Source organism: Copidosoma floridanum, unplaced genomic scaffold (assembly GCF_036245765.1).
Source record: "Copidosoma floridanum isolate Cflo_tuat_1 unplaced genomic scaffold, Cflo_Japanese_pri ptg000021l, whole genome shotgun sequence".
NCBI classification, from domain to species: Eukaryota; Metazoa; Arthropoda; class Insecta; order Hymenoptera; family Encyrtidae; genus Copidosoma; species Copidosoma floridanum.
Window position 1 is genome coordinate 26,080,859 of NW_028321898.1, and position 245,275 is coordinate 26,326,133.

General features: G+C 40.4%; 18 protein-coding genes, 1 long non-coding RNA gene and 2 other non-coding genes across 48 annotated transcripts; 13 read left to right on the forward strand and 8 right to left on the reverse strand.

Moving 5' to 3' along the window:
- Positions 1-7,375: 7,375 nt before the first annotated feature.
- Positions 7,376-11,718, reverse strand: LOC106639148 (RCC1 and BTB domain-containing protein 1-like). The gene is made up of 10 exons (XM_014352608.2): positions 11,040-11,718; positions 10,035-10,237; positions 9,673-9,828; positions 9,315-9,576; positions 9,112-9,239; positions 8,773-9,042; positions 8,575-8,699; positions 8,412-8,509; positions 8,212-8,342; positions 7,376-8,144 (listed from the first exon to the last, which is right to left on the reverse strand). Exons 1-10 carry the CDS (start codon positions 11,227-11,229, stop codon positions 8,004-8,006), a joined length of 1,704 nt encoding a protein of 567 aa, XP_014208094.1. The 5' UTR covers positions 11,230-11,718; the 3' UTR covers positions 7,376-8,003.
- Positions 11,719-14,266: 2,548 nt separating this feature from the next.
- On the forward strand, positions 14,267-17,381 carry l(2)dtl (WD40 domain-containing protein denticleless). Its single transcript, XM_014352618.3, has 8 exons — positions 14,267-14,759; positions 14,842-15,086; positions 15,241-15,424; positions 15,520-15,757; positions 15,837-16,045; positions 16,116-16,330; positions 16,404-16,539; positions 16,623-17,381. Exons 1-8 carry the CDS (start codon positions 14,717-14,719, stop codon positions 17,261-17,263), a joined length of 1,911 nt encoding a protein of 636 aa, XP_014208104.2. The 5' UTR covers positions 14,267-14,716; the 3' UTR covers positions 17,264-17,381.
- A 1,991-nt stretch (positions 17,382-19,372) lies between these two features.
- On the forward strand, positions 19,373-21,847 carry LOC106639105 (uncharacterized). 2 transcript variants are annotated; one of them, XM_089594477.1, is made up of 9 exons: positions 19,373-19,805; positions 20,096-20,243; positions 20,332-20,513; positions 20,588-20,638; positions 20,707-20,904; positions 21,040-21,151; positions 21,236-21,423; positions 21,505-21,555; positions 21,626-21,847. In XM_089594477.1, the coding sequence occupies exons 1-9, from the start codon at positions 19,719-19,721 to the stop codon at positions 21,719-21,721; spliced, it is 1,113 nt and encodes a 370-aa protein (XP_089450603.1). In that variant the 5' UTR covers positions 19,373-19,718; the 3' UTR covers positions 21,722-21,847. The 2 variants fall into 2 exon arrangements, with proteins under 2 accessions (XP_089450603.1, XP_014208038.2); XM_014352552.2 differs by lacking the exons at positions 20,096-20,243; positions 20,332-20,513.
- Positions 21,848-22,115: 268 nt separating this feature from the next.
- Positions 22,116-24,081, reverse strand: LOC149374227 (keratocan-like). 2 transcript variants are annotated; one of them, XM_089594622.1, is made up of 4 exons: positions 24,019-24,081; positions 23,149-23,285; positions 22,546-23,082; positions 22,116-22,448 (listed from the first exon to the last, which is right to left on the reverse strand). In XM_089594622.1, exons 2-4 carry the CDS (start codon positions 23,281-23,283, stop codon positions 22,230-22,232), a joined length of 891 nt encoding a protein of 296 aa, XP_089450748.1. In that variant the 5' UTR covers positions 23,284-23,285; positions 24,019-24,081; the 3' UTR covers positions 22,116-22,229. The 2 variants fall into 2 exon arrangements, with proteins under 2 accessions (XP_089450748.1, XP_089450749.1); XM_089594623.1 differs by having other exon boundaries at positions 22,274-22,448; positions 22,542-23,082.
- Positions 24,082-25,856: 1,775 nt separating this feature from the next.
- Positions 25,857-29,486, reverse strand: LOC106639102 (Leucine-rich repeat activity-regulated protein at synapses). Its single transcript, XM_089594525.1, has 5 exons — positions 29,306-29,486; positions 29,094-29,200; positions 28,563-28,720; positions 27,985-28,497; positions 25,857-26,776 (listed from the first exon to the last, which is right to left on the reverse strand). Exons 3-5 carry the CDS (start codon positions 28,716-28,718, stop codon positions 26,423-26,425), a joined length of 1,023 nt encoding a protein of 340 aa, XP_089450651.1. The 5' UTR covers positions 28,719-28,720; positions 29,094-29,200; positions 29,306-29,486; the 3' UTR covers positions 25,857-26,422.
- A 2,546-nt stretch (positions 29,487-32,032) lies between these two features.
- Positions 32,033-77,239, reverse strand: LOC149374228 (podocan-like). The gene is made up of 5 exons (XM_089594438.1): positions 77,190-77,239; positions 75,374-75,762; positions 35,015-35,226; positions 34,421-34,936; positions 32,033-33,708 (listed from the first exon to the last, which is right to left on the reverse strand). Exons 2-5 carry the CDS (start codon positions 75,381-75,383, stop codon positions 33,376-33,378), a joined length of 1,071 nt encoding a protein of 356 aa, XP_089450564.1. The 5' UTR covers positions 75,384-75,762; positions 77,190-77,239; the 3' UTR covers positions 32,033-33,375.
- Positions 77,240-85,878: 8,639 nt separating this feature from the next.
- LOC106639167 (venom acid phosphatase Acph-1-like) lies at positions 85,879-88,237 on the forward strand. Its single transcript, XM_014352634.2, has 6 exons — positions 85,879-86,017; positions 86,112-86,216; positions 86,293-86,558; positions 87,100-87,253; positions 87,328-87,663; positions 87,970-88,237. Exons 1-6 carry the CDS (start codon positions 85,910-85,912, stop codon positions 88,207-88,209), a joined length of 1,209 nt encoding a protein of 402 aa, XP_014208120.2. The 5' UTR covers positions 85,879-85,909; the 3' UTR covers positions 88,210-88,237.
- Positions 88,238-89,811: 1,574 nt separating this feature from the next.
- On the reverse strand, positions 89,812-90,828 carry LOC149374229 (NADH dehydrogenase [ubiquinone] 1 alpha subcomplex subunit 1-like). The gene is made up of 3 exons (XM_089594644.1): positions 90,640-90,828; positions 90,288-90,377; positions 89,812-89,991 (listed from the first exon to the last, which is right to left on the reverse strand). Exons 1-3 carry the CDS (start codon positions 90,736-90,738, stop codon positions 89,965-89,967), a joined length of 216 nt encoding a protein of 71 aa, XP_089450770.1. The 5' UTR covers positions 90,739-90,828; the 3' UTR covers positions 89,812-89,964.
- Positions 90,829-91,506: 678 nt separating this feature from the next.
- LOC106639134 (17-beta-hydroxysteroid dehydrogenase 13) lies at positions 91,507-93,546 on the forward strand. Of its 3 annotated transcripts, none has more exons than XM_014352592.2 (5): positions 91,507-91,745; positions 92,223-92,717; positions 92,806-93,062; positions 93,139-93,264; positions 93,414-93,546. In XM_014352592.2, the coding sequence occupies exons 2-5, from the start codon at positions 92,247-92,249 to the stop codon at positions 93,478-93,480; spliced, it is 921 nt and encodes a 306-aa protein (XP_014208078.2). In that variant the 5' UTR covers positions 91,507-91,745; positions 92,223-92,246; the 3' UTR covers positions 93,481-93,546. The 3 variants fall into 3 exon arrangements, with proteins under 3 accessions (XP_014208078.2, XP_014208077.2, XP_014208074.2); XM_014352591.2 differs by lacking the exon at positions 91,507-91,745 and adding an exon at positions 91,781-91,827; XM_014352588.2 differs by lacking the exon at positions 91,507-91,745 and adding an exon at positions 91,996-92,064.
- On the reverse strand, positions 93,544-98,080 carry Sym (symplekin scaffold protein). The gene is made up of 7 exons (XM_014352587.2): positions 97,672-98,080; positions 97,299-97,495; positions 96,998-97,231; positions 96,213-96,921; positions 95,222-96,130; positions 93,976-95,136; positions 93,544-93,888 (listed from the first exon to the last, which is right to left on the reverse strand). Exons 1-7 carry the CDS (start codon positions 97,723-97,725, stop codon positions 93,808-93,810), a joined length of 3,345 nt encoding a protein of 1,114 aa, XP_014208073.2. The 5' UTR covers positions 97,726-98,080; the 3' UTR covers positions 93,544-93,807.
- A 1,827-nt stretch (positions 98,081-99,907) lies between these two features.
- LOC106639170 (uncharacterized) lies at positions 99,908-100,952 on the forward strand. The gene is made up of 3 exons (XM_014352637.2): positions 99,908-100,504; positions 100,581-100,661; positions 100,739-100,952. The coding sequence occupies exons 1-3, from the start codon at positions 100,397-100,399 to the stop codon at positions 100,886-100,888; spliced, it is 339 nt and encodes a 112-aa protein (XP_014208123.2). The 5' UTR covers positions 99,908-100,396; the 3' UTR covers positions 100,889-100,952.
- Positions 100,953-101,238: 286 nt separating this feature from the next.
- LOC106639176 (ketohexokinase) lies at positions 101,239-104,281 on the forward strand. The gene is made up of 4 exons (XM_014352660.3): positions 101,239-101,562; positions 101,698-102,022; positions 102,080-102,348; positions 102,477-104,281. Exons 1-4 carry the CDS (start codon positions 101,420-101,422, stop codon positions 102,856-102,858), a joined length of 1,119 nt encoding a protein of 372 aa, XP_014208146.2. The 5' UTR covers positions 101,239-101,419; the 3' UTR covers positions 102,859-104,281.
- Positions 102,861-110,281, reverse strand: LOC106639179 (short-chain dehydrogenase/reductase family 16C member 6). 2 transcript variants are annotated; one of them, XM_014352662.3, is made up of 8 exons: positions 110,177-110,281; positions 105,990-106,137; positions 105,150-105,304; positions 104,794-104,971; positions 104,605-104,734; positions 104,399-104,528; positions 103,814-103,939; positions 102,861-103,735 (listed from the first exon to the last, which is right to left on the reverse strand). In XM_014352662.3, exons 2-8 carry the CDS (start codon positions 106,128-106,130, stop codon positions 103,666-103,668), a joined length of 930 nt encoding a protein of 309 aa, XP_014208148.2. In that variant the 5' UTR covers positions 106,131-106,137; positions 110,177-110,281; the 3' UTR covers positions 102,861-103,665. The 2 variants fall into 2 exon arrangements, with proteins under 2 accessions (XP_014208148.2, XP_089450828.1); XM_089594702.1 differs by lacking the exon at positions 110,177-110,281 and adding an exon at positions 107,381-107,445.
- A 2,468-nt stretch (positions 110,282-112,749) lies between these two features.
- On the forward strand, positions 112,750-112,823 carry TRNAI-AAU (transfer RNA isoleucine (anticodon AAU)). The gene has a single exon. It is a non-coding gene; the product is annotated as a tRNA-Ile (tRNA).
- A 7,516-nt stretch (positions 112,824-120,339) lies between these two features.
- On the forward strand, positions 120,340-120,412 carry TRNAR-ACG (transfer RNA arginine (anticodon ACG)). The gene has a single exon. It is a non-coding gene; the product is annotated as a tRNA-Arg (tRNA).
- A 9,348-nt stretch (positions 120,413-129,760) lies between these two features.
- On the forward strand, positions 129,761-134,250 carry LOC106639177 (uncharacterized). The gene is made up of 6 exons (XM_089594227.1): positions 129,761-129,829; positions 130,524-130,788; positions 130,855-131,183; positions 132,057-132,312; positions 132,392-132,482; positions 132,573-134,250. Exons 1-6 carry the CDS (start codon positions 129,778-129,780, stop codon positions 132,681-132,683), a joined length of 1,104 nt encoding a protein of 367 aa, XP_089450353.1. The 5' UTR covers positions 129,761-129,777; the 3' UTR covers positions 132,684-134,250.
- A 3,041-nt stretch (positions 134,251-137,291) lies between these two features.
- Positions 137,292-140,113, forward strand: LOC106639180 (venom allergen 3-like). The gene is made up of 5 exons (XM_014352663.2): positions 137,292-137,380; positions 138,594-138,679; positions 139,069-139,239; positions 139,380-139,461; positions 139,697-140,113. Exons 1-5 carry the CDS (start codon positions 137,323-137,325, stop codon positions 140,017-140,019), a joined length of 720 nt encoding a protein of 239 aa, XP_014208149.2. The 5' UTR covers positions 137,292-137,322; the 3' UTR covers positions 140,020-140,113.
- Positions 140,114-142,095: 1,982 nt separating this feature from the next.
- Tm1 (tropomyosin 1) lies at positions 142,096-177,132 on the forward strand. Of its 20 annotated transcripts, none has more exons than XM_089594698.1 (10): positions 142,096-142,319; positions 144,800-144,952; positions 145,383-145,508; positions 160,354-160,487; positions 162,357-162,474; positions 166,763-166,833; positions 167,674-167,749; positions 168,389-168,451; positions 169,007-169,076; positions 174,699-177,132. In XM_089594698.1, exons 2-10 carry the CDS (start codon positions 144,839-144,841, stop codon positions 174,779-174,781), a joined length of 855 nt encoding a protein of 284 aa, XP_089450824.1. In that variant the 5' UTR covers positions 142,096-142,319; positions 144,800-144,838; the 3' UTR covers positions 174,782-177,132. The 20 variants fall into 20 exon arrangements, with proteins under 20 accessions (XP_089450824.1, XP_014208135.1, XP_014208140.1 ...); XM_014352649.2 differs by lacking the exons at positions 162,357-162,474; positions 166,763-166,833; positions 168,389-168,451 and adding exons at positions 162,887-163,004; positions 165,856-165,926; positions 167,981-168,043; XM_014352654.2 differs by lacking the exons at positions 162,357-162,474; positions 166,763-166,833; positions 168,389-168,451; positions 174,699-177,132 and adding exons at positions 162,887-163,004; positions 165,856-165,926; positions 167,981-168,043; positions 173,403-174,330.
- LOC149374230 (uncharacterized) lies at positions 149,587-151,285 on the reverse strand. Its single transcript, XR_016293186.1, has 4 exons — positions 151,084-151,285; positions 150,809-151,006; positions 150,562-150,725; positions 149,587-150,457 (listed from the first exon to the last, which is right to left on the reverse strand). It is a non-coding gene; the product is annotated as an uncharacterized LOC149374230 (long non-coding RNA).
- A 1,769-nt stretch (positions 177,133-178,901) lies between the features above and the next one.
- On the forward strand, positions 178,902-186,632 carry Tm2 (tropomyosin 2). 3 transcript variants are annotated; one of them, XM_014352569.3, is made up of 7 exons: positions 178,902-178,977; positions 182,445-182,747; positions 182,829-182,962; positions 183,045-183,233; positions 183,369-183,444; positions 183,530-183,662; positions 185,634-186,632. In XM_014352569.3, the coding sequence occupies exons 2-7, from the start codon at positions 182,508-182,510 to the stop codon at positions 185,714-185,716; spliced, it is 855 nt and encodes a 284-aa protein (XP_014208055.1). In that variant the 5' UTR covers positions 178,902-178,977; positions 182,445-182,507; the 3' UTR covers positions 185,717-186,632. The 3 variants fall into 3 exon arrangements, with proteins under 3 accessions (XP_014208055.1, XP_023246533.1, XP_014208056.1); XM_023390765.2 differs by having other exon boundaries at positions 178,902-178,973; XM_014352570.3 differs by lacking the exon at positions 178,902-178,977 and adding an exon at positions 179,020-179,068.
- Positions 186,633-187,527: 895 nt separating this feature from the next.
- On the forward strand, positions 187,528-190,377 carry Atf-2 (Activating transcription factor-2). 2 transcript variants are annotated; one of them, XM_014352550.2, is made up of 7 exons: positions 187,528-187,816; positions 188,006-188,099; positions 188,385-188,530; positions 188,609-188,898; positions 188,988-189,192; positions 189,270-189,609; positions 189,769-190,377. In XM_014352550.2, the coding sequence occupies exons 1-7, from the start codon at positions 187,766-187,768 to the stop codon at positions 190,122-190,124; spliced, it is 1,482 nt and encodes a 493-aa protein (XP_014208036.2). In that variant the 5' UTR covers positions 187,528-187,765; the 3' UTR covers positions 190,125-190,377. The 2 variants fall into 2 exon arrangements, with proteins under 2 accessions (XP_014208036.2, XP_089450457.1); XM_089594331.1 differs by having other exon boundaries at positions 189,279-189,609.
- The last annotated feature ends 54,898 nt before the right edge of the window (positions 190,378-245,275 follow it).

The following is a 245,275-nucleotide window of genomic DNA, read 5'->3' on the forward strand; positions in this document are numbered from 1 at the left end:
TAAGTTTTGTCTCTCTTTTTTTTTTTTTTTTTTTATTTGTACATCCGTTTTGCGTTTTCAATGGGTATTGGGAAAAATTTTTTGCAAGTGCTTTCGTTGAATTTTTCGGGATGTCGCGTGAAATCAAATAAAATACAATTTTAGTGTACTTATCGTTCAATTTTAACTTTGGTAGAGCGAGCTGGAGTGAAAACTACACGAAATTGCGTGATGCAGAAAAATCGGGAAAAATGCGTGTCCCGTTGAAAAGTGATTAAAAAGTGGAAAAAATTCCAAGTACGTTGACGGAAAATAAATTTGCTACGGATGACGCGAGTGGGCCATTTTTTTCGTACCTCTCTTTGCTTCGTGAATTTTCATTTTTAGAGCTGAAATTTTAATCAGTTGTCAGATGCATTTTACTTTTTTTATATATTTATCTAATTTATTTTATTATGATGAAAGAAAACACTGAAATATGATCGCAGTGATTATTTCAAAAATTTTACAGGGTACAGTCAATTAATATGAATTTTAATATTATAATGCAGCAAAAAGTATGAAAAACCAATTAATATTATAATTATTAAAATTTAAATTTAAATTTCTCATGTACCACTTCGTTATATGTTTTTTAATAGAAAAAAAAGTTTAATTTAAAAGTTAACGTAATTTTTTAAGAAGTGTAAGCATAAAATTCATCCAGCAAATTTTTAATGAAATTTGTATAATGTTAAAAAACATCAGTAAAAATTAACTTTACTTGACTAATTTCAAAAAATTGTCCAACCATAATGCATAAGCCTGAATCAGCTGCATATGCTTTTTAATACTGTACCGGAAAATTTTACCGTGAACGATAAGAGCACTTTTTGAAGTAATTCAAAAATTTCTTTTAACTTTTAAATCGACAACAATTTCTAAATAGCTGTTCAACGGGCCAAGAGAAACCTCAAATATTTGCATGAAAATCATAAGTACTCCCAGAACTTCCTGGAAAAGCTTATGCATCCGCAATTTTTTTTTTTCTTCTCCTGAATAATACAAAGGCAAGAGAAGCATCTCGAGCTCACCTTTCCGTGAAAATGTACCCACCCACACCGCATTCCATATTCCATTGCGAGTCCTCGAGTAAGAACTTTCATTCGAGCCATAGGGTTTGAAAATTCCATTTCCAAGTCCAGATTACCTGCATACAATTAAAAACGTGAAAAACCAGCTCGTTTTCCTTTCAAATGGAAAATAATAAACGTCAACAACAGGGAGTGTATATTTACATACACGTGTCGGAATTTCACGTCTCTTCAAATGAATGCCAAGTAAAGAGAAACGAGGGCTGAGCAACCAAAAGAAAAGGGAACGAAAAAAAAAAAAAAAAAAAAAAAAAAAGAAGGAATGAAACGAAACAGGCAACGGGAGCATAGTAGGCGGAGGAGAGGGAGGAGACTTGGCAGGCCGAGTTTATTGCTTATCTACTTGGCGTAGCTCCAAAAATTCAAAATAATTATTTCAGCGCTGCTGCAGTGGCTCTGCCTTCTTTCTCGGGGAGGGGATGAGTTCTCATTATTACACGCTTCACGACACAATGGCCCTAAACAATGATTGCTGCCTTGACGCACGTCGAATTTTTACGAGGAATATTATCAAGTAGTACTTGTAGATAAAACTGTTTATTTATTTTGATAGGGAAACACGAATATGATGACAATTTGGTCGTTTACATGGAGGAAATGATTAGCGATAAAAAAAAAAAAAAATTTGTTAATAGAAAATGAACAGGAGGCAAACCACTTTTTGTACGAATAACAAAGGCAACAGCCAATTTGACCCCAGACCACTTTCGCCTCTATATAATTTACTCTCTGCTCTCGAATGCGGCGCGCGTTCGTGGCCCTATGCGAACTATACTTACCAGCGGTACAAAAGCTCTCGAGTGCGCAAGAAGTTCTTCTCTTTTCTTAGCTCTCTCTCTCGCGTCGATTCGAAGAATTCGGTCGGTCGAGGATTGAGAGCAGCAGCTCGAAAGCGAATTTTCAACAAGAGCAGAAAAATAGTACATACACAATATCCTCGGAGTTACGATTTTTACCCTACCCGTGCTGACTGCGTATATTTTACTTGCGTTTCTTTTCGTTTTTTAACTTAAAAAAAAAAAAAAAAAAAAAAAAGAAGAAGAGCATTCGCTATTTTAGCTCGATTTGATTGTTGATTCGTTGAAAAATATCCTGCGTGTAGTCTGAGTGGTGTGCTTTTTAAAATATATTTTTTTATAATTAATAGCGTTTATTTGATATTTCAATAATTTATCAGAATTCGGTTTAAGAAGCACTTAAGATAATTATTTAATACTAAAAAAAATTATGTGTACCAACAGATATGTATGTAGAACATCAGAATGATTTATTGTCCATATTCATATGTAATTATTTGGGTTTTTCTAAATTTTTACAAGTTATTTAAAGGTCCATGACTGATTGTTAAGTTATTTTTATTATATCGATATTTCACTCTTCAAATGTTACAATTCTCGCAAGAAAAACATTAAGTCTATTGTTTAAAAATATTCTTAATTTTCCAAATTTGCATTCTAAACGAATTCCATATTTTACTTGAGTGACAAAGATAATTCTCAAAAGCATAATAGGTTGATCAGCAAAAATTAAAAAAAATAAAATATTACCAACAATTAATTGTCTCATGTAGGTTGTTGCTTTCAAAATTAAATATTTTTTTTATTGAAGCATAGTTATTTGAGAGATTCACGTAAGTTTTCAGATAAATTAATAATTATTTATGAAAATTTTACATCTACACGACTGAATATAGTTTTTTTTTTTTTTAATTACACTTGATCATTATTTATTGTAAGACCATGTAAAGTATTTAACGTTCCAAGTAATGAAAAAAAAAATTTGTACAATTTTTCAATAATATTATTGAACCTATAAAACATCAGAACAAATTTAATACGGGTGCTCACGCATGCATTTCCCAGTACAATTATAAAACTAAAAAAAAACAAATTTGTACAAAAAATACTGTTCTTCGAGAAAGCAAAAAAAAAAAAAAAAAAAAAACACCTGTGTTAGCTTTGCAAACGCAGAAGATGGAAAAACCCCGAGAGCACACGCAAACAGCCCCGCGTTCGGCGGGAGGCTGGGCTAATATCGATCCTGCGGGCGCAGATATTACCTGTCTTCTTGTTTCTCTCTCTCGTTCAGCCGCCCTCCCGCCCAGACGTTCCTCCTTTATTCTTTCCTCACCCCTCCCCCCGCCCTTTTCTTATTCACTGCTATCATACCGTACAGATCCCTCATCTCGCCCCACCGAAAAAACCACACTCTGCAGAGTACTTGTTCCCCCTCCCTCCCTCTCTTTTAATTTATTGCTCTTGACTCGTTTTTTTTCTTTTTACCATCCCTCTTTCGAGGGCTTTTCTCGGCGCAGTCTTTCCTCCCTGGCGTTCCCGTTTGTCAAGCTTTTAAGCAAATTAACTTTAAACAAAGATTATTGCTGTCGAAGCAGTGAGAGACTGTGAATGGACACGAAAACCTTTGGCCATTAGAAATGATAACTACGGAAGCGTAGGAAAAAAGCTCATGGGTAATCATGGGCTTTTATGTTTGTCCTTTTTTTATTTTTTTTTTTTTTTTCATTGGAAAAAAAAAAAATTAATAAATTTGTCTCGCGACTTGACAATGACACCTAGTACAGGAAGACTAATTTAAAAAAAATAATAATAATAAAACAAAATAAATAATCTACTCTTTAGTCTTTACAAAAGACTTTAAACTACGACGTGCTAACGTGTAAACATTGAGACAACAGTTAAATACATATTGAAAAATCTCGTCAAAGTACTCACGTCATAGTGATAAAATAAATATGCCACAAAATTCACTAGCCATTGCGTGCAAACAAATAAACGTTAAAAATCGCATAGCGTCAATATCTAGAATTCAAAGAACGAAGGATAATAAATGATGGATGTAATAAATTTTTTTTTCGTAGAGACTAATTGTTCGCCTATAATTCATATAGATATTTGAAAGAAAAAAAAACTCTGTATTGTATGTATGTAAAACATGGTATACAACATGGTTTAATGGTATAAAATATTCCTATTTTGGGTAATAATTATTAAATAATTATTAGGAGTACGAGCATTCCTGAAATTAATATTCACGTATTTTCATGTTTCCCCACTACACTAATTTCGGAAAGGCGAGAAAAAATTTGCCAAGACGATATGCCTCTGATTTATTTTCGATTTTAATTTATTATTCTGCTTTTTTTCATCCGTTCAAGAGTCTCTTTCCATGTATCTACGAAGCGGAAGGAAATCCACTCAAACTGTCATTTGTATTCTCATTATTACTGTTGTTGTTATTGCTGTTATTATGGTATAGGTATATCAACTCGTTTTGAATTGAATGTTATGATGTTGTATAGGTACAACTAGGGTAATACTTTAAAAAATCTCGGGATGAACGAACATTCTGATGAAAGATTTTTTTCTGAGCCATAAGATGTATTATTTATGTAAATAATAATAGTAATAATTTTAAGATGCTTAAACTTACAAATGCATATAATAAAATTACACTTTTGTTCCTATACAAATATTTACGTATAAAATACATTAAGGACTGTTGAAGTTGTCTAATAATTTTTAATTATATTGTATATCCTTACATCTTGAAAATATGTTGAACCATCAATAATATGCATTTTATGTTATCATTAGAAATGAATAAAATAAAAAAATAAAAATATATCGTGCATGTAACTAACATGATATATGTGTAACGATGAAAGAATAATTTATTGGAGAACTTTTAAGTGTAGGTTATTATTTGTATGTAAATATTCATTCAAATGTTTATGCATGTATATCATATGTTGGTTATACGAGACAAGTGTATTATGTATAATTATCATTTACTCTGTACATTAAATGCATAACCAATACGAAATTGTATATGAAAAAAAATATCTATCTATGTATATTTCTCGCAAATTTAAACGAATTTATTTATTAAAAGTAATTATATATAAGACTTAGGTATATGATGATCATGTGAAAGAAAAATTAAAAAATTACGTACATATGAATACATGTATACTCCACAATTAAATGTAGCTTTAGATTTAAGAAAATCATAGAATTAATCGCAAGCTTACGGCATCATTATAAATAACATGTATAAATAACAAACACATTTACGCATAGCATTGTAGTATATACGTATATATATATATATATATATATATATATATATATAAAAGATGCATTTTTTACAATCATTAAGTTTTATTTGATTAAATAATTTTCAAAAAAATATGTCAATAAACTCTTTTTACGTATCAAAAACGCTACGTAATATTTATGCATAAATAACGTGGATAAATACCTTATGTATTCGTGTTACGCTCAGACAAAAAAAAAATACGCGTGAGCTGGGAGGTATCTAATATCTTACAAAAAAAAAGTTTAAAAAATTTTTAAAAATAAAAAAAAATTTAAAAAAATTAAATTGCGTATAAAAAGTACGTTGTACGTACAAGTACGCACGAAAATCATTAAAAGAATAAACAAAAATATCTGTTTTTTTCTATAAATAAAATAAAACTTATAGTGTTAAAAAAAGTATATATATGCAAGTATAGTAGAGGTGAGATCTCGAACGTCTTTTTACGTTTAATAAAGAAATATCGACATTTTTTCGATTCATAATACATTCGCCGGGACTCGTCGCTATACTGCAGAGCTTCCCGGACCAATGGTGAAAAGTAGCCCGCAGGCCTAAACGAAAAATTTATTATAACTCTTTCAATATTGAGAAAAAAAATTTTTATTATTATTAATTATTATTCTTAGCTGTGTATACGCATATATATAGTTAAAGAAGAAATTATGTGAGAGGCAGTTGATGAAAATTAATACATGTACCTACCGATGTTGTAATAAGAAAGCAAGACAAAAAACTACATTTTATTACGATTCGTTCTTCTCCTTTGTTTGTTAGATACGCGGTCCTGGTAAACTTTTGGGCCATAAGAAAAAAGAAAAAAAAAAAAAAACAGCCGAATGGCACTAAAGGATGTAACCAATAAAAATGAACGAAAAGCACGCCTTCTTTCTGCTGATATTATTGCGTGTTGATAAACGAAGAATACAACGTTTTAAGCACACAGTGTGTCAAATGCATGATCGTACTCTAAGAAGCAAAGAGAAAAATGGAAATAAAAGGACTTGCCAAATTTTTCGTCATTTTCCTTTTATCGAAAAATTCAATTTTTTCGTAATTTATGATAACGATAAAATCGAAGTAAATAATGCTGAGTAGCTAAAAAATAGTGTAGTTGACAAAATTATGCGCATGACAAAAAAAAATTTTTTTTTAATAAGAGGAGTCTGGTTTTTAAATAAGCGAAATCATTACTACAAAAATATTACGCTTGCAAAATATTCTCTGTTAAAAAAATGAAAATAACGACGGCGTGCTTTTCTTTTCCATCTGACTTTTTTCAAATAACAAAAAAAAAAAAAAAAAATTCTGATTAAAATTTATCATACAGACATAATATAATGATGAATAGACACTCACATTATTGTACGCCTAAAAAAAAGAAGATGATGAAATTTATCAAGTGACATGTAAGAACATGAAATAAATAAAAAAACTCTAGCGACTCTAGTTGTTTTTTTTATTTTTTTAACGAAGCTTTTTGTTACACTAAAGAGATCTTAAAAATAAACGAAATAATGCTATTATAAACAATAACAAAAATAACAATTATCTTAATATTAATCGACGAGTACTCGTATAATTGTAAAAACAATGGAAGGGGATAAGTGTAAAATGTACGCGAAATATAAAAATTATATAGCGCATGAGAAAATAAGAAACACTTTTGTGATGTAACGACACATGTTGTGTGCAAAAAAATATGCTGATGGACCGAACGTAATACATAATTCACGTATAGTTCATAAGTTTAATGCTTTTTCTCACGAAAAAAAAAGTATATAAATATATAGCAAAAAAATTAAACACTAATCGAAAAAGAAGCGACGAAGGGGAAAATGTATGTACGAAAGCTGAAAGCTAGAAAAGTCCTAAACTGTCTTGGAAGTGTTATTATATACTTGGGATGGATGATATCTTTTTTTTGTTATTTGAAATGAGTTACATGAAAAAAAGTAAATAAATAAATTAACAAAAAATAATAATAAAAAAACAATCAACTAAAAGAACAACAGAAGAGGGTCTTGAAGAGCGTATTTGCAAATGATAAAAATAAAAGAAAATCAATCAAATTTTCTTTCAAAAAACATCAATAGAACATTATACTAAACTGTATATGGTGAAAACAAAAAAAAAAAATTTGCTTGTATATAATATATCGTAATAAAAATGATGTACCAATTAAACATCAATTTTTTTTATCCTATGATTGCACTCTTTTAGATTAATTACCTTTCAGGTTCTCTGAGTTAAAAAAAGAGGTAATCATTGAAAGTTTTATTTTATTTTTTACATTATTAAATTGACAACGAAAGTACAAAAATTATATCAATAAACAAGTACAAATGCTTTGCAGGAACCCAATGTTGAAAAATACATCAATTCATTATGTCTAATTGACTAAATATAAGAACTATGTAAGAAATTTTATATGCAAAATTTTTTAATATCATAAATTTTCTCAGTCGATTCGATTCAGATATTATCACAATGTATACAGATTAGTTAGATCCAGACTAAGTTAAATCCATTACTACGATCGATTGGTGGACAATGCAATCAGTACAGTGTTGTAAGTGTACATGAGTAAAGCATAATGAGCGCTGTACACTTACATGACAAGCGTATGCCATACGTGAATCATTTTCCGCTCACCAAAGTAGCAAAATATGAACTATAAATTTTTATAATAAGACAATAAAGTCTATTGCACGTTTTTCATGGTCCAATGAATAGAGATCAAATTTGGTTTGGCCATTTGAATGTTGCTTATTACGTTTTAAATGCTCCAGCTTGTGCGGCTTTGATGATGAAAGTTTTGATAGTCGCCTCATCCAGCTTAGCAAAATTTGGCGTCTGAATGACATCAGTCATGTGATTCAACGCAAACTTGAAACAAAAATCCTCCAATTCCTGTAAACAATTAAACTTTAATATAACTCAAACGTTATCTGACACTCGACTATTCATTACGACTTACTTTGGCGTCGTATTCGATTGCAGTGCTGTACAAAAATGCAACATTTGAAATAGTAATTCCCTGCTTGATCATCTGAACACAACGTCGTTTCAGCTGCATTTCAAAGTAGACGTTTGCCAAGACCAGCAGTTCTAAAAAAATTCTCACAATCCTTAGAATATGATGTCGAAATTGTTCTAACTACATGTTCAAGGTATTACCCAAAGCATTCTCTGCTGGTAAATCCACTTCATCTGTATATAAGTACCTTAAAAATGATTTATATACATCGTACGAAAACTGATTGTGTTCAATAACGCTGAAAAATAAATCATTATAAAGAAAATAGTAGATGTCAAAAATATTATAAAAATATCATCATACTCTTGATTGTTTTCTGCCCAATGCTCCTGAAACATTGATTTGAAATACTGACACCGTATTTTTAATACAGCTTTGTGTACATAAATCGGTTTACTCTGAACTTGTATCGTTAAATCGCTCGTAGCCTAATGGGAAAAAATATCCATTATTGATTATTAGCTCAATTTCACAAGCGCACAAGACATGATTCATACGTACCGGATCGTCGAAAGCATTGCGCAAACATTCAATAATACCAATCTCTTCTTCAGCTTGCAAAACAAGAGGCTCATGCATGACACTCGGTGTCGCGTAACAGGCAAGAGCATCGTGTATATGCGGCAGAGGTGTAGCCATTGGTGTTGTTACGCTTTGTCCTCGACACTGGCCCCACATGAAGATCTTACCACCCTGGCCCATTGCCACACTTATGTGATTGTAGTGTGACGTTGCTATGTTGGAGATCCGGCCCATCTCCGGCATGTGTAACTGTTTTTATTTAACTATTAGAATTTCGTTGTATACAAGGTTTGAACATTTGTTGAACTGAATTCTCACCTTCACTGGTGTGCAAGCGTTAGCCTTGTTTCCTAAACCTAACTGCCCAAAACCATTACCTCCCCAAACATAGAGGACACCATCGTCGCTTAACGCCAAGGTGTGTGCATATCCACAAGCAATTTTTTCTATGTAAATTTCAATAATTAATTCTGGTAAGAAATAAATATTACGAAGTTAATACAATCATAACGGCACCATACCAATTACAATCCCATTCAAGCCAGTAACTTTGCAGGGACTGAGCTGATTCACGTAATTTCCAATTCCCAATTGGCCGACTCCATTGTAACCCCAGCCATAAACTTCTCCAATATCCGTCAGAGCCATGGTTGATGTCTGTCCACAAGTGATTGATGTGACGACTTTGCCAGTCAAAGATGAATTGACTTTGCGCGGCGCAGCCTGATTCGAACTTATACCCGTACTTACTTGTCCACAGTTGTTTTGTCCCCATGAGTATACCTTGAAATAACAAAGAAATGAATTAAAATTTATTCAATTCACAGTTTAGCCAGACTATATTTTTCAGATTCGTTGAAGAAAGTTATTTTTACTAACTTCACCGTCTTCTGTGAGGGCAACTGAATGATGACTTCCACATGCTATAGAAGTCACGACTTTTTCACTCAAATTGAGACAAAGAGCTGGCGTCAGTCCTTGATTCGTGGAGCCGTTTCCTAACTCACAATATCCATTGTGACCCCAGGAATATATCTATACAAAAGTTGAATTTTTAAAAATCAACAAATTATTACATTTAAACTTTAAACTTTTATAAATTAATACAAGGTGAAAAGGAAAAGAGAGAAAATTGTTTTCAAAATTAATTAAATCCATTTGAATAAACAATAAATAAATAAAAAGAAAAATCAATATTGATCAAAGTTGCTCCTCATAACAATGCATTCTATTTCCAGTACCTCTCCTTTATTTGTAAGAGCAAGAACATGTGGCCCGCTGCCGTATGCGAACGTCTTGACTCCTTTGCCGCAGAGAGCTTCAACTTTTTTTGGGTGCAACGTGCTGTGCGAGTCTCCAGTGCCAAGGCAGCCAGCTGTATTGCTTCCAAGAGCATAAACATCACCATCCTTTGTTACAAGTAATGCTTCATTTCCCAAGTTACCTGATTTGAAAAAAAAAAAAAATTAAAATAGCATTTATGAAGAAAATGTAAAAAATGTTTCATTCATATAGATTTATGTTTTCAAAGAAAAATGTAATATTGATAATAAAAAAACACTTCACTAAAAACAACGGTACAATGACTTGTGTATTGACTCTACAATTAGCAGATTATTTTTATCTCCAAGCAGTTAATGAAAACAAACTCATACTATGAACTCTATAAATATGTTGAACAAAGGAAAAAAAGTGTAAGACTATTTACTTTTGGATGACAAAAAAATGACGATTAAAAAAATAATATTAATAGAAATTTCAAAACAAGCAACTATTTTGTAAGGTATTTAATTAATGAGTTTCCGATATAAAATGAACTATGTGTTATTAACTGGATGGAGTTAGTTACATAAATAAAGAAAGTTAAAAATGTTGTAATCTGTTATTCAAGAAGCATTACATAAATAAAAATAAAGGAACGTTTGAATTTTCATACTTGTAAAAGTCAATAGTCAATGAGTACTACAACAAAACGTACAAAATCAAGAGGTACTAGCCGTTCAACCTACAACAAACTTTCCAGATTAACTATAAAAAGTCTTGTTTAAATTAATACATTGGTACACTGTAAAATAGCAGGAAGAGAATGTAGTAAAAAGAACTGTACAACAACTGTACATACATCCATGCATAACTGCGTACACGCATTCACCTCATCTTACATCATTACAGTACTTTCTCCAATTACCCGTTCCAACGCGATAACAAAAAAAGAAAAACAAGTGCGGGACAAGCATCCTACTCACCATAAACAACAGCCATTTGAATTTTAGCAATAAATTTCGGCTCTAGGAGGCTGAAGATTGGCCAATTTTTCAAATCCACCCGCGACATGGTGACAGTAGCAGCAGCAACAACACTCGGCTCAGGCTCTTGGGAGTGTTCTGTCTCCTCGATGACGTTCTGCGCCACTGCAACAACCAACTCTTCTTCCATACTATACGAATATGACTTTCAGGGGAACGTCATCAGCATCGACTGCTGCTCAGCTGCTGATCGCAGTAGTGAGCGCAAGAGTATACACAACGGAGTACGGAGTGCCGTTGCCTCCGAGCCCCGAGCACGGCTGCCGTTTCGTACTATCCCCCGTCCTCGCCCTGGCTCCCATCCCCAAAAAGTTGATTTACCGACTTTTTGTCAGTAACTGTAAAATTCAATATATAATTTCTTTTCAATTATTTCCCAAATTCAATACACGCAACGACATACGTAAGGTGAGGATCGAGGAACTCCAATTGGTATGCTCGCAAATAAAAAATGATCTAGCGGTATTTTATGTCGGAATAATTATACTATCAATAATTAATTAAGAATTATCATATACTATTTATTCGTTTCACCCACTCGAGTTAAAATATATCTACAGATATATAAAAGTTACATAAATAAAACGGTCGATTTAAAATCAGGGCTCATTCCAAACTAAATAAAGTACCATATTTCTTTTGAAAGAAATTCACTAGGCAAAGTAACTAGGTGTCCGAAGCAGAGAGGGTCCGGCTCCGGTAGACCATATTATACGCTCACTTTCTAGAAATTCACTCGTGCCCGTTGGTATACTATATAGCGGAGGGTTTATTGGAGCGCCTCCGGAAGACCCTACGCTCACTTCATTTAAATTCACTAGTCCCCCTGTAGCGGAGGATCTATTAGATCGGCTCCGGTAGACCCGCTACTAGCTAGTCTCCGAAGCAGAAGGTTTATTGGATCGGCTCCGTTAGACACTACGATCACGTCCTTTATATTCACTAATGTCCACAGCGGAGGGTCTATTTCACCCACTAGTCCCCGAAGCCGAGGGTCTTTTGGATCGGCTCCGGTAGACCCTCTGCTCACTTTCTATAAATTCACTCAAGTCCGCAGCGGAGGGTCTATTGGAGCGGCTCCGGTAGACCCTACACGCTCAACTCCTAGAAATTTACTAGGAACAATTATTTTTAGTGTATCAGCGCCATCTAGTGTTGCGGATTTTGCGGGTTGACTCAAACTATTTTCTAGGGGAACCGTCTTGAAAAAGTCCCTAGATTCTAGGGGATTACGGCAGAAGTAAATCCCTAGATATATATAGATATACTATAGTAAGTCGAAAATCGCAGACGTAAAGGGTCCATTTGCGTGCTTCGAAATACGCAATACGGCTCGAGATTGATGGTCACATGCATAATAAAAATACTAAAATTTGCCATAAGTGTAACAATTGTCACCCACGCATGCCTCGCTTTGGTTATATTGCGTATATCGAAAGCACGCAAATAGACCCCATCAGTGGCCTCGTCGTCGGTAAAGCGTCGGTCAACTGTCGATACAGCAGGGCCGATATTATCGTTGATGTACCGACGGTTGGCTGACTTGGTCGAACTGCAGGTCTCCCTTTTATCTTGTGTCAACTGTCGGCACAGCAGGATTTTCAACGCTAGATGGCGCTACACCCAAATGCAATTTCGATCGATCGACGACCGACGAGCTTCTTCGGGGGTCTATTCGCGTGCTTCGATATACGCAATATAACCAAAGCGTGACATGCGTGGGTGACAATTGTTACATTTTTGGCAAATTTTAGTATTTTTATTATGCATGTGACCATCAATTGATTTGAAAAAATGTAAAAAAAATTTGCCAAAAATGTAACAATTGTCACCCACGCATGTCACGCTTTGGTTATATTGCGAATAGACCCCCAAAGCTCGTCGGTCGTCGATCGAAATTGCATTTGGGTGTAGCGCCATCTAGCGTTGAAAATCCTGCTGTACCGACAGTCGACACAAGACAAGAGAGAAATCTGCACTTCGACCGAGTTAGCCAACCGTCGGTACATCAACGATAATATCGGCCCTGCTGTATCGACAGCTGACTGACGCACTTTACCGACGCTACCGACGACGAGGTTTACTGATGGGGTCTATTTGCGTGCAATATATATAATAACGAAAACGCGAGGCATGCGTGGGTGACAATTATTACATTTTTGGTAAATTTAAGTATTTTTAGTATGCATGTGACCATCAATAGTTATGTATAGTAATCACTACGAAGTATTAGTTCCATACGGTCGATTTTATTAAACCATGTAAGTAGAATATTTAATATTCGCGAATAGCCATTTATTTAATTATAAACCAGCCGCAACTCATGACGTAGCTATAAAATAAAAAAGTAACGATACGTGTGTTTTTGGCGGCAAGTTAACAAGCTATCTTTTACTCAAAAATTTATCTTCAAAAGTATAAATAGATAGGTGGTCAATTTTTTGATAAAAAAAAAATTGTTAACTTGCCGCCAAAAACACATTTACAATTATTTTTTTATTTCATAGCTACAAGATGAGTTGCGGCTGGTTTACAATTGACTAAAAGGCTCTACGCGCTAACGCTCTGGTTCAAAAGTTTAGGGCCACTTTTTAGTTCAGAAATCCGCAACGCTAGATGGCGCTGATCCAAATAATTATTACAATTTACAGTAGAGCTATGTAATTATAATTATAAACCAGCCGCAACTAATATTGTGTATACAAATAAAAAAGTTAACATTGTTTGTGCTGTTTGCGGCAAGCTTACAAATTATCTTTCACCTAAAAATTGACCTCCAAAAGTATAGATATTCTACTTATATGGTTTAATAAAATCGACTATATAGCACTAAAATACTTAGCAGTGATTACTATAATTACTACACATAGCTTCACGTACCTATATCTTACACCATGCTCTCTTTACTAGAATGACAAAATCAGAGGCAAGCAGCATTTGCGGAATACATACATAAATATATGTATAGTGATTTACTTCTGCCAGAAATCCCTAGATTCTAGGGACTTTTTCAAGACGGTTCCCCTAGAAAATAGTTTGCGTCAGCCCGCAAAATCCGCAACGCTAGATGGCGCTGACGCACCATACACGCGCGTTCGGCGTTTACGAATACCAAAAAATCTCGCGATATTGACAACAATAGAGTCGTAAAATAACAAGACGTTTTAATTAGTATGATGTTGCTTTGGGGTTAAAACACTGTGCAATTATTTAATTCGTGATAAAATATTACTTCAAGTCTTACAAAAATCATCAAATAAGCTAAAAGGCTCACAAAGCTATCCAACTTCTTCCAGCATATTTCGAAGCACTGCGCGCGAAAATTGTGACGTGAGTTGTGATACGGGTTGGAAAAATAACATCTCAGTTGTTCAACTCAACCATCTCTCATAGCACTGGCTCGTCCAAGTCTTTCCCGCTTGAAATTACCGTCCATCGCCAACAATTCGCGCCTGATGAGTTGTTTTTCTTTTGAACTTCCGTCGCGTACTTACCGTGCGTACTCAAATGCTTTCATAAAAGTACTCTCAAAGTCGAGGATTCTGTATAGACTCCAAAGGGAGGACGATACCTGCGAGGTTAATTTCGAGGGATAGTGTTGGTTTTCCAAGACGAGGATGAACATCTTGAAGCTGATCACTACCCGCGAACAGGGGTTCAGTAAGTGTTACACCATCCCCGGGCATCCGGCATTTTATCCATTCCTACGGTTCTGTTGACAATCTTTGTTGTCCTTTTGCAGAACATTTTATGGGCAGTGACATTTCCCTGCTGCGTCTCAAGTGTTACCAGGAGGACGTGTTCGAAGGTGTCGCGGGAAACGTCACTGGAGCAGACATCAATCCAAGGCCGCCAGTACTTGCCTGCAGCTTCTCATCTGCTCCAGGTTACGAGCAAGTCATTGCCTTTGCTAATGAGGATGGCAGAGTGGCGCTCCAGGATACAGATGCGAAGCCCGATAACCAGGGTCCGCTAGAAGGCACACAGGTTTGTTATTGACTCACCTTACTCAATGTGACCTGGAATGTGTTGTGCAATCATATTTTTGAAAAATTTGCTGTGTCTCATTATTCAGAGAAAATTTTTTAAAGTAACATTAAAGAATTTCAAACTAATGCGAAACAATTGATTTCTTTTGTAGACACACAAAAATGCTGTCTTCGACATGGCTTGGATGCCTAAAGAGTTAAAATTAATCACTGCATCTGGAGATCGCACTGCCAGTCTTTGGGATGTTTCTCAGTCCCCTGATTTTACGGAAATCCAATCTTTCCAAGGCCATACCCACACTATTAAAAGTGCTGTTTTTAGGCATGAAGATAAAGGTGTGGATTTTATTCAATTATTTTATTTTTTACTTTTTTTTGTAACATTTACTGTTTTTTTTACATCCTTGTTAAATAACAATCTTATTTTCCAGCTGTGTTTGCGACTGGAGCGCGAGATGGGGCTATTATGATCTGGGATATAAGAGCCAGTCACAGTGGGCTGCCAAAGCCTGATAATATGATTTTTAATGCACACAAAGTGAGAATTTCATCGAAAAATTCAAAACACTCCTCGACTAAAAAATCTGAGGGATACTCTGTAACACATAGTGTTACATCTCTTGTTTTCCAAGATGATTATAACTTGTTATCTTGTTCCGCTGGCGATGGGTACGTCCAATGACATTGATAAGTTTTCAATTTAACACTAATTATAAATTGAAAGAGAACAAATATTTGAATTTTCCAGTTTTATCAAGGTGTGGGACATGAGGAAAAATTACACTGTACATAAAAAGAAATCTGTAGCCAAGCATGTGCTAAAGTATGGTGGCAAAAGTAGCACCTACAATGGTTTTACGTCACTTCTGATAGATCCATTTAGGATCTCACTGTATGCAAGTTGTGTGGATGGAAGAATTTACTCATACAATTTATCTTCTTACAATCCAAATCCAGGTAAATTTCTCATCTCATTTATGCATTAGGATACCCAAGTTAAAGTGCACATTTTTATTTTTTCGATTAGTTGCAGAGTATTATGGCCATTTGGAATCTGGAAAGGTTTTATCGTTCTTTGTAAAAGCGTGCTTGAGTCCTAATGGAGAGTTTTTAACAAGTGGATCAAATGACGAGACAGCATACATTTGGCGAACCAGGAATCCAGGACTACCGTTCATAAAATTGTGTGGACATAGAGATGATGTGACTTCCACGGCGTGGTGCAGTGTTGGTGATACTAAGGTGTGTTGATTAGGTTCCTCTTATCCTTTAATTTGGTTTTAACAAAAATTAAGTATAATCCTCTTCTTTACAGATCGTGACTTGTTCCGAAGATTGTTACCATAGAATATGGAGAGTGAGGCCCGATGTTGACGACACGGACCAACACACAATATTTGGAAGTGCAGAACGATACCAAATCACAACGCCACGTGTAGCTTCTTCGCCAGGTGAGTTATTAAAATAATCCAATTTTTAATGTAAAAATGAAGATTGCGTCATGAATATAAACCTTCATCGTTTTGTCCGTCAGTTAAATCAGCTGCTATTGGAACCCACTCGATCGTCAGTACACCAGACTCTATCGCCAGCACAATCCGCTCATTAATTCACACGCCGCAGTCGTGTACCTCATCCTTGTACAGCGATGCCAGTTCATCTGGAAAACCTACCCTGTCCCCCATCACGGAAAGTAATGAAGTATCACCGCGGCGGTCCGCAGGTGCGGCTCGCAAACTCCATTTTAGTCCAAGCAGCAATCAAGTTAGAAAAGAAGAGCAACAGCTCAGAAGCCCTGTCAAAATACATAGTGCGTCTGTTACCACGATATCCTCCCCAACAACAGGTTTGCCGAACTTTGTTATTGACGGGACGGCACCTCACTTGTCGAACTCGCCTTTGAAATCTAAGGAGAATCTCGACTGGTTGACTAAAATACGCAAGCGAAAGCGCGCTGAAGCTGATAAGGATACGCCAGAAACACAACTCAAGAAGACTCCAAGAACAGTGACAGCTAAAACGCCAACTTCAAAAATGTCGCTAGCCAAAACACCGTCGTCACGAGGTAAATCGTCAAAAAGGTCTGCGAGTGATCAAAAAAAGACGCCTAAGAGCCAAAGGTGCCTTATGCCTGCCATAACGAATTTTTGTACTAATTTAGAAAGAGAAATGTAAGTTGGTTATTTATTAAGGAATATATTTTAAATCATAAACGACTATTATATTTTTAACGAAAATTTACAAAAGCAGATGTAGCACGCTAGATTGTTAAGTATTATTTCTATATATATATTTATATGTATATACATATAAATATTTTGTTTTGTTTTCATAGTTGTACAAAACGTTGTTCATTGTATGATATCATGGCTATCATTCATTTAGAAATAATTGATGTTTATCTTTTTTACTGCAACTCATAACTTATTTGTAGACGAAAAATCAAGAGATTTGTTAAATAATTTTGTTATTACATTAATTATACATAACTTGTAGTATAAACGCGAAATTAAATAATATCTTTTATACGTAGATAGTAAGCAAAAAGTTATAATAAAAAATCTAGTTTTGTAAGTATGCATTTTTCGTTACTGTAATGTGGTTAAAGATTGCTGAAAAAAAAAAATTCAGTAATTTAATCCAAAAATTAACCCTATTTTCCCCAGATAGTCGCACAAAATAATAATTTTGATATGCAAGACAAGACTCTAGTGAAACGATATCAGCTTTTCTGTACATATTTTTTTGGGGGGGATTGCAGATCAGACTCACATTTTTCACTTCTGGAAACTTGTTTCATCGTTTGTATTAACACATCCAAGCCGGCCTTTAATTTTATTAATTAAAAACCAAAAATACAATTAAAAATGAGCCGACATTCTTGTTTTTGTTCAAAAAAAAGTAACAATGAAATGATAAAGTGCAGTTTTCGAGTAAAAAAATTTTCTATTGGCAAATAAAACAATGAAAACTATTGTCAACTATATGAAATTCACGCTGGGAGAGCCAAGTTAATTTTCGAATTTTGGGGGTCACGAATAGGAAAATAATTGACACCTATGTGTGAATATTTTTTAAATTTTTTAATCAGTTTTTCTTTTGCCACTACTCCTTTTATTCACAAATATTTCTCGTACGTTACGCATGGTAGAGTCACTAAATGATCATCTAATTCCTTCTTTTAGAGCACTTGTATATTTTCTCCCTTTTTCTCTCTGAAATGTACTTGTCATATTTTCATTATAAAACTGGAAGACACCGATGTATTTGTAGTAATGGCACGTACTCTTAAATTCTAACAAAAAATATTCACTGGAGCTATTATAAACAAATTCCGAAATATATACTAGATTTATTATCATTGTAAACTTTTCTTCTGTTTTTCAGCCATTTTATGATACTTGAAGCTTAGTTGGTATGTTTATACGCAAAGCGAAGACTGAATCCTAAATAATATATGTAAAATTTTGACAAGTCGGGTAAAATTTTAAAAATTCAAAAATTTCCCAGAATTGTTTTTAAATTATACCCCGCTTAAACAAGTTGGATGCTAATTGGATTAATTTTATTGCCTGGTAAGGCTTATCGCAAAAAAATTAATTCTACAACTCCCTACCCAAGAATTTTGCATCACGGTTAAGCTGAAAGCTCATACACTTATTATTATCTACATAATCAAAAATGCAAAAACACATGGACGAGGTGACAGTTATAACCATTCATTTAACTGATAAGGATTCACGTACCTTCAAGAAAATTCTGTTGCTACCTATCATATTTACATTTACGTTAACTGTCCCCATTACTTTTCGATCTTGAAAAGGTTGAAAAAAAAGTACCCTTAACATCATAACTCAACCAGTTGATACAAAAGTACAATTGTTAATATATTAACATATTGGTCCTTGTGTATTGATAACAACACAGTTCTAAAATATTGCTAAATCAAGGTAATGACATTTTAAGGCCCTCTTTTGTTTTTTTGTCTCAGGCCCACGAACTAATTGGTCCGATTTCATTTTAAAACCTGTAGTTACAAAAAAACAATTCATATTCTGTTTTACGCGAAATGACTCAATTCAACACATAAGGCATGGTTTTTTTGTAATATCGCCCACGTGCATATATAGGTATTTCGTTACGGCGCGAATGAGAATGTAAGTATAACATATTAAAACTGCAGACTTGGGTTGTGGGGGGGGAGGTGAGGAATGTGAATCACTGAGGAGTTGGGGACGTATTCATTCGAGCTAATACTAACTTTGTCGGCATACAAACATAACAGTTGATAAGAGGGTTCTGCTATACATTCCAATAGTGTAGCTAAAATGTGTACTCATGCACACTTCGTCACGAAGCTTTCAAAGACGAAGTTATAAGCAGTGAATCAGGAGGACTTCGTGTGAGGGTCAGTTTCGTAGGAAAAAGAGTAACTAATTTGTCTCTTATCGACTCACGTAGTGTGTAAATTTAGTAATGACGTTGACAAGTTTTTACGGTTTAAATTTTTATTTTAAAAATACATGAATACGATAGTACGTCTTTGGTGCAAGTGAACGGCGAGTCACTGAGTTATATTTATGGGATATAGATACGCTGTCACATTAGTTTGTTGTTTCCGATTTTCAAAATGGACGTGGAATTGAAATGGTACTTTCAGCGATATAGTAAGCTCATGTACGCATCAGCAAACAAGTATTTGGCTTATTACACAGGTGTAAGTAGATATTTTTCTACCATATATTTTGATTTAAATCTTTTCGGCCAGAGGTGCTCGCATCTCGGGAGGAAAAATAAAAATTGTACGGTAATAGTATATTGATAACTGTGACCTCTCATGCTGGTTACTGTCGTGTCACCACCTTTTGTTGGAAAGTTTAGGGATATATATATCCTCATGTGTTTCTACGTGCGGTCACGTATAGTATTTTTAATAATTTTCAGCACGGTATGGTGACTTGTAAAAGTAAAAATTATGTAAGCTGTAAATAAACATGATTGTTTCAGGCAAGCGTCTTAGCAACGCTGTCTTTTACATATTACATGAAAGAAATGGATTTAAGAAATTGGACAATCCACGAAATGCAAAAAAATCCTGAGAATGCCGTTAATATGCTGATATTTTTAAAACGAATGTATGATCATCCAGATAGAGGTGACTTTCGTATAATTTACACTAAATGCTCATCTCTTATTGTTATGGTTATATATTCTCATTGTTGTTCATTATCCCTTAAACTTAGACACCGACTTCGAAATCCTCGTACGCCAAAGTTTCAACTCTATCTTTCTTGTTTTAACACTATGGGGTGCCTACGGTTACGAGAGTTGCATGTCTCGATCTATATGGAAGGTGTTTTTTTTTAATTTTACTGTAGGATCTTCAATACTTGTAATCCTTTTTTTGGGAGTAAATTTTGTTACGGTAGGATTTTTTATTGAATTTTTATCCACGCCATAAAAATGATTATTGATTTATTAGCCTTGCCTACATTTCAGTTGAAGTTACATTTCATAGTTACCTTTGGACTATTCGTGCTTTTTTGGAATGTAAGTAGTTGAATATATTTGCCCTTTAGATGTTTAAAGATATATATATAACTACGTTTTAATTCAAGGTGATAATAATGATATTTCTAACGGGAATATTAAGAGATCCATTTTCATACGATTCCTTGAAATCTTCAATGGAAAATTTGTTGAATGAAGGATTAAAATACACGAGAGAGGATTTGGATCGTCAAAAATATTTTAACTCTATTATACACAAAGTATATGTGAAAACTAGATGCCGATACATATTTCTTTATTCTGATGTAAGATATATGGTTTTACATTATAAGTAATAAGTATTATAATTTTTATTTAAAAAAAAAATAATAATAATAATAATTACAATTATTGAAATAAGTATTGATTATTAAAAGAACAATTTATGTTTGCACACGCAGGTAATGACACTTTTAATTGGGTTACATTTCGTACCTGTCTACATTAATTTTGTGGAACACCAATTGGGTAACAAAACCTTCGACGCTCCTCACGAATTCGCCAAATTGTCAAGTTTAGTATAGTTTCATTTATTATGTAAATATTTTACCACAAAACATCGAAGTACTTAAAATTAAAAAAAAAATTTCCTTACAGATACATCACTTTTAACAATAATTATAACGTTGGTAGCATTTTTGTGCATCATATTACGACGACTTGTATTCGTACTCGAGGCCAAAGCAAGGCGATATCTTCTGTTGCCATGGTTCATATTTTTCGTATGTCTCGCTGCATACCACTGCTACTTTGGAGTTACCACCTTTTTTTACTATCCTTGGGAGGTAAATTTTTCTGCGTTGACATAAATTATGAAATAACTCGAGATATATGTGTATTTATAAATAAATGCATGTTTTTTACAGCATAAAAGATTTCTTTTGTTAATATCGAACGTGCTTTTCTTCAAACTCCATGCAAGTGTTGAATAATATTTTTATGTAAGTAACTCAATGTTTTTAAAATAATACTTTATTTTTATTGTAGATTGAAATGTGTAAAGGCATGTATCAGTATTACAAATTGATATCGGATGAGGGAACTGGAATTTCGGATGAAAATTCTCATGACCACAATGATTGATCTATGATTGTTAAGGTTTTAGAAGATTTCAATAAAAAATGTATGATAAATTATTGCTTAAAAATGACATTAAATATAATTTTTTATACAAAGTTTTTTAAAATAAAATTTTTTATTTTTATTCTACACTCTGTGTTTTTTCTCTGCAAAAAGTTGTGGAAAACGTTAAACCCCTAAGTTTTGTCAATAACATAAAGTTAACGTATTTGAAAGTTAATTTTAACACATTAATCATAAAAATACCGCCATTTATCGGTATATCTTTACAATAATGTGGGCCTCTGAATGTATTCAAGCGTTTTCAAGTATCCATGAATACATAAAACTAAAGTTAGAATAAATAACAGTTGCTTGAACACAAAAAATATATTTTTATTTTAGACCTCCTTCACTTTTAAAGTAAGAAAGTATTCACTTTATAAGCTTTCACCTTTGTTAAACAAACAGTTAGTCAAATCTCGTTGTAAACGAGTGATAGTCTTTTTGAAGTGGTTTTTACGAATTGTTCTTATTTTTTTCTGAAAAACGCCGCCAAACAAATGATTCCAAGACACAAGACCGGAAGCATAACGAACATGACACCTATCAAAACTACGGGAAATATATTATTAACTCGTTTCTTCAGGGCCGAAAGGCAGTTTTCCCGCAAGGCAAGCGTGCTGTTCGAGAATCCAGTTGTATTCGAGCACATTTGGCTTCCTAAACACTGTCGTTTGGCCACTTTTGTCTGTACACAAAACAATACAATATAAATATGGTGAATAAGAAAAAAAACCACCTGCATGTATTTCATTAAATGCGGATAAAACATTATTCGAACCCACGTTGATTTTCCATTTAGCGAGCCATTTTTTAACTTCCACGCACTCACAGCCTTCACCGAGTATGTTCGGGCTGTCGTCTACAATTAATTTCTTGAGAGAGCACATTGGCGCCAGATCATCGATGTTTATTTTTCCAATTCGATTTCCAGTCAAGTTCATCCGCACCAGTTCAAACAGAGACTCCAATCTTGGCATCCTCGTCAATTCATTCTGACTCAAGTCTATGTACTCAATTTTACTTGCGGTAACTTGTATCGACTCGAGCTGCACATCTTTTAGTTTATTGTCTCGGAGTTTGAGCTTCTGCAGCTTTGGGAGTGCGAATATCTGAGCCAAGTCCCGTGGTACAGAAGAAATTTTCACGCCTAGGAGATTCTCCGAGAGGTCGAGGATTTTCAGCTGGCGAAGAGGTTTGAAAGTGGCTTTTTCGATCCCGAGTATGCCATTGTCCGAGAGAAAGAGCTTTTCCAGCCGGGAATAGTCGGCGAAGGTATCGTTCTCAAGAATGCCGATATTGTATTTTGGGGTCTTCAAAAACTACAATGGCAGAGTGTAAAAAATTTTTCTTCCTTATAGGATACAGAGTAATAGAGAGGTACGTACTTTGATTGTACTTTTTTTTTTTTTAGGAATCTCTGAGAGTTTGTAGTTGACCATTTTTATGTTTCCATCACTTTTTATTGTGTATCCGTTTGCATTGATAATTATCGAGACGATCATTAGATACATTAGACGCATTTCTGGAATACCATTTTTTGTTTTGTTAAATAGATGCAAACTTGGGCACAGTTATTTTGATGGATTTGAAAAAAAACTTTAAAAAAAATGCTATTCCTGAATAAAAAGCATTTTTTTAAATAAAATGTAAAATAAAATTCATATTTGAAATAAAATATTCTAATACATCATCAAATACTGTCGTTATTTTTAAGTTAGTAAATGTTTAAAAACATGTATTTAAAAAATATGAACTAGTGCGCGAGCGTTTACTAAATTTTATTTTCTGGTATTGATTTAAAAAAATTTTTAAAACTGCTTATATTATCATCTTTGATAATTTTTTTTTCTACTAGATAACCTTCCCAGAGATCTGATATTTTTCGCAGTGAGTTTTTCAATCATTTGGCTAACAATGTATATTCCAGATTAAAAAAGCATATATTATTCAAGCTACTTGCACTTAGATATTAGCATTTTTTCTACATAACTTAAAACTTTTAAGCAGTTTACAGTACATTATATTAAATAAAACTCTACTGACGATTATACAGTTTTCTCTTAATAAACAGTAAGGCGTATTTCATTTTTTTTCAATAATCATCGTGAATTTTAAGTATTAAATAAAAAAAAATGAAAAAGAAACAATCGACATCTAATAATTATAATTTTATCAACCTAATGTATACATTTACTTCCTCACTCACAACCACGTGCACATATAAATGTGTAAGGTACATGTTTAACAATACGTACCGGTGTTCGCCCTTCTGATCCCCAACTTGTATTAGTTACTTGTCGTAACTGACTGTTAAATAACATACATTGTTTTTAGGCCAAAGAGCTTATGGTTACTTACTTTCCATAGTAAACCTGTCGAAGTGGATATACTCCGTAATTACTTTTGTGAACACGCACATTTGTACTATCTAATCAGTTAAGCAGAAACAACTTGCATACTGTTACAAAAGTTTCAATGAATCATTATCGCCGTAACTTTGGAAAAACGAAGCTTTTGGTTATCTGCAATAGATATACTAAATGGAATGAGAGTTCTTGGATGAAGAAACAAGTTAGACGTTCAATTGTGTAATATGTTGGCGTCAAGTTGATCGTCATATTAATTAATGTAAGGTGTCTTATTATAAAAACTAGCTAACTTTAAAAAATGTTTTATTGTAAAAATTTATTTTATTTGTTGATACTTTATCATAGCAAATGCAAGAAACTGTGTTTTTGAAACTTTCAATGTTTATTTAGTGCGTCGATATTACAGAATATTTAGATTTCATTCCAGAGATATTGAGCAGGTCTCGATCTATATATTTTGGGCCCCGCTAAAAAATACAGGCTTTTAGTTTTTATTTTGGGGAGACTTAATTTACGGATTTGCAAGCCTATGTATGTACCAATAGCTTGTCCAGATAGAAAAATCGGAAAAAATGTATGCAATACACTGAACCAACTGTTGTGTGCCACAAAAATAATTAAAAAGCCCTATTTTTCTTCCAGGTATCGTCAAAAGTGAAAATTTTTTAACTAGACACGAGCCCGAAATACTAATTTGGCCCCTTTTTTTTGTTCAAAACTAAAGCAAGAGCTTTTTATGATTTAATTTCTCTTGTAACTTTAGGAGAAAGTTACCTTTCATTATTTACAAAAAAAATTTTTAAACCCAATTCTCTATAGAAAATTTCGTTATCCATAGAATGACCCAAATATATTAGAATCGTATTACTAAAGAGAATATTCGGATTCGAGAATCAGTTGACTAAGGTGTATATCTTTCACTATGAAAATAAATTTGTAGATTTACTTACTTATGAGTTCGTGAAGTTTAAAACAAGTTTTTTCCGATTTTTCAGGTAAAACTTTTCATTTGACACTAATTCAGACTATCTGTACATCCAATCATTAAAATAGATTTTTACGTAATTTTATTTCTTTTTTTTATTTTTAGTTTTTTTATATCGTTATTTTTTTTTATTTATAACCCAATAACTTAAGAAGTTCAAGGAATTTTCGAGGAAATTTTATCAATTACTTATAGTATACACATTTCAATTAAATTAGTTACAAAAATTTTTCTTTATTAACTTGATTTCTGTGATTTTAAATCGATTATTTCATAAGTTATTACCTTTTTTTTGTGATAAAAATCTTTTAAAATATTTTTCTGTACTAATCAACTGTTCATTCTGTGTAAATAATATAATATAGAAAATTTCATCATTTTTGTTGACCTAATTAATAAAGTAAGACGCAAATACTAAAAATTGTTTTCAAACAAAGAGCACGTGGAGAAAAAAGGTACAAGAATTTTTACTCTGAAATCAACGATAAAGTTGAGATCACGTAATTATAAATTTTAAGACGGTTTATAATTATTTTTTTGCCCTAGTAAATATATCTCCATTATCGACATATTGTAGATATTTCACGTCGTCTTTTTCAAGGTAAAAATCACCGCAGATTTACAGTAATAACTACAGATAATAAGTACGGCCAAATAAACCAAATTTTATTGCAACAAAATTATAATTTTTACACTTGTTGAATGCGCACCAGACATAAAAAGCATTTTTTGTGTTTATTTGAAATACATTTAAGTCATGGTTTTTAAATTAGAGCTCTTTATTCATAAATACGTACTAAACTTGTACAATGTTTGAAAAATTTTCACAAAATACATTAGCTTACAAATTCGTTCACAAAAAATTTTCATTCGCCTTCAATTGTAATGCAGCAACATTAAACTCATTAATACAGTTCATCGAATTCACAATTTGAATTAATTACCGCGCAACATTTTTACAACAACCAATTTAAATGCATTGGGCCCTACCCGCAAACTAATTTTAAACTGCATAATTTATACTTGGCATGTCTCATACTTAGCATTCAGTAACACCTAGAATGAACAATAGTTGGTGAATGCCTAAACGGTTTCTCTACATTTTTGCACGAATAATCGCAAATTCCAACGTAAGAAAAAGCGTTTAACTTGCCATTTTTTTATAACACCAGCAAATTCGTTAAAAATCGAGTAAGAAATGAGAAGTTATGATTGTTTTTTGTTCGAATTAGTGATTCAAGTCGTATTGAGGTAGTTGAGGTGATGATTATGTACAGTATAGCTATTAGCGGTATTTATACATTGTCAGTCGTTATTAACAATGTAAGCCTGAGATCGACTCCTTTTTCCCTTTACATTATACCTGGCCAGTAGTAAAGATATGCAACAAACAAGACATAAAAGCAAAATTATTACAGCAACGGCAACACATATCCAAAGTATCGGTGAACTTCGTTGCTCTGGTACAGTTTCTACTTGGACGCTTGAGTTTGCTTCGACTTCAGTCACGGGAGTTACTCGCGATGGTCCATTAATAATTTTTGAAGACTTGGGTGTAATGCTGGATAGGCAATTGTTGCGCAAAGCGAGCGTTTCGTTTGACAGTTGAGTTAAATTGGAACATCTTTCACTTATTGGGCAATTTGGAGTCGGACTTACCTGTGGAAAAAAGAAAATTTGTAGTAGTTATCAAAATATGCTGTTCAAAAAATTGCGTGTATTAATATTTGATCAGTGTTTCACAGGTATACATTATTACCAATTCAAGATTAGGAATGTTAAACCTTTCTAGGGTTGTAGCTTGTATAGCAATTCACGTCACGGATAAAAAATAGTTTGTTAGGGTTATTCATGACGTACAGTGGATAAGTAAAAAATATACACTGTTTTATTTTGTAAAACATCATATTAATTTAACTTCCATTAAAAATATTTCTTGGCTTATGAACTGAGAATTTCTTTATTTAAACAAGATGATTTATCATCACTATTAAAAATAAATTATGAGCACACCGTGATAGTTTTACAATAATTTTAAATTGTTTGATTAATTAAACATTTAATCAAGTTATTTATGAACGTGTTATGAGCATGATACCTACAAAAAATATTCCAGAAAAACATGTTAAGTTAATGTCTAAAAGAAATAGTAAATATTAATTGAAAAAACATTTTTTCCTACCGAGGACATACCCGGTCCTCAAAAAAACACTCGAGGTTCGCACCCGGTGCGCATCCAACCAGAGCAAGCCCAAGGAGTCCCTCGGGCCCTGTTTATCAGGTCCCTCCCTGGACCTGGTGCTTGCCCTGATGGCGACAACCACCACCAGGTACGAAAACTATAACTTTTTTTTTTTTTTGACTAGCTATATTTTTTTCAAATGTGATGACGATTACACCAGTACAGTACATGAATTTTTCGATCACTTTCAATAATAATTGGCAAATTTAAGTAAGAACTTTATAATAGAGATGCCAAAATGTGTGCGTTTTCAGGTAATTTGATTTAAAAAAACTCAAGATTTCAATATATACAGTAGATGACTTTTACACATATGCATGCAAATGGATATTTGTTACAAATAAAAAAAAAAAAAAAAAAAATAAGAATGACTATCATTTGAGAACCCTGTACAACAGACTTATTTAGCTGAGCAGTCCAATGCGTATCAGATTAACTTTGAGCTATTGGAATGTAAAGATGTATATACTTATACCCTGTGGTTCTAGTTTGTATATATAAATGTACATTTGCAATAGCTCATTAGCAATCTGGACTGGAAAGTAAAAATCTAAAGAATTTTCGTTGAGCAATGAAAATCTATGAAACGCAATTGACGGGTGAAACACGAGTTCTTGAAAATTACCTTGATTCCCCATTCGTGGGCCGATTTTTTTAACTTCTCGCACTCGCACTTCTCATCCTCCTTACTGTAGTACAAAGAGCTCACGCTGAGCTTCTCCAGTGAACACATAGACGCCAGATTATCGATGGGAATCTCACTAATTATGTTGGAATTGAGATTTAGCTCTGTGACTTTGTACAAAGACTTGAAGCTTGGCATCTTTGTTATCATATTCCACGCCATACTTAGGCTCTCTATGGGTGAGGTGACCTCTACGGACTCGAACGATTCGTTGTACAGTATATTATGGCTCAGATCAAGTATACGTAGATTCGGAAGAACGAAGATGTTGTACGGCACACTTGTAAGACGATTGTGCCGAAGATCGAGGATTTTTAAATGTTGGAGAGGTGCAAAAGCATCCTCGTGGATCTTCATTATTGTATTATTTTGGAGGTAGAGCTCTTCCAGTCGAAGGTAATTGGCAAAAGTCTTGTTGTCAAGATTCATGTCTTTGTTGCTGACGCTCAATACCTATGGAATCGATATTTTTTATGAAACATCAGAGATTCAAGGAAATGGCTCAAGTGTATACGTACCATTATCGTTTTGTTCAAATCCTGGGGAATGAGATTGTATGTACTGTCGTTGCAAAAAGCTTTCAACATATCGTTTGATCGTTCGTATCGACATTGTTCCGAATCAGCGATCACAAGTGGTGTGATCATCAGCACTAGTAGCCATGTGAAATGCATTTCTAAAATTTTTGTTGTACATTAAAACTATCGTCTAAGAAAAATGTAACTGTTTAGTATTGAAAAAAGGGGGATTTCGCGACTTTGGATGGAAAAAAAATTGTGTTCACAGCGAAGACATTACTGACATTCGTGAAAAAGTGTAGCATGTAATACTTTTGATTATTAAAGAAATCATTAACAATTGGAAAATTGAGACAGCTCTTTAGAGCATCGAAACACGATAAATTATTTATCATCGATCACAAGGTACGAAATTTCATTATTTAACATTACGAAAACACGACGGATTTTTTTGTCTTTACAAAAAAAATTACAGGTTCAACTACTTACGATTATTTAACTAAATATGAAATATAATATTCTACCACTTACTGAAGCTTTCGACTGAGCTGTTGAGGCGTCCGATTCCGTCGTTGTTTAAAATTACTACTAACTCGACGTATACGGGTGCAGTGTATAATTTAGATAAACTAAAATGACTAAGTATTTTTTAATCAAATAAGGCTTTTTAAAAAGTCGATAAGTAGACACAATATATGTGTATACAATGCAAAAGTTTAGGAATTCAAAATTTCAGGCTATACCTGATTTCAAAAGAGTGACGCGTCTGTGTGGAAATATTCACGACAATCACGAGGAATGTTGTGAAAATTAAAAAAATTAAGGTTTGTCAGTACAAAATAAAAAAGTTATTCACTATATGGTTCAGGAAAAACAAAAGTAAAACTGAACTGTTAACTTCCACCTTGCTTCTGTTCTTGTAGACTAGTGACTAACGGACTAACATACGGCCGGCTTAAATACCATAACTGTCCACGATTTTTTGTCTAAATGACTTAGCGTTATCGGTTCCTGGTAAAATGCAATATTACAGAAAAATTTCTCTATTTGTCAACCGATTCTGGGACTCCCCTGTTCTACATTTTTCCGAATCGACGCTTATCTTTCCCCAACTTTTGCACCATGGCTCGGTTATTATTTGATCATCGTCTAATCAGGCCGCGTATTGTACTTGTCATTGTTCTTTTTAAATAGCTTTTATAAATAGATAACTGAGAGGAAAATCGTACTATTTTGAAAAGGCATTTTAAAACGCATCATCACAGCTATAGTTATACTCAAAGTGTTTCATCCAAACTTAAAAAACATGTCACTTCAACTACTTTTTTGCTAGACTCATTATTCTCAACAATTTGTTTCAAACAACACGTTCTTTGGAGTATTTTTGAAACTGCATTTTGCGATACATACTGTTTATTAATTAACAAATAATTTTTGAGGATGTATTTGTAGAATACTATCTATATTTTAAAAATATCAGTAGACGCATGATTATTGCTAAATTTCTTTCATTATTACTTTTCTGACTTCTGTTCGTATTTTTTCGAAAAGTACAGTCATTACATACGTTATAGGTTTACGTCATATGTACGTCGATGGGTAAGGCACTTAGAAAGTAGATAATCTATATAACTTAACCGCAGTTTTCATTGGGAAGCACGTGATACAATTATAGGCAAAAAAAGGTAAAATTTTTTTTTTTTTACCAATATAATTGTGTAAAAAGGGTACCAACGAACAAAAGGTATACTCATCGTATAAAAAAAAAAAAAAAAAAAAAAAAAAATTAAATTGGTCTATTACTTGTGCAGGGTTCTGCTCATCACCACATCGAAGATTAAGTGTGAGGAAAGAGGTGCCAAGTAGTACTTAAATATAGGAGAAAAAAAAATTAAATAAAATTCGAGTTTATATGTATCTATTTCATATATGCTCTCATTTCATATTTTGTGCATTTGTCAAGTTTTATTTTCATGTATTGCTTTATAATGGATTTAATGTATTATAACAATTTTATCGGTGCAAGGCCACTTTAGTAATGACAAAAACATTTTTAGTTTCTTTTTGATAAAAACTTTTATTATTACATCGAATCCCAGTGATTACACGTACATCATTGTCAAACGTGAAGTGATACATGACGGTGTAATGGTGTGAGGCACAAGTAAATAAATTTTTTCAATGTAAAATTAAAGTACAATATGTATCAGTAATCTTTTGACCATTGAAGTATGGATTTATAAATTTAGATATTTTTTGTAGTGCGTAGTTCAATTCATCAATTTTTTAAACAAATACATCCAAGGTATGTATAGGACGACATTCAATTTTTTTACGAATGACTAATCATTTGTCAAAACGAATAAATTTTTTTTTTAGAAATAGAAAAAGGAAGCTTATCCAACCAACTAAACTAACGTACTTGTTTTTCGAATTCGTTGAATACATCTAAAATATACATATTTTTTGTTTAGTGTATGGTAACTAAATAGATAAATCATCGCGAATTTATATTTGGCGCTCCATCGAATGATTTTGTTAATACTTGAATTAAAAAAATAAATAATACGCGTGTTTACTTAAGTAACAAAGAATATTTCGCGAGAACGCACATAATAAGTACGTTAAAAAAAAAAAGAAAGAAAAAAAAGCTGTTGCTGCGTTGTGTCATAAATGATCCATTGCAACTAAAAATACAATACAGTCATAAATTATTAAATGAGGCTAATAGTACAGTAATTAGTGTACATGTGTTATCTCACCTCGTTCAAGCGTCATTCTCAGCTTAAAAGTAGTTAATCTACGCGTTATTTTCGTACATATATATGGAAATGACGGACACGATTTACGTTTTATTTCTGTATTATTCTTCAACTTACGCACTAGTGACTATTTAGTTCCGACGCAATTATCTTGCTTCGACGCTCCGTATAAAAAATAACACACGAAAAACTCACCCTCGCCTGCAGCACACGAAATCCGCTCACATGCATTGTTGCGCAAGTTGCTGTTTTTTTTTTTTCTTTACTTCACCAAAGTTAATCTAGCCTTGGTTGAAAACCCCGTTATCGCTCGCTTTCACCGAACGCGTAAAAGTAGAAAGTAACCAGTTTTATTCAGTAAAGGAATACAGGGGCCAAACTTCGAGGCGTGTACAGCAGCGTTTCGTTGATTTTCATTCCACTAAAGTCGAGCTTTCATTGCCTTTTTTTCCCTAGTCTTCTTATAGTCTCAACAGTAAATGTAATGCTTACGTTCTAATACAATGTTTCGAGTATAACGTACATTAATAATTCTATTATATTTCAGTGGGCACGTGCTCAGCCACATGCGTGCATTCATACAGGATTTAAGGTCGTTATTAAATATTTTTCTTCAGGATATGTCAAAATCTGAACCTTTGATATGCGAGAAGAGAAAACGTTAACAAGAAAATCCATATGATTTCTTAAATTTTTTTTTCTTTTTGTTTTACCACGTCATTTTTATTTACTAGACGTAAACACGTGTAACGACAATCTTGAAATATACGCCGAAAAAAGAAAAAAGAAAAAGTAGATGACACATCCTGTTTCGTCAATCTTGCTTCGAGTACAGTAATCGGTACATATCTGAAGACACGTTTTTGATTTTTATTCGTCGAGGACTATTGGATATATTTTTTTGTATAGGAAACGCATGTTATATCGTACAAAAGTGAAAAGCGCAGGGTGGAACGTTTTTTGGTTGATTTTTCGCCGTAAAAAAGTTCGATGCAAACAACGGAATACGGTTCGCATGTGCGAGATATATTTATTTTCTTAAAAAACATCTTTAAAATCAGTATGGAAACAATTGATTTTCATACTTTATAAACATTTTCCAAAATTCGATAATATAATTTTAAAATTTAGGTAATCAGTAGATATTATTGCAATCGTCGTTAATGATATTTTAATTTGTCGATAAAATTTTCTTACAATTATACTCTGCACGAAAAACAGATCCAACAAACTGTGTATAATGCCACATTCATCACGACAATCCAAGTGTAAATTATCATCTTAAAATTTGTATCGATAATTATATATATGTTATGTATGTACAATTTTTGATTCTTTATAATTTATGAATCGATAATTCCGTAAAATTAACATATACAATAGAGTAAACTCTCAATGCAATATGTATAATATCGTTTAAAAAATTAATTTACACATAGTCCTTGAATTACAGATTTTTCGAACAATCAAATCTCAAAAGACTGCATCAGGATTTTTTTTTTTTTTTTCCCATGTAACTTTGGCGGAGGCATTACGGACGATGGATAATTTACATCATCATCATTAATATAACTATGATTATTTATAAATTCCTTTCAGTGACATAGACATTTCGAGATACGATTAACACGATAGCTTTAACAATGTTCTTAACTATATATTTTACTTTGATTTCGCTAATTTTCGTGATTATTATTAAACCATGTAAAGCTTAGTTAATATGTAAGTGTTTGTATTATAATGTATAAATTCGCAAATCATGAGCACACCTAGAGTAGTTACAGCTTATGATTGTATTATCTTACAAAATATTGAGATTCGTTATTCGTATAACCGTTGAATTTGAGTTAAGTACAACTCAAGCAGATTAAAAGAAAACTTGTCGATTGAAGTACCCCTCGCGTAATTGATTAGTTAACAGCAAACCACATACACACACATTCTCGCCCACGAGATACGACGAACGGACACCGGAACAACGAGTCCTACCCCGTTCGAATGCCTCCCCCAAAGTATACCCGAAGCCAAAAGAAGGAGCCACCCCACCCGATTTACGATTGTTCGCGAATCGGCTCCTTGTTGAGCAGCTGCTCGGTGTTGGCGTTGTTGGCCGCGTGTATCTGCTGCTCCTTGAGCAATTGCCGGCGTTTGCCCCGGTCGCGCTTGTGCATGCAACAAAGCGCGACGAATATGCAGAACATGAAGGCGATGATGCACGAGGCTATCCAGATCCAGGCGGAGCGAGCCTTTTGGGCCTCGGCGCGGTCGCGCAGGCTCAGCAGGCAGTTGTTGTGGAGGCTCAAGGTGCGGTTCGGGAAGTCACGGGGCGAGTTGTACACGCAGTACTTCTCCATGCCGGCTGGGCAGTCGATGTTGGATTTCAGCTGCGAATGTCAATATGTTAACTCATTTTATGGATATTTTTTACGGAATTTATTTATAATTTTGAGTCCTCGCGAGTTTACGGGATAACTCTATTTTTACAACGTGATTGGTATGTTTTTATCGCATAGCGTGACAAACAACGTACGTAAGTTGGATTAGAAAAAAAATGTCTCTTTGTGCAAAAAAAAAAAAAAAAAAAAGTTTGTACAGTAATTATACTAATATTGCGTGGCATAGTTATTTTGATCAAATTACTGGAGCGCAACGAGCCAAACGAATGAATGGCCTTCCGATAATTAGGCGACGTGACACCGTTTGACGAGTATAAACTTGAAAACCGAAGCGGTCAATGATTATACAGACAAATTGTCGGTGGGAAAGTCGAGTCAAAAGCAAACTTTGTTGGTAAATTATTGTTATCCATCATCATTTGTTGAGCATCCCCCAATTTAACCGGTAATCCCCCAGTTGTACAAATATCGATCGGTTTTAAAGCCCGTAACTAATAGCAAAAGTTCTCGGGGGGTATTTGATAGCGAATAACCGATAAATCCCACCCGATCCGTTATTATTAAATCGACGACAATTTCAAGGAATTATCGGCCAAAGTTTCTGCACCGTATGCATCAGGGGCTGCTACGCAATACATATGTACAAACGAAAAAAATAAAACACTGAGGTATAGAAAAAAAAAAAAGTGGTTGGACTAACCGTGATCTTTCTGAACTTGCACCACTCCTTGAACTCGTGGCACTCGCAGCTGGTGGCGTTGAACCTCACGGGGTTACCCGTGAGATCCAACAGTTGGAGGGAGCAAAGGGGCGCCACGTCGTCGGCCGTGATCCTGGCAATGTCGTTGTACGATACGTTGAGGAGCGTGACGGTGACCATCGACTTGAGCTGGGGCAACTGGGTGAGCAGGTTGTCGGCCAGGTGGAGCCATTGCAAGGGCGACTTGACCCCGTCCACGTTGAAAACCTCATCCTTTAGCTTGTTGTGGTTGAGGTAGAGGTTGCGCAGGTACTGCAGCTGGAATATGGTACTCGGGAGCTTGAAGATCCCGTTTTTCGACAGGTCGAGGACCTCGAGGTAGTAGGTGGGCTCGAACGCTCGGTCGGCCACCTGCTGCACAAAGTTGTCCTGTAGGTACAGGTAGCGCAGGTTCGTGTACTTGGAGAGCGAGTCGTTGCGCAATTCCCGTATACGGTTCTCCTTGGCATCCAGTACCTATTTTTTTTTTTTTTTTTTTTTTTTTTTTTAGTTTGAATAATCATGTCGATTTTCAGGGATGTATATTGTACGCACCTCGATGCCGGACTGCAAGTTGATCGGTATGTCGATGAGTTTGAGGTCGTTGCACTGGGCCTGCAGCAGACCGTACGATCTGACGTAACGGCACTTTTTCAAAGGTATCTCCGGATCCATCAGCAGCATCGAGCCGGCCCCTGCTCGGCCCACCCGCTCGCTCAGCATCAGGAGCACCAACAGTAGCGCATTGAGCGCTAAGGCGCGTTTACCTGCAACACACGATATTCGTGGAAATACAAATTATTTAATCATCGCTATGGGGGGTATGGTACTATGTGAAGAAAAATTACAAAGTAGAAAAGCGTATTTTCCGTTTTTTTTTTTTTTTTTTTTTTTTTTTTTTTTTTTTTTTTCCAAGGGGTTTATAAAACGTTAATTAAAAACGTTTCAGTGTGCGGAGAGCATACACACGTTTGTAGTAGAGCGATTTTTAACTATGTACACTGAGAGAAAAAACAAATAATAAAAATTGAAGTAAATAGTTACGGTTGGAACAATGAAAACTTCTATACGAAAAAGTCAAATTTATTAACCGATCCTTTTAAGAATTACTGTTCCAGAGTAGTATTTTTTACTGTTAAAACAATAATCTTTACCACTAAAAAGAATACTTTTTTCCTCTTTTGCCAGTTTGCATCCGATTTACAGTACGGAATGTTAATTTTCGCTAGAATTTCTCTAAAATTTTTGTCATGTTTTTTTTCCCCTCAGTGTATACATATGATATTTTAATATCGGTTGGAGGTAAAAACTTTTTAATTTCCCGACAAAACATTTCTTTCCAAACGTTTTTTCAAGATTAAAAATGCTCCCGCGTTACTTTGGCACGCGTACACTACAACCCTCTTGAATGTCATTGCAATTGAATTACCCGATTCATACAATACATATATGTATGTATGAACAGGGCAACGTTTGCAACTTAGAGCTCGATTAAAACTCTCGTATCCTCCCTCGAAACAAAAATTTGCGTAACCACATCGACGCGTTCGTATAAAATTTCGCAAAAAAAAAAAAAAAAAAAAAAAAAAAAATCAGAGAGAAAGCGAGCATCAAGCGTTCTCATATCGTGTGCAAGTTGTACGCGCCGAGGCGCAAAACAGGAAGGAATAAGAAAGAAAGGGGCGCGCCCGGAGGCCGCAAAAGTGCAGCCCCCTCGGCTCTCTGTGTGTCTGGCTAGCGTCCAGCCAGCCAGAAATTCGGGACGTAGGTATACGCACTGTACAAGCAGGTATACCAGCCATATACATGTACTTACATTCGGACAGAAAGAGATAGACAGATGGGATGCGGGCCGTACCTATGTATACGCGGTAGCTTGACCGTGAAATAACCGAGCGGCACTTTGGTAACGCGGCGCCAAAGGATATTATGTACTCGCCGAGAGAGACGAGGGATGAATAAAAACAAAGGGCTCGAGTGTCTCTGCAGTCAAGGACTCATCAACGGGGGGACACGTACATAATTATATATCATGCAGGTGATTCGAGACATGTACATACACCGGGCAGCACTTAACGGAGGGCCGTTAATTTTCAACTTTCGGAATTCCTGCCTATGCTCCCCATACCGGGACAACAACAATAACAGCGCTAATCTGGATTTTCTCGAATTGAAGCACACACAACAGCAGGACGATTTAAGTTGCGCGCTTATTGTGGTGTATAACTTATAACGGGGAGGGGGGAGGGGGGGGGGCACAATCAGAGTCTCGTATAAGCGGCTTGTACGTGTAGTATATATACCTACTCGACTTTTTTCGGGCAGGTGTACACACTTAAACCTCTTATTATGAGAGGGCTTTCTTTTGTTTCTTTTTCAGAAACTTTCGACCGCGCCTCTTTTGACGTTTGTACTTTTGTGCAGCTTTGAGCTTCCATTGCTTTGTTCTCTCTCCTTTTCCAACAACTCGTTGATTAACCCATGTACACCGCTTATCCAACGATAAATTGGGTTGTACGAACTAAAAAAAAAAATATGCCTTTCGTTGAAAAGAGGTACAGCGTGTGCGACGTTGCTGAATAGAAAGAGGGAGAGAGAGAGAGGGAGGGAGGAATAAAAAAGAAAATTCACAGAAAGGGAAATAGTAATACGACAGTGAAGTATATTCCACGCGTCGAATATGTGACAATGTGACACGGTGGCTGATGTATATATACGCGCGCACAACATAAAACATATATACATGTACATACGTGTCACTTCCGACACGAGGGCGTCACTGCGCGTGTTTTCGCGTGAGCGCACTGCATTTCGCGTCTTTCTACTTTGCCTCGCAAGTGACATGTACTCGCGGAGTGGAAAATTAAAACTTTCGTGCACGAGCACATCGAGGATCCAGGATGCGACTATTACGTTAGGAACGCCAGAGAGCGACTTTGAATATGCTCATTGTGCAGAAGAGGAGGACGAGGATCGCGTCAGCTATAGGTAACGTTTCGTCGGTCGATTTGATTTATTCATTTATAATATGATATCTGTGTTTTGGAAGAAAGAAAGGCACAGCACCTTTTTATTTTTAGATTATACAGAGAAACAATGATTTCTCTCTCGCTCTGATGTTTTTATGAATCGAGTTACAGATTTTTACCAATAAAATTTAAATTTCCCTTCTTCTTGCGAGGGATGCCTTTTTTCCTCCCGGTTATCGATATCATATTCATCCAAAAAAGGGAAGAAGAACATAAATGAAATCTCGTAAAATCAAACCGCATATTATACTGTAAAAGCCGGATCCCGATGAGAAAGAAAGTTGCATTAAAAAAGGAGATCGGCTCACCGAGTGACGGCTAAATCATTGGAAAATAAAAGTTCGTACCATCCCCCTTGCCACTACACTCTCGCAAATCCGTATAGCTTTGCAACTATACGTATATAATAGACCAACTTTTGGAATATCGATCCCACTCCAAACTTGCCACTTTGGGCCGGTGCATATATGTATATATGTTATACGCTCCCAACTTGAATAAATTGTCGATCTATAAATTATTTCCTGCCACGAAAAAAAAAAAAAAAAAAAAAAATCCTTTTCCGCTGCCCAACGTCGCGATCAACTGTAGTTTCATGTTGGTACACCCGAGCCCCCTTGTATAAAAATACCCGAGTTCGAGTGCCAAAATCAACTCATCCGCGCGCACTCGATGACGAGCACACCCTACATGCCTGCGCCTGTATCAAACCGCAGAAACAAACGAGCTGTCCCATTGCGAAAGATTATAAAAAAAAAAAAAAAAGTGATCTTACCCCCTCTTGAGAGAGGCCCAAGTAGCGCGGGTGTATACAACCCCCCCCTATTTATAACGTATATGGTCGTCCGATCGCGTTTCACGTCTGGATCGCCTTGTTAATTGATACGACACGATAAAACAGACAACATATATTATATACCTACGTGGGACACGCTGCATATACCCAAATATAGTCGTGTGTCTTATGGAAGGAACCGCGAGCTCCCGGGCTTCCTACACGTATACATGTATATACAAGTATAGATCGTTACGCGATCGGTTCTGTTTGTGCTTTGCGCAATTTCCCGAATATGGTGCGGGGGTGTACGTATGTATGTATAGTGGGCGCGATAACGAGGGAAACTGCATCAGGGCAAGAGGATTCCTTAGTCGTGCACATGTGTATACGTGTACATGTACACCTAACGGCGCAAATCCGAGAGCATCCCTCCACACCCATCCACACACAACTGACGGCACTTTCGGGTAAGTATGAGAAGCTGATGCAGTGCATTGCTTTTAGGTGTCGCATCGGGAAAAGCGAGTGTATATATACGTGTATATGAGTGTACACGTGAGAGGATCCCCAGGGAAGTACCTCTATATACATGTTGTAGCTGCGCGAGTGAAGGATATAGTATAGCAACTTGTACGTGGGGGGGGGAGGTGCAGAAGTTGGGTGAAAGGATATAATACGTACCTATATACACCTACCCTCCTTCACTTCGCGCAGGACTTACCTACGTATATATGCGTCTAAAGACTTTGGGTGAAGCTGTATACGTATACAATACCTATATATACGTGCGCGTCACCTACTACCGTACCACTCGCGGAAAGGAGCTTAATGCGAGAGGAGTGTCGAAAAGCTCGTCGTTTTATTTTATCGGCCGGAGATGCCGTGTGTTATATATACATACGCGTGGGTGGATTTTTTTTTTTTTTTCTCTTCTTTCGAAAGATGCAGGGAATGTATGTACGTATACATAGGAAGAATCAAGTGGAAGAGAGAGGGATAGTTATGGTAAACTGCGTTGCGTGAGCTTCACGATACTTGAGAGCTTTTAGGCGCAGAGCTTTATCTTGTCGTGGGAGGTGTTTACTCGCGCGTTCTCGAATCTTGGTTTGGTTGGAGAACACACGAGTGCCCGGATCGCGCAACTGAATCGGGACTGATGGCGATCGTCCGATCGTCATCATATATAGGGCATACACATTTATTTTCGATTTGCCATGTATAACGTACACGTCATCGGGATAAAACGCAAATCGGCACAATTTCCGTGACTCATCCCACCCCCCTTCCTTTCGCTCTTTTATAGTCTTGTCCTTGGAGGGATAGTTTTGAGGAATGGCCCGAGAGGTAATCTCGGCATATGTATCGTCTCATCCGAAGGAGCTTGCGCTCATTACTCTTGGATCATCCCCTGCAAGTATAGGCACTATGTATGTATACACATCGCGCCTATGCACTACTGTTTTCGATTATCATCCACTCGAGGAGAAGAAGAATGGAGGCAGTACCGGGAGCATCAACGTCAGCTGCGATGATGATGGAAAACACAAGGATCCCATTCTCGTGTATATATAGGTACACCTAATGCGTGTTATCTGTCTTTTCTCGAGTACGTTTTCGCGCAATACAACAACCGTGGTATATATACGTACACCTATACCATATATAAGTAGAATGATAAATTAGCGCGGTGCATCAAAATCGGATTCGTCTAGCGTTTCCCTTCTTATCTTTGCTTGCGTGGGTGTATGTGTATATGGGCAGGGTACGCGAGGGAGGGAACCACCAGCCCATCAATGATGCATTAATCTTCCCTCCTAAAAAGCTCTGCATACACCGGAGCTTTAGACAGACGAGTGCGTGGGGCCCGAGGGGTGTGCGCAGGGAGGGAACAAGAGCGAAAATTCGAGCTCGCGAGGAGTCGAGAGGCTCTCCAGGGTGCGCGCGTGCAGCGCTAGTGGAAAATGTTCCTCTGCCGATACGAGATTTCTCGTTGTTTATTGGGGATGCCCCAACGTGCTTGCCATTATACACACGTGTGTTATATGTATTTCGGGTGGGTATGTGTGTATACACCCACTTGATGCTCCAATATTGCAGTGTTGCGCCTCTGTCTATAATGAGTAGCTTGAGGATTCGATTGTTTCTTTTCCCTCCCGAGTGTAAGACCTTCTGGAGGTCCTGGATTTGATTCCCGTTAGGAAGTATCCGAAGGTGGTCTCGATTTTTCTTCTCCTTTCACTCATTGACCCGTTAAAATTTTCCCATCAATCATTTTTCACCGCCATATATTTAGACCGAGTTTGACAAAACGATCCTCCCTGATGCGATGGTACAAAATGGCCATCGTGTATTAGAAGTAACACCGACGAGCAAACTGCAGAGCGAGGCGCCTTGTTAGGGCAAATAAAGGACCTCAGTCGAGATGGTTGTCGTCAGGACGTACTATCTTGATATGCATGGATTGACTAAAACCCAAGTCAAAGTGGTCCAGTGGAGGGTGCCATTTTTTGTTTTCCTTTATTTCTCGTGCGAGCATTAACCACGGGCGCCCTAATTATTTAACGCCCTTTGGTCAACAGTGACGAGAGTATCCCTCGTGCAGTTTACATGAATCAGCCCTGAAATTCCAGTGGGCTTTACGACCCGTAATATACGTTCGTTGTGTTACCAACTCTCTCGCTCTCTGGGACGGGTGCGCGTTTTATACTCAATTGTCCTGGTTTGCAAAATGATTATCACGCATATTTTACCGGAATTTCACACTTGCTCTCGTTGAATTGCGAGACGTTATTGTTGGGTTGTTTGGTACGCATATAGTTGCCCATTTAGGGTGACTCGCGGAAATTGTTTTTACACGACAGACAGGATATTTTGCTCGCAATCGTGAATATGGATGGATGCCTGTTTTGTGTAAAACAAAAAAATTAATTCCCTGCAGTGCCGTGCAGTGTCAGTCAAGCGTCCCACGTACGATGCGGTTTGGACCATATTGTGAAACAAAAAAGAAAGAAACATAATAATTATTCAGAGCCGAATTGATTTCAAAACTGTGCCACGAAAATACTCGCGCGGGTGGCTAAATATTTACCATCCAAAAAGATTAAATCTCGCTGAAGCGCCCTCCTCTACTCCTCTACTCTTCCTAACCCAATTTTTCTTTTTTTCTCTTTCCCAAGTGGAAAGTCAAGGGAGCGAACTTCATTAATAATAAACGCGTCGTCTATTTCGGGCGAAAAAAAAAAAAAAAGAAAAAAAAAGCAGCAATTTTCGCGCTTATCCCTCTCTCTCTCTACATAGCTGCGCCTCTCGAAAATATGTATACACGGAATATAGGTGTCAGCGACGCCGAGGGTCATCATTCAAAATTCAAAAGCTCATCCAAATTGCTTCAGCTCTTCCGCGGCGGGTGACACGTATACGCGAGAAAAGACCAAGAGCCACGTTCGCGGCCTTGTTGTTGAATGAGAAAGAAAAAAAAAAAAAAAAAAAAAAAGAAAAAAGAAAAAAGAGGAAACAGACACAATTAGTGGCATGGTGTGTTTTCTCTCTCTAGTAGTTTTTCTTTTGTTTTTATGTTTTCTTTTCTTCCAGTGGTATTCGATTTCTGCGGCTTGTCGATCTTCCCTTGAGTGCACTTTGAAAATAAATACGAGAGTTAAGAGAGTAGTCCCTCCGCGCACGGGGAGAGAGAGATGAACTCTTTACGGGGTGAGGCAGCCAAGAAAAACACGCTCGTTATTGATGCTGCGCACCAGATTCCCTCCTCTCTCTCTCTCTCTCTTCCCACGGCTTTGGTTAACTTGTTTTGAAAACGTTGTTCACGTCGCTGTCTTTACATTACCCAAGTTTTGACGCCTCCGCCTACGTATGTTTTCGCTTGTGTTATTTTATTTATTTTTTTTATTATTATTTCTTATCACGCGCATCTTCGACCGAATTCACGATTAGATAAGGACGCCCGTTGTCTCCGTCGTTGGTGGGAAGCGTTTGAGAAATGTTTCATCCACGCGTTTTTATCGCTGGCCATTGTGCTGTACCAAGAAAAATGATAGGAGCCTTGAACGAGTTTTCGAAAGATTAATATCTATACGTGTACAAGTGTCTCGAGCTAAGTTGGGGCGGGGAACGTGTACACATCGACTTGTTGCGCTAGATTGAAACACATGTTTCGCACCAAGTGTTTTGATTGCGGGTGTGCTTGTTTGAAGGAAAAAAAAAAAAAAAAAAAAAAAAAAAAAAAAAAAAAAGAAAAGAAAAAAAGGTTACCAGAAAAACCATTAATCTCGTTTTTCTTTTTGTTCTTTTCCCTCGAGATTGTACTCGAATGTTGCGCGAATGTATGTTTTTGAGGTTGATTAACTCGACGAACGGCGAGCTACCTCATATTACGCGTGCATGAAAAAAAATCTCGCGTAAAAGCACCTTCAGCGCGAGAAAAGGCGCAGATTTTGCAAGCGACTCTTTAAAGCTCGGCCGTACGCGTTATCTGGAGGAGCGCGTATATACGCGTGTAGCGATAACGCGCGGCCGTCTTTTTACATCGTTTTTAGCCATACCGGCAAAAGGAGGGTTTTCTTTTCAAGTTGGGTGCTTGTGCCATGTGTGTGTGTGTGCGGGTATTCATTTCGATGGGGTTTTTTGTATAACCGCCCGGCGAAAGAGGAATCATGTAATATGTGTACATGAAATGAGCTCTCGCGATGCGCGTCATAATTAATCCGCGTAGCGATTCCGAGTGTGCCTTTTGATTGCGTGATTTTATGGTATTACTCTTGTTTATTCGATATATTCAGCTGTAAAATGGACCGAAACGTCCACTTGGAGCTTCATTGAAATTTATTCACCCCCATACGTATATACATATATGGACTTTAGCGTGACATACCTAAAACATATTTTGAACGGAGATCAAATATATTCTGGTTTTGTATACGGATGCATACGCCCGCAGGGCTTGCGCGTTTCATTTGATGTTATTTCGCGGGAGTGTCAATAATATATAAAAGCAAAAGCTTTTTTTTCCCCTAAAAGATGCACGAGTTTGTTTGGTAAGCAAGACTTTGTTTGCATGTTTTGATTTTATTTCGGCAGTTCGGGAAAAGCAAACGATATTTAAATTCGTTGGGCTCCTCGAATTGGGTTTTTTTTTTTCAAACCTTTCACCGACACCAATGCTGTTTTTTTTATTTGCGATGGAAAAAGTACATTCTTTTTACCCATCTCTCTCGATTTTCCTGAATAAAAGAAATCACAGTTTTGCGGTCAACAAGCTTTTTTACCTCTCGATCGAACGTACCTTGATCCACAACTGTAAAACACGAGACGCAACAATGGAATTTGTCCCCTCGCAACGATAAGACAGTTTTCCCCGTCTATGTATAATCGATAAAACGATCAATCGGCCGTCGACATCGGCGCCTCGTCATCCATCACCCCAGCGTAAATAAAATCTACGCACCGGTGGCAGAGGGGGAGGGGAGAAAATCTCGGTCGAGCAGAAGCCGCGACAACAGCCCCCCATAATGAGCCCGATAACGATGTCCTTCCCACGCACTAGCGCAAGGACATAAAAATAGAATAAAGCACGGCGAGAGTATATACGGGAGAGGAGGAGAGAGGCGCTCGATTGCGGTGAACTCGCGCTTGAAATGCACAGAAGCGACAACTACGCTCGGAGGAGGGAAAAAAAAAAAAAAAAAAAAAAGCACGGAGGTGACGACTACGACGATGATGATGATAAAAAGAAAGCGCACCCACGCAATCTGTACGGAGAATATTATATACATAAAAGTACGAGCCGAGATGGTTTGGGTAATGGTTGGGCGCGGAAAATTATTAGGAGCAATCTCGCGCCGAGGGTAGGGGTGAAATGCAAATTGAGCGTCGCAAAATCGGTGGGGAGGAAATGCAAATCAAACGGAAATGGCCCGGAGACGACCTCCGCACCCTTATATGTATATACACATATATACATTTGGTGCCGTCTTTCTCTTTCTTTTGCTATTCCTTTGTCTTTTCGAGGCCAATGATTTTAACGAACCCCCACCCCCAAGCTTTTAAAACCTCCACCCCCTGCCCCCCTTCACTCTTGCAGTATATAGTATATACGTGTACACTTCATCGTTTATACTCTCGAGGAAGTGCATTTCCGAGCGAAAAGTTGTACGGGGCACGGCCGTATTGGATTTGTCTTGGATTCCCGGGCGACGATTGAGAGATAAAAGACACAGTCGAGGCGATCGGAGTCGGGGTGCTGTAGGTATACGTATACAAAAAATGTACGCTTGTATCGTTGTTGGGAGCTAAGATATTGGCTTTTCCGGGCCCTCTCCTTTTCATCCCCCTCTCCCCGAGCACATGGGAACAAATAATATCGATTTTGTGTTTCGTTCGAGAACTGCGGGCCGTATACAGTTGAGAAAATAGATTAAAAAAACGCGTGGTTATCTATATACGGATCTGCCTTGAGCGATAACCGGTGCCGAGGACGTTTCAACGCGCACCAGTTGAGGACTTAAAATCTAATCTTTAAATTAAAATGGGGGATCTATACTCTTTTGTTTTCCTGTTTTTTGCCTCTTTGTTTAATACACCCTTGGTAGCTTGAATAGACAGCGAAAGTGATAAATGCAACGGCGTTTGGACGCTCGCGTGAAATCATTATTAATTACCATTATTTTTCATGACGTTGAAACTCGAGGTACTCATATGGGATCGAAAAATCGTTAGTCCGGCCGAGTGGATTTTAAAAGCGATTAGAGCACCCCCTGACACGTAATTGCCTTCCAAACGGCGTTTAGGGCGATTGTTAACACCTGCTGGATTTAAAAGCTCGTTTGGGCGCGTCACACGCGAACACGAAAAGTATATATCAAGTTGGGGCGCGAAATTGAAAAAAAAAAAAAAAAAAAAAAAAAACACGCGTACAGCGGTCGTGCAAACATTGCTCTGCATCGCGGAGGATAAATATACTCCGTATCGCCTAGTTCCCATCAACTCCCCGGCCTACGCGCCTTTCGCACAAGATGAGAAAAGAAAACACGAGGGCCACGAAGCGAGATAAGACACGGAAGGCAAAGAGGCCCCGAATATTACCGGCCTCTGGAAACCGGATGCGCATACCAACAGCCCCGGCAATCGATACATACACGTCGCGCCGAGAATTTTTATCAAGCGCGAGCTGTGCGTGTACATCCGAAAATCGCGAAAAGCCCACGAGCGGAAAAATCGCGAGTCGTGCAGTGAAACGTAGCGGTGGTGCTAAAATGCCGTACCCGGAAAATGCGTAGGATTATACATATCGGCAGTGCCGCGGTTTGCGCCGCTCGTCCATTTTCAAATAATACATTCAAATCAGTAGGCGCACCCCTTTGTTCCTCTCCTGGAAAGGAATCGATGCTCCGCGCGTCCGCTGAATTTATGACCCGCCCGGCCGACGTGCTTATTCCGAGAAGAGAAAATCCCAGCCCCGGAATCGAAAGGGAGCATCAAAAGGCCCGCGTGTACTTATAGCGATCGGAATCTTCGGGCCGGATGATGAAAACCACATGGGAGAGCATGAGAAAGAAAATAAAAGAAGCAGAGCGCGTGGGTTGGGTGTGACGCAACATATAACCGAGGCAATGACGCTGTTGTTGCGATAATGAATACGGTGTAGTTATCGATTCGAGGGCCTTTCGAGCACATCGGGGCCCTTTTTTTTCTAGGGAGGGGTGGAGGAGAAACATGCGGTTAAGCGTAACATTGAAACTTTGGCGATGCTCCGGAGAGATTGCACGAGCCCGAGCCGAGGGATGGTTATGATCATATACTGTGTGCGCCAAAGGAGGTCATTCTTTGTTTTTCCCTCGATTTTTCGCGCGAGGCCTAGTAGGTATATGGCGTTTAAGGGCTGACAGACACGGCGTCAGCAGGTACGTGACTAAACGACGCCACCTGCAATTAAGTGCCGGCAAAAAAGTTTTGGAACGTGCTTTTTTTCAGCCTTTCAATGGGCCTACGTACACACACGCGATGGGACTGCTCAGTGGTTCGATTTTTTGTTACCCATATTTTTTCCCCTTTCAGCACGATGGTCCGTTTGTATATATGGCTCGTGGATACATCGGATGGTTTTCGGGGTGGAGGGTAGGGAATTTCGGTCGGTGTGTTTCGTTCGTTCGAAAAGAATTCGGCGATTGGTACAAGCTATCCGATGAACGAAGAATTCGAATACTATCGGTCGCCTTTTTTATTGCTGCTGTACCTACTGCTACGTGTGCGTTTATGGAATAGTTGAGTTCTTGGCGAGGTTTTTAGGGGGTGAGAGTTGGGTTTTTTTTTTTTTTTTTTTTTTTTTTTTTTTTTTTTTTTTTTTTTTTCTAGTGTAAAACAAAAACCTAAGCTAAATCTAGCCAAGTCCACCAGAACATTGGCTGTAAAACCATTGATCAAAAAATTCAATTTTACACGGGGAAACTGGCAAATTGATATTTTTTGAGAGTCCACGTCTTTGCGTGAGGAACAAAAAAAAAAAAAAAAAAACGTATCGAGTATTAACGAATCGTGTCAATGTACAAAAAACCCCACTAAAATTTAACGCGCAAGGAAATGAAAGAAAAGGAAAAAAAAGGTGTAAACTTAATTAATTGTCACATCGTTGCGGCTGAAGCGACCCCGTCCGCGCTACACGGTGGGCCGCAAACGTATATGGATTCTCGGGTAATTTTATATTTTATTCAAATGACGAGGAGTGATCTCTTCATGCATATACACACCACACACAGAGCCACACACCCCCACGTATACGTGTGGACGAGGAGAAGGAAGCGGAGAGGGTGGGAAGGTGAGATGCGTTTCCACTATACGCCACTTGTGGGGCTTGGCACGATCGTCGTCGATTGAAGCTCGAAAAATGCTACCTCTATTTCTCATCGCGTCTCGTTCAAAATAGGCGGGGAAGGAGGAGGCGAGGCTCCGATGATTAAATACCTATACGGAATACCGAGTATTTCATCAAGGATAGAGCGGAAAAAGCGAGTTGTCGAGAGAGAAAAATAAATTTCCATCCGCAGTGCATCCGAAACGTAATGGTTGTGTAACGAACGCCCCCTGATCAATCGAGGAAGGAAAAATAAAAAAAAAATAAAAAAAATCCCCAACAGGCCTGTCTCGATCGTCGTGGAAAACTTCCGTCCTGGGCAGGTGTAGTCGAGTTACAAATCCACTCGAGTGAGTTTACTTTATTTTGACAGGTCCGACTGCACCACCCCCCCCCCCACCCACGTGTACGTACGTATCCTTCCTTCCTCTCGATAGCCCACCTAAAAGGCCCCGAGTCGTCCTATTACCTCCACACCCCAAACACAGAGCCAGTTCCATTTCACTCTCGAGACGACGGTTTATACACCAGTGGCATTTATTCAACCGTGAAGCTTACACGTGTCTTGGAAACGAGGGGGAGGAGATGAAAAAAAAAAAAAAAAAAAAAAAAAAAAAACTACACTGGGAGGGAAAACGAGTTGTGAGACGAATTCGATACCTACGCAGCCCGTGATCGATATGCGCGCGCGCGATAGATGTGCTGTTGTTGTTGTCCTATCGGGTTATCGTTGGATCTAAGGTGACTGCAGAGACGGGCCAGAAGACACGATAATAATATGGCACGGGGATAGTGCCGAGGACGTGGAACGCGTGTCGTTCGCTTCCACTAGTGTTTTTTTTTTTTTTTTTTCCTTTTTTTTTGTTGAGCAGCCCTTGGGATGTTTTTTGCACCGTGACGTGCGTGGCTATTCTTTTTTTCTTTTTTTTGTCCACCGGGTGGGATGGACGAGTTTGGTTGTTGTTATTTTTTGCCGGGGGGCTGTGTACGAGGGGGATGTAAGTTTTGAGGATGTGCCGTGTTTTTCCGAGGGTATATGTATACAGGGCCGTGGGTGAATTACGGCAGGTACGGGAATATTATGTTTTGTTCCTTTTTTTCCTTTTTTTTTTTTTTTTTTGTGAGGGAGGGAAGGGCTGGTCGGTGACACTCTTCATACGTTGTTTTATTTCGAGGGGTTTTGTTCGCCCGTTTTTTTCCTTTTTTTTTTTTGCAGTGTAGGAGGGTCGTTTGGATGTCCAATGATAATGAATTATTTTAAATTTCAGGCCGTGCAATTAATTTCATTGGAAATTTCGCGACCCACGGAATGTCGCGCTAACCAGAGAAAGTACGCGGGCGACAAAGTTTCGGGCTAATTATTTCGGGTAATTTTAATACAAGCTTCCGGAGATTGTTCGCGGTCCCGTCAAAGCTAACGTTATTCGGGCAAACGCGGTTTTCTCGCGAAACTGCAATGAAATTACCGGTTAAAAAAAGAGAATTCGGAGTAAAATATATTATGTATGATTGCGACGGAAAACATATGGGGGAAAATTTTTGACATTCCATCACTAGGAGGGAAATTGTCGTGGATGCGCTCGATGACTTCGTTTTCGTTGGATAAAACGAGGCGTACGAAAGGTCAAAAGATACATTTTAAATGCAATAATCCCACAACTCCCAGCATCGACGCATCTTTAATTCAACGCTATATTCAACAGCAGCGAAACTTGGAAGCGCATTTCGAGAGGGTAAGCTCCCAAAGTTAGTTCACGCAGCCACGCGTCCCCACGGAGTGGCCGCAAAGCCGAGCGTATCGTATTACGTGTGAGATCGGCAAGCGAGTGTATGGGAAACTTTGTTGTTTTTTTTTTCTCTTCCACCTTACGCTTCCTTCAAACTCTTCCAATATCGGCACAGCTTTGCCAAAGCCTCGATTTTGTTTTAGACTTTAATCTTCCTTCAAAAACTCTTTGGGATACTTATATCAATTTCTGTATATGACGAAAACAAAGAAAAAGATTGTGCCTCTGATGTACAATACGCGTACGCTCATGTACTTTGCTACAGAGTCGGGATTTAAGTGAATCGAGGAAAACTACTTTTCCTCGCGGAGAGACATGTTATTGAATCGTCTCTGTTTTTTCTTCTCCAGCGCGAGGGATGAAAATAAGTATATACCTGTGCCCAAACTCAGAGGTATTAAATTCAAATGTGGCAAAAAAAGCACTGTTGGTTTAATTTCCTTAACCATTGAAATTTCAATACACCCAGTGTCGCCCACTTTCCCGGTACGAATGGAATCGTATTAAAAATCGGGTGCCATCGCGAGGGGAAGAGAACAAAAAAAAAAAAAACTGATGGGGTTCCAAGGCTCCTCCCGACGCAATCCTGATTGATTCCTCAAACACGCGCACACTGCGGAGGAGCCATAGAAACGCCCGCGGGGAGAAACGGGAGCTGATCCTCCTTCCCCGCGAGTGATAAATCTAATTAAACTACTCGATCTCCCCCGTAACTCTCTTCCTTAGCCCGCGCAAACAATGCCGGTGTACGTATACGGCGAGTGCATGGGTGATTAAAGGGATGCCATGGCATTGCGCCTCCGTGCCACCGGCGATACACACCTTCCAAAAGCCCCGCGTCCCTTTCAACGTTTTCCAAACTTTGATGTTTACAAATATTATACGTGTAGACGAGCTGTTGGGTACTGTAGGTGTATGTATAGGTATATATTCGTCGGAGATATAATTGCGAGCTTGCGGTCGCTGTGAGTGTCGATGGTCTCCATAGCTCTCGATTTTCAATTACGGTATGTGCATGTGGTACAGAGAAAATAAGTATAGATGTTTCACCCGATTTGGCTCAAGGCTTACGAGCTTTTATTTCTCAACTTTGCGTTATTTCGCGATACTCAATTTGAAACGAATGGTACGTCACTTTTCGTGGCGTTAAAGATATACCCATGTGTATAGCGTGTATTGATTTTCGGTGGGGGGGGGGAAAGAAATTTTAATACATCGCGTCAAGCTCTCTCCGGTGAAATGGAATATGCAGTCGAATCGTGCGTAATTGTATTAGTATATATTATATAGAATACCTTTAAAGTCACTTTGTTTCGAGACACTCGAGATACAGTCGAACGCAAAATTGTGCGCCCAATCGATACGGGGAAAGAAAAAAAAAAGGGGGGGGAGGGGAATAAACACCATCCACTCGTCGCATCATCGGTCTCGAGAGTTCCTCTCGAATAAATCCATCCATTTAACCCCCTCCCTGAAATCCATCTCGACACCAATAAGCGAAAGATTTTCCTCTCCGGCACGCGCATGCACGAGCCGCACTTTCGTTAACCATCGCCGTCATATCCGGGAAAAGTCGATTACGCCCCGCCACCACATTTTCACGCTACCCCCCGCTGCGCGTATCGTATATTTTCGCGACTGCACTTTACATTTGCACGTGTAGCGATGATTACCCGACGCGCCTGTATAGGTAAATATCATACTTGTACTCCTTCTCGAGCGATCGATCGAGTATAATTGGAAGCCGAGTCGCGTGGGGTATTGCTGGTGCACATAACTTTTGGATTGATGGCTCGCAGTTTGGGACGTGTGCTCTTTTTTCTCGTTTCACTCTTTTTTTTTCTTCGTTTTTTTTAGACACGAGCGAAACGAGTTTTTCCGTCACCGATATACACGCGCGAAAAAAATTCGAGGGAAACTTTGCAAAAATTCGTTCTCGATACAACGTATAGAAAAAAAAAAAAAAATAAAAAAATACGTCTCGGTCAAAGGACATACGTTGTTAACCGGCATGTACCTGAATTTCGAGTTGCTTCAATTGTTAAAATGTTTACAAGCCATCGTGTTTTAATCCTCATGGAGTTGTTAATCCTTTACAACCCGCGGAACGAAGTTTAATTTGTTATTCGATAAAAGATTACTCGGCTGGTCCGAGCAATTATAATTAAATTGCTTCCAATACGAGATCGGATGGATGCGCGCACTGCAATTACGGCACGTTTAATTAATCGAGCCACTGCATGAAATATCCATCATATTACTGTTGTCAAACTCTGCTTGATGCGCGCAAAACGAAAGAGAGAGAGAGGAAGGGAGCTTTGTTTTTTGTCAATTAATTTGAATGACAATATTTTAAAAACAATTCAAACGACTTTTAATTTAATTGGCGGTCGCTGCTATTTTCATTGACACCAGAACGACAATTTGTCGTGCTCGGATCGAGGGTCCCTTCGTAGGCAATGTAATTGATGGCACTACCTTGTCTGAAAAATTTTCAGCACTGCAGACCCTCCCTCCTCGGGGGTGCACGAATGAAATATGCCGTTGGAAAAAAAAGGCCGACAGGGCGTCCTTGCAAACATCATGATATTTATGCCAGCCGTCCGTACGCGCACGTGAAAAATCGGTCCAATCGGCTCGGGAGAACGAGCAGGAAAATCGGTACCCGCCGAGTCGAGAAAAATATTTATCAGCTGCGTCTTGCGCTCGAAAACGCGAGCTAAGGGCGTGTGTACACGGGGGAAAAACGTACGGACGATTTATCGCGGTATACGGCAATGGGTACGTATACACGTAGATGTAGTGGCTGCCGCGGAAATTTATTCCGACACCCAGGGATTACGGGCGCGCGTTGGAAAATCTATTTTCGAGTGTTACGGATATGCTCCCGCACGCTTGTGCGCGGAAACGGCGTGGCTGAATTCGGATGATTTTTACGAGCGTTGCAGCCCAGGGTTGGAGAAGAAAAAAATGGAGGGGGGCACGGGCATTTCGACCTCGGCGGGAATTTTCCCGAAAAATAATGAAATAAACAAATTTAAATGGCCATCGAGGGGGTCTCGTTAAAAGTTACCACTTATTACCATCACTGGAATTATTTATTGAAGAGTTGGGTATACCTTTTAGTTCAACCCGTCTCGATGGAAAGGAGTTCATTTGGCCGTTTACATTGTACGTATATTTCATGACAATAAAATCAATACTCGACTTGATTTGATTTTAATTGAATTGAATCCTCGTGCTTTGCAAATGATTGATTGTCTATGTGACTCGGAATATGTTGGATCCCAGCAATAAATTCATCAATATATTCAACATTTAATTGATCCATCAAACCCAAAATCGGCAAACATACATCTGTTTCTTTGTTGTAAATATACTTGATCCACTGGTGATTGAAATACATAGTCTTACTATTTAATCAAATCAATGTTGGACATTGAGTTTTGCCGTTGCTTTGAACAAAATCACACAAAGGGCATGAAACAACAATTCCTTTTCCCAATGTGAATATGTGTATTTTAGATATAAGAAAGACCCGATTATTTATACACAAAGCGAAAGAAGCCAATACACGGATTGTTTGTTTGCAGATACTCCGGTTAAACGGCACGAATCCAGCAGGCCAACAAATATTATTAAATCCGATCGAAAACTGTCGCGCGTATGCTTCGTTGCACAAAAAAAAAGCCGGCGTTATTTTCTTAATTACGGTAATCGCTGGTATATATGTGTGTACACAGTTTTATTAGGTAATAATTTAATCTCGAATAATGCGCCACTATAACATATTACAAGGCTGGGCTTTATTACATATATATACACATACAAACAATAATCTTCGTACTCACGCGACCGTCGAGATTTAGCGTAGCGATAGTGTAACTCACCTGCAACACAAAGGAGAGAGAAACTTTTTAAAATTTATTTAAATCCTGCCATCAGATTAGCTGTCAAATATCCATATATCGTGGCACAACTTTATGGTAAAGCCTGAAAAGAATATGTTGAAAAATAATACTTGTAAATTCATTACCCACCCCCGCACTCGAGGCAATTAGACGCCGAAAGTTTTTCAAACCCCCCTTTACAGGGCAACAAAGATGACCCATCGCTGGCCGGGAAATCGAATTAAAGCCAGCCCTCAAACGTCCCGAAGCCACCGGCCGACGAAATTCCAATACACCGCGGCTTCCAGCTACCGCAACCAAACTCCAAAGAAGAAAGGAAACCGAGGGAAAACAGAGAAGAGGAAATTGGAGGGACACGGAGCGGAAGGAAAAAGGAGAGAGACGAGAGGGACACGGAGCGCGTAGATCCAACTAAAGTTAACTCGGGTCAGGAGGGCAGTGACGCGAATTCCCGCGATTCCTGTCATTTTCAATTATACCTACCATTGTTACGTACCACACCTCGGCTGGTTGTGTCCCTTTCGGTGACATTCCTAATTAAAAAAAATACAGAGTCGTACACACGCGCGCACGTCCCCCTCTCTCCCTCTCGCGTTAATTGTGCCATTTTTGCCGCTCGTTATCGGCCCGTCCTCTTATCGGCGATAGAGTTCTCTTCCCTCTCCTATACGTATATATACGGGACGGGTGAGAAAGAGCCGATGTTTCCATTACGTGGCATTAACGAGCTCAGGAGCCCGGCCAAATCTCCGCTGTGCCAACACACCTGCGAGGCTGTACTAATGACGACACCTTTCTTTGTCAATGTATATATACATGTGTCGTTCTTTGTTTCCCCGAGAGGGAAGGGGGGTGGCAAAAACGTCCGCGGACGCAGCGATAACTCCTCTTTTCTTTCACCCTCTCGCTGTTTTTTTTTCTTTCGCTTTCGCAGTGCTCTCTTTCCTCCCGCGGACGTTTCGTTTAATGGCCTTCTTTTTGTCCCCTCCCATCGGTGTATCTTTCCGCGCCGCTAAATTAATTACGATCGATTTCGCGTGAAAAAGGGGACGCTCGGATTTTTCGCAGATCCAGGAAGTAAGTAATGAATAGGGGATTTTTTTCCGGGCGGGGGGAAAAGAAACAAAAAAAAAAAAAAACTCGTGTCTGCACTGCACGCGCTAATGAGCCGCGAAGCGCCGTGTTTTTCCTTTGCACGCACATGTGCGATATGTGTATGCGCCTTTTCCGCGCTTTAAAAAAAAGGAGTTTCCATTAAACGTTTGACGGTGAATTTTCATTTGGCATAGCTTATTCGCAGCAGGTGGGTTCGACACGCGATTACGCCGCATTTGTAACCAATATGTTTGCGCGATTGATAACCATTGTTTATGTTTGATCAGCGATTTTGCGGTCGTGTGTGTGCACAAGCGCGCAATTGAACGCATGTTTTGTTTTTCACTCCCGAACATAATATATATTATATGCTTTCCGCTCGTTGGCTTCTCGTTATATAAAACTGCGTGTATTTTTACACGGACACTGTTTTATGATGTTTTTGTTTCACGTCGATTCCATTAGATCTTTTAAAAATAGCCGTTTCATCATGTGTATATGTTTTTTAATTTTTTTTTTTTCATATCACGTCCCAAAAGACCGAGTTGGAAATAACGCGCGTGGAAATTAATAATCAACGATGAGAGTCGCGACGAGAACAATAAAACAAAAGCCGGAGGAAAATAATACAAGCGCGATTCACCGTGTGATAATTAACCCTTCCAAAAAACGGTAAATCGACAAGGGCGGGGAGTAGGGGGCTTTTGGAAAAAAAAAAAATCAAGTAAAACAATGTACCGCCAGCCGGTGCTTTATCGTAATTAAATGCGCAAACTAAAAGCCTGCGGGGGTTCGCGTGACTTTTCGAAAAACAAAGGCACCATTAAACAAGCCAACAAACTTTTCCGAAACAAACCAAAAATAACAACAATTGCGTCCTCTTCCCTCGGGAGAGCCCACGCATATATATACATACGTATATAGCTGCCAGTCAACAGGCGCGGCTTGGTAAACGAGAAAAGTTTTGAAAACCCGAAACTTGGCGAGAAGTGCTCCTCTCGCCCCAACTTACGCGCTTATAGTGCGGAGAGCGTTTTATATCGATCCGAAAATACGTATGTACGTATATAGAGACACCTTTTGCGAAGCGTCAGGATATCACGCGTCACTCGGCTGGACGATATATATATATTTTTGGAAAAAGGTGGATTTTCCATTCCCCCTTAATCTCCTCCGAGCCTTTATTTATTTATTTCTCTTTTATTGCGCAAAGAATTTTAATCTCCCCCCGTTTTTTGGTTCATCTCTGTGTGCACTGTACCGTCTGTTATTGCCTTCCTCTGACAAACGATGTCCCGAGGAGGAGGAGGAGGAGGAGTCTGGGCGCAACGAATTAGCACATTTTTTATGCTTCTCTCTTGCCCACGACCGCGAGAACAAAACAATCGTCTCGATTTACTCCGCGAATTATTAACAACGCACCGACCCGATCGTGCATTCATGTGGCTTGCAAAGCCTATTTGTCATCGATAGGGCACACACCGCGAGGTGATTTTTCTGCGGTAATATGCGTCACTGCATAGGTACGAATATGTTACCCGTCACTTTTCTTATCTCTCATCCGCGTATAGGTACACCTATAGGGAGAAAGAGAGTCGTCCAAGCGCACTTTTGTGTCTTTTCATTTTGTTTCATTTTCTTTCAATATATCCGCGAGTTCGTTCGAGTGTATAGGTACAGCTGTGTATATACGATTACACGCAACTCGAGTCCCGTGCGGGCGTTACGTACATTATTGTGCGTGCGTATATATAATATACACTTGCGCAAGCGAGTGTTGGATTTCCCTTACGTGCGGCGCGTGTGAATGATTTCGATCGCCGATGCGTGATGGGGTTTTTTTTTTTTTTTTCGTCTCGTTGCCATGTAACATCAAACAGGTGTACCCATACACGTACAACTTTGGGTGTCTCTTTATGCGAGATTCGCGGGTGTGTCGGGGGTGGGGTAAACAATCCGAGTCGATAAATCGCGCGGTGAATATACGAGAGAGGAATAATAATATACACACGATTGGAGTTGTAACTTCATTATTTGGACTGGGTCTCGCGGAGAGAGCCGTATAGTTGCCCGCTCTCGTTGGGGGGTTTATTTATGGACTTCCAAGAGAGGTGGGGGAGTCGGACTCGTACATGTATGATACACCATTTTTATTGTAAATCTTTTTTTTTTTTTCTCTCTCCACGGACTGGACAAAACATTTTTGACTAAAGTACGCGTATACTTTCATTTTTGTCGCTACAATAATGTATTGGAAAAAGATTTTATTGTACCTAAAAAGGAAAAAAAAATTTTTACGCTGATATCAGGGAACCGGTGGGCGTGTCTTTGGATTTTCGATCAGCATCAGCTGTTTTAAAAATTTTCTCGTTTTTTTTTTTTTTTTATTTTTCTAATATTGTATGGGGGAAAAGTTTTGAAGATTTATCGCTCCAGCGTGAAAGGAGGGTGGGTCGTGATCGGCTATTTTTGGACGCCTGTGAGGTTATTAATGAACTGCACTGGAGGCTACCATGCGCTTATTTTCAGGTATACGGGAATAAAAAGATTAAAGGGAACGAGGGGGACATGCATCGGCTAATTGCGTTATTGGATCGATGTAAAATTCCCACTTTTTTTTTTTTTTTTTTTTTTTTATGAAAAAAGCTTGACAGGACATGATATGAAAAAATAAATTTATTAATTTGAATGTTAATATTTAGATTATTTTTTGTACGATGGCCAAATGATTAGTGTAATTAATTATGTTGTACACTTTTTTCATTGGAACAACGTGAAACGAGGGAAAAAAAAGGCCAACTAAAATCGTGAGCTTTTTAAATCTCTTTTAATTATTAAATTTGCCTTTTGAGCGAAAATCACCTGACGGGTGCATACGGATGATAACCCGAGAGTAGTTTAATTAGTCATTGAAATCCGCATCCACCGGAGAACAGAAGCTAGAAGGATTGCCGTAATTAATTTTTTCATAAATTCAGGACCCGTAAATTACTTTTTAGTGTAATGACACCACCTACGGTGCAAAAACAAAATCCAAGAAAAAAAAAAAAAAAAAAAAAACTAATATTCAAACGACGAATGATACGCAATAAGGAATATCTAAGCTGTAAAGAAACTCGAGCACCCATTGAGCGCCTTTTAGCCAAAAACGCGTTGACGAGTCGCAATTCGCGATCGATAAGTCGAAAAGTCGGGAGAATAAAGCATTAAAAAACTCGAGAAGAGAGAGCTTTCGGAGTCACGTGTATGCGAGAACTCGAACGACGAGCTTTTTTCATTACTGTTTGGCACATTTTTTTTGATGGAGTGGAAGGGGGGTTAATCGAACGCTCCATAGTTTTGCTGTCCTTTTGCTCTTTTCGGCACTTTTTATATTTCAACGTGGAATTTTCAACGAGGAAATAGCTCCCAGTCATTATTTTCTTTTTCTACCAAGTTATTGTCAAATAGCTCATCCCAAGTAATTAAAATGGCGTATATAATGACACTGACGATTAATATGTACATATACAGGTACACCAAGACGAAAATCCCGGCTAATTATCGCTGGGAGGAGGGAGTAAATCAGGAAAAAGACGCTCGTTGCAGACACAACCGTATACACAGCAGCCCTAATCTGTTGATCGATAATCCGGGCTTTGCCGTAAACTAGCGCGCATACATTATACGTGTTTGGGTGTAAGATGCGCCCCGGGTCTAAAGTCTAATTGGCATAATGACCGCGGCTCTTCCCTCCTCCCCCCCCCCCTCGTGCTCACCGAAAGCTGGTAATCTTACTACGGCTATTTATACCCCCCACCCGAGTAGATTTTCTATTTTCAGATTAGCCAGGATATTTACCAGACGCCGCTGCCGTTGCCCCCCTCCCCTCCCCATGCTAATGTTACCCGTGTATGTTGCTATACTGGAAATTGTTAAACCCAAGTAGATTTTTTTTTTCTTCCAGTTTTAGAATTTTTTCACCAAGTCGAATTATTTTTCTCTCCAAAGATTGATTCAAGAGCTTTAAGTAAAAAATATTCTAAGCGTATGGATACAATGAAAAAATTGTCTTCGTTCGATACAGAACTGCTATGATCAATCAACACAGATGATTGCAGATCAATTGAATTGTTTCTCAAATGTGTAAGAATTACACTGATATATTTAATTTAATCGAAATGTAAGGCGATTAATTGAATTTTTTTTTTTTTTTTAATTTTTTTTTATCATCAGTACGTCAATTTGCATCAAGTATAGGAATCGTGGTTATACGCAAGGCGCACTCAGCGAAACAGCCGGTGTAACCATCGAAAATTTTTTTACCCAAGAGGGCCCATTAAAGCTGCAAAATGTACCGCTGGCGCGTCTATTAGTCCGAAAGGTATTATGACGATTCGGAGCTCCGAGCTGCACTCCAGCGGAGCCTGCGTTAATGGGGAGATTACGCCGAGAGTCCATCCTCCTCTTTTGCGTGGATTAAATTAATAATTTTCTGTGCCGCTCCTGTGATGTATACCTGCACTGGCTCACGGCCGGCGATGAACTTACACGCTAAACCCCCATTCGGGCAACGATTCGGCACGTGTATATATATATATATTAATTATATTTCATTCACTTCGTTCTCGAGATTACTCGTAGTTACCCTACAATACCACCCCCATATCGTATATTAACAAGATGGGAGGTGTGCGCTACCCACGATTTAACAAGCTAGCCAGGGAAATCTGGGATTGGGCAGAAGAGAGGAAGATTTTTCTGTTTGCGTCATATATTGCCTCTGCCGATAACAAGGCAGCCGATATACTCTTCCGAGAAATCGTGCATATATACGTTTGGTTCTCCGGAGGTCGATCTTTTTGCGAGCAGTTGTAACGCTAAATGCCAAAAAATTTTTTCGTGGGGACCCGACCGCGAGGCCGCGCAAATCGATGCCTTTACAGTTACCTGGTTGCGTGTGAAGTTTTACGCTTTCCCCCCCCCCTTTAGCATGCTCTTAAGAACTCTGGTCAAAATCAAGAGAGACAGGGCAACAGGTATCCTTGTGGTACCCTACCGGCCCAACCAACCCTGGTTTCCTTTATTTATGGAATTGCTAGTCAGCCGCGAGCTATTCATGGGTCCGTCATCTAACATGCTCATATCTCCCCATAGGCAGCTCACTCATCCCCAGGCGAGTCATCTGCGTTTGATGGCCGCAATAGTATCCGGATATGTCTTTCCAATTGAACGGAGCCCCTCAGCAGGCCTTGGATATACGCCTCGCATCGCTCGCGCCGGCGACGATAAGGCGATATGGATCAGCCCTAAAGGGCTGCGATACCTATTGTAAATCCAACGGCATCAGTTTCTTTCCGCGCCTTACTCGCGTATTTGTCAGAACAGTATAACAAAGGGGCAGCTTACGGAACTTTGAATTGCATAAGATCAGCCGTTTCTCTAGTCTCGGGTGCGGAGCTGGGCCAGGATCCCTTAGTCGTAAGATTTTTAAAGGGTGTGTTTGCCTTACGCCCTTCGAAGCCTAAGTGTAGCCAAACCTGGGATGTTGAGGTACTTCTTTCATATCTCAGACCCCTTTTCCCTTTCGATGCTTTGAGTTTGGAAGCCTTAACCCACAAGACATTAATGCTGTTAGCTTTATGCGCTGCTCACATAGCTCAAACCCTAGCAAAAGTTAAAGTTTCCAATATAATCCAATCAATCAAGGGATTGGAGATCTTGGTAGAAGGCAATATTAAAGACCTCGGGCCCGGGCCGTTATCAACCCCTTCTAGTCCTTCCCTACTCCAGCCTATGCGTGGCCTCTATAGTATTACACTACTTGGTCAGAACCTCGGGGATAAGGGGTGGAACAGACAACCTATTTATTGCCATCAAAAAGCCACATAAATCGGTGACTTCGCAAACCATTGGCTCAAGTTGGTCTTAGATAAGAGCGGAATAGACACCGCTACATTTTCAGGGCACTCCACGAGGCACGCGTCGTTTTCGGCGGCACTTGGGGCCGGGGTAAGCATAGATACGATTAGGAGAACCGCAGGCTGGTCCACAGGATCAGAGGTATTCGCAAAGTTCTATAACAGACCAATCTTGCCGGATAAATGCGAATTCGCCTCTAAGGTGATTAGACATTAAGAATAAGATCGCTTGTACCTCACATTTGTTGTAATGAAAGAATGTTAAGTTAAGATGTAAAATAAAGATTTTATATTTCGTAATCTCTTCTCTCTCTAAACAACTACGAGTAATCTCTTCTAACGATCGAACTTCACTTACAGGTAAATTCGTTTGATCATTAATTATACGTATATGGATTGCCCGCCTTTGAAAAATACAATTTATTCCTTTAGCCGTGAGGCTCGATGGCGCTCAAAGGGCCCCTTTACCGTCCATCGAGTTCGGACGAGCATAATCGACGACCATCTATATTTAACGCACCGTCAGAGACACCCCGACGCACTAATAGAGATGGTCCTATACTTACTCTACCTCTCGGAGATATTGGTTTTTCTCCTTTTTTTGTTTTTTCTCTCCTCTCGCGTGTAATCCTTTCGATCGATTGTTTTTTTATTTTTTTTTATTTTAGATCAGAGCGTTCAGGTATTGTATAGGTACGTACGGGTGATTTTTGGAACAAATGATCGAGCGTGCTTTTAAAAATTTACGAGCGTATGCATACATATACACGCGTTTCCGATTAAAAAGCACTTTGGCGCGGTGCGCAATCTAATAAATCACGGCTAAGCGATTGCAAAACTGTTCATATTTCCTTTTTTTCGTTTTACACCACCTTGGAGCGATCGACATTTTTTTTTTTTTTTTTTTTGTTACGGTGGAATGTATTTTTTCTTTCCCCCTCCGTGATGAGCAGATTTCCCCTTTCGACGAACGATGAAAATTCCAAGCGGCCCGATAACGTAGTTTCGCGACGGAAAAAAAAAAATAAAGGAGGAGAGGAGGGAACCCGATTATCATTAGGGCGCCGTAGTTCCATATCGTCCAAATATAGCTCAAAGGGGGGGGGGGGGGGGTGGAAAAAAATTAAGTCCCTCGCCCGTATTTCCCGATACGACGGCCAAAGCCCGCGTAATTAACAAAGAGAAATAAACGAGACCTCGGCGCGTGTAGCGCGAAAACCAATCATTTTCCAAAGGCGATAGATGGCTCTCGAGAAATAGAACTCGATCGAGTCACTCGGCCAGCGTGGCTTTGGAGCTTCAATTTTGCCCCCCCCCCTCCCCCCTATCTCCGATGGGCTATACGTACGATGTAACATTCCCTTCATCTTTTCTCTATACCCAACGTTTGGTACACGCACACATATGGGGAAACGATAAGCGATTGGCCCCTGTATCATGTATACCTTTCTCGTGAGCTTTGTTTTATCTAATCTCGAAACACGAGGCGAGCAATACTGTATCACGACATGCGTACCGTTTCATGAGTTTACGTAATTTTTCGAGGCATAGCCCTCCGTCTTATCGCACACTCGTTCTCGAGTTGGACTTGTTTTTTTTTTCCCGGATAAAGAAAAAAAAAAGAAAGAAAAAAAAAAAGCTGTATTTTCACGTACATATAAGACACAGAGCCCAAGGGCAGAGGGAAATCTCGTCACGGCCAAGAGTCACGTAAATCCAGCTACGGGTCGTATACGTGCAAAGGTCCGCAAAATTAAGCTCCGCTGGGGTAAAATTGAATAAACGCGTGCCACCACTGTATACGGCTCCGGGCGACTACGGGCTTTGTCGGCGTCTCGAGCATCAGCGAGGGAGGAAAAACTTAAACAAAAAGGCTGTACTTCAGCAGAGAACAGAGTGCAAAGTCATATCTGGACGCGAGCCGAGGCGCAGGAGGTAACTTCCTTCCGGGCTTTGGGACAAGAGGCCACAGTGCGGGGATGGAAATTTAATTTCACGCCCGATTTAATTCTCCGTTCCTATGTTTCGCGGGTGTCAAGTTTGCCGTGTTTTTCGCGTTTCGGAAGGTGACACGCATTGGATTTCCATTCTTTCTTTTTTTTTTGCCTCAAAAATGGGACTCCCCCCGTGGCCCAATTCCAAAAGGGGGGGGAAAAAAAGTTTAAAATCCGTTTCATGTCGTTAAAACTTCCCATTGTCGTAGCTGATACATTTTTCTCTTGAATATTAATATGGGCGCGTCGACATACTATCGAAATTTCAAATTAATCAGATAGCATAGGGTGTGAGTTAATTTTGCCCAAAATTTCGCGCGATGCCGCACTACGATAACCCGTATAGCGTTTTCCGGTGTTGTTACGCATAATTGAGATTTTCCAATGAATGGATTATATACGAACAATATTAAATTAACATTTGCCGCATCAAAGGACGGTAATTAATGGTATTTTCCCAGTAAACATATTTTCGTTCCGTAAAGGCATGTATACAGTGCAACGGCTAGGAAAACACGTTTGATTATGCCAGAGCGTACATACGTGTATATACATTTTCCCGTCGCGAGCACAAATAATGTAATACCCATGATCCATTCATCTTCCGAAGTCACGGGCGGACTAGACGACGGGTATAATGTCATATATCCACGAATGTGACAAAAACACGCGGTAAGTGTGTGTGTGTGTGTGTACACGAGATGAGAGACACCCTGAGCTCCTCGTCTACGGCATACAGAGCGTATTTGAGCAAAAAGCTCCAAGCCAAACGTCATATACGTGAGCGATTCCATACAAAACTCGAGATACACGAAATTGCGAAAAACTTTTTACCTTATACAATACACTTTTGGAAATACGTTCGTTCTGGAACGTATTTGTTCAGCAAATATAGGCTCACCGTGTATATTTTCATGAAATTGTAGTTGAGGTAAAAACCAAGCGACGAAAGCTCCATGCGAGAACGGCCTAAACTTGAAAAAACTTGAAAACCGTGTCACCCATTATCTTTTAGTTTACGAAAGACATAAAAACCCACGCGCCCTTTTCCAAGTGATCAAACCCGAGCTTTTTTGTTTTTTCACCGAATCTCTCGTATATCCAGAAACAGTAGCGCACACCGCTGTTGCGTAGCGATAAGCTGAATTTTCCCGAAACACGCGCGAAGGAAGGGATGAGCGCGTACATATATATACACCATCGCGTAATCGAGGTCGAGAATGTGTGGGAAGCAGAAGATAAAAAAGCTCGAGCGCCGTATAGCTATACACATGGCAAATAGAGAGAGATCCCTCGCGTGTAAGCTCGGGGAAGATTAATAAACGAAGCCCCTGCGTATAAGTGTACATACATATCCCTCGGTGGCAGCTGGAAGAGCAGTGGCACTGTTATTAAGCTGTTGCCGCGCTCGCATAATTAAACTTTTGCCAATTATTACGTACATCCAAAGGGGAAAGAAGCGCGCGCCCTCGTTGTTTTCTCCCGCCGCACAATATGGGTTTTTCTCTCGGTTGCACGCGGCACATATAGATAATGGGGGTAAGTGTTCCTTACTTGCCGGTGTGTGTGTGTCGAGAAACTTTTTTTCGTTTATTTTTATACGTTTTTGCCCCAAGTATCAGCACCGCGATCGCAAGGGCAAATATATTTAGTTGGCCTTTTTTTTTTTAGTCTAAGTATTTGCGTGGGGTATTTTCCCTAGAAGATTATAGGAGAAATATGCCCGAGCGCGAGATAAGAAGAAAAATACGTGTATGCTGAATGAGAAGATGTATACGTGGAATCGTAAAAGTTTTTATTAGAAAAGGGGGCTGAGCGAGTTAGGGAGGGCAAAGGTAGGAGAGGGATGAATATGCGATGCACCCAAACTTACAAATCATCGATAAACGGAGGGAAAACATCCCCCCCTCCCTCATATGCCGTGGTGTATTTTTTCGATTCTCAAAGGTGGTCTTGTCTTGTGTTTAAAAAAACAACTGCTCCCAGTTTTCGTGATCTCTCCAACAAGAAAGGGAGGGAAAATAAAAAAGGAAAACCGAAGGAAAAATGTCATACAACAAAGGGGGGGAGGCTTTGCAGTTCACCTGATAAATACGCGTCGGTGAGAAATCTCCGGGGTATAAGAATATAAAAAAAAATAAAAAAAGTAAAAAATAAAGTGTAGATTGTGTATACAATGCAAAGAGGAGGGAGGAGTACAAAAAGAATCCGTGTCGAATGAATGAAAAGGAAGCGTTGGAAATACCTCTCGGGGTATTGTGCATCGCGAATTACTCCTCGCCCCCGATTTTCTTTTTTTTTTTTTTCCTTTCCCTCCTCCCCCGTCGATCTTTTCGGCCTCACTTTGCATTTCTCCTCTTGCTGTATCTCGTGTGTTATTACTTTATGAAAAAAAAAAAAAAAAAAAAAGAAATAAGAAAATTAATCACACGAAACGAGCTCGAAAGGAGCGACTCCCGGGAGATTCTTCATATAAATTCGTCTAAAAGAATCCGTGTCGAGAGTCCCCCCCCCCTTTTCGTTTCCCGAGCCTTTTTTATATCAACCCTCCCGCATTCGTTTCTACATAATTAATGTAGGTCGTCGCAAGATAATTTCCGAAAATTAATAAACCGCTGCCCGTACATACGGTCACACCCCAACAGCGCCAACTCCCAACTACACCCCCCCCCCCTAGAGGGAGGCTGACGAAACTACGCTCGTACTACTCGAACATAATTATTATGCTAATAGAAAGCTCGTATCGCGCGGCAGTTTAAAGACGGCTGGGAGGGATTAAAGTATGTGTAACAGTGCTCGACGTTATTGCGATAGCGTTATCCTCACCCCCCGCCCCGAAAATTATCCGGGGATTAATAGACTCCCTCGTAATGCGACTTTAATGGCGCGGAGCCGGTGTTTCGCTCAACCGCGCTTGTTTTCCATTTTCGACACTTCGTTATGAAAATCACTTTTTATTGCTTTTTTTCTTCTTTTTCCCCCCCTCATATAATGATTGGATTGCTTTACGTCGGGACCAACGCTGCTTTAGTGCCCGTGAAACGGAGCATCCCCGGTGGTAGGGTGCGATGCACAATAAACGTCGAAGCGCATAAACCGCGTTTCAATCGACTTGCCCAACGATACGTGTGTATACCCAAGCACCCTCTTGCACCTAATTCGTATACGTACACGCGCGCGCGCGCGCGTTAAACTCGTTAATTTACCATCGGCAGCGTCAGCGGCGTACAGGGTAAATGACGTCCACTTTCGCCTCAAAACCCCCCACCCCCTTTGGGATACTTTGTTGCATATAGGCTGGAGGGTCTGCAACACGCTTATATCACTCGAGTCGCCATCGAGAGGGAATTTTGCCTCCTGCAGACCCACCTAAGTAAACGTATATTTCGTTCGTGCACACAGGGTGGGTATGAATTATAACTGTGTCATTATGCAAATGCAAAGACTAGTGCATAAATTAATCGATCGGTCCCTTCCTTCCCCTCCCCCCTTTTTTTTCTTTCATACACCCTTTGCGTTGTAAGTTATACATTATTCTCGCGTGAGGCTCCCCTTTTTTGCGGCAATTACCCGATTTCCGAGATAAAGAAAAAAAAAAAAGGATAATCGATCGAGTGGAAATTACTCTTTACGCGGTACTTGAGACGAATAATTGGAGGATTTTCACGAGACCAGCGCGCATCGCGCACCCCCTCCCATATGTTATGCACGTGAATAAAGCCTCTTACTTTAAGAGCAGAGGGAGGGGGGAGGAAAAATGTATCCGACCTTCCGATGGAATGGAATATTCAAGGCGCGAGGGCGATTTTTTTTAAGCCCCGCGCGTGCATGTGTGTGTATATACGAGGTACAGCGGGGGTCGGGGGGTGGAGAGGAAGTATATATACGTATAAGGGAGATAGAGAGAAATAGAGGCGCGTTAGTGTGAATAATTCAGTCGCGGTGCGGCAAATTTGGCATAGATCGCTGCTCCACTTCCCGTCTCGTGCCCATACCTGTATATACACATCCTTTCTGGCGGATTTTTCTTCTCACGCGCCCAAGAGGTATACGACGACACATGACGGGGGTGGGAAGGGGAAACGGAGAAATTTTTCGGAAACTTGGCGACCGGATTTATGTGCGTTGGAACGTGTATGAAGGCATACACAGATACGCGCGCGAATATCGATTTTTAAGGGGTACGTTGGGGGGAGTTTGTGTATAATGCAAAAATTGTAATTTCAAATGAACCGCCTCGCGAGAGGTGTTTCCTGGAAGGACGAGGGATGGTTTTTTTTTTCATGAAAGCTTTTATCGGCGCTACGTGTTCTTATGTGAGTAATTATGCGTGGCCGGAAAATTAGCCGATTCAAAGTATTAAGACTCCGAGGAAAGCAGTAAGGAAAGAGGGACTATGCAAACTTTGAAGAAAAAAAAAAAAAAGAAGAAGAGAAGGAAATGCTTTGCGCTCGAGTAGTCTGGGAAAGTTCTTTAATGCCATTTAAAGGCTTTTAACGGGAGCAGCATAAAGAGGAGGGGGGGAGGAGCTGGAGGAGGGTGTATTAAAAAACTATACCAAGTGAGATTGTTTTTCCTCTTTCTCCTTCTTCATTGAATTCTCAACGGGTTCAACTTTTCGAGCCAAATGAATTTTCTCGTTTTAAAAGCGAGAAAGGGAATTTTTCCTTTTTTTTTCCATTCGTTCGACAATCGGCAAGTAATCGCTCGTGTATATATACATATACGTATAAGGTCCGAAAATCTACTGCAAGAGACACTCCAATTGATTTTATCGCTGTTTGAGCTTCTTTAATTGAAATACGGGGGAAAAAATAAAATAAAAGCAGATTTTTTTCGCGATGCGTTAAAGCGAATTCAATTTTCACGCTCTTCATTTCCATCGTTTCGCTCTCTTTCAATCGAATGCAACGTTCGACCGACTATTTTTTTTTTCGAGTATTGTTGCAAATACCCTCGTATATATAGTTACGTATGAAGAGAAAAAGAAGGATTTCAATAAACGCATCGGTATGGAAAGGAAAAAAACAACACGCAATATCAGCGAAACCCTCCCCCGCGGGGAGTCATTATTCGATTGTGTATTTGAACTTTCGAACGGAAAAAATAATAAACTTTTCGGTATACGCGCACGCACCAGGGAAATAACTGGAAAGCCCAGACGAGCGCACGCGGCTTTTTAATCCGCCAGCCGCCCTCCGACAACAAACAATACCGATCCTCCGTAAGGGATGAACGAAAAAAAATACAACCCCCGAAGAAGCCGAGCACCGGCGCCCGATAACAACGAAGCCACCAGACGTGGTGCCGTCGGAAGAAAAGGCACACCCTCATCCTTTCTTAATTAATCAACCCTTCCGTTTCGACAAAAGGACGCGCGTCTATCGTTATTCTTACGTGATAAAACAAAACAAAAAAGGAGACGGGTCTTCATACATGTGAACTTGTGTGTAGAGACACCTTGCATTTAACGCTCATTAACCCTCCGACTCTACACCCCCATTGTCGTCTTCTCTTCCCTCATCCGCGGTTCCGTCCCTCGTACCCTTCCATACTTTCCTACCGATGCTGCTGTGTGCAATATATATAAGTATATACATTATTTCCTCTCGAGCTATACCAGTACGATGTATATAATACACACTCTCCCGACAAGAAGTGCTCTCTCTCTCTCTCTCCGTTTTACCCTTTTTCACTTCTATCTGTACGTATTTCACCGGCGCACTTTAATTCTTGCTTCTTTCCGTCGTTTCTCGCGCTATGTATACACACGCACACTTGTACGTATACACTCCACCAAGTCCTCCAGCTCTCCCTCGGTCCTTTTAACGTGCTCGAGATAACAGACGTATATATACGTATGTATATATAAAATAGAGTTCGGGGTCTCTGTGCTCTTGATTTTCTTGGGCCGCTTTTATCTAGCTTTGTTTTTTCTTCCCCCCTCCGCTCGATCACGAGCAGTGCCGCGCCTTATCTCGCAGAGCGTATACCATTTCATCTATGGGTATCGCTTGGGTATTACCGATTTTCGGGATCGGCGCGTGGGTGGAAATCGATTCGATACATTTTCATTGAGAATTTTTTCTGCCATATATATGGTCTCTCTCCGATGTACGAGAGGGAACGATGAAAAAGTAACTCCGTCAAAGTGGATTTATTCTTTTTTTTTTTTTTTTTTTTTCGTCAGGATTCACTTGATCATCAAAATGGAAAAAAAGCTAGCGCGAATGAGAAATTTGCCGTACATGCAAATTCGCGCCCAAAGACGAACAATTTGCATGCAAACTAGATTTCGTTTTAATGCACTTGTCGAAGTCACCGTACATTGTTGTATGTAAAAAAAAAAAAAAAAAAAAAAAAAAAAAAAAGAAACAGCTACGAAATCCAGTTGACAGGGCGACTCATTTCATCATCCACATTGTCATCGGTGGCGTATAAACTTTCCTCTCCTCTCCCATTATGCAAGCTGCACCCGATGTATGCACAACGTCCTTGGTTGTCACCGCGCGCGCGGGAAATTCCATCACCTCGACCGTATAGTTTTCTCGCACCAAAGACAAAAAGCCCGCCATTAGCCAATGTACCACCGAGCAAGGTAAAAATCGCGATCTCCTTACCTCCCCCCCCCCTCGGGTTTTTCCATCCAACCGAGTCCCCGTGTTCCGCTCCCTCCTCCTGATACCTCCCGATTATTCTCACTTCCACTCCAATGTATGTATACGAACAAATTTTTCCCTCCCCCGACCCGTTGGTCCCATCGACGATCACGTGCAAGCCGTGCGATCGGAAAGTATCGCTCATCAGCGTCTTTTCTCCGCGACCACATGTGAACGAGCACCTCGACAAACGAGCGAAAGGAGCTCAGGATCGTATAGCTTCGGTCGTCGTGCACGAAGGAGAAAAAAAAAAGCTAAACGTGGTAGGTACACGTATAGGTACCGTTAGGATGCCGTGTACGTCTTCCCTGTACAACGTGTATACGTATAGAAAGCTCCTGGAACCGCAGAGCGCTCGCTGTGGGGCACGAATTTGCCGCACACGGGCCTGTAATTACGTATAACTACGGATCGCGTCGGTGAACCAAAGGAGTTCTCGAGACCCGGCAGACTTTCCGCTATATGTATACTTATATATATATATAGGTACGCACCAGCATCGCGGAAACTCGAACTGAAGAATACGTCTATATATATATGTACGTCGAAGCGGGTTAGAAAATGCATGCGTCCGACGTATAGGGTGCACATACCATTCGCGCAATTGTCCTCGGCTTGAAATCTTACGCGGAGACTCGCCTCTGTCTCGCATTTACAGGCGGAGCTTTCCCCGTTTGCGTCTCGCAGTACCGACCTTTTATAAACCTATATGTAAATTCTGAAATTTTAATGCTGATGCTGATGATGAATCGAGGGTGAAAAAACAAAAAAAAAAAAAAATAGCTCGTGTGATTGATCTGCCAAAGATCGAGCTGACATCCTATGTACATGGTAAAGTGTACGATCACACGAAATACACGCGACAATCGAGTTGGACAAATACAATACTCTTGTGAGCTGTAGCTCGGCGTATCCTATAATTAATAGCACACAATAATCAATCCGAGTAACTCGGGTATATATATATACATACACCGTAGCTCACCTCTCGTAAAACACACACGTGTGTGGGCCTCGAATTACCGGCCATTTCCTTTTTCGTTTGATGGGCAGTATACCTACACGTGTTGAAATACACTGGCACACCAAGATCCATCGACCCAGTCTTTTGTCGACAATGGACGAGTAACAAAAAAAAAAAAAAAAAAAAAAAAAAAAAAGCAGAGTACAGACGTATATACGTATAACGTGTATTCCACGGGGAGAAGTAACATACGCGTGCGATTCCGCACATTTGCAATTAACGATCGGCGGAGAAAAATAACATCGGTGCGGCTCGGATGACTTATAATTCGCGATTAGCGGGATAGTATACAGAAGGGCTGTGATTGATTTGACGTTCGCGTGAGGTATATTGTGTATTATATACAGGCCGTACGTAACTTATATTTGTAACAGTTGATTCTCGGCCGTGTGTTAATCACCGCGTGCCCGTTATTAATTAACATCGGGGGTGTGCCCCCCTTCCTTGAGTGGCGGATCTATTAGCGCGATTGGACGCCGTGTTCGAGTGGAGTGGCGTATATTTATACGTACACCCATCGGTACGTGTCATTTCATGTTTTTCCTTTTGCATTGAAAATGAAACTTTGAATATTTTACCGATCGATGCACGCGTGGCGAGGAAAATCTTTTTTGTCAAATCGAACAAAGTGCCCTTCGTGTGCTAATTAAATTTTGTGTACGATGATAATAATCACGATATTCGGTACAGTCAACCTGAAAGCTCATACAGGATGAGACTCTCAAGAAAGCCTATACACATTATCCTCAACGACAAAGCTCCGTAATCGCGTGTACATATATATGTATCCGAGAGCTTGCAGCGCGCAATTTTCGCTCTGCCGTGCCAAGTATGCCTATCATGCGTGCAGGTACGAGTAATCGCGTAAGCTTTTTATTGCCGTTGGCGGCACGCAGCTTCGCAAGGACCAAAACAACTTTCGGCTCCTCCTCCTCCTCCCAGCGAGTTTTAATATATACGAGAGAGAGAGAGCACAAGTGGTTGTGTGTACGTATAGCTGCTCGTCAGATTTCGCGAAGACTCTCTCTCTCTCTCTCTCTTGGGGAAACTTGGCAACTCTGCCGCGTGGGCAGGCTCTCCTGTCGCGGGAGTATGGTATAATATTAGCATCATATTTCGCGTACGCTTTCCACGTGTCTCAATTGGGCTTTTGTGAGAGTGAATTTTAACACCCCGCGTATACGTACGTCCACGGTGACGTTCCCCTCGTTAGTGCGGTGAAAATCTCGCAAAAGAGAAAGACAGAGACGCAATTTTGATGCGCGCTTATACAAACAAACGAAGCGCGGAGGTTCGCGGGGGCGCGTACACCTAATTATTATCATTATTATTGTTGTATGTACCAGCTTTTGTGTGCACGAGGTTAAAGTTACTCCCGGCAACGAGCATGGCGAATAATATGGTTTCGACATTGGTGGGTCCTGATGGTTGATTCGACAAAAGGCTGTAAGCTCATTGTGTATAGGGTGGCTTTTTATTTTGTCGCGTGGAAGCGCATGCGGATGGAAAATCCGAGAGGTCGTTCTTGCAGCTGTATTTTGCGATCGTAAAAAATGCTGTTCTCGAGTAACTCGGCTTGTCTTTGAATTCAAGACTTGTGTGGGTAATGACATCAGGAGCATTGTACAACAAATGAGAAGGACTGAGATGATTTCGGAGTTTCTTCAAGCTATTTCATTGCGATAAAAAGTCCCATTAGTGCCTTTTTTTTGGACTACATTGCAACCAAGTGATTTGAAAATAAAACAAAAGTTTACCGAGTATATACACGAGTCAACATTTTTATTTCCCTTAAAACAATATTTTTATGGCAATTTTTCTTACGCTTTTATTGATTTTTTAGTTATCTTCAACGACTCTTTGAAACACGTTCGTACCTTTTCCCTTACTTTACAAACATTTGAAAAGTATTTAAATTTATTACAATAGCTCATCATATTTTCTTTGTTTTTTTTTTTATTTTTATTTATTTTTTTTTTTTTTTTGTTTTTTTTTACGACTAGCAAAGCATATTTTCACAGCTAAGCTCCATGAACTAGATTTTTGAATGATATTATTGTACCGCGAAAAAACGTTAACTTCGAAGGATACACATTTATGGCACACTTGTATTAAGAAAAAAAAAAAAAACTTTACGCTCTATTTTTCTTTTTAACTGGCGCAACGTAAGTACCATATTATCAATGAAAATTGATAGGTATACAACTCTCCAGAGCGTAACTTTAACATTAACGCGCCCCTTAAACCTGTACGTATAATTGCCGAGACAAAACTCGGTGTATATAATATTGTACTCCGATTGTTCAGCCGCAAGGGCTTCGAGGGGCATTAAATCACAACGCAATGACATCCATTTTCAATTAACCGTTTCACCGCCCGGCTGTACAATCAGCACTAAATGTCCCTAAATTGAAAATTTCGTCTTGATTTATATATACTCGAGCAAAGGTATAATTATACATGCACTCATTGTTCGCGTGTATTCTTAGAAACGAGCCTTGCAACGACAGTATAATTGCACCGCGCGTTCCCACTGCTCCTCCGTGATTTGCTCGTCACGCGTAATTTTCATTTACCATGCCTAAAATATACATTTCTACAAGTAACACCCGCAACCTAGTTGCAGTGCCGGCGTTTTACGAGCCTAAAACAACGTTACACGCGCATACAGAGATTTAAGTACAAAGCACTTTGACGCCCACCTTTGTTAATCCTTTTTTTTTTCATTCCCTTCGAAGAACGCGAGCTGATTTCAAACGGCGGTCGCGCTCGTGCGATGCAAATGCTTTATTTTTTTTTATTCTCTCCATACCCACTCGCATCTGATAAAAGTGAATCTGTCGGTGTGACGGGTGATAAGAGCGCGGCGAGCGCGCAGTGTCGGCCCGATTTTTGTGCAAATACGTTATAGATATACACGTGTCAGTGTAAGCGCGCGAACGGTGACTAACGACGAACAAGTGACTAATGAGTGATTTTTCATTTGTATGACTGTGCACTGGGAAAAACGCTGTTGTGAGTACAACATGGACTGTTATGGCCGTGCAGCATCGGGCGCTTTTAGTACAGGTATTTTTTAATTTATGCGACGTGTGGCCTTGTCTTGCGATTTGCTTTTTATCGTCTTTTCTTATGGTTATAGGCATCAACTGGTTCGTATAGGAGTGGTTAATGCTTTTTTTTTTCAAAAAACTTTGAGCTTTAAATTGCAATCAACCCTGAGTTCATAAGATTCGGTTTATGAACTAAGTAACTTCACTCAAAATAATTCACAGCATCGATTCCTTGAAGATGTACTAATAGTTGCAGGAATTTCAGTAGTAATTTGGTGTTTTACGAGAAGATTACCTGCACAAGCAACATTTTTGTGTTGAAAGCCATATTAATGTGGCTAAATGGGTGAACAATTTCTTTTTTTTTTTTTTCTAATCAAGGGGACAGTGACTTTCTAGGCCCAGGGGGCGAAAAAGAAAAATTATGGTCATTAAAAAAATGGAATTGGTAACATTCGTTATTTTTCACATTTTCATCTAAAAGCTCGAAAAAGCAACAATTATTTTTTGTTAGCGGAAAATTTTTTAGTAACCATATCAAATTTTTATTTATTAAAAAATTTCAGGAAAAATTCGTTGGAAAGTCTAATGGAATATTAATTTTGAATGCCAAAAAAATGTGAGTGCTGTGTATAGATTTAGGGCTCAATCATATTTATTATTTAAAGAAAAATTGACTATTTTATTGGACAAAAAAAATTGTTTTATTAATTAAATAAAATTGCTGTATTTGATTGACGTATTTCAAATAATGTACTTAAAAGAACAAGTTAATTTTTTTGTTTGAACCATACCCAACATCTTAAATGTTGTATTTCAAATAATGTAAATAAATTTTATTTTATTTTAGCTAAAATTTCAACACACAGATAAAATAACAAATATGTTATTTATTTACATTTTTCATTCATATAAAGCAAGTATTCAAATAACTTTAATTGAAGTATTGCAAATTATATTAAATTTCAACTTCGTTAGATACAGCTCATCTCTGGCACTAATTAAAATTTTCGCTCTAGTAAAACATGTACAGGGTTCGGGCACCACCGTATACGCTAGACCTTAGTTATTTTTTAATATTATAAAAAGATTAATTTGAACCATTGCAATAAACGCACTTTGGCGCTCATTTTTAATATCCGTATCAAAGTCGGGTGTCATTCGGCAACGCGAAAATTGATTTTCGCACGACCTGTTAATGAAATATGCAGGCAAAAAGAGGATTGCACGAGAGTATAACCTCATATTGGTTTCCTTTTTAAGTACACACACGTGTATACGTTAAAGGCATGCTCGATCATCCATTAGGCTGCTTTAATTTAAAAAAGTTTTTTTTCTTTTTTAAATGTGCAGACGCATACGAAAATAATTATCACTTAACTTTATTTGTATTATTTCGCATCGCATGATAAACATTTTTTAATTACTTTGAAAAAAAAAAAAAACAAAAAAAAACATACAAAAGAAAAAAATTTCTCATATTCCACGTTAATAAAGTTGGAAACGAAATGCTTCAGTGCAGCGACGAGAAAAGCTTAATAAAATCTCTTCGTTCACCAGGGCAGAAGTATTTAAAAAATCCTCCTCCAAGCTTGTTTCAACATAGATATTCCTTTGTACGCATAAACATTTTCATTAATTTCGAAATAACTAAAGGACCGTTGTTTATTTAAAAAAAAGGCTCCTCGTTTTCCAAAAAAATGTCACGAGTTTTGCCGCGATGCGCTAAAAAACGTACTCAGCGAGCGTGTATACGTTTCATATTTTTTTGTTGTTTTTTTCGCGTCCCAGTCCCGCAGATGCGACTGCCGGCCTCTCTAATGTAGAGTTGAAGCGGCCCACCGCAACAACGCGAAGGCTTTTTCCGCGACTCGAGAAATTACGCCCGTATATTTTTTTTACCCTGTGTGGCCATGCGTAGGCCATTTTAATGGGAATTGACGAGTTCTGGGACGAGCGGAGATTGAAAAAAAATTTAAAAAAAAAAAAAGGATCGACGGGAAATAAGTACATGCAGCTCGATGCAGTGTCAAATTAAGTCGCGGGCGAGCACACGCGGTGAAATCCATCAGAGTGTTCGTTATGCTTTGTACACATAAGCTCCAGCATTGCGTTTATTTCATCATAATCATATTTTGCTATTTCAACGCAGAGGTGGATGGGGGAAGAAGAAAATTCGATAATTGAAAAATGCTTGCGAGTAAAACTAAGAAAGTACCTTGGGCGTCAAAAGCAGGAATTGTCGTACACGTAAAGAGTCCCCAATGGCGTATCACAGGTATTCACATTATATAGCGTGCACGAAAATTAATAATAACTCTCGAGACGCCATAAGTGTGCATACTGGGAAAATCAAGTGTGCAGCGCCGAGAGCTGTTGACTACACCCGCGGCTAATCAATTGTGTGGTCTAGAGTAAACGCGCACTTGTACTTGTGTACATACGTGTATTTGTACAAATGGTTTTGAAAATCGTGCCACGCACTTGTGTACATGTATTTTTCTCTGGACTCGCGTGTCCACTCGATCGTTCGATAATTGTTAAAAAAAAAAAAAAACAGCGTCCCCCTCCGCAGTTCAAGTAGTGATTTATCGGCTCGTCGAAGCTAGTTTGCACCGCGGTGCACGCGATCCGAGTTGTAAAAGTACACCCCCCCTCCCCGTGCTCTCACCCTCCTCATTCACGAGTCTCCGTTGCAAGCCACTCTACAAGATTATTATTGCCGTTAATGTCTTTAATTTAAAGAAAAAAGAGGGCTTGTTTTAGAAAACGTTTGAAAATCCACGTGGCAAGTGAGGAAAAGAAAGAAGAGAATAGTACTCACCCGCAGCCATAATCGCGTATCTCCGGTGACCTCGAAAATCCTAGGCGAGAGAGAGCGAGCCTCGCTGCAACAACAACAAACACCCACACGCGCACAGCAGCAGCAAAGTACAAGAGAGCGTGTGTGTCCTCGGAACGGCTCTTCAATGATTCACATCTCCGAGGTCCCAGCACCCCGGTGTATAGGTATTGTATGTATATGTGCACACAAACGGAGATCCTTACTCTACGGTGGGTATATACACACAGGCTTAAAAGTCCGCCGCGCAAGTGCACGGACCCGAGCGTTAAATTATAAACGCTGGATCCCCTTGGACCGGCAATCGATACCAACACTCCCCCTTCTTCTCAATCACCACAGCCGGCACCTTTGGCTGTGGATGACGATTTCTTTTTTTTTTTTTTTTTTTTTTTTTTTTCAAATGTTTTTCAAGATTATACAAAAAAAAAAAAAAAAAACTTTCACCTACATAAAATATATACACAACACTAAAAACGGCACATGCTGCAGAGCGGCTCAGATGCACCGGTATACCCCACCGTACGCGCGCTCGCCCCCTACTGATTCATCATCCACTGAGGGAGAGAGAGCGCGTACAATGCCACATACGTATACGCGTGTATATACACCCCCTACGCACGCGGCTTTTCGCCCGTGTTGTATAATACGCGACGCAGTGTATACCGCCCGCTAAATCCGCACGCACCCTCATCGATTTCTCTCCTTTTTCTCCCTTCTTTCTCTCTCTCTCTCCACCCTCCCCCTTCTAATTCGTAAAAGAAGGGCGGCAGTGGTGTATGTGCATGGTATAGCACGGACACCCGAAGAGCAGAGAGAGAGAACAAAAAAAAAAAAAAAAAAATAGAAGGAAGGAACAGGGAAAACTCCTCAAGAGCCAAGGACAAAATGTTTCACAGACGCGCGCGCTCGTGTGTCTACCGGCCACATGCGGTGTGTGGCTTAAACACACGCGTACACTTTTCCCGGCTTTTCCACGCGCTAATGGAATGCGTTTTTTTTTTGTTTTTTGTTTTTTAGGCACCACAGTTGGGAAAGAATACAAAAAGAAAAAAACAGTCCCGAGATCCTTTGGTCTTTTCCCACAGCCTATATATTATCTTCACCCCCCGCAAAACGCGCCGACATCTCCTTGGACGGGAGTTTATAATATCCACCGCACGAGTCTCGTTGTTTTCCCCTGTAGCTCTCTCGATCCTTTGCTCCTGTAAATTCCCTTTTTCCCCCCTTATCGATCGCAATTCCACACCCCCACCCTTCCCGAGACCGGCTACACTTTGCCCGAGAGTTACGAGTCCCGTAAGAATCCTCTCTTCTTTTTTTTTGTCTCGGCTTTTCTCCCGTCCTTTTTTTGTCCTTGCCACGCAGATCGGACGCCAAAAGTAAGAGAGATCCTTTCCTTTTTTTTCTTTGTCGCCGATTTTTTTCGTTTTTGTTTTTTTGGCGTCACAAGCTTGAAACTGCTCGATTAATGTACACGTACATGAAAGAAGATCGGTATGGTCCTCCTGCCACTACGCAGTGGCGTCCTTTCGATTTTCGATCGAAGCGCACGCCAGAGGCGATCCTCTACCTAATGTACAAATGTGTAAGTATACACGCTCGTCGGCGATACAACCAAACTATGCCCCATACATGACATACGATGCAAGTACCGTTGTAACCGAGCGCGTGAACGAGAGTATACAATAGCTAACGAGTGAAAAATTTGCACACGCGATCGCAGTTGATCAAGTAGGTATGTATATACACGCCAACACATGGGGAGAAAAAAAAAAGAAAGATTTTTTAGCCGTACGATGGTGCAATTGGATGCGATGTTGCGCTCGCGGCGTCTCGGAGTCGACTGGCGCTCGCTCCGTTCTCCGGTTTACGAGAGCGCGGGGGCACAGCGTAAACATATATATATACGCGCATACCCACTTGTACACTTTGAATATGTGGGCTCTCGCAGGTATTACGATGGATGGATAATAATAATATAGGCCACGGCGCAAAGCAGAGCATCAGATCGGTAAAATATTATGTTGCGCTTCCGCTCGAAAAACCCCGGCACATCGTTATAACAGCTGTTTGGGTTGCTCTTCCGTCTCTATGTTATGTTGCATGTATATATACGTGTGTATTTCGAGCGAATGCAGGGGCTAAAGTAAAGTTTGCAGAAAACAGGAGGACGAGAGAGGATCGGTTAGCTCCTTCTCTTCGGGTGTATGGTCGTACCCTACGGCTTTACACGGACTCATCCACTCGCTTGATCCGGAGTATATATATATATAGGTACTTACCTGCGAGAAGGTTTTACAGCCCGGAGATATACGGCCTTCTTTGCGGACCAAGTTTCCCACAGAGCGCTACACACCTTTTTCCTTTCTTTTCTTTTCTTTTTTGTTTTTTTTTTACCTCTCCCCACTTGTCCCTTTGGGCACCCATTGGTTTTTCGGTTTTCCGTGCCCCTGCAGCCAAGGAATTTTCCAGCACTATACACTTCCGGAGGCGGTGCCTTTTGCTCTTTGTTTACACCACTCGGGGAAAACTGCCGAATATCGCTCAGCGTTATTTTTTCGCGAATCGGTGTACAGTAAACACATAATAATATAGTATAGTGGGGGGATTTCCGGTTTTGAATCGGCAAGTGCGCCGATCTTGTTTTTATCCTCATAGCCGATCCGAGAGATGACACGCATGACCCGTGTACAAATATAACAAAAAAAATTACGTCACCGGCCGCCTTGGTATACATATGTATCTATAGAAAGCGTTGTTGTTACATTGCAAGAAAAAAAAAAAAAAAAAAAAAATATATAGATGCCACCGATAGTAGCCGTGAGCATAATGCGTGCATTTGCAAATGCGTGTACCTATCTATATTACAACGACGTCACGGCGATAGTCACGCGGGATTACCTGCGCTCTCTGCGTGACCTTGTGCCACTGTTTTTCAGCCTTTCTCTCGCTCTCGTGTACGTGCATATGGTTTTTAAAGATGCATTATGGAATGTATCTTTTTTGCGTTAAAGAATTTTTTTTTTTACGAGAGGTTGGGTGACCAATTTTTTTCTTTAAAAATATCAAGTATACTATGATCTTAATTTTTATCCGTATACGGTTAAGACGACGCCCGGCGTGTCTGGAAAGCCATCGTGCACCGCAAAAGTGAAAGGCGCGAGTTGTGCGTACGACATGTAGTACATTTTTAAAAGTTCACATCACGTTTTTTCGTGGGTATTTTCAATTGTTGATTCTAATTGAAAGAATATCTTTTTGTTTTTTTTTTTTTTTTCAGCACAAACTTTAATTTATCGATGATCGGGGGAAAAATCACACATCGTATACCGATCGGTGATTTTGTAATAAAATTTGACCATACGTGCATTGTATACATTCCATACAGGTAAGCGTGGAATTTACGAAGAGCCGTGATATTAGACACGTAATATTAGATACACGACGCGGCTCCGAAATTCGCATTCTTTGACGAAACTATGTCTTTGATGTGCCATTGGAGCAACGCGTACGATCTATCAATCGGATATTTTTTTGTTCCTTTTTCCCTCCTCGTCACTGAAATTTAGTTTGTGCAATAAAATTTCAAAGTTTACATGAAATTGTGATTTCGAGACAATTTGGATGTTCGTGCAGCAAAGTTTACCACCCTAAAATTGAAATTGGCAAATTACTGTAGCTCGCGAGTTTGTTACATGGAATTAGTTTCTAATGATTAAACAGCTTTTGAGCACATGAACGAGGGAGTTTTCATGTAATTTTTCGAGTTCCAAGGTTTCAAGTAGTGCATCCACAAAAAGACAAAAACGAGACACCTGCGCTTTAGAAATTAAGCTTGAAAAGAGCGTAGTTTTATGGAAAAAAGGAGGTAGAACAAAAATGTTTTATTTTATTTTTTTCAAGATCCAAAATAAAAATTCAGCCTACATGGACTTGAAAAAAAAAAAAAAAAAAAAAAAAGGTATGCCATCCCCCTGTGATTACAGCTCAAAATTATAGAGTCCGACAGAACTCGAAAAACCGCAGTTAAAAGTAGAAGCTTTGGGAAATGTAATCCCTTAAAAAAGCCGGTCCCGAAAAAAAATGAAAAATTCAAAAAGGGGGGAAAAAGACACCACGGCGTTCATATACAACGCGAGGATCACGTGTGTGCAGTTCACAAAAGAGAAACTGGAAATTCATGCGAGCGTAATAGGCCACTCGCGCACGCGTACATACACGTGGAAAGTCATATTATACGAGTGTATATAGACAGAGAAAAAAAAACGGGGGCGGGGGGGGGAGAAAAAGGTATAAAAGGCTATCGACGCGTGTATGTATGACCCTTGGGGATCATCTAGTTTTTTTTATGACGGATCCTCCGCCTTTTCTCGCAGGAAATATTATCACCGTCGCAAAATTTATTTCTCTTCTTTTCTCCTCTTGTTCTTCTTCGCTCCTAGATCTCTTATATATAGTTCACTTGCGCGCCATTCTGTTGATTTTTGCCTTTTGGCGAAAAAAAAGCAACATTTTTTCGTACTCGAATACGTTATTGACACGTGAAGGGGACTTGGTGCTTTTTTTTTGTTTTGTTAAAGAACGATTGAATTATTGGTGACAGTATTTTAGCGTTAACAGCTGACTTTTATTTTCATAAGCTATTATTTACGAGGTGTCGGAGGATCGGAATGAGGTATATATACCGTCTCCTTGTAAATTTTATGTGACTTTGGGACTTTATGAGTTTGACATGGAGAAAAAAAAAGTTTTACGTGCTGCTGATAAATTATTGCGATGTGGAAATCTATACACATTGGTCTGAATCAAAAAGTATTTCATGGGACTTGTTTTTTGTATTCATAATCATAAAAAAAATATTTATTCAAATAATAATACAATGCGTTCGAGACAATAGACAACAAGTTTGACATTAAACGTAATTGAATAAATACTTAGATATTCGTATATCAAACACTGACAAATTTTATCTTCATTCAAAATACAAAGCTTTATTTTACGTGCAAAAAATTTTCTTTAATGCACTGTTGTCGGACATGGGCCCAAATATTTTTCAGATTCCTAAACACTAGAAGAAAAGTGTTTTTTTTTTTTTAAATTAAAATGCATTCTTTTTGGCGAAAAAAAGTTTTTTGTTTGTCACTATTTAGAATACAATACTAAGAAAATTAATTTTATATCAAATAAGTTCAGTACAGCACAAATATTAAAGTTTACTGTAAATTATTTAAAATACAATATTCAAAAACTATTTAATTTTTTTTTTTCTTTATTCGATTTGTTACCCATTGTTATTACCGGGAAACAATTTTTTAAGTACTGTACCATGAGCAGTGTGTGCATTAATAAAGTATTACACTTTTAGGAAAAAGTTACATTAAAAAAAAAAGAAAAAAAAAAAAAAAAAAAAAAGTGAAACATTAACCGTGCTAAACCCTGTAAATTTATCGCAAAAAAAACAATTCCCACGAAACAACAGCTCACCTGCAAAGTTCTCGCCTCTAATTCAACACTCCGCTTTCATAGTATCTGGTATGGACGTGTACCCAGTTTGGTTACGAAAATGCAAACGAACTTGTTGCGAGGCATCTCGAAAATTAACCGATAACAAACGAAACCGAGTACCCACAACAGCAGGGGGCAAGAAAACAAAACGCAGCAAATGCAAAATACACAGCACGCAATTGCGTTTTCATGATCAAACGAATTGAAAAACAAAAAACGCCTATTCTCCCTCGTAATTACGTATATCTTTCGGAATGAAAATGAACTTGTCCATTAGTTGTCACTTAGTTTTTCATTTCGCACGAAAAAAGAAAAAAAAAAAAAAAAAAAACAATCAAGCCCACATTCGACCTGCCACTGCACAGTCATCTCCCGACAACTCATTCCCCCTGTCTTTCCATCAATTCAAACGCATTTTCGACGCAACAAACAGAAAAAAAAAAAAAAACCAAAACAAAAGCTGGGGGTGGGGACACCAATCATTGACTCCAACCAACTCTGCTCTTTAATGCAAATTAAAAAGTTTTCTCTCCTCCCCCCCTCCATCTTTTTTCAAAAAAACCGCCCAACCGAACGATGAACTCCCCCCGCCGAATTGAATTAAAACTTTCTTCGCGAAAACTTGGCCCGCGGCGAAAAGAGAGAAAGAGAGAGAAAAAAATCCTCATCGAGGGAAAGGAAATCTTCTCGCCTTCCAATCGCAATTGCCGGATTGCACTATATAACGTACACACTACGCGACACAACACACACACGCGCACATAATCAATTCGAGTTTCGCGAGAGAGAGAGAGAGAACGCGGGCTCGCTCGAGTGACATCGACTTCGTTATCGAGTTCGTCTCCCTCTGAATTGATTAGTTTGTAAATAGGCAAAGCGCTTTAGCGCCCTGTATATATAACTGCCTCCGAGAGAGAGAAGCAGCAGCGCGTACACGTATACATATATACGATACATATATAGGGGTGGGTGGCAAATCGCGCATATACACCCAAGTGAGAAACCGAACCGCCGGACTGTACGGCGATGAATATGATGATGATGGGTTTACTGGGGGGGGCTTGCTCTTAACGATTCGCTGCTTTTGTAGCTGGTGTTGGCCATACCTCAATCGTATCGAAGTTTCTGTGCTTCATACCCCCATTCGAGGGTAAAGACGATTTCGCCACTGCGTGCCATACATCACCATACTTCAAGTGAAACATTTTACGGTCACGGTATCAGCACGCTCCCCCGAATATTATCCGTATCGTAACGATGTATATCGGAGGGGGTTGCTCGGGCGTAAATTATTTTTAAGCGCATATCATGGGAGGGGGTAAAAAAATCGCGGCCCACCGAAAAGAGAGTCGTACAGTAGGTGTGGGCTGTACAAATTCTATACGATGGGTCAAACTATCGGATCATAGACACGAGTAATAATAAAAAAAAAAAAAAAAAGATATCTCCATTTCCAAGCAGAGTATCGTTTTTCACGTCGAAAACAATCAACGATCACCAACCGCTTAAGTATATGTATACATCAAGTGTCGATAACGAGTGTATCCCCCATCTCCCTTACGTATTTGTTCTCCTCCCTCCGTGGATACGCGTAACTTATCAACGAAGAAACTCCGAGCTGCATAAATATACACAGGAACAAGAGGAAGGTGTATACTTGCAGGGGAGCACACGTACGAGCTATAGCATCGAGGGAGCGAGCGAGTAAATCTGAAACTTGGTACTTATCGAGGGTGGATGTCCCCGCAAAACTTTGGTCCTTCCCTCTCTCTCCACTCCTGAGCTATAAATCTAATTAGCACAACTATATGGAGAAATGGAGGCAGACAACGAGGATGGAGACAGGTTTACCTGGTGTGCATTGTCGTCGCGTGCTCCCCGCTATAGAGGCTATATATACTGGCAGTGCGCTCCTCTCTTCGAGACATTTTGATCATTGAACCAAAGGATCCCTTCCCCGCTCCCGATGTCGTCCTCTTGGTCTATTGTACGTGCACCTATAAATCATATATATTATATATAAACCATTGCGGGAGGAAACGTGACAAGTCGCATTCTCGACGACTTTGGACCGTATAGGTGTATACATGTATACGTACGTGCGGGTGTATTGGGAACTCGACACATGTGAAATGACGAGCTCGCATCCACTATAGATACATAAGTATAGTATGTACACGTGACAGTTGTCAGCTACGAAGGAGCAATTTCTTTTCTACCTTTTTTGTGTGTTCGAAGAGGGTCGAGCTTCCTATCCTCTCGAGGTCTTCTTTTTTGGGGGACCTTTTGCTTCAAAGCTGCACAGCCTTGGCTACATTTTATATGTGCCCGCCCCATGTGAGTATATATGTCCAATTGTCGTGTAGTAGATATGCTGTGAAAAGTATGCAAAAAAATGTTTCTGCAACGATATTCACGGGAGCGTCAGAAAGGGTGGGACGATTGAATTACACCGAGTTTTTCTTGGTCGAGGATTTCGCGAGCTCGCTGAGATCCGCGCGACCGCAAAGTTTGGAAATAATTGACGAGTGCGCTCGCCTCGCGGAGGCCGGGCTGCCTCGGGGTCTTTCGCAACTTTTCATCTCCCCGAGCAATAAATCACACTTTTTGGGTACATCGTACGTACTTATCGTCGGGGCCCCGATGAATTATTGTTACAAAAAAACAAAAACTTTCATTACACCCGACGCGAAGTGGAGGAGTGAATTTTATCTTTGTCGCGAAATTAATTAAAACTCGTCGATTGCGTTATTCGTTTTGGGATTGAACTACATGTGTTTGGATTACAGATTATTTGGTGAATATATATCCACACACGTACAATCAAATGATGATGCAAAAACCGGCGAGTATGACGAGAGTGTCGCCGATTTGTGCACGTATACGTGTATGCGTTACAATCATTGCCTATATGTTATTTATTGTACCTACACTTGCGTAAGCTTGCCTCGTTAATTCCGCGCAAATGAATTTACATTACGGGAAATAGTTTGCGTAACGTTATAATCCATCGGTTTGGGTTTCCTGATGAGCTTTGATTTTCGCGGGAAACGTGATTCGGGGATGGCGAAGGTTGTTATTTTCGCTATAATTATTTACGTTTCGTGGCTATAATGAGTTGCAAAATGTACAATACGAGGTGATTCGAGGTTCGATAAATCGATCGATCGTTTATTTTTTTATGTGGAGTTTGTAAAAAAATACCGGAGAAAATGTTTTCGGAGCAAGTAAAAAATACTAGAGTTTTCTCGTGAGACCAAAGGTATAGGTACGATCAGCCCTGTGCCTCCGTACCCATACCAGTAATGCCGAAGATCAATAATTTCTTGGAAGTGTATGATAAGGAAAAAAGGCGAAGGCACGCCTGTTACACACAGACACCGAATTTCCATAAAAATTTAACGGTAGCTCTACCGACCCGTCATCTCCTTATCCTACTATACGTATACGACTGCACCGTATCAACCCTCACGTCCGCGCCCTAATTGCCAATGTTTCCTCCCCTCGCGCGAGCGCCCGAGCTCTCGTACCCTATACTTACTACAAACGAGAAGAATCTCCCTCCCCCTCCCCCCTCGCTGTCAAAAAGGTTGGCTCTCGATTCGGAATTTAATCGCAAGGTACGATTCTTTTGTGCCCACCCGCGCCCCTTCGTAAATCAAGCGAACGTCGGGAGGTGCATTTGAATCTTTCCAACAGTTTTCCACTGCCCTCGTCCTCCGTCGATTGCCAAGGCCTCTCTGTTTTCCTGTACGCACACATTTATTTACGAGGGCAACAGACAGAAAGTGATACATCAATGGCACTTGCTTTAAGCGCCTTTTGGATTATGATTTAAAAAATTATGGGCCGGACGGGGTGTGGGAGACAATCTGCGAGCTTTGATTAATTTTCGTGGCCTGTACATTGTTTTATATATATATATATCCACGCAGTGGGGAGGGATGGAGCGCGAGCTCGGTCGATCGGGCGACTTTTCAGTGATAAAGGATACCGAAGAAAGTAGGCGTAAAAGAGGCCGGCGCAAAAAAAAAAGTTGGGGTGGAACAATCTGAAAAATTTCCTGAACTCGCGGTTTCTAGGGAGTACTATTTATGGCCGTAAAAAAAAAAAGAAACGTCCAGAGTTGCGGGGGTCGAGGATTCAATTATATGGAGTTCTGCAATTGATTTTTCACCCGTTCCCCCCCCACCGTTGCCGGGCCATTGAGCCGCACGAGCCATTCCACGTCATTATACGAGTGCCCCCGCGCCATTTGGTCTTCCTTCCTTCCCTAAACGCGTATCCTACACCCACTCGTGAACTTACATGCGAATACACCGAGCTGGTGGTTTTTTTTTTTGTTACTTTTATGTATATAACAATCGTAAAATTGTAACTAATCGTTCGTCACGTCGTGACAGAAGGCGCGAAAAAATTTTGCAAAGACCAGCGCGTTTCGGGGTGATTAACGCGCGACGGCGCTTAAGGTGGAATTAATTATTACGAATTATTATACGAAATGGCCCGGGCCAACCGCTCCCGACTCCGAATGATTAAAACGCGCGCCCAACCGATGTACGCACTTTCTCACTAATTGCACGCATAACGCGTGTGATACGTCGCGTTTTGATTATTTTTCATGAAACGCATCGCGGAGCGTGCAGCTTCATTTAACACATATATCGGGGGGAGATTAATACTTTTTAATGATGTACCCGAGGTAAAGATGAACAATGTAAAATTAAAAGTGAAAAACACTCGCGCCGATAGTAAGGGACTCTCTCTTCTTTTTTGTTTTTTTTCTTTTTTTCCTCGTTCGCTAAGGCTGTGCAATACCTCTTTATCAACGCTTTTTGTACGTTGTGGCATTGAAAATTAAAATAATCGCGAAAAAAAAGGTGATTATATTGTAAAGTGCGCGAGCTCCCGCCTCTATCGATTCACGTATAAATACACCGGGGACGGTAATTCTGTCGCGTTTGACGTTTAGTGGGATTTCACGTGAGTTTGAGTGCACTCCGTGCCATTATGATTGGCGCGACGCGTTACTCGGCCACTTGGCTCTTGTTTTTCTCTTGTCTCGTTGCCACCGGTTTTTCAAAGCCCCATGACTACCAAGTGGAGCTCGTTCAAGTGGTAATTGACCCTTCGAAATTAATTTTCTTTCTCCTACTTTTGTTGGTGGCGGTAATAATACTCCTTTTTTTTTTCTTTTGTTGACACGCAAAAGATCTTCAGGCACGGAGACAGAACGGCCGCACCCTACGAGTGGTATCCCAACGATCCCTACAACGAGACCATCTACGAGCCCTTCGGCAGAGGCCAATTAACAAGCGTGAGTACATACCACCCGTGAACTCGGTACCATCGCAATTAAATTATTATTGATGTACCTCAACCCTGGCGTGCAGCGTGGCAAAGCGCGGGCGTACAATTTGGGCCAAGTGCTGAAAAAGAAGTACGAGAAGCTGCTGAGCGAGGATTACAGTCCGAACGTGCTTTTTGCGTACAGTACGAACGTGGACCGCACGAAAATGTCCCTCCAGCTCGTCCTGGCCGGTATGTACCCGCCAAAGGGGCCCTTCCACTGGAGCGACACCGTCGAATGGATGCCCATACCCGTGTACCACAACTTTGACTCTTTCGACTTTTTGTGGACTGCTTATTACTGTCCCAAGTGCGTTTGCCAACAATTGCTATTTATTACATATACTTACCTGTTTACGATGTGGCATGTATGTTGTCGACGGGGAAAAAAAAAAATTTTCGATCAAATAGTTACACCTTGAACCCGAATATGGTTGAAGGTCATTTGTTTATTTCCGGCACCTGTTTGCAACAATTGGGATCTAACATTGGAAAAAAGGGAGCATTTGCCACGTCTCTGTAACGTCACTCTTGAACTATCGTGTGCTCTGTATTTATCTTTTTTTTTTTTTTCTCTCTGCATGTCTTGAATATTTTTTGATAATCTATTTGTTTGGATTCGATGAATTTTTTAATGAAAGACTGTTATTCTGTGTTTACGCTTTAAAACATCTTACAGGAGCTTAGTGATGGTAAAAAACAATTTAAAAAAAAAAATGCAATTCAAAAAGTCGTTGCTGAAATTGATTTTCATTAGTTGATCGTAGATTGATTTTCCCAAAAGTCGGATCAACCGTTGACTATTAACAAAACAAAAAAAATAATAATTTACTCTTTTGTGATAAAACAAGGTTCGAGATAATTTGGAACAACACTCTTGCCTTGCCCTCGGTACAGAAACAACTGAAGGAGTACTCGAGCTTCATCAAGTACCTGTCCAAAACCACTGGTCTACCGAACGACCCCCACATGGGCGCACGCCTCTTCGAGATCATGCACTCTCAGGTAAGATGGAAATTTTTTTAAATCACCCGCTTATTCCAATAGCTCGTAAGTACATCGTTCGGTCCAACCGTCAGAAAAACTTGGGCTACGAGTACCCCTCCTGGTGCAACGACGAGGTCTACGAGAAGCTCAAAGAGATATCCGCCTTCCGGTACGACGTGTACTCGTACACGGACCAGATGAAAAGAATTGCCGTCGGACCGACGATCCGAAGATTCTTGCGCAACATCAAGACGAACGACGGCCAGCCGTCGCCCAAGATCTATCTGTACGGTGGTCACGACGACAACGTCGCCACCCTCATGAGGACACACAAGTTCACTTCGCCGAACCCGGCGAGGTCTCCCGACTACTCTAGCGCCTTCATCATGGAAAAACTGCGAGGCCGTGATCTGCAAACTTACATAAGGGTGAGATTTGGATGGTTTTTTAAGATAATGTTGTACTCCTTTGTAGTGTACAAATTAATATCATAAACGACTTTGGTGTAAAAAGTGGAAAATTTTCATAAATTCCTAGGTGTGGCAAACGAGGGTGTTCCCTTTTTCGTTTAATAAATCGATACGTTTAAAAAATAAACGGCGATAACTCTCGGTACTTTTGAATTTTGGTACATACAAAAACAACATTATTCCACATGTATGAATGGTATGGAGAGAAAAAACACTATTGTTTACTATAAATAATAATAATAAAGGTATTAATGGATGTTTCAGCTGCTGTACTACCCGGGAGAAGGTGACGAGTTCCAGGTGATGCAGCTGAAAAACTGCAATAAGGAGTGTCCCCTGTCGCGCTACTTGAAAATCATGAGGCCCGTTCTTCCGTTCGGCGAGGGCACTCAGTGCCTTTACGAGGAAGCCTACCAGGACGTCAAAAACGTCATCGACGGGTACGGACCCGGCATACGCAGCAACATACTCGAGCTCAAGTACGCGTACCAGATCGGGCATTGAGTGTACATATACGAAGCATCGTTTCATTTAGTTATAAGTCAACGTAAAAATAAAAAAATTAAAAAAAATAAAACGAGACGAAAATCATTGAGATGGCGCATTTATCTTCTTAAATTTCATTAGAATTGCGCATTTTTTCAAAAGCATAAAGCAACGGAAGAAAAAATATACATATATACTCCGCGTGTATGATCGCGGTACACAGAGCGCAAAGAGAATTTTTTCGCAGGAGCCTTTAACGCGGGCGTGCTCGTTCGAACCGAGAAAAAAAGAAAAAAAAAAAAAGCGTTGCTCGCCCTCAAAGGTATACCTACTTTTGTCGAATGAAAACTATTTACGCGCATTGCGGACGGCTGTTCTATATATTGTACACCTGCAGGCTGCTTTGAATGTTTCGAGGGTCAGGAGGAGAAGAAGATGGAAAAAAAGGGCCTTTGCGAGGGAGTTCAAAGAGTCCGCGTGCTTACGCTCGATTGAAACAGCGCTCAGATTTGCGTGCAGGCGAGACAGGGCTTTTCTCTAGTTTTTTTTTCCTTTTTTTTTTTTTCTTTCTTCACTTTTGCTTCCATACTTTTGATGCCTGCGTATAGGTTTCGAGGGTAAGGACAGAGGGACGCTACTTTCCGTGCGATGAGGCGAGCGACAGGTGTGCGGGGAAACCTGTAAATGCGCGCCTTGGTCGGTCTTCTTTTTTTGGGGAGGGTGACACACGTGTGGGGGATTCGTGCTTTTGAAAACATTCATCAGTACATTGCGGGTGAACGGAGCACATGTGTGGATATCGTGGAAAAAAAGAAATAATGTGATAAAATTGATTCGAGAGCGATGTACAACGCATCCGACTGTACGAAATCTTTTGGGATGTTTTTTAAAGAAACTCTGCAAAACGGCAAACACATGCATTCTGGGTCTGGGATTACAGATCCCAAGTTTTTTTCACATGTATGGATACATATGTCACAAATACACAGCCGTAAGGGGCTTTTGTATTGCGGTGCTCTCGGATTTTTATTTCGTGTTTTATTCGCCAAAGTCGTGAATAAAAACAATTACCATTATGAAGACTCATCGATTTGAAAGCCCCCGCAAAAGCAACCACGACAACTCCCCTTGCGGAACAAGTTCATTTATTTACGAGACAAGTTGCTATGGCGTCGTCTTTACGTATATTTTGTAAAGAGAGAGAGGAGAATATGGTTGAAAAAAAAAAAAGGTAAATTACCTGTTATATCGTGTGATTCACTGCAACTTTATATAAATGACCCTTGCGCCCCAACACACCCTACGGATCGATAACAAGAGGAGTAGGCAAATAATAGCAGCCCTTTAGTTTTTATACATATATACGCGCACGTGTGCATGTATAGCTTAGGTGAGTATACATATACACAGTGCGTATCCGCATATGTATACATGTTATAGGGTAAAGGGAGAGAGGGTGTTGGGTTTCCTCCCCGCCGTATAATATACATGCTTGACTACACGCGTGTAGGCACACCTTCTAAGCCTTCCTTCTTTTATTCGGGAATAAGGATGATGTTACAGAGATGGAAGAAGTGAGGAGTCGAGTGTGACTTTTGAAAGTCTTAGAGAATGCTGGAGTTGCTTTTTTGGTCTTTTTTTTCCATTTTTTTATTCGAAATTTACCTATAACGAAACAATACGATAAATTTACAAGTTTGCCTTTATATCGTTTGAGCTAGATCAAGATGACAGACAAGAAGAGCAGTTTTGATGATGCCATTTATCTATGGTTTAGTCGTCAGGAATGTTTTCTAAACCCTGAAATAGTAATATGAGCTTTTACTAAGTTTTTAGTAAGTGTTTAGATTTCGACTTTGAATAATAAATTTTAGTATGAATCATTTCAATTATTAAAATCTATGTAAGTTCATGTACATTTTGTACATGATTTATATTGCTAAATGTCAATGGAATCTTTTAAAATACGGATTAAGTTTTTGATTGAACAATTGATTTGATAAAGACAATTATGATTTTTTTTTTTTAATCTTTTTCTGTAATAAAAAATGGTCAAGGGAGAATAAATATGTAGTAGGAATGACAAAAGTACTCACCGCTGATACCCAAGGTGAGCCAGAAATTCTGGCATCTCTTTCTAATACAAAGCCACGCTGCCAAATGTTACTCGTATCAAGGGCATAGGGCTGCAATAACAGATATAACATTGATTATTACAAATAGTTTTGACAAGTTGTTTTGATCGTTTAGTTAAAAAAGAAGCTTATAAGCAATGGTAAGATTATGTTGCATCAAATGCATACGTTATGATAAAGGTGACTCTGATGTCCTTTGATTGAATACTGTCAGTAACTTAACATTAACAACAAATTAGTACATTGAATACATTGGCACAACAATAAACTTAACCTTAACGAGGTTACGTAAAAATATACGTCTCGGACTTACCCTACCGTGGAAGGCATTATGTATGACTACACTGCCTTTTTGGTACCACAAAATACAACCAAAGATGATGCCCATACAGGGCAAACACTCGTACCACATTGTTTTTGGCAAAAAGTGACAAACTTTGAAGAGAGGAAATCAACACAATTGTTGCAGAAGACACGACTCTCTCTCGCGAGCAGCCGACACACTTGCCTGTCGCGCGCAGCTTTATTTCAGCGCCTAGATTTTTAAAATTAAATTTTGAAGGGCACAAGATGCGATTACTCAAGGGAAAAGCTCATCAGCTCGTAACTTTTAGAAAAAACTTTTATTGTCTCTCGGCAATAAATAATTATCAAGTGATGTTGTAAGATCTTGTGCAATGCATCTTTCAAGTACAAAACCATTTGTTAGAAAAATTATTTGTCAATTGTAAAGATAAAAAATTGTTAGGTGTTGTATGTACTTATGTATGTATGTACAACGTTTAATATTATCTTTACCTTCGCATCTTCACGAGTGTGTAAGTATTAACCTTTTAGAACTGTCGACAACAGTTTCACTATTTTTCTCTCGATTAGTATAAACCATACGATATTGCGTCTACAAACAATCAATTGTTTTTTAGAGTGAGCTCAACAATACACAAATCCGTGAATAAATGTCGCTGGTGGAATAATACTGCGCCAATCCCGAATCCCGGCATTCCCGGCCGAGAGATAAATGCCGTCAGCGCCATCTAGCGCTGCTAAAGTCGAACTAAAAAGTACCCTTCATAGCTAGCGCTGAATGTCTGCTGAAAGTGCTGAATCAATTGAAAATTGATAAATAAATGCGATCAAGCGAAGCGCGAGCCGATCGTTCAGGTATCAGGTGTTACGTGTTGCATCTTTTTTTTTGTTTTTCGCTCTGTCGCAGTTAAAAACAAATGCGCGCACCACTCGAGTGCGTTTTCTTTCAACTTTCAGAGGCAAATCGTAAAAATAATAGAATGCGTGGAGTGAGCAGCGAAGAAATTACACATTGTCGGCAGCGATTTCAGCGAGCGCTTATCAGTTAAGGAGGAAAAACAACAAAATTGAGACACCGGCCGAATAAATAAGTGTATTAACAAACAAGAGAAGGTCAGCTTTCCCTACTTTGAGAAAAAAAAAAAAAAAAAATACATGAAGCTCATTTTAATAGGACTATCTTTCGAGTGAGCCGGTGAGCTGTTTTGAGTGTTTATTTTATTTCATTGATGAATGAAGTAAATTAATAATAAATTTGTTCTTCACTAATTTGACGACAAAATGTTTTTACCCACATAATTTATACCGCGAAAGTGCGATTGAAAAAAAAAAAACAAAAAAAAAAACAAAATAATACCTTGAGTTAATGTTGAATGACTGACTCAGTACTGATCTTTACAGTTGGTGCAGTCAGTCAGCCTTCATCAACATGGTTAGTAGTAAATTTAAATGCCAAACACCTTTGTAAATTTTTGCTTACAAAATAATGCTCTGAAAAGCTTGTTAAAAATATATTTTTGTATTGTATGGTTTCAATCAAGATCATCTTTGAAAATGTTTTCTATCATTAATTTACTATTGAGTTTGCAGGTCAAACATTTTCAAACACCTAAAATGCTACTACGATTATATTCCTTAATCGTACTAGGATTAGATTTAACCACACTATTGTTTGGCATCTCGTTAGCAATAATCATGGCCTTGTACAGAACATTCAGACCACCATCCTTGAAAAATATTCATGGAGAGGTAGCAATGGTCATCGGAGCTGGAAGAGGAGTCGGCAAAGAAACAGCTCTTCTTCTTGCTCAGCTTGGAGTCAACGTGGCCTGTGTGGATATTGATTCAGAAAGCTGTCAGGCCACTGCTAACAGAGCCTTACAGTTATCTGGCACAGCTAAGGCGTTCACCTGTGATGTAACCAATAAAAAACAAGTGTGTGATACAGTACAAAACATTAAAATGGAATTTGGAGACATTACTATGTTGTTTCACTGCTGTGGTGTACCAAGTCCCAGAGCTCTAACGGAAAACCCAGTTGAAATACGAAAAACTATGGACGTTTCCGTCATCAGCCACTTTTTGGTAAACAGAGTAAAAAAGATGAAAACAAAAAAAATGACTTATAAGAATCAAAGAAACGACTAACATTTCGAAAAAAAAAAATATTTAGCTTCTTGATGCAGTTCTCCCAGGAATGCAGTGTATGAACAAAGGTCATATTATCATTTTATCTTCAGTAGCCGGTTTATCTGGAGGTATCAGCCGTGGGTCGCGAATCCCACTGTCAACGGCACAATTCGCTCTTCAGGGCTTTGCGGAATCCTTGCAGACGGAGCTCAGACACTCCAACAGTAACATTATCATAACGCTCGTTCATATTTATCCTTTCATTGTTAGCGCGGAAGCTGCTAAGGATATTCAATTCAGGTGGTTCAGAAACTCTACGTCAATTGTTGAGTGATTTAGTTTTTTTTTAACAGTAGGCTTTTTTTCCCATACACAGAATACCGAGTTATTTTGGGACTATGCCGGCGACGGAAGTTGCAAAGCGAATTTTAGACGGAATACGAAGAAATTACGCAGAGTTCAGCGTGCCCGGTTATCTTTTGTACTTGGGACATGTTTTGAGGTAAAAATTTTGATAAATGAGAAAGTGCTATGATTTAATAGTTCTTCATTGTACCATAAATTAACATTAACTTTTTTCATATTTACAAATAAACAATTTTTTTCTACATCATTCAGATAGTATAAAAAAGTGTGGGTTTTGTTTTTCAGAATACTGCCAAAAAAAGCATCGTTCATGCTAAGAGATTTATTGGACACCGGAGTTGACTTTGCATAGTTTGGAAAAATAAAAATTAATTTTGATACTCGTGAATATTCCAATTTTTATAATAAATATTTTAAAAATTCAAATTATTCTTTGAATTTTATTCAATTTTTCCGCCTATTCCCTTATATTAATCGACTCATCTCTCAATTATACAATTCATCATCCACATGGTACAAAATTAACAAGATAATTAAAATATACAGCTCTTAGTTCGTTCATTCTTCACACTACAGAAAATCAAAATAAAAGACGATTGACTCGTTCTAAGAAATAAAAATTCAATAAACCTCCATTCAGGCATAATAAAATTTATGCATTTAATAGTAAAAAAGGCAATCAATCCAAACCAGGCGGTGCTGGTTCGAGATTATCCATTTCGGTTGTATCTCGACGTTCTGGAAAATCTCCAGGGGGAGCCTGAAAACATAAAAAAAACAATCATCAGGTCGATTAAATAATAAATTTCCAGCGACAGCATAGCACAAAAAAAAAACATCGACTTACAATATCAAAATCGTCGTGTACTACGGCCGGTGGTTTTCCCTTAATCACATCCATGATTGATTGTGGAACGTGCGCCTTTTGATTTTCAGCCAAAGACTCAACATGAGCCACTAGAGGACCCTTGAGATTCGGGGCCATCTTCAGCGCATCAATAAGCTGCGTCGGAGGCAGTTGCAGTATAACAGCGAAACTTTGGGGCTGAGTACGCTCGCAGCACTTGACGAAGCCTTCCCAGACCTTGGGCTGCTTCCAAACCTGCTTGAGTATCAGCCGCTGTAGTACGTTCATCACGAAGCCACTGAGACGCGGATAAAGTCCCAGACTCTGTATCACAGTGCGCATCAGTAAAGTGGGCAACGGAGTCATGTCCATGAGTTGTTGCATCACAACCGCTACAATTTCCTGCGTGAAAACTTGCTTCTCCGCAAAACACAGCGACGTGGCTTTAATGACAGTCTTGAGCTCAGCTTTGCTCGGCTCGATCGTGTGCAAAGCGATCATCAATTCGGCAGGAGTGACGGGCGACGTGTGCGGCACTCCACTATCGTTGTTGTAGGTGCCCAACAATCTGTTGAACACTTCCTTGACGACGACGGGATTGAGCTTGATGAGCTTGGGCAGAGCTGCAAGGACTTCCTTCTTTGTCAAACCGTTGAGCACGGGAATCAAGAACCGGACGTCGGAGACACGTGTCTGGTATAGTTCTCGAACTTTGGTGACTAGTTCAGCACTTGGAGGAGCTTTTTCCGTGAGAATGTGAACGATTCTGGTAACCAGAGTTTCAGCGCCCTTGGGACAGTTTTCTATAAGGTCGAGTAGCTGTGGACTGGCCATGCCCAGCGACTTGACCGGTCCTTCGACCAGTCGAAGAACGATGCGTTTCACATCGGCGCTCATGGACGTGTAGATGCGAGCGAGTTCATGGATGAGGTTCTGGTGTTCGGTGAGCAGAGCTAGATACAGACTGAGACAGGCGCGAGTGGTCGATTCCGTCCAGTTTTCCTCGATATGCAGTCGGCCACGGTCCTGACCGAACAGAATTTCCGGTGGACTAGGCAGACGCAAGAAACCCAAGTAGAGCTCCGCGTACTCTTCGATCATTTTACTTAGGTCCGGGCGACTGTAGAGCTGTACAACGAGTTGAATAGCATTTTCCCGAATCTGCAAATAAAAGAAAAAGATGATTTTCGATTCACGAATAACTTACATTTATTAAAATCATTTTCATGATATTAAAAGCAGGCACCATATTTTTCTCATGACCCGTGTGGCACAGCAGCACGTTGAGTAGCGTAAGCTGCTTGGTTGGTCTTCTGATAACAAGATCCTTCAGCAACTGCAACGGTGCCAAGCCTCTCGTTTCGTCGGACGATATGCTCTTGAGCGCTTCGACCGCGTCTTCGGTAATGAGAGGTGCCTCCAGATAAAGCTTCGTTAGCTGGGTGTCTCTGTCTTTGCCAGGAATAGCGTCGATAGCGTTTACTAGCGTACAAAACAAAGAGTTGTATGCAGTGTGCGGCGCCTCCTGCGGCGTCGTGTTAAGTATTGTCCTTCTCTGGAAGCCTTGGAGCAGCGCATACTCCTCGTACAGCCAGCTGAGCGCCAAGTCCATCCGCGTGCGCATGTCCTCCGTTATGTGACGTAGAATGGAGGCTTTAACTTCAGGGTTGAATGTAGCTGCTAGAGTCGTAAGGACTTTGTTACGAGTCTTGGTGACACCCCCGATTCTCGTGCTCTTTTCGCTCGCCAGCATGCGCCTAACGCACATGAGTAGCATGCGATCGCGCGTGTCTTTGAGCAGAGGCTTGGTTACTTCCGCAAGTTTAAGGGACTTGACGCGCGTTCGCGTGGCTGCCTTGGCCTTTTCGTGCGCCTCCAGGGAAGCTTTGGCCAGCTGCTCCTTTTCTCGGTCCTTCTCGCGCTTGCGTTCACGTTTCACCTCGGCTACGGTGATGGTGGGATTTTTTATCAAGTCTTCCATCACCATGTCAAGCTTGTCTTCCTTGGAGCTGGTCTTTGTTTTTTTCTCCCTGGCTTGTTTTATTTGAGCTGCGAGGAGTTTGCCAATGACCATGCGCTGCGTGTTGAGGTCGGTCGTGGCGGTTGGTTGGTACTCTCTTTGGAAAACGGACGTCATTATGTCGGGCACCCATACCTGAAACACGTTATAACGAAGAAACATTCACATGAAGAGTTTTATTAACAGTTTTGAGAAGTAAAAAATAATATTTCCTCACCATACTATCCATGACCAACTCTGTAGCTATTTCGACGCTGAGCCTCTCTGTTATGAACGTCTCTGAAAGCTCGATCAATTCTGGCGGCATTATTGGGGCTGGAACCGGCAAAGGTTCTGGCTCAACATTGTCCATAGGTATAACAGGAGCCTCAACCCTTGCCTTTTTCGCTGCAACGGCAGCTGCTGTTTCCTGCTGCCGTTTTTTGACTCGTTTGATGTCCTCTGGCTTGGGGAAGGATTTGAGAATCTCGCTGTCTTTGCATCCAAGCTGGGTGAGCTGCCTCGCGATCGATTGTGCAAATTCTATGCTGGCAGGATGCTTCAAAAGACCAAACCAAGTGAGCTTCAACTGTTTTTGTACACTTGTCACTTGAGAGTCGGATAACGTTGGTGGCAAATCACTTTGTACTCGTTGTATTGCTTGTATCACAGCTGGCATAAACTGTGGCCTAAATTTGGCAATGTAAGATAAGGATCCCAAGCAGGTAATGAGATTGACGCTGCTGACGTGGGCTGATCCAAAGAATTTGATCAACAGGTCCATAACATGATTTGCCTCTTCTTCTAACTTTCTTCTGCGCGCAATTTTTAAGGTAAGAGGCACATCTTCCAAGGAAAAATCTTCAGGCTTCTTTGGTGAGTCAGGGTCTGGGTACGACTGGATCAGGACAACACCTTCTAAGAACTTTAACGCCTGCGTTCTTATACTACAAACCAAATGAAATATTAACTGTGGTTCTCAAGAAAATCGGTTTTTAGAGGTTTGATGGTGAAATAACTTACCCATCATTGTCACTATCTATCATTCCAATTATCTGAATCTTCAAGTTGCTAATCTGAGCCCAGGCAGTTTCCATATCTTGGGAAACAACAGGTGCACTTGCTGCCCACTTTAAGGTAGCCCTAAAAATTTTCCCACTTGTTCTCAATGCTCTCTTGGCAACAACTGGGGCTGGATCAGTCACTAATCTAATTAGAATGAGCAGAAGCCTGGGAATGTAATCTGGTACTATTTCTCTGAAAAAAAAGACACAACATCAATTCATACTTGAAAAGTGCAATAGTTGTATAGAGCACAACTTACCCAGCTTCTTCTATAAAGCCAGCTAGAGTTTTCCTAACATCTGCATTTCTGTCAAGAGCAAATTGTAATATAGAGTCTAAGTAAGTGCCAAGCAATGAAGGTTCCTTATGCAGAGTGATCTCCTGTATTTTACAAATGTTTTGCACTTTGATATTTTCATTTGGACTCATCGATGCTTCGTTGAGCCATTCCACAATCTATGAGGTACATAAAATAACGATGACAACAAAATTAACGAATTTACTTAGAGATCCCAAAAGATAGGTAAAAAAACACTCCAAACAAAACCATAAACGACTATAAGCTACATATTTTAATTGAAAAGAACCCTTGTTTGTATAAATGTATGACATTGAGGTTATGCAGTGCTCACCATATCTGCGGAGCTTTTATCCGCTTCCTGGCGTCTATGAATTCTCGGATCCATTTTTTTGTTCGTTGCTTTACAAAATTACAAACTAAAAACTACCTAATACACCCTTCCATCAAAGAAAAATGATGATGAAGGTCAGCTACTGTGTAGCGTCTGCCAAGCGGCGTCAGATTAAAAATAAAAAAGGGACGGTTCGAGGGACGAAAGAGAGTATCATTTTAAAGTTTCGCTGTGTCTATTCGCACCAAATCCACGTAATTACGTGGATATAAGGTTAGGAATTTTAAAGAAAAACGCTACTTTTTCAAATGAAGTATGTCCACGTGAAGTGAAGTTCGCACCCTTAGAGAATATATACATGGAGGAAGCATTGTTCAGCAACTGTGCGGTCCGCAGCAACTGTAATACAGCTTGTATTCCGCCAATGCAACTAGCCTCTGATTTTGTCATTCTGGTAAAGAGAGCACGGTGTAAGATATATGTACAGTTATGTGCAGTAATTATATTAATCACTTATTAATCACTACTAGTAATAAGTATTAGTATTATTTCATATTTATCAAATTAGTTGCGGCTGGTTTATATATGGCTCCATTGTAAGTAATTGTAATAATTATTTTGATCAGCGCCATCTAGCGGTTTTCATTTTTTCGCCAAAAGTGGCCTCTAAAATTCTGAAACCGAGCATAAGGGCTTAGAGCCATTTAGTCAATTATAAACCAGCCACAACTAATCTTGTAGCTATAAAATAAAAAAATAACGATACACTTGTTTTTGGCAGCAAGTTAACAATCTTTTTTCTATCAAAAAATCGACCTCCTATGTATTTGTACTTTTGAAGATAAATTTTCGAGTTAAAGATAGATTGTTAACTTGCCGCCAAAAACACATGTATCGTTATTTTTTTATTTTGTAGCTACAAAATTAGTTGCGGCTGGTTTATAATAAGTTAAGTGGCTCTAAGCGCTAAAGCTCTGGTTCAAAAGTTTAGGGCCACTTTTTAGTTCAGAAATCCGCAACGCTAGATGGCGCTGATCCAAAAATTATTACTATATATATGCAATTTACAGTAGAGCCACATAATTGAATATAAACCAGCCGCAAATAATCTTATAGATAGACGATAAAAATTTAACATCTTTTGTGCTGTTTGCGGCAAGTTTACAACCTAGTTTTTACCCAAAAATCGACCTCTAAAAGTATAAATATTCTACTCAAATGGTTTAATAAAATCGACCATATATATGGCACTACTTAGTAGTGATTAGGTACTATGATTACTACACATAACTTTAGGTATATATCTTACATCGTGCTCTCTTTACCACAATGATGAAATCAGTAGGCCAAAAATCGCAGACGTAAAGGGTCCATTTGCGTGCTTCGAAATACGCAATACGGCTCGAGATTGATGGTCACATGCATAATAAAAATACTAAAATTTGCCATAAGTGTAACAATTGTCACCCACGCATGCCTCGCTTTGGTTATATTGCGTATATCGAAAGCACGCAAATAGACCCCATCAGTGGCCTCGTCGTCGGTGAAGCGTCGGTCAACTGTCGATACAGCAGGGCCGATATTATCGTTGATGTACCGACGGTTGGCTGACTTGGTCGAACTGCAGGTCTCCCTTTTATCTTGTGTCAACTGTCGGCACAGCAGGATTTTCAACGCTAGATGGCGCTACACCCAAATGCAATTTCGATCGATCGACGACCGACGAGCTTCTTCGGGGGTCTATTCGCGTGCTTCGATATACGCAATATAACCAAAGCGAGGCATGCGTGGGTGACAATTGTTACATTTTTGGCAAATTTTAGTATTTTTATTATGCATGTGACCATCAATCTCGAGCCGTACTTATTGCGTATTTCGATGCACCCAAATAGACCCTTGACGTATGCGATTTTCGACCCACTATAGTATATCTATATATGTCTAGTGATTTACTTCTTCCGGAAATACCTAGAATATAGGGACTTTTTCAAGACGGTTCCCCTAGAAAATAGTTTGAGTCAACCCGCAAAATCCGCAACACTAGATGGCGCTGATACACTAAAAATAATTGTTCCTAGTAAATTTCTAGGAGTTGAGCGTGTAGGGTTTACCGGAGCCGATTCAATAGACCCTCGGCTTCGGGGACTAGTGGGTGAAATAGACCCTCCGCTGTGGACACTAGCCTAGTAAGTTTTCCTAGTGAATTTCTCTCAAAAGTACCGCGTAAAAAAGCTTTGTGGGAGCAGTGGGAGTTGGGAGTTTGAATTGTCATTGAGCGTACAGTGATTTGTCGTGGTGGAGTATTCATTGTTGAAACAATGGTTGCAATAATTAAAACAAAAAATCAAAGTGTAAAGCTTGATACATTTTCGTGCAGTGCAAATGGTAAAATCCTCGCAAGTGTTTGATCAAGACAGACTTTACAGACATGCATCACACGAATCTATCTAAAACTGCGCAAAAATAAGTTTTATCTTATCGCTACAAATTTTCCCAAACGAAGTTCATAGAATCGGTGTCGACACGAAAACAGTATTGATAGTCAACAATCTCATCATAACATGAGATTAAAACAAAAAAAGAAAAAAAATGTATTCGTTGCGTAAGTTGGAAATTGAGACAAAACCATTCGTATAAAATACACTGTCAGTGTATTTTATGCTACCGATCTGTATGTCAGTTCAGAAACAGCGAATATTTTCTCGTGAAACATTATAAAAAAGACATGAACATAATGAAGCTCAACGTTGTTATTTTTCTTGTAATCGTCGCATTAGCCGTTGGAATTACAGCCAGACCTCGTACTCACGCTGGGCATCATCTTCATCCCATGGTAGTAATCCTAGCGAATGATAATAATAATAATAATATTAATAATATCTACTTGATAATCACCTTATTATATTCAGAAAATAAATCATCATCATCCGATCCGATCGCGAGCCATACAAAAGAATCTCGAGCACAAACCAACACCTAATCCTTACCGAGTAAGCTCATTATTTTGTATTATTTTTTATATAATATAACATTGACCGATTTTTTAATTGTCTCTTATTAAAAACAGCGCTTTTCACGTGATGTTGAAACTAAAACTACAGATGCTCCAAATTTAATTCGCGTGCCGCTGGGACCAAATAGGTATCAGAAGAAACATGAAGAAGTTCGAGTGCACTCGAATCCAATACGAGTGGTATCCGTGAATCATCGCAATTAAAATATAATTGAAGATTATGTGTCAATTTGATCATCAATAAAAGCCCATGTGGTCGAGAAATCAACTTACTTTCGTGCATTATTTTTTGTGTTTTTAAGAGAAAAAATTTGGCTTATTCTGTAGAATATGAAAATCGTAAGATTTTGCAAAATATTCAACAATCAACACCTTAGCTAAAGCCTGAATAAATTCATATAATATCAATTATTTAAATATATATGTAATATGAGTAAAACTGGCTGCTGCAGCAGTGCAGCTGTGTTTTTGTGACACAGCCGCACGCAAATATTATACTTATATACTTACATTACATTATCTGTGTATCAAAGCACTCCATATCTCTCACTCCAACAAAGAGAGAAACGTCAATGTAATTGTCAGTTTTTTTCGGTCAGTCATGCACAGCTTGTAGTCAAGTGTACTTAGTTGCTGTGGTTTTTCTTTTTTTCCTCCACTTCCAATTTGTTTTATTATCATACATTTTTTTAGTTAAAAAAAATAATTGAGGTTGAGGTTATAAGTTAAAAAAATATGATTTCAACTTTTTATGAAAAAATCGTGGGCACTTCACCACCACCTGAACCAATCAGTCCTAAAATTTTGTGTGTTGGATTAAGCTGTGTTGATATCGTACAGCTTTGTAAAAGTTATCCTCAAGAGGATACTGATCAAAGGTGAGTTGACATTCTGATGTGATGTTATTTGATTGTAAACAACTTTTTTTTTTTAATTTTTTAGTTTTTTAGTAGCCTTAGAAAGTTGTTTCTCTTATCTGCGCAAAGTATTTTATAGTCTTTGCTAATTTACAGCTGTATAGACTTTAGGTATCAAAGAGGTGGCAACGCAAGCAATAATTGTACAGTGATATCCCAATTAGACTACCCATGTGAATTTTTGGGTATCCTCAGTAAAGAGCAATTTTCAAAGTTCCTTCAAGATGATATGAAAAAATTTAAAATAGACTTTTCACATTGTCCTATACTCGAAGATGGAGGGTGTCCAACTTCTGTTGTCCTTTTAAGTATGAGTACTGGCTCACGTACCATTATACACCATAAACAGAATGAGACTGAAATAACATTGAAAGATTTGGAAAAGCTTAGTTTAGAAGATTACACCTGGATACACTTTGAGGTATGCCACATGAATTAAATTAAATTTCTCATTAGTGATGACAATGTATGCCTTTAGGGTAGAAGGAACGTATCCGACATCATACAAATGATGCAACACATTGAAAGTTACAATAATGCATTAATTCAAATGCAAAGTGTAAATGGTGACAAGTCTACACACCTTCCGATAACTGTTAGCGTGGAATTAGAAAAAATCAGACCTGAACTGCTTGATCTGCTGCCCTATGCAGATGTAGCATTCGTGTCTAAAGATTTTTCTCAAAGTAGAGGCTACACGAACATGAGAGAAACATTAAATAATTTTAGCCAAGAGTCTAAAACAGGGTAAGTTTAATAACTGAATGAATTACCAAATGTACTGTAACGGTCTTTACTTTTACAACAACTGAGTAAAATATTACAAGCATTTAAAAAAAATTATTTTATGGAATGGAATGATATTTTCATTTCAGAGCAACAATATTCAGCGCCTGGGCAGATCGTGGAGCAATGGCCCGAGCACCTGACGGCACAATCGTACAATCTCCAGCTTTTCCTCCTTACAAAATCATTGATACCCTCGGTGCTGGTGATACCTTCAACGCCGCTGTTATTTACTATTTGAACAAAGAAAAAATATCCTTTCATAGGGATAGAAATCCCGACGATCAATCTCTAAAAGTTGAAGTTGCGCGTAATTTCAACATTGAGAGTTCTGAGAGGTGTCAGACAGAGTTTATAAACCGAGACGTACTCCAGAGTGCCGTTGTCTTTGGCTGTCGACTGGCAGGCGCCAAGATAGGCTTAAGAGGCTTTGATGGCTTGAGTAAAGTATACAAGAATTATTTGTCATGAGCTGTTATTTATTAGTTATTTATTATTCGTTGTCCTTTTTTTTGTGAATGTGTATTTTTGTACAGAAAAGTCTTTAAATATGACGAAAAAACAATTATTTTTAGTCAGATTATTACGTGATTGTCGATCTTCCGCTCGTTACTTGCATGTGCACCAATAGTTCAAAATATCGAAAGAAAAAAAAATCAAATCGTACTAAAAATTCAACAAATACGATGATATGCACACATTTGTACTGTCATCTCATTCAATGAGAACTTTTGGGAAAAAAAAATTTCGCATATTATTTGTAAAAATCTCGTATATACATGTACAAAATTAAATCTTACACAATTATCTACAACTATTGAAAGTAAATCACATAAAGTATACATATTGACTGAAAAGTGCGCTCGAATTATTATAATCTGTTAAACAAGACACACATTTCATCTTTTTAATCCCTCATGGGACGTTTTGTCGTGATATGATTCACGAAACATTTAAACGCCTCATCACTAACAAGAACCCCTAATCAATACAAAAATGTCTAGTCTAAGATAAGACTTTAACCCATTATCTCCGAACTTTATAAAAACAAAAAACATACCAAACGAGTCAATAGCCCTTAAAAAAATAAATTTTACACTTCAATAATAATAATAATATTAATAATATTAGTCGTGTGTAGACAACACACTCAAAGTTAAAAAAGTTATTTTTGAGAATAAAATAAAAATGATCCTAAGGCTGTGAGAAAACGTTACGTATCAGTCTTGAATAGGCTCTCAAGTGCGCTGCCGAGTGATGTAAGAAATAAAACAACAGTTAGCAGTCAGCAGCGACCCCGCTGTCCAAAAAATCCTTGATCGCTCGTGGTGCTTTGACGGGCAGGCATCTAGTGAAAATTAAAACTTTATTAGATAAAAAAATGATATACTTTAAATCATTTAATCGATCATGGAATAATACTAACCTTAAGAAATAATTGACGCTGAGCCAGTGACTAGGAATCGACAGCTCGTCGACGTTCCTGCGTTGAGCCTTAACTATTAGTGAGACTGCCTCTTGCGTCGAAACCAACGACATGAGGCCGGGGAATCTAAAAAAAAAAAAAACAAAGAATTTATCTTCCGTCATACGCCGGCCGGGATGTTGTAGATATAACAACAAACATCGATCGTGTAACACAACAACAACAATAATAACAATACAGTTAAAAAGGAAAATCTCTTTGTTAAGTCGCACCTTGCGTCCAACATTCCAGTCTGCTTGTGAAAAATGTTTAAGCGTTAATTCGTTGTACTATCATAGGTATTTACGTTTACGTGATTGAATCATGAAACAATTATTGTTGCTTGTAAAACAATGTTGAGTCTAACGAATGTTGATCGATGTATTAATATTTATTGTATATATTCCGAGATAATTTATCGAGAATAAAGTCTATATTTTCACGAAGTATGTATCGAAATTGTTAATTCTTTTGGTTTCTCCAATAATGTCAACAATACCGAATTAAGATTTTCAAATTTTTACCCTAAAAAAAATGTACACTCACTTAATTTTCGGGTTCTTGCAGAGCCCGGTGTCCACCATGTACGGATAAACGGTCGTGAACTTGATGTTTGAATTGGTACCCCCGACCGAAGTCGAAACTCTCAACTCCTCGCTCAGAGCCTCCATCAGACCTTCGTTGGACAATGTATTTTCATGAAATAATTTACGCTTGAAAAATAATCAAGTAGTTGTTATGGCTATAGATACCTCTGACGGCGAATTTGGTGGCGCAGTATGGCACCAAGTTGGTCAGCCCGATGATGCCGGCCATAGAGGACAGTGCGACCACGTGGCCGTGATTTTTGGCCAGCATGTCCGGCAAAAAGGCTTTTAACATCTGCGAATCGTATTGTTAATTAAAAAAAGGAAAAAAAAAAAAAATCGATCAGAACTTACCCACAAATGCGACATGATGTTAATTTCAAAGACCTTTTGGATCTCCTCGGTCGTGTGGTCGAGAAAGGGCTTGCAGGGCATTATACCGGCGTTGTTTATCAAGATCGTCACGGTGCCCACCTCCCGTTTCACCCGTTCGGCCATGCGCATCACCTCCTCTCGATTCGTCACGTCGCATCTTTAGATATGTTATTAAATGATGAAAAAAAGATACATGGTTTTTCTTCATTGTGAATTAAACTTGATGAAAACAAACGTTATGGATAAACAAATCGATATTTATGTAATGTATAGCGTGGTAAGCCGATTTAATACCGATTTTTCAATGACCAAGTGTTGCAAAAATCGAGACTCACTTGTAGCCGTGCGCGGCGGCGCCACCGCGTTTCTTGATCTCGTTGACCGTCTCGTCGTTGCTGACCTCATTGATGTCCCAGCAAACGACTGTGGCACCCAGGGACGCGTACCTTAAGGCCAGCTCCTTTCCAATACCGTGGCCCGTACCGGTAACCTGTTCATTGTTGCAACCACGAGTATTTTTAACTCTTGATGTTCACATTCGAATGCTCAGACTCGATAATCAATATACCATTTGCAATAAAAAAAATTTTTTTTCTCAAACACATTTTGTTTGTACTATAGTTGTGCCCAAGGTATAATAATACCCTTATTTCAACCGAACGGGACATACTATACGTAACGATGTATACGATCGATCCAAGTAGATCTTAATACAGCCATGTATGCACGACCATCATATCTGTCATCGCCATTACACCCATAAGATGGGAAGGGAGAAACATATATTATATCTATAGATTCTCGAGCAACCCTCGTTTTAACTTATTTATACGCGCGAGCATGTAATAACGTATTGCATCGGAGACCACACATAAAAATCCGTAGCAGAGTACATTGCACCTTCAACTTATAGATACTAGCTTTCATCGTATTTTTCTTCCTCTTTTCTCCATAGTAACCCTCTCGTATGGGTTATATACATGACTTATTAATCCAACGATTTTATCGAGTACGAGCTATAAGTAAATTTGCCGATCGATGCCACGTGCAATGACACTTACATTATATCATACTATTATACGTGTATCCATTTAATACGCGCGCGTTTTATACGTATCTGTGGTAACAATGTAATATCGGGGAGCGGGACACAGTCGTAGGCTTTCTTAGCTCACCAGCACGATTTCACCGGCTACGCTCTTCTCGTCCACTGGAACGAAGAATCGATACACGCTCTCGACGATGTAGTAGAAGATCTTTAGCAGGAGCACCAGCACGTCTGCTATTACCATGGCACCGTTGTAAGCCTTCACCATGGCTGATCTGCAATCACAGTTGCAACGAATGATTAATTTTTTTATTTATTTAATTCTCTTTTTTTTTTTTTTTTTTTTTTTTTTCACGACAAAGTAGAAGTTTTTACACAGTTTGTTCATTTTTCTTTCTTTTTTTTTGATGATCGAGGGGGACATTTCTTGGGATTTGTCAATAGTTAATGAAAAGTTTGAGCATTTAATTAAATTCGTGTCAAATTGAATCGTAAAAGTTTAGGGGGCTCTGGCGCGTTAAGAGGTTTAATGCGTTTATTAGCGGAGATCGAGGGAACGCGTTTCTCGCTATGATCCACTGTTTCGTCGAAGTCAGTTTTTTCAAGACTACTTGATGAAATTTTCCCCAAAGGTGATTTTTCGACAAACAACTTGTGCGTTTTTAAACCAGTTTAACATTTTTTTTTTTTTTTAATTTTATTTCCAAAGCCGAAACTGGTGTGCGATCGGTATGAGATCGGTATTTCGGAATAACTTATGCGTGTGTAAAAAAATATCTGAAAAACCATTTAGATCGCAGATACAAAAGTTTTTGCCTCGAAAAAATTCATAGGCAATATTCCAATATTCTGTGTGCAGCGCAAACATCGCCCAAGACGTTGTGTTTACTCCTTAAATAAAACACATACGAGTCCAAATATTACCGCACATCGTATCCCGTTACTCATACATACTCTAAAACTCGGCATAATACAATAATTGTACGATTTTTACGTAAAAAATTTGGTTCGTCGGAAAAAAATCATTTGTAAGTTTTCACAATGAAATTATTTATGCTTTCAAGCCATGTGCTCGAGTACAAAAGACCCAATGGCTTTGTGATCAACAAAACAACATTCAACGAGCAATTCAAAGGAGAGACTCTGCTGTTCGGACTCAAAGAAAAAAACACTGATGGATGGTCTTTTTTTACGCGATAAGATGTTAGAATACTCGAATAATGTTTTTTTTTGTAAAAAGAAAAAAGAACAAGATAAGTAGCCACTCCAGCACAAAAAAAGTTTATAAAAACGAAGGTATATCATTATAGCACGCAGCGAGAACCTAGCAAGTATACTCGTGGTTTGCGAAAGACCACAAACATTTTCCACAAAAACGCTATCGCTGAGCAAAAAAAAAAAAAAAAAGAAAAAAAAGTATGAAAAGCCAAAACGAAGCGGCAACGAAAAATAAAAGTCAGCTCGAAAAATTGCAACGAAACAGTTGCGCAACGAGAGTCTACATACGCTTATACTTACGTATGTACTCTACGCCTCAATTGGTTTTAATGGCAGCTACTGCACTCGCGAGTGAGTCTTAAATTAGTAGTATTGCCTCTTTTTTTTTTTTTTTTTTTTTTTTCACTCCTCTCTCACGTCGCTCTGAAACTCTTGTGCCGAGGAGGTCCGATCGGGCGTAAACAATTATCCGCACATATTTACGATCGTCAATTTAAATCTGACTTATTTTGTACGCGATCGAAAATTGAGCTCCCGATAAGGCGTCCCTCTGTTTTTTAAGCACTGCGTTTTTATTAATCACGGGGCTTGATAATTGATATCTTGTTTTTTTGCCCCAACTTTTTAATTGCACAAAGAGTGCCCGTGAAATCACGGCAATGACGAACTTTGTGATTGAACGAGTCGTGGAAAAAACAACGTATTAATTGGCACGTCCATCGTAAGAAGAAGTTTGACAAAAACATGGAGGAAAAAAGTACACGCGTATGGAGAAAATTTCAATGCGACGCTTTGATGATCCCAAAAAAAATTTATCAAACCTTTGGCTTCGCTCATCCAACGGATGATAAATCTAAGAGATAATCAACCCGAGTGATAACGCTATCGATTTATTCCTGTATTATTGTAAAATCAAATGAATCAATGGCATTTTCGTGGGTTTTTACAACCTTTTAATTTCAATCATTCCAAAGTAATAATCCAAAAATAAATGTACCCAACTTGAGTTCACGTGCCGCGAGCTTATACATCATGCACACCAAATACGTGTATATAGACGTAAAATCAGCATAGCTTGAATTTACGCGATTATTTGTAAACAGCACGCGCGTCGGGTGTGTATGCCCGGCGGGCGTGCCGGGATTTTCTATGTGTCAGTATAACCATGACTGGTCATCGTGTCCACCCACGTATACCTATATAAATATACGCAGATATAAGCATACAGTTTAAAAATTTTTAAAGGAAACAGGTGTTTGTTACGGTAGTATATAGACACATACTGACAAACAGACAAGGATATCCTCGTGAAGTAAATAGTACATCCATGTTGTAGGACAAATTATCTTGTGAATTATATTTGAAAAAAAGGACAGAAATTAATACCTGAGAATTGGTGGATCGAAGAAAAAGTTTGAAAGTATGTATATACACGCATAATTATTATGCCGGCAAGTTATCTCGTAACGAGGCAACTAATGACATCGAGGAAGTACATACAAATTGACATTGGGAAGTTATTGTTTTTATTATCCCGAGATTTCCTTCTATACTTGAGTTAATGAGCCAACGATCGGTTACTTTAGCTAATGAAGGAAATTAAAATTGCAAGACTGAATATGTTTTTCTTTATAAATTGTATTATTGGATGAGTATCGATACACCGGAGTAATTAAAAACAGCTTTGCCAAAGAAATCGGGTAAGCCGATGATCTCATCATCGAGTGGGAAATAAAAAAAAAAGAAAGAAAAAAAAAAAATAGTAGTTTTTATGTTACCGATTATCTTAGATGACTCGCGTCGTTTCCCCAATCTCCGTTTCCTTGATAATCTTTCGCGCGCGCACCTTGAGGTGATTTTTTTAATGCAGAGGACGGATCGAGTCGCGTGGCGCTTCGAGAATGCAAAGTAAGACGCGTCAACATATTTTTGTTATTCGGAGATGCAGTAAACATCTATCGATAGTCCGTAAAACCTTCGACGAGAGGCTATCCGCTTTCGTGTATCGCGTAATTGAGATTATGCGTATACTTGTGCGCCTTTTTTTCCTTTATTTAATATCCTTGCCTTATTTTCAATTTTTTTATCTCAAAATTTTTTTTTTTTTTTTTTTTTCACAATTCACAATAAAAAAACAAAAATACCTTTGATTGCAAAAAAAAATAAAAAATGTTCCATAAATGAGTCGTAGAGGCTTTTTTCCAGAACAGTTATGTTTTGTTTTTTTTCACTTTCACGCTGATTTTTCACGCAGAACCAACCGTTTGATTTGTTTTTTACACCATTGCGTACTTGATCCGATGTAAGACTACAGAATTGTGATACACAGGCGAAACAATGAGCGTGTGGGTTTTAAGTAAAAAATAAGGTAACATTTTCAACCAATTTCTCAATGTATACCTGTAACAGAGCGCAGTTGACTGTAATTAGTTGTCTTTTTTGTGAAGAACGAAAAATAGTTTATTGTTTATTATTTTTTTCAAGCAAAGCATGTCATCCAATATCGATAGCAAAAATAACAATCGGTTGTATTAATCCTTATGATTTCATTGACATTCACTTCTGAGGGTTCACGAGATTTTTAATTATTCGCATTAGAGAAAAAACCAATTTTTCCACAAAACAAAAAACTTCACACTTCGTCGAGTTGCACTTTTTTTTTTTTTTTTTTTTCTCATTTTTTAAATCTTATAGCCAAAATGAAAAAAACAAAATGAAAAAAAACCTACACATACTTATTTCCTTTTTATTTGACTATCATCTAATGTTTCTATGTACGTATCTTTATTTACACGCACTCGATTACAAACAAGCTTCAAGTGACACATAGTGGAAGAAACCTATTTGATTAGATCTTCGTGAACACTGTGATAATTTATCGATCAGATTTTCCATATATCCTTCAACTAATTATAAACCAATTAGAATACATTACTCAATTATTGCTTGTCATTGAGCATAAACATTTTCAAATGGTTATACAGTGTACACCAGAAAACAAATTAGTTTTTTAAAAGACCTCACGTCAAAGAAAAATGCAACGTTTTTTTTAAATAATATGATAGCCAGTTTTAATCACCAACAACACACACCTACCTTTGTTATTGAACAATAGTCCAAAGTAAAATACGACGAGCCGAATACTTTTCCAGAGTAGATCCCAACACCCCAAGTCCAGAAATATGCCTATGTGTATATAATTATAACTTGGTTGAAAAAAATAAAATAAAAAGTGACAAAGAAACCCGAGAAGATTGTGTTGTGAGAAGCGTGCGCTCGCCCGTGTGTCTGATATGCGACGCTGTCGGTGCGCGACTGACTATATTACAACTCGCTTGAATAGCCGAGAGGTAACGTCTGATGCGAGAAAGGGACGAGGAGAAGACTGTGTTATTGTCGGCTTGGAAGGAGCTGGGGCTCAAGTAGCGCTTTTTCACTACTTTGGCCCGACAAAAGCCAAGTACCTATACTTACTCGATGGGCGTCGAGTAAAATTAAAGAGCAATAGCTCCGTGAGAGTAATTTATTGTCGAGTATAGTTCAGAGGTGCTCGTGATGAATTTTGTTGCATTTTATGATGACTGTGTGAAATAAAAATTAATTTATTCGTTAGAGTTGCCGTTTATCTGATCAACTTGGCCTGACTACTCCTCCCAACGCGTCGTATTTTACCAAACAAAGTGTTTTAACGCATAAAAATTATAAAATGAAAATAAATGAAAATCTATAATTTTGTTTGTCTCTTCTAGTTAGCTGGAGAAAAATTGAATTTCGTAGTAGTACGAATACGTGAATAATTGCATAACTTTTTTGGATTGTATAAAACAATATAATCCTACTACTACGTTTATTTTGTGAAAAAGAAAAAGAAAAAAGTATTTCTGTATGGTCTAGGGCTGAAATTCGTCCAACCAAGATTTTTCAGAAATTAATTTCACTTAGTATCAAACACATGCCCGCAAAGAGCTCCACCTTTTTCGGGATTCGGAATGCACAAATTTTTTACACCACGCCGCGAACAAAAGTAAGAGCACGCACGCGAGTTTGAGCAATTCACTTTCATTCGGTCCGCCATCGTGGGCTGCTGCAGCAGCTGCGGACGAGTTTTGCGAGATAAGACCGAGAAATACGAGAGTTGTGTGCACGTGCGTACACATATACTTAGTCACACACGTGAGGCTGGTGCTCTCCGCTGTCGTGGAGGAAAATTTCGAGATTATACATTAATCGTAAAAATTTTATTCTTTTTTTTTTTTCAACTACTACTACTACAGTTTTTAAAAACAAGGTAATGTAGATTATGTTACGTTTCGAATAAAAACTATGTATTTTTTGTCTGAGTTACTTTTAAAATGCATACCTATTTAAAGATCGTATTGATCAGTTCGTTTTATCATGTATCATTTTAATTAAATGTTTCATCTTACAAGTCAATCAAGATTTTACAAACGAGCGTAGATAATGTAAATATTCAGCTGATACGAAATTCTTTCTAAACTTATTGAAAAAATTTAATGTTGCATTTAGCAAATTTACAATATTTTGTCATCACTCATTAAATTAATATAATCTGAAAAAATCGGTCCAACAAATAAATTTAGCAAATTTATAAAAGAAACCGCCTTTCTAAATATTTAACATTTTCTCGCAGCTCAAAGGGTTTCTAGTAGAAAATTTTGTTTCACATTTTATTTTGTCTTAAACCTTAAAAATTATTTATAAAATCGAGCTTCATCCAACTTAGGTTTTATGCTTTTTTGCCAAGCTCACTGCCATTCTGCAACATTACCAATTTTTTTTACTGCAGCATAAGCTCTTAAAAGTTTGAAATCAAAGGATGAAACGGATAAAGAGAAACTTGTCGATGTACGAACTACCACAATCTGTGATTTTTCCCGTCATTTCGAGAGTTATCTTACACCAATACGCCTCCAAGTATCTATCACTCGACTGGATTATACGAGCGCTAATAATACGTTCGTGAAACGAGTTCACAATTTGTAATACACACAAGTACTAGCAGAGTGATAAAACGAGTGATTCAAGTTGCAGCAGTAATGGCTTTTATCATCTCTAAGTTTATCAAAATTGAAAATTTTATATGTTCAAATTGTTTGTAAATTCTTTTAAATTACATCATCTCTCATAAAAATAATAATTTTGTTCAAGTACACGCGCAAATAAAGTTTCGTTAAAATATTATCAACAAAATGAAAAGTTAGCCTTGACAAACAACATTTGTTACTGCACACGATCAGTTGAGAGCTTATCTTTAAGGAACAATGAAATTCTAAGGTGTCAACTATTAAATTAATTCAGTTGGTCTCAACTGCCATTATTTTTGCAATTTATTTGTACGAGACAAAATAATTTATTGTTCGAATCAAAATACTGGTAATATGTGTGGGCATCAGCACTATTAAAGTTTAATTTTAATGTGTATCTAATTGTTGGAATAAAAATTATTTCGGCTTCAAGATTTGACAAAAATACTAAAATATGAGGAGTTCTTGCAGATTATTATCTTGTAAATTGAATGAATATTCGTGGAGACATTATTTTTATCCATAATGAGCTGTGAATAGCGCAATAAATACATGGAAATAAAAAGACTAAAAAAAACGAAGGGAATTTTCCTACTGTCTAATTTTAAAAGTCGAAGGCCCACCGGCTCCATAGCTCAGCTGGTTAGAGCGTCGTGCTAATAACGCGAAGGCCGTGGGTTCGATCCCCTCTGGAGCCATTTTTTTTTTTTTTAGTACATAATTGTACAACTATAACTCGAGATTTAAATTTATCATTTAAAACATTCATTTTATGCTAAAAAAAAGTTACAACATTCATTAAAAAACTTACTAGGTACGAGCATGGTTTTTATTGACACTATTAATTTGTTAGTTTAATTATTAATTTGAACAATTAAATAAAGTAGTAATCAAGCTTATTGTTGAATTTTTATTTAATATAATATTAAAATCATAAAATTTCTCAATACCACCCTCCACTACAAAAGATCACTTTGTTTCCTACCGTCAGCAAACGCCCGACCATCCGCAAAAACCCCGGAAATTTTTATAAATGTACCATATTTTTCAAAAACGTGATGATCATCAATAGACAATTTTTTATAAACTTACTTCGAAAAAAAAAAAAAAAAAAAAAAAAAAAAAAAAAAAAAAAAAAAAAACTCTCCAGCCCTCGATTCGTACTTACACATGTTCATAAACTCTCTTTACTATCCTAAACGTTTAATTTTTTTTTGTATATCCACATACTTATGTATGTAGTTGAAATGGCATAATTAAACATACACACACATACTATACAAGTAAACCACCATAAACAACACGTGTGTGTCCCCGCGCGTCACACACCACCTGTCGCGCGCACGCGCACACAGCCACACGCAGGGGAATCCCCTTCTGACCTCGCACCCTTAAGTATAGGTCGAGGACTTCACCCCAACCCCTTTCCTGTAAAATAAAAGTGGTAAAACACAGAAAGATATGCAGTTGCAAGCAGACACTAATAGGTATTATTATTATTATTATTATTATTATTATTGTGAACTTTCCCATGTGCACTTGTACTTGCACCAATTTGATGGAGAGCAATGCCCGTGGATTTTTGTCAAATTTTTAAGTATATAATTCTCCTGATATGTGCATTGGAATTTGATACGAGGTGCATCGCCAACCAAAGAACAAAGCCTACAGCTCTTTATACATCTATAGATATATGAAGGTGTGTGTGCAACGCTGATCGAGGAGAGAGAGAGAGAGAGAGAGAGCTAAAGTGTAGGTATTGTACACCAGCAGGCAAAATGGCGAGGAGAGGAGGCTGCCTGCTCTCTCACCTATATGAAAGTATATATAAGGTACCAATGTACAACAAACCTCACGTATATGTATATAGATACATGCCATAGTGCCGCCACCACCACCACCACCAGCACTGTGTTGCCTTGCTGCGGGTCTGGCACACGCCAGCCAGCAGGCCAGCACTTAGTCTACCACCCGTCGTTGCTCCGAAACGTGCTATCTGTATCATCTTTAGCCGCTTGGTACATCAAAATAGCGCGTACTTATCGCATGACAAGTATACCTTTTGATGCGGTACCTCGTGTGTACATTGCAACTATACGGTGCGCTGTGCGGGAGTAATGAATAAAAAAAATTCGGCAAAGCTCCGTGATACGTGTGCCTCTACAGTGCCATTGCCACCCCACTGTACACACATACACCGTATACTTACCGTCGCAAACCTCTATAACCCAATGACCCCTTGAATATCATTACAACTGTTATTTTCACTCCTCCGAACAATTAAACTCTAAAGTTCGAGGTACAGGATTGTGTCGTGTGTATCATCCCTTGGTCCGTCCTCCCCCCCAGCACGTAATGCAGCAACGAGACCGGGTGACGTGCAAATAACGCTTTTCGCCCCCTACCCCCGGATTGTCGTCGTTGCAAGCTGCACCTGCAGCGTGTCCTCGTGCAGGAGAGTTTCGGAACAACTAATGGCTGAACTGGAGGAACGAAGCGAGGATCTTTCGATGCATTTGCCACCACAGGAGGCTGGACCGTGGATACTGCACGACATCGACTGCCGCGTCAACGAAGCTGTTGTTTGCGACTTCGAGGGGGACACGGAGGACTAGTTGCCCTCGACGCGCGCTCACAGCGTGCTCGGCTAGCGTGAGTTTCTCTCTTTCTTTTTTTTCTTTTTTTTTTTTTCATCGTTATTTCGGATGAGTACTCGAGAGAGTGGTACTTTACACAGGGGCTTACAATGGCTCGTTTGTTTGATTTTTCTCTCTTGTTTTTTATGGGGGGGAGGGACTCACGTGTCGGGGGATGATGATAAAAATAATCGCTCGATCGTTGGGATGTGCAGGGGTGTTTTTTTTTTTTTTTTTTTTTTTTTCGCTCGTGGTGCAGTGTTACTCGGTGATGGGATTGTTTTGTCAGTCGCTCCGACAAAATGTGTGCAATGTTTACCACCAACGACACGTTACACCGCCGTTTAAACATATCATGTACCAATGCAGTATATCGGTTACATCCACATGATTGTTTGGCGCTGTCAATTTTGACATTCGTGTGTCGCCGAACGAGTATCTGTATACACTGTGACAGCTGGCACATATACCTGCACACTTTCCCTTTGTATCGCACTGCTCTACTTTACATGCGCGCTGTCATCGCAATAATAATTTTCTTTACCGATGCGCTCGAAACTTATTTTAACGACAAAACGGTATGTTTTTGCGATACTCATACCGATCCAAGCTGTACTAATATTGTTCAACTTTTTGACGTCCTTCACAGCCATATATTGATATTATAAGTGCATTGTGGAATGATATTTTATTCATGTATTTTTTTTTTTTTTTTTTTTCTTTCATTATGATTGTTCTTTAAATGACATTCGTTACGAAAATACCAGCTATATATACCGCGATGTTTGTGTTGCTTTTTGCCGAGTACAAATAATAATGACAAACATTATCGGAAAACAATAACTTCCTCAGTCGCCTTAAGTAAAAAAAAAAGAATGAACGTATGAACGATTCTGTGAATCGATACATCATTTAGCCAACCACCCAAGCTTCCCCGGTTGTGCAAGCGACGTGTCTTCGTCCCACGCACGTAATGTCATATGCGATTGCGATGGAAAAACGCGGTTAGCGCGATTACAAGCTTCCTCAAGGTCGTCGGGTCGTTAATGAATTCGCAACAGTTGATAAGTTCTAACGACATAATATCAGGTGTCGACAACGATGGCATTGACAGTAACATTGGAAAACGTCTTCTTTTTCTTTTTTTTCCTTTTCTTTGCTTCCATGTGCCAACTGGTCAACAATTTCAACTTCGCGACGTTCCGAAGCTTCGGAGTACAGTTGCTTGTTGGAGGATTTTTTAAATTCCCGAGAAGAAAAAGGGTCTCCGCGTTAGCGGAAAGCCTCGAATTTCGCGTTTGGAGAAGGGAAAAAAAGAAATTGCCACTACACTCGGCAGAGAAGCCAAGAGACTGCGCGCGTGTACATGTATTTGCTGCCGTAAGCGAATACGTGCACGTGCGTAAAGTAAAAAAAAAAAAAAAAAAAAAACGGCAGCGAGAAGCTCATCTAGACAAATGAAAAAGCTACGCTTGTATATGCAAGGGGTGCGCACGGTGTATATGGGGTACACGTATATATATACATGCACGAGAGAAAGAATCCGGAGGGAGAGCCTATCGTCGTATATCTTTCTTCCTCTCCCGTGTCCCTTTGCCTCGTTCCTTCATTCCCGATTGGATTTTTCGGAAAAGAAACCGGTTACTTGAGCCCGTAGACGACGACTGGCTTCACCATGATATCTTTTTGCCTTCCATATAATATACGTGGCACCACGTGATGCGTACACTCGCATTTGGAGGAGTCACAAAGCGAGGAATTGATTTTTAGAGCGCGTATCGATTCCTTTCCCGTCCATTCCTCCGTCTGTTTTTTTTTTAGTCTCTTCGCCCACTGACTCCCTGTTCGTATAGTCCGTTGACTCGTGTACACCTAGAACCCATGTGTTTTTACTTTTTTTAGCAGCAACACTTGGATATCCATTTAGGATCTACCTTCTAATAGGTAAATCCGTCGTCGTGATTTATTCTTGTTGGTCCATTCAATGAACACGTATGTGGTGGTTTTTTCCCCCCCTTTTTCAAGGAGGTTCTTAATTACAACAAATGTATGAATAGTATAAGGAAAACGATATGATTGCAGTAATACTTGGACTCATTAAATTTTCAAAAAAAATGTTACGTGGAGTCACGAGGGGTATTTTTAACGTGGGAATAAAAAAATATTTCTCTACCGAATCTCAACTAGGAACTGACACTTGCCGAAATTTCCAATTTCCTTGGGTTTTTCACACTCGCGTTTTCTTATTCGCCCACGCGACTCGCACCCTGTATCCTGTACCTTCACGTGACTCGAATGTTTGATTCAATTTCCACCGCAATCTTCGATCCCCCTCTTCCACTGTACCGATCACGCAACTTATATCTGTTACTGTTTGAGTTTTTTTTTTTTTTTTTTTTTCTCTCGATTGGCGGAGTCATGTGTAATTTATAATTTCACGATAACGTGAGAAAAAACGCGTCGTAAAGTGTACAAGTTTCGAGATTGAAGGTTGAGAAAATTACCGGCTCCGAGGATCTCTCAGGCTTCAATGTTGCTCTCCTTATCATCGACACTTCTGTTGTCGTAAGCATGAAATCGTAAGAAAAAAAGAAATTTCTCCAATTTTCAGTACCTAATCAACCTATCTATCGAGAATAAGCGTTTCAATTAAACACACAAATCGAGATTAAACGGGAATCAATTATATATATATTCAAACGAAGCGCCTTACTCTTTTTTTCTACAATATAATATTGCGAGTAAGAATCGCTCGGGTGCATTAAACGCTTCGTTGAGTTAATTAAGAGAACAGCGGCAGAATCGGCCAATTAAGCCGCCACACTTTTGCACTGCATAATAACGCAAAATACATGGTGTCGAGACTTCCGATCTCGTGCGATACACTTAATATAATATAGTCACAGAGACGACTTTCTAAGTTCGAGACAAATGCGACTGCATCGGTTACATGTATGTGTGCATACTTACACCCACACATATACTCATGTGTGGTGTACAATGGAGGTAACCTTTCACTTTGACGCTCGAGCCCGAGTGAAACCACATTTCCAACACTACTGTACACTCGGAACGCCATAATATATATACTTATAAACACTTACAGGATCGAGACAATTGAACTCGCTCTCGTTGCCCCGCGGAGACCTACTTCCAAAAACCTCCAGACACCGTATTATATACCTATACGAGTAGGTACTATCAAATCTCATAAGCAGCTCTCTTCTCTATACGTTATACAAAATCCGACCAACCACATTATGGGCTCGATGCATGGCATAAAAAATTCACCTCGCGCGCCTTTGTACCCATCGGCGCAGCCGCGCGTAGACCGGAAGCTCATCGGTCTGTAAAAACGAGCTGTTTAGGCCTTACCGTGCGTAACGCGGGATATGGAGTAATAACGCATATGTAACGCGTTAATACGAGGTCAAGACAAAAAAAAAAGTTTGTACCTTTGGTGGTTGAAAAAATATTATAGGTCGGGACACGTTAAGTCTACCTATTTTTGTACGTATATTATCCACTCGACTCTACCTCGTACGTATATTTGTGTAATACATGATAAATGTACACAAGCGCGTCTGGAGTTTAATTGTTTCAAGAGTATTCAAGTAAAAGAGGAGTCGGGCAATAAGACAAATGTGCCAAGACCACGCCACGCTCGTATACGCTCATGATGTATGCCATCAGCCACACGCGGTCGGTGGCTTTTTATTGACGCTCTTGAGTTTTCACGCATTGGCGTACTATCGAAACGTCCATCTCTTGACTTCTGGCTGTTGGCTCGTAATTGATGCGATCGATCCTCGAAGGGACGTGATCAAGACACTCGCCCGAAAGTAAACGAGTTTTCTCGATACAGCGAAATGATACCTACTTACTTTTTCTTTTAGCTACGTGCAGGTTGAAAAAATCGTTTCGATCGGTATGCGATCGGTACTGTTTTTTTTTTTTTTTTTACATTTTTTAATGCGCCGTTAACGTGGTTTAACCGTGTGCATTGAGCAAACAAGTTGTTTGTTTTTTTTCCAAGAAAGGAGTCTATTTAAAAATTGGCGCTTTTCCCAATTCGGTCATTGTGATTTATCCATTCTTCGAAAAATTTGTTCCTTAAAAACATCGTAAATAATATAACCGGTCTTGAACACGAGTAGTTTTCCGAATGCTTTATGTGATATAATTTTTTTTTTTTTTAAACAATTTTTTCGATACTACTTATTACACAGTTAGCAACCATTACATCTTAAATAAGAGAAAATCAATCTAAATACTTGCTTAAGTAGACGTTATTCCTTAAAAACGTGTTGATCGGTTTGCTTTGCAGAAAAAACATTATGAAAGTTGATGTGCAATATTTAGTTGTCTGGGAGTTACAAAGTGCACACCCACGCAATCGATATACGTCGACGAGTCTGGGCTGTACAAGCAAAATCTTCTTGAATTAAGAAGGAAGATGTGATTTATTAAAATGCTCCTTCCGTCTTGCGGCAATTAGGAAACCCTTGAGGAAACCCAAGCGGCTTAACTGCGCCCATCAATCAATCTTCGCTTGTACTTTGGCTTGTTGTCGATGGATTTCTTTTTTTTTTCTTCTTTTTTCGTTTCGCCTACACAGAAATACGGATCTTCATTCGGAACTATTTTACATATAAAGTACGTCTCTATGAGTAGTTATTTAACGTAATTCATCAAAAATAGTTTCAAATTGATTACATGAATAAGACATTTCGTAAAGTACTCTTCAAAATCAGCATTTGAATGAGAAATACGTCATTATTTCTGACTGTATTTTTAGAACGAAAAAGCTCTCGACATGTAAACGAGTCATTATTTAATATAACTAAGAAGTTCAAGATGCACGTCAATATTTGTATGACTAGAGCTGAAACGGTCAAATGGCAATGGTTTGCGTCATACGTTGTTAAATGAATGATTGTCCAAGTGCAGCATAATATTTTCTTGCATGTAAAGTGCTACAGAGGTACGTACCGTGGATTGAAAAAATTAAAAATAAATATATTCACGTTTTTTTTTTTCTTCTTTTTTTACCTTCGATTTGATATCAAGCGGCATGGGTATAAAGTTATTCTTGCCACTAATACATACTTATTGCATTTCGTTATTCTTCGAGCTGAGAGGCGTTATGTCTTCTAGTGAGATAAAAATAAATCACTACACTATGCATTGTGAAATGTTGCTTGATAAATTATACGAATAATACACGAAATGCGTGAGAATAAAAATAATACGATTCTAATAAAAATCTGATGCAAATCGAGGAAAATAAAGAAAACATGCAAAATCAATATTCTGCCGAGAAAACAGCTCGTTGAATTTCAATCGATTTTTACTTTTTCACGACATTTCATGGCATTTAAGTATCCGCATAACCTTTGACCCAAAAGCTCGAGGATGTTAAACAAAGCGTAACGCTGGCGTATCCAGTGCAATGAAATATTTATGAAAATCGATTTTACGAGCGAGTATAGGGGTATACACATACATAGAGCCAAAGAAGAGCGCCGGGGAGCGTAGAGAGCCAGTGCAGTCGGTGCGAATGCGCGGCCACCAACCAGGTCCTGTGGCGCAACGGATAACGCGTCTGACTACGGATCAGAAGATTCCAGGTTCGAATCCTGGCAGGATCGTGATATTTTTGTCTTTTTTTTTCATACCCACCATCTAAAGGTTTTTCTTTGAGTTTTTGCGGAAATGCGGTTGGAAAATGTTTTCCCTCCCATTAAGTGCTTCCTAGAAAATGCAGTCGAGCCTTTCGTCACACAAGGGCGACGATAAAGAGACTCTATGCAGCATGGATGTTTTTTTTTTCTTCAACGCTATCTCGTTCCTGACTATTGCGATATTTTCACAGCTTTTTTTTATGAATACTTACAAGAACAGAGAAACGATAAAATGTTGATTTACGAATACACTTAAAAAAAGAGGACACGAAGAATGTTTTTTTTTTTTTTTTTTTTTTTTGCTGATACAATAAAACATTAGTCCGTAGGCCGAGGCGAGTGTTTGTCCTTTGAAATTATAGTCATTCGCAGAGGTATTTCGAAATCTCTGAATTTACGCTTTGGTTAATCTCCGGTACTGCGTGACGTGTTTGGAGCAGATAAATCGTTATTTCTCATTTATCTAGTCTAGCACTACTAAATGGTCCAATTTCATCATACCTGTATCACCACAAAAATCTTTATTATCAGCCATACAAACTTACAATCCCAAATCCTTGTCGATATCGACTGTCACCAAGTTTATCGCCTTTGAATCCTGAAAGGTCTGATCGCGAGATTGTTTAGTCTACGTAGTTTTTGTAGAGGTAATAATTTCAGGTGAAAGTCACCTAATTTTTTGCTTTATTCATCAGAATTTATTGCAAGTACCATTTATACAATTTTCAGTCCTGCTGGCCTTCAATCTATATACGCTTGTATCAAAAACTGCCCTTACTAACGAAAAAAAAAAAAAAAAAAAAAAAAAAAATTTCATACCACGCTTTTATCTTCCAAATACTCCCATGTTTAGATATACCGAATGCACAAGTCGAGGGCATTGACAACCAAATTTTTCCACCTATCCACGTCGAGTAATCGAATTCTCGCCCCACAACTGCACACCCCAAGAGCGTTGAGTAAGTGTAGTGGTAACGTTTTCTTTTAAAAGGTCGTACGTATAGGTATATTTTTAGAGGGCGAATGTGTTGTCGAGATGGTAAAAAAGAGATAGTTGCCGCACATTCCGGACAAAGCCACGGCCTTTGATGTGCACGCGCGAGCTAGATAGATCCGTTCTCGGAGATTCTTCTTTTTTTTTTTTTTTTTTTTTTTTGCTTCATGTGCGACTGCTGCGTCGCTACTTTGCTTCGGATGTATAGAGTCGACGGCGCAGTTGCTCAATGGGTTTTCCGTCCGCGTCTCTGTGGGTTACAAAGTGAGCTTTAAAGGTATTCTTCTATTTTTTTTTTTTTTTTTTTTTGTAGAGCTGTGTTGGCATTTCTTTCAGTTGTAACGTACCGGTGGAAAATCTGCACGTGAGTGCACTCAATAAACGGATTGCAAAACCGTGAAACGTACCTCGCAATGAAAGCACCACTGATTTGGTACATAATAGTAAAATAAACTATCGACAGGTAAACGTTTCTCAACACGAACAATAAGATTTAAATTATTACCGCCTTTTTTTTTTTATATATTTCATCACGCGATAGTCGGTTGAGTTCGTTTTCCGTTGCTTCATATTTTATTGAAGTTGGTACTCACAAACTATTTCGTTGAGCAATAGAGCAATGAAAATATAATTACAAGTAGCTCAAAGCACATGTATTATTGAAGACTCGCGTAATACTTTGATGCCGAAAACTTTTAAAAGAGAGAACGCGTCGAATTCAATTCGCCGCTCAACTTTACCGCTTTTTCCTCCCATCGGTCTCAGCCTCCTTCCGCTCGAAATAGAAAAAAAATCCTGAGAAAAAAAAAAAATTCTCATCAACTTTTTCCCCTGTTTCCGCGAAAAGTTCCGATACTTTCACTTCTGATGTTCTTCTTCCGCGAGACAATTACTTTGGCGACACGAAGCGTATCGCGTACCATATATATATACGTATACGCTTCCATCGATCTTTTTTTTTCCTCCATTTTCCACCGTAGACCCGTTTTTCTCGTTTTCCTCTTATAAATTTGATCGAATCACTGCCTTCCGTAAACTGTTCTTGCGGATTTTAATTTTTACATCGAGCTTGCCTCAAAATAAATTGCTTACACTACTTCACTCATCATTTTTGCACAGGTAAACTTTTGACGATTTCATTAGTGCGACATTGACAGACTTTGGCGCAATGGATGTTTAGACGCTTTAAAGGAATCTTTTCGTTTTCCTCAATAAATTACATTTTTTTGCTTGTGAATTTTTTTTTATTCATCGATATTCACAGTAGAATACCGAGAAAAGTTTTTTCCTAACAGATAAGTACAATGCATAATTTATGCATTGAATTTGATTGTACGCTATTTAAAATTAAATATTCGAGTACTTTTCCAAACAATTATACTTTTTAAATATTTTTTTAAGGCATTGTATTTGCTAGAAAAAGTTTTTAGCAAAAAAAAAATAAAACAAAATCCGTGCTCAAGTCTCGGCATTGGAATAATAATAATAAAAAAAAACAACTTTATCCTTGCTCTCAGTTCCTAAGTTAGATCCGCTCCTGCGAAGCTTATTAAACTACGATTAAAAACGCGTTAATGCGGCTGTTTTTGTTTTGTATTCCAGAAGCTCAGGTTTCGGTCATATTTTCCACAACTATACAATAATTGCCACTGGCTCTCAATTACTACCGTCGTTTGTACAGTAACAGTTAGTTAAACAACAGGGGAAATAAATAGTAGACGCTACGCGATTTAATTAGGTCTCAGTTGAGAGATTGGAAATCACAAGGATGTTGCGTTTGTTCAACTGCTTATTTTATTTTGTTTTTTTGCAAACATTCACAGATTAAATGTGGCTTCGCGCACATTTAATAGCAAAATTAGATGCCGGAAGGAGCTTACAATTCATTTGGTGCAATTAATCGTTCGTTTCTTTCTTTTGAATGAAAATTTTTATTTCTTACATCTCTAATTGATTCCACCCGCAAAGTGTTCGCTAATCGGATTATACTCGTTTGCGCAATCACCAGCTTACCTGCAGATGATGTGATGTAATCCGATACAAAAAAATGTTTATTTGAAAAGGGTTAGAGATTTTAATTAATTGTTATTGGGGGCGTGATTTACAATTGTCATCTAGTTGGATTATAGATATTCAGAGTCTTTGTGGGAACTAATTATCCTCAACGGCACGAAACCGTAACTTGAATTATCGATAGACATTAATTAACGAGATTTTCAACGCACAGACAATTTTACAGGTGGTAATTTTCTTTTGCCCGTTCGTGCGCGTGAAAGGCAATCAAAGCGCTATTTCGAGGTGAAAAATTATCTACACACATCATGTATGAATTGTAAAATTACATAAGCTTTTCCTACACAGCAGTGCATTTTCTTTTTACCATATGATTCCACAGAGAACTATAAAATCATTTATGTGAATGTATCCTCATGATAATATTTTATCTTAATGAAAAAAACTTCTCTAACGGCAAAATAAAAGAAAAGTGAAAAAAAAGTTTCAGCACCGCGATCAATCAAAACTTCGCTAACATGGCTGAGCGAATCAATCAACCATAGTCCAACCGTAAAAAACCGCACGCCCAATGAACCCTAAAACTCACGATCCTGAAAAGAAAGCGTAAAAGTATTACCGAAGAAAAAAAAAGATAAAATACAAAAGACCCACAGATTTTACCCGTGACATCGTACCACATCTAAAGAGAGACCTTGGCCAAATGTACATATACCAATTCCTTGTGTATCACCTGGCAAACACATAATTATTATTGTACCAATAATGGCTACCGACGTCGCGTCGCGTCGATTCACCAACACGTGTACTTTATAAAACACGCATCGCACGTATGGCTAGTTCTGGTATACATGTGTACTCTTTTGTGTTAAAGCCAGAGCGTATCTCATTGTTTACCCTATCAGTTGATCGCGATTGCTTTTTTTACGCGTTTTCAAAGCATGTAATACACATATAGATGGGAGGGTTGATGGTTTTTCGCGTCTTTATCTGTCGTTCTACTTTTTTTTCCATTCACGTTATGAGAATAGAGCTTGGGTTTGTTATATCAAGTGTATAATTACGCGAGTTACGCAATAGTTAAAGACTGTCCTTGAACTTGTATCTGTTCGATGATTAGTCCAGTACATATAGTACGTTTAGATTGTTAAAAAAAAACAGAAAAAAAATGTCTTTACTTCTAAAAACAATTTTAAATGATGTGGATACATGGTGTCATATTAATTGAAGAAGATGGGCGTACAAGGTGGTCCGTGTGTTTACGTCAGAGCAAATGATTCAAATAGTATGGGTAACGTCACGCTCATTTTTTACACTTGACATCCAAAAAAAGTTCACACCAAACGTAGAAAAAAAAAACAAAACAAAAAAAAAAGTCACTTGATTTAAGACTTGTACGTTTATATACATACGAAATATGTGTGCCATTAGAACAGAAGCGCGATAAAGTAATTGGTAATTTGGTCAAACGTGAATATATTCACGGTTAATTTGCACATTCATTGATTTAATCGACCGTCAGGAGGATTACGAGGCGCGCGCAAACCCACGAGACGTGTAACATTGTTATTCAAATGTATGCCTCTGCGTAAGAAATAATATATGCTAATCGAATATAGTGTATCACGTGCACGGCTCGATTACGAATTTCGGGTTCGTTTGAAAAGTACCCACCAAGAGCTTTTTTTTTTTTTCTTTAAAAAAATTTTCCCCAAACGCCTATTGTATTGCACTTTGACATCGAAATCTCAGTTTCGGTCAGAGGTAAGTAACTCACTGATCGAGTTGTAGCGCTACATTACTCATAAATGAGGTTCCCGAGCGCTATTACATTGATGCAGTTTAATGGGCTTGATCGACTATGGAGAGAAACTCTGTTACGTAAGAAAAAAAAAAAAAATAATAATTAATAAATAAACAAGAAAAAAAAAACCAAATAAAAAAAGTAAAACATCACGGAATTCCACGCGTATACGTATGTAGACGACGAGCGTAATTAAATTCAATTTACGTAGCGACCTACTTGATGCGTGTTCCACTTTGTGCACTACATACACATGCCCTCTCGCTCCTCCTTGTCTATGACGTTCGGCAGGTATGTTCCTTTGGGTTCTCCACTATGTGTTTTTTTTAGATCGAAATTTTACTTTTAAATGAGCTCCGGAAAAATCGAGGATCAGCTGGGTGCCAAGTGTTTTTCCGACACCTACATTCGTGCCTGAAAAGTTTTGCCAATCGGTTTAGATCGACCCGTAGTCGATTTCCTTTTTTTTGTCACTGTTCGCTGTAGACGCCGTTGATTGATTGTTGCGAATCTAGTGATGCATGTGTTTGGCAAAGGATTCAAACGTTTCAACGTACTTTTTTAGTACTCGGGATTGTTTTTGGGAAGGAGTGAGTTTATTCGTTTCAGATGGTGTGTTGGTACATGAAGGTATAGGATAAGAAAGTTTCTAATGTGATTTTTCGTGCCATCGGATGGGTAATTATTATACTCATAGAGACAACAAAAAGTACTAAAAGCGCTCGAGCAAACGTATAAATGCAGCTTGGAACCCATTGGACGTAAATATATTGTAATCGCAATCGATAATGTTCCATCCACCGAACGGCACGTGTTATTTATTCGTTGTCATTCGACTACATGGTACACGATAAGATGACACGACAAAAGACATTGTACTTTGGGTATTAAATTTGTAACGAGTACTATATAGTTATATATGCATCGTGACAAATTATCAAGCGCACGAAGACAAAAATAAACACCGTTCACCTGCAATGAGTCATCGCTACAAAGTGCAGCTCGGATAAGAATCGCGGACTAATTGTTTGCCAACTGATACTAAGATGATGTATTATTCTTAATCACCTGTACTCAATTGCATAGTCATCCGTTAAAACTATAAATCGCCAAGTTGAAATTCAATCGGAAGTCATTGACTGGTGAATAGAATGAATCCCAAAATGGGAATTTACTATTTATCGTATAGCGGCGAAACTCGCGACCCTCTTTCTTGTTTTATTTTTTAATAACCTTACGTTGCGAATGTCCTCGTTCTCTCTCTCTCTCTTATGACACATGTACATATATTTCACGTCCGGTTGACGGCTCTCTTCGAGATTCAAGCCCATCCCTTCCATCTTGCTATTGTTGGGTCGCGCCCGCTTTCTTTCTTTGTACCTCTACTCTTCATCATCTACACATGTATTTATCGTACACGTAAACACAAAAAGGAAGAGTCCGTTGATCTCGGCTCACCATTGTATCCTCCTCTGCAACGAGCACTTTTTTTTTTTTTTTTTTTTTTAGGCCTTAATTTTTTTTGTCTCGTTGCTAGAGTATTTTTAGCTGGTCAGCGCGTAGGCACACATATGTGTGTGCGTGCAATGCATTCTTCTTAACATGAACGATTATGAAGGTACAGCAGTGAATATTTTCACGTGAATATGGAACGTATAAGGGTTATCTATGTAAAAAATGAGAGATAGGCTCCTTTGTTATTTTTCCCCCGTTTAATTCGTAGAGTTGGCAATTTGACGCACATCTAATTGATACAGTACTTGAGAAAGTAATTTTTATTCGCCAAAATAAGTGCATTATAGTTCAATAAAAAGCAATTATCGAAGAGAAAAGATTCAAGGTACTTGAAAAAGTATTTAAATATTTTGCATGAAATGCTTTACAATAAACATTAATATCAAATGTGTATTGCACTAAAAATAAAATAAAAAAAAAAACAAAAAAAAATTGTTCTCGATATTGTATCGTGATTAGTGATGAGTATGAAATATTTTTTAGCAAAAATTATGCAGTACAGTTTATTCGAGAAAAAAAAAAATTTCAAAGTGTTTAAAAACCCATTGAAAAAAATTGTGCCAATGTATCTGCTTAAATTGCAGAGGTACGAATACTCTATAATATAGATAGACAGGTAAATTTCATGAGTGTTCTCCGAAAACTCGAAAGTAATATCTTATCATCAGCGTTTCATTTCAATCAAGCACCCGCAATGGTCTTAAACTCCTTTTCTCTCTCGCAAAAGATTATTCATTGCGCAGAGGATTTCCCTCTTGCGTCCGCGTAATTGATATAACGCGCTCTGTGCACGCAATTTCGCGATGCGGATTTCATAATACCCCTCTCCTTTCCTTCCCTGTGTACCAAAGCACCTACTCCAGATCTCCGCTTTCAAAAACAGCAATCGATAAACTACAGCAAACGAAGGAAGCTATCCAGTTTTTGTCTCTGCATTGCATATAGTTTTTTACCATTAAAACAAAAAGGCCCACTCGGGCCGTTAGCTAAATAAATTAAATCGCCCTCGGGCATCCTCATATACATGTTATGTCCCTCTCCGCTGCACACAAGAATCCTGTTATATGGTGTAAGTGCATCACTGGGGTTTGGGTGTACAACCAGAGGCCATCGAGAAAGGCTCCTCGGACCTTATATTATTATACCTATACGTACATGCAGCAACACCTTTTTCTCCTTCGCGCTCTCTTAACTTCTTATTCTCTATGTGTGAGTGTATGTATGTATATTTGTATACTCACTACCGTGCCTCCATACGTATACACAAAACAGTTGGTGGAGGTACGGAGGCACGGCCGGTTGCCCTCGGCTGGCCAGCACGCGAGCATGACCATCGGCCTACGATGACCCAACTGTTCGCCGATCTAAGCAAGGATAAGCTCCCTCTTGTCCGCTTTTATTACACGTGCACGCGTGTATATATAGGCCCAAACATCTGACAGATGGACGTTTCTTATTTTTCGTTTCGTTTTTTTTTTTCCATTTCCATATACAGGAGGTGCATAAGTGCAGTGGGTATACATATACATAGGCGTGCTCCTGACTTTTTGCGATTGTTTGATTGTAACATTTTTTCGTATCACCCACATGCGTCTTATACATCGCGTTGGAACAAGTTTTTTTACGCGTGTTTCTACGCAAAATCCACAAATAAGTCTAAAAATACGATTGTTCGTCATCCTGCAATCGCTTCTCTGCGACGGTATCCTATACTTAATCTTGCTCTCTTTGTTGAACAATATCCTGTTGCGCAAGCGCTAATGAAGTAGTGAGAGCTGCTGACGATACGGATAAGGTATACGCGCGCAAAAGCCGATAGAGCGGAAAAATCAGTGTTTTCACTTTAGTCGGGTCTGTATTGGAAATTAAGTGCCACTCTTTGGTTAAAGTATGGCGTTGATATTTATTTTCGTTTGATTACGCGCGCGCACTAATCGTAGTGGCTCTTCGTTAAATTTTCTCAATTTTTCTGCATTTCGTTCTTTAACCAGGGCAACGGAGTATACTTGAATATAGCCTGCAGCGCAATCGAATACAAGCGCATATACACAATACGAGAGCGTGTTGAAGTCCACGAGTGCAATAGAGGCTTATGTAAGCGAGGCTTGGCTGTGAATTTTTTTTTATTTTTAATTTTTCTTTCAAGCGCATAATGCGTAGGCGTGCTGATGTTATACCGTAGAGCTGTTTTTTTTCCACGATCGCGATGATTTTGTATTGAGCGATTGGCGATGATTATCCAAATTGATTAATTACAAGTTATGATTGCGTGTAAGACGTATTATTTAGTGACAGATGCGTATGCCCCCTCATTTCTCTTGTCAATTTTAATGGTAATAATGACGCGCGTGGTACTTATATGCCCAACAATGGCCAAGCGTGTTTGTGGTTAAAGTAATGTTCACGCGGTAAAATTAAAGCATATTTCACTGTATGCAGAGCGACCGAGACAAGCGCTCCATTGTCCTCTTTCTAGCTCGCGGGTTAATCTTCTTTTCGTCCCAGCTGACAACGAGCGTGCATTGTTCTCTCGGTGGTAAACAAAGAAAAAGAGTAACCTGAAAAATCGCGAAAATAATCTTGCGTCTGCGAAATCAAGATGATTCTTGACCTTCGCTCGGCAACTCCAGCTGGTGATCGCGATGACTCAGAAGAAGCCGTAGAGGGGAGGGAGGGAGGAGCGCGCGAAACTCGTGTACATACTTAGGAGGCGAAATCCGGTTTTCTACCGTGCGACAGATGCGGGCGCGGGACTGATACTCACGCGCGTACATAGATAGGCATGTACAACCTGCATCTTTTGAGATTCGCGCTTTGAATCCTCCTTGTGCTTTATGGACACACCACGTTATTGTTGACTTCGTTACGGGCATCTCTAATGCTTTGAGCGCGTGAATTTTATACATACAAAATATTGAATCGAGTAATTAAATTTGCCAACACCCACGTGCGATTAAAATCAATTTATTCTTTGTTTTTACAGGTTATCGTTGTTCCAATGACGCGATGACACTGCATTGGTGGATGCACTGGTTCTGGGTTACGGCACAAATTGTCGGTGAGTTTTTCAAAGTCATCAAGTGCATGGTATTGTACTTATACAGTGCAAGTATTACTTACTTGGCGATTTTTGTGCAAAAAAAAAAAAAAAAAAAAAGGCCTTGCAAGTACTGTCAACTCATGCGTTATATAATCTGGTTGTAAAACGCGGGACGTCAAAGAAAAAATTGGTGCTTTTTAATGAACAAGACTCGTAAAATTCAATCGGGATCGCAATCAGGTTGTCAGTAGCGACTTTCTCTCATTATTTAAAAATTGACAATCAACATTGAAAACAATAAAATAAACTCGCCACTAGAAGCACATCATTAGCCTCTATTGGGAGTAAATTTAATGAATATATTTTTTATCCTTTTTTTTTTCAATTAAAATTTTAAATAACAAGTTAAAAAATAGCGCGTATACACCAGCGTACAAGACATTAACGTCCAAGCAAAGCCAAACACAAAGCGAGCGCAACAAGAAAATTTTCAATCCAAACGATCAATTTCCCCTCCGTCGAGCGCTCCACCCGAGTTTCCGCTCCAATTGTCGGGCCATTAAACTCCAAGCCTCCTCCGGTCTTAACGATCTCATTAGGGCGCGCGCACGAAATCGGCAATTTGGCCGGAACAATGGCCTCTATATTTTTCTCTCTCCCCGTGCACGTTCCTCCCGACGATTCAATCCTGAAAACCCTAATGTGTGTCCAGTGGCCCTGACAAGCCCACCGACAACCCACCGGCCCGAAGAGCCGACGACATCCTCGCCAGGGATCCTCCAGAGCTCGATGCTGGACCACACGACGGCCGAGACCCTGGCCAAACTCCAGCAGAACTACAGGATCGCCAAGGCCATTGGCCTCCCCGTGGATGGACCATCGGAGAGCCTCAGGATGCTGGTCACCACGGACTCCCCCAAAAGTCCCCTCCGGATCACCGACGGCCCTGTCGCACCCCCGAGCCCAAACGGAACGAGGTTAGTGTCTCACTGTACTAGTTGTTGAGCCGTACATGGTGTATTGATTGGTCTCTCGTCGTGTAGCTCCCCGTCCGTAAACGCGACGCTCAGCCCAACGCCACCGGACAAGACGACGTGGACAACGCAAACCGGCCGCGTGCCCGGCAAGAAGGAGGCCAAGATCACGTCGATCGTGGGCTACGTGAAGCCGTCGCGGTCGAAAAACAAAACCCTGACGAGCACGGTGGTGCCGACGAGCAGTGAGGAGCCGCTCACCGTGATGCCGCTCAGGGAGGACCGGGCCAACTCCATCGGTAGGGATGACCTGCCGATCGGCAATCGGTCCATGGTGCTGGTGGCCGGGGGCAGGGAAGAGACGCGGCTCGTCGCCACGGCTGCGTCGGTGCTCGATGGTTCGTATATACATACATATGTATATACATGGGGTTGATCGACGTCACGTGTGTATACTTGTGTAGTAGATACGGTTCTTGCGAGCCGAGGTATTACGCAACGTGTACGTGAGAAATGAAAGGGAAGAAAAATTGAAAACGTGGGGGTTCTTTTGTGCATGGAAATCAGAAAGAGGGACTGAGAGGGGGGTGGGCTGGGGGTACAATTTTTCACGTTGATCATAGACACGAGGGGGTCTGACGTTGACGGATGACACGCGCGCGTTGCCGGTGAATTGGAGGCTTGATCGGAATTACAGGAGAGACTGGGACACATGTATAAACGCGTGAGAGAGAGAAAGAAAAAGGACATCAGACGATGGTACGGACATTTTTTTAACTATGCTACGAGATCAAAGTGTCTTCATTTTATTCATTTATTTTTTTTTTTTTATTGAAAGCTTGCTATACGGTTTACCATAACTTAATTTAAAAAAAAGTACATATGCAAGAAATCAGCGTAAATGTAATTGTAGATGACATCATTGACCTAATTCATATGCATTCGTATAAAAAGAGATGTTGTACCGTGCCAACGCTACGTCGACTCAGCTGTCGTTGACCCCCTTTTTTTTCGCATCGTCTCAAACACAAAACCCTATTTTCACGTAAACTCCATATTGTACTTCTCAAACTTTTTCATATACGAAACAAAAAAAAAAGAGGTCCATTTTACAGAATTGCGACCATTTGCTCGAAATACAGTAAAAGTTCCTTTTTTTCACGACACACTCGTATATTTTTAACCGAGTGGCTTTACCTCTTGGAAAGAAATATCGATCTTCCCGACGTATTATCCCGAAATTAATGTACCATTCGATTGTTCCCCCGTAGCTGGTACGGCTGGCGACTCTACAAGACTGGGCCGAGCCCGGGGCACTTTTATCAACGAATTCCAGCACGAGCAGCGGACGCTGGACGAACAGCAGCAGCAGCAGCAGCAGCAACGCAATGGTGGTAACGAAGAGGGGGAGTCGCGAAAGACGAGCTCCGAGTCTTACGTGACGGAAATCGCGGCGATAACCGGGAGCTGCTTGGCTGTCGTTGCGCTGCTCAGCACAGTGGGCAGTGTCGGGTTTATCATGTACAGGTACCTACTTTTTATTAGTATTTTTTTTTAAATTATATGTAATGAATAGAAAGTGAGTACTGATCGAACGTCGTTTCAGACGGAGATATCTCAATCCACCGCAGACTCTCAACAGCGACAAGTGTAGCAACCCCGACAGCTCTGGGTACATCGACGACTCTACGATAAGGGTAATGGTTTGCGATTGTTTTTTTTTTTTTTTTTTTTTTTTTTTCCCACATTGGGTGGCTTTGGTAACTCGATTCTTTCAATTGTTTCAGGACAACTCGGAGGAGATGTACAGTTTGGACAACGACTCGTTTCTGAATTCGCTGGAGGCGATGACGATACAGAACTACTGGACGGACAGCGTCAAGCACACGAAGCTGTGACCCTGTGGGTACTACGCGCCGAGGGTACAAACAACCGTAGTGGGTTATATTTTTTCACGAGAAGAAGAAGATAAAAGGGAGATCCTGGCGATCCGAAGCACCGAGTGAAACTGAACTGTTTGAGTAACGTGGATAAACGTAGTTTGTAGAACATTTGAGGGAGTACACTTTATTAGTTTATGCCCACGGGGCTCAATTCGACGTGTATCGTGTATTATATATTTCGAAGGATTTACGTATAATGTAGTTCTGATGGCTCTTTATCGAAGATGATGACAAAAAAAGGAGTCAATAGGATATATATATATAGAGAGAGAGATGAAGAGTGCAATAATTCGATGTACTTTCAAGTGAATATATACATATATATTCTAACTTTAATGTTAAGACGATTAAATTAAGCGATAAGTACAAATAATGACGAAACAGGCACCGCCTGTTTAATACGTGTATGTACAGTTTTCGTTGCTCCTTCTAGATGATATTGAGAAGGGACTCGTATTTTTATTTTACGTCGGAGAGATTTACTTGAAATCTTGTTTCTTACTTTCTTTCTTTATTTTTTTTTATTTATTAATTGTTTTTTTTTCTACAGAAATTGAATAATGACACTGCTTTTAATTCCATCCAATGATTAATGATTTACAATCAATGAGGATATATCCTGCAATTTTTTATGTAAACAAAAAAAATGTATTGCACGTTCGAGACGAGAAGTATAATTTTTTCATAGACACGATGTGTCGTGAGTGTGCACACGTGTACGGCTGTAGTGTTTTTTTTTCCTCCCAATTGTACATGAAATTGCGAATACATTTATATAGAGCTGTAAGACATATCGAAAAGATTTTTTTATCAAACAGTATTTTAAGTTGCACCGCAAACTAAGTCGATAACTGTACTGAGAGAGTCTGTGTCTCTCTGAGCTCTGTCCTTCCCTCCTTACACGAAAAAATTAAAAGTAGCTTTACTCCTAGTATAGAGTATCCAATGCGATTTTTTTGATGACAGAATTTAGTGATATTATACACGTGAATATATATTTTTTTATTACAACCCATAAAAATATCAATGTAGCATTATTGTTTTATTCCAATAGTTTTATTTTCGAGCAAGTGTCAATTTTTGTAAATATCAGTCAATTTGAATGATAAAAATTTAAGTTTCTTGTGTCATTTGGTTGGTAAAAACATGGAAATAATCATCAATGCTTGCACGATACTTTCAACCGGATAACAAATTTTAAAATCAAATACATCGCTGTAAATTAAAATAAAAGTAGATTTATTTTGTTATAAAGATAAATCAATGTTACTCAGCGAAAAAAAAAAAAAAAACTGTTTTCTTTCTGTCGATGATAAGTAGTTTCCCATGCAATAACGTAATGGATGTTTTTTCCAAACGCCAAAGTGATTCAAGCGAAAATGTAATGAAAATCTTTCTTCGAACTTCACGTCTACGGTTTACTGTCGCTTAATTGAAAAAAAATCTTCAGATAACTCGTTACAAAGTGCGTACTCTTCTACAACTGTAATATCAACAGATACATTGTCAAACACTTTTTTTTTTTTTTTTTTTTTTGTTTTGATTCATTTGATTACCATCACACACATTATTGAACTGTATCGAGAGAGAAAGACAGTGTGATTTCGTTTAATCGAAAACTGTCGCGTCGGACCAAAAGAAGAATTAAAATTTTTTCAAGTAGAAAATATAGTCAAATGAAATTGTATTCGCTCTGCCTTTTGTGAAATACACACCTCACGGGTAATCCACATCCACACATCCACATATCTATGAGGCAGCAAACCATCGAGCCTATCAATTTTTTTTCAATCTTTTTATACACGCATTAGTATTGACAAATGTAGTTATTATTTTTATAGTTTACAAAAAAAGAACGTATTTGTAAGTATATATATAAATATACGAAAAAAGCAATGAATCGAGAGCTTTATGCTAGTAAATCTTGTACTTAATTGTTAGTCGATAAATTATTAAAATGAAATAAACGATGCAAAAGATTTTGGTTTAAAACCATCGCAACGATAAATTATTAATTATTTTCGGTTTAACCATACGAAATTGTAAGAAACACGAAGCATTTGCTATCATTCATTCCATTAGCTAATAAGCGAATAGTTGAACAACGATATCGACATGATTCCTGAAAAAAAAAAGAAAAATTTATTCACGTCACACAAACATTTACACCAACAACACGTACAACATATTAGTATATGCGATTTACGCGCGAGCTTTTTAGACATCAGAAGAAATCTTCTTCAACATTAGTGTTTAAGTATAGCATGTAGAAGTTAGATTCAATTATATTTCTATACGAATGAATTGTAAATGTCGAGAGTGAAAAAAAAAAAAAAAAAAAAATTGTATGTCGTGTGAAAACAAAGAGAGCGTAGACTTACACGTTTGTTGTTGTTTTTTTTTTTCCTATTTCACATACACGAAGAACGGAGAAAAAAAAAGGTGACGAAAGATCATGCGAAACTTGATTCATTTCGTGATTTGTAGAATATAGAGCGACGATACGTAGGTATTTGTGCTCGTGTGACCTCAAGATCTTCGTCATTGTAAATAAATGAAGAAAACAAAGAATGAAAACTGTTTTTCAATATTACCCCTCGCCCGTACACAGATTAATACGACTATTCCAGAAAATCTTATTACACGGGTATGTATATGAATGAAAAAAAAAAAAAAAAAAAAAGGATATAATCACTCGCGACAAATACGTTTTGATGATCAACGCTCGCAAAAGCAGTCAAGGATCTTTCGTTGCGCGTACACCCCCTAAAAGGTATTAAAACGCAATATAGACCGGATCGTGCGTTTTAATGGCTCTTCCCGACTCTCACCGCCTCACCTCGACGCTCGGTCTTACTACACTCTGGCGGCCTTGTTGGTAAAATTGTTTTTCCCCCGCCTCCTTGGATCCCCCCGATGAAGTAATTTTTTCACGCACGAATTGCATAAATATGACATTTATTTTTCTTCTTTTGCCATGGAAGGGCTGATTAAATTGTCCCATATCCCTCAATTTATCGTCTTGCTCGTGCAAAAGCGTGTCCTTATCATTTTTGACGATTATTGGGATTATTTCGATACCGATTGTGCGTGCGTACACGCGTTGCTACGACATGCTTTAGGGATTGCATCGTCGCTTACAACAACTTTCGCGACCGAGAAAACGTAGTAAGCGAAACGTGCAAAAATGAGAGCTCCGAGAGGTGAATCACGTAATGCGAACATCGATGCGCGATAAAAGCGCGCGCGCGCGGTGTGATTCATCTGCTGGAGTTTAAAAGTAGTCGAGAGAGAGAGAGAGAGAGAAAGAGTTGATGTTTCAGGAGAGGAGGTCCTTGGCGGTGTGGAGCTCGAGGGCATCGGGGGGGACTGTTTTGCGCTTTGTACGGGCGAATTTTTGGAGTCCCCTGTTGGTGACGGTGCCTTGACCCTCTACCGTGATGTATTGCTCGAGAGCGCGTCCGCAGGGATCCCTGGATTTCTTGATCGATCGAAGGATTTTCAAGAGAGTTTTTCAAGATTTATTTTTAGAACGTAGCTCTTTGCGCGATGGCGATGCTTATTTCATGTCGCTTAGGGTTGTGTGGATGTTGCGTGTGGAGAGAGAGAGTTAATTTTTTTTTTTTTTTTTTCGCTCTACTGTTGATTTTCTGTTCACCGAGCCTGAGAGAAGTAAATTAAATTGAAGTTTCGAATTTTTTAGAATCAAACGGACTTTCCTGATGCACCATTTTTTTTTAACGAATGAATCAGTCGCTTCTCTGTTGTTTTCATAATAAAATTCATAAATTAATTTTTTTATCACAATTTACCAACAAATTTGATTTTATAAAAAATTATCTGAGGTAGTCAGATACCTAAAAATTATTATCACTTTGGATTATTCTTTAGAGTAGTTTGAACAAAATTTTTTGTTGTACTGCAATTTATATTATCTGAAGTTAGATGTTATTCCGTATTTTATGTCAGTCGTGCTCGTAAATAACTTAAAGTTTGTGTCAGTCATTGTAAAATAAAGGTAATTTTTTTTTAGGAAGATAATAAAAAAATTTTTAAGTCATGAAGTACTGTTTCAATAACGTTCAAAAATTCTTTGATTTATAGCATTAACTAATTTAAATTAAGAAAACTATTAATGTAAATAACTGAATAAACAAGTTATTCTTGACTATTTAAATCAGCTTGCAAACTTTTATGTACATGTATCTACGTACAAAACTAAAAAGTTATAGCTGTATGTACTGTTTAATATAGTTTATGCCTCATGATTGAAAAAAATTACTTTATACATTTAATTTTTTATATTCCTACTTATTGAACATGCTCGTGGAATTTTTTTAAAAATATCAATTATTGACTAGCAAAGAATTATCTACATAGTACCATAAAACTCGTACAAATTGTTTGCATTCTACAGCAATCATAAAATAAAATATTACAATTACGATGGAGTTTATGTTACGGCAATAAATAAAAGAATTTTTGTGCAACACGATGATTTAACATGACTCTAAGATATATAAACAATAGCGAATTAGTTGATCAATGCAGTAGTTAGTAGAATTAATTATTAAATATTTCAATCAACTTTTGTATGATTATTATGATGACTAATTTTGTGTTGCTGATGACAACAGTAACAATTTCGTATGGTAAGTTTTTTATTAAAAAAAAAATTAGTATTTAAAAATAACAACAATTCAAAAAGTGCACGTTGGTTTAGTATACGATTTATGACCATTGAAATGAACAAGAAATTTTAATCTATGTACATACGACAAATGTTTATAGAGAAGCAGATGAATAAAGATGATAAAACGTTTAAAAATAGCAGTGAGGAGTCATTATTTGTTTTCAAGATATTATTAGGTTCGATTTATTTATAAAAACTTTTTTTTTGTTACTTTACGAAAATAATCAGTCATAATTAAAATAATTAAACTATTAAAGCTTCTGCCATTGTTACGAGGTAAACATATGAATTACATCTTTATAATTATATTTGCGTAGAAAATAGTTTACAGTACTCGTATAATATTTTAACCCAATATTCTGACAGATGTATGTGCTGCGCTTAAAAATCAAGAAGTTGGTTCCATGAGTCTATGTAACATTTTCTTTTTGAGTAACGAATTGAGTAAATTACGATACCTAATAATATTAAAAGATCAAAAACGTATTAATACATATGAAATTCAAAATGACAAAAATTTAATATTTTATTTCGCAATACGGCGGACTAGTACATTGTCAGTCATAAAAACGGCAAATACAAAAGTAAAATCTACGTCAAAGTGATAAAGCAGGCATTTGTTTATTTTAAACTAATACGTTCCGTCACGTACGGACTGATATACAATACCTGGGATGACAAAAAACATAATGCCAATCCAAAACACAAAGAACATGCAAAAAGTCAGTCTTTCTTAGTTCGTCTTAGTACTGTGCCAACGAGACGTCGACGTTTCACTCGAATCGCACATACTCTTCTGGGCCCAGCTATCGTTGACCCCCCTTTTTTTTCGCATCGCCTCAAACACAAGACCCTATTTTTACGTAGACTCCTGTCCTTATTTTACTCCTCGAATTTTTTCATACGAAACAAAAAAAGGTCCCTTTTGCATAATTACGGCTATTTATTCAAAATTACATTATCCTAAACATAAAAAAAAAAGCAACCAACCAACCAAAGCTCTAGTTTTTCCCGATAAAAATTTGCCTCTGTTCTCTTTAATATACGTATATTTTTTTTTTTTTTTTTTATTAAAAAGTTTCCTCGTGTTTTCGACAATTTTATTTCACTTCTGGAGCGATCAAAGTCACCCAGTAATACTAAGATGAAAGGCTTCATTTTTCTTTTGACAGTCGTGACTTACACCAGTGCTCAGTACTGTAACCTGGAAAGTTGCAATAACAGGGGAACCCCGAAGGAGCACACCCTTTGCGCTTACGTAAGTTATTTATCATTTTTTCTTACATAAAGAAAAAAAAAATTTACGATTTCGGGGTGGTTATTTATTAAATTTTATTTTTATGAGCTCCCATCTCCTTCAGTATGTACATGTGCATCTTATAATTGGTATTTTTATCCTAAAAATCCCAATGTAAAAAAATCAACTTGTGCCTGTATTTCTCACTCCCATGAATTTGTTTTTACCAGTTTAAAAAATTATTGTCGTATGCATTTCAAGTTTTTGCTCATTTCAAACGTTAAAAATCATAGTTCCAAGTTGTGAGTTGAAACTATATTTAAGGGGTTGAAAGTGACAGCCATTCAAATTGGTAAACATAAGACTTCCCAATGTATCTGATAGTACGATTTTTGAAAAACAATTCTCAGACTCCTCAAAACAAGTGCAAAGATGGCATCTCAAGTGGATTGAGTGGAGATGAGAAAAAAGCAATCGTAGAGTTGCACAATGAACTGAGACGGAAAGTAGCTAGTGGACAAGAAATACGTGGAAATCCGGGACCACAACGAAAATTACAAAACGGAAAAATGGCCAATTTGGTAATTTTCGTCATCCACTTACTTACTAACTAAATTTTCTCCTGCTAAAGAGCAATATGCTCAATGTTGATGATACTGCTTATCTATTCAAATTTTTTTTTAACCCATAAATCGTGAGTATCGATGTACACGATTTTCAGAAGTGGGACGAAGAAATCGCTAAGATTGCACAACATTGGGCCGATCAATGCCAGATGAAGCACGACGCGTGCAGAAATACACGTAAGAACACTAATTATTACCGCGTTACACATGTCAATTCGTTTATGATATTTATTGTTTTTTGTATGGACAAGCGTAAAAATGTTTTCGCTTCTGGAGGAACATTAATAATATAATTATCTTGAAATCGGTTCGAGGATCGACGTATTAATAATGATTATAATGTAAAATAGTGGAAAAAACAGGAGGATCTGCATGCCTGATCTAACGAAGATGTATATATTACACATTTCAGCAAAAGATTACGTTGGCCAAAATATCGGGTACAAAGGAACGACAATGGATATTAAAAATAGCGTGATTTTAATCAAAGAATTGGTTAAAAAATGGTACGACGAGGTGGTCAACTTCGACGGGCGTACGTCAAAGTTCGTCTCTGGAAAACAGAATGGCAAAACCGTCGGTCACTACACGCAAATCGTTTGGGCCGAAACGACAAGAATAGGTTGCGGGGCCGTTAAATACAAGACGGTGTACAAGAACATGGGGATGAATAATCTCCTTCTCGTCTGCAACTACGCACCGGGTGGTAACATCGTGGGCAGTCTGATTTACTGATTTACTGACAGTCACGAGTTAAAGTGCATTTAGAGATTGTGAAAAGTATATTGAAGTGAATAAATAAATACACCATTCCTAATCCAAAACCAAACTAAGATATGATTGCACGAAAAAAAAAAAAATGAAGTTCCGTCAAAGATCCACCCGAGCTTCCAAGCATACAACAATTGATAATTGGGTCTACTTTGTGCAGCCCTCGGATGGCGCCTGTCGAGGAAACGCGACCGTGACACGCATTCGATCGGCAGCTCTCTTTTCGCGTCCTCACCCGAGGAAGAGTTGATGCGTAAAAGAAAAAAAAAAGTGGGGGGAGGGGGGGGGCGATTTGGGAATCGAAACTTTTGGTCTTTGGAGAGAGAGAAACGTGTGTGGCCTCGGGTGCCCGAGATTTTACTCTATATGGGTGTATTGCTCGATCGACGAGGTGTCAAGGGAGGGGATCGGTTTGTTTTCGTTTCGAAGGACACCTGCAGAGTAAGTATATTCTCCTGGTGATGATATTATACATCGTTTTGCGGGTAACGAGGCGCTCATGTATATGTATATATAAATACTCGCGCATGTATGTTTTGTATCGAGATTTGTGTTTATTTTTATCGCGATACTTACGTGGTTTCGGGCGAAAATTTATATCCGTCGGCGGAGCGACTATGCTCGGGAGGGGGCAAAAAAATATTCCTTGGTTCGACGCGGTATATTTATACTCGTATCGGACTTGTCGTGTGGACACTTTGGAATTGCTTACGCAAGAGCAAATTGTTAGCTTGCAAGACTCCAATCTGGTATATTATCGAAGCTATTGTTGCAAAAGTCAAAGAGCCCGAGACTATATATAATTTTGGTTAAATAAACCTCCAACATACTTGAAAACGGAGCTAGCTGTAATCGCTCGAGCATTAAATGCACTGTTTATTGAGTGAAGATGTTGAAAAGCAAATGATAAACGTATGCCCAAGTGGCGTAAGTAAGTAGGAATAGTACAAGAAGAGAAAATGCGTCTAATTGGTTACGGGTGGTAAATTTCTTTTTTAATTAGTTTCGAACGAGTGTTGAGCCGCGGAAGTCACCTCGATGCACGTTTTTTTTTTTTTTTTTTTTTTTTTTTTTTTTTTTTTTTTTTTTTTTTCCACGAAAGAAAAAGCACATCAACATTTGGTAAAAGCGATTAGCATCCAGCCCGATTCCGCTGTACAATTTAGTGGTCACACACTTCCAATTAGGAAGAATCGGCATGCACGTTTGTCGGGGCAGCACATTTTTATGAAATACACCCATTTAACGACTGAGTCGTTACATTGTCATTACGGGCTCTTTATCGAATTTCCAAGTATACCTCTGATTCAATACACAAAAATATTCGTCTTTTGAAACAAAAAAAAAAAAAAAAAAAAAATTCACTTGCCGCACGAAACACAGTATCCGTTCTTCTCCACGAACACTGTATCCTCCTGCAAATTTCAACGCGTGTATTTTATTCGTTTTTTTTTTTTTTTTGCTCCCCATCCGTCCGCGCGATAAAAATAAAGCGCAAAATATTATACACAAACGCGCGCGTTCAGGAGATTTCGAAACTAGCTGGGCTCTCGTTCTTCGACGGGAGTCTCGCGCGTTTCTAAAGATATACGCCGCGAAAAGGAGACGAAAGAAAACGAGCGCGCGGCTTTTTGGGCGACAGTAGAAAAAAAAAAAGGAAAAAAAATCAAAGGTGCAATTACTACACGCATATAATATGTGTATAGTCATCCTCGCGAGGGTGGATCGGTTTCCCATACAGGTAGATCACGCGTAAGCGCGGCAAGGTACACAATCGTGGAGCCACGTGATGTGCAAGTAGCAGGTACATCATAAAAGTCACCGGTGCGAGTCATCGGCTCGACTTGGCCCACTCTATAGAGCGAAAGAGAGGGCGTTTGTGCAAGTATAAGAAAGAAAGAAAGATGCGAAGGACGAGAGAGGAAACTCGAGCGATCGGGGCGAAAGCGAGAGAAAAGGCTGTCGGAGGGGGTGGGGAGCGCAGAGGCATCGGAAAAGACGCGGCGCGGAGAGAGAGAGAGCTTTTCGGGCGCCGCTGCCGTCAGTCGCGTTTAAACTTCTCGATCGAGCGCGCACCCGCTGAGATTCAACGAGTCTCTCTCCTCGATTCGTCTTCTCTCTCTTTTTTTTTTTTTTTTACTTTTTTTCCATCGTCTGGTTTTCCTAATCGTTACTTTTTCACCTTCGCCGATTTCGTCAGCATCCAACCAACCAACCGGCTGCACCGGACTACGCTGTTGTGCCGATCTTAGAGACTTTTAGATGTGAGTACATCATGCATGCAAATACCATGCAGTTTTTAATTTATAAACACATCTTTTTGCAAAGTGTAACATTGTACGTATCGAGGGATGCGGGAAAAAATATATTCTAGTGTTGGGAGTGGGGGGGGGGGCTATTTTTAGGGAAAATCCGGCCGCATTCTTTCGTGGCGCGCGCGCGCGTGATGGGGCTGATGGCTGTGCAGTAGACACGTGGAATTCGCGCGCAGAGAGGTATAAACTGCTGCTGGTCTTTCAAGCGAGCGGTACGTTTGTGCGGGTGCTCGTACTCGAGACGGGGGGGTTTTGTGTGACTTTAATTTGTTGTTCGTTGCTTTTGTGTTAACAGTGTATTCTTTTTTTGGCATATTTTTCATAACGATCGGTACGACGATTTTTTTGGTACAATTGTAAAGCGTAACAAGTTTACCATTTTCATTGTTGTTCAAAGTAAAAATGCTAACGACCTTAAGGCGATCGGGACGTGGACTGTTGTTTTGAGTGATCTTTCGAAAACTTATTCGTGGATCGCGTTACATCCGTCTTGGTCAACGATTACCAGAAATTACAATCAAAACAATCGCATACGCGATGCAGAGTTGTGAAATTTTCAATACAAAAACAATACCGGCTCGTATTATTACTTCCTAACCCCCAACCTTATTTTTCGACGTTTCTCAGTGGATTGGCGTTTTTTTCCGTTCATCTTACCAGGATTTAAAAAAATAGATATCTCGGGCACGTCATATATAGTGAGAGCAATTAATTCGCACCGCTGCACTTGGCTATAAGCATATATATATATGTATTACAAGGTAATTGGTGCCGCGCAAAACGCTTCGACCGTGGCATCGTCTTTTTGGTTTTTGCTTACTTGCAATGGCTGATGTGTACTACACGTCATCACGAATCGATGAAAACAATAAGCAAAACGTGCCCAACCGATTTTATCATCCATTTGCCAATAACCATCCGTACGTGCCCATCCAACGGTAGACGATCACGTATACGGACCCACAACGAGCGCTAAATTAAAACAGCTCGGCCCGATATATCGCGAAGCTAGGGAGAAGAAAAAAACGTCGCACGGGCGTGGGCGACGGCGTGTAAAATAAAAAAAAGTTTGGTGCTGGCGATTTTTCCGAGCTGGCCGGATTGTGCGGATCGGCAGCGCCGGTGTGTAAGGAGACACCACCGAAAAAGAGAGAGAGGAGGTGCCGCTAACCCGAAATGGTTCGGACGCCCCTCGCCGGCTTCTCCTCTTGCCCAACCGGCCCACCTCCTCTTCTTTTACGCGCGCGTAAAAATATCCCTTTCTTTGCACCTCCTTTTTTTTTTTTTTTTTTTTAATTTTACTTTAGAGAAAGCAAACAAAAATCGGTAGATCGTATTTCACGCGACGCTAAGATCGTTTGCGGATCGGTATGAAGGAGAGGCAGGTTACTCCGAGATCGGGATTAATAATGGCTTTTGTCGCGGGTGGGATACAAACACACATGCGCGCGTTATTGGGGCCGTCGGGGGAGGGGATATTTTAAAATAAACTACCGGCCAAGTTTGCCGGATTATGTCATCGACGGGCGAGTGGATGGGCCCGGCATCTTGAAATACAACAAGGTGTAACTCCCGATTATACTTCCGAGCGAGCGGAAATCGGCGTCGTGGATTCTTTGCTCGATCGGTTTTCACTCGTGAGTACATGCTCCGATATTTTGTGAACCATCGGTGACCAATTATTACGCGCGTTTACTTTGAAAAACCTTCGGAATTCCATTCCAGTTCCTCCGAAACTGGAGCGCTCGGTTTCCCGTCTTACCGATCTTTCTCCCTCTTATGTTCGCACACGCTCGTTCCTTCGGTCCAGAGAGAGAGCGAGTGTAGCAGCTAAGACCTTCCGCTATAAATAAAGCTCGCGCGCAAGCTACCCGGTCGCCGGACTAATTATACGCACGCACCAACACACGGAGGCTCGTAATGCAAGCCGAGAGCCGAAAAACGACGACTTTTACTCTGCATCGCCATCATTTTTTTTTTTTTTTTTTTTTTTCAACCAGGGAGCGCTGCCCCCTGTATATCGCGTCATCGCTCCTGGAATTTTTGTATGACGTTGAAAAAAGAGGGGAGGGGGGGGACGATTACGCGAGGTATTTTTTGAAAAAGTTTTTTTTTTCACGAGGTATCGGTGCTTTCGATACCTTGGGCTAGCCGGGGACAAATAAATTTTTAATCTAAACGAGCGCGTACGTTTTATCGCGTTAAATTCAATTATTGGTTTTTTTCAAGAAGCTCGTTTTGTAAATTCTTCAAAGAGCCGAATACGCCCAACGTATTTATAGCCACAGAGGCGTTGGGTAACCCGTCGATTGCGAGGCCGAGGTTTTTTTTTCTCCCATCCGAAAATAGACGGGGCTCTTTTTTTTTTGTAAAAGTTTCACACAAAAAAAAAAAAAAACTGAAAATGTGTCTTTTCTCATGAATTTCAGTACACTTGACGTGACAACCGAGCCAACAAAGCCATCACCATGGATGCGATCAAGAAGAAGATGCAGGGCATGAAGCTCGAGAAGGACAACGCGATGGACCGCGCGCTACTCTGCGAACAGCAGGCCCGTGACGCCAACGCGCGCGCGGAAAAGGTGATTCTCCACACCCCCTTGTATTATCACAATGACGATTACCTTTATCATGCCGAAATTTTTCACAAACGATTATCTTATCGATGGTTGGAAAAAGAAAAAAGAAAAACAAATTACTTTTTGATTGTTTTCACGGACTAATTAGATATAACGAGTCGCTCGTTGTTTTATCACCAAAGATTGCATGAATATCCAATCCAATTAACGCTAAACTTTCGCCACTGGGCAATTGCGTAACTCTTCTGTAGATCCTTTCGAAGGGTATCGAATTTCCGAGGGATAACTTTTGATGTATGTTACGTGTGGGTGAAATTCGATACTCCGAGGCGGTGTATATATCGCGAGATCGGTAAAAAAAAAAAAGAAAAATCGGTTGCTCGTGATTCTTTGTAAACGTGGTGGTTTTGTTTTCCGAAACGGGGAAATACAGGCTGAGGAGGAGGCCCGCGCGCTCCAGAAGAAGATCCAGACCATCGAGAATGAGCTCGACCAGACCCAGGAGGCCCTCATGCAGGTCAACGCCAAACTCGAGGAGAAGGACAAGGCCCTCCAGAACGTGAGTAACCACCTTTTTGTCTTTCCACTCTAAGAATTTCTATCGTCTCGTTTGGGTCATGATTTGGGGGATCGTTAAGTTGGTATATTGACAAGAGGTTCGACTAGTGTCGATGAACAGCTGCTTAACGCACATGTTGATTAAGAAACGGAAGCTGTCGATGGTGCTGATTTGACAAAGTTTCTGTGCTTTGAAACGTGCGATGATGAGTCATGTAAAAATTGGGCTGTTACGTTTAAAAAATTCAATGCTATAGGTGATGGAATGATGAAATAATTTCGGCGTTACCTCGTTGTGTTATCTTGGAGTTAGCAAGCATTTTTTTTTTTATCTTATTGTACTTATTGAGAGAGCTAAAATAATTTGAAGGAAAATGTGACTGTTTGGTCACTATTAGTTCAACGACTTTGAAAACACGTCAAGAAAAAGGGTGAATAAGATCGTTATCGAGGTATAATTGATTTCACCTGTAATAAAAAAAACAATTAACAAAAAGCCACATTGGTATGCAGTAGGGAAAAAAAAGAAAAAGAAAAACATCGATATGAATCATTAGCCAGTAATTTACCGAAAGCAGAAGAGTCCACGACCTTATGATAATGTACAACACAAGTACACGTTATGTATATTTGGAAACACGTCAAGAATGTCATGACGCCGCTATACAAGACGGACGCTGGTGTTGTCTTACCGAATACAGATGTCATACTTAAACATTTGCACGGCAAAAAAAAAAAAGTCGAGATAACGAGGAATTCATTGTGGTATTGTCTTGGCGTGTTCTTTCTTTCTTTTTTATGTTTATAACCGATTATTTTACCACTGGGTTATTATCGAAAGGTGCATCAACTGGACATTACTATTGGTTATATTGCACTAGCTATCAAATTAATTTATTATCGAGATACTCGTAGGGATAAAATTTTTCCGTGGAAAAATTCTATCTTGTCATTCTTTGTAGAAACAGGTTACTCATTCGTACCAATAAATAACACTCGTTTGTACTGTACTCGCGAGTAAAAAATACCAGAGATACAGAAATCGATTTAACATGTCAGGCGAATGTTTCAAGAAGCAAGCGATTATTTTTGTAAAAGAAAAGACATGATCGACTAACTGTCAAAAATATGGTTTCCAAAATTAAGAAAAATCTTTCAATTCGCTCGGAGCTTCACCGGAATACCTAGGAGAGCCAGCATTGATTAGATTATAAAAAAAAAACATTGTCTATACCGGTAGTTCTATCTCGATATTCGTATCGTCTATGTAGAAGACCGACGAAGGATCAACTGTACAGCTTGCAAGCTCGAAGCAACCGGTACCCGAGAAATTCTATAATTACCGATCTTTCATGGAAAACCGTACCGAAATCACGTTTCCCGCAGCTGAATAAACACCCATCGAATTCTAAAAGTAGCCCCCCGCATCGCAACCCCCGTTGGAGCATCGAACGTGCACGTTATCCATTCGCGCAAATCTTACGAAGCGAAATATTCCGTTTCGAAGCTTGCGCGGAAAAAAAAAGAAGCAAACCAGCAGGTCTGCTCGGCTTTCTCGAAATCGCGGGTAAGCGGCCGCGGCGAGCCGTTTTATAGGGAGAACGAGGGAAAAGCCAAAGTTAAAAGAGCGCGACGCCCCGGCAACGGACGCATATACACCACCTACGCAACCATCGAGAAGAAAAAGAAGAGGAGGAGCACCAGCGTCATAGGTATCGGTCCAAATTCGTATCCGGCGCTCTCGGCGCGAGAGGAAACCGACCTTCGTCCGCCGTCTCTCTTTTCTTCGTTTCTCCCCCCTTGCCTGCCGCCTCGGCCGCTCTTGCCCGTGTGTGAAATCCTCTCGCAGTCGTGCCGCGCGCACCAAGCCATCCGCATACACAAATCCCCATCCATATCTCACTCTCTTTGTGTCAAAAAGCTCGGTGTATTTGTGTGCACGCCCCCCGCTCCCGCTGCGCTACTTTCAAATATTCCCGCCGCAGAGCGCGCCATCTAGCGGCGAGCGCGGGAAAATGGCGTCGGTCTCTCGTCGTCGACGCGTCATCATCGGCCGATGATTTAGCGACAGTGAAAAAGTCGGGACGCACGGTTTCACACTTTTTTGTTTTTGTTTATCCACGCAACATATGCGAGCGCAAACAGTAAGAGACAAGATTATGAAGGGCAGCGTTAACAGTATATTTGTACGACAAGGAGCACACGAGAGCACTCGTCAGCTGTGCAGCGCTCGACCTAACCTCTTTTCGACAGTATACACAATAGTCAGCATCTGCATCATCATCGCCAGCGTCAGCAGCAGTGGTAGTAGAGTATAGTAGTAGCAGCAGACAATAAGAACAAGGGAGAGAGAGAAAAATAGTAAATCGAGGGGCCATCATCATGAGATAGTAGGGAGCAAAGGTCAGGGTTTAGGGCCCCCTCCGATGGAGCCCGTGCTCTCGTCGACGAGCAGACGCCGGGGTCACCAGCACCACCCTCGTAACGCAACGAGGCGCCGTCTGGACCTCCACCAGAATCAGCAGACGACGTCGTTGATCGTTGTTGACAACAACAACGGTTGCTGCCAGACGACAGCTGCGAAAACAACAACAACAACAACATCCTCGAGCTTCTCCTCGACCCCCGACAAAGGACCCGCGCAGTGTGGTCCTGTCGGTGCGGCCGAAGATGCCATCGCACAGGCTGTCACTGTCAACAGCCCGAGGCGCCTGCCATCCAGACGGGTGCTCGGCGCCTCCAGGCCCAACTCTCTGCTGGAAACAAACAGTGGGGATGCCAAAATCATCCGCAACGAAAGACCCGCGCAGTGTGGTCGGGATGACGAGGTCAGAGAGTCGAGAACAACAAAGCCGACTCTTGGGGCCGGTAGCTTCTCCGACGACGACAATGACGAGGAGAGCTGCAAGAGCCCCGAGCTCGAGCACGCGGTCGCGAGAGCCCGGGGCGATGGCAATTCGGACGAGGAGAGCGTTGTTGTCGAGGAGGATCCGGAGATCGTCGAGTTGGCCAAGTTAAGGTGTCCCAGCGAAAGGACCGAGGTTCAGGCTGAGCGGGAGGCCAGGCGGCGCAAACGATGCGCTGATTATCCTGGCCTGGCCTTTGGCTGCTCGATATTCTCCAGCGATACCATGATGAAGTTCAGTCTCATTAGGAACGAGCTGCAAAATATAATGGGCAATCAGCTCAAAAGGGTCAGTATCAGTCTGGCAGGGTGATTGGGTAAAAACAACAATACATGTTTAGGGCCCATTATGAGCACGCGGGTTTTCTTTGTCCATTCAACCGATAATTTTATGGTTGCTTTGCTTCTAAAAACAAAGGAAACTTGGTTGCTTTATCAAAAAATCAAAAAATTAACGTTTCATTGTGCTTGCAAGCTTGTCTCTGGTTATTTTTTACTTGGGAGTATGGCGAGAAATGCAGTGTTAAATATACTGAGAAGTTTTTTCTTGGTTACACTTGCAACAGGCGAGTTACCTCATGTGACGTCACGTTGCCACCGTTCTATTAATAATGCATCTCTCTTATGGTTAATATGATCCAGTACCTTTGATTCCAATTGAATTTGGGAGGATTGGAATATTGTGCAATCATGACACGTGGATCATCGCTATTACTGTTACTCTTTTACTTTCGTTTTCTTGGAATATTGCATTTTTATTTAGTCTCTTACTTAACTATTTGGAAAGCTGTTTCTTTGAAAGGCTTATTGCTTCATGTATACTTGTGAGTCATATGTTTGGTTCACATGTCTACAATATAAATTCACTTAGAGATTGGTTTAAAAATATATTTATATTAAAAGAAAGTCTACATTGGTGATTGGATGTTTGTCTTATATAGTTGATTATATAAAGTTTGAACGAATCGTTGATGATTAAATTGTTTTTTCATATAAAGCCATTCCACAATTTTCATGCAATGTTTTATCATTATTGACGGTATTTTGAAACACATCAATGCATTACTCAGAATTACAAATACGTCGACGGATTATAACCGTTTTATAAGAATATCTTATACATACTTTTATTTTTTTTTTTTTACATAACTAATTTTTAATCATGATCTGTCGTTAAAATCAATAAACTTACTTCCACTTTCGGCGTTTACTAAAAAAATAAAAAAAAGTCGCTTACAATTTTTAGAGATGAATTTAATTTTAAACATACATCTGTCTTCTGGAATGGCAAAAATAACTTCCAATTTCAATCATAACTACACACGTTAAATACATTACTCACTCGATTCGTAACGATGATTAATACATCGTTATATTAATTTTCAAAGGTACCCAATCTCAGCAGCTAATTAGCTTTGGCTAATTACCCGCAGACTCCGAACCCTAGGCCGTCAAAAATAATATTATACACAAACAACGCCTGCAATTGTGTGCAAGCTCTCGCTGGCACGTAATTAAGTGTACTACTCTTAATTTTAAATTGAATTATGAGTGAAAAAATATTTCTGCACGACCCTAATTTAGAGGACGGCAGCGAAAAAAAAAAACAAAAGAAAAAGCTGGGAAGGGACCTCCTTCCGCTGCGTTTTACATGGTGTATAATTTCCCCCTGCCGCGCGTGTTGCGACGCACAATTAAAAGCTCTCTCATAAGTGTGTGCGTGGGAGTTTATGTGTGTATGTACACATGAATACATAGGGGGAATCAAAGGAGCGATTCAAACGTTTGGGCGCGGTGTGCTTCCGGACTTTTTACGCAAACTCCCGCCTCCTCCTCCCACGTTCTCATGTGCGTAAACACCTAAACGTGCCATGTAGGACTTTGAAATATTACCGTACTCGTACCAATCGATGAGAACTTTTTTTTTTAGGAATTTCATAGCTGTTTTGGGGGTCATGTGAGTGTTGAAACAGCAACCGATTTTTTGAACGTTTGAAGTATAATGTAGGCGCCAAATAGTGTCTCGGACCTCGCACCAACTAAAACTGGGAAACGTAAATTTAAATCGGCAGTCGATTTGGATAAAACTTGACTCCCGTCTGCCATTCCCATCTTTTTATTTTTTCATTCAATCAGGTAAAATACATACCTGTGAGTGCTTGTAGGTGATAATTATATTATTAAGTCGTGCACTCTTAACTCCCCCACTTGTTTTTTTATTGCGATACCATCCTTACTGATTTATCATGTACTGATTTTAATAAACAATTTTGTTCGGCAAGTAGTGTGAAACGAATGAGGAGAGAAAAAGAACTTTAAAAAAATGTCTTGTGATTAATCAGCGAGTAAAGCTTTTAATTAATAAATATATATATGTATAAGTTTTATGCACTTACAAGCGGCCGAGGATGTAGCACCCGCAAAAAACTTTTTGCAACTCCTCCTCCCCCACTACTCAGGATCTTCCCCCTGCACTCCCAGCAGTAGAGGTAGTTGTAGTCAGTCCTTGTCTATATTGTCTCTTCATCGTCTGATCGTCACCGGTGCGCGCATGCGTCGTGCCTCTTAGTTTTCAGTAGGTGTTTTGTATCAACCTACACACACAAACACCCCGAGTTTACAATCGTATTAATGCAATAAATAATACACCAAACCAAACTACTACACTTACCCAGGGTACCTACGTATAACATCCTCTCTCCGTATAGGCATGTCCGATGCAGCAGCGGCTCCGGGAGCCATTTTGAAATGCGCTGGCACAATCCAAAGTATTAGTGACTCACCAAATAAGTAGTGTGTATCTGTTAGTATAGACTACGTGTAAGCATACACACTTTTACTTAACAGAGAAAGATAGGTAGAACCAACCACCATCAGCGTCGAGAACGAGTGACCGGTCTCTGTATATAAAGTTGGAGCTGAAAGAGGAGGACGGAAAGAGATATATATATATACATATAGGTGTACGCATGTTCACATGTATACAGTGCGTGCGTATATATAGTTACACACAAATACACACCTCGGAGCAAAACTCTACTGCTACTCCAGCAGCTCCAAAGCAGGGAGAGCGAAAATATATATATAGTGTACTCACAGCGATAGATACCTACTTAACGACGAAGGCAGTCAGTGGTCGTCGTCGCGAAGCCGGAGATAGTCAGCAGCAGCAGGCACACCGTCGTCGTCGTCGCCCGCGCTTATTAACCGTACAATATACACTCTTATATCAGGCATTATTACATTGTTGGCTGTAGCAGCAGGTCTCTACGGCTTTCGGTTGTTCCTGTTGTTCGTGTGCTGCAGTGCTCGTGTTTGATAAATACTTTATTTATTCTTCCCATATCCATATACGTTGTTGAAACACCAACGCGGCGTGCGTGTGCTCCAAAAAAAAAAGGCGGTGTATATACAACAACCTACGTGTCGCGTATACAGGGCGTGTGTGTGTGCGTGTGGGTTACAGTACACGAAAGTGCGTGCGTTAAAGGTGCCGATAAAAAAAAAAAAAAAAAATATATACATTACACGTCGCACACGTAGACACGTTTACGAGCAAGAGAGAAAGAACACAAGCTAGCCTGTCTTCTGCGTTTGTGTGTGTATAATATACACTTTCTATCTCAGGCATACCTACGTACATACTTCTACATTCATATACACCTAATAGTTCAGAGTAAGATAGCCTAGACAGTGTGTTTTTATAAACCAATTGATTCTTCCCCGAAGGTGTGGTTGCGGCTGTGCAAATCAGCTCGTTACCCCCCCGGATCTCGACCTGTACTAGAGTGCGTGTGTTTTGTATTTTGAAGAAGAGAAGATGTCGACTCAGGTGCAGGGCACGCTGCTCGACGTGTTGAAAAAGAAGATGCGCCAGACCAAGGAGGAAATGGAAAAGTACAAGGACGAGTGCGAGGAGTACCACAAGCGGCTCCAGGTTGAGGTGCGCCGGCGCGAGGAAGTAAGTATGCGCACCGTATACCCTCCACCTCCACATGATGGGTGTACTTATCATTCAACGATTCATCTGCTTAGTTAGTATTGTCCTCGTGGACGACTACGACGACATACTACCCGGTCCCTCTCTCGTGGGAGGATAATACTCGTTCGTACCCACTTGTGCCTTTTTTATGCATTTAAGGTTGAAATACTTGCAATTGATAGACATCGGCGTATCAACGAGATCGCTGGATTTGGCCCTTATTACTTGGGTACTTACTTTGTTGAAAAAGGAAAAGAAGAAGAGGTTGAAAAATTCGGAGTGTGCGTGCACTTGACTCCGAACTGGCGGCGGCGGGTGGCGGCTCATCGGAGTCAAATAACAACGATGACGAGTCCGGGTGACCGTCCACGCGCCACGTCACTTGACGCAACGGACCTTATTTCACTCTCTCGCATTTAAGAATACTTGTATGCCTCGAGAGTTCGTTCGATTTTAAGGAAAACATGTACAGGCTCTCCTCCGCGTCGACATGTCGCTCTCTCCTGATGATGCTGCGGCTTTTTTCGCGCTCTTGTTGTTATAAAACCTGATAAGGACGAGGCTGCGAGGAGAGCATGTTTTACCATTATGTACTACGCGTTTTGTACCTACCTATGATGTTATTCAGCGTTTTTGCACTGTGCCCTGAACAGTGTGGGTGTGTAATCGTAGCTATACGGAATATCATGTTTGTACAATATTTAGTAAGGTCATTACTTTGTTATTGCGACACCCGTTGGGTACGTGTGGCTTGTGTAATCCAGGCATTCTGTGAAATTTCGGAGCAAAATATTATTTGCCACAAATTCTTCTGGAATTTGATAAGAAATTGTTCTTACGATGTGTATCGAATTATATTGGAAACCAAGTATAATAGATTTAAAAAACCAATCGGTATTTTGAAAGTACGAAACATAGTAAAAAGAATAAGGTATGAAACGTCACCTGAAAAATAAATTTCGAAGCAATGGCTCGGTTAACTGTAGACTCCAAGTCCGATTGTTATCATCCAAACTGATTACGTGTAGGTGTAGTAACATGTTTTCGTGTACTTACATAGTTATCAGCTCATTTTGTTCAATGCGTTGGAAAAAATATTTCAAAATTGTTTTCAAAAAATTTTTCATAGTGTCTAAGTTAACTTTCCTACTTTCAACTAATTACTTCGCGATAAAGAAATACTTTAAAAAAAAAATCGTGTGTCGACAAATTACGGTTTTATCATACTGTTCACACTCGTTATCCATTGCTCGAACAGAACAACGAATAATATACGAATACAACTTATTCGACGTGGACAACACTTTCGATTGCGCGTCAAATTCCACGTAGCTATAACAATGCACTGTTAAACAGACAAATTGTCAAAGAAAAATGTGCATGTATCTCCGATAGATTAGCGCTTTTAGGCTAATCAAATCAAATTCCGCGCTAATCGTCGTGGTTGCATGAAAGTAAGCGCTAACGAAATTTTTTTCCGAGCAAACAACGCGGTTTTCCAGCTATTCGAGAGCAAACGATTCTCGATCCCGAAGATGTGATGCCTCCCATTACCTCCCGTTAAGGATAACCCTAGGGGTTTCACGATCCAGTCGTAGGGTGCTTCCGAAAAGATTGCCCGCACGGGAAAAAAAGGAGCCGGCCCTCCTATTGCGCTCCAAATAAACCCTGCGCACCATCATCGACTTTTTACCTTGGAAACACACCTTGTGTCCGTACACACTACACCTGCGGGCGTGTGTATATTATATATACATCGTAAAAGAGAGCCGGGAGAGAAACCGGCGTCTCCAACGGAGGAAAGAGTCGATGGGATGGAATTGCGGTGGCAAAAAGGCGATGGGGTGGGGAAAGGGAGGAAAGAAGCTCTCGAGAGTCTGCTGGTCTCGTGCTCTTGAACCTGAAGTCGGTGATGCGTGCTATATCCCCCCCCCCCAGACTCTCGAGTTCCTCTTTCTCGCGGTTTTTTTTTAGCGGTAGGTGAGGCTGTCGATCGATCGCCAGCCCTGACTTTTCACTGAGCTGATACCATACACGTTTGCGAATTAGCGTACACTGACTCGTTGCTACTGCAATATATCTCTTTTTCCGATTCCCGTGTGGCTTTGAAATGGATTCGCGGGTTCTTTGGAGTTGGCAAGGGTTCAAAGGACTCGATGAGCTTGTTATCTGTTACTGATACCCCCAATGCCGAGTATTATTTATTCGATGCAACCGAGAAATCAACCACTCCCTCTGCTGTTTAAATATTTTTTTTCATCAATGCCTATACATTTTATTTGTGTCGTTAATAAATTTATGGGATATACGCTCGTGACTCATGGATCTTAAACGTAAGTAACTTGGCGTTGTTTTTTAGATCGTAGATTATGAGGTTGAAAAAAAAAAATAAAAAAATAAATTGATTGCTACCTGTTGTATGGATGAGTTTGTAGATTTTATTTCGATCGATCGCTTGATTAAATAAGAGAGCTTCTAATAATGCACTGCGTGATCGACGTCAGCGGGGATGGCTATAATTATCTTGAGTTTTAATGAATAAAACGTATTTATGGACAAACTAATTGGGTCTGCGTCTCACGTAACACCTTATAATTAGGTTGTGTACAGAAAATAACGTGAAAAACTTATAATTTTTACGACAATATTAAAATGGCAGTATAATGTATAGTGCGTCGTGTTTTTTTTTTTTTTTTCTTTTTCAGTTGCGAGGATTGCAGCATTAGAGCAGCAATTAGAGAGACAAGTTAACTTAAATGGCTTATCTCTTGCACTCTCGCGCTCGTAATTGTTGTTCTTTTCTTTTCGAGATAAGATCAGCAAATTGCACTCAAACGTTCCGCTTGAGCATCATTTCAATTTACTAATGCTATTGATACATCGAAAATACTATTTTTTTTGTACTAAAAATGATTTTTATTTTTTTTTCTTAACAAGTTGTAACGTGGCATTTATATTAAAGACACACAAGTTATTTTTGTACCCACATTATCAACTTTTGTGTGTAGCGTGATACATTTTCCCGCGGGCAGAAAGTTAAATTTTTAAATCGGTGAGACACACAGGGCGTCCAAAATGTAAAAGTAAAAAATGACTCAGACGTACGTTGGGTATTGTAATTCATGTTATGGCTTAAAATTAACATTAGTAACGGTTGACTTACTAACTGTCTTAACCGAAGCGTGAAATTTAAAAAAAAAATGTCTTGGTACTTGATAAATTTTTTTTTTTTTTTTTTTTTTTTTTACAAGAGCATAGCATCAAATGAAAAATAGTAGAGTTTCTCAAACATTCATTTCCTTTTTTTTTTACTGCATTACAATAATATTTTTTTCTGCGGTGATTATCTATTATATGCATCATGATAAGGGGGGGATGGGAGGAAACAATATACCGCCTTGCTCAGTTGTTTACCCTAGCAGTTTAAGAATACGACAATTTTAATACGATCGAAATGTAACGGTCAGGGGATTATTTTATAGTGTAGAATTGAGTTGTTGATGAAACCCCCCCCCCCACGCACAAATAGGGATCAATCAACCGATTACCTTCAACCGGAGTGTTAGTCGAAATCCAGGATTATTACCTTGCCAAGAAAAAAATCGAAAAAAATATTTAATGATTGACGGTAGGAATCGAACCTAAGACCTCTGGGAGCATAACGGAGTGTGAACGGTCCGGCACGCTCGGCCATTGCAGCTTTAGCTGTGAAAAAAAAAATCAAGTGCTTAAGCAACCATGTTTAACGAGAAGTAAGCAAACGTGATATGTGAGCCCTGTAGAATTCATAAACACTCGCGTTGTAATTGAAAATTCAGAAAATACGTAAAAGCGATGGAATCCTCAGCCAAGTTAAATGAATATACGTATAATACAAGGTAACGATGGCCTTCTTTCTTTCTTTGTGTGTGTGTGTGTGTCGTAATTATAAAATCACTAGTTTTTTTTTTAATTAGTTCAATTAAATGAAAATAATTAATTTTATGATACACCGAAACTATAACGCATTGTATAAAAATATTTGAATGTACGCTGAAAAATTTTAAAATAAAAATATACAAGTATCGTGGTTTTAGAAGCATACAATACCTAAGATACGACTACACATTCCTCTTGGTTGACGTAATGCAGCTGAACTCATCTTCGTCAGCTTATTAATACACGCAGAACGAAAGTGAAAATTACAAAGCACACCGATGAATAAAGATTTGTTTTTTCAAGGAAGAGAAAAAAAAACAACATTTGTTTGCTCTATACTTACTTGCTGATCTGTTCACACGTGCTGTGCATTATAACTTTCAGCACACTTTCGTTCACGCTCTCATATTATATTCTATACTTATCGCTGTTAATGAAGGATTTTGTGAAAAAAAAATTTCATTCCATAAAAGTATCAACCAAAACTCGAGCCAAAACTTATATGAAACTCTTTCGAATCGCATAATATAACTATTCTCAACCAATGGATTTAGAGAAAAACAAAAAAATAACAATACACCCACATTCTTTCAATACCAATAGTACACATATGTTCAACTGCAGCAACCAACCCGATTACTGCAGAGCTCATTATTGAAAACAAAAATCAGCCATTACCCGCGCGCGCATATAGCCCACCCAGGCTTCCGGTCTCGCAAAAATTTCAACAATGCGGAGAGTCGGGAAAAAAATTATCACTCCCAAGGGTAGCCACTGCCAATTATTTTTATTCCCAAGGCCGGCTGACAGTCCATCTTTTTCCACTATTTGAGAGCCTCGCGATATATTGTATATACCAAAGGAAGAGCAACGGAGGTGAAAAAAAAAAACAAAAAACAAAACGCTAGCGCACGCGAGCTGCCACGAACTCCCCTATTCCTTTATCTCCCCGTTCCCTTTTGTTCTTTGCGGTATTGTGCCCCCAAAGCCCTTCATTTACCTCCGTCCTCTTGGGCGCGTACAGCCGCAAAGTGAAAACTGATATAAAAAACAGAGCTTTGCGAAAATCCGTCTGCAGCCAGCTTTGTGCTTCGTGGCCTAGAAAGAGAGTGAATAACGTCTGGCTCTAATAATAACAGAGCAGTGAAGGAAGCTATATGCAAGCTCTCGGTCGTCGTCTCAGGGAAGTTTGGCTAGAAATTCCATACCGATCTCACATTTTTTTATATCTTTCACATTTACACTATGTGGACCAAAAGGAAGAAACAACATCTTTTTATCTTTTACATTCTTCTCGAAAAAAAAAAAAAAAAAAAAAAACCAAAAACTACACCTGCCAACGTTAGGTCTGCTACTACGTGAAACGATACAATCGTCCCTAATCGATGCGAACGCAGCAGCAGCGCGTATTATATATGTACAGGTAGCACTTTTACGAGGGTCTCCCTTTGGTCGTTTCCTCTTTCTTCTTACTTATATATGTATACCTACTACACACGGTATCCGTGGGACGGCCAAATTTCATTATTGTGGAGTACGCTATACTTACTTTTGTGTAAGTATATACAAGTGCCGATGTTTTGTGACCGACATTTGTGTACGTAAAAGAACCAGCGCACGCGTGACGCGTCGTCGCCACGCAGCCGGGAGAGTCACACCCACGCGTTTTGCTCGACGCTTTCCGTTACCCATCGAAAAGAGAAGAGTGAAAACAACGCCTCTACAGGGGACCCACGAGGTGCATTACGATTGTCCCGAATGTAGCTACTGTTGCCGATTTTTGGAAAATCGGCACCAGAACTCCAAATGACTATAACGCACGTGAAAAAAAAAAAAAAACAACCACCGCTTCCAATCGAGCGGGACAAAAAGCCTTCGATCGACTCAGCCAGTCTGTCTAGATTGGCTGAATGAATAGATCCTTGATCGGCAACGAGTGTAGTATACTAGGCATATGTACTTGGATCGCATCGAGTTTCCCCCCTGTATGTTAAACCGCTCCGGAAAAAAATAAAATGAAGAATCATTACACGGTAAACGCGCGATTTGTTTGCTCAACACAACCGTTGTACACACGCGAAACAAATTAATGAAAATAAAGAGCCAACGATCGTCGATCAGCCATCACGCGTCCTTAATGCATTCAAGCTCATCGAACAATGGGTTGGAAAGAAAAAAAAAAAAAAAAAAAGTTCTCTCTAAAGAAAAAAAAAAAAAAAAAAGGGAATTTGCCGGCAATTAGACCCACACACGTTTACGCGTACTATAGGCATACGTTATTGTTATTATTACATGGGAGTAGCGTCGTCGGGCTGGCGGGCGTCGATTCTCTTTTGCCGCGCGGATATCCGGAGAGGAGAGAGAACCGCTGCGCACACGATGCGTAAGTATGTATACGTGTGCGTGCTCGTGAAAAAAAAAAAAAAAAAAAAAAATCGATGGCGCGTGGAAAGCCGAGCGGACCAGAAAGCCTAGACTGTGAGTATGGTACTTACACACACGCACGCAAAAACGTTACAGCGTGTCCGGTTACCGTATACGTATATTAGGTATGGACACCTAATGCGTCCAAGAATTGTGTGTATATGTTGGTCCGGGCTTTCTTCTTCTCACCACGGAATTCACCCACGTACCTATCGCAGACGCAGACGATCTGCTCTCTAAACACGAGTATTAGCGCTCCGTTTGTACACATATATTTTTTACGCGCTAGATATCTTCGTACTTACACATAAGTATGCCTACACATTTTAACTGGCTGAAGAATATGAATTAAAATCTTCCTTTTTTTTTCCCCCTGGTAAGTTTTTATCAAGATATGCAACGCTTGAGAGATGGCGGAAGGAGAATAACGTAATCGTGCTGTCCCTATATGTCGGGTGGTGTTTTTTTGTTTATACTTGCAGTTGAAACAACCGTAGTTTAATTAATTGAATCTCTACCTGAATGGAATAATTGTAAATCCGAAAAATTGAAAATTCATACGTACATTTAAATTAAAAACAAAGGACTACATCACACACGTTTATGACAATTATACGCGTAGTTTTCCATCTCTGGACAGTACACATAATTGATACCCATCCATAACACACACGTAGATATTTTACACTTGTTGGACATATACTTTTACAGTAAACCTATATAACAGTACACGTGAATAGACGTGACGGACGCGTTTGTTACGCTCGACGGCTGATCGTACAAGTACGTTGTATAATATGGAGGAGACAAGAGAGGCGAGCAGCATCAGCCAAACCTGCGGGGCAGGGCCGATTTAGCCTCGTCACTATGACGTTCTTGCCGAGCCTGATGTGTGTTGGTTACCGCCACTGTTTTCAATCGCGCTAATTGAACGCTTGAGAGCCGTTCCGTTATACACCTATACGATATGCATTGTGTGCACAAGTAGGTACATGGCACATATCGGTGCGATCGGGTGTGATGGTGCTGTGGTATCGTTACATTTTTGGATCTATATTCCAAAGGGATTTTATCATTGAATTTGCCCTTAGAGGTGATACTTACTATCATTTTCAACCTTACAACTGTGCAATGAGACATAAGGTGTTGATAAATTCATCATCATCATGCGGTGTACCGCCGACAAACAAAATATATACTGCACGATTGTCTTGATTGAAAACGACTTGTATTGTTCTTGAATTACGTATATTACACGCACATCCATATACATGCAAAGCCACGCGGGCTGGCGATGAAAGAAGCTGTATCGAGTTTCGTGGCGTTGTTCTATCGATCATCACTTTTAATAGAGTATGTCAATATGTCGTCATTTGAGATTTTTCACGCCCGTCGAAGTAGGTCGTGCTTTTGAAGTTTGTATATGAGTTTACACTTGATGGGGGTTGTAAAAATAAAGAAAGCGACGCATAGACGTGCTTGCAAGCTGAGGCGCACAATGGTGCCAGATAGATAGACCCACGAGTCCCAAACGAGACGAAAAAACATTGCATGACATAATGTATTATATTGAACGATGCTGTGAAACTGACGAAATCGCGCGGTCGATTGTTGCAGGCCGAGTCCGAGGTCGCCGCCCTCAACCGGCGTATCCAGCTGCTGGAGGAGGATCTTGAGAGGTCCGAGGAGCGCCTGGCGACGGCCACCGCCAAGCTCGCCGAGGCCTCGCAGGCCGCCGACGAGAGCGAACGGTAAGGAGACCCTTACATTTTTGTTCCTAGCTCTTTCACCGAGGATCTCTTTTTTCTTATGCGGGATAAAAGCTCTGGAGCTTGCGGTGGAGCTTTAATTTTGTTCATCGATACGGGGAACCGATGACGATCGTAGATTTGGTAAGGGCGCGTGACATCACCAAAGCTCCAAAGCTCTGATCCTTACGGTGATTCTGAGAAGTGCCTTATCGTTGTTAACTGCTCGATGTTGAATATTCGAGACTCCCGAGCGTAATATCTACGAGACGCGATGATACAAACTAACTTGTTTAACGCTTGGTTTTTTTTTTTTTTGTTTTTTTTTTTTGTTTTTTTTTCCTGTCTGTAGTCATCGAAACGTGACTCGCGATATTTATTCAAAATATTAGTCCTTGAATCATCGCTGAATCATTTGGAGTTCGATTGCGTATGTCCACGTAACGGTACGTGTAGTCGAAAATCGTTGAGGAACAAAAGTAAAATCGGTACCTCAGAATCATCAGAACGAACAATGTAAATCCAAGTGTGCCATCATTAAAATTTATACGTGTTTACCAATGCCATCGTAACAAGGGTACTTGGAATTTTACAAGCAATCTAAATAATCTGTAATCAATCGTTTTAACTTTTTTTCATAAATCCAAAAGTATTGAACAAAAATAATTAACGTAGGACAGCTACGAGTGATTTAACGTACAAACACTCACTAACGAGTGCATGTGGACTCTGTAATAAAAATGTTTGACACTCTACGGCATTTTTGTGTTGATTTTTTTAGAAATGATTTATTCGATTTGTCATAGCTGGTATTAGACTTGATTATACACTTTAAATCGTGCACTGAATTTCATTTTATAAAAGCAGAAATTAATGCAACTACACGCTCTCAAGTGTACTTAAACATACTTGGATTTACAGTGAAATTACATCTTATCGACGAGGAAACCATAAACATGCCAGGCGTCAAGCAAATTGCTCTTGTCTTTTATCCAAAGCTCAATTATTGTATCTAGTATACCTCCAACTTTCTATTCGATAATTCGATATCATAACTTGAAGCTTAAACTTTGTATGGTTTCTTCGCTACAAGTATATACGTATAAGTATAGTCATGCGCATCTTTGTATTCTGATATCATGATCGAATACCTGCATATTTTTACCATTTGGATAATTGTTTAGCCCCGCTGAATTTTAGTCGTGTGGAATGCGATAATTTTTTATTATTCATGGATATTTAACAATAGTTTTACATATTTATGCATTAAAATGATTTAGAAAAAAATTTACAAGCAAATTATTTTTTTGTGTCGAAGATGCGAATGACTCTTTCTATGAAACACGATGTATTCCGAAAATTGTTTTTTTTTTTTTACAGTACTTATTAATAAGGTGGAAAAACAATTTCTGAATCATCAAATATTTTCTTCCTTCGCGTATCACCATCATTTTTTTTTTTCCTTTTCGTTTCATATACAACTTCCAATAAATTTTTTATAGCCATAGACTAGAGCAATTATCTCTTCCTGAAAGTCGTGTTTCCTGTATACTCCTATCTTACAAGATAGTGACGAAACTATCGCTTCAAATGTCGAAAGACTATTTTTTTTCTAATCACTCGTGTCACCATTTATTATCAATGTAACAAAACCATCTTTAAAATCACGAAAATGCTCTACTTTTGACATATTTTTTAAGAAGTTTGAAAAAACATCACTTTTTTATTACCTCCAATCATCGTTTGAATCTCAAATCACAAAAAAAACCAATCAATCAATGTCTTACATCATTTCTAATGTAAAAATAACAATTGTGTGTGTTTTTGTTTTCCCTACAAAAAAAAAAAAAATCCGTACACCGCAAAATGTAGGATACGCAAGACTCTTGAAAACCGCACAAACATGGAGGACGAGCGGGTGGCGCTTCTGGAGCAGCAACTAGCGCAAGCCAAACTCATTGCCGAGGAAGCTGACAAAAAATACGAAGAGGTGGGTTTTATCGACGGCAAAAGCTACAATGCACCACTACGAACACGACCACACAAACGGACACCCATATTGTATAAGGCCCCCCCCCCCATGTTTTATCGCAGGTGGTCGAGTGATTTGTTAATAAGACACATATTGGAGTAGCTAGATGTGGCAGCGATACCGATGAAATTTATTAAATTCACGGAGCCAAAAGAATATGCGTAACGAATCGCTCGACAACTGATACGACAATTAACGATGATTATCCCACAGCGATTTAGGCGCAGATATGACCCAAAGAAGCGGCAGCAGAGCTGATAAGGAACCCAAAGATGGAGAAATGGAGCAAAAAAAAAATGTCGCCCTTTTAATTAATAGTGAACAAAAAACAAAAAAAGTGTATTAATCATTGTATTTTATCACGATAAAGCGCACGGAAGATCCTCGAGAACCGCAGCTTGGCTGACGAGGAGCGCATGGACGCCCTGGAGAATCAGCTGAAGGAGGCTCGTTTCCTCGCTGAGGAGGCGGACAAGAAATACGATGAGGTTTGCGAACCGACAGCTGACGCGGTGGCTGCTACCGCTGCTGTTGTCGTTGTTGACGCTGCTTGTGCTACCGATGATGCTAAAAACAGTGGTGTTGTTGTTCTTGTTGTGAAAGAGAATGATCATGATGATGTTGTCAATAACAACGGCATATCCTAGTTCATGAATATGCGCTCGCTGGGATAAATACGCGAGAAATTGTTTTGGGTGACATCCATATCAAAAGATAAAAAAAAATTTAAGCGCAATACGAAATCAAACAAGTGCCTAACAAAGCGAGTTGTGGGAGTTTTTCCAGAGTGTTTGTGCCGGGAGGAGAAAAGGTTTTGTTGACCACCTCCTTCCTTGTGGTTCACGTTTTTTTTTCTTTCTGTTTTTTGCTCGTTTTTTGGTTTATTAATGTTATCTACTAGGGTTTGGTTTCGTAACCCTAGACTGTACGAGTTAACTGTTTGGGAATTTTAGTGCATAACGTTATTTGTTCATAGTAGAATACGTATATTTTTATGGTTTTTTTTTTCGATTTTTTCGGGCACGGGTGGAAATTAAATTTCTACCCTGGCAGCTTTAGTTTTACCTGTTGACGGGGTTTTGACAAGTGGTTCTCTTCAGTGTGTACATAAGAAAAGTTTTGTACACGTGGAAAGTTGTTGTTGGCTGTTTTTCGCCTATACACTCGTCGCTCAGTGATCGAGGGGCGATCGGAGTGTGCAGTTTTTAAAAGTGTTAGTGCTCGCAAAAGTTTACGTGTACATAATGTACAATGTAATATACGCGTGGTGTATTAAAATGGTTGGGAGGAAAAAAAAACCATTGTGATAAAAAAAGAAAAATATTTGTTCGGGGACTTTTTATTTTTTATAATCAGGACGTAACGATATGGTGCTAAAATTTATGTGGTAATTTGGGGAAGGTTATACTACTTGTTGATGCCAAAAGCAAATTTGTTCGATTTACCGTTACTGTTGTGATTACATTGGTTTTGATCTGTCGTCGACGCTGAGACTTTACGTTACTGATTCGTTCGAAATAACTGATGCTTGTGCGCGAACTTTTAATTTATTTAAATTTTTTTTCTCACCTGCCAAATTCTGATTTCAACTTGGCTGATTCGATGGTCGGTTGCTTTGGGGCCGTGAAAATTGAGGCAAGTTTTTATGTTTGTTCTACTCAAAATACGTTTTTGCTCGGATTATCTTTGCAAATTGAACTATTCGTTAAAATCAATATAATCCATACTCTGCACGATTATATTGACAAGCAAAGATCATCCGCTACCAAACACAATAAAAATGCTGAGGGAATGTAATGAGATAAAGTATTATTTTTATTATTTTCTGCTAAACAATATTCATTTTAGTAAACAGTTATGATGTCATACCTGTAATACTTCATTACCATATAAGGTTTGCAATAACAGCTATACAGTTGTTCGGTACAAAAATGATCCGAGTTAATATGACTCCGTAACGAAACGCTAATGATCTTTATTTTCCAAAGTCAATGCTGTTTTGTAGAAAATAATAAAAAAAAACACCGTTTTGCCGGTCAGTGTTCCAAATCTCCTCAACCGAACCCTCAAACCCAGCTCGAGGTGTTTCCAAACCTCATGAATATACAGCTCGCGCACGTCCTCACTCTGTTGTTCTTTATTTTCATACTTGCTCCTGACGCGTTCGCTTACGGATTCACAAATGGGAATCTCGCGGTTAACCGTGTATTATACGCATCAGGGGGCACCTGTACATACATGGCAGTACACGTGTATACTGTGTGACCGCCAAGAGTCTTTGAGGGACTTACACTATGGCTATATAGCTCTGCGCGCTCGACGCATACGGAACGAGAGTTTGTCACCGGAATTTTCGAAACGGTGTTCTGTGTCTTGATTTTTTTTTCCCCCCCTCTTGGCTTTGGTGCCTACTTACGCGGAAGAAAGGAGGTATAAGAGACCAGTTAGAGCACGTTGAGCATTTTTTATTTGGATGAACTGAAAAATTTCGTACGTACAAGGCATTGCGTTTTCCTGAATTGCGGTGACATGCTCTTTTTCAATTGTGTACATTACATGTTATGGAATGACAATTAAATCCAGGTGGGTTTTTGTGAACACGTCCAGCGAGTGTACGTTGTCCCGTCATGGTGTGAAGAGCCCCAAAGAAACGATTCCAATTGGATCGTTGAGTTTTTGTTTTCCTCGCAATTATTATGTGCTTCCTTAACACAGAAAAACATCCCGCAGAGTTGGAATAATGTATAGTCAAGTGTTACAATTGGCGCTTGCTGTTTCTGCTTTCAACTAACTGCTCTGGACACGAGTGTATGCCGTAACCTGACATGGAAGCCAAAATCGTTAACCTGTTTCTTGTTTGTTTTTTTTTTTCTTTTATTTTTGTCTTACAAGAATTCCCTAATCAACTAACAAAATTACTTTCAGCAGACTGTCGTTTTAGTTTTGTGACTTTTTTTTTTTTTTTTCTAATCCACGAGTGCCCTAATTATGTGAATTTTAGATTTAGGGATTGCAATTTTTACCGCAATTGACGAAATTTTTATAAATAAAGTGTTTACGAGCAAAAATTGTAATCTCAAATGATCAAAGGTAAACGAGTCCTATTCGTGAATAAGAATTCTTTATTGAAGCATCAGTACACTCGGAATATTTTCTCTGACCTGGTATATTGCCAAAGAAAACTTCAGTGGACTCGTTTATTTTATCAACTAAAAGAAAACTTACTGTAAATATATATAAGTAAAAAAAAAAAAAGAAAAAAAAAAAAGAAATTCACGCCAAAGAGCGCAGTTCGAGATCGAATGAATCTTGTGACACTTATACGTCCTTTAAACGCAGGTTGCCCGTAAATTGGCCATGGTCGAAGCCGATTTGGAGCGTGCAGAGGAACGTGCCGAGGCTGGCGAGTCGTAAGCACTTACACACTCACTCTTGGTTCTTTCTCGTACCTATGTACCCTTTTTTTTGTTCTCTTCTATATTTTTCTCCCACTCGAAAAGTTGGAGGAAGCATCTCCTCTCCCCCCCTCTATGCCTCTTCTGTGCATCGTACGTGTTATATATGTATCTGTGTGTTTGGATTTGTCGCTGCTGCATCATGCAGGCACCGTTTAGCGCACCAGCTTATAGTAATAGAAGACAAACGATTTTGTTTCTTATTTTATTATTTTTTTTTAGTTTTTTATCAATGAACACACTAATACTGCCTTTTTTATTCACACATAGTATGAGTTGGACGAGTGACTAAGGAACGAAGCTGTGTCGGTTTTGGCATATGGTTTTGTCATTGACAGCTACGTACCGATTGTTTGGAAATGTTTTTTTACTCACCAATGTCCCTGAGTTAAAATATTAATAGTCGACTAAAACGTCACTAAGTTATCCTATGACGCCCTGCCAAAACCGATGCGAGCATCGTCAGAGCTTTTATGTGCCCTAATTCGTACAGCCACAAGGACACCAGAGAAGGAAGCAGTTGTTCCCGAGATCCAGCAACCAAATTTTTTTTTCTAGCGCTCCCAATACACAGCATGTGCATTTTATTTTTTCGACACCTGCAGCCCTACTTTAATTTTCTTTTTTTTTTTTATTGCCCAAATAATGATGATAATAATTAATACACACACGTAATTTGTTTTTCCCTTTAATGATAACCATTGCAAGCTTTGTAATTGGCATGTTTGTTTGTTTGTTTGTTTCCTTTTTTTTTTTAATTTTTTTTTTTACATTGCGTTGGCATATCTTAGGCCGCCAGAAAGCTAGTCATGATGGAACAGGACCTCGAACGCGCCGAGGTAAAGGCCGAGATGTCAGAGACGTAAGTTTTCCATTTTGCACTTATTGTTGATTCACCAGCTCTCGCTGTGCACCCTATCTGCGTCTTTTATTCTACTTCTTAATTTTTTATTTCTTTTATTCTACCGACTCTTCTCGCATGCACAACGTCCTCAGGCTTCCTTCAATGGTACAAATAGATTTCCCTCCGTAAAATCTAAAAAGTTACTTCAGGCCTCACGCACACACTTGATGAGAAATTTTCATTGACAGACGGTCGAGTGATTTGTTGGTGTAAAAAACCATCGTCACTTTGTCTTATATCGATCGATTATATTTTTCTTTCTTATCTTAAACCGGTTACGCGGTATAAATAAATTGTGCGCATGTTCGAGGAATCTTTTTGCGTTACAAATTCATTTTTAAATTTAGACCACCGGTAGACCATACAATCGTTGAATAAGGAAGATCCGTCGTTTAGCAGGTCAGCCCGTCGCTGAATCGAGATCGAGCCGATCATCGATAAAAATACGCTAAAATCGGCCGACTGTAGCGGAGAGAAAAGACCAGCGGGGTGGGGAGGAGTCTTTAGAGAATCCAGAGAGAACGGCAGCGCGCGTGTACTGCACACATGGTATTACATAAATATATAGTTGAGAGAGGAAAAAAAAGGTTTGCGCGCGACTATTACGTGCGGAACGCCGTGCGTCTGAATAATCGAGGATGAGTCATGTGGTACATATGGCGTGTAATAATACGTCGCGCTTGCAAGTGTGTGCGTGGCGTCGATTTAGCGATTATACTCGAGTCGTGCCCCTGTATGGCCGATTTTTTAAAGCGAGAGATACTCATCGGTGGTGCGATTTTTTTTTTTTTTTTACAGGAAAATCGTCGAACTGGAGGAGGAGCTGCGCGTCGTTGGCAACAACCTCAAGTCCCTCGAGGTGTCCGAGGAGAAGGTATGAGACTTTGTTTTCCCTTTTTTGGGGCTGTGTATTCGCGAAGTTGGATATTTTTAACTAGTTCCCGCGGATACGATTTTATTCTTGTTTTTACGTATATTAAAAAAAAAAAAAAAAAAAAAAAAAAACAGAAGAAAAAAGTCAAACCAGTTTTGTAAATCAAAAAAATATTTTCTCAGAAAAAAAATATTTTGGAAAGATTGTAATGTTGAATGATGTTGTGAATAGGCCAACCAACGTGAGGAAGAGTACAAGAACCAAATTAAAACCCTGACAGCTCGTCTAAAGGAGGTTCGAGAGTGCCTTTACCTGCGTGCACTTATTATTTTTTGTTTTGCTCTGAGACGCTCTACTTTTTTTTGTTCCAAGCACGCGATCGTACTAACAATCGGATGTTGCTTTAAGGATACGTACTGTTCTTTAATTCGTATAGTTATACATGAATAAAAAAGAGAGAGAGAAAAGAACAATATGTCTTTAAACGAATTTGACCCCCACCTAGACGAAGCAAAATAATAGTTTTTGCATGAAATTCGATTGACCATAATAATGAACATAATGCTAACGTGTTGTTTTTGTTGTTTTTTTACTAAACAATGCATTTTTGTCTTTTTTGTTGTGTTTTTATCGTAACAGGCTACACAGAGGGAGGAAAACTTCGAGGGTCAAGTCAAGATTTTGGACAATCAGTTGAAAGAGGTAAGATTTTCAGTTGAGAAAGTAATCGAGAATAGTATATTTATATAGTATATGTTAGACATTTAAAAAAAAAAAGAAAAAAAAAGATAAATAAATAAAAACGAATTAGGGAATCAATGAAAATTGTACAAAAGGTCTTTGACCTAGTAATTGCAGTTCGAGTAAAAATATAGTTGTACGTGTAATTCGAAACGAGAGGTATGATTTGGCTGACGAGGTCAATTTGAGATGAGATGTACGAGTCTCAGGTAACGATAAAAAGCATGTTGGTGCCAAAATTTTTGCGATTGCCAAACTACTCCGTCCTATTAAAAGTACAGAGTAAACGTATGAGCAACACATTGTTGTTGTCGCTTTTTTACCAACTTAACGATCCGCATGACAGTGTGACAGCACTAATTAATGAATCTTATTTATTTTTGTGTGTTGTTTTCTTTTCTAATTAAAATAACATGACAAACAGAGAAAAATAAAACAATATTTTTGTCTCTTTCTCTGTTTAACTCATTATTGAGCAAACAAGACAATTGCTAACTGCTGATTGTCATTTTCCAGGCCGAGGCTCGAGCTGAGTTTGCTGAAAGATCCGTGCAGAAGCTCCAGAAGGAGGTCGACAGGCTCGAAGGTGCGTACATTACTTTTCTAAACACTTACACTGATAACATTACGATTGAATTGAGGTACGAGCTGGTAATCGATAATCGTTGAAGGCAAATTTGATTTTAAGGTGTATAGGTACTTGAATTAAAAATACAACACATCTATCGTTTCACTAAAATATAAGTAAATATGAAAGAGGAGTAAAAATACTACGTAGCAACATTACATTTTTGAACACGTTACAACGAAGCTCTATCTGATTTTGATTACAAGTGCGTACCTTATCAACGTGAGAAAAAAAAATAGAGTTTAGATAAGTTTTTTTTTAAATAGAGATCTGAACAAGTAAGTCAACTTGAAAATAAAAGGACCTTTCCCAATTCTCCAATTACCTTGATTTTAACTTGTTGTTTTGCAACTAAAAAAAGCTGCCTTCCCGCCCAGCGAGCAATGGATGAATCCTTTGAAAAATATTTATTTTTTATTTCGATCAATGTTATTTATTCGAAGTAATACAAAAGAATAGAGTTTTTTTAGGTCTATGTTAGAGTTCGGATTCAACATTAATTGAATAATCAAAGATAAATATTATTTAGAGGATGTCGTTCGTAATGAGTGTATCGATTCCCTCGCTCCCTCAAAAAAGCCAAGTTTGTTCAATGTTTTGTTGTATTTCATTAACGAAAGAGTGAGACAGAAAGTGCCAATAGCAAATAATAAATATTAACAAAATAGCGCACGACAGGCGAATAAACAAAAAAACTATGCTTTTTCATGATTTACTTTTTTTTTTGCGCGTGAAAGTGTGGCCCTAACCAGTTATCTTTACAGACGAACTCTTTGCCGAGAGAGAAAAAAACAAATTGCTGCAAGACGAGATGGAGGCGACTCTGCATGACATCCAGAACATGTAAAAATAAAAATCACTAATACGAATCAAACAAACACGTGCTCCCGAATATCCCCGCCGTGGTTTATTATTGTGGTGCAGAATACCTTTTAATGATAAAAAAAAAAAAATACGCCTTCAAAACAACAACAATAATAGAGTAAGCAACTGCAGTGTTGCAGTTTCTTTATTTTTAAAAGAAAAATTAGAGTTTTGTACTTTGCTACTCTTTGCTAGCGAAAAGAGAGAGTTTAATTTACTGTATGTCAGATGACCGAAGAAGCGCAACAGACGATGAATTAATTACTTGTTTAGGTAATGATATATTGACAAAAGTGACGCTGAATTCAGGAGGAATTTAAGTAAAGTTAAAACTTTATAATAATCGCGAGCGACAATATATATGACTAATTAGGCGTACGATTTCCTTAAACTATCGCATGTTATCATAGACAATCATGAATTTCACTCACGTTTTTCGATTTTAAGTTAAAAAAAAAAAAAAAAAAAATAATAATAATAATAAAAAAAAAAAAAAAATCATTAGGTTCTCAATTAGCGCTGTAATTTTTTGTTTCGTGCCTAATTTCTTACTTTGTATTGGCATTTCGAACGAAAGTTACAGTTCTTTTTTTTCTTTAACGAACACGTTTCTGGAAAAAAGAATTTTTTAAACAACTGGCAATATGCAATAATTTGTATTTTTAGACTAAACGTTGTTTTGAACTGATGATAAATTAAGAGGCTGTTAAATCAAGACGAACTTAACGATTTACTCGTTTTTTAATTGCTATTTACATTTCATAAAACCCTAAGTAATATATACAAATAATACACAAAACAAAATTACTGAAAGACCAAGAAAGTATAGTCGGTAAAATAGCTTTAACAGCCTTTAAGCTCAGTATCGTGTAATATGTATAAGAAACAAAAAATATACAAACGCGGTGGACTGATAATTGATTTTGCGGGTCAAATTCGCGTTGTTTTTTGAACCAAACAATTGTGTCAAATAACGAAAAAAAGTAATGTAACTTAACAAATGCGTCGTGCAATTTAAAATGAAAACGTGAAAAAATCATATACACACAACACACTCCGACTCAAGCATTCCGTCGATCGTTCTTCCAGTTGAAAAATAGAATAGAGAAAAAAAAATGTATTTAGCTTGTGTAATGTAATAACTGCCGTCTCTCGCATTTCTCTTTTCTTGAAGACACAGACACACACATACATATATATTTATACGGTTAACCGCATCTCCGCATCTTTCATTTGCGACGTGCTACCTTAATTCTTTCTTCTTGATAACGTAATGGAGAAAATCCATGGTACAATACTGCCTCATGCAAAATTTTTGTCCATACCTTTGTAAGAACAACAATTTTACTTTTCCGTACAATTTACACGAGCTTACTTTTTTTTTTACTATTAATTTTAGAATGTTTTTCAAACGTTTCATAGGAAAATTTTATGCGAAATATAAAAATTTAGAAAATTTTTCATTGAGATGTATTGTACTGATGACGATCGTTAGTTCCAACTGTGCACGCGGAAACATGATAACGATTGCATGGACGATTTTTTTCTTTCAAAGAAAACGAGTATATGATCATAATAATATATAAATATTATTCTATGTAGAAAGAAAAAATGGTGCAAAAGAATCGTGATGACTATTATTCCGAGTAATATCGTTATTTTTTATCGTTTAATTGAGACTAAGTAAGGAAAACAAAGGAAAGTTCTAAGAAATTCCTACGAGAAGCCTCGAGGTGTATCGTTTAGTCTGTTAATTTACTTAATAGAAAAAAAAAGTGAACACAAGAACGATTGAAATAATCACAATTACACTAATAATGTAATATTAATTATATATATTGCTATTATTATGAATATGTTTATAATATATATTTTGATTTTGAAGTGTGCGTTTTATTTTGTTTTCATTGTCTCTTTTATTTTGTCCACTAACACTAACACATGCGTACTTTGTATTGATATCGACGCTCAGTATCCACACTAACACAAACCCACGACGTTTTATTCCATCATCCAATGCGTCTTGTAACTGTGAAATTTCAATATTACCGTCTGCGAGTACTACCATTTACTTAATGCAATAAAAAAAAAAAAAAACATTTTTGCTGCCTCGCCTACAACACTAAAAAATTGAATCGCCAAGGTAAGTAGAGTGTTTTGAGTTTTATTAATAGATGTTGTATGTGCTTCAAACGATAACAATCATGGGTTAATTATTTTTCTTTATTTCCCTCATCCTTTCAAATACTTTTATAAATGTTTTTCGTATGTGACGTCGCACCGTCACAACAATATTTACTTTTACCTCTATTCTTATTGATTGCCCATCAGATTTTGTACTAAAAATTATTTCCAATCAGCCCATCCTAGAATTCGCTAAAAATAAATCTGCTGTATTTCAATGGAAGCTTCACGCGCTTCGATGAATGTTTAACATAAACTGTATAAAGAAATTTGCAACTGCTTGCAGATGAAATGGTGGTGGAGAAGGAGAAGTATAAGGAGGTGGGTGACGGCCTGGACAATGCCTTCTTTGAGCTCTACGGCGTTTAAAACCAACAACCGCTATAGCATTAAGCGCCAAAATTTAACAACTAACGCTTCGCACCATACATCGCTTTTTACCATACTTTTCGCTTCACTGCCACCCTTTTTTTTTTAACATCAGTAAGTTGAAGGAGTAACTGCTTCGAAATCCTTATTATACCCTGCAACTGCTTTCATCACCTACAAATGAAAATAATAAATCGCATAATAAATCTGGTACGTGGTATGTTTCATGGTGGTTGGGTTTGTCTTTGTGGTATTTTTCCTTGGATCACTTCAGCTCTTTTATATAAAATTAATTGAAAACGTACATCACTCTGACCTTTTTTTTTTTTTTTTATCGACACACATTGAATTTTTAATCAATATTCTCGTGAATTTCATGCGTGCACGTAAAAAAGATTCGCAGCCACAATCACATGGCTCATATAGTATTAGTAATTTGAGCTTCATAGCATTTAGGATTCTTCGTCGGTTATTATTTTATAAATTCAGACGAAAACTTAAGTTTGACATGAATTTACTTGAGCATTTCGAAGTGGAATAAAATGTGCGGTATATTATTTGAAAAATAAAAAACGATTAAATGCTGTTTTTAAAGAGTTGAATTGATAAGAGAAACAATACTGCAGCTTGAGAATGTAAACAGTAGATGATGCTCTTAAAAAATGAAGTTTCACAAATGGACGTACAATTCCCGTAAGGACTTGTAATTAATTGGGCGAGTTTGATTTCTACTGCTTGATACCATGAGACACCACGGGACTCCATGACTCAATTTAACGATGATAGTCATGAAAATGTTGAGGAAAAAAAGAATGTATAGATATCAAGCAAAAAAATGGCATGTGAGCAAAAAATGTTGAATTGCAGACGAGCTCGTCCACGAAAAGGAGAAATACAAATACATCTGCGACGACTTGGATCTCACTTTCACCGAATTGGTCGGTTAAGCTGCGCGTCGATCCTTTCCATCTACTATTATTTTACTATTGCTACTATTTTTGTGAACATCAGCAAGAAACAACAAGAGACTGGAAGAGAGAGAGAGAGAGAGAGAGAGAAAGAAAAATGAATTATCTGCGGAACAGCAAGCAAAAATTACCGCAAAAATATATCATCAAACAAAGAAAAAAAAGCGACGGATCATCAATGATCGCACGACAAAAAAAAAAAAGATATATTTATTTATTTTTTGGCCACACTTTGTCATTATTACTTGTAATATTGTAATTAAAAGTTAAATCATTGTACAAGAAGACGAATGATTTGCGTGATTTTCACCCCCCGTTTCCCTGCACCTTTGTGCTCCTCCAATTTTTCCGTACAAGTATATTCCTCGTTGTTTCCCTTTTCACACGACACACAAAGCTCTTTTATCAATTATATTATGATACTATACATATATATTTTTAATCGTAATAATGTTTACTCATCTGTGCTTAAAGACAGCGTATTTCTATACGTGTAACATTTATCGTTTACATGTGAAATATAATTTATCGATGCTTGAAGTCTCGGGCTACGAGTTAAATTACTTAAATAAACAATACACATAATCGAGGATAATTTATCACTAATTTATTTGAGTTTAATTGAACGAATTCAGTTAACTGTTAGTTAATACGTACACATATCTATACGCATTACGCAAGTGACGAAAAGAATTGTAAAAATGTCAGATACACATGCTTGATTGTTCAATCGAATGCAGTTTTACTGGATTTTATAATAAAAATGAATTTTGCAAAACAGAGTACGATTTCATTATTCCGATTAATCAATAAACGGCCTTTCTCAATGGATCTGCTTGGTCTACCTTATTTATTGCCCACAAATTTGGAAAAGGAATGATTCTAATACATATATACATGTATCTCTTTCTGTAAATCCTAAGTATTTGGTAATGGTACATGGTATTTTTTTTTTTTTTTTTTTTATTTTTTTTTTTAATATAATAATCTAAATATCTTAATTTAAAATTATTGTTGAATTAATCAAGGGAAGGTGCATATCTCACAACTAAACTTAACATTGGCTATTTCATCCCTATGACTTACTGTTAGCTAGAAAACGAGGGAAGGATCAAATAAAAACAAAAAAAATATTAAAAAAATAAAATAAGATAAACAAGTGCTTAATATATATTATGTTGTGATCATATTGCAGACGAGCTGCTGAACGAGCGTAGTAAGTACAAAGCGATCGCCGAGGAAATGGACCAGACCTTTGCCGATCTCGCCAGCTACTAATGCAAACAAATAACAAAATGATGATTGGCTATGAGAATCAAGAGGGAAATTATTCCGACGATAAGAGATACGCACTGCCTACTGCTGAAAAAAATAAAAAAAAAAATAAAAAATTCGGGGGGTTTGGACTGCTGTGTACGTGTGTGCCATCTGTTCGTTGAATTATGACGAGTTTTTTAAACAAAAGTTTGGCAGTGTAAGCTTTTCAATAATAGCTTTTGTTATTGTTTCGCGGTAAAAACACACACACACACAATTGTCAATTTTATATTACATACATGAATAACTCTTGTAACGCGTATCTTCCATTTGAGTTTTTTTTTTTCTATGTATACCTGCCAAAGCAAACCTGACCGATCCTTTTTGATATAGATTATTTATACAGGATGCGTTTCTATTGCGAGCGAGAACTAATTGTTTGTAACGACGCAGAGTAGCTTTGTATAATAAACAGGAAATACAAAATCATTCGAAAGCTTTCTCGTAGTTGGTTACGACGAGGGTTGACAGAAAACGGAAACAGTTTAGTCAATGCGTGGGATTTTATGAAAATACTTTTATTATCTTGGCAGATTTCGTGTGTTGCTGGATGAAAAAAGTCATTTGCGCTTGTACTAATTTTTTCAAATTTGTAAGTTATCTTTTGATAATGTACATTTCACTCGTCGTCAAAGAATTGAATCGCGAAAAATTGGAATGAGAATTGTTGAAAATTATATTCAACTTTTGGCTTTTGGCAATAATTCGCGCAAAACAGTATACTAGTTCTCTCAAGTGCTTTGAATTGATTTGAGGTGCGTTTGATGCAGAAATGAACTTGGCGAACAGAATGGGTTACAACTAATAATGCATTGTCAATGGCATTATTGGTTTTATAAGTTTTACAACGAGACTGTAGGATTAAGATATTTGTGCTAGTTGGTGGTGGTGGTGGCGATGAAGGTTGATTGATGGAGATGCGCTTCTTGAAAGTATTTTTAATGTTGTTCGAAATGGAATTTCGAAAAAAATCTGTCGCCTAGTATGATTATTAAATTGTGTTTTTTTACGAATTTATAAATTTTGATTATCGGATCAAAATCGAAGGGGCAGCTGGAAATTAATATATTTTGATAAATTACTATTCGATTGAGTATATATGATAAAGCAAGCATTTATTTAGAAAAACATTACATTCCAATGAAATATTTACTAACTTTGAAAAGATTGTCTTTCGTATCAATTAGTCGAACTTTTTCCACAGAAGCGCATTGTCGTTGAATATTTTTCATCTGGTTTAGGTCTAAAGAAATACATCGTCCATTAAAAAAAAAAATTAAAAATAAAAGATACCATTGGTTGACTTTATATTACATAATTATATTATTATATTATTATAAAAAAAGGCTTCGCTTTGATGAATCGTGTGCAAGCTCACGGCTTAATTTTCGCTTGCGTTTATTTATTCGATTAATTATACATATATTAAGCTTTATTTTTGTGCTGATAACTTGATTTTTTTTGTTGCTTCAATAAACGCGGGAAAAGATCGAAAAAGAGCGAAGGAAAGGAAAAAAAAAAAATACAACGCGAAGACGGATTTGTCACATTGAGATGCGGCAGTGCCAAAAATAAAGACGCAAAAGTTTTCAAAGTTGGGTCGTCGAGCCTTGAGCTCTTGAGTCCCGGCATCTCTCAAGCGATTGCACAATTTATACATGTACACGAGAATTTGGGGCGCTAAAATTCATCTCCATAACATACGTATGAACTGTTAAACTGATTTTGAAGACAAAACTAAATTATGTACATGTTAAGAATTTTTTCAAGCACCTAAATTATCATTATAAATCGAGATTGAAAAATTAAAATTGTATATCCATTTTTATCATTCACATAATTTTTATGGCCGAACGCATTTGATTTGTACATTCCGTTGTAAGAATAGTGCGGTTAAAATAAATCCTGCGAATTTAGAGGTGAAAGGTGACGTTTCTCATAATCAACATGTTGAGAATAAAATAAGACGTACTTGTAATGGTAGCAATGACGATTTTTCACCTTTAAATTCAGCAATTGTAGTGCAGATAAAGAATCTTTTCCTCAAATCTATGAGCTGCGTGCGTTGTAAATATATTACATACACAGCATAATTATACATATTTCGATGAATTGTCAATGGATTTTATTATCATCGAGGGGAATTTTATTGCGCGGTGAAGGTTATAATCATTATAATTTATGAAGAAAATTAAACCTCATAACATTCCACAGTGCACAAAAATAAACCTATGCATGGGTTATTTTTGTTCTGCCTGATGTAGCTTGGATGAGTGAAAATGCGACAAATAAAAGCGTTTTAAAAATGAAAACATCATTCTCAGTGTCTGTGTTCATTTTTTCACCACTCCATTATTATAAAACCATTCTCAGTTATTTTTATTTTTATACAAATCTTTCTTATAAATAAATTGATATATTTAATTAGTTCTATTCTATCCAGTAAATATTATTGATTATAAATATCAGATTCATCAAATTTAAATTTATCAATCGTTTGTTATACATACATATGATTAAATGAAAAAAAAAAAATTAACCTAACATTTTGTAAAGGAACTGTATGTTTCTTAAAAAACGTAATAAAATATAACAAAAACATTTTGTAATATTTTCTGGTACCTTGGTGCATTGCAGAACCCTTAAAGCTACCCCTATAAAAAAATTGTTTCTATCGACCAAACGTTTATTTTTCACTCTGGCCAACCATAAAAAAAGCTCACAGGGACGCGCGAAAAAGCTCGTCGCAGATCTTCCGCCAAGGTAACTAAAGATATATTTTTGCTCTCTCTACTGCACGCGGACTCCACTCCGTGATCAGTCCCGTGTACGACATTCGTTCTTTTCTTTTTTTTTTTTATCGCTTCTCCCGATATTAAAAATCCCTCTCTCTTGTAAATAACCGCGCGAACGCGCTTTCGACTTCTCGTTCTCCCCTTCCCGTGGGATTTATTCTTAGGTATTGCCCCAATAACAACCGGGTACGCGTTAGCTTTACCCGCGACATTTCGTGTATAGCTTTATACTCTTTATCGACGGGTGGGCATTGTTTTTAAAGCTCTGCTGCTTCGAGAAACGTTTGTTTTACGATTTGTGATAGATTTTTATTACGTTTGTTTTTGGAACAGAATTATGCAATGCAAAAAAGGGTAGGGTCTTTTAATTGTTGATTCGAAAATTGCTCATTAGAAAATTTAATGGTATATATATATGTGTGTGTGTCACTGGAATCGTGCCAATGTTTGGACACGAATTACTCTACGCACACACTGTAGAGGCAATTGAAGATTAGGACGACTCGAGAGACGGGAAAAATGATTTTCTCGAACAATGAACTTGCCTCGGGCGGGTTTCAAGTGTATGTAATTGGGCCAAGACTCTTAATTGATTATTCTGCGAAATCTATCGCGTGCTAAAAAAAAGGCATTTCTCGAGACGGTTTTTCTTGTTTGCACCTCACGCCTTTAAATCAATAAACCGATTTCGACCCCATTGAGCCCTATTTTGTAAGTTTTTAAAATTTTATATCCATAACGATACTACCATCTTATAATTAGATTATCATATGCAAAAAAAAACAACAATTTTTTTTTTTTTTTTTCAATATACTTGATTACCGATCTTCTTTGACTCTAGTGGTTATCGCCGATCATGATTTTAAACAGCATCAATCATCGAAAGCTATTCCGCTAAAGAACGAAAAGTCGCTCATTGCCACTAAAACCCATTATCTCTAAGAAAGATCGGTAGCTAAGAAAGATCGATACACCAACAAAGCATCGGCAACAGCTTTTCCAAACGCAGAAACCGACGCAAAAACGCCCCCAGATCCCGAGACAAAAACAGGCCTCTGCTCCAGCTGGATATCAATGCAGAGAAAGAGATGTAGCAAAAAAGAAGAAAAAGCTCCGCGTGAAACAAAATAAACCGAGATCGGTTGAGCTTCGGCGGGCAGAATCGGCAAAGCCAGGGAAACACGTATCTTCCAAGACAGACAGACAGTCAGGATTGAGTGGGTGGGGGTAAGGAAAGCTCGCCATTTTTGGCTTCCCCTCCCGGGCGCCAGTTCCCAGCGTCTAAGGGGAGAACCAGCCAGCTGCGGCAACCGAGCTTGCGGACCGAGCACTCGAGACGCGTAGCTCTGAACGCTCGGGTAGGTAAGTGCCGTCTGGGTCCCGCTGCTGTTTTTCTGTGCTGCTGCTGCTACTTCTCTGGAGGATCCAGGATATTTGCACACACGAGCGGATTGTGCTTTTTTTGTTGTTGTTTTTTTGTTTTTGTAGTTGTTGTTTTTTCATTTTTTATTTTATTGCACTGCTGCTGCTGCTTTCTGTGAACGGAAGAGTCTTCTTCGCCGGGGAGCTGCTTTTCTTCCGAAAATAAATATAGTGTGACAGTGCGGGCAACGCGAGATCATTATCATTAACCATTTTTCTCACCGTCCTCGGCATCGTCACGTTACTCATTAACAATTTGAGCTTCATTGATTTGGTACCCCAGATAATTTGTACGTATTATACTCACACACACAGACACACACACACATAAATATACATACACAGTGTGAAAAATGTGCCTCATTGGAATCTCGATGATTCGGGTGTGAAAAACAATTTTCTCAGCTACTTTTTGTTTGTATCAGTAATTACTTTTCCATCCATACATGTATATGCCGCTTTGATTTTCCGTCTACCGCTGGCCGCTGGTGTCGACGTAATAAATCGCGAGCGCAGCTGTGGCAAAATCCACGTATGGTCATGCTTCGGCTTCTGCAGCTTTTTTCTGCTATTCTAACAACGTTTGCCAGTAAGTACTAAACAATTTTTCCTCTTCATTGACGTTTTTTTTTTTTTCCCTTCTCATACCTTGAAAATCATGCGTGTGACATCCCGATCTATTAACAACCCCAAGCACACGTTGGGAAGAAAGAAAAAAAACCTGAATCGAGCCATTGAAAAATTTCGGATCTCAGGAGGCGCGAGTGTCTATTTCGGCCGCGCCGCTCAAACATAAAACACACCGCGACGGAAGGTCCAACGAAAATATCTCCCCGCGCGCGTAAACGTTAATCTGCCACCCCCCCCCCCTGTGATTGACTCGAAAATAAAAGCCTCCTAACCCATAGGGGGGGAGGGGGAGAAAAGAAATCTAAAAATTCGGAAAACAAACGAGGTCAGAGAGTAAAAAAGCTCGAAAGCTCTCCCCCCCCTCGCCATACTGATTTTGTGTAAAGAGCAGCGTAGTATAGTGTACAGCACGGGCCGGAATGCGCGCATTCTCGCCAAATTCTATTTTCGCGGTGGCCCGCGCGCGTTCCCTCTTTTCTCGCACACACTCGTGGGAAGGTATATCATACTTTTGTTACCGAACCAGGCCGATGCTTTTCGAAATTCGCACGTATACGCACACACACACACACGTGCACGCAATTGAGTTTAGGACACGGAGGGGTAGGGATAGGGGGGAGGAGGAGGGGGTAGTTTTTGGGCAAGGTCATGAACTTTTTCGAGGGACGGGGGGTGGGGAGAAGGGCGACGATCGACGGGGCGCTATTGGCGGAATTCGAAGATCGGCTGGTGGTGCACCGCCGCGGATTGACGGGCGCATATGTGACGCAAGGTGGTTCTGCGCCCGTCATCGGTTGGGCGTTGCCGGGACGATCGGGTGACGATGGGAATGACATTCAATGGCTACTCCATACCGATATAGGCTCGCGTGTTTTACCGATCCTCGGCATTCCAAAACTCGTTTGGAGATAAGTGATTTGGGCAGCTCTATTCGCACCTCGAATTACGACACAGGTACACATGAGAGCTGTTTCGTTTCGAAAATCTCAGAGTATCGGTAACCAAATTGCCTTTTTTTTCTCCCCTTATAATTTCGTACACCGCCGATTCAAAATATCCTCGGTTGATGCTCATTGGGCGATATTTTAGAACCCCCAGTCGTAAACACGAGCTTCACACGGTGTGCCATTGGGATCAGGGAATGCACAGTACAAGTTGTTTGTCGCCGAACGGAAGCAGTCACCGATCATCGGCACAAGCTTCCACTGTCCTCCCCCGCGCCATACGGTTTGCCACCTCGGGTCTCCAGCACCTTGGAAGCTCCAAACAATGGCTCGGGGGCGCGGGAAGGTGAAGATTCTTCGCGATGATGGTCGCTTAGCCCCCGCCTCGTTGAGCAAAACTCTCGCAATAATATTCCTCCGGGAGCTTTTTCTATAAATACGTGCGCACGGCCGTTGGGAAAGACTCTACCGTGCGTGCGAGGGATCGGGTGTCGGGTGGCCCGAGGTAGAGCCCGCGAGAGCGAGAAGGAGAGTCTGGAGAGGAAGGAAAAGTCCGCGCGCCTCGGGCCGCTTCTCAAAGATGCTCTCGCGAGAGAGAGCGGCTATTTGTGGACTCCGGGCTGCGGCTGCTATTTCCGTAGATTGCCGCCCGAGACGCTACCCCCCCCCTCCCCCTATCTTTTCTTTCTAGAGCGCGCTGTATTTTTTGAATTTTTCGGGGCTTTTTTACGAAGGAAAAAAACAAACGACTTGTGGGTAGGGGAGGAATTTTTTTTCTTCCAAAGGCTTCGTTGCGAATTCGAACGGGTGTTTTTTTTTTTTTCCGATGGGTACGCGGGTATCGGAGGTATCCAGCGCGCGTTTATTAATACACCGGCGTTGTTTCCTTCGGCACCTTTAACGTGAGCGCTACTTCCGTTTCCCCTTCGCATTTGCGCGTGTGGAATCGAGTTTGGGAGTCGGTGGGATTCGAGAGCCAAGTTTCCGCGAAAGTTTCGAGCTTCCTGACGTAACGGCTTATTATTGGATGCGTTTGGGTGTGAAAAAACAAAAAAAAAAAAAAAAAAAACCCCAATCGATCGAGCTCGAATGACTAATTTGCGCTGCCAGAACCGTGAATTCTGTTCTGTGAAATTTCTTTCGAGGTGGTATATGGACGGAAGTTTTTTTTAAATAAAATCATGTTTTCTTACCAGAGTCCATAAATTAATAACTGCCAAAGATCCGATTTCGCAATGGCGTTTCCTTCGAATTGATGGAACCGTAAACTATGCATGATGACAACTTCAACGAAAAAACTATTCATTTGCCGATTTTCAAGATAGAATGATTGTACAGCCATGGTTTTTCACTTCCAGCCACTTGGTAATCCGAATCGTGTACTTTTACAGCTACATTAGTGCGCGTTTGTAAATGCCTACAAGCAGACGTTTCGGAATGTTTTTTTTTATTTTTTTTTTTTTTTTACAGAGTTTTCTAGTAAAAAAACTCGCAAAGCTTTAGAAAACGCGCAATTTTGTGATTGTACTCTGGAAATTTGTTCGTACAAAAACCACAGACTTCAGACTTGGGTGTATTTTCTCTTGACTTTAATTTTTTTTTGTAATTCTTACACCATGGTTGAGTCACCGTTGATTCAGTATTGATTCCACATGGGTTCAACGTCAATGTTGATGAAACTATAAATAGTAATATTAATAACAAAAAAAAAAAAAAATAGTTTCCAACCGATAACTTTTGTGAACTAATAAAAAGCATGCTTTGCCTGCGATGCTAAATTGAAAAAACCCCGAAAGGTCTAAAAGGAGAGGATCCCTTTTCCTGTGCCCCCAGTGACGCGACCACCGCTGTTAGTCTTCGCATTCGGATAAAAAGGAGAAAAAAAAAGCCATCACCATGGACGCGATCAAGAAGAAGATGCAAGCGATGAAGCTGGAGAAGGACAACGCCCAGGACAAGGCCGACACGTGCGAGGGCCAGGCAAAGGAAGCGAACATGCGCGCGGACAAGGTCAACGAGGAGGTCCAGGAGCTCACGAAGAAGCTCGCCCAGGTGGAGAACGACCTTATCAACAACAAGTCCAACCTCGAGCAGGCCAACAAGAACCTCGAGGAGCGCGAGAAATCCCTCACCAATGTATTTACCGCCCAGTTATTTTAACGCATCCTCATATTAGTTGCATATCGGATTTACCCGAACGACGCGTGTGTTTCGCAGGCCGAGTCCGAGGTCGCCGCCCTCAACAGAAAAGTCCAGATGATCGAGGAGGACCTCGAACGCTCGGAGGAGCGCCTCAACACCGCCACCGCCAAGCTCGCCGAGGCGTCCCAGGCGGCCGACGAGTCCAGCCGGTATTTCACCCTTACCCACGCGTGTCCGCCACTCGATAGACGCGACCATCAACACTGCATAGTCTCACTTTTTTGTTCGCAGCATGTGCAAAGTGTTGGAGAACCGCGCCCAGCAGGACGAGGAGCGAATGGACCAGCTGACGAACCAACTCAAGGAGGCCCGGCTCCTGGCCGAGGACGCGGACGGCAAGTCGGACGAGGTGTCCCGCAAGCTGGCCTTCGTTGAGGACGAGCTCGAGGTGGCCGAGGACCGAGTCAAATCCGGAGAGGCGTGAGTGAACACTTGGTTATTCATTTACTTCGGGGGTGCCATTTATCTTGAAACTTTCCTTTTGCCGTGTCCATTATTGTCACGCCAGAGAGTACACGATTGCATAAATATGTGTTCCTTTGTCGGTTTGTCCAGCAAAATCATGGAACTCGAGGAGGAGCTGAAGGTCGTCGGTAACAGCTTGAAGTCCCTGGAGGTCTCCGAAGAGAAGGTGCGCTTGGCGTTTGATAAGTCAATGTGACCTTTGTTTCCGGATACTGAGGGACGATGTTTTCCTTTCTTTTTTTTCCCCACAGGCCAACCAGAGAGTCGAGGAGTTCAAGCGGCAACTCAAGACTCTGACGGTCAAGCTGAAGGAGGCCGAGGCACGCGCCGAGTTCGCCGAGAAGACCGTCAAGAAGCTCCAGAAGGAGGTCGACAGGCTCGAAGGTTCGTTTCTTCACAGCAATGGTCGATCACCGAGCTTTTTTCCTCCAATTTTTCTTTTTCCCTCCGCAGTTCCCAAAAATTCCGTTTGCCTTTCAACGTAATAGGTGTGTACTCTTTTTACGTGGAATTTTAGGAACTCGGCCGTCCAACTCCTGCATAACGACCACCTAACTTATTACGTCCCATGTTTACCTTGTGCGAGTCGGAAGCCCTTAAACTTTTTGTCAGTAGCAAAATTAGTAGAGAAAAAAAAACAGACTTTTTTTTTATTCAATAGCGACGTAGTCACCGGCCAATTGAGTGTCAACCCGAACAAGTGATTTTTTGCTCGACGCCGGTATTTTTTTGTGAAAACGGCGTCGTCGACTAGTAGTCTGTGTCTCCTCAATGTTTACCCAATGACCGATTAGAAAGAAGAAAAAAAACAAAAAAAAAAAAAAAACCGATTTCTCGTTGCAGACGATTTGTTCCGCCAGAAGGAGAAGCACAAAGCAATTTGCGACGACTTGGACTCGACGTTCGCCGAGCTTACGGGCTATTAGATGAAAAAATGCCACTTTAATTTTAATTTTCACACCCGATTTCACGCGCACTACACACTATTTGTCCCTACCCTTTGTGGACGTCTATTTTATTTTATTTTTTTTTAATTTTTTTTTTTTTTTTTTCTAACGTTTTGAAGTTGCAAGTATTTGTACAGTTGAAAATTAAACTCTTCGACGCAATACACAAGCGTTTTGGTTCTCAACAGAATTTTGTCAGCACCTTGAGAAATTAAAAGACAATTGAGTGCTCCATTTTATTAGAATCAACTATAATCGCTAAAAATAAAACATTTATTTATGAATATAATTGCGTCACCAATAACTAACCCATAGTGAATAAGTGACGTATTGTAAACATGGTATACTTGAGCAAAAAAGCAACATCGACGACCAAGTGTATATAAAGCCTCTGTCCCAGGTATTTCGGAACACATAATGTTGTAAACCCTGTCCCTATGGTTTTAGTAGAGAAAAGCACCGCAACGTGACGAGAGAGAGAGAGAGAGAGAAAAAGAAAAGATATTCTCGTAGAAATTAGAGCATGTGTCATTTTTGGCGCTTGCCTACTACTACTCCCTTCCCTCCCACTTCTCTTTTCTTATACTTCTCCAAACGCAGAGCAAACGCCTCCTCTTGGGTTTATAGAGGCTCAAAGATTTCAACACCTTGAATTTTCATTTGCATCTATTATTTACTTCCCTTTGGTGCTTTCGTATCAAAAAATAAGCACCAGTACCATTAATTCTTAACAAAACATCTAGATGCACCAATTAGTGTTTGCAACATACTTATATACGTTATGGATATAAATAATACGATTAACCGACTAGACGTTCATAATCAATTTTAATTTCCCATGACATGATTTTTCAAGAAAAAACATATTTGAAAAAAAAACCATCGAATAACGCATGTGCAAATAACCATCCGACAAGTATGTATATAGCCCCATAGTTTATAGATTTCAATGATTGCACGCAACAGGAAAATTGAAGATTTCAGTCGACTTGCTAGTCACCCAATCGACAATAGATTATACTGCTTGTTAGTGAATAGTAAAATAGGTGGCTTGATTCATGTGGAAGACTATATGCTTTCGCATACAAGGCACGACTGCTGCGTTTGTCACCGTAGCAAAAAGTGCAATTAAAAAATATTGAAGGTTTTTAAATTTTTCACATAGACCAAACGGTTACACCACGGGTGGTTACACTTTTTGCCGTGATGAAAGTATAAGGTACTCCTGTGTGAAGCAGTCGTGTCGTAAAGTAAAACGAAAAAACCTCTAGAAACAGTCACCAATAAAAGAATCGACAAAAAATGATTCATATAGAGCACGTATGGATTCGTCGAATCCAAAATTTGTATTAAATAGTTGGCGAAACTGGCTATTCTACTTTTTAACTCTTTCCTCTTACTTTTTCAGACGAGCTCGGCATCAACAAGGACAGATACAAGTCTCTGGCCGACGAGATGGACTCCACCTTCGCCGAGTTGGCCGGTTACTAATTTACCTCGACTTCGAACATCACCACACTTCACGAGCAAAAGAAGGAAGAAATATATTTTTAAGATATATTTGTCACACACGATCGCCCAAACGAGACACATGTTGTTCATCCAAAGCAATTATTATCTCGTGGTGCGCAGCTCATCGGGTGGCTGCGTATAAAAACACAGTGCGTGTATTGCCAATATTAAGAACAAGATAAAAATTAAATAAAAAAAGAAAAAAAAATGCCAATAAAAGAAGAAGAAGAAATCACATCTTATATAATATTTATTGTATATCTCATCGATTGTGGCCAAGATTATATATTATTAATATTAATATTATTATTCCATTTTTTTTTTTTTCATTCTCTTAAACTTTCTACCACGTCTCTTACGCTCAGCCATTTTATATTATTTTTCCAAGTTCGGCTTTTTGTATGCACGCGTATTACTTGACACGAAATCGAAAAATCGTCAAAAAATTTATTTATGCAACTAACGATTGTGTAATTAAGCTCCCTCGTATTTATTTATTTTTATTTGTCGATGAACTGAAAACTTTTTTTCTTTCAAACAAGACGATTGTCACACAACTTTCCCTTTTTTTAACTGCTCCCTACAACAACTAAGGTTCAAGATTTTCTTTTTCATTCGTTTTTCATCAGATTTTAAGATAAATTTTATTTTTAAAATATTGAAATTGTACAGCGGAGGAAAGGATGTCTTTTAGCTTGGTTGGATTTTGTATGACTCGTGTTTAACTTTTGAAGATGATTTATGTGGGTTGTGATATTTAAAATAGTTGCATACCCCTAGACAAAAAATATATATTAAAAAAAAACCGGACGCACAGTCGCACACTTAGTTTTATCTTGTATTTATGAGTCATCATGTTAATGTTTTAAATTATTAATAAATGGCTGTAACTGTTTATGTTGTCGAGAGTTTCATTTTCCTAAATTAAAAATCCAGATTATTTTTTAGTTTCTTTTTCAAACCAGAATGGAAATATCGTAGGTATGAAATTTAATAACTTATTTTTATAAGTTGTCCAATAAATTTGTTAGAAATGAATTAATTACTGTGCACACTAATTTTTTTATTTTCTACTTGGATGGATTTTCATATGAAAAAATGTTACAGCAAGTTATTTTTCCACGTATATTTTAGTTACCCGTGATTTATTCAATTGATTCGTATATTAAAAAATCCAACTACATATTTCTTCTGTAGTAATTAGTAAAAATTTTACAATGAGACATTATACGTTCCACATTGTAATTAAAAAGTATCCAACGACAAATAGCAAAATTAAATAAGTAATTAAATAAATTTTCAGTTTAAAGTTACTGAAGTAACGTATTGCCGAATGTTTTTCATTACAAATATAAAATCTCTTGGCTAGTTTAAAAAAATGTTATAACAAAGTACCATATTTTCAAATTTGATGTAGAGCACATTCATGTGAAATATGTAACGCTGCTACAAATGAAATTATATCAAATATTCTATAAACTAATTTTTAACTGGGATAAAGAGCTCACATTTATCCAAAACTACAGAAAACTTTTTTTTTTTTTTTTTCAATACATCGAATATACTGTAATAATACATCGTAACAATTTAGGTAATTTATTTAAATTAATAACGTTATGGATAAGCCGAATGTAATTGCATTTAAATGACCTAAAGCTCTGGTAGGTGCGCACGTACAAAATTCAAATCGCAAGCTGCATTGGCGCCTTAATCTTGACCAATAGAAACGTTTGGCTAGAACATGACGCAATAATAGAATGTGATCCACAGCTGATCAGCAAGAGGCTAAATATGCTGCTAAATTAGTGGCACACACTCTCACTTAACTTAATAAAAGTATATGTCTAAAAGAAGTCACAGCACCTAATGGCTCTCATTGATTAGCTCACGTAAGAGAACACACAATACGTAATCATATTTACTCTTACGGTCATTGGACGCATACAGTTTTACTAGTTGAATATTTGCAAGAGGATTGTTATTTTATACCCAGTTTTTTGGTTTTAAAAACAACTTTGATGTATCAGAATGAACGATTCGGTAAAGCCGTTCGCCTGCATCATAGCTGGCTGCAACATGGTAAGGATTAGTATACGTAAACTGACAGTTCAACCTCTTTCGTAACTCTTAACCTCACTTTTAAATATCTCTATCTCTGCTATTGAGATACTCATGTTTTTGTTACTTGTTACCAACTAAGTATATGTTATTGTTCTTGTTTTTGCTCTTGAAATTTGATTAACAAACCTGTCATGTACAATTCATCAGAGTTTTATCAACGAAGATCATCTAACTGTCCACAAAAAGAAGCACGACATGATGTTGAACCTTGGAATTAACAGCAAAAACAACTTTTTCATTGGTGAGACGCCTCTTTCGTACTTTTATTTTATTGTGTGTTTTAATATACTAAAATATCCTTGCATGAGTATGTTGGTTCATACGTTTGTTCAATACAATAAAAAAATTAAAAACCGAATTATTGGTTTATTAAGTATACAACTATTGGCAATAATTTTATTTAAAAATGGAGAAAAAAGTATATAAGTGTTTACATATCCTTATTGTCAAACTAAGTAAATAATATGTTAAAAAAAACGTTTTTTGCCAATTAATTTTTTTAACAGTAAATATTTTTAATATCTAGCTGATCAAACACCAACACCAACAAGGTTTATTAGAAATTGTGACGATGTTGGATTATTTCAAGATTTACAAAGTGACAATCCATTTGAAGAAACATTTCGTAGAGCAGTGGAAGCGGGAAAAAGTGGAGAATTAACAGTACCTGAGGTAATGTTGCAAAAAAATATAATTGTAGTGATAAATTTAGTTATACTTGAATTAAATGTACCTTATGCATTGTGTCAGGTTCATGAAAATGATGATACATTACATACACCTAACATATTTCCTCATATTACTGAAGAATGTGCACCTTCAGTCAGTACACAATCTAATAAAATTACAAAATCTGAATCATCTATTGATCTGGAATCAGTTTCTAATAAATCTGCCCACATAGAAGACAGTAATACAATATGTGAAAACAAAAGCAGTGAGGATAATTTTGGCAATGTTTCCAGCAATAGCGCCATTTCCCAAAGTTTGTCAAGCTCACTAACAAACGATAATTCTATTGATAAACCAGAAACACATGTGTAAGTATTGTTTTTCTTATAAAATATGAATCTAAAATGTGAAGTATTAGATTAATATTTTTGTCATTATATTTTTTCACCACCATTAGGCCTATCAATGTAAATGAAATGCAGATATTACTAAAAACGGAAAGTGGCAATGTATTAAGATTTGTTGCTGCACCTACACTGGATAGTATGAATTCTGTCAGCCTTCAACCAAAATTACCAGCTAAATCTGTAACTGTAACTAATGCTAATAATAAAACTGACATTGAGATGGTTTCTGACCAGAAACTATTATTGGCTAAAATGGTAAATTTTTGAACCTTGCATGTTATTTAACAAGGATTTATATTTTTTTAATTTTGATCGGTTTTTTTCAATTTTAGAAATTGAAGCAAACTTTAACAAAGAACGGTGTCGTTATTGAAAATAAAAGTATTCAAAACAACAAAAATGCTTCAGTAGATATCTCGAAAGAGAAGAGCAAAATAAAAGTTGATTGCGTGAAAAAACAAGCCATTAAGGAGAGAAACAGAGCAAGTTCTATGCGTGCTAGAGCCAAACGAAAAGTGTGGATAGAACAGTTACAAAATTCTTTAAAAAATGCCAATGAAACTAATGCTAATTTACATGCTCAATTAAAGAATCTGCATTGTCAAATAGACAAATTGAAAACTTTACTATTGGCACATAAGGACTGTCCAGTTACAAAGGCTATGGAGAAAGGTATGAGCATTTTTAAACATTTTTGGTACCCACCTTACGCCCTACCGTTTATTTTTTTTTTTAATTAGATACAATACTAAACGTACCTTTGTCACTGTTTCTTTTGTAAGTAACCCAAACTATTTTTGTTTTTGCATTTACCACTTGGACTTCATGCAGGAAACAGAATAATAGTAAGTTCCAAGGTGATAGCTTTAAAATCAAGTACCCTTGAATCCATTAAACCGATAAAGCGTGCAAGTACTGAAAAATTAATCGCACCAAAGAAAAAGTCAATAGTTTTACCAACTGTAATGAGCCCTATTATCATACCAACCACTAATTCGACGCCTAATACCATTACACTTCATGCTGCAGAGGCGGTAAAATCAATACCTACCATCAATATTGTTACACCATTAGGCACAAGTGTAGGAAATGCAAAGACTATTTTAAGTTTCTTACCTACTGATTCAGAAAAAGTTAAAGCGAATCGGAGTTTTAGTGAGAATACTGGTGGATTGACACTTACTTGATGTAATTAGGATGGTTAAAGGAATCTTGCTAAAAAGTGTCATAAGAGGGTAAAGTGATTGAAGGCTCGAGCTAGTGGACGGCTTTGTTAAATGTGATATGTTTAATAATGTTAATTTTAGTATAAAACATATTTAACAGAAAAGGCTTGATTGATTGATTTCAGTTTCTCTTTTGAATATTAAGAGATGCTAAAGCAACCAACAACTTATGTATTTAAGGATTCGCTTTAATAATATTTTTTTTTTTGTTAAATTATTTTTTTTCAAAAAAGCAGTTAAATTTTACTAAACACGAAATATGTTATCACATTTTAATTTTTTTAAATAGAGCTACTTTATTGATTGTAAACATTAATGAACAGTTTTAAAGAAATTGATATTTCTCACAGATGTTGCAAGTTGTAAAATATATATCCTTTTAATGTTATATAATATTAATTTTCAAAAAGATATCGTTGAGAAGTTGTAATCAAAATTGCTTAGTACATAAGAAAAAAGTTAAGAAAAATCCTTAAATTTTGGTAAAATAAAGTATTACTCGTTGAAATATAATATTTCATGAATTTAAAAAAGACTTTGTTGGATTATTATTGGAAGAGTTATGATTTGTTGGAAAAGAGCGATTTACAAGCAGTTACCCTCAAATAATTGGTTGATTGATCTTGAAAATATTTCGAAATTCATTACCTACCCATGACTGTTATTATATTCATTATAGAAAAAAAAGGACTTCATCACACCAAAAGTTGATGTACAGATAATTTAATTTTTATTATTTATTTAAATACATAATATTCAGTACATAAATCACATGTTGTATGAATGTTATAAGCAATGAGGTTGTACATTGTACATTACATTTTTTAAATAAATATTTTTATAGTCAAGTTAATGCAAAATTAATTTTTTTCAACCCATACTCTGCTGTAGTCCCACGATGTATCTGTAACCCTCTGGCCCTTATCAGTTCTCCGTCCAGTAGTTTAAAATATTACACTCGACACGAGAATGATAAGGGGCTTTAGGCACGTTGCTTACTTCCTAGAGACATGATTACAGCTCCAATCTTTCAATAGCTGTTTTGGTAAAACAAAATCATTTCTTCTAAAACAAACTACGTACATACCATACGATATATTACACATTTCTATATTCTCACAATTTGGCTTAGTTTAGTTTTGTTTACTAATTAGATAAATTTTAATTAGACTTTACATTAGAAAACTGCTTTTGACATAAATCTCTGTTACAATTACTTACAGTTATTACTACACTGGACTTTTAAACATAATTTACATTTTGAATATAACACTTACAGTTATTTAAACACGTTGTCTCAATAGTACTTTTAATGAGATATTACATGAAACTGTGTACTAATCCATCTCGCACATACATCGCTTTCAATCGAAAATTTTGTAGTATTTCTAATTGAAATTTTTTTTCGCCTTTTAATAATATTAACATATTGTCATAAACATTAACACACTTCATTTAAAATTTTAAACTTAAGGTTGTATACGAGAAAACTTTTTTTTTATATTTCTGAAATTTATATTATAATTTTTGAAATTTCAACAAATATAGCGACAAAAATGATATATTATAATTCAAATGTATATATATTAAAATATATTTTTCACTTCGTTTCGTCCGTTATAACAGTATTTTTCTACATCAATGTTTTTTTCTTACAAATCAAAAAACCATTGTGATTATCACTTTGTGGCGGATAATTACTTTAGTGAGTTTCAAGTCTAGAATGAAATATTATAATTGTAATCGTCAATAGTATTCATGAAATTAGTGGTTAAATAACATACATATTTGTATGATTAAAAAATTCAATAAGTTTATGATGGAATTGATAACTGAAAAAATTAAAGATAGCCATATTTTTCCAATAATTTTTACAATAATGCTAAGAAATCTTTTGTACTTGGCCTTAATCACTCATGTACCCTAAAATGGGATACTTTGTTTCACAATAGCAAGTCAGATGTTAAATGACTCTATAGTTATGTACTACTTTGTGATGAATAGTTTCATTGTCTTGTTGGAGACTATAGTTCCTGAATGCGATAAATAGCCGACATTTTTATGTAAGATAGCAAAGAGAAACAAAGGAATTTCCTTATTATTTCTTTTGAAAAAAAATTTTTTTTAACGTTAACAAGTACACGATTTCACAGCTTGTAATCATTTTAATACTAAAATAACATTACCATGAGAAAATAATTGCTTTTATAAAACAATGTACTTGTTAATTTGACTTTGTATGATTTATATATAAACGCTGAACAATAACATAAAAATCACGAAGCAATCGACGAAATCTGTGCGATTATTTAGTTGAAAAATAATTTCATTAATTTCAGAGTTTTCGCCAAAAAGTTACAAATGTTCAAAGCTTATATAGCAACGTAATCTAATGAATATTCTTTCGTCTTACCACTTTGCCTAATCACATTTGAATATGCTCAAGGCACTGTATACAGGTACACATTATTCCGTCCAACAGAGTTATTTTACCTATGTCTCTTTGATTTTTCTCAAAAATGAGTCACTCTCACCATACATCCCGTAAATTAACTTTGAGAACTTTGTGTTCGTCACGTTCAGCTCGGAAAATCCTCTTGGCAAACATCGAAAGACCGTCCCAAAGCTCTTTCCCCTCGGGGCACCCGAAATTCCCGGGGCCTCACGCACAAAGAGTCCTCCCCCCCCCCGCACATACACTTACTTACACACGCATTCACCTAAACGCACCAACCAACTCTCTCACTCTCCCGAGGCAATAACATCATATTTTACAATCTTTCGCTCCGGCACAAGTATAATATATTGTGAGTAACTCACTCCGCGGGGCGCAAAGCTGCACGCAAAACACCAGCGCGTTTGTTTTTTCCCCCCTTCACCGTATACTTATGCTTTTATAGTATAACTGTATTTAGATGTGCACGAGCCTAGCACCACCAGACACACGAGTGCTGCACGGCACACAGTGAGAAAGAAAGACGGACGGACCTCCCCCTTGCAGCACGAGCCGCGGCAGTTCCGAGGCTTCGGCCATGTTTGCTCTCTCGTCGACGACGGTGGTGGTGCTGGCTGTTGCAGATTACATATATACGTATGACATTCTGCGGCTCTCTTCCTCGACGTCCCCTGGTTACAACGCACGCGACATACACCATAATGCGTGCATTGGTCTCGAGGGCGCTGCACCGCGTGCTGATTTCCCGTTCCTTCCTCGTGCCTGCCGACCCCAGCCTGCACGGGGTAGTTTTTTCATCACCGTAAGTGATTGTTTCCTCTCCCCTCCCCAAACCTTCTTATGTAGCACTGTTGCCCGCATCTTTAATATTCATCCGGGGGGGGAGGGGGGATATCACGTGGCGCGCGAGTGTGTATACACATGCATGAACGACGAGGAGCTTTTTCGTGCGTGAGAACCCCTCCTACGACCCCCCGCGCGTGTACGCACGCATGTATGTGTGTATCGGGCGATTCATCGCACTCGTGATTAGCGCGCCTACGCACATTATTATCTTCCGGACAGCGGATGAGGGGCCGAGAGAAAGAGAGCTTGCTTCGATGTACGAAAAAAAACAAAAAAAAAAAAAAAAGAAAACGAAAAGTAGATTCCACGGAATGAACTCGTGATCGGGCAGAGCACGCGAATTTCGTTCTCGACAATCGTTAAGGTTTAACAAGTGGTAGGTATATTGGTCGCGTGCAGACGGTGTGGTTGGATTTGATTGGTATACAAACGGAAGAGGAAAAATCGGGACTCGGCGTAACCGATCTCCGATGAGTAAATACGCGATTATCCGCACTCGCATGGTTCGCTCACTCGGCTCAAGGAACAAAAAAGCCTCTCCCGACTCGCACAATTGTCTAACCGTTGGAGTCCTCTTTTATTGTTTGATTGGGGCGAAGAAAAAAAAAAAAAAAAAAAAAAAAGCATGATCGGTTCGGCACGCGGAAAACCAATGGCTTCGCTACTTACTTACGAGATATAGATACACGTCGGCTCGGGAGGAACGAGGAAGCACGTAGTACTTAATCCGCGAACACGACGTTAGCGACGAAACGAGCGGGGCCCAACTGTTCTCCCTTTATTTTACAAAAGCAGTGCTGGTAGCGCCGAGGGAACGGAAAGACCGAGTATAAGCTCGCGCGCGCCGTTTCGGGGGGGACGACATCCCTCCTCTCTTTCTCGCTCTCGCTTTAGTAAGTTTTAGTTGTGTATATATATATAGGCTCTCACGGACAGCTGCGCACTGATGGCTATGTTCCCAAGCTTGCAACGCTGGTACCCATATATACTTGCACCCGTGTGTACGTGTATACACATATAGGCATGTACAATGTACATAGATGCGTAAGTGATGCGATGAAAGAGAAGGACGGGAGAAACGGTAAAATGGAACGGAGGGGCGGCCTCCGCGCACGCGATATATTATTATATTTGAAAAAGCTTGGATACGACTGAGTGTATTATTACAGCACGCGGCACCCGAATCGCCCTCTCCCTCATATACGCGTTTACCACACTCGGGGGGTGGGGGTTCTATTCCATTTTCTGCCCCTCTACCTGTGCCGCCGATTTCACCCCCGCAGCCCTCTATACGGTCCACCAACCCCGTCTGAAGCATCCCTACGCTATCCTTTCAATGTCCCCTACTTTTGATTGCGCGCAACACTTTGCGATTTTTTCCGTGTCTCATAGGTACGGATGCCATATTTCATCATCAGCTATTTTTTCTTTTTTTTTCTGCTTTCTTTGTTCTTACACCTTTGGCTTCGTTAACGGATGACATTCTCGAAGAAAGGAAATGAAGAACAAGTTGTTTGTTGACGTTATCGAGGGAGGACATTGTTTTCGGCTTGGTTGGTATAAATGATTGAAACTTAAATGAATTCCGAGAAAAGTATTTTCAACGTTTCCGTAAGAGGCACGTTCTTCCAAATGAATCATTCTCGGTACGACGACAAACTGTGACAAACTTTTTGACCCGATTTATGGAGAGAAAAGCCAATTGTTATCTCTGCCAGATAAGAAGCTGGAGTTCCACGTTAACGGAATGCAACTGTAGCCGATTATACCTCTCGACGTTACGTAAAGTCAAAATTATTACATTTTTTTTTTGAAGCCAAAGTTCTTTCCGAGGGAACTCTGTGATTTACCATTGATCAGACACGCATGTGATTATAAATGTGGTACACGATTGAAATAATTTGTCGTTAAAATACTTTATTATTTTCAAAATTAAAAAAAAAAAAAACCACTAATAAGGTCTTTTTTTTCAGCACTGTACACTGATAAGATAAGCTTTAATAAAGGAATGTCGGTAATTTCGAGGTTTTTGTCGAAGCTTATCGCTATTATTTGACGCAACCACCGCGACAAAGTCGTTACACTGTCATATCCTCGAAAAACTTCAACGTCAACTTGCGTGTAGGTATTTCATATAGTTTTGAAAAAATCTCCGTTTTCGACGCATTTGATACACACGACGTGAGAAAGAAAAAATAATCAGAGTCAAAAACCTATTCACCAAAAAAAAAGAAAAAAAAAAAAAAAAAAAAAAAAAAAAAAAGATAAAAGGAGAAGAACCAAAGTGCGGGCACGAAATAGGCCAGCCGTCGCTTGAAAATCGAAAAGCTTGCGCGAGCCGATGATTTCCATGCGCACACCAGATCCCCGAGATAAGGAGATAAGATAATAGTGCAAGGGAGCCGAGTTCATTATAAGTTTTTAACTAGTTCTTCGGCAGCTATACGCCGATACCCACATGATGTGTACTCCCAGCAATGCTCATATTTTACAGGCGGAGAGAAAAAACAAAAAAAAACAAACTTGATAAACCTAGACATGCAAGGAATGTTCTGTCGAGTGCTCGGCGATGTTAAAAATTTTAATTGAAGCCCCGATTCCGGGCGAGGAGAAACTCAAGCAAATAAACAAACAAAAGCGACTCAAAGCCTAAAAAATCGGCTACGAAGCAGCTGGTGCGTTACTTACGTGGCTGTGTACAGCCGTACGAATTAGTTAAAGACAAGCACCGTGGAGCAAAGGGCTTTATGTGTGCGCGCAGGTTTCACAAAGCGAAGAGAAGCCCAAGTGTATGTACATACGGAGAAGGGCAAGAAGGCCCTGCCGAGTCTGGTTTAACCTCTTGCGCGGGACTTTATCTAAAAGGGCACACGCGTATACTTATGTGTGTTCGTGGAATACATTCCTCGTCGACTCGCCCTGCCCCACGGAGCACAGTGTTTTTTTTCCCCTCGCAGCTCTTCGGTCCTCTTACCGATTTTTTTTTTCCCCCCCTGTTTTCAGAGTATTACTGGACCGTTCGTGTGCGGCCCATAACAGGGCACTCTGGGAATCGGAGACATATACTGTTTTTGCGGCTGCTTTTTGTCACCGAGGGGAGATAAGGTGGCCTCGGAGAGCGTGAACTCTGGCGTGATGGGCGTCATAGTACATTTGTAATGTGTATCGATTTTTTTTTTTTTTTTTTTTTTTTTTTTTTTTTTTTTTTTTTTTTACAGGATATTTTGTGCATTTTAACGGGCGTTGTCAAAGAAGGCGAATTCCCAAAAAAAGTGAATAAAGTCCCGGTATCCGCCTCTTTGGGGCTAAACAATCCTGTACGATGCGTTTTTTTTCTTTTTCGCGTCTACCCGACTTTTAATCGATAATATACACCCACGCACCGTGACTTTTTTTTTTTTTTTTTTTTTTTTTTCGTCGCTAGAGGGGGTGATGTAATGTATAATGGAGCGATGGGGGAGATGTGTCTGAATGAGGAGGGCGGTGTGATGTATACGCTCGCGGGGACGCGTATTATGTACTTTCGGGAGACGCGCGAAGAATGGGCGCGAGGCGTTATTGTTTTTTTTCCTTTCCTTCCTCTTCTGTCTGTTTTATTTTAGTGGTCGTTTAATCGCGCCATTCCGAGGAGTCGAGGATGGATTTTAATATGCAGGGGGAGGGGATCTCGCAGATTAGGTCGCCGTCGCGGGAATGGGACTGGAATTGCTTTAGGCGTGTAACGACTATACGCGCGGGTGGGGTTTTTTTTTTTTTTTCAATCTGTCGCTGTATATATATCAGTACGGAAGCGCGGGAATTAATTTTTCTTTTTTTTTCCTCGATGGCAACGGCAGAGTTGAGTAATGTTGGCTTTGCTCGTTATGTTTTGCGACGTTTGATTAATAACGCGTACCGTTCAGTTTTTTTTTTTGTTCAACGTTGCCGGATGAGATGTTTAAAACTTGTGCAAGTTCCGTTGTCAAACCTCTCTGGTATTTTATGATGAAGGTACTTTGATCGCCAGCGAGTTTGTAAGGAAGGATGACAATTATGCGCGTATTATTTGATATATGAGGTGCATATGGGCGCGTGTGTCGAGATTTTACCTTTTGCTGCTGCCGAGCATGTTACGAGTACAGGGAGGGGGGTGCATGGTATTTCGCAAAAATACATCATCGTCGAGGGATGAAGCGCAGGCGTGTGATGAAACTTAAATATTTGGCTGGCAGGCATGTATGGATGAAACGTGGGAGCCACTGGAGCAACAAGTTATTACCAGAGAATTTGAGTGACTGCAGTTGGTCTTGTTGCTGTCACCTCCTTTTCCATTGTATCCGATGTATGTACCTAAAATGAAATGATATTTCATTTTAATCGATTAACGCACAATAATTGTTGCTCTGTTCGTATACCTCGAGACCGGAATGTACAATTACCGCGTCCAAGCTTCTTTCCAACCGGTCAGCCAACCCGTGTTCCATTGAAACAAGCGCGCCGGGACACTCCTCAACTCCACCAAGGTGTCCTCGTCTCCTGCAAAAAAGGGAAACTTGAATGAAAAAAAAAAAAAAAATAGTAATGATAATAATAGAAGAAAAGAAAAAAGTTGCATTAATCGAGAACAGTCTGATGGCGAGGAGTTTTCAAGAGATTTATGTCAGGGATCCGAAAGATCGATCCGCGCGTCAATCGAGTTAGCCTAGATACAGAGTCTCGGGGGAAAAAGAAGGAAAAAAAAAAAAAAAAAGGAAAATCCAAAAAAAGAGATAATCCCACATGCGCGCGAGCACTTGTACGGATACGTGTATTTACCTGTTGACAGTGCGGTGTACGAAAAAGGTAAAACGGAGAATGAGAGATAATCATGACTAAACCAAGTATATACCATATAAATATATGTATGCGTAAAAAAAGAGAGAGACAGCGAGGCTCACCTCTCGGCGAATTAGAGCTTCCGGTACATGTCCCACATATAGTGCACACCCTGTAACGTTGTAGGTACTCTTGTACATTATTGTGTCAAGGAGACCCACCACTACACACATTCTCGAGGATATCGGAGTAGGAATTATTTTTTTTACTCTCACATGTATTATTTCTTTTTTTTTTTTTTTTTTTTTTTCTTACGCGACGCAAGTTTTGACCCCGCGCTCGTGTTATAAATACACTCGAGAGGGGAAGAGCTGATGCTTTTTTTCGGTCGAAGGGGGAGGAAAAAAAAAAGTGTACGTATATAAATTATGTGATGTAAGGTATACACACACGCGCGTGTATGTTTTCTTTGCATTACGGGGCACTTTTACGAGTGTACTTGTGTATACAAGATTTATCAGGTAAAGGATGAATTGTGTATATAAGGAAGGCTGTGTAGTTGCACGGGGGAGGAATTTTTTTTCATGCCGATGGTACGAGAGACGCCTAGATATAGCGCGGAGCACGCGTGCGTTTGCGGGAAGATTAATCTCTTTTGGTGCAGTGTGCGTGTGCGCTTCGTGTCGATTAAAGTTTCATGCCGGCGTATACATACATATATACGAAATGGGGGCCGGAAAATAACTTAATTGCGGGAGCGTGCGTGTGTCATCGTTTTTCAAATTCTGGGGAAATGCACTTTCTCTCCCTATTTTTTTTTTTTTTTTTTTTTTGTAAGGGGAGATTTCTTTCCTCTTCGTACTCAACGTATCATAGATGCGCCAAGAGAGACATCCAAGGTCACAGCCCGTGTACGGTATACATACGTTTTCACGCACACACACTCACACACATGGTACATGATGTGACCCCTCACCCGTACTCTGTACCTACTCTCCTTTGGTTCTTGAAAAAGTAGACCCTCGCTCGCTCCGAGCTTACACGTAACTGCACATATACTTACCTGTGTGAGCATTGTCAAACCAGATCCCTCGTATAGCACGCACGTACACGTATGGGTACAAAGACCGAGAGATCTCTATTTAATGTATGAGTACCTACTTCCTGCGCGATCATTAAAGCGAGATTTTCGTCACCTATACTTCACATCATGCGTGTGGTACGATACGAGCAAACGTCTTACTGTTCGTACATGCACGTCTCCTCTCCATCCGGCAAGGCCATGCGATTAGACGATCTCTTTCTCTCTCTTTTTTTTTTTTTCATCCATCGATCGAATCTGATACGTGTGTATGTGTCGTATGAGCGTCTAAGGAAGGCCAGGTGGTGGTCTCGTTTCCTATACATAATACATAGGTGCATACACGAGGAAGCAAAACCTGATAGTACAATGTTGTATACATGTCCTTGCATTGGTTCCAAAGCGTAGACGCTCGCGCGCGTGCATAAGAGAGGCCGAAAAAAGACATAGCCGGAGACAAGAAAACCGATTTTTTTTTTAAACGCCACGTATAAGGTAACGTATACTTATAAAAATATAGCCTGTCTATATAACCCGAAAAGAGGCAACGCACGTGTCGCCGAGCCGATATCCATTAATACGAGATCAACGACTTCATTTTGAAGTTTATATAGCCGTGCCCGGAGGAGCGCGCGAAATAACACCCACGACGACGGCTTTTCTTATCTTTTCTTCCTTTTATTTTTAATAACTTTTCAAGCTTCAGCCCCAGGACACATCGGCGATAAAACTTCACTTGGCTCGTCACCCATAAGTGAAAACTGACGACAATTTCCAGTCGTTTCCAAACTTCGGGGTGTACAATATTGTACGCACTCGGAGTACATAGAAAGCGATAAACAATACCTACCTAGTCACTTATGAAACATAATAAAAAACGAGTCGAGGCGACGCTCGGAGGTTTCGTGCATAATATAATACATAGTATTCCAAAAAAAGGGGGGGGGGTAGGGTCAGAGGTTAGAGAGAGAAACATTGTATTCGAATGAGTCCGGCCGTGTGATTTTTACATGATAATGCGCGGTGTCGTTGGCCCCTTTTTAATATATTCTCTTCCACCAATGCGGATGCAGTGACAACTGAAACGGATTTTTTTTGGTTTTTTTTCCGTATACCACATTAGAAACCGCATGGAAAAACAAAAAAAAAAAAAAAAACAAAACAAAACGGACCAACGACAGTTTGAATTTTAAATTCGAGCAACCGATGCTTGGGTATACGCCGCGTTTTATCTTTTGCTCCGAACAACCATGTACGACGCTGTGCAGGGAGTTACGCAAGAAATCCGTTCCTCAGCGTATTTTCAATGAGCCTCGAAAAACCACTCGAGCCCCCCATCCCCCCACATTCTATCGAGTATCCGTACACACACGCGTAAGTTCTTTTCCCTTCCTCTAAAGCCACGAAAAACCATCCGTATCCCTCTCCCCTCTTTTTTTTTTTTGTCTTAAACAACACACGCATCAATCGACACACGAGCGATATGCATATTTATCAGCGTTTCTTTGACCCCCGTACACACGGGCACGTATGTAAAAATCCCTTCTGCCCCCCCCCCCCCAAAAAAAAGGGGTGCAATGGCGGAGATTGTTATTTAAAATTTCATCGGATCAGCGAAAAAGTTGTCGCATAATGTCCCGGGCGGGGGGAGGGGGAGCGAGCGCATACGAAACGAGGAGGTGACGAGGCTGTACGTGTAATAGAGCGCGTGTGGCATGATGAGTGCATGAATAGTAATCGCTCGGTTGCTTCGGTTAATCGTATTCGTTCGACAACGAGCCAGGAGGACAAGAAAAAGCCAACGAGTTTTTCACGCCAACGAGTCCCAACATGGCACCTTTTGGTAAATTATAAGCTACGATCTGTGTCACCACTTCGGTGTAATGGGGACGGGCGAGGGAGATGTTTCCAATGAACGATTTTGTGCCCATATATGTGTATATATATACATAGAGAGAGAGAGAGAGTAAAAAAGATAAATAGAGATGAGGAAGAAGACGAGGTCCACGGTGTCCTCTATCTGTCTATCTACCGTTGCTATGCCAACGCGCGAAGCAGATGGATCAGTATGGAGAAAGAAGAAGAAGTAAGTAAGTATATAAGATGGAAGCTCAAAGTAGTGCGGCAATTTCGAGCTACCCTTGCCGTGCATGTATAGGTATAAAACGGGGTGGGAAAAAGGAGAGCCCCGAAGATATCGTGGCGTATGAGAGGCGAGAAAGCGGAGGGAAGGTGCAAATGAAAAATTTTCCGCTCGCCTTTCCCGTACCTATACGTACTCCCCCCCCTCACCCGCCCCCCACCCCTGGCCATTTGATTACAGATGCGCGAGGATGCGGGCTATACACGTAGTGATGAGGAAAGATTGTCTGTAGCGGGGTTTTCATCCCTTCTGGCCGTTTGATTGCTTTGGTTTATGTATTCCATGTTAAAAGTACGGACAAAAGTCGCCCTCGCACGTTGGTATGAATGATTAGGGCATTTTTAGGTTTGTCCATGAAAAAAAGAAAACAAAAACCACCCTAAATCCGTTCGCTTACTCCCGTGCACTTGTAACAGCATGCAGCTGTTGGATGGAGTAGTGGGGGGGGGGCACTAGTCAAAGTTCGGAAGAGCATGCAGCTTAACAGTAGAGGGTTGATGGGTAGGGGTGGGGTGGGGGCTAAAACGGTGCATTATAATTGCGCGATATCGTCAAGTGCGCGGCGCGGCTGCATATGTATATGTACATGTACGGGCTCTCTCTCGCGGGGCCTCACACCTATACATATGTGTATGTATGCAAGCATGCCAAAATCTATACACGTATGTCATGTTATACGTGAGCCCAGATAGAGGGAGGGGGTGGTTTTATACGGTAACCGTGTATGCTTGTAATGGGTGTGCACAGTGTGTAGGGGTGACATGTGTATAAACCTCTCTCTCTGTGATGCTAATCTCAAAGCCCGTTGTAGAGTGCACACGTATATTGTACATTATAGTCGGATATAGACTATAGTGGAGTGTATACAATACATGTAGGTATATGGCGCTAGTGCAGTGTAGTGCTGTCGGAAGAGTTTTCGGCGACAAATGCTGTATATTTCAGTGGATGACTACATGCCACTGGCTATACGTATGTATATACTTGTACTCCTGTTGTTCAAAGTTTCAAGCTTTACTCTCTCTCTCCCTCTCTGCACCCATATCCGTATACCTGTACCACTCGGTGCTACTTGAGAAATGCTGATTTTGGCGCTCGAGTCAGTCCTGCAGCTCGGTAATATTAAACAATGTGCAGCAGGGGGTACATTGTTATGTGTGAGCCGATACTGCAAGCTCGCGTGGGTGGTTGATGTGTTTGGCTCCACTGTAAATAATTCATAGGTTTTTTTTTTTTTTTTTTTTTTTTTTTTCGGTAAAACAGGCACATTGCGCCAAGCAAACAAGCATTACAGCATAATGGCAAAATGTGTACGATGTGGAAACTCAAGTGAGCTTTATTGCTTTTCAATTTTCTCAATCCAGACGGAGCCATTTCCACCTTGTGATTTTTTTGGAGACATTAAGGACAAAAGAGCTCTGTAGCCTTACTTGGCGAAAGCTCTTTCTTTCGGGTTGAAGGCCGCCAAGCTATACCTGCGGGGGATGAGGGTCGTTTTGTCCAATTTTCGAGGATCGTTTCCCATAGGTGCCGCTCAAAGTTCGACAACTCTCTCTCGCCTCCCCACCCCTTTATCCAGGCATTTATAGTATGGGCTTTCTTGTATTCAAATTTGACTTTCGAATACTAGTGACCACAACAAAAAGGTATTGATCGCATTCTCGAACGCAAAGGGAATACATTTTTTTTCCTACATAAAATTTATAAAAAAAAAAAAAAAAAAAAAAAAAAGATTATTTCCGACTTGAATAATCATATACACCACGAGTGTTTTTGTTTGTGAAATTGTTCAAACACCATTGTATACACATCTGTCCGACGTCCAATAAAAGGGTCCCCCATAAAAATTCATCACCGATTTCCAAAAGCGCACCCGTACACTTTTTTTTCCCAACCACAAGAGGGGGGTGAGACGTCAAAAATCTCCCTCGTAGCTCAAGTTATACACACGCGTACAGGAGGATGGGGATGGGGAAAAAAGGAAGGAGCAAAATCCGGAAAAGCTCACGAGGGTAGGTATAGGGGGGTGGCGCAGCTGTGGCGGAGAAAAAGCCGAGATAAACAGAGACGCGGGTCGCAGGGAGCTGGTTCTGAACGTCGAGTAGATAGTACGGCCGCAGAGCGCGTGCATATATACGTATGGGTGAGCGTGTGGCGGAAAAGCGGAAAAGCTTCGCGAGTTTTCAAGTGGACGTGCACACGGACGATCCGAGGGCACGTGTATGCAAACAGGGAAAGGCTGAGGCAGGCGCGCACATATGAAAGCGATTTTCTGCTATACCCCGCCAAGTGGCCTCTACCCTCCCATGCACCAGAGACTCCTCATGGAGCTTTAGAGAGGAGACCTTTAGGGAGGATGGGTATAGGAAAGGAGCATAACGGTCCACACGTACATACGCATGCACGGCTCCGATAGCGGTCGGCGCTTTAATATCATCCCTTTGGCCCTCTTCCTACACACACACGCCTACTTTTTAATTATCTCGGCCTCTCTCACTTTCTCACGTATAAATACGCGTACGTTCTATACGCGGGGATCAAATGCCCCTGTTTTTTTTTTCCGCTGTCAAGAGCACCTTGGACACGGCGCGTACGCCAGCCTCAAACGTTTTAATCGCGCGTTATTAAATTACGCCACTTTGCACATACTCGTATACATATACACACACATGCGCGTTGTACGAGCAAGGCAGGATGCGTCGTTTGCTGGTCGATCATCTTTTGTGCGGTCATATTGGACGATCACATTGTACGTTCGAGCGAGCGCGTGTGATTTACCGATTTTTCAATATTTCAATGGCTGGAATATTTTTAGTTTCATCGGAAAGCTGTACTATGCCCCCTCGCATTAGGAGCTGTTATATTTATGGACGACCCTCCCCCCCCCGGTGTATTAATCGAAGTCTTATCGTTACAACCCTCCTCCCAGCTCATGAAAGAAGGGAGCTTTTCTCTCCGAAATTAAATACATCCTCCCTTCCTCCCTTTCTCTGGTGTTATTCGGTAAACATTGACTCGACTCGGTAGAATACCCGTATCTTTCTTTCCCCCCCCACCCCACCCATCTACGATATGACACGTGACGCCCCCCCCTCCCCTTCTTTTTGCCCGAAGTTTCGTCGGTAAACGTATCCGTATATAAATATGTATACACTTCCGTTTGCTCACTCACACATATACGGTACAGAGTTTCGTTCTCCTTTGGTCGAATAAGCTTTGCCTCATCTTTTGCGGAGACATAACTTTTACTTCCTCGTTCGGGGTTGTTGTCTCTCGGCTCTCGTTAAATTTAGTCGAATCTTCGATATTGTATACGTATGCCTAATCGATAAACGGTATAAATGCGATTAAAACGAATCGTCCTTGGTCGGTCTCTGTGCATACAGTGTTACGGTCGGAGGTGAGGGAGCAAACATATTTTGGCCCTCTCGTGATGTGCGATAGTCCACGCTCTTCCCCTGTTTGTGCCTTATTTATATTTACCAAACAGCACAGCGTTAACGATCGGTGAAATTAGTTGCGACGCTCTCGAGAGATAAGAAGTCCTTCTTTCACCTTTTCCTCCCCCCTCGTTTTTTGTATCGAATCTGCTCCATAGAGGTCCCAAACAAATCCATACGATTTATACAAAATCAATCAAAGTAAATACGTACACACCAATCGGAAGACGAAGAAGAAGAAGCTAAGGGAAGTAGAAAAAAAGCAATTAAAAAGCTAGAGTAATTACACTTCCGTGCGCTGTCTCATCCTTCTCAATCTCCGCGTAGTCGGTCCTGCCAGGGCCTCGGCAACCGACTCGGTTGATTTAGGTCAAATTAGCCACGGCAAAATGACTTTCGTGCCAGCAGCAATGGCAGTTTGGTCCCGCAGATGGAGATACATATATATATAGGGGATTTCGAACGCAAAACGCGCCGGGAGAATCCGAGTGTCGTCGCATCAATTACGCGAATTAAATGGTTAACGAGAGCGTTTAGGAGAACAGCATCCCCCCCTCTCCCTCCTTCACCAACTGCTCTTCTCTTCCTCTTTCGTATATTATCGTGCTAGTTGTTTGCTCGTCGTTTGCTCCTTGTGTACAAGTTTTTGCTCCTTTTTTTCCACTTCGGCGATTCGGTGTAACGACGTGGTCCGTATAGTTTTTGAAATCTGGCTTTGGCCTTTCTCGTGGGTCCAAAATCGGTATGGATTCGACCCATCAACAAAACAATCACCATCGCACCATCGTTGCTTCACACGCTCCCTTACATAGCACAACCGCGCAGTAAGTGTGCGTAATTTCTATTTTCTTTCCAAGCGGAGGCGAACGAAGCACCGCCAGTGAAATGGTCGAATAAGCTCGGCGTGGGCCGCCGCTTAATAAACGAGGCGAGTGGGATTCTAAAGCAAGAGCTGTAGGGACGTCGCCTAATTGGAGAAGAAGCCCGGAGCTCGACCGCTGATGCGCCGTGTGTGCTCGCTAATGTCCGACAATTGAAGTTTTCTCCAATTGCGTTGAAAACGGGGTCTTGAAAATCTTTGGGATTAATCGTCGCTTCAATGAAGAAAAAAAAAGTTTGTTTTGTAACGCGGGAGATGAGCTCCGACTCTTTATTGATACACATCTGTACACGCACAATGAGGTCTTGTGGTTTCTCACACGTGTCTCTATTCGATTTATCCTTCGAGGCGTATTTACCAACAACAGCAGACACATTCCAACTGTTGAGGATGAAATGTTTTTCAATCATCTTCAATTTGAAGGAAAATCTCATTTAAAAAAATTAGTAAATAGCAGGTGTAAAACACTATACTCTTTTGAAATTTACATGGAAGAGAGTAAGTATACAAATGCAGAGCGCGGGTGCACGTAGTAGCGCCGGAAATGGTGCGCTTGCGCGCCGGCGTCCCCACCGAAATGTATTGATCACACGTTCGCCGTTAAGCTCGGAGCTTTGGTCCAGGCCCTTATGGTGTGTGGGAGTTAGTGATGCCGTGCTCCGGTGATCCAGACGTCGTCGTACTTGTATAGAGGATTAACGGCTGCGAATGCGTACATGGTTTATTCGACTGTAGCATCGACAAATGCAAGATATTGGTTTTGCCTGTAATTAAGTTGCATGTGTTTGGCCATGTGGGTTGGATGGCGTAGGGAGACGAGCTTGGTAATCCAGTGGCAATGGGTTAGAGAAACTCGATCTTCCGTACACCTCGTTATGATACGAAAAATACGTATACGAGGTAAAAGGGGCTCTCAGCCAGTACAATGACCAATAAAATTAATTAATACGTGATTATTATTTCTGATAGCTTCTTTTGTTCTTACAAATTGCGATCTTACAAAAAAGTTTGCTCGTATAAGTGAATGCACTTATATTTAAATATAAAGTTATGTATGTATGCATATTATGAGGAAAAAAAAAAAGAGAAACCGTACCACTAATAGAACGACAAATGCTGGCGTCTTTCGATGCAAAAGTTAACCGATTCGAAATGACGAGTGGCACTTTCATAGGTTTGACCTCTAATCCTCCTTTTTTTTCCCCATCTTCGTTTTTGTCTTACTTTTAGAATGAGTGTGAAAAACTACAAACATTCCAAAAGAACATATATTAACCTCGTGCACAACGTTTTTAGAGCTATAGAAGACAACAACACACGATAAATGTAGTGAACAATCATGTCTGTGTCACAAAGGCGAGATCGTTAAGGCTTTAGATACTTGAGCCACCAAATTTGTGCACATTAATGTTACATGGGAATATTGCACATGTATTGTGGTTTGATTTATCGAGAGACGACGACGTTTGCATACACATAGGGACGTGAAAGATGGACAAGAAGTACGTACATGTGGGTCGCAAAGGCATGCGTTCCAGCGATCGTAACGAGAAGAGATGAATCGATGTGTGGTGTCGACTGTCGGAGATTCGCGGAACTGGTATCCATATGTGGATATAGTCTTCGCGAAATTATACGATGTATTTGTGCATCGTTTGTGTTATCTTGTCGATTACTGTACGTATAATATTTATGACGTGCGTATATATACTTACATTCATTGAAAGACGATTCGTCAACCTTTTTTTAATGCATTCGAAAATAAAATGTACACGTCACCAAACAACAATTCACTCGCGGCAAATGAGCTTTTGCAAGCTCGTGGTTACCGTAACAAATATACCGTCGACTCACTTTTTTTTATAAACGATAGCAGTAAAAAATTTTTTTTTATCTCTATGGTGTACGCACGAATGAATGAAAAAAAAAAAAAATCATAGAGAGAAACAGTATCGGTACAAGTACTTCTTCACCGGAAGAGCTGGATGCAGCTTACGCGCACACACGGGGCGAAAAAAAGGGCTGCGTGCTCCCGTAAGTGTATTATGAATAATCCGCGCGTACGGTCGCATAAATTACGTCACACGTTACACGGAACGAAGGATCAAGCGGGGCTGGCACACGGAGGCGTCGGACGGTCCGCATTAAACTGGGAGGTAATTGTGCTCGCCGTTAATACGAGCTCGGCCTCTTTCCTTCCTCCATCGAGTCATATATACCTATATACGTGTCACGCGCGTGTATGGACGTACATTTGTATGAATGGATATTTGTATGTACACACTTTTTTCTTCCCTCCTTTTTATACTCTTCTTTCAACCGAGAGTTTCTTACAAAGTGCGCCTATGTCGATTCGTACGTGATTTTCGTTACCATTAGCGAATGGCATTGGATTGATATAAAAATAAAATTGAAATAAAATGTACAACTATGGGTGTACGTACTTACGGAAGTGCAACTATCCATATTATCGCATGATTTTGATCACAAATGATTTTGGGTCGAATGGTAAACGCACAAAGCGAAAATACCCATTTCGGAACGATATAATGAAGTTTAAACAGGGAGTATGGTCGCATGAGCTTCCAATACGTCTCTACACCCGATGCTCCATTGTGTTGGAAATTTAGCTATTTGTACATTACAATGTAGCTAATGCACGTTACTAACATATAATGCAAAAGTTCAAACGAGCACAATCGAACCTTCTCGTATTTTATCTCCGTTTGGGGGCATTTAGTTTAATCGCAGATGAATAACCAAATCGGTAAACGTGTAATAATAGGATTTATCAGGACGATACCACCGACGGTCCTAGGATACAGGAACCGATATTTTTTGCTGTGCACATGATTTTGTAAGTGCATTTTTTATAAAATGTTTGCAATAAAGTTGTAAAAATATTTTTAAAATGTCAAAAATGGCCACTTTTTTGTGACTATTTTTACAGGATCATTGTACGTTTGATTATTGATGGATAGAAATCGTAGCCAATGACGATGTTACTGGACAACCAACAGATGGTGACACCAGACCAGCATTGTGTGAGTGTCCAATTATGGTCCTATATCGAAACGTAACAATGAATTAATTGACATCGATAAGAAAACATCGGGATGAATAATTCCATTGTCAAAGACGTTGGGCATAAATCTATTTGTTCGGGAATTGAAGAAAAAGAAGACAATTGATGACCCTCGCACAATATACTTCCCGTATCAAAGCAGTATAAATCGTTATTCATCGTAATAATTCCTTTTTCTTTCTACAAAACGCACACGAAGAAGATAGTTCTCGCTTACGTACACGCACCGTGGCGTATAAGTATATAATTCACCGGGCGCTTAAAATCCTCTTCCCCTCGCTTCATAATTAACAAAAGGGGCATTATGTGTCGGGCCATTTCTTCACGAGAGAAAGAGAGAGGGAAAAGTGCGCGGGTACACACACTCAAGGGGGGGGGATCTATATTTAATAGTTGGAGCGTTACGTGAACCACACGCTCTACCGTGAAATGTGCGCGGCAAAAGCACCACCTGGGACTCTCGATCACCCGATCGTTAATTACCGCCTCCTCCTCGCTTCACCCCCTCCCCCCCCCACGAAAGTCTAGCTTTTCTCCTCTTTGGCTCACTTCCGTTTTGTACATCGGTGCCCGAGAGCTGAGTGCTCCCGAACTTGCTCGCCAGATGAAAAAGTGATGTCGATCGATCTGCTTTGTCGAGCTTCTCTCTCTCTCTCTCTCTCTCAACCCCAACTTTCATCTGTTGTCTACGTATGTGCTCATTTGGCAGCTCGCCTCCGTTTTTTTTTTTTTTTTTTTTTTTTCCTTTCGTGCTCTAATGATTAACCCGGAGGTAACGTTACTGTTATTGTGTAAAAAAAAATAAAGGTATTTGTCATCGGTATACGGTTGATTTCTGTCAAGTAACTTTTATTATTTGATCCCCTTAAATTAAACCTTACCTCGAAACCTGCTGACAGATCCCGGGCCTGGCTCGCTCAGGAACCTCTGGAACCTGAAAAAACAAAGAGAAACATTTCTATTACGAAGAGGGGGAAAAAGTAAATAAAGCGTAATATCGGTAAGTAGGTACTTTGTGCCATAGAGAAACTCGATGAACCGGTGACAAAACTTTCCACCACGTCCCCACCAGACTCGCATCTCAGGTTACACGACTAACACGACACACGTACATCATATACCTCAATATAAATATATAAATGTTGTGTAAGGTCGAACAACTCGTGCAAAGTCCACAACGCAATTCACATGAGGCAACTGCGCATCATCAGGTATTCCATCTACCTTATACACATGCTTTAATACCGAAAAGCTCGTGCAATATCCGCGCACATAGTGGAAACTTTTCTCAACTCGACCCGCTTGGCCCTCTCTTATACCGAAAAAGAAAAAAAAAAAAAAAAAAAAAAAAAAAAAAAAGGGAGAGTAAGAGCCCCCCTGCCTACACCTATATAACTTGAACACCGAGAAGAAGTTTCAACAGTTATCCGCTAGTTCGTGCCTCTCTTTATCCACACGTACCTAGTACATAAGTACAAGAACTGGGCTCTAACGGTACACACAATGGACCAACCGAAGGCGTGAGCCTCACGAGCTGCCGAAAAAAAAGAAAAAAAAAAAAAAAGAAAAACGAAGACATAAAGAAAGAGGGGGTCGGACGTGCGTGTGTGCTCGCGTTTGGACTTATGTATATACGTACGTGCAATAATACTATACACAGGGGGAGTCCAATGGCCCCCTTTGTACGAATGAGCGCGTGTGGACGCCGTGTATATAGGTACAGCAGGGCTCATCTCTCTATATACGTATATACCGGGCGGAAGGTGCACAAAGGGAGCCTCCCCCTTCGCCCCGAATGTGGAACAGCTGCTACTGCGTGGACTTTGCTCCTTTCTTGTTTCTAGGTCTGTGGTGTGCGGACACTCTTTTTTTTTCTCTCTCTCTCCCTCGTAATCTCCTTTTTTTCTTCTCTTTGCGCGTGTACCTCGCCTTTGTTTCTTGTCATCTCTGGCTCTTTGGCGAGAGAGCGCGCGCGCTCGCGTCGTGTTAATAGCTTAATGTATTCGGGCCCCGCTGCACGAGAGAAATATCGACGCGCCCGCCCTTTGTCTTTTTCTCCATCTTTTTCCCCTTCGCGGTCTCTCATCGTTACACTTTTTGGTTGATTAAAATGGCCCCGATGTCTTTTCGAGCTTTCATACATTACGTACGCCGCAACGCAAAATAATTAACTATTTCGGACTTTGCGTATTGTTGTAACTTGATGGCCATTTTTAGGCAAAAAATGGCCCTTCGAGGTCTACTCTTGGGGGGAAAATGCCGTGATCGACTTGGCGGTAATTATTACCCGGTATGTATATACATAACAGTTCTCGGCGAACTTCGGCATTATCTCCCCGTCCCTGGAATATTCGAGCCTGTCAAAAGACCGCTCGCAGAGTTCGATCACCCCTTTTGTACTTTTCTCCCGTCACCTCCTCTTGACTATCAACCTGCGCGTATAGCATTTCTTCATCGCTTTCCATCCGCTCTTCCTCCTCCCCCCCCCGTTTAAAGTCCTCCCTCCCGAGTGCCACTAACGGCTTAAAATCTAAAAACCCGATGCTGAACCGACTACGTAATACGCCAAGGCAGCAAAGAGGAAGAAGAAGAACAAGTAGGGGGTGCTCTCTTGTAATCCCCTTTTTCAACGGGTGGGGAGGGGGGTGAATTCCTTAAAATTAGTGTCTCGGCCCACTCCCCTGTAAGGGAGGAGGGGTTGGTGACGTTTTTAGCGAAATCATTATGTTAATGGCGCAAACGGGGACATCGGGGTCGCCAGCTCCGCCGAAAAGAAGAAAGAGAGGGATTTTTCATGAAGCTCCCCAATCGCGCTTTTTCCTCGCCATCGCTCCTCTCGCAAATCCATTTTACTCCTTTTTCTTTCCCCCTCCCCGACCTTTCGTTCTACTTCTTGTTTCATCTTTGCTTTCGCTACGGGGTGACCTTTTTTTCAGACAAGGTTTATCGGACGGTTTTTTTGTCTTTTTTTTTCATTTCGTTTGCTTCGCCGGCTCTGGTGACTCCTTTTCTGACCCAGCTCATGAAAACTTGATTCTCAAGGATGCAACGAGCTACAACCTGCTAGTGTTGAGTTTTTCGTACACCCCAGTGGCTTTTCGTTTTGATCAGTAAGTTTTAATTATCGGCTTGTACCAGAAACTTTTTAAGTATTGATTTTCAAAGTATCCTATGTATTGATAATGATAATACGACGGTAAATAGGTCATTCCTATGTATAAATATACATATACGTACGTGGGGACATTGTTCATTCGAACTCTGGTACATTTTGCATTTGTCGATGAAAACTGTTTGACTGGCATCTCATATTTTTCATGTCGAGTAATTTTTTTTTTTTTTTTTTTTTTTTTTTTTTCAAAATACACTGTACCACCACCGTGAAAGCTTTGAAACGTCACGACGAGACGTGGCTGAGATTGTCCCAGCAGAGGATCCGGCAATGTACGCGCGAATGTTTCGAGCTTCCTAAGTTTTTTAAAATTCTAAAAGCCGGAAAATCCCAAGACCCCCCGCTCTTTTACTTGACTTTCGGTGCAGCACTTTAATCGCGAGGAAAAGAAAAAAAGGCGCAAGTTTAACGCGTGTATCCCCCCCTCCACCGCTTCTTTTTTTTCAAAGTATGTCAACAGCTTTTCCGACGAAAAAATCAGTCAGACTCGTTGCTGTGGCTTTTTTCCCGCTTTGACTCCGAGTGCACGTCCGGAAATGTTTAATGCAGACAACCCGCGTTTGGAAATTGGAAAAAAAAAAAAAAAAAAAAAAACAATGAAAAAAAGGAAAAATGTAACAATAAACAGCACCAACCCCGTTTGATTTTTTTTATCGGTAAAACGGTGAAGTTACTCGTGGCTTTGTCGCTACCCGAGGAGACAACGTACACCCAGTTAGCCCTTAATCAGGTCGCAACCCACCCCTCGATCCAATAATCCCGTATCAGAGAGTTCAGCAACTTTTAATTAAAACGTCCGACCTCCACCAGCTTCATCACCGACACCACACTATGTATATCATCGCTGCTCTCTACTCCTTCGCGCGACTCTTCTTCTGGTGGACGTTCGTACACGCTCTGTTTGGAAAATCGTTTGGATTACTCACAATTAGTTTATCGTATACTGCGCCGGTCAAGCTTTCCCACGTATAGTTCATACAACGCCAACTCGTTTCAACCCAGAGATAACGCGACTGTGAGCTGTGACATTTCGTCGTCCCATGACCAATGGACTTTTTTTTTTCTTTTTACCAATGATAACGTGTTTGGAAGAAAACTTGGGCGTTCGTGTAAAAAAAGATCCCTTGCTCCGATTTACCTAATCGTCTCGGCCACGAGTGCAAATCGATAGTTCATTAGAGCGAGTCCATCGGGGCCAACGAACTCGCGAGAGCGACGCGTGACTCTGGCAGTGCAAGAGCTCGAAAAAGCCCAAAAGGAGGAGGAGAAACTTCACGCGGATCATATACATATATATATACTTACATTGTACGCGTCTAGTTTTGCACGACTCACCGAGGCCTGCAATAGCTTTTACGTACATATTATATACCCATACGCGATTAGTGCATTTATACGTATATGGCAGCGGAGCCGATTGAAATCGAGCGCTTTGCTCCTCCACCCTGTACACCCCGTATCCATACACTCGTGTATATAGGCAGACGAGTGTATATAGACGAGCTATAATTAATTTCTCGCTCGTTGCCCCTTGGGTTGAGTTTGTTTGTTTGCACGTGTTCGTTCCAGAGAGAGAGAGAGACACGTACGGCTGCGAGGATACCGATATCGCGGATTAGCTCGCGATGGGATTTTCATTTGGCAATTATTGCGCTGATGGATCGAGAGCACGTACATATAATTGTGTATCGATTGCAAGGATATTAGAGCGGAGTGGAAGAGCCAAAGTGGCGCATATAAAAAGCGTTACGACAAAGTTACAGCGTCACCGGGGCAATATGTACAAAGTGGGGGCCGCTTCCCCGGGTTTACGGGCGTGTGGGTGATACGAGGCTGGAATTTTGAGAGGGACGGAAAAAGGTGCCAGAGCGCCGTGACCTTTTTTTTCTTTTACCCACTATAAACTTATCCGGGGCTTATTAGTTTACATCCGATCCCCTCCTCCATTACCCTACTACCGCCACTCTTTGGGGTCGGGGGGAATGGGACGCGGGCCAATACGCTTACCGCGAGGTGTATACGTGTTCATTTATGCTCTTAGCTTCGCTTGAGCACTGCAAGTACATGTAGTTACAGTTTGCTACTTGTTTAATATGGTTTGGGCAGTCTTTTTTTTTGGGGGGGGGGAGGTGAAGTTATTTCGTTTGGGCAAATTCATGCGCAGCTTTTCTACCGATGACTAAATGTTAACGGTCTCTGGCAGTTCGACCATTCTCATGGTTGAAAAGTGATGAGAAAAACGATTTGTCGTATACATTAATTATCATGAGTTGTATATAATTTTTGCCCCATTTTTTTTCCTTCGGTGTACTCGTGAATTGGAAGGACAACCGGGGCTGTTTTTGATTTTGAATTCCCACAAGTTATAGCCGCTGTCCATCTACTGAACTTCGTATCACCATCAGCATACATCGTCAGTTTGGTAAAGCATTTATATAGGTAATATGTATGTATACGAGCTGCGTACAAATGTAACGAAGCATATAAAAATGCAGCAGCTCATCAATTATTTATGATACCATGGGCAGTATCGTTATCCGGGATCGCTGTACATCAGCGTGTACACGGTACACATTGAAATACATTCTCGAACGAAAAAAAGAAAAAAGAAAAAAAAGAAAGAAAAAAGATACACATGGAGGTACATACATTTTGTACCCGAACCGAAGTACCCGAGGCCCGTACGTATTTCGAGCTCGTATCAATCCAATAAGCGAATGGTGCGTCCAATATCGACACGTAGGAATCGATGTTTGGGCTGGGGGTGAGGGTGGTTGGGGCAAGAAGATATTGCCATGGCCCGGCGCGAGAGCACACTCCAGAGAGGTAAGAGAGGGGTCGAAAAGCCGTAGAGTGTGTTGCACGGAAATGCCGAATTGGGCGGTTAGGAAGTCGCCCTTGCCCCCCCCGCCCCTCTACGGTCGAAGCACTATATATAAATACCGCCACTACCTTATACAGGAGAGATGTTTGGAATCTTAATGAGGAAGCGGGCGCTTATGCCCCCCACGCGTTTATATATGTATGCGCATCGCTCCCCCGAGTGGCAAAAGTACATGTACGGCTTTGACTGACTCTCTTTCTCTCTCTGTCTGTCTGTCGCATGTACATGTATAGGTACATATGGAACCAATGGGCCAGCAAGCGTCGCTGAATTCGTTACGGGTACCTATACCTACAAGGGCGAGAGTAAGTATATATACAAGTATATTAGAAAAGTTTTGAAAAGGGGGGGGGGGAAAGTCCACCCTCAAAAAGCTCCTTTACGTGTACAGATTGAGATTTGGTTCCCGGTGCCATTTCATATTGTGTCGCGGGCTGGTGGTCACTGCGGCCTATTGGATTTTTAATGCACCCCCGGGTAGCTCTGTACTGCCCATCGATTAATTCTCGCGAGTTGGGTCATCGATGCACTCTGCACGGGTGAGCTTTCGTGGAGCAGCTTTTGGCTCTGTGAATTGTTCATTGTGCTTTTCGGGACAAAAGGGAATATTTTAGCTCGCTTTGGGGATGGGGACTGGCTTACGGGAGCGAGATTTGCCAAGCCCGAAAAAGTTCGCTTTTTATACCATCTCGATCTGGGTTGTAAAAAAAAAAAAAAAACAAAAAAAAAACAGCAACGGGACTAGAGCTGAGGACACAAGGTGCCCACATGGCGCACAGGTGTACCTACGTACATAACACACCCTTTGAACGATCATACGGGCGAGGGTGTGTATATATATATGTGTGATCGATAAAACGAACGCGCACACATGCACGCGCTCGCCAATTCTCGGTCGTTCTCGCAGTGCGGCCCGAGAGTTATTGGGTTTGAGTGTCTAATGAATTCCTCGGAGCCGAGCCAAGATTAATTTTCGGGAATGGCACGCGCGCGGCGCCAACAATTACAACTGCGGAGGAGGGAAAGAGAGCCCGTTCGTTCTGGAGATTAGCGGGCTACGGGCTCTCAAGTTTGGCGGGCTTGGGTGTGTGTGTGTGTGAGTGCAGCGGGTTTGTTGAATGATGGGCCTCTTTTGTACGAGCTTGCGGGTTGGGGGATTTTTTTTTCTTATTTTTAAGGGGTGTAAATTTTTTTTTTTTTTTTTTTTTTCATTGTAATCGAGGAAAAGAGCGCGATTGAGACTTTTTCGTCTTTGGCGAGAAACGCCCATCGATTGACGCGGTACCAGATTTCCGGAAAAATCAATTGATACATCTGTAAACACTTTGAAAAATAGTTTTTCCGGGTCTCTTGTAATGTATGGTACTCAACAAAAATGTCGGAGCAAAGCAAGGTGCTATCTACAATTAATAGAGGAATCAAGTTGATAATTACTTTGCCAAGGTCTGCTGTATACTCATCAAAATCATTAAAATCTTTTATTTCTTGAAAATAAAAAAAAGGGGGTTCATACCTTTCGCCGATCGACGAAAGTCGCAACTCTCGCGCGAAAGAAAAACAAAAACGTCCATCAATGGAGCGCGTGATTTCTCGCGTGCCCGCCGGCATAATTAAAAACAACACAAAGACCAGCCCTCCGAAGTTGAGCTCAAAGCAAGCCTTTTTTACCGAGAAAGGAGAGCAAAAAAAAAAAAAATAGAAAAGAAATCGCAGCACCTCTCAAAGGAGTCTGAAATCGATCGGAAGCGTATTCTGTGTACACAGCTAAAAAAAAAAAAAAAAAAAAAAAAAAAAAAAAAATTAAAACACCACCCACACGTTGGTTGCGGAAGAAGGGAGATCGAGGTCAAATAATTTTCCAGGTAAACAACTAAAAGAAAAAAAAAGAAAAAAGCCCCGCCATAATGATAACCGTACAATAATCAAGAAGGTGCATTTTCTCGCCCACCCCCCTCCTCTGGGAAAACCGGAATGGGACTTGTAGCCCCTGGCCCCATTCGAACAATGCTCATTGTTGCGCGTGTAATTGTTGCACCTCCCGTTTTTTTTTTTTTTTTTTTCCCTCCTTCTTTCATCGCGAGGAAAGTTTTTTTTCACGAATGAAAGATCGGCGAACGAAAAGCTCCCCCCTTTTTTGCAGCCTTTCCCGCTTTTTTTCTTTTTTTTTTTTTTTTCTCATTGTCGGGCCGAGGCGCGCGCACACCTACACCCTGGGAGAAAGAGAGCCTCGATACACCGGGAAATCTCGCGGTATATACATACACATACGGCAAGTTTGGCAATCCGCGTGGCCACGAAGAATTTCAATGTGCGTATACACGACGAAGAGGGAGGCCGTATTTCTCTTTCGAGGGGAAGGGGGGTGCTTGTTTTTAATATACACGTAATCAGGGATGGAGATATTTTGGAAGAAAAGTCGAGTTGACCACGTGTAGTTTGCATACCCGCTGGCTGAGAAAAGTTTTGTCTCCCTCCTCTTCATTGTCTTGATGGGAGTTTACGCTCCCGCGTAACGTCTTTGCCGTTCGGCGATCGTTTCTCCGGACAGAGGGTGGGGGTGAATCGGGGGGCTCTTAGCGCGTAACAATGTCGCAACAAAATCAAAAGAGACTCGCAAGAGCCATCTTTCCGCACCAGTGGCCGTACGAGCAGAGGAAAAGCTATACACGCGAGCGCACATCGGAGTGTACTATAACACACGTATACGTAGACGCCGATAAGGTACACGAGGAAAAAAAGGTACAATGGGGAGCCGAGGGAGCGTGTTTCCGCGTTCGCGCGCACCGTTGGAATATATTATGTGTGTGGTAGGAAAAGGAAAATGTAAGGAGGTGCTTTTGAGACTGGAAACGAGATAAGGAGCCGCGTGGGGGTAGAAACAAAGGGATGGGAAGGTATAAACGAAAGGGAGGGCAGACGAGAGAGATTTTCAGCTCTCGTGCACCTGTCTTTTTTTTTTTTTTTTTTTTTTTTTTTTTGTTTTGGCTCCCCGCGTCACTCTCCGATGAGACATCCGAGGAATTAAATTTAATCGCGTGTGCTCTTTCGAGGATTTCCGGTCTATATACGTAGCAAAGGGATTATCGTTATCGACAGACAGTACGGCCGAGAGGGATTCCCCCTTTTCTGTCTCTCTCTCTCTATCCATGAATTATTGTTAATTCGTCCAACTTTTTGGTTGAAATTTCGTTGAAATATCATATCTCCCTCTGCCGATTCACTGCAAAACAAAAAGTGTAGACTATCAATTAGAGAGCACGTGCCCGTGATTTTAAGCCCGACGCGCTTAAATACGAATTCGATTACTCAACGAAATTGATCGGCACTTGCGTGTCGCGGCTAGAACGTCACGACAGCGCCGCGCGCCATAGTACAAAGAGGAATTAAATATCCCGAGTGCAGAAGAGAGAGAGAGCCCACGGCTCGTGGGGATCATCGGAGCTCGAAAATCCCAAAATATCAAACGGCGCGTCGAGATTGGGGCCGGCGTACCAGTCACTTGTCCCAGACGTCAGAAAGTGTCGGCGCTGGCTCATACAATCAATTACTCGACATCGACGAAGCAACCGGGGGTGAGGTGGGCTGTACAACACACCTCAGTGATTTGTCGCTGGCAGTCGCGATGCGCTTAAACCTACCCTTTTTTTCCCCCCCACACCTCTGGGATTTCAACAACTTTTTTCTTGTATGCACTCGCTTGCAAAATTACGTGAAATTCAATTATCTAATTAATACCGAGCTTTCCCGTCACCGAAAAAAAGCCCGTTTCTCGTCACTCTGCGCGCGGAAAAAACATGTCCTCCTCGTTGTCGCTCGTCTTGGGGTTTATTTTTTCTTGCTTGCTCTCCAAGAGCGAAAAAAAAAAAAAAAAACCCAAGAAATCCAGGGATTAAATGCTCGAGCGCGGGGCACTGCGAATAATGTAGATCGCGGGTGAAAGGGGAGGAGCGTAGGGGAATAAAGGAACGTCGAGACGAAGGAAAAAGTCCCGAGGAAGCGACGAGTGCACTCCCGAGTGAAACGAGCGCGAAGGGAAAAAGCCGCCGCTGCGCACTTACGGTCCCGCGAGTGCGTGTCGCGCTGCGCTGAAGACTATCGTAACGGTAACAGTAATAATAACGCGAAGCCTGCAAGAGGAGAGAGAGAGACAAGGGGGTGGGCCATGCCTTCGTCAAATTAATCTTCAAAGGCTTGGGTTTTTTTTTTTTTTTTTTTCCCCCGTGTTTGTGTATTCTCGCGGTGCATCGTTTGTCTCAGCCCCGATGCGTGGGGAGGAGGATCTCCGAATGGAGGCAAAATATTAAGACGGGACGCGTCCCTTGGAGAAAAGAAGGACACCATCACTTTATACCCCCCGATCCCTCGGGAGTGCGGGGGGGTAAGGTCCGTCGGTGGAGATTCATGGATCCCCCCCCCTTTTTTTTCATCTTGTCATTGTACGTACGTATACACGAAGCGAGGAGCGTACCATTTGTCCATCGGAAAAGAGGGACGCTGCATGTATGTTTGATGAGCGGCCAAGTAACGCCCTTAAGGAGGTATATATCAATCAGCCGCTGGTGGCTCCGGGGATGGATCGTATATACGAATCACTTGGTATTTGCCGAGTGCGCCACCGGCGATTATCGTGGGGGGAAGGACTTTTCGAGAATATTATTGCCTATTGGTGTGCATACGAGGGTACAGAGAGAGAGAGAGAGCTAATCAGCATGTGATATCATGCGCGTTTAGTTGTGGAGGGGAGGGAAACAATTAAACCGGACAGGCGCGTACAGGGTGCATCGGACGCTATACGCAGTATATCGAATCAAACTATTATTCTTGCGTGTTGCGGGGGCACAATGTGCAAGCGACCGGAATAATACCCGATGCCGGGTTCGGTGGCTTGGAGGTACTTTAGAGAACAAATACATATTATATGGATGTGCGGAATGGGTCAATTTCGAGTCATACCGAATCCACGGACTGAAATTGTTAATATGTCCCGGCAACGCGTTATTATGTTGTCCGACCATGTTGGCTGCACAAATAAATTGAATTTCACCGAAACGGCACCCGTGTTTTGTTTGCGCGCTCGTACGCGTGCTTTTTCTTGTTATTTGGGGGGAAGGCTCGCTGATTTTTTTTTTTTGTATCAAACTTGAACGAAAAAAAAAAAAAAAAAAAAAAAACAATTGCTCGGTCGAGCAGAGCCAATAATATAATCGATGACGGGTCCATTTTCGGTGGCCATCGAAACGTTCAACGTCACACAGGAGAAATATAAATTTCGTTCCGACGTACAGCCACTCGGGGTAGTCTCCCGAAAGCAAACCCCGCGTGCCGTGTTGCTACATCTGCGTCGATTTCTATTCTTCGCCCCTCTTGACCGTATTGCGAAACAACGCGGACCATTTATTTTCGTTCCCTCTGATTTGATTAATGATCCGAGGGCTCCCCTTCCCGGCGCGCGTACCCCCAGGTTTCGCCCGAAAATCATCGATGCGAATCCAATTTGGTAAACACGCCCGCCCAAACTTAGGGAAGCCGAAGCTTTTCGCCAAAGCGCTTGCAAAATCTGGGGAAAAAAAAACAGAAAATTTCTTTCGCACCAGTCCCACGATACAAAAACCCATCATTTTACCATTTTCCCTGGCCCTCCCGTACTATATAGGCAACCAAAAAAAAACATAGGGGCAACAGAACGGAGCGAAAAAAAGGGACACATCCCTGCCCGTGCAGTTTAGTCCTCGAACACGAATTAATCTCCACTTTGGACGTCAGTCATCCCCCGCCCCTGCGACGCGTCGGGAGGGTGTGTACTGCACTGCAGAGTCCATACGGAGGACGAGAATCGATCCGTCAGTGATGCGCGCCATTCACCCCATGCACCTGTATTATACGTGTACGGGAATTTTCCTTTTTTTTCCCTGCGTCTAGCTACCCGCTAATTGGATGATCTCGCGGAGACGCTAGCTCACAAAGTTCGTTTTCGGCTTCTGTATATACCTCCATTTTTTTCACGCTCGCTCCAACTCCCCATCCCCATAGGTTTTTATTACTCTGTTCCAGAGAAAGCGCCAATGGTACACGTACATATAGGTCCTTTCAATCCTCCCGCGCGCGCGTATGGAAATTGCTTCCCCGTACGTGTGGGTATACATATAAACGAAGGGGTAATTAGCGCCTGCACGTATATATATATGTATATAGGTACGGGCCCGTGGCTCGGGATCGGAAATTCAATTAGGTATCTTTTTTCGTCCCTTTATTCCTTTATTTCGCGTTCTTTTGATCATATTTCCACGGATGAGGGAGATTCATTGGCTCCTCTTCTCTGTTCGAGGCGCGAAAATGTTCGCGCGTCCAAAGGGGGTCGCTCGAGAGGGTATATCGACGGCAAAAGTGCGTTGAACCACCCTTTCTTTTTCTTTTTCTTTTTTTTTCTTTTTTTTTTTTTGCGGGAATCTTTCAGTATACTGGATTTATACGGGCGGAGTAGACGTTATCGCGTAGTTGTAAGCAGAAACAAATAAAACGAGACTATAACTACTCTTTTTAAACATTTTCGAGTGAGGTATACTTTAGCCGCTGTGAAAATGCCCAGCTTGGGTTTCGTGCAACATGTATACGTGCCAATTAAATGACGAGGCTACTTAAAAACGCGCCGGAACTCCCACATATGTTAGGCTAACGAGACGCGCGTGCATAAGTAGTGGCTATATACGTACCCTTTGTAAATGCCAGATGATGCGCGAGAAAGTGCATAGGGTGGAGTTACAAAAACAACATTTTTTTCACAATATACGAGCTTTTGGGTTTTTTCTCCCCAAGCCTCCTCGGTTGAGTTAATAAGTAAAACGAATCTAGATGAAAAAAAAAAAAAGAAACCCTCAACTCGGAAGCCCAACGGAGCAAGCGTCTCGTTTCTTCCTCAGCGCGTATAAATAATGCAGAAGAATTCGCGGTGCCGCGTACACAATCGAAAAAAGTCGGCGAGCGTGAAAACACAGAGCCGTGTCGTGCGATACGCAACCCCCATCACACCTTGCGCGAGCCATAAGGCGCGACGTGTATGTATATAAATCAGCTCCTCTTCCCGCGGATGATCATTAAGCGAGCGATCGGAGGGCCCTTTTCGAGGGCGCGTGCACGGATGCCGCCGATGGAGCTGGATCGTCGCGAGGAATAGAGAGAGGCCCCCGGGGCTCTCTAACGATGCCATTGTCGTGGCTCGAGCCATTGTACGCGCGTGTCCCCGGCTTATGCCTCCTTTTTTTTTTTTTTTTTTTTTTTTTTCGTCCCATCACCTCCACCGCTCGCGGATTCTCGACTCGAGCCGTATACGCGCGAGGGGGAGTCGGATGTGCCGTCTGGACGTGCATAAAACGAATTATCGATTGCCTCCCCATACAGGGGGGGGGGGTTGGATGTGAAAGCTCCCGTTGGGTGCATACGCGGAGGAAGGAGGCCTAGCTTCGGGCGACGCGCGTACCTACAGGAAATTGAAGGAGCGATCGAGCTTTCGCTGTACGTACACACGGAGGAGGGGGTGTGTACACTTTTCGTTTTTCTCCTCCACCCTCTCGTCTACGCTAGGGGGAGGGATTTGAGTACAACTCGTTAATTGTCGGGAGGATTTATCGGGTGCTTTCTCATAGAAACGTCTCGATTTCTTCTCCTTTCCCTCGCCCGATTGTTTCGTCTGTTTACCCCCCCCCCCTTTCTCTCTCTGGGGGTGAACTTACTTCCGACTGGTTACTTACCCAAAGAAGACTATCTACTGATGCGCGGGCACACACGCGTAAACACACCCGAAATACCTGAGCGCGGGTGGACATATATATATATAGATGTGGGCGTATTGGCAGCTACGCTCGGTATTTCCGAGAGCTTACCGAGGCGAATTCCGCGCTCCCCCGGCCCTTTGGAAATACGAGAGCGCGCTGGGAGTTAAGTAGGTGTGTGTGTGTGTGTGTACATAGGTATCGATCAGTTAGGCCGCAGGCCGTGGAAGCTGCTCTCTGTGTGTACCTACTTTCCAAGACGAAGGAACCTTTCCCTTCTTTGCGGGGGTGTGCATGGTGCTTTGGAACCCTTTGAGAAGTGCGTTTGGGGGGGGGGGGGAGGAAGTGGGTGATATTGAGGAAGCGACCGTGACATGTGAAATTAAGAAAAATAATGTGTTATTACAATGTCGTCGTGAGTTGTAATAAAAAAACGATACAATAAGTTGAAACCTTTTTTTTTTTCAATGGGTACTCGCAACGTATTTTACCGTGAAGTTGTTGGTATGAGAGGTCGAGTTGCATTTCTGAGTACGAATAGTCTATTAATTTGCGATCGGCGGTACGAAGATGGGAGGGGGGGGGGTTAATAGCGCGAAGGGCGTTAATGAGGGTGCACCGGTGCCTCGCGATTACATTGTACATTGGGTATAATGATACGCCGCGCGCTTGCACAGATGGACAGAAGAAAAAGGTCAGAGGAAGAGAGAGACGCGAAAAAAAGGGAAGGATAAAATAATGCCGGCCCGTTATACTGTCGCATCTGCGGATTCTATATGTATACGATTACAGGGGACGGCTGGGACTCACCCACTTTTCCACCGCGTGTCCCTGTTTATACATTCCACACGCACCTCTTTCCACCCGGATGATCCCTTTTCTTCTTTCGCGGCGCTTCCGTGTGTGTACACATATATTTTTTTTTCTCTCTTTCTCTTTTGTCGCGTGGTATGGATCGGTCTAATTAGGGACGCCTCGGCGCCCATCCGTGACCTGGAAAACCCGAGAGCAGCTGCTCTTAGTTTCCTCTTTTGGGCTCCGATGGTACGTATATCCTTGGGTGCGTTTTCCTGATGGCTTTTCCTCGATGGGTTAATTAACGATGTTATATAGGACACACGGCTTTGATTCGCGACATTTTTAATGAAACATCGAAATAGTCAATGATCTTTCCGATTCAACCCTGTAAATGTATACATTTGCAAACACGTACGCGTATATGTACTCATAATTTAACGAAGCGAAATGGCTCTTGTAACGGGCACAACGAGAGAAAAGTCTTTTGAACCAAGCTGGAGTAACGAGTCGCGTTTCGTCGCCAAGAGAGAGGAAAAAAAATTACTTTCCGCCGCGGATGCTGTGCCCAATGATTGCGGCTGGGGGTATTTTTTTTTATACATGGAAAAGTCACGCGGTACACGCGAGAGAGATGTTTCCTTGGAAATCCCCTTGGAGTCCCTCGAGTGAATAACAGCGGCAGAGAGACAAAAAAAAAAAAAAAAAAAAAAGAAAGGAAAAAGAAGAGGGTTTAAGTGAATTAAACGCGTTTAGCGCTCGGGAGTTTGATTCATTACCAAAAAAATCTCCTCCGATAGTGGGATCGCCGACGGTCTGCAGCATAAGTGTTAAATACATGCCAGCAACTCTTTTCATAGCGAGGGCGAAGAATAAAGAAAAACAACGTCGCGGTGGAAAATTAAAAATGTTTGCGATCCACAGCGAAACAATTTATCGGGAAAAGTGTCGACTGTACCGGAGTTTTTTTTCCGATAAGTGCACCCATATACATCTCGGCCATACGGTTGCGCGACCGCGGAATCCAGCGCGCAAAAATTCCGCATTAATTTTTCACTTAAAAGCGACGGCTGAAATTAATTTCCCTCATAAATCCCTTCCCGCTCTTTTTCCCCCCACCCATGTACCCCAGCATCGATTACCCAGCGTTTTCTGGATGGAAAAATTTTATTCACCCACTTTTTTCCCCCCCATCCTCCAAAAGCCTCTGTTCTGTACGGATGATCCGAGTACACCGGGAGGGTTTACTTCGTAAATTAGTCACGAGCTTAACGTCACGAGTAATTCCGCGCTGGAGCTTTTTTCCTTTTTTTTTTTTTTGGCGAAACTGCGCTCATTTCGCTACTTCCCGGCTGAAACGGAAGAAAACGATTCGTCATCGGCAGGGCCCAGCCTATCGATCAACTGTTCCGGTCAATCTTCCCGATTTATCGAAACTTTTTCCCTCCCCGAGAAACGCGCGAGGCCAATCAACCGGAAGCGGAGTACGTCCCCCACCTTTGTTCCCGCGCGCGTGTGTACGTACACGCACTTTCGGACCACTCGTGTAAGTAATTCAATTCGAGCGCGGGCGCGTGTAGCGCCGGGTCGATCGATCGGACGAATTTAATTCGTCTGAAAAGCTCGGCGTATACGCAGCTGCTGGCCGGCGCCGTTACCGTTACTGCACCTCCTTTCCCGATTTTCTTGTCCTCTTTGAACTTGTTTCTTACAAAAGTTAAGAGCAAGAGATTACGCGCCGATCGTTGCTGATCGGTTTTACCCCATCCCACGGGCCCATTGGATTTTATGCTCATGCGAGCTTTCCAGACTCGGGTGATTAAGGGCTTCATAGTTGCGTACTTGTGTGGACCATCTAATATCGTACGGTAGGTTTTTTGGTAAAATAAAAGATTGGTCCTCAAGTATTTTTTTTTGTTTGCTCGTACAAGGATCGGTGTATTCCACGTCGACGCTATTAAAGTGATGGTGAGAACTCGAGCTTTCGAGAATAATCATTGGTACCGTACTGCGCAAAGATATTTTTCCAACTACAATATGTTGGGTCAATTTCATTGTTAACAAGTGTGGCTTTTGGTTGCATCGACGTGTGCATATAAAATTACAGATTTGAAACTCAACCGATCGTCCGCTCGTCCGGTAGATGTACGAGCTTGCAAACTTGAAATATAAGGACTCTCTCCTACGCATTTTAAATAATGCAAAGCAAAACGTAAGTACAAACAATTTGTTTTTTCTTATTTTAAATGAAATTTTCCAGCTCAATGTTAAATTTTCAATTGCATCCCGCCGTGCCGTTTGAAGATCTGTAATGATTTCCCCGAGTGGAAAAAAAATTTAATTAGTTTTGCCCAGCTCCTCCTCCCCTGCACCTATATATAGTTGCAGCACACAATAAGAGAGGAAGAAATAATCAAGGCAGGTAAATCGGAGCGCATGATATGATGTCGTGGATGTCCATTTAAATGAAAATGCAAATCAATCTGCATTGGAATTGAATGGAAAATTAATTACGCGACGAGGGAAAATTCAATGCTCCTGCACTGACGAAAATGTATACTACTCCTGTTTTGTATAAACACTCGCATTTACATTTATTGCACAATTTTCCATTACAAACACACAAGCTCATTACATTACAACCAAACCAAATCAGAATCTTTCGAGCCCGCCTCGATCGACCAAACGTCAATCGCTTCTGTATGAAAAATTCATGCGCGCATACGTATACGTCAACGGGGAAATATCGCAAACAAATGCAGTCTACGTGTGGCTCCTTGAGATAATGTTTCCGTCACTCGAACGTAAATCTCCCCCTCCCCCCCCCAACTATACGTGTATGGGGAAAAAAAGCAATGCAAACTTTAAACGTCTCTTCGAGCTTGAACCTCCGGTACGAAAACGCGCATCCCCCCCCCTTTTTTTTTCTCTTCCACCTCCGTCTGGATCGAACAATACGATCTTCCGAACGAGCATCGGAGGTGAAGAAGAAAACTCGTTGAAAGTAAAGAGAAGCTCTCAAGTGCACACAACATACGTATATGTATAAATGAATACATGGGCAGGTACTCACGTTAGTGGTCGCGTGTACAGTGGCCCCCTCATCTCAGCCAATAAGTGGTGCGCTGCTCGTGCCCAGCATCTCTCCCGTGCAGCCTCGACGACACGATCGCAGAAGGAGCCTCTTGTTTGCGTTGGAAAAAAAAAATAATAATAATAATAAAATAAAAGAATAATTTAAAAAAAAAAAAAGGTGATGGATGTTTCTTTCCCGACGGGTGAAAAAAAAACTTTACAAGTGATAGTCGGAAGGGAAGAGGACCACATCAGCTCGGCTCGGTCCCGCGAACCCGAATGCCAACGTCAGCCAGCAACGTGCACGCTACGCTTCTCTCGGTCGCACTGGAAATTCCCCCCCTCGCGCCGGCCTCATATAGACGCCCCCCACCCCCTCCCCTGCCCATCTAACCCCCCCACTCTTCGGCTCAATTCCTCTCCTCTGACGATTCTATGGACCCCCCCCCTCCCTCCCTCTCTGCTTCTGGTGCACCTTATATATCATTATCATTGTCATTATACGTGACGTACTTACTCGGCTCTTTGCGAATCTCGCGGCGCATCTAGTCTATGCGTTCCGTAAGTCTCACCTGACTTTGGGCCGAGAGGGGGTCAGAGGGCTCCATCTGCCCTTTTTTATACGAATATATATATATACCTTTGCGCGTGATGATGAAACGAAGAAATCGCTACACGTTTGTAGAAAAAAAAAGCAATACGTAGTTTCCACACTTATATAAACGAGGGTAGGTGGTTCAATCGTTAATTCCACGCTCCTCGAGTGATTAATACCCAGCAGAGGTGACGACGAGAAAAACAGGAAAATAAAGAGGGGGGGGGAGAGAGATCTCATCTCGGTGCGGGGTCTGTTTGTCGGCCGTTGTTTCTTAGGTATGCCGCAGGGATGCCGAGGGAGCCCCGAGTGCTCGCGATGTCCATTTTGCGCCTCGCGGCACAGGTAGATGAGACATCGCGATGGAAAGGGCCAGGGGGGGGGATTGGTAAAGGGGATGATCTGATTTTAATGCCAGTTTTGATTCTGTTCCTACCTTTTCTTTACCTGCCCTGCAAGGGTTTATACGTATATAGGTACGTGGACGTGTATATATACATTCGCACGTGATGCAATTATACGTTTCAAGGGTGGAAAATTAGAGGGCACGCTTCCTTTGCCGATGATTGCGATTTCTTTTTTTTTTTCTTCTTCTTTTCCTTTCTTCCATTTGCGTCTCGAGAGTGAAAAGGGCTAATGATCGAGCCGACGAGGAGGACGCCAAGTATAGATGAAAGAGACGGCGAAATAACTAGGTTTGATCGCGCCCAACGAAATGATAAAAGAAAATCTGTTTCGGGGGCTTGTACACCCCCGATCCTCGGGATTCAAAGGTGCAAGTGGAGACGAGTACATTGGCGAGTGTCCAAATCATCGATTAATCCTTGGACCATCAACTCCATCCAAGGAGAATTAATCCTCAGGGTCTACCGTACCACTTCGAGGGGCGAGAACACGTCAACTTGCAAGTGCATACACGGTCCTCCATAAAGAAAGGAGCCCGCCGAGCAAAGAGGGACTGGCGATGCGCTTAATGAAAATGAGAGGAATGACAAAAGTAAAAGGGGGGTAGGGGGGAGGGAAACCATCAGCAAAGAGAGAGAGAGAGATTCTTATACGGTAGCAGGTGGGAGGGGTGGGAGCAAGGAGTTGCACACACCGCTGTGTCCTTCGCAGCCGCGTTCTCTCTTCGTCGCGCGCGCACACGCGGGTCGTCATGGATACGAGACGGCGGAGAGAGACAGAGGTCCAGCGCGTATACAGCACCACCTCGCCTCGGCACATTGATCGCTGCATGGGCAGGTTGCGCCTTGCTCCCTCGCGCTTAGGTGTTTTACGTGTACCCCCCCCCCCTCCTACTCCTCTGCATCTCTCTCACCTATACGCGAGAGATACGTGTACAGGGTGAAGGGGTTGTAATTTTTTTTTTTTTTTTTTTACATTTTTCGGGGAGAATCCAAGTTTGATGGTGGTTAACGGGAATCGAGCGCAAGAGCGAATTGTTCAGGTGTACGCGCGTGTAAGGGGGTGGGCCGCGCGTTACCGGGGTGCGAAGGTCGTTGACTTGATGATTCCGTGACTCTCGAGGCCGAGAGAGAGGGAGAGAGAAGTCAAGACGGCTCTTGCGTGCGTTATAGGGTCGTTTTTCTCTTGTTTCAACAACGAGAGTGCAAAGAGTTTCGGAGGAGGGGGGTTCTTGCGGGTTGACGGAACTGTTGATCGTCGATCGATGGAATTTCGGGGGACTTGCCCAGTTTCTCGATATTCCTGGATAATCTTGAAAAATGTTCAACTTTATTATAATTTTTTTTTTATTTTCGTTTGCTCTGTTTCTGGGTGCTCGCTCGGGAGCGAACCTCACCGAGTAACCCGCTGAAACCCAAATTTCCCACCCCCTTTCACCTCCACCGATTTCTCTGGAAACAGCCCGAAAATTGCCAAACAATCCATGACTTTCATCCCCGAGCACGCCCCTTCCGACCCAATAAACCGTATTCTCCCCTCCTTGAGATGAAATAAAAAGCGCAACCTCATCACCAACAACCCGACGTATACACGAGCATCCTTATCCCGCATCCGGACGCCCACGTACGCCTGGTTGCCGTCGTCTTCTTCGTTAAGCACCCTCCCCCTGTCCTCGTGGTCCTGAAAATTGTGCCGTGTGCGTGCAATGCCATCATATCCCACCCTCTGCGGACGTCAACGCAGCACGCCGGTTTTTAGCTTTGCTCCCGGTGCTTGACCCCATGCTAATGCCAGACCATGGATGTACAACTCGTGTACGTGTATGTATAGGTATATACAAGCAAGGGGACTCGAGGGAATTTACCGAGAATTAGGTCACCCCTGTGTCCCATATACGTGTATATGCATGTACGTACAGTTGAGCACGTTTTTGATTCGTACGCACCATGACTTTGTTCGATCCTTTCGGCAAGCTATACGTGTACACTGTACATCCTGTATAAAAAAAAAATGCAAGCTCTTTTTGATGAAACGATTGGTCGGGCGCCGTGTTTGCTCCCAAGGGTTCAAACGCTGAAGCAACGAAAGATCGAGCGCTCCCTTACCGACCGACGCGGTGCACGCTCCCGATGGCTCCACTCGCGAGGTCTTTCGCATGTACCAACGCTTGATGAACGAGATCTTCGCACCCGACGTCGCTACCATTACAATGTGTATCTGTCGCTCTCGGTGAACTCGTCTCTCTCTCTGCTTATCTCTTATATTTTTCAAAATCATTTCACAAACGTTCCCCTCGCACCCATGGGTGGTTTTTTAATGACCAAACTACCCCCGAGGGTCCGTGTGGCTTTGTACAAACGCACGTTGGACAGTAACGCCTTGCACCATCTCCCTCACTTTCGATCCCGATGCGCCGGAAATGCGTTTCGGGTCATCGACTCTGGCGACGCACATCCCATCCACATCTCACTTCCTGAACCCCTGCGTGCATACGTATAGGTATACACATACGTGGGCAACCCTCGTGCCCCTAGTCGGGCGGAGGAAATTAACCGTGGAATGCGTGGGCTGCCCCGATACAACACGGGATTGAGATGCACGTATACTGTATACCATGTGTATACCTCGCACACCCAAGTGAGAGGTAGGGCATTTTTTAATTAAACTCACGTATAATAATAATAATGCACGTATCGACGGCGTGCCTGGCGGGATAGTTGTGTATTTTGTTATTTTATTACCCGTACACGGGGCCACTTTTTTTCGTATAGCGTTGAGGGGGGAAAAAAAAAGAGAAAGAGAGGGTATCGCGCTCGCCTCCCCAATGTTTATCGGGGGTTCTTTGGATTTTCTGAATATTCGGCATTACCAACGAGAGCTTGTTACACGCGCGCATCGTCATCGTGCTTGGGTCGGGGAGATGAAGGGGGAGGGGGTGTCAATTCGAGAGGAGTAGGCACTCGATGATGACTTTCTCACCCCGCACCGTACATTCACCGTCGAATCTCATTATACGATAACACCCCGGCAAAAATTTGCACCCCCCCCCCCGTGAATCAACTTGATTTCACTCGCACCAGTGATGGGCTTTTCCTACACCCAATATACCCCACACGTATATACATCTCAATTCGCGATCTCACCTCCCGGAGCATATCCATTGTGTATACACCGAGTCTAGCCTGCACCCGAATTATATATACACACGTGGACAATACGCGCAGATAATAGGTATACGCGCGCGTAAAAGCCACGGGGTTGGGGGAACACCCGAAAAGTTAGGTGACACGCGTCTGTCCTTATTGTCGACTAATTGGGTACACCGAACTAATACTCAAACAGTAGGTATAGGCACACACAACATACACACTTCACGGAGGTACGATAAAAACACACGCGAATCGGGCAATACGTACATGTAACATTCGCTGTTTGTCTCCTTATCGTACTCCTCATCCCTCTTCCCCTGTATGGCGGGACGTTATTCCGCTCACATTAAACATGCCGGTGATTGCACGCGCCTTGTAATACACACCCTCCCTCCCTCCCCCACATCAAAGTGTATTTGTGCTTATACGGATGATGGGGGAGGAGGGCCATTGTTCGAGGCTGCAGACGCAAAACGGAGTACCTATAGTAGAGACGCGCGTGTACGCGTGTGTATGGCCAAAGTGACGCTGCATCCGGGACGCAAATAGGAGAAGCGGCGGTGTGGACGTGCGCTCGCGGAGAAACGGCAAAACGAGAGTTCGGCGGGAGGTGGGGGGGGGGCTCCGACGGCACACAGTCGCGCTAAACGAAGGGGAAGCCGCAGAGAGACACGAAGAGTAGCGCAGTGGTATAATAGCAGTGGGCCGCTATCAGAGAGTGGCCATTGTCTACGGGGCTAATCAAAACCGCCCCTTTCAGCGAAAAAAGGGGGGGAAAAGAAGAAGCGTGGCGAGAGCGATACGGGCCCTTTGCTCTTTCCACCTTGATTTTCTTTTTTCTCTCTCTCTCTCTCTCTCTCTACCCTGTCCTGCCTCTTTGCGGCTCGTTAAACCTTGGGTCCCCTGCCGCGCACTCCCTCCCTCCTACCCTTTGTTTTTTTTTTTCCGCTCCCGCGTATAACCAGTAGTACGACTCCGCGAACGCTCAGCCCGAGAGCTCGCGATGACGAACATCACAGACGAGGCGCTCTCGCGTTTGTTGTGCATATACGTGTACGCGCTCGAGGCGCACGCGTTTTTGGATTAACAAAGACCTGCTGATGTGCGTCGGTATTTCTTCCTTTTCTTCCCTCGAGTATAATCAGCGGGCCCCGTAATATAGCTTATCGCTCACTCGGTGACACGCGTTTTCGTTTTTTTTTTTTTTGTTTTTTTTTCATCCCGATTAATTATTAATCGCCAGTTTGCTTATCCGATGAAAAGAGCCCGTGACTCTGTGTACCCAGTGTGATTTCAAAAGTACAGGAAAGTTAAAAACAAAAAAAATCCTCCTCACGTGTGGATCAGCGCGCGAGTGGTGGCCGATAAATCTATTACCGAGGCTCCCCCCCCCCCCGTGGGAGAAACCGTAAGGGCGAAGGCGCGTGAAGGATCGTCGTCTTGGTCGTACCTCCTGATGTTGGTCCGCTCGGAGTGTGAAGGGCGTGCGCGTGTATATATAGATCATCTTTTTTTTTTCTTTCTTCTTCTTCCCCCTTTGTTTACACGGTACGGGTATACACGCGGAATTAAAGGTATTTCATTGTTTGCCCGTCCGAGGTACGCCTGATGGAAGGACAAACTTTTTCGTCCAAAGGGATGAAAACCCGCGGAGCCCGCTCGCATTCGTCAAAATTACGCGTCCCCCCGTACAGCATATAATACAACGTGCCCCACACGCGGTTCTTGTTTTAGAGGGCTCGCGCTTCGCCGAGGAAAAACTTGCCTCGTACGTTTCTTCATCCTCATCTTCCCAAGGAATATAGACACACACGTTACATTCGCCGCTCGCATTCGTCTCTCCCTCGAATAATATACGTGCACAAAGACACTCGGGTGGGGGGGTAAATGTAGCCGTATAAGCGCACGAGGGGCCTTATTAAATTATGATCAACTCGTTGTTGTTGCAAGGGAGTATAGGGTACAAGTAATGCGATACGCCAATATCTCTTATTTCCCGTGGCTTGTATATTACACACCGCACTTCCAACAATGTCTCTCGGAGGATGTATGTGCACCGAGGAAAGTTAAAAAAAATATATACATCCCATCGTTGGTAAACGCAATGCTGTATATACGAGTATACACTGTTTGTATGTACACGTATACGATTCAGCTCGCAACGGGTGATTTATAAAAATGGTCAAAACCAAGGGGGTCGATTGTTTCTCCTTTTGGTCCCTCCCCCCCCCCACACTCACCTCATCGTTTCTAGAAAAACGTCGGGAAATCCATCGGTACAGGAAACCGATCGGTAAATCATTGCTCGGCCATTGTTTCCTCCACACGTAAAGTACCGGAGTTGTTTTTTTTTTTTCATGATTACTGACAGTCATACCCGCGCTCTCGTATAGTACGTACAGCAAGGAATCAATATTAACGCAAGAGCCTCGATTTTTATTTGTGGTTATCGGTATAAGTTTTGTAAAAGAAAAATCAAAGCACAAAGCCACGAATCGTCGCAATATGTTATATACAATTGCAACACGCGTACCATATCGGTATAGTGTGCAGATCGGCCGAAATCGCAGATAGATGGAGAGAGAGAGAGGTGGCAGAGCCGGGCGTGGTCGTCGGTGCAAGCGCGGCAGTATAAACGTCATCGGCAGCCGTGGGCACTACACGTCCCGACGCTGCACCATAGACGTCACGAGCAGAGGGCGCGAATTTGCATCCGACCTACGCTACCCTGTACACGTTTATGGCTGTAGCGTCAACCCACCCCCTCTTGCCCCCCCATTACGCGTGATGGAGTTTGCTCCCGTTGCTCATCTCGTGCTGTGGACGAGGGTGGACCGAGTGCTCGCGCATATAATATATATACTTGAGTGGACCCGTCGATCATGGATTGAAATTGTTTTTTCATCCATGCGTATACGTGTAAGATCGAAAAAAAAAAATAAATAAATAAATCGGTGCACGTAGAATCTGGTGAAAAGGTATTACATACGGAGAGACAAAATAATAAACGCAAGTTGTCGATGACGCGAGATCGCAAGTGCCCCCATTGTTTTATCCCTGCTTCTGTGTATGTACTACCAACCCTGGATTTTTTCGAGCGAGTGTATCGGAAGTCGACTCCTCGTCCTCGTAGTCCTCGTCATCTATAGGGAAGGTAAAAAAAAAAAGGAAAAAAGCTGCGCTCGCTACCCATTGGTGTCCGTATACATGTACATGTAATACGAGAGATGATGGGAGACAGAGAGAGCGAGAGAGAGAGAAAAAATATATAAGTGCAGGGGAGCGCGGGGTCGGTCTTTTTAATATCCCGGGATGATCGGTGTGCACGCGTGCAGAGGGAAGAGAAACTACGACGCGCTTCGTCAGCCGTTGTCATTGTTATCGCCGGATCTCTCCGGGACAATGACAATTTTTCTGGTTTTATTTCCCCCCTCCCCTCCCCCCCCCAACAACCCTACCATCGGTACTTCGAAGACCTTTACTCCTCTTTCTGGTTTTTATACGCGTCTATACTGTCTGTTTCTCCGAGTTTTTTTCCCTTTCCATTTCCCTGCTTTTGCGCCGCGACTGTGAGTATTCTTCCATGCGCGCGAACCGATTTCGGCGACTGCCCCCACCCTCCTTTTTCAAAAATATACCACAAGAGACTAGTTCGCTCGAGTTTCGATTTGCAAATTGCCGCGGCTCGTCGACAGCGTCGATCCCATTGTGACGTTATTTTACGGGGTGTACTTTCGGGGGGGAGGACGGAAACGTCCAGCAGCGGTCCCCGAGATAGGCCACTCAAAGTACCCGTACAATGGCCCGATTCTATCGTCTCTGCCTACGTATGTGATTACACTTGTCTCTTCCCCCTCCTCCCACTACGCAACCCCTTTTTAATGCATCCGCCGTCGCTATTCTCGTCCACCCCCGCCCCGTCTAAGGTACGAGAGCGCGGGGGTACCGCAAACTCTACGCAACGTACAAAAGTACGGGAGAGGGAGTTTCCGGCCGCGAGGCATACAATGCTCGCTAAATTCAAAAGTACCTTGCCCCCCACCCCCCTCGAAAAATCCTTCGCGGGGAAACGCCGTGCCTTCCCGCACACGTGTGCCGATTGCGCTGCCGGCGGGATTTCCCGTTTTTTGTTTCCGCTTTTCATCCCTACGACTCCCCGTGGCCGGAGGTTTTCGCGTACGTGCGGGCCCTCCCCCCCCCCCGGGCTATACCTTCTTTTCTCCTTTCGTTTTTGCTGCGAGGGAAATTATGTTTGTCACTTTGGTCCTTGGGGGGCGTGATTGCCGTCCTTATCTTCGTCGATCTGCCGGCTAATGAACTGTGATACGAGTGGGAGTTAGTAAGGGGACGAGGATGAAAGAAGAAAAGTGAAAAAAATCTCCAGAAGCTTGCACCCATGTATTTGGATCCGCTGTTGGGGACAGCCATATATATATCCGCGGCTGATGGTGATTTATCGGAAAGTGATACGCCGGCCATGGAATTTCATAAAATGAGCTTTCCTCGCATCGCTCATTTTTTTTTTTAGAAGGAAAACGGAGAGCGTCCAAGTTTCACGCAATAAAACGTAAAAGCTCTACTCGCGTGGAATTACATGTGCGCAAAGAAAATATACGCACTCGCAGGGGCTTTGGCTTGTATGGGTATCCGAAGGGAGCGGGTATACATTGATCGTTAAACGAGCCGTGGCCGTTAAATTAACCGCTTCGCGTGACGCGCGCTCGCCGTGGCTAATAAAGTGGTCGACGCTTACGGTGTTATCGACACCGTACCTGTGTACAGACGCATACATACGGATGCTTTTGATTGCACGCTCGTGAATCGACGGATACGAGCTTTGGTTTAACAAACACCTCGGCACTAAGTGTGTTTATACAAGTACAATGTGGATACATGTTTTTTTTTTTTTTTTTTTTTTTTTTTTTTTTATAACCAATTTGTCACTGTCACGCGTAACGTGTATTGGGGATATGAAATTCAAAAAGTATATAATAATAAACGTGTACCTAATCAAGGCTGTAAACGATTGTAGCCCCTTATTGTTTCTTTATGGGCAAGCACAAGAATTATGTATACAATGCATTATGAAAAACTTTGGGGGCTTAGCCTCCCGTGGCAAGAATTTTGACGCGATAAGCCCGTGAGGGTGTACGTCTTTCTCTGCTTACAGGGCGCTTCCCGAGTAATTAACAAAGCGTAATGATTCAGCTCGAGTTTTAAAAAGCCACCCCTGCCCCTGCTACTCCAGGACAACTTCTTCTTTCGGGGGAAAAACGACATGCCGTCGCGGGCAAAAGCCCCGCTCGTCTTTTCCCGCAGCTGGCGTCGGTAAGTTGAAAAGCTCGTTAAGCTCGTAGCGCCCCCCCCAACCCCCTTTTCCCTAAGTGATCTCATATACAACGAGATTTTATGTAAAGTGCATCCGCACCCCCTACACCCGCTCCTTATTTTCCTATCCCCCTCCCCCCTCCCTCTCTGGTGTGCCCAATATTGTATACGCGTGCACGGGTGCAGGGCAAAGTGGTCCTTTTCGCGCCTTTTCTTTCACTCTGAAGTGAGGCTGGAGGGATAGAGATGGGGGTGGTGCCAATTAAGAGCCACCCGAATAACTCACCTGTACTGCCTCTACTTAGGCGTTTAAATTATTTATTTAGTCGTGGCTGCTCCGTTGGTTCTCGAATGGGCCATCCACTGACGATTATGGGCTCGTACATATACATATACGTACGACGGTGCCATTACACCTCACCGTGTTATATATATATAGGCTATATAAGGGACAATATTGTAAATTGGCGCTGTTTTCCAACATCATACTCTCGAGAGTGTAGGGTTGCATTGTAATGGATCCCTGATTTGGTACCCCGTGAGGACGGAAGAGAGCGGGACTATACTCCAGTTCCACCGTCAAACGGCTCGTACACCCCGAGAACAAGCCTGCACTCGAGGCCTCCCTTATTTCTTCAAGATCCAAGAAAACCCTGCCAAAAGATCTTCCAACACTTTGTCGTCGTCAACGTGGCATTGATTTAACCCTCTGTCGCGTAAAGCCCGCGGGCCATATCCACGAGGACACATCTCCCGTGGAAAATTACACGCCACGATTTTCGTTAAGGGCCCACACCCGCGCGGTTACCCTCCTCCTCGCACGAGAGCACGTGGCGCGTAACCGTCCTTTCTCTTCCCCCCCCCCTCCCTCGTATCCCTCGCGTGCCGTAGTCCTTGAAATATTCAAGCCAATCCAACTTGCAGTCACGATCGCGCGTCTGTACACGTATATACACACACGCGCGGTCCCCTTGACCTTATCCTCGTTGTAAATTTGGGGGCGGGGGGTGTGGAGCTCGGCTCTTCAATATATGCATGCGAATCGATGTCTCCGTGCACTTGGGTTGGGGATCGTCCTTCCTCGGGCGCGATTAATTTGTAAATATCCCACGGTGTCGGGTTAAAGGAGAAAATTCCCGAGGAAGAAAGCGGGATCTTTTGTTTTCAAGTCCGTCCTCTCAAGGGTTGTTTGCCCTCTGCTCGGCGTCGCTGTGAGTATACATGTACATGGCACGTATATCCGTCCGTCAGTCACGCCAGAGTTTACATAACACCATATACACGCGCGTGGGTTATACACGTGTATTGGTATGCGTATCGGCGGGCACGAGAGGAGGGAAGAAGAGGTCGCGGGAATCCAATAAGACGGGTCGCGTCGTAAAACGGGGGCAAACAAATTTCGCCGGCCCTTTCGCGTCGGGGTGTTATATGGACCTTTTCGGGTTCGCCGTGTGCGAGTATTGCTCGTGACGTTCACCCGATCTCTCTCTCTCTTATGGTTTCGTGGTTGGGGTGTGTGCGTGCGCGGGTGTACGTGAAATTTGGGTAGGCTTTGTGCGACTGGGCTCGAACAACACGCGAGGTTTGATGCGTCGTGGCAGTGATGCGGCGCTTGTAAATTGAAAAATACGGGAAAGGATGGGTTATTGGCTAGGTAGTATTTTTTTTTTTTTTTTTTTTTTTTTTTCAGTTGAAACGATACTTTTGTTTGGCAGAGCCATCCCTACATACACGAGTCAAGGATATTGGAGTAGCTCTCACTGACCAACTGTTGTTTTAATGGGCAATAACTCAATCGTTTGTTTGATTTTTCTCAGTTAAAACCAACACCCTTAGCAAATGTCCACCCGATGATTGAAAAAATCGCTTGTATCTCAGCAGCACAATCCCAATCTACGTGGGGGGGAAAAAAACAAAACGAAACGAAAAAAATTAATCATACGGCGAAACGATACCTTCCCAGTCACGTATCCGCGGGCTCCTTCCTCGGGAGGGAAGACAAGGAAGCCGCGCGCGGAAACTCGTCTACTCCTCGGGCTCCGAAACACGGGTAAAACGAACAGTAGCCCGCAAGCCCTAAGCCTAAGGTTTAACTCCAACACCTGGTGCCCTCCTCTTGGCTGCACCTAAGGGACTCACTCTCCCTCTCTTTCCCCCGGCGTTTACTATTCTTAATACGCCGGGCAGCTTAATCTCGCCTCCGTGTACCGTGTAGCTCCTCCTCCTTCCTCTCCTCGGTCTTATTCTTTTCTATTACATCTCTTTTTAAACAAGTCTCTCATGGCCCCGGTCTTGGGAGGGGGGAGGGAGGGGGTGTCCCACAAGGGAACTTTCTTCCGTTTTTTTTTTTGCTCATACTTTTTCGGGATAAGCGAATTTCGCGGCTTTCCTTTGCACCGCGGATGAGAAAAGCGGTGGGCGTTTCGCGCTGTAACTTTTAAATTGAGTTTGCCGTAAATTGCGCGCTTATACGGGAGGGACCCTTTTTTAAACTATACGCGAGTAGTTCTAATTTGTTAATTTATGCCCTGGAAGTCGTTGATTGTAATGGTTCAGTCGGTATATGTTTAGAGAACGGTCTGAGAGTTGTGGAGTAAACATGTGTGATCGAGTCCTTTTGGTCTCACTAAACGAGGACTGTGCTTACAGTTACTGCTCTCTCAAATTATTTGATTAAAGATAAGCCGCGAAAATCGTGTAACTAACTGTTAATCACTTTCTTTTTTTACATGGAGCAGTAATTTTTTTTCTTTTTTTCTTTAGACTCTCCTGATCCTGCACAGCCGGACACACACAAGTGCATGGTCTTTGACGACCCATAATGCACTTACTTACTTTCGTGTACAATTAATCGTCTATTTCCTCGATTTCAACACAATATACCCGGACCCCAGGATCGCGGCAATACCACCTGATGCGACTCGTCGCGATTTACGGCCTGTCAGGCGGACACGTCCTTATCCCCGCCGGGAACGCAAGATATCTCGAGCGACGCGCTCGTGTAATCGTTCGCGTATACAATGCACGCGCGTGCCCATACCGATCGTCCTCGGCGGTTATTCTGCTCACGATATCTTGTTTCCTCCGTGATCGAAATCATCCGCATTATGTGTTTCCCTGAAAGGACCCTTTTTTTGAAATTAAACGGGCACCCCCTTGCGGGCCGTATCTTATTATTTTTACGAAGATCACCGAGTTTGAGTATCCCTCGTAAAATCATTGGTGATGTACCTACTCTATTTTTTTTTTCTTTACGCGTAGTAACATAAATTCGGCTCGCAAAATGGTTTATGGGCGTGGTTTTGAGCACCAAGCGCCAAACCCTTTCGCGGTGCGTGTGTGTGTGTCCTTGATCAAAAGCTCCAGTTTGCAAATACAGAGAGGATTCGGGTTCCAAAAGAAAAAGAAAGGGAAAAAAAGCTAATAGGACACGCAGACGTCATCGCAGACAGGAGCCTTGTTTTACGGCCACAGCGGGGGGTACGGAAAGGCTCGGAGTCTAAAATTGAAGGCTTTTCCGGAGGGGTGGGGGGGGGGGTGAGAAAAAGTCCAGGCGAAGCGGGGCACTGCCGGTAGAAATATATAATAAAATAGAAACGAGCTGCTCACCCACGTACACACATACACAAGCGCAAAAAGGAGCTCGACCAATCCGAGCGAGGGGGCGTAGGAGGTGGAGCCTGGCCCTCTCCTCCTTTCCGGGAGAGCGTCGCGCGCATATAGGTGTACCCCACGATATACACACCTGCAGGTGAGACAAGAGCTGCCCCGATGCTCCTTTTTTTTTTCCACAGCCACAGGAGGGAACATGCGCACAGGTGCACGATAACGGGCGCACCGCCTACCTCTCCATCGCCCATTCGACGACTCCCGGCCCCGTTTTTCCCTTTTTTTTTTTTGTCGTTACGTAAGAGCTGGCCGCCTGGGTTTTTGGCTCGAGTATACGCGTGAGCGCGCTCTTTGGCTCATGGCCGGGCTGGGAGTGGCGAGGCTTTTCAGCCCCTCTTTTTCCCGGGCGATACCGGAAGGGGTGTAATTACGTGATCCGGGCGACGATGAGCCCCCGGATTCGCGGGGCCTCTTGGCTCGCCAATTTCGCCAGCGGAGGAATTAGCTCGAGGGCGGCTTCAATTGGATAATCGGCGGATGCGCGGTCGGCATCTTTTTCCCGATACCCTAATGAAGAAAAGTTTTTTCTTTTTTTCCTTCAACAGAGACGAAGCCGCGAGGCGCAAACGTGTAAATATAGTAAGGAAGCGAGACGCACTTCGTTGGGAAGTATATTCCGTAGCCGGTCCCCTCCTTTTGTTTCCAGGTTGTACGGAACAATGAATCGAGCCAATGGGGCGTTCGCATCGAGTGTGCACCTGCATTACCTATATTATACTTGCCGCGCGTGGTAACCGACGCCATTGATGCATCGGGGCATTGTCTGGTACAATATGTAGCGAGGGAGCTTTCGTGCGCTCTTTTGTCTGGGTGAAAGTTAACGATTGGTGGAGAGTTGGGGCTTTTATTTTTGTTACGCGTGCCGATCATATTGGTTCTGCGTTTCTTCAACGCGATTATTGATCGGGAGAATGCGCGTCAAGTATCGATTGTCCGTTAAGTGTCTTGCATCACTACGCATCGATGCTTGGTTACAAAAGTTTCAACAGTAGTATATACCCACAGTGGGAGATGCGCCATACAAGGAAAATTCTCCGCGCTCGGTGAATAGTAGCGTAAATTTATTTACGTTTCGTTGACAAATGCTTCCTAAAGCTTCATTGAAAACATTTCGTCATGATTTTTCAAGTGTAACCTAATATGTTCTAATGACATTTATCTAATAGACGGGGCCAATTGATGCCCCTTTTATACAAACATTATACAATAAATGCTTGTGAAATATAATTATATAATAAAACCGAGTGATGGTGTTTATTTTGCATTGACGAGCGCTTCGGTGTTGAAAAGCCTAACCAGTGCATTTCAGAACGCAATTTCTTGGTCCTCTTTATATAGGAAAAAGCTGTCGGTGTCTGTATGCACGTAGCCCAAAGCACGGCCAAAAAAAATCCAGCCGGGAAGACGCTCGTTCGGGAAAACGGGGTCTGGTCAGGGGCTCTAAAAAAGGCCCGGCTCGTACGCGCGTTCCAGCTGCCGAGCTCGCGGGCGTATTTACGAGGGCGGGGTGAAACGAGCCGACGGCTCGCTACTGCAACTTTCATGCGCCGCTGCCGATACGGCCGTCTTCTTCGGGTCGTCGCTCCCTCGCTTACGCCTCAAAAAGTCCCTGCCGGTGCGATCTTTCGGATGCCATGGACAGTGGAGGGGTGAGGCCGGGCTGTACATTTGGCGCTTTTGATTCCAGTGGCCGGGGAGTGATTCTTCGACATCACAGGAATAATTTTCAGCTTTCATTTCGCCACCGAAGCCCCGACGGCCCGTACTTGGAGTGCACCTTTTGTACACACAAAACGCCAAAGAGCACTCGCTCGACCACTTTCGCCTCGGCCAAATGCAGACGCGTCATCAAAGCTCAGCTTCTGTTGTTTGTGCTTTTCCTCATGTTTTGTAGTTCGAGGGACAAAAGCTCGATGAAGGAAAGGGGGGGGAGGGAGGGCGTAGCTGGCGAACGAGGGGTGTGTCCATTAAAAACACTTAAGTAGGCAATAAGTACATCACGGCGGAGGATAGAAGTTGGGGATTAAAACGTCGCAAGTTTTGGAATTTATCGACAAAGGCAAACAGATGCCTAATAGCTACTGTATTTTCACGCCCGAGATTTTCTCGCCCCCCCCCCCTGAGAAAGGGAGTAAGCACAAAGTTTGCGGAAGTATGTGAAATTCATTTTCGCCAACGCTCCGGCAGTAGGGGTACATCGATCAAACGTCGAGTTGGGACATTCATCCGAGTTTAACGGGAACGCAATTATCGAGAAAAATTGTTTAATCTAAAAAATACGAGCGACGAGGAGGGAAGTAGGGGTGGGGGGCAAAGTATTAAAACAAAAGCTCTCTTGCACGGGGGTGTGGTGGGCTCCCTTGCAATTCCCCGAGTACTCCGCGTACAAAAGAGAGCGCCGATTAAACGAGACAGCGGGTTGTAGTGCTCGCGCACTCGGGACACAAAGAGAGAGAGAGAGAGAAATTACGGGGTTCCTCGATGAAGAAGAGAAACTGAAACCACAGCGTTACAGCGAAAAATGAGAGAGAGAGAGAGAGAGAGAGAGAGAGGGGCAGATAAAAAGAGTAGAAGGGGGTTGTCCTTGCTCTTTCCTTTGTGTTACAAGCACGCGTGGAGAGAACGGAGAGAGGCTGGAGTCAAATTAACGCATCGTCGTCCCCGACAATCGCATCACGCACTCGAGTAAACTCCCATGCGTGACGTGCTTCGCTATACATACCTACCCCCTCCCCCCAGCCCCAAGTGAAAATATGCCGCTGCGCTTTTTCGTTCCTCCTTTGCTTGTATTCCGATGTGATTTTAATCGCGGCGGGTACACGCATTCGGAGGGAAAAGTGCTGCTCAGGTGGATAAGGAAAAAGTTGTTCACAGCTATTCCTTTGTGCGCACACGCGCAAACTTTACATATCCAAGGGGGAAGAAGGAAAGACGAGAGGACCTTTTGCACTGCGTGAGTGGCCGAAGAAGCAGGACGTGGCAAGGGTGGGGGCTCGTGGAGTGCCATTTGTTTAATATTAATAAGCCCTTGCGCCTAACAAGCGCCAAGGGGTGGAGGATATCTGAGGAGCGCATCGGTCGACGTTGACGCCTGGCGGCGTTTTCCTCGAGGAGAGCCTTTTTTTGCATTTTCCTCGCGGGAGGAGTCGTAGAGATGTTTTTTTTTTTTTTTTTTTTTTTCGTCTGGCTGATGATGAAGATTGGACTGATTTCTCGGTTCGGAGGTGGATGCGAATAGTTTTATTATTATAAAAATGCCTATTTAATTATTATGGCCTATAAACTTGAGTTCTAAGGAGCTATAAATTTTTTGTCTTGAAAACACCATGTTTAACGTTGAATTAGTAAGAAGGGCTTAGCACCTCTTACATTGATTTTATTGTAAATTTTGCCCTTACGAGAAAGATCATTTATTTTTGTACCATTGATCATGAGTGGTTCCAATTCCTTAATCCATACGAACCGAATCGTTAGTTCAGATGGTTCGGTTGTTAGAGAACGGTCTACACATGGTGAATGAGGAATCGCACTTAAGTGTTCGAATACCATTCGCTCGCCACAATACAATATTCTTATGCTGGCTGACTGTGAAAACAAAAACATCGTATAAGTAATTATCTTGGTAGAGATTAAATTTGCTGGGCACAAAAATTTTTGAGATACCTTTTTTACGCTCATTCTGTCATATGACTCCCAATCCACACCTACAGAGATACGTCTCAAAAATAAAAATATGCTTTGCTGCGTGAATAATCATTATGCATGAATTCCCTGCACTTTGAAAACACAATACCCTGTTTTTTGTTCAACAATGTTGTACTTTGAGGCTCGTCCACGTGTCTTGGATACAACAAAGTGCCATTTACAGTATCGCACAAAATTAAGCTCAAAGGCCTTATCAGCGTGTACGTGTATGTACCCTACACATCAGAGAAAAATGAAGACCAAAATGCCACACATTATCTAATCATCCCCCAAACAAACAGTCCACGGCACACGTAATTACTCGGGACTGAGATACCGTGTGTGTTTTGGGGAGGAAAAAATGAGGCCACGAAACGACGACGAGAGCTTGGAAAAAAAAAAAAAAAAAAAAAAAATGGACAAAATTGTAAAAGGCCACACAGCATCGGCTGGTACACGACGCTCAGACCGAGTAACAGTGTGTGTGAGCACCAGACGATAAGAAACAATGACGGAGGGAAAGGTCGTGCGGAGGAGGAGAGTTTATCTGTAATGGAATAAGTTGACAACAATGGGGCATTGTTGGCACCGCGGGCTGACGGACACTATCGGCCGAGGTCGCGCTTCCGTTCGCGCTTGCCTCTGACAGAAGACGTCAAGCGAATGTATGCCACCACGCGCTCCGGGGTATTATGCGAGGTATATGTGCATATCCCACAAAAGTGAATATCGAACTAGACTAGATACAAAACCTCGAGTACGTAGGTATGTACAATGCATGGGAAGTGTATCGTGGAAAACTGGGCTCGAGAGGCACGGCTTGGGCTTTTGTCCTCATCTATATATCATGTACCATTGATTCGAGGAGAAGTAGGCTAACGCGAGAGCATCGGCGGGAAATTTTCGTCACTGCCGTGCAATCAACTCCATGCGTGGGCAGTCGGCTTTAATCCTCGTCTCGGTTTGGCTTTAAAATCCCCGAGAGTCTAATAACAGCGAAACTCCTGCCAAGGAGCTTTTGCTCGTACACAATCGTCCAAAAAGTGTCGCGGGGAGGACAATAAAGGCAAATTTTGGCAGTCGGGAGGACGGATTATTAAGTCGGAAATGTTAAATTTCGTCCGCTGCGTCTTGGGTTCGGGAGGCGGTCCCACAAGACGGTACTTTCGGAGATTAAATCAGAGCTGCGTGAGGGACGGATCGGTACGCTGTTGTTGCACTAGTCTTGATTCTTTTTTTTTTTTTGTTTTTTTTTTGGTCCATCCGTGTTGTGGTGTAATCCGCAGGGAAAGTTGATTAAGTATGGCGTTTTGAATTCTACTCTTATTGATAATTGTTTTCGTAGGATTACCAGAGTTGGGGTGTCTTGGCTGAGTTTTCTTCATCCACAAGTACGTCTAAGCTCTACTGGAAAACCATGAATTTTTTTAAAATTAATTTTTGACAAAAAAAAACAACCTTCTTTATTTTTCTACAAAACATGGTTACTGTAAAAATGATGAGTTTTTTTCGTTACCATATCAGGAGAAAATGGTAGAAAAATCGTGATTACACAATTTCTCGACCACTCGGTTAAAACTCGGTGCAACAGAGGAAGATTCGTTTTTTCCGTACGCAGCAAAATGCACTCGACTTTGCAAGAGCTCGGATCACACGCGTCTAGCGATAAATGTTCACTCCACGCCATAGTGACGAGTGGATTGTTTTCGCGACCAAGAGGAGTTTGAAAGTATTAAAATCACCGGGTTTTGTTATCGCGCACCTCTTTTACGTATAACACATCTGCACGTACGGGGGGGGGGGGGGCGTTTCAGAAACGCGCATCCCAAAAACTCACGAAAAGAGAGCGCGAGTCACGCATTATCC

Coding starts and splice junctions, on each gene's coding strand:
- LOC106639148 (XM_014352608.2), bottom strand. CDS start 11,229: ATGGAAGAAGAGTTGGTTGTTGCAGTGGCGCAGAACGTCATCGAGGAG. Junction 8,343..8,411: donor ACCAGCAGAGAATGCTTTGG/GTAATACCTTGA, acceptor GAATTTTTTTAG/AACTGCTGGTCTTGGCAAAC. Junction 8,145..8,211: donor CAATCGAATACGACGCCAAA/GTAAGTCGTAAT, acceptor AATTGTTTACAG/GAATTGGAGGATTTTTGTTT.
- LOC106639105 (XM_089594477.1), top strand. CDS start 19,719: ATGGACGTGGAATTGAAATGGTACTTTCAGCGATATAGTAAGCTCATG. Junction 20,244..20,331: donor GTATGATCATCCAGATAGAG/GTGACTTTCGTA, acceptor CCTTAAACTTAG/ACACCGACTTCGAAATCCTC. Junction 21,152..21,235: donor CGAATTCGCCAAATTGTCAA/GTTTAGTATAGT, acceptor ATTTCCTTACAG/ATACATCACTTTTAACAATA.
- LOC149374227 (XM_089594622.1), bottom strand. CDS start 23,283: ATGCGTCTAATGTATCTAATGATCGTCTCGATAATTATCAATGCAAAC. Junction 23,083..23,148: donor AAAAAAAAAGTACAATCAAA/GTACGTACCTCT, acceptor CTGCCATTGTAG/TTTTTGAAGACCCCAAAATA. Junction 22,449..22,545: donor TCGCTAAATGGAAAATCAAC/GTGGGTTCGAAT, acceptor TTTTGTGTACAG/ACAAAAGTGGCCAAACGACA.
- LOC106639102 (XM_089594525.1), bottom strand. CDS start 28,718: ATGCATTTCACATGGCTACTAGTGCTGATGATCACACCACTTGTGATC. Junction 28,498..28,562: donor ATTTGAACAAAACGATAATG/GTACGTATACAC, acceptor TCGATTCCATAG/GTATTGAGCGTCAGCAACAA. Junction 26,777..27,984: donor CCCACGAATGGGGAATCAAG/GTAATTTTCAAG, acceptor TTTTTTCCACAG/GTAAGTCCGACTCCAAATTG.
- LOC149374228 (XM_089594438.1), bottom strand. Junction 34,937..35,014: donor ACTTGCAGTCCGGCATCGAG/GTGCGTACAATA, acceptor AAAAAAAAATAG/GTACTGGATGCCAAGGAGAA. Junction 33,709..34,420: donor GCAAGTTCAGAAAGATCACG/GTTAGTCCAACC, acceptor TGACATTCGCAG/CTGAAATCCAACATCGACTG.
- LOC106639167 (XM_014352634.2), top strand. CDS start 85,910: ATGATTGGCGCGACGCGTTACTCGGCCACTTGGCTCTTGTTTTTCTCT. Junction 86,018..86,111: donor AAGTGGAGCTCGTTCAAGTG/GTAATTGACCCT, acceptor GACACGCAAAAG/ATCTTCAGGCACGGAGACAG. Junction 86,559..87,099: donor ACTGCTTATTACTGTCCCAA/GTGCGTTTGCCA, acceptor TGATAAAACAAG/GTTCGAGATAATTTGGAACA.
- LOC149374229 (XM_089594644.1), bottom strand. CDS start 90,738: ATGTGGTACGAGTGTTTGCCCTGTATGGGCATCATCTTTGGTTGTATT. Junction 90,378..90,639: donor ATAATGCCTTCCACGGTAGG/GTAAGTCCGAGA, acceptor CTGTTATTGCAG/CCCTATGCCCTTGATACGAG. Junction 89,992..90,287: donor GCTCACCTTGGGTATCAGCG/GTGAGTACTTTT, acceptor TTACTATTTCAG/GGTTTAGAAAACATTCCTGA.
- LOC106639134 (XM_014352588.2), top strand. Junction 92,718..92,805: donor CCGTCATCAGCCACTTTTTG/GTAAACAGAGTA, acceptor AAAAATATTTAG/CTTCTTGATGCAGTTCTCCC. Junction 93,063..93,138: donor GCTAAGGATATTCAATTCAG/GTGGTTCAGAAA, acceptor TCCCATACACAG/AATACCGAGTTATTTTGGGA.
- Sym (XM_014352587.2), bottom strand. CDS start 97,725: ATGGATCCGAGAATTCATAGACGCCAGGAAGCGGATAAAAGCTCCGCA. Junction 96,131..96,212: donor AGTTGGTCATGGATAGTATG/GTGAGGAAATAT, acceptor AACGTGTTTCAG/GTATGGGTGCCCGACATAAT. Junction 95,137..95,221: donor CGGGTCATGAGAAAAATATG/GTGCCTGCTTTT, acceptor TTTTATTTGCAG/ATTCGGGAAAATGCTATTCA.
- LOC106639170 (XM_014352637.2), top strand. CDS start 100,397: ATGAACATAATGAAGCTCAACGTTGTTATTTTTCTTGTAATCGTCGCA. Junction 100,505..100,580: donor GGCATCATCTTCATCCCATG/GTAGTAATCCTA, acceptor TATTATATTCAG/AAAATAAATCATCATCATCC. Junction 100,662..100,738: donor CAACACCTAATCCTTACCGA/GTAAGCTCATTA, acceptor TATTAAAAACAG/CGCTTTTCACGTGATGTTGA.
- LOC106639176 (XM_014352660.3), top strand. CDS start 101,420: ATGATTTCAACTTTTTATGAAAAAATCGTGGGCACTTCACCACCACCT. Junction 102,023..102,079: donor ACACCTGGATACACTTTGAG/GTATGCCACATG, acceptor GTATGCCTTTAG/GGTAGAAGGAACGTATCCGA. Junction 102,349..102,476: donor AGCCAAGAGTCTAAAACAGG/GTAAGTTTAATA, acceptor TTTTCATTTCAG/AGCAACAATATTCAGCGCCT.
- LOC106639179 (XM_014352662.3), bottom strand. CDS start 106,130: ATGGTGAAGGCTTACAACGGTGCCATGGTAATAGCAGACGTGCTGGTG. Junction 104,529..104,604: donor CACCAAATTCGCCGTCAGAG/GTATCTATAGCC, acceptor TGTCCAACGAAG/GTCTGATGGAGGCTCTGAGC. Junction 103,736..103,813: donor AGCGTCAATTATTTCTTAAG/GTTAGTATTATT, acceptor AATTTTCACTAG/ATGCCTGCCCGTCAAAGCAC.
- LOC106639177 (XM_089594227.1), top strand. CDS start 129,778: ATGACACTGCATTGGTGGATGCACTGGTTCTGGGTTACGGCACAAATT. Junction 129,830..130,523: donor GGTTACGGCACAAATTGTCG/GTGAGTTTTTCA, acceptor ATGTGTGTCCAG/TGGCCCTGACAAGCCCACCG. Junction 132,483..132,572: donor TCGACGACTCTACGATAAGG/GTAATGGTTTGC, acceptor CAATTGTTTCAG/GACAACTCGGAGGAGATGTA.
- LOC106639180 (XM_014352663.2), top strand. CDS start 137,323: ATGATTATTATGATGACTAATTTTGTGTTGCTGATGACAACAGTAACA. Junction 139,240..139,379: donor ACGGAAAAATGGCCAATTTG/GTAATTTTCGTC, acceptor CACGATTTTCAG/AAGTGGGACGAAGAAATCGC. Junction 139,462..139,696: donor CGACGCGTGCAGAAATACAC/GTAAGAACACTA, acceptor TACACATTTCAG/CAAAAGATTACGTTGGCCAA.
- Tm1 (XM_014352647.2), top strand. CDS start 147,934: ATGGAGCCCGTGCTCTCGTCGACGAGCAGACGCCGGGGTCACCAGCAC. Junction 160,488..162,356: donor GCCGCCGACGAGAGCGAACG/GTAAGGAGACCC, acceptor CGCAAAATGTAG/GATACGCAAGACTCTTGAAA. Junction 167,750..168,388: donor TCGAGGTGTCCGAGGAGAAG/GTATGAGACTTT, acceptor TTATCGTAACAG/GCTACACAGAGGGAGGAAAA.
- Tm2 (XM_014352569.3), top strand. CDS start 182,508: ATGGACGCGATCAAGAAGAAGATGCAAGCGATGAAGCTGGAGAAGGAC. Junction 183,234..183,368: donor CGAGTCAAATCCGGAGAGGC/GTGAGTGAACAC, acceptor CGGTTTGTCCAG/CAAAATCATGGAACTCGAGG. Junction 183,445..183,529: donor TGGAGGTCTCCGAAGAGAAG/GTGCGCTTGGCG, acceptor TTTTCCCCACAG/GCCAACCAGAGAGTCGAGGA.
- Atf-2 (XM_014352550.2), top strand. CDS start 187,766: ATGAACGATTCGGTAAAGCCGTTCGCCTGCATCATAGCTGGCTGCAAC. Junction 188,531..188,608: donor GAGAATTAACAGTACCTGAG/GTAATGTTGCAA, acceptor GCATTGTGTCAG/GTTCATGAAAATGATGATAC. Junction 189,193..189,269: donor AACTATTATTGGCTAAAATG/GTAAATTTTTGA, acceptor TTTCAATTTTAG/AAATTGAAGCAAACTTTAAC.